Below are 275,090 nucleotides of genomic sequence, written 5' to 3'. Positions count from 1 at the left end.
CATTAGTTAGCGTCCCGGAGCGTAGACTAGGGATGGGCGGTATGGACAAAAAAATGTATCACGATAATTTCTGGCATTTATCCCGAAAACGATAAAAATGACGATAAAAAAAAACCAATTCAACTCCACTTTTGTAACTATAAATCTATCACCACATTCAGTCTTTGGAGCCAAAACACTGCTCTAAAAGAATACTAAATACTACTAAACGTCATCAATGGGAATTTATTTTTCTTTCTTTCTTTCTTTTTTTTTCTTTCTTTCTTTCTCTTTTTTTCTTTCTTTCTTTCAGGGTCATTTCCTTCCTTCCTTACTTCCTTCCTCCTTTCTTCCATCCTTTCTTCCTTCCTTCCATCCTTCCTCCTTCCTTTTTTTCTTTTTTCCTTCTTCCATCCTTCCATCCTTCCTTCCTCCTTTCTTCCTTCCATCCTTCCTTTTTCTTCCTTCCTTCCTTCCTCCCTTCCTTCCATAAATCATCTTTACACAAAAACGTCATCAACAGGAATTTATCATTTTTATCGTGAGATACAAATTCTTACCGTGGGGAATTTTTTAGACGGTTTATCGTGAACGGTAAAATATCACCCGTTCCTAGCGTAGACAGGGTCGTGTTAGTCGCGCGTTGTGTTGTTCTTCAATACAAAATATGACAAAGAAGGAAGATTCTGATTTGTTCACCTTTTTGTTTTCATGTATGACTCAATCCTTAGAAAATGCTCAGTTTTAGTCTTTTATTTCTTCAGTATTTCATTAACTGTATTGTTTGGTTTATGAAAAATTAATATCAGTGTTTTATTTTCATCGTTTTAAATATGTTTTAGAACCTTGTATTTGTAAAAGCAGAAAATCGACCCGTTAACTTTGGCGGCCTCTGCTGCTCAGCGGTGGGAACTGCAGCAACACCTCAACGTGGAAGAGTTGAACCAGTTTCAGATCTCAGATTTCTGTCCATCCATGTTTCAATAACAACAGCTTCTACTCTGACTGCCTGGTGGAAACCTTATAAAATCACAATTTCATCTTTTACCATTTCTAATTTCACTCCCGTCTGGAAAGACTCCAACTTCATAAGAGACAAAAAAAACCATCAACTTTGGCACGTGGGCTGGTACGGGTCACAGTCTGGCCCCGTTTTCCTCTCCGGTCCAGCGGTACGGCGTCAGGAACAGTCAGTTTCTGGAATATCTACCCCTGGAATCATCGATTGAAGCTGAATTCTCCATCAGATCATCAAACCCAACTCTTCCACCTGCAGCAACGGATCTAACAAATGTCTCTAACGCAAAGAAAACCCTCTATAAAATATACTTAATCATAGTTTTTCAGATGAAACCATACTAAACCTGATTTCTGGACTCAAGTCTGTAAGAATATTTATTTATGACTTACAAACCGTCCAGTACACAAGTCTCCACAGACCTCGTTAGACAAGATGAAACATGTTGAAGGAGGGATTCCCCTCAGACAAAAAAACACATATATCCACCTGGAACTGCACACCTAAATACATATTTAGTCAAATATAAGATATTAAACATTTGTGGGAAGAAGTCAGTGAAACTTGAACTGGTTTCTTGGGCTGCTTCGTTATCTCCCTCACGTTGTCTGTTAGGAGGTTGATCAGATTTAAATCTGCACACAACTAAGAATAAGATTCTCATAGCCTGAACTATCGCCAAGGAAACCATCTTCATGAAGGAACACACACACACACACACACACACACACACCTGGGCAGGAAGTGCTCCACCTTGTTTCTCTGTCCTTTTACTGCAACATATTCATTTACATACATGACAGTGACACATAAACACTGCATTGATCACCACACTGCGCACACTGCACACACTGCACCATCACTGTCTCGTCTTTTCTTTTTTTATATCTGTGACTTTAGTCGTCTGACAGAATCAGGAATTCATCTGTTAATAAAATATGTCAAAGTGAAGGACACACACTCTCACACGTCTTAATCTAACATCTGCTGCAAGGTGGAAAGGTGAATAAATCTCACTGTGAAAGTTTTTATCAGGTAACAGTAGTGACAATGAATATATATGAAGACACTTGTTGAAAGAAAACTCTGACATCAACTCCGTTGGGCTGAATCAACCTGTAAGCTACAAACTAAAACACACTTTTATTGGGGACGAATTCTCAGCAAAAATGCACTTTACAAATACCAAACTTCCCCATTAATAATGTTGCTACTTTACTGAGGAATCAACACACATTTGCCGTTGTTTCCTTCATGACGTTGATGCTAATGTGCTGTAATGTGATAATAATCATGACCGGTACGTTGTATTTCCAGACCAGTCGTCTCATCTTGTACATTTAATATCAGTTCTGTGTCTATCTGAACTTATTGATTCATCTATGAACTCTACATTTAATATCAGTTCTGTGTCTATCTGAACTTATTGATTCATCTATGAACTCTACATTTAATATCAGTTCTGTGTCTATCTGAACTTATTGATTAATCTATGAACTCTACATTTAATATCAGTTCTGTGTCTATCTGAACTTATTGATTCATCTATGAACTCTATTCCAGCAGTCCGGGCTCAGAGCTCTTTCCCGCCTTACACGGTTGCTAGGCAACGAGCCCCACCGGCTGATTCCGTTAGGTTTACCTTTATCAACAATAGAAACATAAAATCTAACCATAAACTCACACATTACACATTCACCCATCAAGTACACGATTATAACTCGTCATTTTTACCTGCAAAGAGCAATAAATATGTATTACTTATCCTCGTTACGCCGCACACATCTTGGAGTGAAGGATGCGGTTCTGTACATGCTGCATCGGGTCTACGCCTTGGTGCTAGGGATGGGCGGTATGGACTAAAAAATGTATCACGATCATTTCTGGCATTTATCCAGATAACGATAAAAATGACGATAAAAAAACCTAAACTAACTTCCTTCCTTCCTTCCTTCCTTCCTTCCTTCCTTCCTTCTGTCCGTCCTTCCTTCCTTCCTTCCTTCCTTCCTTCCTTCCTTCCTTCCTTCCTTCCTTCCTTCCTTCCTTCCATAAATCAGCTTTACACAAAAACGTCATCAACGGGAATTTATCGTTTTTACCGTGAGATGACAAATTCTTACCGTGGAGAATTTTTTTGACGGTTTATCGTGAACGGTAAAATATCGCCCATTCCTACTTGGTGCCATTCCTGTTCACACTCTACACAGCAGACTTTCAATACAACACTGAGTCCTGTCACATGCAAAAATATTCTGACGATACAGCCCTTGTGGCTCGTATCAGTGGTCAGGAGCAGCAGTACAGGGATCTGCTGGATTCCTTCAGGGACTGGAGTAATAAGTGCTGTCTCCACCTGAACACGGCCAAAACCAACCCACTCTTTATTAAAACAAACACCCTAACATTGGAGGACCTAGTGGACATTAATACAGCTTTAATCATGTACAAGGCACACAATAATATACTCCCACCCTGCATGCAGAAGCTGTTTGAAGTCAGGGAATCTAAATATCCACTTAGGGGGTCATGCATTTTTAAGAAAATGGGTGTACGGACCAATACGAAGAGCAACTGTGTATCAATAAAGGGGGTCCAGCTATGGAATAATTTAGAAAATGAACTAAAACTATGCACTACTGAAACCAAATTCAAAAATAAGTTTAAAAATAAAATATTAAATAAATATAAAACATTGATATGATAATAATATAATAAATACCATGATAGTAGCAAATTGAAGCAAGTGTTTGCACGGCCGCTCTCTGCGACCGTTTAGCCGAGGAGTTGGTGAAGCAGCAGCACATCATACCAGGTCCCTGTAAGCCACTTGGTATGTTACATTCTTTTACACACCCTACTCTTAACCTCTGCTCTCCGCGCTGTACAGTCTCTTTCCAAGAACCACTTCATTTATCACTCCTTGCAATTTATTGTATGTTTTTTGTTTTGTTTTCATCTTTGTTTTTTTTTGTCTTTGCTTCTTGTCTAAATACCTCTGTTACTTGTCCAATATAGCCATTCTTTTTAAATGTTTGAAGCCAAATTATTTGTTTTGTTTTGTGTAAAACCTCCTGATTTGAGGTTCATAAAAGGGTAGGCATAATAAGCCTCGGCTTCAACCTGTACTTTTTCAGTGCCATTTAATATATTGGACCTTTTTTTTATGTTGTATTATGTTGTATCCAAATGGACCGAAATAAAAAAACAAAACAAAAAAAAAAAAAGTTTCATTTCATGTTTATTATTAATATTACTGTGCTTTTATTGTCTGAGTGGAAGTGTTGTTGTTTGTTAGGTTTTATCTATCTATCTATCTATCTATCTATCTATCTATCTATCTATCTATCTATCTATCTATCTATCTATCTATCTATCTATCTATCTATCTATCTATCTATCTATCTATCTATCTATCTATCTATCTATCTATCTATCTATCTATCTTCACACTCAAGTGTGTATTCTCCTTCTCACAGTGTAATCCCGCGAGACTTCCATTGTCTCCAAACATGGTGTAGCGCCCTCTGCTGGTGAGAGTTGAACACTGCATCACCACGTTTATTATTAATAATATTAATAATAATAATAATAATAATAATAATAATACATTTTATTTATAGAGTGCTTTTAAAAGATCTCAAAGACGCTTAATATTTGTAAAACAATAAACAAACCTTTTCCAATCAGACAACACAGACAATTTTCAACAAACTCATAAGCTATACTTAACACAAGTAATATTAAACTTATAAATAATAATAATGTGGGTTTATTACCGATAGCTCTTTATGCCGCATTTTCACCACGTAACATTTACGCTGTTTTACACATAAAAAGCTAAATAATGAAGAGAGACGAGGTGGAGACGACAGAGCCACAACACAGAAGGACGTAAACCGTTAAAAAAGTCACATTAAAATCGGAATTCTCTGCTTCCATCAGCACACACTTTTTCCCCAAATGTTCTTGTAATGAAACATCCAGGTGGAACAAAAGTCGGCCATTATCACAGCTTTGGAGGTTTGCTACTGTGGACACAAAATCCAAATTGTATTTATATTAAAACATTTAATTCAATCAAATAGCCACGCACAGTGCTTAAACTTTTTCAATCAACTAATTTGCCTAGAAATCAGCTTGAAATTCGACTGATTGTGATTAATTAGTAATTAGGATTCTGAAATACCACTAACCTCCAGCACGTTATAGTATAGTATATTTTTATAGTATATATCATATATTATAGTATAACCAATTGTATTCGATGGTGTTTTTTCAATAAGAGGATTGCAACAGTTCGCCCTCTGGTGGTTGTACAAGGTAACTGCACGAAGTGTAAAGTTAGAAGAAATAAATGACAAAAGTACATCCTGTTATGTCTTTCAAAATAAATCGACAATAAAAAATTAAAAGGGCACGACGACGAATCTGTTTCGAGGACAAATTAGTGCAAAAACAACCTTCATCCGTCTTTTTTAATTAATTAATGTAATTACAGTCGGTAATTTATGAATAGTTCTGTAATTAAAATGAATTACAGACGATAATGTCGTTAAATGGAAGAAAACTGTAGTTTCTAGTGTCACCACCAGAGGGCGTTCTGTTCTCATCATCGCAACAACAGTCATCAAACTTTCTGCAGAAGAATAAAAAAAAGCTACTTTATTTTTAGCACTTTAAACAAAAACAACGGACCAAAGTGCAAAACTGCAATAAAAGACAATATTGACCTGACACAAGACATGAAACATAAAACAGATCATGAAACCTAAAATAGAGAAGAATCGAGGACCGGACATGTTTAACATACCGGCTGTGATTTAAATTAATTTGGATTTTATTTAAAATCTTTAAAACTAATAACTGAAACAAAAGCACAAAAAAATGTATAAAGTGTTAAGACATTTTCCCACTGATTTAGAAGACTGATATCCTTACTTACCCCTTGTATGGTGGACTTTGCTGTATTATTTTACTTAAATGTCATGTATTTAATTTATTTATTATTTGTACCTTATTTTCATATTATATTACTGTATAATTGTCATGGGACATTCAATCTCTACACACTTTATTCTCAGGTTTACATACAGTGTCCCAATCTACTGTTCCCTTTATCAACCTCGTTTCAATTACAAATGTATTTGTATGGAATGTAGATTTACCATGTTTGTTTTAGAATGAACCTTTGACACAAATAAAAGAATTGAGGAAAAAAAAACCATACCTGCTGTGAGAAGCAACACAAAACCACAGTTTCACGGTTAAAGGAGTCAGTTTGGGGGACAAATGCAAGAGGTGTTAAACAAATGTTCATCAATGCATATGTTTAAATAACTGATTAAAACAATGAAATGGTTCTCTCCCAGAACGACGCGGCCTCTGGGGCTTTTCCATTTACTCGGCTCCTCTCCGCTCGTCTCTTCTCTTATTTAAGGGTTTTCCTTAGGGTGACAGTTCCGGTTATAGTATAATAAAGTTATAGTATAATATAGTTTATTTCTACAGTATATATTATGTAATAAACCGTGTTTTATGGTGTTTTTTCAATAAAGGATTGCAACAGTTCGCCCTCTGGTGGTTATATATGGCAACTGCACTCAGTGTTAAGTTAGAAGAATTAAATGATAAAAGTACATCCTGTTTTTCCTTTCAAAATAATACAGTTAAAAGGGCACGGCGACAAAGAGTCTGTTTCGAGGACAAATTAGTGAAAAAATAATCTTCATCTGTCTTCTGTCATTAATTAATGTAATTACAGTCTGTAATCTATCAATAATTCTGTAGTTTGGATTAATTACAGACGATAATGTCGTTAAATAGAACAAAACTGTAGTTTCTAGTGTCACCACCAGAGGGCGGTCGTAACACCGTAACACCGGTCATGAAACTGTAGAAAAATAAACAGAAGCTACAAATTTTGTTTTATTTCATTTTATTTGTGTTGTTATTAATACTGCTGCCTCAGTAAGGTTGCAAATTGTATAACTGTATAAACTTTATACAAAATAGTGTTGAAAAGCTGAACGCAGGTGGCAGAAAACTAAACTACAGGTTCATTCTGACATTTATAAAGAGAGACTGAGCATTTATAATACAGAACCGAGGAATGCAACACAATCCTGTTTTTCTGATATCATTAATAAAAACATCAACAATGTATTCTGTTCACTACTGTTGACAGAATAAGTAGTTCATGTAGTAGTTCATGTAGTATTCATGTAGTATTCATGTAGTATTCATGTAGTATTCATGTAGTATTCATGTAGTAGTTCATGTGGTATTCATGTAGTATTCATGTAGTATTCATGTAGTAGTTCATGTGGTATTCATGTAGTATTCATGTAGTATTCATGTAGTAGTTCATGTAAACTTAAACTTAAACTTTATTTATTTATATAGCACCAACTCATGCAGTGTAAGTGCAACTCATGGTGCTTTACATACAGAGATAAAATAACAATCAAAAGTACAATTTAAAACATCCCATACGACCCCACCCCCCACGCATACACACACCCTCACTCACACTCATACACATGTGCATACACTCACACGCCCACACACACACACACAATAAGTGGACTGGTGACATGGCTTAGCACTAACGATCCAGGTGAGGAAAACACTACCTATGGGTGGCCGTCCACACCGAGAGGCTCCACCGGCCACGACCACAAGGAGCATCGCCACAGAGACCCCCCCAACCTGGACAGACCAGGACAGACCCCACACAGAAGGTGGAGTCCCTCCCCCAGCTACCCAGGCCTGAGGGATCCCCATGACGACACCCCCATGGGCGGAGCAGGCACACCTCCCAGTGTGGACGACCCCCCTGAGGAAACACTGGAGCTAAAAACTAAAAGATTAAAAGAAAGTAAAAAATGCCTAAAAAGTGTAAAATTTTAGAAAAATCTATACAAAACTTAAGATGAATAATAAATAACATAAAATACAAAGTCACTCAAATGGATTAAAGGTGATCAGACAAAAGCCAAGCTAAAAAGGTGTGTCTTGAGCCTCCTTTTAAAAGTATCAACGTTCTCTGCGGTCCTGAGGTTCTCTGGCAGGCTGTTCCATAAATAAGGGCTATAATGGCTGAATGCAGCCTCACCGTGGGTTTTGGTCGCGATTCGGGGAATGGTTAAAAGGCCGGTGCCAGAGGACCTCAGGGTCCGTGAGGGTTGATACGGTAAAAGCAGATCAGATAAATAAGATGGCCCAAGACCGTTAAGACATTTAAAAACCAGTAAAAGAACCTTAAAATCAATCCTGAAGCGGACGGGGAGCCAATGCAGCAATTTTAAAACAGGTGTAATGTGCTCCCGCCCTCTGGTCCTCGTCAGCACGCGAGCGGCTGAATTCTGTAATAGTTGTAGGTTCTTAATACTCTTTTTAGGAAGACCAGAGAGCAGGGCATTACAATAATCTAAACGACATGAGATAAAAGCATGCATCAGCACCTCCGTGCTGGCCTGAGAGAGAAACGGGCGGACTCTGGCTATATTCTTAAGATGGTAAAAACCTATCTTCGTAATATTCTTTATGTGTGGAATGAAAGTGAGCTCAGAGTCAAAAATAACACCCAGGTTCTTTACACATTTCGAAGGTTTAAAATCTTGTAGTTTTGGTAAAAGTTTCTCTCTCTGGCCTTCAGGACCAATAACTAAAACTTCTGTTTTGTCCTGGTTGAGCTGTAGGAAATTATCTGCCATCCATGACTTAATATCTAAAATACAGTTAAAAAGGGCATCAAGTGGCCCTGTGTCATCAGGAGACACAGCGATGTACAGCTGTGTGTCGTCAGCGTAGCTGTGGAAGCTGATGCCGTGTCTCCTGATGACGTCCCCCAAGGGAAGCATGTAAAGGTTAAAAAGAAGCGGACCTAAAATTGACCCTTGGGGGACCCCACACTTAATTTCATGCATTCTGGAGGAACATGTATCCAAACTTACAAAGAAAGATCGATCTGTGAGATAGGAGCGGAACCAGTTAAAAACAGTACCAGAGACGCCCACCAGGTGCTTCAGTCTGTTTAATAAAATGTGATGGTCTACTGTATCGAAGGCGGCACTAAGATCCAGTAGAACCAAGACTGTCAGTTTGCGGTTATCTAAATTGCACCTGATGTCATTTAAAATCTTTAAAAGGGCTGTCTCGGTGCTGTGGTTCATCCTAAAGCCAGACTGAAATTTCTCTGAAATATTGTTTCTTATTAAAAAATAATTTACTTGGTTAAAAACCAGCTTTTCTAAAATCTTACTTAAAAAGGGTAAGTTGGATACAGGTCTGTAGTTATTAAAAATGCTGTGATCTAAATTGCTCTTCTTCAGAAGGGGCTTCACCACCGCCATTTTAAAGGCGGCAGGGAAGACACCTGTCTGAAGAGAGTAATTTACTATATTTAAAATATGTTCCTCAAAGAATTCATAAAATGTCTTAAAAAGTGATGTGGGAATAGGATCTAAAAGGCAGGTTGTTGGGTTTACCTGGGAGAAAACTCGACCAAGGGTCCTCGCATCAACCAGGGCAAAACTCTCCAGTGTTTCCTCGGATAAAAGCAACTGTCCAGATGTGTTAAAAATGACATTTTGATGTGGTAAAAGACTGGACCTAATGTTGTCAATTTTACTTCCAAAGTGGTCTGCAAAATCCTCACAAAGATTGTCTGTTGGTGGTTGTGAGGAATTCTTAAAATGTACATTTGTTAAAAGATCGAAGGTGGAGAAAAGAAATCGAGGATTGTTTTTATTGTCTGTAATGAGTTTTGAGAAATGAGCTATCCTTGCCTGTTTGACGGTTTTATTGTAGGATTTGAGTTGTTCACGAAATATTTGATAATGTATTGTAAGTTTACTTTTTCTCCACCTTCTCTCAGCACTCCTGCATTTTCTTTTTGATTTTTTGACTTCCTCAGTTCTCCATGGGGGTGTAGGCTTAGTTTTTATGGTTTTTGTTAAAAGTGGAGCAACTGAGTTCAGCGTAGATTCCAGTTTCCTGTTAAAATTATCAACAATAAAATCACATGATGCAGGTAAAACATCAGCAGGAGTGCTCTCTAAAATCTCAATAAAATTTGCAGCCACTTCAGAAGTTAGGTAGCGTTTCCTCACCGTTCTCATCGAGGCTTCCTGATGATTAAGACTGGTGATGTTAAAAAACACGCAGTAATGGTCAGACACAGCCAGGTCGACAACAGAGGACACACCGGTGGACAGGCCATAGGTTATGACCAGGTCCAGGGTGTGTCCTCTGTTGTGAGTCGGCTGTGTGACATGTTGGGTAAAATCCATGCAGTTTAAAAGGTTTAAAAATTCTCTCGACAGTGGGTCGGAGGTATTGTCAATGTGTAGATTAAAATCACCAGTTATTAAAATTCTGTTGTAAGTGGTATGTATGACTGATAAAAGCTCTGAAAATTCACTGATAAAAACAGTGGAGTGATGGGGTGGTCTATAAACAGTTAAACAAAGAATAGGAGGACTGCTAAAAACAAAGGCAAGGTGTTCAAATGAGGAGTGGTTGTTAAAAGAGACCTCCTTTGTAGCTAATATGTTTTTAAAAATTGAAGCTGTGCCGCCTCCCTTTCTAACACCCCGTGTAGTAAATAAAAAATTAAAATTTGGTGGAGAAGCCTGGATGAGGGAAAATGCAGCGTCCGTGCCAAGCCATGTCTCTGTTAAAAGAATACCATCAAGTTTATGATGTACAATAAGATCATTTAAAATAAAGGTTTTGTTTAAAAGAGAGCGCACGTTCAACACAGCCAAGTTAATGTCTGTGTTGAACGTGCGCTCACGACCACAACGTACCGGGTTGATAAAAACAAGATTGTCTCTGTTAAAACCAGTGGGTCTGTGGATCTGACGGGGAAAACGGGTGGTGACCAGGGGATGAATTGGTTGAGGATCGGGTGTGTTGGTGGCGCCAGATGTAGCTGGTTTTATGGAGGAATTATCTGGTGGGGGTGGCAGTGGTGACTGTGACCTGTGGGGGAAGCTGGAGAGGGGGGCAGTGCTGTGAGCGGCTGGCTCCACAGGTGGAGAAGAAGACTCCGGGCCCGAGCTGGGAGTGTGGGTGTGGCCAGAAAATAGTCACTCCCGTGGAGCCGACAGAACCGCATGCTGAATGTTTGCAGCCAACACGCGGCCCCCTAGCCTGTTTGGGTGAAGTCCGTCGGGCCTATAAAACGAGGGACGATTCCAGAAAAGATTAAAATTGTCGATAAAACCAATGTTAAGGGCTCTGCAGGTGTTCTGTAGCCAAGAGCTCAGATAGAGCAGCCTGCTGAAGCGCATTGCTCCCCGAGACAGCGTTGGAAGGGGGCCGCTGATAAAAATGGACTTCCCACAGTTTTTAAGGAAGGTGAACAGCTCGTTAAAATCCTTTTTTAAAAGCTCAGAGCGCGGTTTGGAGCAATCATTGGATCCCACGTGGACAATGACGCGAGCAATGGTGGATGGAGCAGACTGTAGTAGAGCGGGGAGTTTCTCCAGAATCACCGGGACTGTGGCTCCAGGGAAGCAATGCGTGGCTGCGTTGAAGAACCTAATGTTCCGGGATATTGAGTCTCCCACGACCAGTGTGGTTGGGGAGAAGAGGGGGCGAGGAGAAGAAGGTTGTGGGGACTCACGGTTGGAGGATGCAGGGTCCCCGCTGGGTGCCCGGGTAGACGGGTGAGGTGGTGAGGCTGTGGCCGCGGCATCAGACGAGGAACGGGGATTTCCTGCCGGCTCCGGACGAGGACGAGGAGGGCCCCCGGAGCGTCGGAGCACGGCCTCCCTAAGGATTTCCCGCCGGGCAGAGGAGGTCGTCGGCCGGGATGAGGTTGAGCGTCGCTGAGGCTCCTGGGTGTCGCCAGCTGACGGTGGAGGGGCTGTGGTGTCGGCCGGCGCTGTTGTCGGGTGCAGAGCTGGAACCGCAGGTGACGGGACATCAGCCGGATGGACCGGATTTTCATCCGGTGACAAAGCCGTGTAGCGGTTGGAGAGGCTCAGCGGCGGAGGAGGAGAGGCGGCCCCGCCTGAGTGCTTCTTGCGGCCGCGAACCACCACTTCAGACCAGGGTGGGTCGCGGTTCGGTGTGGAGCAGGAGGAGGGCCGTGGACAGGTGGAAGGATCCCACACGGCTGTATCCAGGAGAGCCGCGCTCAGTTCTGAGATCTTCCTGGACTGCCCGGCCGCCACCTCCATGACGCTGGAGAGCAGGGAATCCTTCTTCTTCAGATCCTTGTGGAGTCGTCTGACATCATCCTCCAGGTCGGTGATTCTTTTGTTTGCTCGTGTGAGGAGTTTGTTTTCCTCACACGGCAGGGCTGGCATTGTGTAGCTGGGGAGAACAGAAAAAGAGCTCCGGCAGCAAGGTGTGTGGTCCACAGCGGTTGAGATTCAGGAGAGGTAGATTGTATCCTTTAAGGATAGCCTGAGGTACAGGCACTGTAGTATTCATGTAGTATTTGATGAAGCAGCTTGGCCCCCTGCAGGGGCAGGTTGCCCAGTCCTACCTCCTGCAGGGCTTTGAACTAGGACCCAACACCTTTGGGGTTCCTACCCCCCGTGCAGATCCCGACACCTCGGAAGTTGGTTCAAACAGACTTGAATCACGAAAGCACCCTATGGGGTGATTTGGAGGTCTGTGACAGTCATGCCAAATGTCTGATAATGACATTTGGCCCGATTCACATCCGACTGTAAATTACTTTTTGTCTCTCGCCTGATTCGTGTATTCCTGCATCTTGTTGTATAAGAATCTGATTACAACTTCACTCGAGGTCAGCATTTCTACCAGACCTCTGGTCTGTGCAGACGTGCTCACCGCCGGCTCAATAAAACCTCATAAAAACCACAAAGCGGACTTCTGAACTGGTTTGATAAATTCCTCAACAATTTGGTGCCGTTGACCCGGATGACAATAGACCTTCGATGGAAACTCCTGTTCCAGAACAATGGCGCAATCAGCGACTCTATCTAAAATTTTATTGGTAAGGGATCCACTTAAAAATCCCAAATTATTGTTGCTGAGTTGTTGTCGAAAGTCTGTGAATTGGAGTGCCGGAGAATGGTTGACGTCATCCTGAGATTTTAGGTAAGTCCGCTGTGTGGTTGTGAAGGTTATTTTTTATTATTTTGTGTTATTGGGAACGTTATTGTAGAGATGTTTTTAGGAACGCTGGCAATTTCATAACACTTGAATTTGATTGTGTTGTGAGAATGTTCTGCTTCTCCTGCCTTAAGAATCTGACTCGCTCTTCTAAAAAAAGGTTTAATATCTCAGGTAACATTAAAGAGAGAAATGGCCAAGAGCGCCATGGTTGGTCTGGTACCAATAAAAAGATAGTCCAGGGGGACTATTCTTATGCATATGCAGGACGTGGGGTCCGTAAGTGTTGGAACACTGATATATTTGTGAGAAATAGACGTGGGGATGACACGCTCTCCCAAATGGAGTATATTTCATTTCTGCAAGAATCGACTCGCTCTTCTTTGCATCAACAGGAATGATTTATATGCTCAGGTAGACTGATAGTTGGAAAGTTTTTGGGAAGTTTTTCAGTTCTTTAAATACATGTATGGTAATCACGGTACCGATAGTTTTATTTGTTAGTTTTGTTTGTTACTCAGTTAGTATTAAATATTGTTAAAATAACTAAAAAGCACTTCAAACTCCCTCAGATTTTTGGAGGGATGAAGGTAGACGCTGTAATGCAGAATCTCAAATAGCTTCGCTTACTGATCAAAATAAAAAGCTGATGGCTAGAAGGATTTAAAAACACAACGCAGACGAAAAAGAAATTAGAGAACCAGTTAAATGATAAAATCAAAACCTTTATCCAGTGAAACTGATTAAAGAATCAAATGACGATGACACTTCTGATGACGACTGGATTTTACAAAAATCCAAGATCTGTTGCCTACAAAATTTGGAGCCAAATAATAGTAAGAGATTTTAAATTAATAAACAAAATGGCTAGAGGAAACAGCGGTTAAACTAACTTTGCCACATGATTTGAAAAGTAAAGTACTTGATGCGCAAAGTACTTGATGCTTGTAGAATTCCCTTTTAATCCCACAGCTGTTGCCAAAATCACACCAGAGCAAGCTCAGACCTTTTTTTCACAGTATTTATTGCCTTAACAGTTCAAAGGGAAAATTGATAATCCCAGGGAACTTTATGCTAAAACAATTTTGACAGCAAAAGAGAATTGTGGTCTGTCACGAGATCAGATTGATGGATTCCCTCCAGGGTACATGCAAAATATATATTTGCTAATTGCCCTCCACAAAGGGTAGGCCTGGATAACGCAAAAAAAAAGAATCTGAAATGTATGAAAATACTAATGTCTTTTTCAAAAGTGTTTCCTACACAGGTTGAGCGCTGAGAGGAGGCGCAGAGGAAACAGCCAATGATCGGCTCCCATTGGGGAGAACATCCCAATTTACATAATCTTATCCTGCCTATGGTAACTTCATCATGTAAGTGCATGGAAATCTGTCTGTGGCCTACTATAACGTCTCTGAATGCATGTATAACTAATCTCTAACTAGAGGTGTCAAGTAACGAAGTACAAATACCTCATTACCTTACTTAAGTAGAACTTTTGGTTGTGTATGCTTCACTGGAGTAATTATTTTTCAGACGGTTTTTACTTTTACTCCTTACATTTTCACGCAATTATCTTTACTTTTTACTCCTTACGTTTTAAAAACAGCCTTACTCTATTTCATTTCGGCCTTTAAAAAACTATCCAGTTAAATTGTGCCATCCGGATAGAGTGAATTTGGTTGTGGTTGGATGAGAAGTATAAACATATTTGGTTTGTACGTGTCTGGTCTCTGAAACACATGTTAATGCTCAATAATGCAAATATATGGTTCTTTAATATATTTGCATTATACTAAGATGCATTCATTTTCAATAGCTTTTAGCCTTAATGGTTTTTCCCCGCTTATATTACTTTTACTTTATACTTTAAGTACTTTTGAAACCAGTACTTTATACTTTTACTTAAAAAAAAAAATAAAAAAAAAAATAAATAAATTTTGAGTTGATACTTCAACTTCTAAAATACTTCAACTTCTACAGGAGTATTTTTGAACTCTAATATCTATACTTCTACCTGAGTAATGAATGTGAATACTTTTGACACCTCTGTCTTTAACACTCGTCCTGACTTTTCCTGTTTTCCTCACTGACGGCTCTGCTTATAAAAATGGAATACCATACGCAGGTTATACAATTTGTGATAATTCTTAATTGTTGAAAGCGCCCTCCTCCTCCAGCTCCACCCAAGTAGATGAAACTATATACTGATCAAAAGGTAAAACTGTTACAATCTATACAGATTCCAAATATGCTTTTGGTTGTGTATATTGTATTTTATAGATTTTATATATTGTGGGCGAACCAAGGATTTATTTCATCCTCGGAGATAAATGTGGTTAATTGATTGGTGAACTGTTACAAGCCTGTCAACTACCTTCATCTATTGCTTTGTTAAATGTGAAGCCCACACCCAGTCCTGTTTTCACTAGGCAATGCTTCAGCTGACCATGCAGCAAAAGAAACTGCCAAATTTGGCTTACCTGTCTATGTAAAACTTTGCCCTTCTATACCCGCTAACGACCTGGTTTCTCCTAATGATGTAGCTCTCCTACAAGAAGACTACTGAAGTGAAGAAAACACGGATTGTAGCATTCCCATGGTTGTAAAAATGTAAATAATTAGTGGGTCAGCAACGACGGCCGCGTTGTGAAACCCACATCCTTGTACGCGTAAATAGCATGCATGTCGCATAGCTGATCACAGTTAGCAATCACAGATGAGCAAAAGGGGGAATGTGTCAGATAGTGTTGAAAGACTGATAAGCTCCAAGATTTGCATCCTATAAAAATATTGCAAACATTATCAACACTTCCCCCCACCGTGACTTTTTTGAAGCTCTGCAAATAGACATTATGTGAGGGATATGAAATTATTCTTGTATGAAAATGTTCATGTATGAAAATGTTTTTGTATGTGCAGAGAATTTTAAACTGGACTTAAATGGACAATGTTGACACCTGTTAACACCCATTAGGAAGCACAAAACTCACGCCTCATGAAAGGATTATGGGTAGACCTATGACCATACAAAGCAATTCAGTTCTGTATATATGAAGAAGATGGACTTCCATGCCATGGATGAATCCATGGTATCATTCTGTTGTACTCTAAACTTCTGCTGTTCAGTCAATCCACAGAAAAGTAAAAGCTGTCCAGTCCAGTAGTTCATGCAGTAGTTCATGTAGTATTCATGTAGTAGTAAGGTTTTTTTGGGCTCTAGTGGCCCTTTATTGGAGATGCAGACTGGAAAGGGGCAGAGAGAGAGAACGGGGAAGACACGCAGCAAAGGTGCACGGACTGGATTCGAACCCGCGACCGCTGCAGGAGGAGGACTGTAGCCTCAGTATATGAGCCGCTGCTTAACCCACTGCGCCACCGAGCGGCCAGTTTATGTAGTAGTTTATGCAGTAGTTCATGTAGTAGTTCATGCGGTAGTTCATGCAGTATTCATGTAGTAGTAAGGTTTTTTTGGGCTCTGGTGGCCCTTTATTGGAGATGCAGACTGGAAAGGGGCAGAGAGAGAGAACGGGGAAGACACGCAGCAAAGGTGCACGGACTGGATTCGAACCCGCGACCGCTGCAGGAGGAGGACTGTAGCCTCAGTATATGAGCCGCTGCTTAACCCACTGCGCCACCGAGCGGCCAGTTTATGCAGTAGTTTATGTAGTAGTTCATGTAGTAGTTCATGTAGTTCATGTAGGAGTTCATGTAGTAGTTCATGTAGTAGTTCATGCAGTAGTTCATGCAGTAGTTCATGTAGTAGTTCATGTAGTAGTTCATGTAGTAGTTCATGCAGTAGTTCATGTAGTAGTTCATGTAGTAGTTCATGCAGTAGTTCATGTAGTAGTTCATGCAGTAGTTCATGCAGTAGTTCATGTAGTAGTTCATGCAGTAGTTCATGTAGTAGTTCATGTAGTAGTTCATGTAGTAGTTCATGCAGTAGTTCATGTAGTAGTTCATGCAGTAGTTCATGCAGTAGTTCATGTAGTAGTTCATGTAGTAGTTCATGCAGTAGTTCATGTAGTAGTTCATGTAGTAGTTCATACAGTAGTTAATTTAGTAGTTCATGTAGTAGTTCATGTAGTAGTTCATGTAGTAGTTCATGTAGTATTCATGTAGTAGTTCATGTAGTAGTTCATGCAGTAGTTCATGTAGTAGTTCATGCAGTAGTTCATGCAGTAGTTAATGCAGTAGTTCATGTAGTAGTTCATGCAGTAGTTCATGTAGTAGTTCATGTAGTAGTTCATGTAGTAGTTCATGTAGTAGTTCATGTAGTATTAATGTAGTAGTTCATGTAGTAGTTCATGTAATTCATGTAGTAGTTCATGTAGTAGTTCATGTAGTTCATGTAGTAGTTCATGTAGTAGTTCATGTAGTAGTTCATGTAGTAGTTCATGCAGTAGTTCATGTAGTAGTTCATGTAGTAGTTCATGTAGTAGTTCATGTAGTAGTTCATGTAGTAGTTCATGTAGTAGTTCATGTAGTAGTTCATGTAGTAGTTCATGTAGTAGTTCATGTAGTAGTTCATGTAGTTCATGTAGTAGTTCATGTAGTAGTTCATGCAGTAGTTCATGCAGTAGTTCATGCAGTAGTTCATGCAGTAGTTCATGTAGTAGTTCATGCAGTAGTTCATGCAGTAGTTCATGCAGTAGTTCATATAATAGTTCATGCAGTAGTTCATGCAGTAGTTCATGCAGTAGTTCATGCAGTAGTTCATGCAGTAGTTCATATAGTAGTTCATGCAGTAGTTCATGCGGTAGTTCATGCAGTAGTTCATGCAGTAGTTCATGCAGTAGTTCATATAGTAGTTCATGCAGTAGTTCATGCAGTAGCTCATGCAGTAGTTCATGCAGTAGTTCATGTAGTAGTTCATGCAGTAGTTCATGTAGTATTCATGTAGTATTTCATGTAGTAGTTCATGTAGTAGTTCATGTAATAGTTCATGCAGTAGTTCATGTAGTAGTTCATGTAGTAGTTCATATAGTAGTTCATGCAGTAGTTCATGCAGTAGTTCATGTAGTAGTTCATGTAGTAGTTCATGTAGTAGTTCATGTAGTAGTTCATGTAGTAGTTCATGTAATAGTTCATGTAGTAGTTCATGTAGTAGTTCATGCAGTAGTTCATGCAGTAGTTCATGCAGTAGTTCATGTAGTAGTTCATGTAGTAGTTCATGTAGTAGTTCATGTAGTAGTTCATGTAGTAGTTCATGCAGGAGTTCATGTAGTAGTTCGTGTAGTTGTTCATGTAGTAGTTCATGTAGTAGTTCATGTAGTAGTTCATGCAGTAATTCATGCAGTAGTTCATGTAGTATTCATGTAGTATTCATGTAGTTCATGTAGTATTTCGTGTAGTAGTTCATGTAGTTGTTCATGTAGTAGTTCATGTAGTAGTTCATGTAGTAGTTCATGCAGTAGTTCATGCAGTAGTTCATGTAGTAGTTCATGTAGTATTCATGTAGTAGTTCATGCAGTAGTTCATGTAGTAGTTCATGCAGTAGTTCATGTAGTAGTTCATGCAGTATTCATGCAGTAGTTCATGTAGTAGTTCATGCAGTAGTTCATGTAGTAGTTCATGTAGTATTCATGTAGTAGTTCATGTAGTAGTTCATGTAGTAGTTCATGTAGTAGTTCATGCAGTATTCATGCAGTAGTTCATGTAGTAGTTCATGCAGTAGTTCATGTAGTAGTTCCTGTAGTATTCATGTAGTAGTTCATGTAGTAGTTCATGTAGTAGTTCATGTAGTAGTTCATGCAGTATTCATGTAGTATTCATGTAGTAGTTCATGCAGTAGTTCATGTAGTAGTTCATGTAGTAGTTCATGCAGTAGTTCATGCAGTAGTTCATGTAGTAGTTCATGTAGTATTCATGTAGTAGTTCATGCAGTAGTTCATGTAGTAGTTCATGTAGTAGTTCATGCAGTAGTTCATGTAGTAGTTCATGTAGTAGTTCATGCAGTAGTTCATGTAGTAGTTCATGTAGTAGTTCATGTAGTAGTTCATGCAGTAGTTCATGCAGTAGTTCATGTAATAGTTCATGTAGTAGTTGATGTAGTAGTTCATGTAATAGTTCATGTAGTAGTTCATGTAGTAGTTCATGTAATAGTTCATGCAGTAGTTCATGTAGTAGTTCATGTAGTAGTTCATGTAGTAGTTCATGTAGTTCATGTAGGAGTTCATGTAGTAGTTCATGTAGTAGTTCATGCAGTAGTTCATGCAGTAGTTCATGTAGTTGTTCATGTAGTAGTTCATGTAGTAGTTCATGCAGTAGTTCATGTAGTAGTTCATGTAGTAGTTCATGCAGTAGTTCATGCAGTAGTTCATGTAGTAGTTCATGTAGTAGTTCATGTAGTAGTTCATGCAGTAGTTCATGTAGTAGTTCATGTAGTAGTTCATGCAGTAGTTCATGCAGTAGTTCATGCAGTAGTTTATGCAGTAGTTCATGTAGTAGTTCATGCAGTAGTTCATGCAGTAGTTCATGTAGTAGTTCATGTAGTAGTTCATGCAGTAGTTCATGTAGTAGTTCATGCAGTAGTTCATGCAGTAGTTCATGTAGTAGTTCATGTAGTAGTTCATGCAGTAGTTCATGTAGTAGTTCATGTAGTAGTTCATACAGTAGTTAATTTAGTAGTTCATGTAGTAGTTCATGTAGTAGTTCATGTAGTAGTTCATGTAGTATTCATGTAGTAGTTCATGTAGTAGTTCATGCAGTAGTTCATGTAGTAGTTCATGCAGTAGTTCATGCAGTAGTTCATGCAGTAGTTAATGCAGTAGTTCATGCAGTAGTTCATGTAGTAGTTCATGTAGTAGTTCATGTAGTAGTTCATGCAGTAGTTCATGTAGTAGTTCATGTAGTAGTTCATGTAGTAGTTCATGTAGTAGTTCATGTAGTAGTTCATGTAGTAGTTCATGTAGTTCATGTAGTAGTTCATGTAGTAGTTCATGTAGTATTAATGTAGTAGTTCATGTAGTAGTTCATGTAGTTCATGTAGTAGTTCATGTAGTAGTTCATGTAGTAGTTCATGTAGTAGTTCATGCAGTAGTTCATGTAGTAGTTCATGTAGTAGTTCATGTAGTAGTTCATGTAGTAGTTCATGTAGTAGTTCATGCAGTAGTTCATGTAGTAGTTCATGTAGTAGTTCATGTAGTAGTTCATGTAGTAGTTCATGTAGTAGTTCATGTAGTAGTTCATGTAGTAGTTCATGTAGTAGTTCATGTAGTTCATGTAGTAGTTCATGTAGTAGTTCATGTAGTAGTTCATGTAGTAGTTCATGTAGTAGTTCATGTAGTTCATGTAGTAGTTCATGTAGTAGTTCATGCAGTAGTTCATGCAGTAGTTCATGCAGTAGTTCATATAGTAGTTCATGCAGTAGTTCATGCAGTAGTTCATGCAGTAGTTCATGTAGTAGTTCATGCAGTAGTTCATGCAGTAGTTCATGCAGTAGTTCATGCAGTAGTTCATATAGTAGTTCATGCAGTAGTTCATGCAGTAGTTCATGCAGTAGTTCATGCAGTAGTTCATGCAGTAGTTCATATAGTAGTTCATGCAGTAGTTCATGCAGTAGTTCATGCAGTAGTTCATGCAGTAGTTCATGCAGTAGTTCATATAGTAGTTCATGCAGTAGTTCATGCAGTAGTTCATGCAGTAGTTCATGCAGTAGTTCATGTAGTAGTTCATGCAGTAGTTCATGTAGTATTCATGTAGTATTTCATGTAGTAGTTCATGTAGTAGTTCATGTAATAGTTCATGCAGTAGTTCATGTAGTAGTTCATGTAGTAGTTCATATAGTAGTTCATGCAGTAGTTCATGCAGTAGTTCATGTAGTAGTTCATGCAGTAGTTCATGTAGTAGTTCATGTAGTAGTTCATGTAGTAGTTCATGTAGTATTCATGTAGTATTTCATGTAGTAGTTCATGTAGTAGTTCATGTAGTAGTTCATGCAGGAGTTCATGTAGTAGTTCATGTAGTTGTTCATGTAGTAGTTCATGTAGTAGTTCATGTAGTAGTTCATGCAGTAATTCATGCAGTAGTTCATGTAGTATTCATGTAGTATTCATGTAGTTCATGTAGTATTTCGTGTAGTAGTTCATGTAGTTGTTCATGTAGTAGTTCATGTAGTAGTTCATGTAGTAGTTCATGCAGTAGTTCATGCAGTAGTTCATGTAGTAGTTCATGTAGTATTCATGTAGTAGTTCATGCAGTAGTTCATGTAGTAGTTCATGCAGTAGTTCATGTAGTAGTTCATGCAGTATTCATGCAGTAGTTCATGTAGTAGTTCATGCAGTAGTTCATGTAGTAGTTCATGTAGTATTCATGTAGTAGTTCATGTAGTAGTTCATGTAGTAGTTCATGTAGTAGTTCATGCAGTATTCATGCAGTAGTTCATGTAGTAGTTCATGCAGTAGTTCATGTAGTAGTTCCTGTAGTATTCATGTAGTAGTTCATGTAGTAGTTCATGTAGTAGTTCATGTAGTAGTTCATGCAGTATTCATGTAGTATTCATGTAGTAGTTCATGCAGTAGTTCATGTAGTAGTTCATGTAGTAGTTCATGCAGTAGTTCATGCAGTAGTTCATGTAGTAGTTCATGTAGTATTCATGTAGTAGTTCATGCAGTAGTTCATGTAGTAGTTCATGTAGTAGTTCATGCAGTAGTTCATGTAGTAGTTCATGTAGTAGTTCATGCAGTAGTTCATGTAGTAGTTCATGTAGTAGTTCATGTAGTAGTTCATGCAGTAGTTCATGCAGTATTTCATGTAGTAGTTCATGTAGTAGTTCATGTAATAGTTCATGTAGTAGTTCATGTAGTAGTTCATGTAGTAGTTCATGTAGTAGTTCATGTAGTAGTTCATGTAGTAGTTCATGCAGTAGTTCATGCAGTAGTTCATGCAGTAGTTCATGTAGTAGTTCATGTAGTAGTTCATGCAGTAGTTCATGTAGTAGTTCATGCAGTAGTTCATGCAGTAGTTCATGCAGTAGTTCATGTAGTAGTTCATGTAGTAGTTCATGCAGTAGTTCATGTAGTAGTTCATGTAGTAGTTCATGTAGTAGTTCATGTAGTAGTTCATGTAGTAGTTCATGTAGTAGTTCATGTAGTAGTTCATGTAGTTGTTCATGTAGTAGTTCATGTAGTAGTTCATGTAGTAGTTCATGCAGTAATTCATGCAGTAGTTCATGTAGTAGTTCATGTAGTAGTTCATATAGTAGTTAATGTAGTTCATGTAGTAGTTCATGTAGTAGTTAATGTAGTTCATGTAGTAGTTCATGTAGTATTCATGTAGTAGTTCATGTAGTAGTTCATGTAGTAGTTCATGTAGTATTCATGTAGTAGTTCATGCAGTAGTTCATGTAGTAGTTCATGCAGGAGTTCATGTAGTAGTTCATGTAGTAGTTCATGTAATATTCATGTAGTAGTTCATGTAGTAGTTCATGTAGTAGTTCATGTAGTATTCATGTAGTAGTTCATGCAGTAGTTCATGTAGTAGTTCATGCAGGAGTTCATGTAGTAGTTCATGTAGTAGTTAATGTAGTTCATGTAGTAGTTCATGTAGTAGTTAATGTAGTTCATGTAGTAGTTCATGTAGTAGTTCATGCAGGAGTTCATGCAGTAGTTCATGCAGTAGTTCATATAGTAGTTCATGCAGTAGTTCATGCAGTAGTTCATGCAGTAGTTCATGCAGTAGTTCATGCAGTAGTTCATGCAGTAGTTCATGCAGTAGTTCATATAGTAGTTCATGCAGTAGTTCATGCAGTAGTTCATGCAGTAGTTCATGCAGTAGTTCATGCAGTAGTTCATATAGTATTTCATGCAGTAGTTCATGCAGTAGTTCATGCAGTAGTTCATGCAGTAGTTCATGCAGTAGTTCATATAGTAGTTCATGCAGTAGTTCATGCAGTAGTTCATGCAGTAGTTCATGCAGTAGTTCATGTAGTAGTTCATGCAGTAGTTCATGTAGTATTCATGTAGTATTTCATGTAGTAGTTCATGTAGTAGTTCATGTAATAGTTCATGCAGTAGTTCATGTAGTAGTTCATGTAGTAGTTCATGTAGTAGTTCATGTAGTAGTTCATATAGTAGTTCATGCAGTAGTTCATGCAGTAGTTCATGTAGTAGTTCATGTAGTAGTTCATGTAGTAGTTCATGTAGTAGTTCATGTAGTAGTTCATGTAATAGTTCATGTAGTAGTTCATGTAGTAGTTCATGCAGTAGTTCATGCAGTAGTTCATGCAGTAGTTCATGTAGTAGTTCATGTAGTAGTTCATGTAGTAGTTCATGTAGTAGTTCATGCAGGAGTTCATGTAGTAGTTCATGTAGTAGTTCATGTAGTAGTTCATGTAGTAGTTCATGTAGTAGTTCATGCAGGAGTTCATGTAGTAATTCATGTAGTATTCATGTAGTTCATGTAGTATTTCGTGTAGTAGTTCATGTAGTTGTTCATGTAGTAGTTCATGTAGTAGTTCATGTAGTAGTTCATGCAGTAGTTCATGCAGTAGTTCATGTAGTAGTTCATGTAGTATTCATGTAGTAGTTCATGCAGTAGTTCATGTAGTAGTTCATGCAGTAGTTCATGTAGTAGTTCATGCAGTATTCATGCAGTAGTTCATGTAGTAGTTCATGCAGTAGTTCATGTAGTAGTTCATGTAGTATTCATGTAGTAGTTCATGTAGTAGTTCATGTAGTAGTTCATGTAGTAGTTCATGCAGTATTCATGCAGTAGTTCATGTAGTAGTTCATGCAGTAGTTCATGTAGTAGTTCCTGTAGTATTCATGTAGTAGTTCATGTAGTAGTTCATGTAGTAGTTCATGTAGTAGTTCATGCAGTATTCATGTAGTATTCATGTAGTAGTTCATGCAGTAGTTCATGTAGTAGTTCATGTAGTAGTTCATGCAGTAGTTCATGCAGTAGTTCATGTAGTAGTTCATGTAGTATTCATGTAGTAGTTCATGCAGTAGTTCATGTAGTAGTTCATGTAGTAGTTCATGCAGTAGTTCATGTAGTAGTTCATGTAGTAGTTCATGCAGTAGTTCATGTAGTAGTTCATGTAGTAGTTCATGTAGTAGTTCATGCAGTAGTTCATGCAGTATTTCATGTAGTAGTTCATGTAGTAGTTCATGTAATAGTTCATGTAGTAGTTCATGTAGTAGTTCTTGTAGTAGTTCATGTAGTAGTTCATGTAGTAGTTCATGCAGTAGTTCATGCAGTAGTTCATGCAGTAGTTCATGTAGTAGTTCATGTAGTAGTTCATGCAGTAGTTCATGCAGTAGTTCATGTAGTAGTTCATGTAGTAGTTCATGCAGTAGTTCATGTAGTAGTTCATGTAGTAGTTCATGTAGTAGTTCATGTAGTAGTTCATGTAGTAGTTCATGTAGTAGTTCATGTAGTAGTTCATGTAGTTGTTCATGTAGTAGTTCATGTAGTAGTTCATGTAGTAGTTCATGCAGTAATTCATGCAGTAGTTCATGTAGTAGTTCATGTAGTAGTTCATATAGTAGTTAATGTAGTTCATGTAGTAGTTCATGTAGTAGTTAATGTAGTTCATGTAGTAGTTCATGTAGTAGTTCATGTAGTAGTTCATGTAGTATTCATGTAGTAGTTCATGCAGTAGTTCATGTAGTAGTTCATGCAGGAGTTCATGTAGTAGTTCATGTAGTAGTTAATGTAGTTCATGTAGTAGTTCATGTAGTAGTTAATGTAGTTCATGTAGTAGTTCATGTAGTAGTTCATGCAGGAGTTCATGTAGTAGTTCATGTAGTAGTTAATGTAGTTCATGTAGTAGTTCATGTAGTAGTTAATGTAGTTCATGTAGTAGTTCATGTAGTAGTTCATGTAGTAGTTCATGCAGTAGTTCATGTAGTAGTTCATGTAGTAGTTCATGCAGTAGTTCATGTAGTAGTTCATGCAGTAGTTCATGTAGTAGTTCATGCAGTAGTTCATGTAGTAGTTCATGTAGTAGTTCATGTAGTAGTTCATGCAGTAGTTCATGTAGTATTCATGTAGTAGTTCATGTAGTAGTTCATGCAGTAGTTCATGTAGTAGTTCATGTAGTAGTTCATGCAGTAGTTCATGTAGTAGTTCATGTAGTAGTTCATGCAGTATTCATGTAGTATTCATGTAGTAGTTCATGCAGTAGTTCATGTAGTAGTTCATGTAGTAGTTCATGCAGTAGTTCATGCAGTAGTTCATGTAGTAGTTCATGTAGTATTCATGTAGTAGTTCATGCAGTAGTTCATGTAGTAGTTCATGTAGTAGTTCATGCAGTAGTTCATGTAGTAGTTCATGTAGTAGTTCATGCAGTAGTTCATGTAGTAGTTCATGTAGTAGTTCATGTAGTAGTTCATGCAGTAGTTCATGCAGTAGTTCATGTAATAGTTCATGTAGTAGTTGATGTAGTAGTTCATGTAATAGTTCATGTAGTAGTTCATGTAGTAGTTCATGTAATAGTTCATGCAGTAGTTCATGTAGTAGTTCATGTAGTAGTTCATGTAGTAGTTCATGTAGTTCATGTAGGAGTTCATGTAGTAGTTCATGTAGTAGTTCATGCAGTAGTTCATGCAGTAGTTCATGTAGTTGTTCATGTAGTAGTTCATGTAGTAGTTCATGCAGTAGTTCATGTAGTAGTTCATGTAGTAGTTCATGCAGTAGTTCATGCAGTAGTTCATGTAGTAGTTCATGTAGTAGTTCATGTAGTAGTTCATGCAGTAGTTCATGTAGTAGTTCATGTAGTAGTTCATGCAGTAGTTCATGCAGTAGTTCATGCAGTAGTTCATGCAGTAGTTCATGTAGTAGTTCATGCAGTAGTTCATGCAGTAGTTCATGTAGTAGTTCATGTAGTAGTTCATGCAGTAGTTCATGTAGTAGTTCATGCAGTAGTTCATGCAGTAGTTCATGTAGTAGTTCATGTAGTAGTTCATGCAGTAGTTCATGTAGTAGTTCATGTAGTAGTTCATACAGTAGTTAATTTAGTAGTTCATGTAGTAGTTCATGTAGTAGTTCATGTAGTAGTTCATGTAGTATTCATGTAGTAGTTCATGTAGTAGTTCATGCAGTAGTTCATGTAGTAGTTCATGCAGTAGTTCATGCAGTAGTTCATGCAGTAGTTAATGCAGTAGTTCATGCAGTAGTTCATGTAGTAGTTCATGTAGTAGTTCATGTAGTAGTTCATGCAGTAGTTCATGTAGTAGTTCATGTAGTAGTTCATGTAGTAGTTCATGTAGTAGTTCATGTAGTAGTTCATGTAGTAGTTCATGTAGTTCATGTAGTAGTTCATGTAGTAGTTCATGTAGTATTAATGTAGTAGTTCATGTAGTAGTTCATGTAGTTCATGTAGTAGTTCATGTAGTAGTTCATGTAGTAGTTCATGTAGTAGTTCATGCAGTAGTTCATGTAGTAGTTCATGTAGTAGTTCATGTAGTAGTTCATGTAGTAGTTCATGTAGTAGTTCATGCAGTAGTTCATGTAGTAGTTCATGTAGTAGTTCATGTAGTAGTTCATGTAGTAGTTCATGTAGTAGTTCATGTAGTAGTTCATGTAGTAGTTCATGTAGTAGTTCATGTAGTTCATGTAGTAGTTCATGTAGTAGTTCATGTAGTAGTTCATGTAGTAGTTCATGTAGTAGTTCATGTAGTTCATGTAGTAGTTCATGTAGTAGTTCATGCAGTAGTTCATGCAGTAGTTCATGCAGTAGTTCATATAGTAGTTCATGCAGTAGTTCATGCAGTAGTTCATGCAGTAGTTCATGTAGTAGTTCATGCAGTAGTTCATGCAGTAGTTCATGCAGTAGTTCATGCAGTAGTTCATATAGTAGTTCATGCAGTAGTTCATGCAGTAGTTCATGCAGTAGTTCATGCAGTAGTTCATGCAGTAGTTCATATAGTAGTTCATGCAGTAGTTCATGCAGTAGTTCATGCAGTAGTTCATGCAGTAGTTCATGCAGTAGTTCATATAGTAGTTCATGCAGTAGTTCATGCAGTAGTTCATGCAGTAGTTCATGCAGTAGTTCATGTAGTAGTTCATGCAGTAGTTCATGTAGTATTCATGTAGTATTTCATGTAGTAGTTCATGTAGTAGTTCATGTAATAGTTCATGCAGTAGTTCATGTAGTAGTTCATGTAGTAGTTCATATAGTAGTTCATGCAGTAGTTCATGCAGTAGTTCATGTAGTAGTTCATGTAGTAGTTCATGTAGTAGTTCATGTAGTAGTTCATGTAGTAGTTCATGTAATAGTTCATGTAGTAGTTCATGTAGTAGTTCATGCAGTAGTTCATGCAGTAGTTCATGCAGTAGTTCATGTAGTAGTTCATGTAGTAGTTCATGTAGTAGTTCATGTAGTAGTTCATGTAGTAGTTCATGCAGGAGTTCATGTAGTAGTTCATGTAGTTGTTCATGTAGTAGTTCATGTAGTAGTTCATGTAGTAGTTCATGCAGTAATTCATGCAGTAGTTCATGTAGTATTCATGTAGTATTCATGTAGTTCATGTAGTATTTCGTGTAGTAGTTCATGTAGTTGTTCATGTAGTAGTTCATGTAGTAGTTCATGTAGTAGTTCATGCAGTAGTTCATGCAGTAGTTCATGTAGTAGTTCATGTAGTATTCATGTAGTAGTTCATGCAGTAGTTCATGTAGTAGTTCATGCAGTAGTTCATGTAGTAGTTCATGCAGTATTCATGCAGTAGTTCATGTAGTAGTTCATGCAGTAGTTCATGTAGTAGTTCATGTAGTATTCATGTAGTAGTTCATGTAGTAGTTCATGTAGTAGTTCATGTAGTAGTTCATGCAGTATTCATGCAGTAGTTCATGTAGTAGTTCATGCAGTAGTTCATGTAGTAGTTCCTGTAGTATTCATGTAGTAGTTCATGTAGTAGTTCATGTAGTAGTTCATGTAGTAGTTCATGCAGTATTCATGTAGTATTCATGTAGTAGTTCATGCAGTAGTTCATGTAGTAGTTCATGTAGTAGTTCATGCAGTAGTTCATGCAGTAGTTCATGTAGTAGTTCATGTAGTATTCATGTAGTAGTTCATGCAGTAGTTCATGTAGTAGTTCATGTAGTAGTTCATGCAGTAGTTCATGTAGTAGTTCATGTAGTAGTTCATGCAGTAGTTCATGTAGTAGTTCATGTAGTAGTTCATGTAGTAGTTCATGCAGTAGTTCATGCAGTATTTCATGTAGTAGTTCATGTAGTAGTTCATGTAATAGTTCATGTAGTAGTTCATGTAGTAGTTCATGTAGTAGTTCATGTAGTAGTTCATGTAGTAGTTCATGTAGTAGTTCATGCAGTAGTTCATGCAGTAGTTCATGCAGTAGTTCATGTAGTAGTTCATGTAGTAGTTCATGCAGTAGTTCATGTAGTAGTTCATGCAGTAGTTCATGCAGTAGTTCATGCAGTAGTTCATGTAGTAGTTCATGTAGTAGTTCATGCAGTAGTTCATGTAGTAGTTCATGTAGTAGTTCATGTAGTAGTTCATGTAGTAGTTCATGTAGTAGTTCATGTAGTAGTTCATGTAGTAGTTCATGTAGTTGTTCATGTAGTAGTTCATGTAGTAGTTCATGTAGTAGTTCATGCAGTAATTCATGCAGTAGTTCATGTAGTAGTTCATGTAGTAGTTCATATAGTAGTTAATGTAGTTCATGTAGTAGTTCATGTAGTAGTTAATGTAGTTCATGTAGTAGTTCATGTAGTATTCATGTAGTAGTTCATGTAGTAGTTCATGTAGTAGTTCATGTAGTATTCATGTAGTAGTTCATGCAGTAGTTCATGTAGTAGTTCATGCAGGAGTTCATGTAGTAGTTCATGTAGTAGTTCATGTAATATTCATGTAGTAGTTCATGTAGTAGTTCATGTAGTAGTTCATGTAGTATTCATGTAGTAGTTCATGCAGTAGTTCATGTAGTAGTTCATGCAGGAGTTCATGTAGTAGTTCATGTAGTAGTTAATGTAGTTCATGTAGTAGTTCATGTAGTAGTTAATGTAGTTCATGTAGTAGTTCATGTAGTAGTTCATGCAGGAGTTCATGCAGTAGTTCATGCAGTAGTTCATATAGTAGTTCATGCAGTAGTTCATGCAGTAGTTCATGCAGTAGTTCATGCAGTAGTTCATGCAGTAGTTCATGCAGTAGTTCATGCAGTAGTTCATATAGTAGTTCATGCAGTAGTTCATGCAGTAGTTCATGCAGTAGTTCATGCAGTAGTTCATGCAGTAGTTCATATAGTATTTCATGCAGTAGTTCATGCAGTAGTTCATGCAGTAGTTCATGCAGTAGTTCATGCAGTAGTTCATATAGTAGTTCATGCAGTAGTTCATGCAGTAGTTCATGCAGTAGTTCATGCAGTAGTTCATGTAGTAGTTCATGCAGTAGTTCATGTAGTATTCATGTAGTATTTCATGTAGTAGTTCATGTAGTAGTTCATGTAATAGTTCATGCAGTAGTTCATGTAGTAGTTCATGTAGTAGTTCATGTAGTAGTTCATGTAGTAGTTCATATAGTAGTTCATGCAGTAGTTCATGCAGTAGTTCATGTAGTAGTTCATGTAGTAGTTCATGTAGTAGTTCATGTAGTAGTTCATGTAGTAGTTCATGTAATAGTTCATGTAGTAGTTCATGTAGTAGTTCATGCAGTAGTTCATGCAGTAGTTCATGCAGTAGTTCATGTAGTAGTTCATGTAGTAGTTCATGTAGTAGTTCATGTAGTAGTTCATGCAGGAGTTCATGTAGTAGTTCATGTAGTAGTTCATGTAGTAGTTCATGTAGTAGTTCATGTAGTAGTTCATGCAGGAGTTCATGTAGTAATTCATGTAGTATTCATGTAGTTCATGTAGTATTTCGTGTAGTAGTTCATGTAGTTGTTCATGTAGTAGTTCATGTAGTAGTTCATGTAGTAGTTCATGCAGTAGTTCATGCAGTAGTTCATGTAGTAGTTCATGTAGTATTCATGTAGTAGTTCATGCAGTAGTTCATGTAGTAGTTCATGCAGTAGTTCATGTAGTAGTTCATGCAGTATTCATGCAGTAGTTCATGTAGTAGTTCATGCAGTAGTTCATGTAGTAGTTCATGTAGTATTCATGTAGTAGTTCATGTAGTAGTTCATGTAGTAGTTCATGTAGTAGTTCATGCAGTATTCATGCAGTAGTTCATGTAGTAGTTCATGCAGTAGTTCATGTAGTAGTTCCTGTAGTATTCATGTAGTAGTTCATGTAGTAGTTCATGTAGTAGTTCATGTAGTAGTTCATGCAGTATTCATGTAGTATTCATGTAGTAGTTCATGCAGTAGTTCATGTAGTAGTTCATGTAGTAGTTCATGCAGTAGTTCATGCAGTAGTTCATGTAGTAGTTCATGTAGTATTCATGTAGTAGTTCATGCAGTAGTTCATGTAGTAGTTCATGTAGTAGTTCATGCAGTAGTTCATGTAGTAGTTCATGTAGTAGTTCATGCAGTAGTTCATGTAGTAGTTCATGTAGTAGTTCATGTAGTAGTTCATGCAGTAGTTCATGCAGTATTTCATGTAGTAGTTCATGTAGTAGTTCATGTAATAGTTCATGTAGTAGTTCATGTAGTAGTTCTTGTAGTAGTTCATGTAGTAGTTCATGTAGTAGTTCATGCAGTAGTTCATGCAGTAGTTCATGCAGTAGTTCATGTAGTAGTTCATGTAGTAGTTCATGCAGTAGTTCATGCAGTAGTTCATGTAGTAGTTCATGTAGTAGTTCATGTAGTAGTTCATGTAGTAGTTCATGTAGTAGTTCATGTAGTAGTTCATGTAGTAGTTCATGTAGTAGTTCATGTAGTAGTTCATGTAGTTGTTCATGTAGTAGTTCATGTAGTAGTTCATGTAGTAGTTCATGCAGTAATTCATGCAGTAGTTCATGTAGTAGTTCATGTAGTAGTTCATATAGTAGTTAATGTAGTTCATGTAGTAGTTCATGTAGTAGTTAATGTAGTTCATGTAGTAGTTCATGTAGTAGTTCATGTAGTAGTTCATGTAGTAGTTCATGTAGTAGTTCATGTAGTATTCATGTAGTAGTTCATGCAGTAGTTCATGTAGTAGTTCATGCAGGAGTTCATGTAGTAGTTCATGTAGTAGTTAATGTAGTTCATGTAGTAGTTCATGTAGTAGTTAATGTAGTTCATGTAGTAGTTCATGTAGTAGTTCATGCAGGAGTTCATGTAGTAGTTCATGTAGTAGTTAATGTAGTTCATGTAGTAGTTCATGTAGTAGTTAATGTAGTTCATGTAGTAGTTCATGTAGTAGTTCATGTAGTAGTTCATGCAGTAGTTCATGTAGTAGTTCATGTAGTAGTTCATGCAGTAGTTCATGTAGTAGTTCATGCAGTAGTTCATGTAGTAGTTCATGCAGTAGTTCATGTAGTAGTTCATGTAGTAGTTCATGTAGTAGTTCATGCAGTAGTTCATGTAGTATTCATGTAGTAGTTCATGTAGTAGTTCATGCAGTAGTTCATGTAGTAGTTCATGTAGTAGTTCATGCAGTAGTTCATGTAGTAGTTCATGTAGTAGTTCATGTAGTATTCATGTAGTAGTTCATGTAGTAGTTCATGTAGTAGTTCATGTAGTAGTTCATGTAGTATTCATGTAGTAGTTCATGCAGTAGTTCATGCAGTAGTTCATGTAGTATTCATGTAGTAGTTCATGTAGTAGTTCATGTAGTTCATGTAGGAGTTCATGTAGTAGTTCATGTAGTATTCATGTAGTAGTTCATGTAGTAGTTCATGTAGTAGTTCATGCAGTAGTTCATGTAGTAGTTCATGTAGTAGTTTATGCAGTAGTTTATGTAGTAGTTCATGTAGTAGTTCATGCAGTAGTTCATGTAGTAGTTCATGTAGTAGTTCATGTAGTAGTTCATGTAGTAGTTCATGCAGTAGTTCATGCAGTAGTTCATGTAGTAGTTCATGTAGTAGTTCATGTAGTAGTTCATGCAGTAGTTCATGTAGTAGTTCATGTAGTAGTTCATGCAGTAGTTCATGTAGTAGTTCATGCAGTAGTTCATGCAGTAGTTCATGTAGTAGTTCATGCAGTAGTTCATGTAGTAGTTCATGTAGTAGTTCATGTAGTAGTTCATGTAGTAGTTCATGTAGTATTAATGTAGTAGTTCATGTAGTAGTTCATGTAGTTCATGTAGTAGTTCATGTAGTAGTTCATGTAGTTCATGTAGTAGTTCATGTAGTAGTTCATGTAATAGTTCATGCAGTAGTTCATGTAGTAGTTCATGTAGTAGTTCATATAGTAGTTCATGCAGTAGTTCATGCAGTAGTTCATGTAGTAGTTCATGTAGTAGTTCATGTAGTAGTTCATGTAGTAGTTCATGTAGTAGTTCATGTAATAGTTCATGTAGTAGTTCATGTAGTAGTTCATGCAGTAGTTCATGCAGTAGTTCATGCAGTAGTTCATGTAGTAGTTCATGTAGTAGTTCATGTAGTAGTTCATGTAGTAGTTCATGTAGTAGTTCATGCAGGAGTTCATGTAGTAGTTCATGTAGTTGTTCATGTAGTAGTTCATGTAGTAGTTCATGTAGTAGTTCATGCAGTAATTCATGCAGTAGTTCATGTAGTATTCATGTAGTATTCATGTAGTTCATGTAGTATTTCGTGTAGTAGTTCATGTAGTTGTTCATGTAGTAGTTCATGTAGTAGTTCATGTAGTAGTTCATGCAGTAGTTCATGCAGTAGTTCATGTAGTAGTTCATGTAGTATTCATGTAGTAGTTCATGCAGTAGTTCATGTAGTAGTTCATGCAGTAGTTCATGTAGTAGTTCATGCAGTATTCATGCAGTAGTTCATGTAGTAGTTCATGCAGTAGTTCATGTAGTAGTTCATGTAGTATTCATGTAGTAGTTCATGTAGTAGTTCATGTAGTAGTTCATGTAGTAGTTCATGCAGTATTCATGCAGTAGTTCATGTAGTAGTTCATGCAGTAGTTCATGTAGTAGTTCCTGTAGTATTCATGTAGTAGTTCATGTAGTAGTTCATGTAGTAGTTCATGTAGTAGTTCATGCAGTATTCATGTAGTATTCATGTAGTAGTTCATGCAGTAGTTCATGTAGTAGTTCATGTAGTAGTTCATGCAGTAGTTCATGCAGTAGTTCATGTAGTAGTTCATGTAGTATTCATGTAGTAGTTCATGCAGTAGTTCATGTAGTAGTTCATGTAGTAGTTCATGCAGTAGTTCATGTAGTAGTTCATGTAGTAGTTCATGCAGTAGTTCATGTAGTAGTTCATGTAGTAGTTCATGTAGTAGTTCATGCAGTAGTTCATGCAGTATTTCATGTAGTAGTTCATGTAGTAGTTCATGTAATAGTTCATGTAGTAGTTCATGTAGTAGTTCATGTAGTAGTTCATGTAGTAGTTCATGTAGTAGTTCATGTAGTAGTTCATGCAGTAGTTCATGCAGTAGTTCATGCAGTAGTTCATGTAGTAGTTCATGTAGTAGTTCATGCAGTAGTTCATGCAGTAGTTCATGTAGTAGTTCATGTAGTAGTTCATGCAGTAGTTCATGTAGTAGTTCATGTAGTAGTTCATGTAGTAGTTCATGTAGTAGTTCATGTAGTAGTTCATGTAGTAGTTCATGTAGTAGTTCATGTAGTAGTTCATGTAGTAGTTCATGTAGTTGTTCATGTAGTAGTTCATGTAGTAGTTCATGTAGTAGTTCATGCAGTAATTCATGCAGTAGTTCATGTAGTAGTTCATGTAGTAGTTCATATAGTAGTTAATGTAGTTCATGTAGTAGTTCATGTAGTAGTTCATGTAGTTCATGTAGTAGTTCATGTAGTAGTTAATGTAGTTCATGTAGTAGTTCATGTAGTAGTTCATGTAGTAGTTCATGTAGTATTCATGTAGTAGTTCATGCAGTAGTTCATGTAGTAGTTCATGCAGGAGTTCATGTAGTAGTTCATGTAGTAGTTAATGTAGTTCATGTAGTAGTTCATGTAGTAGTTAATGTAGTTCATGTAGTAGTTCATGTAGTAGTTCATGCAGGAGTTCATGTAGTAGTTCATGTAGTAGTTAATGTAGTTCATGTAGTAGTTCATGTAGTAGTTAATGTAGTTCATGTAGTAGTTCATGTAGTATTTCATGTAGTAGTTCATGTAGTAGTTCATGCAGTAGTTCATGTAGTAGTTCATGTAGTAGTTCATGCAGTAGTTCATGTAGTAGTTCATGCAGTAGTTCATGTAGTAGTTCATGCAGTAGTTCATGTAGTAGTTCATGTAGTAGTTCATGTAGTAGTTCATGCAGTAGTTCATGTAGTAGTTCATGCAGTAGTTCATGCAGTAGTTCATGTAGTAGTTCATGCAGTAGTTCATGTAGTAGTTCATGTAGTAGTTCATGTAGTAGTTCATGTAGTAGTTCATGTAGTATTAATGTAGTAGTTCATGTAGTAGTTCATGTAGTTCATGTAGTAGTTCATGTAGTAGTTCATGTAGTTCATGTAGTAGTTCATGTAGTAGTTCATGTAATAGTTCATGCAGTAGTTCATGTAGTAGTTCATGTAGTAGTTCATATAGTAGTTCATGCAGTAGTTCATGCAGTAGTTCATGTAGTAGTTCATGTAGTAGTTCATGTAGTAGTTCATGTAGTAGTTCATGTAGTAGTTCATGTAATAGTTCATGTAGTAGTTCATGTAGTAGTTCATGCAGTAGTTCATGCAGTAGTTCATGTAGTAGTTCATGCAGTAGTTCATATAGTAGTTCATGCAGTAGTTCATGCAGTAGTTCATGCAGTAGTTCATGTAGTAGTTCATGTAGTAGTTCATGTAGTAGTTCATGTAGTAGTTCATGTAATAGTTCATGTAGTAGTTCATGTAGTAGTTCATGCAGTAGTTCATGCAGTAGTTCATGTAGTAGTTCATGCAGTAGTTCATATAGTAGTTCATGCAGTAGTTCATGCAGTAGTTCATGCAGTAGTTCATGCAGTAGTTCATGCAGTAGTTCATGCAGTAGTTCATGCAGTAGTTCATGCAGTAGTTCATATAGTAGTTCATGCAGTAGTTCATGCAGTAGTTCATGCAGTAGTTCATGCAGTAGTTCATGCAGTAGTTCATATAGTAGTTCATGCAGTAGTTCATGCAGTAGTTCATGCAGTAGTTCATGCAGTAGTTCATGCAGTAGTTCATATAGTAGTTCATGCAGTAGTTCATGCAGTAGTTCATGCAGTAGTTCATGCAGTAGTTCATGTAGTAGTTCATGCAGTAGTTCATGTAGTATTCATGTAGTATTTCATGTAGTAGTTCATGTAGTAGTTCATGTAATAGTTCATGCAGTAGTTCATGTAGTAGTTCATGTAGTAGTTCATGTAGTAGTTCATGCAGTAGTTCATGTAGTAGTTCATGTAATAGTTCATGCAGTAGTTCATGTAGTAGTTCATGTAGTAGTTCATGTAGTAGTTCATGTAGTAGTTCATGTAATAGTTCATGTAGTAGTTCATGTAGTAGTTCATGCAGTAGTTCATGCAGTAGTTCATGCAGTAGTTCATGTAGTAGTTCATGTAGTAGTTCATGTAGTAGTTCATGTAGTAGTTCATGCAGGAGTTCATGTAGTAGTTCATGTAGTTGTTCATGTAGTAGTTCATGTAGTAGTTCATGTAGTAGTTCATGCAGTAGTTCATGTAGTATTCATGTAGTATTCATGTAGTTCATGTAGTATTTCGTGTAGTAGTTCATGTAGTTGTTCATGTAGTAGTTCATGTAGTAGTTCATGTAGTAGCTCATGCAGTAGTTCATGCAGGAGTTCATGTAGTAGTTCATGTAGTTGTTCATGTAGTAGTTCATGTAGTAGTTCATGTAGTAGTTCATGCAGTAGTTCATGTAGTATTCATGTAGTATTCATGTAGTTCATGTAGTATTTCGTGTAGTAGTTCATGTAGTTGTTCATGTAGTAGTTCATGTAGTAGTTCATGCAGTAGTTCATGCAGTAGTTCATGTAGTAGTTCATGTAGTAGTTCATTTAGTAGTTCATGTAGTAGTTCATGTAGTAGTTCATGTAATAGTTCATGCAGTAGTTCATGTAGTAGTTCATGTAGTAGTTCATGTAGTAGTTCATGTAGTAGTTCATGTAGTAGTTCATGTAATAGTTCATGTAGTAGTTCATGTAGTAGTTCATGCAGTAGTTCATGCAGTAGTTCATGCAGTAGTTCATGTAGTAGTTCATGTAGTAGTTCATGTAGTAGTTCATGTAGTAGTTCATGTAGTAGTTCATGCAGGAGTTCATGTAGTAGTTCATGTAGTTGTTCATGTAGTAGTTCATGTAGTAGTTCATGTAGTAGTTCATGCAGTAGTTCATGTAGTATTCATGTAGTATTCATGTAGTTCATGTAGTATTTCGTGTAGTAGTTCATGTAGTTGTTCATGTAGTAGTTCATGTAGTAGTTCATTTAGTAGTTCATGCAGTAGTTCATGCAGTAGTTCATGTAGTAGTTCATGTAGTATTCATGTAGTAGTTCATGCAGTAGTTCATGTAGTAGTTCATGTAGTAGTTCATGCAGTAGTTCATGTAGTAGTTCATGCAGTATTCATGCAGTAGTTCATGTAGTAGTTCATGCAGTAGTTCATGTAGTAGTTCATGTAGTATTCATGTAGTAGTTCATGTAGTAGTTCATGTAGTAGTTCATGTAGTAGTTCATGCAGTATTCATGCAGTAGTTCATGTAGTAGTTCATGCAGTAGTTCATGTAGTAGTTCCTTTAGTATTCATGTAGTAGTTCATGTAGTAGTTCATGTAGTAGTTCATGTAGTAGTTCATGCAGTATTCATGTAGTATTCATGTAGTAGTTCATGCAGTAGTTCATGTAGTAGTTCATGTAGTAGTTCATGCAGTAGTTCATGCAGTAGTTCATGTAGTAGTTCGTGTAGTATTCATGTAGTAGTTCATGCAGTAGTTCATGTAGTAGTTCATGTAGTAGTCCATGCAGTAGTTCATGTAGTAGTTCATGTAGTAGTTCATGCAGTAGTTCATGTAGTAGTTCATGTAGTAGTTCATGTAGTAGTTCATGTAGTATTCATGTAATAGTTCATGTAGTAGTTCATGTAGTAGTTCATGTAGTATTCATGTAGTAGTTCATGCAGTAGTTCATGTAGTAGTTCATGCAGGAGTTCATGTAGTAGTTCATGTAGTAGTTAATGTAGTTCATGTAGTAGTTCATGTAGTAGTTAATGTAGTTCATGTAGTAGTTCATGTAGTAGTTCATGCAGGAGTTCATGTAGTAGTTCATGTAGTAGTTAATGTAGTTCATGTAGTAGTTCATGTAGTAGTTAATGTAGTTCATGTAGTAGTTCATGTAGTAGTTCATGTAGTAGTTCATGTAGTAGTTCATGCAGTAGTTCATGTAGTAGTTCATGTAGTAGTTCATGCAGTAGTTCATGTAGTAGTTCATGCAGTAGTTCATGTAGTAGTTCATGCAGTAGTTCATGTAGTAGTTCATGTAGTAGTTCATGTAGTATTCATGTAGTAGTTCATGCAGTAGTTCATGTAGTATTCATGTAGTAGTTCATGTAGTAGTTCATGCAGTAGTTCATGTAGTAGTTCATGTAGTAGTTCATGTAGTATTCATGTAGTAGTTCATGTAGTAGTTCATGTAGTAGTTCATGTAGTAGTTCATGTAGTATTCATGTAGTAGTTCATGCAGTAGTTCATGTAGTATTCATGTAGTAGTTCATGTAGTAGTTCATGCAGTAGTTCATGTAGTATTCATGTAGTAGTTCATGTAGTAGTTCATGTAGTAGTTCATGTAGTATTCATGTAGTAGTTCATGCAGTAGTTCATGTAGTAGTTCATGTAGTAGTTCATGTAGTAGTTCATGCAGGAGTTCATGTAGTAGTTCATGTAGTAGTTCATGTAGTAGTTAATGTAGTTCATGTAGTAGTTCATGCAGTAGTTCATGTAGTAGTTCATGTAGTAGTTCATGTAGTAGTTCATGTAGTAGTTCATGTAGTAGTTCATGTAGTAGTTCATGTAGTAGTTCATGCAGTAGTTCATGTAGTAGTTCATGCAGTAGTTCATGCAGTAGTTCATGCAGTAGTTCATGCAGTAGTTCATGTAGTAGTTCATGTAGTAGTTCGTGTAGTAGTTCATGTAGTAGTTCATGTAGTAGTTCATGTAGTAGTTCATGTAGTAGTTCATGCAGTAGTTCATGCAGGAGTTCATGTAGTAGTTCATGTAGTAGTTCATGTAGTAATTCATGTAGTAGTTCATGCAGTAGTTCATGTAGTAGTTCATGCAGTAGTTCATGCAGGAATTCACACCTTCACACCCATCTGGAGTAGATCAACAATACGCTAGACTTGTTTTTATATTTATATTTAATCTAAATTTTTTTGATTCTTTGCGCTGCACCTTCTAGCTGCTGTCCTTCAGAAACGGTTCAACATCATCATCTGAGTCTCATAAATCAGATGGAACATTTCTACGTCCTCGTTGTACGACTCTTCATCACATCTGGAGGCTGGACTTCAACGGAGTCTCCTCCAGGACGGGTGGTCAGAGAGTAAACCTGTTTGAGTTCAGTTTACAGTGGGGAGGGGTCTCTATGTACGTCTCATCTCCAACTAACTGTTAGAGTTGTTTGGTTTTTAGACCCAAGTTGGAGGGCCTTGTGGGGCCTTTCTGCCTTTCATAGGGGTTAACATTTCAACAAAAGTGCTTAAGCATATTAAAAAAAAAAAACAAAAAAAAAACCCACAAGATTGTAACAAGAGCAAGAGACTTTGACATGGTTTCATATAAATCATTTATACGGTAGACTGATTTTCTTCTGGTTGTACCTTTATGGATGTTATATAATTTTTTATTTCATTTTTAAAACAGACTATGGAGGGTTTGCTGTTTTTCCATTTATTTTATGTATATGATATTTTCCCATAATGAGAATTATGTTCACCATCTTGGAGACCTTCTTTTTTGTATTTGTATTTATTTATTTAGCACAATTTTTAAAAAAAATAGTGCAAGGAGGGAACAAAGCCCAGAGGGCTTGTACAGAGTTCCACTCCCGTCTTTGACAGACCATCCATATAAATCATGACCTGAAACTTGCTAAACAAACAGTTGTTGATCCCAATATTTAACCAGCAATAAAAATCTTGCCAAAAAAGCATTGTGACCGAACAAGAAAAGAATAAGTGTTCAATTGTTTCTGTCATTCAAAATACACAAGGATCTACTTCGAAATTGAACCTTCTCCTTAGGGTTTCAGCAGCAGGATAAATATTGTTTATTATTTTAAACTGAATTTATTTTGCTTTGGGTGAAATTGGCCATTTAAGATAACTGCTGAATGTTTTTGCTACTCATTAGGGTGGAAGTATGGGATTTCGGACGCAGCCTCCGTGTGCGTGTCTGCCTCAGACATGGCAACCATAGACCTTTATCCGTATCCGCCCCATGGAGCTGCTGCGATCGATACGTCAACGTCGCCGCCATATTGGATGTGGCAAGACTGCGCTGTAAACTAATACAAGTAAATGGACTTATTTTCATAAAGCGCCTTTCTATAAAGAAATTTACGTTTTACGTCTCGTTTATTTATTCACAGACGCACTAATATACTTGGGAAACAGTTAAGCACCAAATATAATATATTTAATTTTCTCATATGGCAAAAATAAGAACTTTTTTGATCCCACATAGGAGTAATTCATGTTATATCAGCTATAGAGAACAAGGTAGTGCTGAAAAACAATATATATCCCCCCTCACAAAAATAAGAAAAATAGAGAAACATATTTTCTCATCAACAAAGCATATTTAACATAAACATATTTTAAATTTTTCAAGTAACAAAATAACATATTTGAACCTTTTTAAAGATTTTTTTCAGTTATTTTATTGTCTGAAAAATGGTTCAAATATGTTAAATTAAAATTTGTTTTGTTGATGAGAAAATATGTTTCTCTATTTTTCTTATTTTTGTGAGGGGGGATATAAATTGTTTTTTGGCACTACCCACCTTGTTCTCTATAGCTGATATAACATGAATTACTCCTATGTGGGATCAATAAAATTCTTATTTTTGCAATCTGAAAAAATTAAATATATTATATTTGGTGCCTAACTGTTTCCCAAGTATATTGGTGCGTGTGTGAATGAATAAATGAGACGTAAAACGTACATTTCTTTGTAGAAAGGCACTTTATGAAAATAAGTCAATTTACTTGTATTAGTTTACAGTAGTGGTTCTCAAATGGGGGTACGCGTACCCCTGGGGGTACGTGAAGGCACTCGTGAAGGAACCACTAAAAATAAATATTTCATAAATAATTGAGGAAAATATAAGTCTAAATTCATAAAATGAATTTTATCTTCAGGAGTAGGCAACTTATTATCCTAAAACCCCAGAGTATCCCCCACACCAGGATGGTTCCACCTAACCTGTCAATCACCTGGCTTCACCTGTCAATCACTTGGACCAACGATGGAGTCGTGGTTGAAGCATAGCAGCAATATTTTTATGTTTAATAAATCAGTTACTGATGGCACAGTGCTCTGTTTTAGGTCTTTTTTTTTTACAACCAAAAGTGCTTTGCGCTTGTTAGGGGGTACTTGGCTGAAAAAATATTTCACAGGGGGTACATCACTGAAAAAAGGTTGAGGACCACTGGTTTATATAGAGGATTTTTTGTGCCAAAATTAACTAAATAAATACATCATTAATTAATTAAAATGGGAATGAAATATATCATTAATTAATTAAATGTGTCATGAATTAATTAAAATTAGAATGAAATATGTCATTAATTAATTAAAATACAATTTATTTTAAGTAAAAATATATATTTATTATTTCAGCATTTAATTAATTAATGAATGGCATATTTCATTCTAATTTTAATTAATTAATGACACATTTAATTAATTAATGATATATTTCATTCCCATTTTAATTAATTAATGATGTATTTATTTAGTTAATTTTGGCACAAAAAATTCTCCATAGGTTTACAGCGCAGTCTTGCCACATCCAATATGGCGGCGTCGTTGACGTATAGCAGCAGCTCCATGGGGCGTATTTATGTCCATGATGGCAACCCTGTCTGCCTCTCCCCCACCGGAACACACCCCCCCCCCGCCCCCTCCGCGGATGCTGCAGTAAAGTTGGTCGCGCATGCGCACTCTCGGTCCTCTTTTTCTCGGAAGGTAAGTGTGGCATGGCGCGTGTTTCTGCCTCCGGGGAGCGAGCCGACCGCGGCATCGCTCTCGACCCGGGCCGGCGCAGCTCCGAGGGCCGGCGGGGGGAGCGTGGGTCGGTCGGCGGGGCGGCGGGCCGCCGGGCCGGGCCGCTGCTCCGCCGGGCTCGGGCTCGGGACACGCGGCCTCCGGCTGAATGGGCGACAGCAGCATTAGCCGCGGCTAAGCTAGCAGCACGTTTCCAGCCCGCAGGCCGCGTGGTAGCCGCCCCAAAACCCACCAAAAACACGCTTTTGCTCGTAATGCGCTGTATTTGGCGGCACGGCCGCGGTCAATTAATAGTCTTGGGCTTTTTTTTAGCAGCCGGCCGGTGCTGCTGTGCACTGAAGGCCGGCTAACTGGATCAGCGTTAATATATTTATTTATCTGTGTTAAAGCAGACGTGATGGCTCTAACATGGTCCTTTAGCGCAGCGGTGGGTAACTGCGATGTTGAGGTGGAGCTGCGGCGGAGCCTCGTGGTTCTGGCTCCATTCAGACCCAAACTAATCTCTGGGACAGGACTGAGAACAACTCAGACTTAAACTAATTCAGACCAAACCCAAACTAATCCCTGGGACAGGACTAAGGACTTAAATTCAGACCAAACTCAAATTAATTTCTGGGATTTGGATTGAGGACTTTAATTCAGACCTAAACTAATCTCTGGGACAGGACTAAGGACTTTAATTCAGACCTAAACTAATCTCTGGGACAGGACTGAGGACTTTAATTCAGACCTAAACTAATGTCTGGGACAAGTCTGACTACTTTAATTCAGACCAAACTCAAACTAATTTCCAGGACAGGACTGAGTACAACTCAGACTTAAACTAATTCAGACCAAACCCAAACTAATCTCCATGACAGGACTGACGACTTTAATTCAGACCTAAACTAATCTCCAGGACAGGACTAAGGACTTTAATTCAGACCTAAACTAATCTCCAGGACAGGACTAAGGACTTTAATTCAGACCTAAACTAATCTCCAGGACTAAGGACTTTAATTCAGACCTAAACTAATCTCCAGGACAGGACTTTAATTCAGACCTAAACTAATCTCCAGGACAGGACTTTAATTCAGACCTAAACTAATCTCTATGACAGGACTCAGGACTTTAATTCAGACCAAACTCAAATTAATTTCCAGGACAGGACTGACTACTTTAATTCAGACCAAACCCAAACTAATGTCCGGGACAGGACTCTGGACTTTAATTCAGACCCAAACTAATCTCCAGGACAGGACTCAGGACTTTAATTCAGACCTAAACTAATCTCTGGGACAGGACTAAGGACTTTAATTCAGACCTAAACTAATCTCTGGGACAGGACTGAGGACTTTAATTCAGGCCCCGTTTACACATAGCCGGGTATTTACAAAAACGGATATTTCCCCCTCTACGTTTTGAAAAATTCCATCGTTTACACAAGATCGTTTTCCAAATCTCTTCGTTTACACGGACCCGCATAAATACGCTGTTAACGTCATGCCACCCAATCAGAATCCTGGAAAAAACATCAACAAATGACACGTGTAACTTCCAGTTAAGGCTGATTTATGGTTCCGCGTTACACCAACGCAGAACCTACGGCGTAGGGTACGCGGCGACGCACACCGTACGGCGCGCATCGCCGCGTACCCTACGCCGTAGGCTCTGCGTCGATTTAACGTGGGACCATAATTCAGGCTTTACTTCCAAGACGGAATGAGAGTCTTTCGTTTGGAGTGACTTTAGAATATAAAACAGGTAAAATACAAGAAAATATTGACGGTGGCCAAACTAATTGTAAACACAGGTCACACACATGACGCTAGTGACGTTTCTGTTGCATAACGTGACGTTCTGAAGCCTAAATCTCCGTTTTCCTCTGTTTAGATGCAAACGTGAAAACAGAGTTTTTGAAAATCTCCACTTTGGCCGGAGTTTTCAGAAATTATACTTTTTGGCGACTTTGAGCTTCGTTTTCGTGTAAACGAATGAATTGCTACGTGTAAACGGGGCGTAATTGTTTTAATAAGGAAAGGGGACATTTAGACTTCCCACCCACATTGATTTGGCCCAATGTGGGTGTCATTTCATACTGTACTTGGGTGTTGATCGGTGGGTAAATGGTCTCTGGATGTCTCCGCAGCGCCTCAGACTCATCGCACCATGGCAGATCCCGATCTTGACTTCACGACTGGTGAGTCTGGCGCCTCCGCCACTTACCCGATGCAGTGCTCTGCTCTGCGCAAGAACGGCTATGTGGTGCTGAAGGGACGTCCCTGCAAAATTGTGGAGATGTCTACCTCCAAGACTGGCAAGCACGGACACGCCAAGGTAAATTTAAACTTTTAAACCTTGAAATATTACTTATTTAATTGTCTTACGGTTATGAAGTCTGAAAGTGGTTCTTAGTTCAGGCTAGAAAGATGTTTTATCCAAATAGCAGTCTGATCCTAGAGGTACTACAATCTCAAGTGGGACCTGTCTAAAATGAGTCACAGGGCCAAATTAAAGTGGTTAAAACACTATCCACATTGCTTTTCCCTTTCAGGTATCATAATTGTGAACCACACTGATAAAAGGACGTTCATCTGTTTGTAAGATACTTCACATTACCGTAATAAACGTACCCCCGCCTCCCCCTGCAGGTTAACATGGTTGGTATCGACATCTTCACCAACAAGAAGTATGAAGATATGTGCCCCTCCACCCACAACATGGATGTTCCCTCCATCAAGAGGACAGACTATCAGGTACACGTGTGGTCCGGAGCCACCACTAACCTAAAACTCTGTTAGAGGGGTCATGTGACCGCTGCCACCTGTGCTGGTTACAGCGCTCTGTCCTATTTGTTTTCTTGACCATGCCGTTGAAGTCTGACATGGCTCCGAGAGAGCTGGTGCTCGTGTGGGAGGGGTGTATAACTTATAAACGGTGCTTGGTAACTCCAAATGCCATGCGTACAGTCTAAATGTCAAAAATGTAATTGACCGGTCGGGTGGCGCCTTACTACCCAAGATGCCGTTTTCAGTATGGTTGCAGAGTTTGAATTTATATATATATCTGGATTAGGCCTGTGTTGAAAAGATCGATTCTCCGATTTTAAATCGTTTCTCATATTAATTCCTAAAAATCGATTCATATGTTTAAAGATCGATTTAAAAAAACAAAACAATTTTGTTTATGCCCAAAAAAGGAATATTTTGTTGGACACGAGAATAACTGGTGCCATGTTTTTGCCTTTAAATATGTTTAAAGGTATGAAAACATTAAAGTTTTCAGTTATAATTGCATAAATTGTCTATTTCTTTGCTTTATAAACTGTCTTGGGGTTAAATTTGCATAAATGTTAAAAACCAAATTCTCATAAATGGGGAAAAAATAAAAGCGATTTCTTTCGTCCTCTGTTTCCTCCCTGGATCTGTTTGGTAATTTGACCCACACGATGTTTCTGAAAGCAGTTATATCAGCATTCTGGGAGCTGATTGGTCCTTAGAGCATCATTAGCTGCAATACTTGCTGTTGAATCTCAGTATAATACTAGTATTAGTATGTTGCATAACTACATAGTCATATAATTCATGCAATATCTCAAAAAACAGTTTTATTAACAGTAACCCAAATCAATATCGAATCGTGATAATCGATTCTGAATCTTAAGAATCGGATTCGAACCGATTCTTGATATTTTAATCCATCCTCAGCCCTAATCTGGATGTAACATTTATGTTTGGGCCATTTACAGGCAGGAGCATTTAAAAAAAAACAACGTTTAAGCAGCAGAGCAGACCTCAGCACCATACATTAAAGCATTTGTGTTGTAATATGGTGCAGCCCTGGCGTTGGAGGTGCCTGATCAGCTGTTTCCTTGGCACAAGTACACGAGTCTGTGCATCTCAAAGCGGTGGTTTGCACTCCGACGCCCTTACACAGCCGAGGCGGAGGAGTTGTCAGCAAATACAGGGAGTGTCTCAGTTATGTCCAGCAAAATAACGACACATTCTTTAGTGTGGTGTTAGGACGTGAGCTGCCATGAAAGCATCGCGTTTCCCCTCAGTGGTGCAGTTTACTGCTACCAAGTATTGATTTAACCATTTTAAAACAAGAAAGAAAGAACCAGAAGTTAGTGACGAGGTTGCTTGTGTAATCCTGAGGACGTTTCCCTGTCTGATCTGGTGACTGGAGGACGCCGGCGGTCCTTGGATTTATGGCTCCGCCCGACGTTCCCCATGTCACCTGAGTCGTGCACGTCGCTCGTCATACCTTTCACTGTCCGTCACCGTGAACCTTCAGTCGTAGTGTGAGGGGAAATAATGCAGTGCAATAAAAGTCTAATCCAAACCCCCAAGGAAGACCGAAGCCATGTACGTTTAACTGTTCATCCTGGGCCTGATGGTTCTTTTTAATGAACTAAAACGGGTGAAACTAGTCTCGACCGACTGCCCTGAGCGTAAACGCAGAGAAATGGGTGTGTGACGTATTAATAATCAGATAACCTCACCTGTAACTCTGGACGGCGGGCCACCCAGCTCGGCGTGGTCAGGGTGGGACCCGGGTAGAGCCGCGAGCTACGTCTGACTCCGAGCTATGTCTGCTCTCGTCAGATAACGTTCAACGCCAGAGTTGCTGGGTGCTGCAGAAGTGTCAGCACAGTCGTGTGTGTTTTGAGAACAAAATAAGATTCCTGCTGACGTGTCGCTGAGCCTCCAGATATCTTGGCGTGCCAAGTATCTGGTCAACTCCATCCAGGTTACCGGTGAGATGACCCGACTCAACGACAAGTCAAGGCGTGAAGATCCCGTGCCCCTCGCAGCTTTTGTTTTGACTAAACAGCCGGCGGCTCGTATCGAGTAATCCTCTGTCACCAGTCAGTTGCATAGTGTGAACACCTCAGCATAACCCCAGACTGAGGCAGTAGAGCGGGAAGCCCGACGGCCTCACACATCTAAGGATGCTCCGTAAACGTGCTCCAGCGCAAGAGCGTCAGGATGTAAGATGACAGACGGTTGCTATGGTTGCAGATGTCAGATGCCCTGCTCAGCTTCAGAATACGGGCCCCGCCCCGCTACATGCCCCAACGGCTCAACCTCAGCCGGCGACTCCTGGATCCAGTGGAGGTTTTAGCATCTCAAAGCAGCCAAATCCTCTTCTCTGGGAGAAATGCAGGCGTTTGTCTCAGTTGCTTTTCCATAATCTTGGTCGTACGTTTTAGCTCACCTGAGCTGTGGATGTTGCAGAGTTGAGTAAATGAAGGTGCCTCCGGTCTGAAAGGGGAGTCTCCTTCTCTAAGATTGTGTCTGCAGCGCAGCGACACATTTCTGCACTATTAGGGCGTGGTCTTTTGGTTGGCAGCCCACAAAGGCGTCAAACGGTAACCTGTGATGTCACAGCTCTTCTCTACCATGTGGACCCCATTTTAAAACTGAATCCTGATTTTAACGTTTTCACTTTGCACTCAGGAAGCCAGTTTAAATGCGTTGGGTGTTCTGGGCGGGTGTAAAGGTTTATTAACGTCATCCGGGCTCGTAGCTCTGCAGGTTTGCAGAAAAGATGCTGATTCCTGTGTTTAAACGTGTCTTGTTTGTTTTTACTTCCTCCTCCAGCTGGTTAACATCAATGAAAACTACATGTCCTTGATGAGCGACAACGGCGACATCAGAGAGGACCTGCGTGTCCCCGAAAGCGAAGTCGGCAAGGAAATTGAGGCAAAGTTTGACGGGGGTGAAGAATTCATGGTAAGTTGGTATTTCTGAATGTAGATGGCCGCCCCCCCCCACCAACGCTCCTAATTCCCCCGAGCTCTGTGACGGACCCGGCATCTTGATGTAAATCAGACGCCGAGTTTGAGTCCTGAATTAGAGCAGAAACTTGTCCCGTGGGGGGGGCGTTGGAGCGTGAGCTGCATGTGTAAAGTTTCAGATGATTGACTCGAACACGTTGTGCGCTCTCCGCAGGTCACCGTGATTTCTGCCATGGGGGAGGAATGTGCTGTCGCTACCAAGGTCTTGGCCAGCAAATAGGGAGATGGACTTTGCTGCCCAGGCAACAAGCACCACCCACAACCAGTCTCTTGCATTCTCATTGGTTCTGTCACCAAAGCGTCGGCATTCACAGACAACCTCAATCATTCTGTTGTGATTTCTCATCAATACCCCCCTCCCTCCCCCCCTCCTTCCCACCCCCCTTTTTGTTTTTGTTTCTCTTTTCCATAACTGTTGGGAATGTTCCACTGCAGCTTGCTGCGTGGTCCTCTGCCTGATCACAATCTACTTTATATAAAAACAACTTCAAAAATAATGATCAGTTGCTCATTCCTGCTTATTTTTGCCTTCCGTGTGTTGGGTTTGCCACTCACATTCCTGAATGTTTAAATAACAACGGGATTCAGCTTTTGTATGATTATTTTTTTATATTCTTTAGAATGAATATAGCCTTTTAGAGGGCGGGGTGGGGGCTCAGTTTGAGTTTAAAAGCAGCGGGAGAGGGAGGGTTTCCCCCGGTAGATGCTGAATTCTGGTGTAGGTCGTCCCTCTTGCAGCCAAACCGCTTCCCAGAATGCAGTTGCTCTGGTTCTTCGGTGGATTGGGTGCGACGAGGTCCATTTCCCTCCCGATCGCTTGGATTCGTGGTGGCTAGCACTTGAGGTCCACCCCAGCATGCCAAATTGTGAACCCAAGAAAAGAGAAGCTTTGTTTTGTTTTTTTTTGCCCCTTATTTTATTGTATTTTATTTTTCCCCTCCCCATACGAACAGCAACTTCAGTGATTTGCCCTCGTGATGCCAGTCTCTTGTCTGTGTAGAAGTTTGAGGGCGTGACGGTCCTGTGCGCTCACACCTCTGGTCTGCCGGGCAGTCGCGGGTCGTCCCGCTGCGCCGGCCATCCCCCAAATACTAGAGTGTTCTATTTTGTTTTAAGAGGTGTGTGTGTGTGAGTGAGTGTTTGTGAGGGGGAGAGAGGGGTCCTCTGAGATGTGGGATGCAGTGTGTGTGTGTTTCTTTGAGGGACTCGATCGGGTTGGGGGGGGTGGTTGAGTTGCAACCTTTTTGTTCACTCGAGGCCTTTGTCACATGACTGGAGATGGCAAAATAAAACGATGATACAAATGGACAAAAACTGCAAACTGTCTGGTTTTCTGTCTCTGAAAGGCGTCGGCTTTAAGTCGGCCACGAGACGAGTCGTGGCTGATCGGAGTAAAAACGTTAAAATCATAACGAATCGGTCGTTTACAATGCAGTGGTACACAACGTTCCTGCTCTGTTCCACTCAGGTAGAAATCTGGATTTCTGGAATCCTCAGAACAATTAAGCTTTTATTTTGAAATCTGTTGCTCCATAAATGCTTCCTGCCAACCTCAGTTAATGGTGAATGTTTTGTATGAAGGTGGGGGTTTTTTTTATTTAAGGAAAAGTTTCTGAATTAAAACTATTTTTGTTTACTAATTTTAGAAATTATTTGGTTTCTCTGAATTGGAGGATTTTTTTTTTTGTTTTCTTAGTCTGAATTTTATCTGACTGAAATGAGCAGACTTTATATCAAATGAGTTTCCACATGTTTTTTGTCATTTTGAATACATTGGGTAACTTTAATAATTATTTTAAAGACTTTAAATGACATGTTGGTGCAGAGGTCTTGGCAAATGGGAAGCTTCAGGCATCAATGGGTTGGTTTTGCTATTTGTGAATGTGGAGAGGGTGGACATCCCATCTCCCACCTTTCGTTACCAGTCATGACATATTAGCTTAAATAAAATAAACTTTAAAAACATCTAATGTCTGGACTCCAAAGTAGAAACTAAACGGGTGAGCAGTTTAGTTCAGTGAACGTCGGCAGGAACCAGCGCGTGTTGGAAAGAGTTTCTTCCCCCAGAACTGCTGGGAGTGAAGGAAGCAATTTTGAGTGTGAAGACGGCGATCCAGCGATGCCTGGGCTGCTTTTGAGTGTCGGTGCAGGAAACAAGCTGCAGAAGTTCTGCTGGCTCCTGGTGAACAACGTGCTCCCTTTCTGAGCTGAGGGCACTGCAATCCATGGATGGAGGAGCAGAAACATGGACCGGTGTTGGATGTTTCAAGCCCTGAAGAGTGAGATGAGTGTCATGTTCAAGATTCAAAAGAAACATTAAATAGAGAATTAAACGACTGCAAAAGAGTGAGAATCTAATTAAAAAAAAAAATACAAAAGCACAAAATTAAATTTCTATCTAAAAAGTGGAGTTATCTGGTCCAGTCTTGGTGAGGACTCTGGTCCCTTGGTCAAAAATACATGAAACCGGTAGTTTCCGGCCTCCCGTCACTAAAACCCGAGCTGCTGCACGTCCGTCCTGGAGCATCTCTTCATCTGGGCGCCACACCCGGCCGGAGAACCCCCAACTGCAACGTGAACATGAATCATTCCCTTTCCTGCACGCTGTGGAAAATGGCTGAGTCCCCCCCCCTCCTGTACTCACTCGTAGCACTTGTCATGGTTGCTCTTAGTCATCAGGAGGGTTTTCACTTCCTGTCATGGGTGTTTTCATAGAAACGCAGCTGAATGCGTGCAGAGATGAGGCCCCGGGCTGAGCTCTGCATGTCAATGACTGACCTGGCTCAGCAGGTTTCAGTTGTTTTGTCTTCTTCTTCTCCTGCCAGGGTGTGTTTGGGCTGCTGTTGACCTTTGGACTCTCCTCTTCCTACACAGACACATTCTGCTGTATCAACAGCAGACAAAACCTTTTGTTTTCAGGCTAAACTTGACCCCAGTGTGGGTAAAATAAAGTGCTACTGCTGGTGTTTAAGATTAAATACGTTTAAAATAAATATAATAAAGTCATCTGCCATAACCAGACAAAAATTATTGGATTAAGTCTTATTATTTTACAAGTACAGGACTGTTTCAGCTGATCGAGCGTTAACCATATTTGGTGAGGGCGTAACTGGCAGCACGTTCGACGTCACGGCTACGCGCCTCCTACGTCACCTCCGGTTCGCTCTTTCCTGTCCAAGGTCTCCACATGGCGCCGGTAGGTCCCTTAAGCTCCGCTTAAATCTGCGTTGTTTCACCTAAATGTTCAAATTTTCTTTGTTTATTTGGGCCCTTGAATAAACAAGTGTAACAAGTATTAATAAAGTCCGGAGTAGAGACGCGTTTCACCTTTTAATAGAAGGGGAGAGCCCTAGTTAGTAAGGTTAGCATTAGCCTGTGTGGCATGACGGGATACCAGACTCCGTAAGAAAAAGGGAGGTTTTAGGATATTTCAGGGTTTATGCCGTTCTGGACTAATCTTTTTTTCTGTTTACTGGTATTATAAATGTTAGCATAAGACCCGTTTGTGACTTCGGTTAAACTTATCTCAATTAACTAGTTTGAGTTTAGTCTCACTGCCTTAAAAAAACGGAGCTGCATGTTAGATATAAATAGTGAGGGGTTGAATATGCGATTTAACTTTTAACATTTTTTCTTTTATCGTATCTTATCTGGTCCTTTGCATGGGGACTGAAACCATTCATTTTTTACGTTAAAATAGTCCAGTTTTTGAGTTCTTAAATAAATGTAGTAGTTGGTTACATTAGTGCAAACTGAAATTATATTTAAATAGACTTTTAATTTGAAAATGGCAACATGTCTCCAGCACTGTTGCAACATTTTTCCGCTGTTCTATGATCCATGAATATAGTAAATTTCTTCCAGTTGCCATAATTGTTATCTGACATGTAATAAATTCACATCTTGCATAATCAATGAGTCCTTTTTTTCTTCTAAGATTCTGCGCTCCCCCATTTCATTTAATCTTTCTATGCTTTGTATGTGCAAAATCTTCCTAAGATACACCGTCAATGTCTTAATATACATAATCATACACATTTATATATCATATGTATTTATAAGCATTTTAATTTTAGAGCAGCTGCAGAAAAACACAAATGTGTTCCCTCAGGTTACCACAATGCTCCCATGGCCCAGGTTTGGTTTTTCTTCAAATAGAAATCGGCAATTAACTAAGATTTTCCATAATTATATAGAATAATTATATAAATATGATTTTTTATATATGTATATATATATATGTATGTGTATGTGTGTGTGTGTGTGTGTGTGTGAGTGTGATAAAAATAATTTGTCTTTTTCGACTTCTTAAAGATTAAAAAAAAGTATTCTTTGTAGTCCAGATTTTTATCAAATTCTCACAAATGCCCTGTGAGGTCACAGCGTTTGTCCAGTTCCTCTAAAACGACATGGAGATGCAGAGCTGGTTCTGCTGATCTCTGTTTAAACGTTTACTTAAAAAATCATGAGGAATGGACATCTTAGGGGTGTTGACCTAAAAAAAAAAAGCGTTTGCTTCTGGTCAGCTCCTGTTCTTCTGTCTAGTCGTGAAACTAATCGCCCCCTTGGGGACAAATAAAGTAATTGATTGATTGATAGCCTGCCCCTGGTGGTCATTTCAGGAACTGCACGTCAGAGTGTTTGTGTGTATTTTAAGCTGCTTTGCTTTTTTCTTGAGCAGATCAAACAGAAGAGGTCTTTTGTTGGCAAGAAGTCCAAAAAGGGAGCGTCATGGAAGTTCACCCTGGACCTGACCCACCCTGTGGAGGACGGGATCCTGGACTCGGCCAACTTTGTAAGTCCCTCCGGTGGTTTCAAGTGTTCCAGCTTCGATTGAAGCGGCTGGTGTTGTGGTTGTCTCAACAGGATCTCACCGTGCTTCTGGACTAGGGCGCCCTTCCCTAGCTCCATGTTTACTAGGGTTCTCTTCCCTAGTGCATCACTGTGCTTTATCCAATAGGAAAGCTTCCTGAAAGAGAGGATCAAGGTGAACGGAAAGACCGGGAACCTGGGTAACGTGGTGCAGGTTGGCCGCATGAAGAACAAGATCAACGTCACGTCGGAGAAAACGTTCTCCAAAAGGTGAGAGTAGACGCGGCGCTGTCCTCCGAACCTTTGGAAACAGCCCGCGCCGTAACGTGGATGCTGATGGCCGTCTCCCGTCTCCCTCCTCCCGCCAGGTACCTGAAGTACCTGACGAAGAAGTACCTGAAGAAGAACAACCTCCGCGACTGGTTGAGGGTGGTGGCGTCCGACAAGGAGACGTACGAGCTGCGATACTTCCAGATCAGCCAGGACGAGGAGGAGGAGTCGGACGCGGACGAGTGAAGATCTGCAACGGGGCGCCGCGTCTGTCAATAAATCAGAAAGAAAAAACAATTTGCGTGTCTTGGTTTTTGTTCTCAAATCGTTCGCGTGAAACTGAGCTGAAGTGCAGCGTGGGTCGACAGGTGATCACCAGTTTACAGGTGTCCACGAGGACCAGAACGCCTGTCTACAGGTTAAAACCTGAACCTGTTGCGCTTCACCACACAACCAGCAGGCGGCGCTACAGCTCAGCTGCTCCTGGTGATGCCGCTTGGTGAAAGATGGAAATAATATTCTTACGGCTGCTGAAGAAAAAAAGTGTCTTTCATGCAGAAAAAGAAGAGAAAGATGTGAAAATAAAGAGATACGTGATTGAAACAACAAAGAAAGATGACACTAAATGTAGAAAGGCAAAACATGTCACTTCAATCCTTTTTTTTCTCCAAACTTGAAAAACTGCAGACATTAATTTTGTATGTAAAATAAGATCTTTCTCAGTGTAGATATTTACCATTGGATAATACAAATATAAAAACATAAGAAAACATAAAGTAAGATAAGGCACAAAATATCTCCTTATTCTGGAGTTACTGAAGGTAAGCTATTAAAGTACAGCTGTGTTCGTTCACTTTTCTTATTTGACATTAGCTCTGAAGTGTTTATATAAAAGTTAAATTCCACTGTAAATATATCAAAGTTCGGAAGGGACTTGGAGACCTTCATCTTATGAATATGAAATGTACCCATCAGAAGCATAAAATTTGTTATAAAGCATTTTGGTTTGTCATCACATTCAAATTTCGAGATAATATCTTTGGGTGTGATTGTGATGGTCCAGTTTTATCACTATACATTTTTCCATGTCCCTCCAAAATACACTTGACGATGGGCAAACACAAAACAAATGTAGAATCGTCTCTGGCTCATCTTCACAGATATTAACATACCACTGTTTTTTTTTTTTGTTTTTTTTTTTTTTCACTGAATGTACCACAAACAATCTTATAAATCACTTCTGAGGTAAGCGCCTACAGACAGCGTTGCATCAAGTGACCACTAATGGATTTATGTCTGACTTAAAGGGAATAAAATAAGAGGAAAGGTAAAAACATTCAAATTTAACTGAGCTTTCACGTCAACGACTCCAGGGGGCGTCTTGGAAATCTTCCAAGTAGAGGTGGAATCCAACGAAAGTCCACTGAAGCAAGGCATGCTGGGAAACATAGTTTCCCAGGTTAACTTAGTTTAGTGTCACATCGGATGTTTTATTGTAGAATCCAGGATAAAATCACGCTCATCCAGGCATGTTTCATTGTTAACAGCATAATTTTCTGTTTCACATTCTTTATATTTATGTTCTTTATGTGACGTTTGGTGATGTCCAGCACCTCCACTTCAAGCTGCTGGCTGAGAGAAATCCCATAACCAGGAAAAGATGTTTTGCTTTTGCTGTTTCTGCCGCAGCGTCTGGATTCGCTCACGTCAGATAATCTGTTGCATATCAACCCTCAGGAATGCATCCACCTTCAGCCGCTCTGCTGCAGGCAGCTGCTGGAGGCATCTCAAGTATTTAAACCAGGATTTAACTCAGTTATTAGATTTTGTTGCATTCATATTTTAATGCAGCTTTTCCTCAGAAAACATACCATTCAACATCCACTCACTACATCATATCTATCCAACTGGAGTCGGTAAATTTGATGTGATTGAAGCTTTTTGACTGAAATATTTTTAAAAAGGCTCCATGACAGACCTCACCCGGCAAAACTTTACATTAAACCTGCTTACGACAAGAAGGAATCTATTGTAATATGGAAAACATACCCCAGTGTGGCTGCTGGTTGATCTCTAACATCTTTAATTATTCTGGGAGGATCTTGCCCTGATTTATTTGTTTGTTTATTTTTCCTTTGACTAAAAAGGGGACCAAAGATTTCTCTGTAGTTCTTTCCCAATCAGACCTTTCTCATGGGAAGTCATCCTTCTCCCAGCATCATTGAGTTCAAACAATGCAGACTCCGACTAACCTTAAAGGAGCCGTCTGTAAGAAATGGCCAAAACTGGTACTGCAGTCACTTTCAAAATATTGTTGAGCGGCGTGTACCCTCCCCCTCCTCCCCCCGACCAGAGGTTGCCAGGTAGGCTGCAGAATGCAGCAGGAACGTAGGCTGCCATGGCTGCCATAATTAGAGCCGAGCTGGCAACCCGGATGCAGAAACAATACTGACTTGGTGATTGGGAGATAGGTGGAGGGTGGAGCTTCAGAAACAATACTGACTTGGTGATTGGGAGATAGGTGGAGGGTGGAGCTTCAGAAACAATACTGACTTGGTGATTGGGAGATAGGTGGAGGGTGGAGCTTCAGAAACAATACTGACTTGGTGATTGGGAGATAGGTGGAGGGTGGAGCTTCAGTCCAAAACAAAAAATGACAACATAAACATCAGTTGAGGGCTGCAACTCCTCTTTTTAAACTGGAATATCCTGGCTTGAGTGCTGTTGTCAGTGACATAAGTATTTGAAATGAACATGATTTTTAAATGTCTGTTGACATATCGGGGTCATTTTATAATTCGTTTTATTATTGCTCTTACATACAGCTCCTTTAAGATTCAACGAAGCTTTTAGTTCCCGTTGTGACTCGGTGCATTGAGTGAGTTTACACAAAGGGTTTTGGTCCCAGTACCGACCCCTGGGGGATTCCACAACCAAAATTAAAACATTTTCAATTCTCCTCTTCACAAACACTTCCTGCTGTTTAGGTAACTTCTCCCTCCTCTAATACCACCAAGTTTCAATTTACCCAGTAATATTTGATTATGTGGTATCAAAAGTTTCTTCTTCAGGTCAATAAAAAGTTGAGTGCAACTCCTGATTTCCTCAACTAGCTAAATTGCAGCTGTGTTTTATTTACCTCTATACTTCTACAATTTATACAACCTCTTAACGGGAAGTTTATCCAGAATACGTGTCAAAGGTTTTTAAATGCTGGTGGTCATGAAGTCGGCGCAGACTGGCGAGGAGGGTCCTGTTTCTGTGTTTTACGTGTCCCGTAACTGTGTCTGCACCGCACACTGTAATCAGACTCTGTGGGTCCGATTACTAGCAGGTTACAACAACACACCGCCAGACGTCCACCGGCCCGGGCCGAGTCCGGGTCACGTTTCAGAGAGAAGCTCCGGCTGCTGAAACCTTAGATTTGACATGTTCGGAGCGTGTTTGACTGAACAATAACCCCAAAAGTCAGATTCAGGGTCAAAGGCTGAGACGACAGTCGATGTTTTGCGCTTCTCTGCGGTTATTTTGTGGTCGTCTAAACCTTTTTGAAACTTTGAGCCCCCCAGATCAGAGGTGCCCGAAGTCTGTCCTCGAGGGCCGTAGTCCAGTATGTTTGTTTCAACATAACGTTTTACAAAAGACTGTGTTTACTGACTTGTGCAGAATTATGTGAAGAATGAGCTGATGATGACTTTTCATTAGAATCAGGTGTATTGATGCTGTCTCAAAAAAAAGGAAAAAACACTTGTTATCCAAACATTTTACAGATAAATATGATAAATCAAATGCATCAATATTTCAAATCATGAAACTAAAACAAAGAGTGCATCTCTGAGGAACTGTGACTGGTTTATGTGAAAATAACAAAATTCACATTCCTTTATTTTACAAATAAAGAAATTAATCCATCACACCCTCACACACTAAATGTTTTTCTGAAGTATGATAAATGCATTTACACATAACTAAATATATCATTTAAAAGAAAGGGTGCTATGAATTTAATCACTTTGCTGTTTTTGTTGTTTGTGGCCTCCGCATTTTTATTGCCTTTAGAAAACCTCTCAGTTAGTTCTCAGTAAATAATAGATTATTACTACCTCTGCCACTTTTAAGTTAATAAAAGGTAACAAACAGATTTGTCCGCATGTGAAACTATTCCCAGATTGATGAACAGCAATGATTAGACCACTGCTGAAGTCAGATTTGAGGAACCACACCCGGATGCAACCAGCCCTCGCCTCTCCTGCAGAAGCCTAGAGAGTTTTAAAACTCTGCATTTACGTTTAGTTTCGGTTAATGAGTGACGTTGCCCACAAGCAGCTGGCCGGATCCCAGGCGTGGACGGCAGCAGAAGCAAACATCAGCTCTGCTCCAGCACAACCTCCCGATGAATATTTCATCAGGCCAATCACATGGTACCAGGTCTGAATGATGTAACACGACCGTCTCCCATCGTCACCATTTCCTCCAGCTCAGCGGGAGGACGTGGACTCCACCGCCTGCTTGAGGACGAGAACCCCGGCGAGTGAGTGTAATACCTGCGTTCTCGGGACTGCATGATTGAACTGATGGTTGTGGTGTTTGAGTCGTGTCTGTCTGCCTCCACCTGTCTGCTCTGTCTTTGACGGATGGTTGGTTAGGAGGGGATAAAACTCACCTGTTTGACTGTGAAGCAGCAGATTCACAGGTGCACAGGTAGCGCTGTAGGTTTTTGGTCCCGTCATTGTACTTTTCCACTGTGAAACTGGATCCACGGTCGTCATTAATGTTTCAGAGAGGGAGTTTCGCTCCAGTGAGTACGGAGACCAGCTGATGGCGTCTCGTCTTAGCATCACCTGAAAGGATGGATTACTGAAAAAGGCTTTCTGAGGCCGAGGACCCAACCTGGTGCACCCTTGAACCAGAGGGCTCAGACAGGGCTGCTATAATGACACTGGGCCACAAGTACCAGTCATTCAAACTCTGAGAGGGATTTTTGCAAAGTGGATTGAATTGCCAATCAAATCCTTGATATCCATCCACCACTTATTCCCATCCAGGGTTATGGAGATCTGCCGGAGCATCTCCAACCTCACATTGGGAGAAATTCAGGTGTGCACCTTAGACAGGCATCCCCAAGATCAGCGATACCAAAAGTCAAGAAACCGAAGCCACATATCGATGCTCCTATAGAGACTCACTGGACGCTTCTTCATTCTACCTTCTCTCTTCAGATGTGCATTCACAGAGCCCACAGAAACCTCAGTGTGTGCTTTCACAAAACATTACAGTATCCCATAATCTAAAGAACTTCGACTTTGTGGCCCAGAGATAAGAGCTTTATTTAGTTGGTGAAAAAGTGTTTCTGCCTGGCCTCAGTTTTCCCCTCACTGACGGAGTTTACGACATCAGCACAGTTGGAGATGGAGCTTCAGCAGGAAGGAAGGTATTTAGCTCTGTATTGATGAGCTAACAGAGCATATCATTCATATTTTAGAGAATAAAAGGGACCTTGAGCCAACACTGCTGTAAAGTGGAAATAGGAGGTCCTGTTGTGAATGTTAACTGGCATCTCTGCAGCTCTAGAGACGCAAACTCACCTAGAAGTTGTCAGTAACAACAAATAAACTCAAGCTGGGCACAGGGAGTCACAGAAGACGGACTTCATTACAAAGAGATGTAAATGACTCAATGAGACTCAAAACAACACAAAACAAAACGATTCCCAAATGGGAATGAGAAGGAGAAGGAGCCCCAAAAAGATACTCCTGTTGGCCACAAGGAGACTTCATTTATACTGAAAGACTTTAAATGACTTAAAAAAGACAATACTTAACAAAAAAGTGGTGAAAAAGGGGAAATGTCCTCAAAGGGACATACTGTTGATCACGGTTTACTACTTATTACACGGTATAAAACTGGGTCGGACTGTCTAACTTAAAGTTCAGGGCCTACTTTGTTTCAATAGTCCCCCAAGGCTCCATCCTTGCCCCCCTTCTGTTTGACGTCTAAGGGCCTGATTTACTAAGATCCTAAATAAAGAGTACTAAATTGCGTGTGCACTGAAAAAGTTTGCACGTGCTGTTGTTGTGTGTTTTGCGGGTGATCAACTAAGAATGCTTGCGCAATTGATAACAGGTGCAAACCGCAGTATTTAAATGAGGTGTTGCGCGTCTTACGGTTTGCGCCATGGAGAGTCTGGATGGAAAGCAGGATAGTCGCAAGCGCAAAATGAAATTTGACGAGTTGGAGTTAGAGATATTAGTGGAAGAGGCAAATAAACACATTCATGAACTACAGCAAAGAAATTTAAACATTACCAAAAGAAACGCAATATGGGAAAAATCTGCGATAGAATAAACGGCAGATGAGGTTAAAAGAAGGTGGCAAGATATAAGGCGAAGAACTAAAGAAAAAGTGGCCTTTAATAAAACTTGTGCAACCATTTTTAAAATAGCATGCAGCGGAATAAAGACTCTCTCTCTGCGTATTCTTTGATTTTGGCGATGTCGCCTCCTTGCCACAATAACAGCAGCCATCGGTGCGTAATGCTGGGCAGATTAGCACCTTCCTTTCAAACGTATTAAATACAGACGCAATCACAATCCCCGCAATAACTTTCAGGCTTGGTAAATCTCATTGCGCGTGGTAAATGAAGCTATTTGCATTTTCCCCTCCCAGTATTTAGCGATTTCTGCCGGGTACGCCCCATATTGATTATTCATCAGGGCAAAAGTACTAAATGAACAGCGTGTGGTATTTTGCTCATTTGAGAGGCGCAGTCCTCTTTGCACGCTGCGGGTGATGTCAAGTTTGCACACGTTTTTGCGCATGCAAACCTTTAGTAAATCAGGCCCTAAGTCTTCAATTAGCTCAGATTATAATAAACAACAAGATAAGTTACTATAACTATGATGATGACACACAGCTTTATATTAAAATAACAACAATTGTACTTTCGCCCTGAATTTGTAAGTAAATATTGAAAAGAACATATAACTTAATATTTTAATTTGAAGATGAATTAAGAAGAAATGCTAAATAACATATTTTAACATGTTTTCAAATAATAGTTTGTCCATTAATTGGCTCTTAGACCTTAGCTATTTTAATACAAGGGGAGAAACCCATTTGTTTATAGCTGTCTTTGACAACATTTTCTAAATAATCTATTTTTTTATTTCAAATTATTTTAATCTAAATATTACAATGTTATTCTTACCTACCTTTTGTTGTCTTAATTACTGCATTGTATTGCTTTGTAATTTTATACATTTTTGTATTTTCTTTTTCTGTTATGTAAAGCACTTTGAATTACCTTGTTGCAGAAACCTGCTATACATAAATACATACATTTGCCTTTGTTGCCTTGCCTTGCCTTGCCCTGCCTCTCCTTACCGACAGCCATAAAAGAGAGCAAATCCCTAATCTCCTTCAAGTCTGCCCTAAAAAGCCACCTACAGGAGGCTGCTACTCGTAACTGCGAAGAATCAAAGCCTCTACTGCACATCCCGCTGTTCCTTCTGATTATTGTTTCTGGTTTTTTTGTTTTGTTTTGTATTACCTAGCTTATTCTATTTGTCTCATCACCTTTTTAGTCTCTCTCGGTGCAAAATAACAGTAATTCCCCCCTTTTCTTTTTTTTACAATCTTCCCTACAAAGTACTGCTTCTTACCTGTATGTCATTCAATGTTATATGAATTTAAAAAAAGGTCTCCAATGTAAACAAGTGTAATGCTTTCTTGGAATAATGCCTTTTAGTTGACTTTGTATCAGCGAATCTGTACTGTCATGAAACTGTACCTGATCCTATGCAATTCTTCTAATAAATTCTTCAATCAATCAAAAAAGCCTTGCCTTGCCTTGCCTTGCCTTGCTTTACCTTGCCTTGCCTTGCCTTGCCTTGACTTGACTTGACTTGACTTGATTTGCTTTGCCTTGCCTTGCCTTGCCTTGCCTTGCCTTGACTTGCCTTGCCTTGCCTTGCCTTGCCTTGCCTTGCCTTGCCTTGACTTGCCTTGCCTTGCCTTGCCTTGCCTTGATTTGCCTTGCTTTGCCTTGCCTTGCCTTGCCTTGCCTTGCCTTGCCTTGACTTGACTTGACTTGACTTGACTTGACTTGACTTGACTTGACTTGACTTGACTTGACTTGACTTGACTTGACTTGACTTGACTTGACTTGACTTGCCTTGCCTTGCCTTGCCTTGCCTTGCTGGCCTTGCCTTGCCTTGACTTGCCTTGCCTTGCCTTGCCTTGCTGGCCTTGCCTTGACTTGACTTGACTTGACTTGCCTTGCCTTGACTTGCCTTGCCTTGCCTTGACTTGCCTTGACTTGACTTGACTTGACTTGCCTTGCCTTGCCTTGCCTTGCCTTGCCTACAGGTCATGAATGAGCTCAGTGGGAGTTCCACCATCACTGACCATCAAACCACAACATTGTCGTTCACTTGTGTAAAGATCTGATGAAATGTTCTCCCTGTTTTTACAGTTTCCTCGTCAGGATTTCGGGTTTGCGATGAAGCCTCAACACCGGGTTTTAGGAAGCTCTCCATCAGACGGAAACAATGTGACTGAGGAAACTCTTGGAGGGACTGAGTGACTTCCGTCTCGGCTGCTGGGGAAGGGAGAGGGGAGGCAGAGATGGCGGCGTGGCTGGGCCGCGTGTCGCTGGGCGACGCCTGGTACGCCATGTACTCCCGCCTGCTGCGGACCAAACCTCTGGGCGCCATGGCTCAAGACTCAGACGACCTCACCGAGATGGCCGAGGGGTCAGCTGTCGGACTGGCGAAGGTTCTGACCACGGCGGACCTGGTGTCGCTCGGGGTCGGCAGCTGCGTCGGCACGGGGATGTATGTGGTCGCCGGGCTGGTTGCCAAGGCGATGGCTGGGCCGGGGGTCATCCTGTCCTTCATCATTGCAGCGGTGGCCTCCATCTTGTCAGGTAAAAGTCTCAGAGCTGAGCAGGGAAAGACGTAGAAAACCACAACAGACCTGTCGATTGGTCGGTTTGAAGCTAGTTTTATGACATGGTTGCATGTCGGTAGGAAGTGATGTCATCCAGCCTCGGCTGAAGGTAAGCCGACTGGAACACGCCAACCAGTCACAGGGACATACCTTAGCTAGGCTGGTTTATCTTTTCCAAAGTGATTATGCTATTGCACCAACATTTGTCCTTATTCAAATGTCAACAACTCTACTAGCTCTTATTTCAGCTCAGATCAGTCAGCTGGGTCGGGTCCTGAAATGACCCGAGGTTTAATTCGCTAAACGAGAAGACGCAGCTGTTTCAAAGCTGGAACCAGTCCCCTTTAAAGTTTTGTTGGTGACCTCTGACCCTGATACTTCTTCTGCGTGGCTTAATAGGTGTAATCAACATATGAAATGAAGCACAAACCTGCACCGAACATGCAGTTTTACGCTGGAAAGCTGGTTGGAGGAACCCCGCGACGAATCAGGGTCGAGCTTGAAATAGAGCAAAACTTTATGAACAATAAAATAACATGAAAATGAATACCATGAAAACTACTGTATTTTATATCCGGCTGTTCACAAAGCAGTTTTTAAAAGGTATTTTGATGGAAAATGAGTCAATCATCCTCAACGCAGCCGGACCTGTGAGCAGTAAACGGCACAGCTGCACTTAATGTTGACATCAGTGTTAAAATTATATAAAAAACAAGTTTTACTGGGATTTTTGGATAATTTAATGTGAATATTACTGCACTCCCCTGAGAAACTAACATAAAAGGAGGATTAATAATTTGAATTTGGTTAATTTACCTCCGGGGATTAATGAAGTACAGTTATCCCTCGTTTTTCGCGGGGGTTACGTTCCATAAAGAACCCGTTTTTTTACAATTATACAAGGCTTCAAATTGCAGAGATCAGCACCGCCCCACCGCGACCCGAGTAACTGGATCTGAATGGGAGAATTGGTGCAGCACGTTTTCTCGACATTATGGGTTCTGGAGAAAATGTACAAACTTAAATTTGGCAAGCTGTTTTACGTATATGTACATGTACAGTACATATTAAACCGTAACGTTATTGACACACAGGAAGTGAAGAAGCGGGGAGACTGTTCAGCCAATCAGAATGCAGAACACAATGCACAATGTGTAGTTTTTAGGTGACTTGATTGTCTCATTTAAGTCAAGCCTGAGAAATCTTGATGTTGTCTTTGACAAAGACATGTCATTAGAACAAAACTTCAAGCAGCAGACGAGAAACTGTGTTTACACATCTCCAAACTAAGAACAGTTGTTTCCAAAAATGATCTGGAGGTAATTATTCATGCTTTTGTATGGTCTCGTTTGGACGACTGCAACAGTTTGTTTTCTTGCTTAAACAAGCAGGAACTGTGTCGTCTTCAGCAAGTCCAAAGCTCTGCAGCAAGGCTGCTGACCTGCTCTAATAGAAGGACTCACATCTCCACTGGCTCACCAACCCTTTTCATTTTAACTCTAAAATCCTGGTCCTGACTTTTAGAGCTCTGCATGGTCAGGCCCCCCTCCTACATCCAGGACCTACTACGCCCCCCTCTCCATCTCGGAGGCTGAGGTCATGTGACCAGAGCCTACTCATGGTCCCTCGTACCCGTTTTAAGACGCGAGGAGATGGCTCCTTCCAGGCACAGAGGCTCTGGACCGATCTCCCGCCATCTCCATGTTCGCTGGACTCCATCGATGCTTTTAAGAACAAACTAAAAACCCACCTGTTTCTCCGAGCTTTTGAACATCAGTAGTGAGATGGTTGTTTTATGTACTTTTATTCTAGGAGTTTTTATCGGTATTGTCTTGTTTTTATCGTATTTCTACTTTTATTGTAGTGTTTTATTCATGTTATTATTGATGTTTTATGTTTTTGGTGAAGCACCTTGTGACATTCTGTTGTCTGTGAAAGGTGCTATAGAAATAAACTTACTTACCTACTTACAATGCAAATTTGTAAAGCAGCGAAACCGTGAGAGGTGTTACTGTATGCTACACATGGAAGTAAAGGTAAATATACGTTAAAACAAGTACAGCACATGGAAACCCAACGGTACGATATCGATTCAGTCGTCAAAGAAGCACGCTGAAGGTAGATGGCAGGATGGTGTTTGTAGAGGTCTAGAGGATTATTGGAGGGGTGGAGAAGCTGGAGGTCTTCAGGTCCCAGCACAGACTCATGGAAGTGTCCAATAAAGACACCAGAACCCAGAAAGAAACCCATAAAAGAAACCATAAGTGCTTTACGTGATCAGCTTGAAACCTCCCAACCATCATTCACGTGAATGTGTTTCCTTTGAAGGGGTTTGCTACGCCGAGTTCGGCGTCCGCGTCCCCAAGACCACCGGCTCGGCCTACACCTACAGCTACGTGACGGTGGGGGAGTTCGTGGCGTTCTTCATCGGGTGGAACCTGATCCTGGAGTACCTGATCGGCACGGCCGCGGGGGCGTCGGCCCTCAGCAGCATGTTCGACTCCCTGGCCAATCACACCATCAGCGACTACATGATAACACACCTGGGCAAGCTCCGAGGACTCGGTGAGGGGACGCCTCCGGGTGGGGGGGGGTTGGGTGCTTGTTGTCTCACTGACCCGCCACGTAGGAATGGGCGATATTTCACCGTTCACCATATACCGTCAAAAGAATCATCATCTATCATCTAAATCTCATCATCTAAAAATGATAAATTCCCATTGATGAAGTTTTTGTGTAAAGCTGATTTATGGTTCTGTGTTAAATCCACGCACAACGTACGTGAAGGAAGGAAGGAAGGAAGGAAGGAAGGAAGGAAGGAAGGAAGAAAGAAAGAAAGAAAGAAAGAAAGAAAGAAAGAAAGAAAGAAAGAAAGAAAGAAAGAAAGAAAGAAAGAAAGAAAGAAAGAAAGAAAGAAAGAAAGAAAGAAAGAAAGAAAGAAAGAAAGAAAGAAAGAAATGAGCCAGAAAAAAAGAAAGAAAGAAAGAAAGAAAGAAAGAAAGAAAGAAAGAAAGAAATGAGCCAGAAAAAAAGAAAGAAAGAAAGAAAGAATGAAAGAATGAAAGAATGAAAGAAAGAAAGAAAGAAAGAAAGAAAGAAAGAAATGAGCCAGAAAAAAAGAAAGAAAAAAAGAAAGAAAGAAAGAAAGAAAGAAAGAAAGAAAGAAAGAAAGAAAGAAATGAGCCAGAAAAAAAGAAAGAAAGAAAGAAAGAAAGAAATAGATATTAGAAAGAAAGAAAGAAAGAAAGAACGAAAGAAAGAAAGAAAGAAAGAAAGAAAGAAAGAAAGAAAGAAAGAAATGAGCCAGAAAAAAAGAAAGAAAGAAAGAAAGAAAGAAAGAAAGAAAGAAAGAAAGAAAGAAAGAAAGGAGCCAGAAAAAAAGAAAGAAAGAAAGAAAGAAAGAAAGAAAGAAAGAAAGAAAGAAAGAAAGAAAGAAAGAAAGAAAGAAAGAAAGAAAGAAAGAAAGAAAGATAAATTCCCATTGATGAGGTTTTTGTGTAACGAACATGGCGGATCTGAATCATTCCAGTTTTGCAGTACAGGTGTAACTCATTTAATGGGTTTTTATTAATTCAATTTAATTGGTGTAGTTTAGTAGCATTTAGTATTCTAAACTTTTTACAAAGGTGGAGTGGAATTGGTAATTTTTTTATCCTCATTTTTATTGTTATCGGGATAAATGCCAGAAATGATCGTGATAAATTTTTTTGTCCATACCGCCCATCCCTACCGCCACGTCTGTCTTAGGTAAGGGTGAGGACACGTACCCCGACCTGCTGGCCCTCTGCATCGCTCTGCTGGTCACCGTGATCATCGCGCTCGGCGTGAAGAACACCGTGGGCTTCAACAACGTCCTGAACGTGGTTAACATGGCGGTCTGGGTGTTCATGATCATCGCCGGACTCTTCTTCCTGTCGGCCAGCAACTGGGAGGGCGGGCGCTTCCTGCCGTACGGCTGGTCGGGGGTGAGTGGCCGCGGTTTCAGGTGCTCCGGCCACAAATCCGGCCGGGATCTCCAATCTCACCCAGACGGTGGTGGTTTTCAGGTGATGCAAGGTGCGGCGACTTGCTTCTACGCCTTCATCGGCTTCGACATCATCGCAACGACAGGAGAGGAGGCGAAAAACCCCAACACCTCCATCCCGTACGCCATCACTGCCTCGCTGGTCGCCTGCCTCACGGCCTACGTGTCGGTCAGTACGTCCGTCCTCCACATATTTACACATGTTCTGGTTTTCCTGACGCACAACGGTCTGCAGGGGAAGTTCCTCAAGGCAGGTTTCACTCTACGATACCATGTCTTTTCCTAAGCTGGAACAGATCAGATATTCAGTGAAAGGTAGCTCTAACAAATTTTATAATAAGTGGCTTCCCTTTCTTATCTTCTTCCACTCTCTCCAGTCCCTGCCCTCTGATTGATGGACCCCCTTCCCTCTCTTCTGTCTTTTCACTTTCTTCTTCCTTTTTATTTATTTTTTTACTTTTCTTTGTTTTTTTTCTGTTTTCTTTGTTTTTTGTTTTTTTTATTCATCTATTTTTTAATTTATACTGTGTAGCTTTAATACTTGATTATTACTTTTTGAGTAATAATTTTCAGTTATTTATTCATCATTATTATTATTTTCATTGAAGTGTGTAATGATCTGTTAAATCAAGAAAAAACATCCTAGGAGGTAGACTGTATATCTTTTTCTCATTCCATCGAGATGCACAGTATTTTTATGGTGTCAAATATCCTATATTTTGTAGATTTCCATACAGAAATAATATAATACTCAATGTAAATGTGTAATTGATTCCTGTTCTACTGCGCCTTACTGCCTAATAAAAAAAGGCAGGTTTTCACTCTCAGTTTTGGAGATTTTACTGCTCTTGCAGTAAAATCTTCTCCAATGCATGGTCCGGATCCGCCTATCGGTACCCCGCTCCATTCTGCCCTGACACTGGAACTCCTGGACCCGACCAAAGGGGGGTCCATGGTCCCAGATTTGGGGAAGCCACCAGAACCACGTCATGTGAAATAAAGCACCAAACTGGCCCCTACTCGGGTCCACAAAGGCCCTGAGTAGCACCGGTGACAGGCGGCAGCTTGGGCGGAGTCCAACCATCCAGTAAGTGTTTGTAAAACTGTCCCCGTGTCTGTCCGCGTGCACAGGTGAGCGTGATCCTGACTCTCATGGTCCCCTACGACCTGATCGACGGCTCGGCTCCTCTCATGGAGATGTTTGCCGTGCACGGCTTCGTGTGGGGGAAGTACGCCGTGGCTGTCGGCTCCATAGCCGGTCTCACCGTGTCCCTGCTGGGCTCCTTGTTCCCGATGCCCAGGGTCATCTACGCCATGGCGCGGGACGGCCTGCTGTTCAGGTGAGTGAGCTTGCAGCTCACCGCCGCAGTCGGGATGGGTGGGCTAACCCGTGTCGTCTGCGTCTAAGGTTCCTGGCGCATATATCCGCCCTCACGCACACCCCCGCCTTGGCGTGCGCGGTGTCGGGGAGCCTGGCGGCCGTCCTGGCTCTGCTGGTGAGCCTCCGGGACCTGATCGAGATGATGTCCATCGGTACCCTGCTGGCTTACACTCTGGTCAGCGTGTGCGTGCTGCTGCTGCGCTACCAGCCGGACGACCGGGCCGACGCGCAGCAGAACCACTTGGGGGAAGACGGCCTGGAGCCCCCCGACGCAGGTCCCGCCCCCAACAAAGATGACCACGTCCTGGTCGAAGACTCGTCTTCCTACCACACGGGTGGCACGGAGGGGGCGGGAGAGGACTCAGACTTCCACGCAGGCCAGCCCTCCCCGCTGAAGAGGCTCCTGGGCGGTCATTACCACACCCTGCGGCTCAGGCTGGGAATGCCAGACTCTTCAGCGCGGCCCACCCCAGCCACCGGCCGCACCGTGACCAGGTGCACCCTCCTCCTCTTCATCCTGTCCTTCCTCCTCTGGACCACCATCATATTTGGCATTGAGCGGGGGGGCGGAGCAGGGCTGGTGTTTTCAGGCCTGATGGCCACGCTGATGGTGGGATCTTTGGCCAAGCTTCTGATCCTCATCCTGCAGCAGCCGGAGAGCTCGCGGCGGCTGCCCTACATGGCGCCATGCGTGCCCTTCGTCCCAGTGGCGGCCATCTTGGTCAACACCTACCTCATGCTCAAGCTGTCTGCTCTAACCTGGGCCCGGTTCGCCGTCTGGTGCTTCATAGGTGAGTTGAAACCAAAATATTGATCGGTTCTACATCTGAATAACCTCCTCAGTTCGTGATATTACGTGAGGGCGGTCTGGTGAGGTCGGATCTCCGGAGCTGGCAGTCCTTCAGATGAGCTGTCCGGAAGGATGTTTAAGTTCTTATTTCCAGTTTGTTCGATTATGTCAGTTTAGTATTTATTAGTTTGCATCAGTAGTTTTAGTATTGAAAACTGGTCAGTTTTAGTTTAGATTTAGTCTTAGTTGTTGAGGTATTGACTCACAGATAGAATTAATGTGCCATAGAGTACAAAAATACTTTATATTCTTTATTTTGAGTAATTACAATTAGAAAAAAAAGGATTAAGGCACAAAAGGAAAAATGTTACCGGCGTACTATTTCGTTTTAGTTAGTTTTACATTGTTGATTTTAGTTTTTATTTAGTTTTATTTTCACTGTTAGTTTCAGTTTTAGTCTTAGTTTTCGTCAACTATAATAACTCTGGTCACGACGTGTTTCTGTGAGAAAACCGCAGCTCCTTTTCACAATTTTATTACAATCGTATGATTTATCCTCCAGAACTGAGACATCTACGAGGAAGTTCTGGATACCTGATCCCAGATGCGTGGAGAGCCTGATGAAACCTGTAAAATCTTCTCTGTAAATGAATTTGGTTTGGTTATAATAAATAAGTGAAACTGAAAAAAAAAGATCTGAAACTGAAAAAAAAAAAGTGAATCTGAAAAAAAAAGATGTGAAACTGAAAAAAAGAATTTTCAGGTTCAAATTTTATTTTCAAATTAGCAAAACTTTTGGCCTTGATTTGGCTCCATAGAAAAGGCGTATTAGTTTCATGAGTGATTGGTGATGAACCCCATTGATAGATAAAACAGGTCCTGAAAGCGTAATGTGGCGTGAAACAGTGAAACAGGACACGGTTCTGGACCTTCAGACAAACGTTCAGGGGGCAGCGAGTTCAGCAGAGCAACCGGCTGCACGTCCAGGTTTCCTTAGAACCGGCCGTCGATCGTTTCCATCTGGACCCCACGCTGGCTTCGCTCGGACGTTTCTGCTTTTAACTCCACGTGTTTCCGTCCTCAGGTCTGCTGATCTACGGTTGTTATGGCGTTTGGCACAGCACGCTGGAGCTAAGCGCCCGCGAGCAGCAGGCGCACGCTAGCTCGTACCAGCGCTACGACGAGCCCCTGGACGACAGCCTCTCCCCCGACGACGACCTCCACCCGCAGGAGCGGGATGAGCAGCCCTACCGGGGCTGGTCTGCCCCGGATGAGGGGGGGTACCAGCAGCAGCAGCAACAGCAGCAGAGCCGCCACCAGGATGATGCTGACCAGTACGGGTACCAGTCCGGCGGCGGGGGCCAGAACGCGGGCAGAGACGGCACGTCCAGAGGACGGACCAACTTTGGGTTTGATGAAGAAGATGACTGAGATGAGAGGGTTGTTGTTTTTAAGTTTGGTCTTTTTCTTCTCTCAAGAACTGAAAAAAGTGAAATAAAATCAGGATAACGTACAAAGTAAACGCCACAACGAGCCGCCAGTGACGACACAAACCCTCACAGCGAAGGTAACCTCAGAGGTCAACGGTGACGACCTTGAGGCTCGGACCAGAGGAGAGAGATTCAGAGGAAAGAGCCAACAAGCGGGTTCCTCACATGATCCAGGATTCAAACCTGCAGCCTTCCAGCAGCACGCTGCACGTCACTCATGATAGCATGCTCTAGCGACGACTGGCTTGTTTTGTCGGGTTCAGTGGGTCCGAAATTGTTCTGTTTTTATTTCATGACAAACAGATCTGCAACTAAATTTACTTTACAAAATTCAGAACCGAGAAGCTTTCAGAGCCTGAGGGAGACTAGTTTCAGCTGAGCGCATCACGCAGCAAATGTCCCTGAGAAAGGCCCTGGAAGTGCGTTTCCACCAGCGGGGTTTCTGGGTAGTTGTCCATCTCTCCGTTACCGGGATCGTCCCTCCAAAAGAGGCTTTCAGGAACCTTTGTGGGAAAAACAGGCTACAAGCAGGAAATTCTTGTTGGAGAAACATTTGGCCTAAAATACATTTGATGGAGATGGAGATTACAAGAAAAATGCACCTCAAGCTGTCTCTCAATTCTTTTATGTCTAGTTGCTCTGGGACCTGTAGCGTCCATGTGCAAACTGCAAAAAAAGATGCACTACCGCCATCATGGTTCCTGTGTGGCGCTGCCGTGTAACGGAGACACGGACGACGGGGTCGGCCCTGCTAGAGGGTTCTGTTTACCCGGGAACCCCCGTTCATGGAAACCCACATAAAGGCCAAGGTTCATCGAGTCAGGTGATCTGACATCACACAACCACGGCCGAGCTCCAACTTCTGGGCTGATGACGACCCAAGTGGGAAGAGGTTGTAGTTCCTGCACTGACCACTAGGGGCTGGCTCCAACAGCAACTCAATCTTCTTTGACCTCCATGTTGAAATGTCAATGTTTACCGCAGAAATAAGCATATTTCACACCTGGACGGAGGTGACGTCCTTTACACCAACAGTTAAAAGGGTTAAAAAGGTGGCCATCGTCTGCTGGTTCCATTTTTGCTTCATGTGAAGTCCACTTGGGCCCAACACATAAATGCCGCCAGTTTTCTGAGCTAATTCATCAACCAAGTACCTGAGCAAAACTATCAAAACAATCCACAGGGGCCCAACCCGGTTGAGCCCGTTCATATCTCAGCGGGCCCCCACAGACGGCCGGCGCTGCCTCCTCGCCCCCCCTGAACACGCAGGGCTCTAGAACTTCCTCGTCTTCTGTTGGCACACTTTGTTCTTGACCTTCAATCACCTTTGTGTCTCTTGTTTGGATGTTTTTCAGCGCTGAGCGTGTAAATGAGAATGATTGTGTTGGAATTAAAGTTTCATTTTGTGTGAAAAAAAATATCGAGACTCTTTTTGGGTAAAAATTAAACTTTAATTGTTTGTATCTTCTTTGATAAAAAAAGACAAAGACATAAAAAACAAACATGGCCAGATTAAGCACTGATTATGCTGTAAATATGAAAAAAGTTAAAACATGTAAAAATGACAGTGGAACATAAAACAGCTTGATTGTGCAGGATTATACAGTAGAGGGTCATGTTTTAATGATCTTAAACACATGAATCAGACCAGCCCCGGAAAAGTGGCTCCTGCTCCCGCCGTCGGCCCGACCCGCCCGCGAAGTGGCATCGTGGTTCATACGTGATGAAAAAAGTCCCTGAAACGAATCAGTAACTGAACTGATCTGTTTGCTTCAGACGTTGAGACTGAACCAACGTGACTGCTCCGCTGCAAACAAAAGACGACGGTGAATCAGAGCCACCGTGTCCCGGGAGCTAATGGCTAACGTAGCCAACTCGTAGCCAACTCGTAGCCTTGTAGCGTAACTCAACCATTCCAAGAGTGCTGCCGAACTGTGGAGCAGTTAAAACGACTTGAAAACTATTTCAAACCAGCGTTCATCTCCAATATTTAGCGACCAACGTTTTTTGGTGCGTTTGTAAGTCGGGAAAATCGTAAAATAATTATGTGCTTCTGTGTTTCTGTCCTACGGAAGTTTGTTGCATTCAATTTGGGAAAAAAAGCTTTGTTTTTCAGGATCATTTTTTCTGTTTTTCGTGGTATTTTATTTTTTTTGCCCTGTTCTCGAGGTAATTTTTCCCGCCCATACGCCGCCTGCTACGCTTTCAGCTTCATTGGCCATATTGAAGAAGGATCACACCGTCTTCATCTGCTACGTAGTATTTATTTACTTCTCAAGACACTGGAAACAACATCAGAATTACCGTGGTACATATTTTATAATTGTAAACTTACACAGAGAGCGTTGTAAAAAAACTTAACATAAAATGTCCGCGTGGCAGTCAGACCGGAAGTTATTTCACAATAAAAGCATGGTGTACACAACACTGGGAAAACTTCCATCATGCGTGAATATAACAAACAATAATAAGTTCAACACAACATCCACATACACTGAAAAACAGAGCGGAAAAAACACCACAAGAAACTGAAAAAAAAAATACATGAAAAACCGAGCTTTTTTATTTTTTCCAAGTGAAGGAAACACATTTCCGTACCGTCAAACATAAATGTAGTTAATAAGAAGAGACAGAAAGTAAATAAAATAAAAACCCTCCTCCTACGCTTGGCTCTGAATCGGTAGCAGAAACGTGGTTATGGTGGTTATATACGTGTCCAGATTACTAAAGGTTTAGTTTAAAGGCTAACTACTTTAGAAGTGTCTAAATCAACATTAAATGTGTCACGTGTGAGGAAACAGCTTTCTGTCAGCCATTTCCTGGGAACTTCAAATTAAAGACAACTATTTTATATCAAGTGAAGTTTCCATATTATGTTCATCCTCAACCTGAACGAAGAAACTCGAGCTCAAACCCGTTTTAAGTGGGAGTTGAATCAGCTGAGCGCAGAAGGAAAACTGGGCTCCATCACACCCGCACACTCCGGGCGTGGTTGGCGGGGGGGTCCAGCGGCGTGGCCGTGCCCCCCTGTTTGGAGTAGTAGAAGCTGTTGTCCCTGGACGGGACGCCCATGTCCGCGGGTCGGCAGCACAGGACCACGATGCCGCCCAGGAGGCAGAGCCCAGACCCGACCCAGCCAGTGTACAGGGAGAAGCCGAAGGACATCAGGTGCTCCTGTTTGTTGGAGCCGATGGGGAACCAGACGGTGGCGACGATGCCGCACGCAGCTGGGGAGAGAAACACCGTTAGCATGCTTCTGTGTGGCGGCCTGGGCAGCCGACCTTGACCTCCATCCATACCCTGGTCTCCCACGCGTTCACACCCACGCTTTAGTGCAGGGGTCTTTAACCTTTTTTAGACTAGAGACCCCTTGGATGAGAGAAAAACAGAGACCCCCGCTTGTAATTCTTATTTTTAATGTGTCAAGTTTTAAGTCTGGCTTATAATAACTTTTGAATGTGTTTTATTCTGCTTATATCACCTTATTAACCAATTCCTGACTGGGTTATTAGCTACATGTGTTTACGGTTGATGAAACTTGTGGGACGTGGAAGGAGTAACGTTAGGCCGAGCTGTAACGTTACAATCTCCAGCTTTAAGCTTTGTTATTGTCACAAATGTATCCATCAGGTCTAACTAGCGTTAAATAGGAAATAGCAAAGTCAATTTCGCAACGAAATGTATTTTCTTAAACAGCTAGCTAGCTCGTTTTTCCACTCTAAAGTTGACATTAGTCGCGGAACCCCGGTTGAAGACCCCTGCTTTAGTGTATCAGGAGAGAATTGAGGTGGAAACAGCCTTGGACCAACAGGAAAACCTCTCACTTATCCCAGAAAAGCCTAACGTTACCCACCTGAACAAACTGCGGGTCAGGGGCGTGGTCTAACTAGGGTGTGGTCTAACTAGGGTGTGGTCTAACTAGGGCGGGGTCTAACTAGGGTGTGGTCTAACTAGGGTGTGGTCTAACTAGGGCGTGGTCTAACTAGGGCGGGGTCTAACTAGGGCGGGGTCTAACTAGGGTGTGGTCTAACTAGGGCGTGGTCTAACTAGGGTGGGGTCTAACTAGGGTGTGGTCTAGCTAGGGTGTGGTCTAACTAGGGCGGGGTCTAACTAGGGCGGGGTCTAACTAGGACGGGGTCTAACTAGGGGTGGGGTCTAACTAGGGCGGGGTCTAACTAGGATGTGGTCTAACTAGGATGTGGTCTAACTAGGATGTGGTCTAACTAGGATGTGGTCTAACTAGGGTGTGGTCTAAATAGGGTGTGGTCTAACTAGGGCGTGGTCTAACTAGGGGCGTGGTCTAACTAGGGTGTGGTCTAAATAGGGTGTGGTCTAACTAGTGCGTGGTCTAACTAGGGTGTGGTCTAAATAGGGTGTGGTCTAACTAGGGCGTGGTCTAACTAGGGGCGTGGTCTAACTAGGGTGTGGTCTAAATAGGGTGTGGTCTAACTAGGGTGGGGTCTAACTAGGGTGTGGTCTAACTAGGGCGTGGTCTAACTAGGGTGGGGTCTAACTAGGGTGTGGTCTAGCTAGGGTGTGGTCTAACTAGGGCGGGGTCTAACTAGGACGGGGTCTAACTAGGGGTGGGGTCTAACTAGGGCGGGGTCTAACTAGGATGTGGTCTAACTAGGATGTGGTCTAACTAGGGTGGGGTCTAACTAGGGTGTGGTCTAGCTAGGGTGTGGTCTAGCTAGGGTGTGGTCTAACTAGGGCGTGGTCTAACTAGGGCGGGGTCTAACTAGGGGTGGGGTCTAACTAGGGCGGGGTCTAACTAGGATGTGGTCTAACTAGGATGTGGTCTAACTAGGATGTGGTCTAACTAGGGTGTGGTCTAACTAGGGTGTGGTCTAACTAGGGCGGGGTCTAACTAGGACGGGGTCTAACTAGGGCGTGGTCTAACTAGGGGCGTGGTCTAACTAGGGTGTGGTCTAAATAGGGTGTGGTCTAACTAGGGTGGGGTCTAACTAGGGTGTGGTCTAACTAGGGCGTGGTCTAACTAGGGTGGGGTCTAACTAGGGTGTGGTCTAGCTAGGGTGTGGTCTAACTAGGGCGTGGTCTAACTAGGGGCGTGGTCTAACTAGGGTGTGGTCTAAATAGGGTGTGGTCTAACTAGTGCGTGGTCTAACTAGGGTGTGGTCTAAATAGGGTGTGGTCTAACTAGGGCGTGGTCTAACTAGGGGCGTGGTCTAACTAGGGTGTGGTCTAAATAGGGTGTGGTCTAACTAGGGTGGGGTCTAACTAGGGTGTGGTCTAACTAGGGCGTGGTCTAACTAGGGTGGGGTCTAACTAGGGTGTGGTCTAGCTAGGGTGTGGTCTAACTAGGGCGGGGTCTAACTAGGACGGGGTCTAACTAGGGGTGGGGTCTAACTAGGGCGGGGTCTAACTAGGATGTGGTCTAACTAGGATGTGGTCTAACTAGGGTGGGGTCTAACTAGGGTGTGGTCTAGCTAGGGTGTGGTCTAACTAGGGCGTGGTCTAACTAGGGCGGGGTCTAACTAGGGGTGGGGTCTAACTAGGGCGGGGTCTAACTAGGATGTGGTCTAACTAGGATGTGGTCTAACTAGGATGTGGTCTAACTAGGGTGTGGTCTAACTAGGGTGTGGTCTAACTAGGGCGGGGTCTAACTAGGACGGGGTCTAACTAGGGGTGGGGTCTAACTAGGACGGGGTCTAACTAGGGGTGGGGTCTAACTAGGGTGTGGTCTAACTAGGATGTGGTCTAACTAGGATGTGGTCTAACTAGGATGTGGTCTAACTAGGATGTGGTCTAACTAGGGGCGTGGTCTAACTAGGGTGTGGTCTAACTAGGGTGTGGTCTAACTAGGATGTGGTCTAACTAGGATGTGGTCTAACTAGGATGTGGTCTAACTAGGGTGTGGTCTAACTAGGGGCGTGGTCTAACTAGGGTGTGGTCTAAATAGGGTGTGGTCTAACTAGGGTGTGGTCTAACTAGGGCGTGGTCTAACTAGGGTGTGGTCTAACTAGGGTGTGGCCTAAATAGGGTGTGGTCTAACTAGGGCGTGGTCTAACTAGGGGCGTGGTCTAACTAGGGTGTGGTCTAAATAGGGTGTGGTCTAACTAGGGTGTGGTCTAACTAGGGCGTGGTCTAACTAGGGTGTGGTCTAACTAGGGTGTGGTCTAGCTAGGGTGTGGTCTAACTAGGGCGGGGTCTAACTAGGGCGGGGTCTAACTAGGGTGTGGTCTAAATAGGGTGTGGTCTAACTAGGGTGTGGTCTAACTAGGGCGTGGTCTAACTAGGGTGTGGTCTAACTAGGGCGTGGTCTAACTAGGGTGGGGTCTAACTAGGGTGTGGTCTAACTAGGGCGTGGTCTAACTAGGGTGGGGTCTAACTAGGGTGTGGTCTAGCTAGGGTGTGGTCTAACTAGGGTGTGGTCTAACTAGGACGGGGTCTAACTAGGGGTGGGGTCTAACTAGGGCGGGGTCTAACTAGGATGTGGTCTAACTAGGATGTGGTCTAACTAGGATGTGGTCTAACTAGGGTGTGGTCTAACTAGGGTGTGGTCTAACTAGGGCGTGGTCTAACTAGGGTGGGGTCTAACTAGGGTGTGGTCTAACTAGGGCGTGGTCTAACTAGGGTGGGGTCTAACTAGGGTGTGGTCTAGCTAGGGTGTGGTCTAACTAGGGCGGGGTCTAACTAGGGCGGGGTCTAACTAGGGGTGGGGTCTAACTAGGGCGGGGTCTAACTAGGGTGTGGTCTAGCTAGGGTGGGGTCTAACTAGGGCGGGGTCTAACTAGGGGCGGGGTCTAACTAGGGGTGGGGTTTAACTAGGGCGGGGTCTAACTAGGGTTTGGTCTAACTAGGGGCGGGGTCTAGATAGGGCGTGGTCTAAGTAGGGCATGTCGTAATTGGGGGCGTGGTCTAACTAGGGGCGTGGTCTAACTAGGGCATGTGTAATTGGGGGCGGGGTCTTGGGAAGGCTTGGCTGCCACTGGCTTTTGCTTTGGTTTGGTCTTGAGGTCTCTCCCAGGTCACGGCCACCTCGAAACATCTCATGATTATATTACAAATGAATGAAGGTGAATTAACGTCCCAGCGTTTCAGGGGGGGGGGTGCAGTGAGTCCTGCTGCCGGTCCTCCTCACCCATGAGGAGGTAGAAGACGCCTCCCATGATGGCGCGGCGCTTCTTGGCGACGGCCGTGTCGTTGGGCAGGCGCACGCAGGCCATGGAGGTGACGGCCAGCAGCATCGCCGGCAGACCCAGAAGACATGCGATGATCATCAGAGCCCGGCACGTCTGCAGGAAGGCTGAGAGACGTGAAACATCTGGTGAGAACTATCTCAGGGTGGTACGCTGGCTGTCAGGAATGTGCAAACGTCTGCTTTTATCAAAACAGACCAGAAACATGTGTTTGAAGAGCGTGCTGATATATGTTGGAGATTGGCGCCAGAAAGATTAAAATATCTGAGAAACAGAATCTGTTGTTTTTTGGTACAAAATCAGAAATAATACCCCCATAAGATGGTCCCATATCAAGATTATGGATGCTTTTCTTCTATAAAAAGAAGAAAAGCATCCGTCAAAAGGTGACAGATCCTTTTCTGTCAAATACAAGCATTTGTCAAATAAATACATTTATTTGTCAAATAAATACATTTGTGTTTGGCTGTGACCTCAAATTCTTAAGCTTTTCATTAAATGGCCACTAATTAGTATTTTCATAGCTGCTGTTATTGTCTGGCTTCTTATTCACAGTCTCAAGATACAATTTCACAGTTATTTCATATATAAATTTACCACAAATTATTATTTATATAAGTTTTATGGCCTCAGATTAGTGTTTTGAGTCACAATGCTTCGTCAGCGAAGGTAAACCTCATTGTATTCTCTTAAAATGCAGTTTATTGGTAATAAATCCTTTCAATGCAAAGCTTTGGAGAATGTTTTTAAAACCCATTCCCATCCTGAAGTCAATCTTAATCAAACTATCTGCTGGTCAACCAGGTCAGAACCACAGAGGGCATAAGAAGAACGGGACAACTCCTCTGTGATGTCACACAGAGGTTTCTCAAGACTGAGTTTGTTTTTCACGAGGTCGGATCGACGCGTTATCGTCAGGAACCGACTCCTTACTGTGCTACCTCACACATTTCTGACCAAATCTGCCCCTCCATCCTCATGAAACAACCCTGGTCATCCCTAATTTTGCTTGGATACACATTGAACCATGTATTCATTTATCAGCTCATCTCCTATAATAAATAATAAATAAATAAACATAATTCTTCCAGTTTATCATAAATCTCCTGAGGTTTAAGGGTCGTGGCTGGGTTTCATTGTAGGATTGGTGCGTAATCACGCTCCTCACCTGGCAGAGAGAAGATCTGGTTGAGCGCCACGCAGTGGTAAAGCGACGTGGAGACGACGCACTCGGCCCAGAGGCCCCGCGAGCCCAGCTCATCCATGCGCACGCACGTGTTCACCGAGTAGTCGCAGGTCCGGACCCAGTCGTTGGTTGCCGTGGCGACGATGAGACAGACCCAGCCCGCGCAGCTGGCCGCGCTGCCCGCCAGCAGCCTGCAGATCATGTGCGCCATGGAGCGCTCCGTGCGTTTTTACGCGCTCCAAAAATAAATAAATAAATAAATCAGTTTCTGGGCCTATCCTCTGCTTTTTAAAAAGGTCCTTTCAGATTGTAAAACGTTCAAAAAGAGTATAAAGAGCAGACAAAAGTTTTTAAAACACTCATTTAAAAAAAGAAAGAAAGAAAGAGCCGTGAACGCTGCGCGCGCGGTCCCGCCAGTGCGCTCCGGAGGCTCTCACAGGGAAATACCTAGAACGGGATTTATCACGGGGTGTGGTGAAAACCGCAGTCCTGCACCCCAAGCCAATCGGAGCACGTGTGAGACGCTAACAGGAACCAGATCCAGCAACAGAGACTGAGGGGCTGAGGGGGAGAAACAGACCTGGATGGATCCCGACGCATCCCTCAACGCGCGCCTTCGCATCTCAAACACCAGGAAGGAAATCTCTGACCTGAATTCAAATCAGTTCGGTTGACAAAAGGCAGGTTCGCTCTGTGACCCTCAAACAACAGAATGAAGCAGTTTTGAGTCATTTATTAAATAATTTCAAGCAGGATACCATAAAAATGTGACGATTGAAGACTCCGGTCTCTACCCTGATAGTGATTTTTTTTTTTTTTTTTTTTTTTTTTTTTTTTACTCACAGACATGTTTTTGTCCAGAATATATCGATATAAAACATTAAACTTTCATTTGTCACTTACAAAGTCTATGTATCAGTTGAGTTTTTCTCTTACACACACAGATTATGTTAGCTACGGGATAGATTTGTCATTGACGTCACGTTCTAAAAAAACTAAATAGACAAATTTCATATATTAAATGTTCAAAATCCTTCATGAAATAGCTTGAAATGTACACTCTCCAGTGGCGTGTTTAAAATATACACAAAGTTACAAAAATCCTCCCCTGGAAGTGTCCTGCTACGGTCAAAGGGCCCATCATGCCTCTGCACACCCCCATCCTGTCTGCTAAGGCCACGCCTTCAATTATGATCTCTTTCATTATAAATTACCACTAATTTCCTCTTTTTGTGACTTTGTTCTGTCATCCTCGGTGTCGGATTTCATTGTCCATATCCTCAAGTGCTGAAACGTCTGGATGTTTGGTCCTCCGAGCGCTTCCCTCACTGGTTTTTCAGCGCGTTGATGTGGGCGCAGATCTTCAGGGCCGGTCCCAGTTTGATGTTCATGCTGGACATCAGGTGGTCCTCGGTCAGCAGCAGCAGAGCCTGGCCGTCGATCTCCTGCAGCCGGAAGGCCTCGGCCACGTCGCTGCAGCCTGGAACACAGACCACATGTCTCCAATCTGACCTCAAATGTAGACAAACATTGTCAAACATTGACACAGACAAACGCGGGAACTGGGACGGGTCTAGTTATTTATCTTTAAGGTCCGAGATTAAACCGTGATATTCCTGCAGGGACGTAAAACTTCACTGAGGTATTTTGTTTGAAGAAGAAACACAATCACGCTTGAACGGAGGAGGGAGACTTGCAGAGTGCTAAAAGTGCACTTTCTATTTGGCGTTCCTGGTATCCCTTTTCGAGTAAACCGGTTCCAGAGCTGGTTCTGGGCCAGTGCTGGTTCTTGTTCACAACTAGTTCAACGTGGGAACCAGCTGTGAACTGGTTTGTTTTTCACAGCTCGGGTGCTAAGGGGAGCCACGTCATTACGTCGCTGCAAACGTCAGTTACGTCGCTGCGTTTGCGTGAAAGTTGCAGCAACAACAAGGTATTTGCTCTAACAGGACTTGGTCCACGTAGCTCCTCCGTGGACACATCTCTAAAAGACAGGTTGTCTCCTCCTCCTCCCATGATGCTTTGCTGCACCCAGATTCATTCTTATTTGAAAATGTCTCCATCTCCCAGTCTTGCTGTTGCCGTTGGTCTTAATAACTCCACCCCCTCCGCTTACATAAGCGGTTCTTTCCTCTTAGCCCAGCAAAGAGTTGGTGCTATCTTGGAACCGGAGCCCTTTGTCAGTGGAAACAGAAAGTCCGGTTCCAAACTCAGCACTGTTCCAGAACCAGCCTGGAACAGGTTTGGTGGAAAGGGGGGTATGGGAGGAGGAGCGGTCGGGGGGAGCCGGCCCAGATATCACCACCAGAAGTGACTGAAACTGCTGCGTTCTGAACCATCTGTAAAGTTTGGCGACGGCAGCCAGGAGGGCGTTGCCGTGGTGGAGGTGGGGGAGAATCTCCACCCAGCAGGACGGGGGGGGATAGCTAGTTACACATGGCCTGGTCTTTATGTTGTGCAGTGTGAAGTGGTATGAAGGGATGACGGGGGTAGCCGGGTTAGAGGAGGACAGCTGGTCGTGGGTCAGGACCCTTCACCACTCCGTCCAGGGGTTTCACCACCCAAGACGGAGTGGTGAAGGTGGAGGAGATGTTAGTTTGGAGATCCCGGACCGACTGAAGGGCAGGAATGACCAAGAGAGCGGTCTTGGAGGGGGTTCGTTGAAGGCACCATTCCTTCATTTGAGAGAAGATGGGAAACAGAAGGAACTCCAGCCCTGAGCCTTGGGGAACCCCTGCAGAGAGGCCATGGGGACAACGGGTCGTCTGCCCCCCCGTGACTGCCAACAGGAGCCCGGATATACGATCCAAACCAAGAGAGCCGAGCCCGAGATGCCCGAGGCATCTTCTGATGGAGATAATCGTCGTGACAACGAGTCTACCAACGATGGAAACAGATATGTCTGTGTGTGTGACGGGGAGGGGCTGTTTACACTCCTCCAGATGTTTCATGACCTCACCACGACTGGCGGGTGGTGGTTAGGGGAACGTACGTAACATCAGCGTGCGCAGCTCATTTCTGAGTTTTGCTAAATGTTTAATTGCATAAGAGGAGCCGGAGAGGCGGGGGGTAAAAACATAAACAACCATTCAGTCCATCAAAATTACAGTTACACACACTTCATGAAAAAAATTACAAATTAAAATGCAAAAAGGGAAAAAATAAAGAGATTATTTTTAATAAAAAAATAAAATAAAAATTAATCAATAAATGAAACAAAATGAGATCAAAATTTAATTACTTTTATATATGTAAAAACAAAATAATTACATCATGAAACGGAATAATTTTACCAATTGCCAAATTGGAACACACTCACACTCTCTCTCTCTCTCTCACACACACAGACACACACAGACACAGACACAGACACACACACACACACACACACACACACACACACACACACACACACACACACACACACACACACACACACACACACACACACACACACACACACACACACACACACACACACACACACACCAGATTTTACTCTGTCGTCCAACTTTATATTTCCAAACTTGTTCCAAACTATGTTTTTTCTTTTGTTTTCTCTTTTGTTGCGTCCCGTAAACTCACCGGGTAGCGTGTGGATGAAGGCCGTCACCTCCTCCACGCTCCACTGCGAGGGGGCGGGCCTGAAGGTGGTGGAGGGCGTGGAGGGCGTGGAGGTCGTGACGGCGGGGGCGGACGCCCTCCTTGCTCTCCGCACCGCCCGGTGCTCCATCCTGGCTGCCATGGCAACAGCAGGGTCCTCCCCCCCATCATGGTCTCCCTCCTCCGTGCCTCGGCCCAGGGCGTCGCCCGGGTCGTCCCCCTCCTCCTCTTCCTCCTCCTCTTCCTCCTCCTCCTCCTCCGGCTGCGGGTGCTGCTGCCTCTCCGCCGCCTTCTCCTTCCCTTCCTTCTCGCGGCGGCCGGCGCTCCAGAGGTCACGGGGCTGCAGGGAGTCACGTCACAGGTGAGTTCATCCTATTGTCTTACACGATCCGCCATTAGAGAATCAAAAACTTCACAATCCTAAAGCGGCTCAAACGTAAAAGTACTGACGCAAGCGTTTTCATCCACGTTGAACCCCGACTAGCGACTCCAGCTACAACGTGTCTCAATAACACAGAGATACGGAACCACACCCTGCCCCTTCCCCTTTCCTCCACAGGTGAGGATTTCTTGAGGTGGACCTCAGGTCTGGTAGGAGGCCTGGCCTGGAGTCAGGCTGTTCCCTGTGAGGTGCTGCCCCCGTGTGGTCGCGGGTGGTACTGCTGCACAGACGGGCTATGATGAACCCTCGGACCAGAGGCTTTACTGAACAAAACACCTCTGTCACTCACACTCACACCTGAATTGGCCTCAACTGAGACCCACTAGAATAAATTGTACTTTTAATTGCAATTAATGTACAAAACTCCCACATTCGTTCGTGCGGATTCATTCGAACGTTCGGCCCAAACGTCGTCTGAACGGTTTCCTGTCTGGGTCAGAGAGTGGATCAGGTCCGGCCCGGTCTTCCACCTGGATCCGGTCGATCCGAGCCACGCTGTGCTGAACTAGAGCTTCTACTTCTGAGATCGGTCGTGTATGGAGTGGTGTTACGGTGTTACGGTGTTACGTGTTACGGTGTTACGGTGTCACGGTGTTCTGGTGTTTTTTTATTTATCCAGGAAAGTCCCATTGAGATACAATATCTCTTCTGCCAGGGAGTCCTGGTCAAGATGGCAGCAGAAAAATAAATTCAGGTTCATATAAAAGAAAATACATACAAGGACAAGTAACTTTACCAAAAATAAAAAAATATCAAAACAAGAAACAAACATAAAACATACAAGGATCAGAAAGCTAAAAAGAATTCATGACAAGAATGACACTTGATTAAAAACAATGACATTGTTCTGTGAAAACTGATTTTAACAGATTTTGGTGTTCTGGTGCTGCGTTCAGGTGCATACCAGTCGCAGCAGCAGGGGCTTCCCGGGGACGGACTCGGCCCGGTTGAGCGTTGGACGAGGCCTCTCCGACCGGCTGCCGGCGCTCAGAGCTCGTAGACGCTTCGTCAGGCGGACGTTGAACCTGGCAGAAGCAGACAGACGTGAGAGATGAGCTGGTTCTCCCTGGTTCTGCACCGGTGCACCTGTGCGTGTTCAGCACACACCACATCCTGCCGCCACCGCGCCAGCGCTTCTGTCTGGGGGTCACGTGACGCCTCGACAGCCCCCCTTCCTCTTTTCCCCCTCTTTTCGTATGAAGTCAGGTCTCACCCGCGTGCACAGGAAGTGGAGCAGAAGCGCTTGGACCGCATGAAGTTGTGGGCGTGGCCTCTCTTCCCGCAGAACTGGCAGTGCAGAACCGTCCGGTCCCTGTGGCCCGGCCCTGCAGGTGCACACAGACACGAGCCTGAGAGCAGGTAGAGCTCCATGCACCAAAACACAAACGTCCGAGCGCCCCCCCCCTCAGAAACCATTAACTTGGATTAAAACCCTTCACTGTCATCTGTAAAATACTCATGGGATAAGCTCCTCCCCCTTGTAGCACATCATCACTTTGATGTTGATGTTTTCTCCGGGTAATGTTTTACATTTAATACACGAGTTTCTGAGACCTCTGCACTGCCCTCATAATAATAATAATTATTATTATTATTATTATTATTATTAATAATAATTAATAAGAATATATATATATATATATATATATATATATATATATATATATATATATATATATATATATATATATATATATATATATATATATATTTTTTTTTTTTTTTTTCATTTCACTTTATTTAACCAGATAAAAAAGACCCATTGAGGTCATGACCTCTTTTACAAGGGTGACCTGGCCAAGGAAGAGAATCGTAATAATAAATAAAGGTTTATATATATATATATATATATATATTATTTATATATATAAATAAACTTTAGATATATATGATTTCACACCTCGGATTTCACACCTCTGTATGTGTTTGCAAGCACAGCAGAAAAAAATACACTCATGCAGGAACTAATTTCTAAGAAGAAGAAAAGCTTGTTTAAAAAAAATACGAAGACTATTTCAGACTCTAATCAAGGAGTTATTTTCTTACCAAATGGCCAAGACAGTTTTGCTTAAAACGGGACAGTTTTGCCTAAAATGAGACAGTTTTGCTTGAAACGAGACAGTTTTGACCAGATTCGTGGACTATCAGACGTGCTTCTAGAGGGCTGTTTTTGCAGTGTAACGCCTGCAGCTCTTCATCACAGCTTCATCACCTCCAGGTTGTTTGGAGTGTTTTCCAGGCTAGTTTAAATGATCCATCGTCACTAACTTGGTTTTATTCGTACTTATGTTTCAAATGAGAGCTTTGAAAAGTAAACACCACACCACTGTCTTGTAACATTTCAGTGCTGCTGAAGTCTTACTGGTCCCGGGGTCGTCGGTGTCTCCTCCCTCGTCCTCGTCCGAGTCCGTCGAGTGCTCGGGTGGTTTGGTCGTGTCCGGCGCAGGCAACGGCGCCGTCCCATTGGTCCCGTTCACTTCCTGCGGTTTGGTCACCTGATCTGGAACCAGCAGGGACGAGCGGTTCACCTGCAGGAGCAAACGGGAGGCTCGGTAAAGTCTGCAGGCGTGGCCTTTTTTTAGTTCATTATTAACATTAACATTCTGAAAGAAACAGAAAAAAAGATCACAATAAAATTGGTTGGTTGATTTGAATAATAATAATAATAATAATAATAATAATAATAATAATAATACACAACAACAACCATGACAAAGCGCCTCTAGTGGGACAAAGTGGTACTGCAACATGTGCCAGACCGTCCCCACTCACTAGCACACTTCTGTCAGTGTTTGTTTTTAGTGATGCACCGAAATGAAAATTTGTGGCCGAAACCGAAACCGAAAATAATAATAAACACTTGGCCGAATACCGAACAATACCGAACATGGTTCTTCGCAGTTTTTCATTTATTTTGCCAATTTTTGCACCATTGCATAAATCAAATAAATTTGATTTAGGCATGCTTTTAAAAGAAAAAAATCTTTTACAAAATTACAAGGTAGAAAACATTTGTTGAACATAAAAAACTGAACATTTTTTAATTTCCCAGCATTTCTTAAATATTCCAGCAGACATTATACCAGCAAAGAACAATAACTTAAAATAAATAAATTAGCAAAATAAATTTTGTGGCCATCTTTGAGCTTACGTTAGGCTTAACTGACTGAACATTGTAACATAGGCCTTAAAACAATAAAAATGCATTAAAGCGCTCAGGGTTTTTTATCATTTCAAATGATAAATCAAACTTGTAGTGCTGAAAGACTTTGCAGATGTGCCCCCTCTAGATATTTGAGCAGAACATTCATTGCAAACAGCCATTCTTGTATTATTCTGTGCCACTCTAAAATACTTCCACACTGCTGACATGCGTTTGCACCGCACCACTTCACTCCACGCTCTTCGCTGTTTGATTTCGTCATCTAAACGCACCTGTAATAGATTGATTTATGTTGTTTTGGTTCCACCTGCTGGTGAATGTTAGTTAAATTCTTATGTGGTTAGTTTTTGGTTGGCCAACTATTTATGTGGTGCGCAACCATTACGGGAGCGTTATGTGGTTAGTTTTTGGTTGGCCAACGATTTATGTGGTGCGCAACAGTTACGGAGCGGCCAGTCTATTTATATTACAACGCCGTTATTAATTGTTCGTTTTTTTTCCCACTTATTCCACCGAACACCGAAAGTGTTTTTTTGCCATTTTCGGCCGAACAATTTCGGTTACCGAACAATCGGTGCATCACTATTTGTTTTGTCAGCACAACTGATCTTTATGCCCCATGTGGTCAGAAATTACTACATGAGGTGCCTTTAAAGGCATGATTGTGAATCCGCGGTGCGTCTGTCCTTACAGGAAACGGTTGGAGCCCCTCCTGGATGACGAATCCCTCCACCAGATGAGTCAGAACCTGTCGTCCTTCAGGCCACGCCTTGGGCTCCCACAGGTTGCTCAGCGATTGGCTGAAGCTATCGGACTCTTCTTGCGATTGGTCGAGAGGCTCCGCCTCCGTTTCAGCCGTATCCTGAATATCGGACACCGTTTTCTCGACTTTGTCGGCCTCTCGATGCGGCACGCTGAGGTCGGTCGCGTGGACGGGCTGAGCCGGGAGCAGCGGGGGAGGGTTTTCTGAGGCGGGGGTGATGAAGGGCGAGGACGGGGGGGACTGGGAGGAGAGGCTGGACAATGCTGGGAGGAGAAGAGAAGAAGAAGAAGAGTGATCAATCTGGTAGATACCTGGGGCCGGATTCACAAAACATTCTTAAGAAAAAAAATCTTCTTAAGTGTCATTTTTTTCTTAAGTTCAGTCTTAAGAAGAAAAAAGAGAAGAAGTCAATAAAGTTCTTAAGTTTTTTCTCAACTTTCTTCTTAAGTTTTTTCTTAAGAAAAAACTGAAGAATAAATGGTATTCTTGAAATAAAAGTTCTCAAATTTGTTCTTGACTTTTTTCTCAACTTTAAGACAACCTTGACCTGTCTTAAAATTTCTTCTGTGAAAAGGTAATAATAATAATAATAATAATAATAATAATAATAATAATAATAATAATAATAATAATAATAATAATAATTAAAGCTGCAAGCAGCGATGAACGGGCCCTCGCACTCACGGCCACCGCCCCCCATAAGCATATCAGAAATGACACCACCCACAACTTCCTATGTCAAACCATTCAAAAGTTATAGCAGAAAAAAGGGACAACCAATCAGAAGAAGGGGCGGGGCTAATTCAGGCCAATGAAGGTCAAGGACTCAATACAGAGTCTGATGACACCACCCACTACTCTCTATGTCAAAACATTCAAAAGTTATAGCAGGAAATAGGGACAACCAATCAGAAGAAGGGGCGGGGCTAATTTTCACCAATTATGGTAAAGGACTCAATACCGAGTCCCATGACACCACCCACGACTCTTTATGTCAAACCATTCAAAAGTTATGGCAGAGAATAGTATTTTAGTGGGCGCTGTTGATCCGTTAGGCCACGCCCATTAATGCAAACCATGAAATATCAAATTTATCGCCAGGCCTGGCTTGCATGCAAAATTTGGTGACTATCAAATATGGACCAATCAATTCCTCACCTGGATCGTTAGTGCTAAGCCATGTCACCAGTCCACTTACTGTGTGTGTGTGTGTGTGTGTGTGGGCGTGTGAGTGTGTGCACATGTATATGAGTGTGAGTGAGGGTGTGTGTACGCGTGGGGGGTGGGGGGCACTGCAAGTGCTCGGGCCCTAATAATAATAATAATAATAATAATAATAATAAGACTCTAATATCACCTTTTTCAACACATTTTAGACAAGTTTAGACTAGTAGCTCATAGTTTGAGGATATACTTTGTAATTAATTACACAAAGAGCCTGTTAACTGTTTGTTAGCATGTTAGTTAGCGTGGTAGTTAATTATTATTAATTTTCCCCAATAGTATTTTTTTTTCGCACATTAATCTCATCCACCAGAACCTTGAAAAGTTCCTGCATCTCTTTTTCTCCTTCTCCATGTTTAGTGAGTGACTGACGGTTAAGACCAAACTACCTATAAATGTTGTTTTTGTTGCGTGCAATGACATATTTTAAGAAGTTCTTAAGTAGGAAAAATAAGAAATTCATAAGAAATGACAGTTCTTAAGACGGTTCTTAAGAAAATATTGAGGAATTGCACTTAAGAACTTTCTTATGAACTTCTTAATTTTAGATCTTAAGACATTTTTTAAGATCGTTCTTAAGAACATATTGGTGAATCGGGCCCCTGATCAATAATAGAGATCTCAAACTGCGCGTGTTGTAAAGTTGCAGTTAAAATTGATCAATGATGAATAATCAATCAGCTACTCCCAGCTGCTACCAGCGGGACCCACTGGGGGCGCACTAGGGCTTTCAAGGGTTGGGGGTTAAAAGGTCAAACTGGGGGCGAGCGCTGCCCTTCGCTCTTGTCTGCAGGCGTGTGTCGCAGGTACCTGACTGGTTGTCGGACTGGGTGTCGGACTGGGTCGACAAATCCTCGCAGAAGTCGTCCTGTCTGACGGGCGGCACGTCCTGGTGAAGCTCTGGCAGCCGCTGAGTCTGGACGGAGACCTGCGGAGCCGGAACCGGAGCTGGAACCGGAGCCGGAGCTGGAACCGAAACTGGAACCGGAATCGGAGGCCGAACTGGAACCGGAACTGGAATCTGAGCTGGAGCTGGAACTGGGACCGAAGTTGCAACTGGAACTGGAGCCCGAACTGGAGCCGGAGCTAAAACCGGAGCCGGAGCTGGAACCAAAGCTGGAGCTAGAGCTGGAACTGGAGCTGGAACCGGAACCAGAACCGGAGCTGGAGCTGAAATGAGACCTGGGTGGGCGGAGTCTTTGACAGGATCAGGTCCCGGGTTTGGATCTGTGGTCTGGTGGTGATGGAGAACCAGGCTTGTTGGACTCCCGGACTGATCCATGGGGACCTCTCCATCCTCCTCCATCCTCCTCTCCATCTTCCTCTCCCTGTAACGGTCCCCTTCCTCCGTCACCTCCATGGGCTTCTCCTCAGAGCCGGCCTCCGCTTCCTGACCGGTTCTGCTCGCCACCGGCTTCTCGTCCTTTCCTCTTTGGTCGTCTCTGTCCACCTGCAGGTCTTTCCTGCCGCCGTCCTCGTCGCTGGTCCCGGGCGGCGCCGCCTTGCCCTTCTCCCGCTGCTCCTCGCCGCCCTCGGCTCTCCGGGTCAGAGTCTGGGTTTGAGTACCGGTTGGACTCCGGAGGGGAGGAGGCGAGAGCAGAGCGGCGGAGGAGTCGGGGGACTCCACGGCCGCGGCGTGGACGAAGCCGCCGGGGGGCGGCTGCCGCCCCGAGGACAGGGCGATGATCTGGAGCTGGCGGGCTGCAGACGGGGAGCGCTCGAAGCGCGGCGGCCGGGCCGGACCCAGCATGGTCTGGGCCAGCGCACAGCTCTTCAGGCCCGCCAGCGCCCGGCCGGCAGAGGGCGCGGGGCCGGAGGGCGCGGCGGCGATGGGGTGGAGGGAGGAGGGCTGGCGAGGCGGCGCCGCCTTGTGGCTGCTCGGAGAATGGAGCCTGGGTTTGAGAGGGACGGCCCGGACCGGAGCGTAGAGCGCTGCGGGAGGAGAGGACAAGGAGTTATGACGTTACAACCGACGTAACACAGACCTCATCTGAGACCCGTCAGAACCATCACACTATGATGCACTGTGGAATACTAATAATAATTAATAATAATAATTATTATAATAACAATATTAATATTAATATCAATAATAATAATTAATAATAATAATAATAATATATTATATTATAATAATAATAACAATAATAATGATAATAATTATAATAATGATAACAATAATAATAATAATAATAATAATAACAATAATAATGATAACAATTATGATAATTATTATAATAATAATAATAATATTGATAATAATAATAATAACAATAATAATAATAATAATGATAATCATGATAATAATTGTGTTCATAATTATATTTATATAAAATTATATATTATTAATATATATTATTATAACACTAATAATAATGATAATAAAACAATATTAATAACAATAATGATGATGATAATAATAATAATGATGATAATAATTATAATAATGATTATGATAAAAATAATAATAACAATAATAATTATAATCATGGTCATGATAATAATAATTATGATCATAATTATAATAATAATAATAATAATTAATAATAATAATAATAATAATAACAATAATAATAATAATGATAATAATTATTATTATTATAACAATAATAAGAATAATAATGATAATAATTATAATAATAATAACAATAATATTGATGATAATAATAATAATGATAATAAAAATAATAATGATAATCATGATAATGATAATTGTGTTCATAATTATATTTATATAAAATTATATATTATTAATATATATTATTATAACACTAATAATAATGATAATAAAACAATAATAATAACAATAATAATGATGATAATAATAATAATAATAATTATAATAATAATAATGATGATAAAAATAATAATAACAATAATAATGATAATCATGATAATGATAATAATAATTATGATCATAATTATTATAATAATGACAATAATAATGACAATAATAATAATAATAATAATAATGATAATAATAATAATAATAATAATAATAATAATAATAATAATAATAATAATAATAATAATAATAATAATAATAATAATAATAATAATCTTTATTTGTCCGTTTATTTCTAACCAACAGCAGTTCACCTCAGTTGCCAAGGCAGGGACTTCAACCTGGGTCCTCCAGGACCAAGTCCACCTCCAGAACCACCAGGCTGCCACTCCCCCCCCCCGTGCATTGTGCACATCAAAGACCACAAACCCCCCCACCTGTGAGAACCCTCTGGGACCTACTTGGAGGAGGGACGGAGAGGTGGCGGCTGGGCGTGGCCGGGGTCTCCGTTGCCGTGGTGCTGGGCTGCGGTCGCGGCCTGAGTGGCGGGAAGAGGGGGCCCTGAGGGCGAGAAGAGAGGGGCGGCGGGACAGAGGAGGGAGGCTTCAGCCGCAGGGACGGGGGGATGGTGAGGGCTCCTGGGGGAGGAGGCCTCAAGGTGAGACTCTGGCGCTGGAGAAGAGAGGGGGGCAGACAGAAAAAAGTTAAAGTAGAGGTCATGTTCGGTTAAACTCCTCCCACAATCAGTAACCATCCAATCACAGCGCAGCCGCTGCAGGCGCCGGGTCTGAACCCATCCTCGAGTTTGGCAAGCAGTAAAATAAGAAGAAAAGGGGACACACATGAAAAGCTGCTCACCTGAGTGCAGGCGGGGATAGAGGAAGAGGAGGAGGAAGAGGAGGAGGAGGAGGAGGACTGTGGAGGTCGCATAGCAGACGTGAGAATCAGCTGTGTGGAGATCAGGAAAAAAACGGGACAGAAGAAGAGGAGGAAATAAGTGAAGGACAGAAACAGCCAGTCAGACGTCCTCCCGCGTGTCTCTAGAGGATTCTGGTCTGCAGAGGTCAGGGTCCACTCAGGTGTCCGGGTCCAGACCGGCATCCCCACAAACATGGGCCGGAGAGATTTCCCCCGTTTCCAGACTGATGTGCAGCAACAATTACTTCTCTAAGACCGTTGCTGATTTCTTTCCCTCTTGGCATTGTGCTACCACACACCTGACCGCTCCAGACCAGAAAAACATCTGCTTTTACACGCATCTGCTGATGGTAGGAAGCAGCTGGCTGCTGCCGACCCTCTAACACCCTGTCGCCCTTTTTCCTGTTAATTTTTGTAGCATAAACAACAGTGAAAAGCGATGTGTTGTTTGTCAGACACCACTGCAGACGGATGCTTTTCACTATGCCTTTAACAGAGAAGTGAAGATAGAAATCTGGCTGGGCTGAAACACAACATCTGCAGAGCAGTCCACTCTGGGGACACTTTGCATAAAAGGGTTAGATGCCAATTTTTCAGGTTCAACTCCTTTAACAGTCAGTCAGTTTCAGGTTCGTTCAGTTACCACCGAGGGTTTTTACTTTCCCTAAGAGAAGGATTCATCCGTGTCTGAATACGTCCTTATCGGTGTGTTCAGTAATCAGAGCTGTTTTTTCTGGACTTTTGGTTAACTTCTTAAAAGACCCTTAAAAGTTGATTGCAAACATATTTACCAGCAGTTGCAGTAATTCCTGACTGACTGTGAACGCAGCACGAGAATCCAGCCTTCCTACCAGTAACGGGCTCATTTACATACTGGTCATCAGATTAGACCAGGAAATCTATGTAAATACGTGTGTGTGTGTGTGTGTGTGTGTGTGTGTGTGTGTGTGTGTGTGTGTGTGTGTGTGTGTGTGTGTGTGTGTGTTTACCATCTGAGCTCTAAGAAGCACCTGGTCTTGGCCAGACCCCTTGAGACCTTTCCCCAGGAGCAGTGCCTGCTGGGATACCCTCTGCCTGACAGGTGGGCTCTGATTGGCTCGTGCAAGGCCAGGTGTGCCCGCGGGATGAACCTGTGACACCTGGAACAAACGGAGGAGAGGAGGCTGATAATGAGGGGAAGGGTTTTTGTTTTTCCTTTCCTCGTACCGCAAGACCTTTACAAAAACATAGCGCTGAAGGCGTCACATGACTCCTCGCTGTCCGTTTGTCTGGTTTTATACGTGAATGTCACCGTTTCCTTTTTCTCTGAAGATGTGCAAAACAGGAAGAGCCAGCGTTTGAAACTGCGACCGTATTCGTCCATCAGACATCAGAAAGCCCTCAGAAATGACCACAATCAACTTTTTCTTTGTTTTGTTGCACAACGTTGTTTGTGACGTACAAAACCGGAAGTATCATGTCAGTGAGACGACAAATGAGAAGCTAGACAAACGCTCCGGGAGTCTGAAGCCGAAGGTCGTAGCTGTCGATCCGGGAACGGTCCCAGCTCAGCGATCCTCTTCCTCTTGAGGACCCCTTGGTACCCCAAGGCTCTGTATTGGGCCCACTGTTCTTTCCTTTGTAAAGGGTCTTTTGGGGTCACTTTTTAGAAAACAGGACAATATCAAAATATATTTGTCCATAAAACGGAAAATTCTGACTCACTTTGGCCCATAATGACCCCCCGCCCACAATACCAAAGTGCAGTGAAAACGCTTTGAGCAGATAGCCTGTACATACATGTACATGTACGTAATGCCGTCTAACTGCATGTTGACTCGCAGCAAACAGAGCAGCGCGACGTTGAGGATGTGAAACAATCTCAGATGAAAGCAAATGGGGAGGAAGCTGAAACCCCAAAGAACCACACTGGCGCTGACCCAGAGAGCAGGAACCTTTTTACACCAACTGCTGCGCTCTTTGTCTGCTAACGCCAACTTTCATGATGGCTTGAGCACGAGCTTTTCACAAAACTCACAGGTCAAGTTATTGAAACTCAAAGGAATAGACGAGATCTCCCAGTCTGAGGCGATGCTACCGTGGAGCCGTTGATGGTTTTTAATGATCTTGAAAGATCCACTTTTAGCTTTATTGGGTTTTTTTATTTTAAAACAACCACTTTTAATCTGATAAAACGTTTTGTATGCTGTTATAAGGGTAAATAAATATGAAAAAAAATGTAAATAAGAAAGTAAAATTAAAAATATATATAATAAATACATGTAAATAATTTATTTATTATCATAATTCATGTTATTTATAAATGAATGAATAAATAATATTTTTATTACATTCAAATTTATTTAAAAAATAAATAAACCATTGAATTATGTATTTTTATTTACATTATATTATTTACATATAAATATAAACAATTAGTTCATTTAAATAAAAATGTTTGTTTGTTAGATAAAAGTAAAATCAAATATAATTTCAATCAATTATAATTCGTGTTAATTATAGTATATAAGTTATAAATTAATATGAATAACTTTCTAATTTATTTAAAAAAAGAAAAGAAACAATTTAAATAGTAAATAATTATTCATTTTTTTAAATTTACATTACATTAAAATAAATAATAATATAAACATAAACAATTATTTCATTTAATTATATGTTTTATTTGTAAGATAAAAGTTAAATTAAATTAAATTTTTGATGATTTGCATAATTATTATTTTTGTTTTATCTTTATTGTTTCTAAGTAATAAATTGACCCCCAGCTGACCCCAGGAATCAGCCCACAAAACAAACATTTCCTTCTTTCCCATCAGAAACCGCCCCCCCCGACGGCCATCAAGCGTTCACCGCCTGAAAGGTGAAACCCAGGTGAACCCGCTTCACGTCGTACCTGTCTGCCCGGTGGACTGGCTGGCGTGTGGAAGGGCGTGATGGGAGTGGGGGTGGAGCCGGGCCTGCTGTTCCCATTGGTCAGGCTGGTGGAGGTCTTGGTTGGCGTGGCGCTGCTGGTCGCCGTGGACGAGGACGGAGGAGCGGACAGGGGCGTGGGCGCAACGGCGGCCGTCGTGACGGGACAGGAGGAGGTCTGAGTGGTGGGAGGAGCTTTGGAGGCGCCCGGCATGGACGGTAGGATCGGCCGGGAGTACGTCCGCAAGCCAGGGGCCGGCGTGGAGGTTAGCTTCGGGGGGGCCGGGACCAGGATGTGGGGGGACAGAGTACCGGCCGCCGCCGCCGCCGCCGCCTTCGGCCTGTGGGTGGCAGAGACGGAGGGGGCAGGGGTGAGGGGGGGAGGAGGGGAGGAGGTGCTGGGCGTCAGCGTGGGCGCAGGTGAGTCCAGGAGCATGGGGTTGGGGGTGAGTCGGGGAGGGGTGGGCGTCGGCGTGGAGGGGTCGAGTGTGGAAGTCGCGGTCGGAGGACTGGTTCCATTGGTGGCCCGTTCTGATTGGCTCTGCTGGACCAGCTCCTTGTCCATCATTCAACCCTGGAGGCTGAGGGAGACACACACACACACACACACACACGTGTCACAACACAATCATGGATCTTAACACTAGGAATGGGCGGTATGGACTAAAAAGTGTATCACGATAATTTCTGGCATTTGTCCCGATAACGATAAAAATGACGATAAAAAAAATACCAATTCAAATCCACCTTTGTAACTATAAATCTATCACCACATTCAGTCTTTGGAGCCCCCAAATCACTGCTCTAAAAGAATACTAAATGCTACTAAACTACAGCAATTAAATTGAATTAATAAAAACCAATTAAATGAGTTACACCTGTACTGTAAAACTGGAATGACTCAGATCCTCCATGTTTGTTACACAAAAACCTCATCAACGGGAATTTATCCTTCTTTCTCTCTTTATGGCTCATTTCCTTCCTTCCTTCCTTCCTTCCTTCCTTCCTTCCTTCCTTCCTTCCTTCCTTCCTTCCTTCCTTCCTTCCTTCCTTCCTTCCTTCCTTCCTTCCTTCCTTCCTTCCTTCCTTTACGTACGTTGTGCGTGGATTTAACACAGAACCATAAATCAGCTTTACACAAAAACGTCATCAACGGGAATTTATCGTTTTTACCCCAAAATGACAAATTCTTACCGTGGGGAATTTTTTTGACGGTTTATCGGGAACGGTAAAATATCGCCCATTCCTACTTAACACACAGCTTCAGCTGGTCCGGGTCTTAAGCGATCCATCACTGGTTTGGCCGCCAGCCGGCGGTGTTCTGGACCGGTGCCAGAGGGAGTGGTTCATACCACGCATACTCAACGCTGAAGGCTGAGTCATCACCTAATCACGTAAACACAGTCCTCTCCACATTTAAATCAAGATCTAATGTGACAGAACCCGGCACCGTGTTCAGGCCCGGAGTCCACTCAACCTGTTTATTCACAGTAGAAGTGGAAGGTTCAGCAGAACCAGAGGTCCGGTTTGAAGCTCCAGGTGTTCAGAGGTAGATTTGCGTGATATAACCGGCGTGTCAGCTGAAGCTCGGTTCAGAAACTCAGAGCGCTTCCACATCCGGGGATGCAGACGCTCCTCCACAGTGTTCCTGTAACCGTCTCTGACTGGAGTCGGGCAAGCCCAGCAGCACCCGGGCCCACGAGTGTCGGGGTGGTCCACAGCTATTTTTACAGTTATAAATAATTATGGTAAAACCTGCCACTGTTTATCCACCAGAGAGGGTTGTGAGTTCATGCGGAGGAAGGGGTCTGGATGGGACGTGAAGTCATGATTCAAGCCTCCGATACCCCTTTTCCACCAAACCGGTTCCAGGGCTGGCTCTGGACTAGGCCTGGGCGATATGGACCAAAAGTCAAATCTCGATATTTTCTAGTTATATGGCGATACTCGATATATATCGATATTTTTTCTGTGCCATAATTGGGGTTTCCCCCAAAGCATTATAGCATAGCATCTCTGTTAGCTTCATTTTTTTCAGAGCCAAACCCTTAAAAAAACAGTCAATTTTAATACAAAACCTCGTGCCAAATGTCACACAGGTACCTTTATTAACAGAGGTCTGCACAATATCAAAATGTATAAAACAAATGAAATAAAATAAACTGCCTGCATATATAGAATAAAAATGATTCTCGAATAAAATAAAACAAATATCCCTTTCCTGCATAACAATTAAATTAAAATACACTGTGTAATTAATACAATGTAGACAGTAACAGGCAGACTTTTCCACTGAGGTTGACAGTTGTGCAAATAACAAAACATTTGTGCAAATCTCAAATAAAACATTCAAGACAATTTGTCACAAAATAAGCTATATCAAAATCATAAAAAAAAAACTTTTTTTTTTTTTTTTTTAAATCGATATAAACGATATTGTCTCGTACCATATCGGGTTTGAAAATATATCGATATATATTAAAATCTCGATATATCGCCCAGCCCTACTCTGGACCACTGCTGGTGCTGGTTCACAACTCGTTCAAACCAGCTGAGAACCGGTTTGTTTTTCCACAGCTCGGGTGTTAAGGGGAGCCACGTCATTACGTCGTCATCACTGCAAACGTCAGTTACGTCGCTGCGTTTGCGTGAAAGTTGAAGCAACAACAGCATATTTGCTCTAATAGGACTTGTTCCACGTAGCTCCTCCTGGACACATCTCTAAAAGACAGGTTGTCTCCTCCTCCTCCCATGATGCTTTGCTGCATCCAGATTCATTCTTATTTGAAAATGTCTCCGTCTCCCAGTCTTGCTGTTGCCGTTGGTCTTAATAACTCCACCCCCTCCGCTTACGTAAGCGGTTCTTTCCTCTTAGCCCAGTCTTAGTGCTACCTTGGAACTGGAGCCAGTTCTTTGTCAGTGGAAACAGAAAGCCCAGTTCCAAACTCAGCACTGGCCCAGAACCAGAACCAACCTGGAACCGGTTTGGTGGAAAAGGGGTATTGGCTGCAGCGGGAGGAGGAGAAGCAGCCGCTCTTTAAGTTGGACAGTTGATGTAAATCTAATTTAACTGATCACTCGCAGACTTCCACCTTCTCCTGATACTTGTCCAACTCCCTGCTCCGGGCCAGAAAGGCTTTTTACCAATTTAAGAACCTCTTAGAAGATGAAAGCACCCTTTTTCCTGAGGTGTACTGTCAGTTTCTGTTTAGTCACAGTAGTTGTGTTTTAATTTATGTGCTAATCTCACGTGTGAAAGAGTCCAGTCCACGTTACTTTCTTTTAAAGCAGCCTCAAGTAATGACATCTGCTGTTATAGGTGAGGATCCCCGCTATAGGTGAGGATTCCCCGTTACAGGTGAGGATCCCCCGTTATTATAACTGAGGATCCCCGTTATAAGTGAGGATCCCCTTTATAGGTGAGGATCCCCCGTTATAAGTGAGGATCCCCTTTATAGGTGAGGATCCCCGTTATAGGTGAGGATCCCCTTTATAGGTGAGGATCCCCGTTATAGGTGAGGATCCCCTTTATAGGTGAGGATCCCCCGTTATAAGTGAGGATCCCCTTTATAGGTGAGGATCCCCGTTATAAGTGAGGATCCCCGTTATAGGTGAGGATCCCCGTTATAGGTGAGGATCCCCCCGTTATAAGTGAGGATCCCCCCGTTATAGGTGAAGATCCCCCGTTATAGGTGAGGATCCCCGTTATAGGTGAGGATCCCCGTTACAGGTGAGGATCCCCGTTATAGGTGAGGATCCCCCCGTTATAAGTTGAGGATCCCCCCGTTATAAGTGAGGATCCCCCCGTTATAGGTGAGGATCCCCCGTTATAGGTGAGGATCCCCGTTATAGGTGAGGATCCCCGTTACAGGTGAGGATCCCCGTTATAGGTGAGGATCCCCCCGTTATAAGTTGAGGATCCCCCCGTTATAAGTGAGGATCCCCCGTTAGGTGAAGATCCCCCGTTATAGGTGAGGATCCCCGTTATAGGTGAGGATCCCCCGTTATAGGTGAGGATCCCCCCGTTATAGGTGAGGATCCCCCGTTATAGGTGAGGATCCCCCGTTATAGGTGAGGATCCCCCCGTTATAGGTGAGGATCCCCCGTTACAGGTGAGGATCCCCCGTTATAGGTGAGGATCCCCCGTTATAGGTGAGGATCCCCCGTTATAGGTGAGGATCCCCCCGTTATAGGTGAGGATCCCCCGTTATAGGTGAGGATCCCCCCGTTACAGGTGAGGATCCCCCCGTTATAGGTGAGGATCCCCCCGTTATAGGTGAGAATCCCCGTTATAGGTGAGGATCCCCCAGTTATAGGTGAGGATCCCCGTTATAGGTGAGGATCCCCGTTATAGGTGAGGATCCCCGTTACAGGTGAGGATCCCCGTTATAAGTGAGGATCCCCCGTTATAGGTGAGGATCCCCGTTATAGGTAAGGATCCCCATTATAGGTGAGGATCCCCGTTACAGGTGAGGATCCCCGTTATAAGTGAGGATCTCCCGTTATAGGTGAGGATCCCCTGTTATAAGTGAGGATCCCCATTATAGGTGAGGATCCCCGTTATAGGTGAGGATCCCCGTTATAGGTGAGGATCCCCGTTACAGGTGAGGATCCCCGTTATAAGTGAGGATCCCCCGTTATAGGTGAGGATTCCCCATTATGGATCCCCCGTTATAAGTGAGGATCCCCGTTAGAGGTGAGGATCCCCCCGTTATAGGTGAGGATCCCCCGTTATAAGTGAGGATCCCCCCGTTATAGGTGAGGATCCCCGTTATAGGTGAGGATCCCCGTTATAGGTGAGGATCCCCGTTATAAGTGAGGATCCCCCCGTTATAGGTGAGGATCCCCCGTTATAGGTGAGGATCCTCCTCGTTATAGGTGAGGATCCCCCGTTATAGGTGAGGATCCCCGTTATAGGTGAGGATCCCCGTTATAGGTGAGGATCCCCCGTTACAAGTGAGGATCCCCGTTACAGGTGAGGATCCTCCTCGTTATAGGTGAGGATCCCCGTTATAAGTGAGGATCCTCGTTATAGGTGAGGATCCCCGTTACAGGTGAGGATCCCCCGTTATAAGTGTGCGATTAATCGATTTTAAATCTAAATCGGATTTATTAATCACAATCGATGTTAAAAAAAGGAAAAAAGGAAAATCGGAAAATCGATTTTCCTTTTTTGCAGCTGGCTGCATTACAGACAGAGCTCGTCATCTTTGTTTGGTCAAGAAAATTGTAAATGTTGTCACTTTACTAAACTCAAGGAGGATTTACAGTATCTTTCAATTGCACTTAATTCCCAATAGGGAAATTTGTTTGCTATTTTTCATTAAAAATAAAGATAAAATATTTGAAACAATGTATTCCATTGTCTTTTGTAGTTTTACCCAAAAAATCGTAATCGAAATCGAAAATCGGGTTTTCAGTGAAAAAAATCTGGATTTTATTTTTGTCCAAAATCGCCCAGCCCTAGTGAAGATCCTCTGTTAGAGGTGAGGATCCCCCATTATGGATCCCCCGTTATAGGTGAGGATTAGGATCCCCCCATTAAAAGCGAGGATCCCCCGTTATAGGTGAAGATCCCCGTTATTATAACTGAGGATCCCTGTTACAGGTGAGGATCCCCCATTATGGATCCCCCCATTACAGGTCAGGATCCGCCGTTACAGGTGAAGATCCCCCCATTATTGAGAATCCCCCCATTAAAACCGAGGATCCCCCGTTATAGGTGAGGATCCCCCGTTATAGGTGAGGATCCCCCGTTATAGGTGAGGATCCCCCGTTATAGGTGAGGATCCCCCGTTATAGGTGAGGATCCCCCGTTACAGGTGAGGATCCCCGTTCCGGGTCGACCCCCCCTCCCCCGTTGCGGGTCCCCCGCACAGATGCGGAGGGTCCCGGGGCCTCCGGCTCTTCCCGGCCGGGGTCCCTGCGACGTGCGCGGGCAGGTGCTTGGCCAGATGCAGAACATCTGGAGCGGCGGCGCCTGACGTGTCCGACGCACGGAGATCTGCGCGCAGTGACAGTAGGTTAGTAGTTAGGCCAGAGATCATGCATGTGAGCACGGCGAGGAGAGCAGGATGGATCCCCCCCCCCACCACCACCACCGGGACCGCGGACACCTACCTGCCGAGGTCGTCGTCCTGCGGCTCAGACCCGCCGCGGCTCCTCGCAGGACGAGCGCATGTTGAAGGTTTACGGCTGCTCAGCAGGCAGGAATGGGCGTGTGGAGCCGCACTTCCTCGTGTGACAGCGCAGAGCCTGAGAAGAGCGCGTCACCCTCCCTCAGACAATAATAACCCCCCCGGCCTCCCTCCGACCCGCCGCGGAGCGGGGAGCTGCAGACGGGCCCGCCTGCGACCTGCGCGGGGTTGCGTGTGTGTCGCACTTTGTTCGGCGGCTCATCGCAGCGCGGCCGCCCCCCCTCCCCTCCCGCGGAGCGGGGCTCAGATCCGGCGGCCCTGGTGGGGGTGGAGGCGGTGGTGGGGGGGTGCCGGGTCGGAGGCGCGGGTCTTGCCGGCTCGGGGCCACCGTGTCGCGGCTGCGAGGCCCTGCTCAGTCCGCCGCCGGAGCGCAGCGATGGAGGGCAGCTCGGAGCGCAGGAACAGGAGCGAGACAGCTCCACTCACCGCCCGGGAGGACTGCGCCACGACACGCACACTGGGCCGGGCTGGGCCGGGCTGGGCCGGGCCTGCTGTCACAGCAGAGATGTGACCGAATCAAGGTCTCAGTCAAATAAAACTGTTCAAAAACCACCGGAATCATTATACAAATGTGCCCTAAAAATCCATGATAAAAAACCACGTCGCTACCATCACTGTCATATACTCAATAAATATGACATTTTAAACTTTGAAAATCTGATAAAGCACTCATGAGTGCTTTATCAGATGTATCAAATGTCTGCTTACTTTTTAAAATTATCCATAGTGTAGTGGACCCCAACGCAGAACTGCATTTGGGAAGTCATCATTCTCGTATTGACTCAATGGAATACTCTACCAACCGACATTTCATTTTCATGTAGAAGTCACCACACTTTCTCACATCTTGCTAAGCGTTGGTTACTGTCGAGACAACTGTGTGTACATTTATGAAGTGCGTGTGTGTGTGTTGGGGGGGGGGCAGCCTAGCTTTAAATCTAGGTACCATCTGACAGATCCCATGCTCTGTTGAATCTGCTTCCATGTTTTATTTATCTATTTTATCTATGGTCTTTTTGCTTTGTTCTGCTCTTTTACTTATTTTTTCTTTTTCTATAGGCTACTAATTTTTATGTAGTATATCAACCTGCATGGACTACAGGTGTAAAATAGCAAGTTGCTACAACGTGGCACAATGCATATTCTCTTGCAAAAGATTAATGTCTTATTGTGCACTGTCCCTGTTTTGAAATAAAAAAATAAATTACAAGAGTAAAACAACCGCAGGAAGCGGCACCTGTATGCAGCTGCGGCTGTCACAAAAATATGTTCCCAATATTTGCAAAGTTCATGTCTGCTGGAACATATAAAAGTTGCTGTAAAAAAACCTGGTTCAACCTGCGGACTTGTAATATTTATGTTTATGTTTATGTTCCCTGACTGGGGAGACAGCTGATGAATGGTGACGTCAGCAATCAGCAGCAACTCCCTTCTCTAGAGAGAAGGTGAGTTCAGATCCGTGAGTTCTTACTACTTGCTCAAAGGGTTCCAGATGAAACTTCCGACATCCGATTAAAACGAAACCACGATTACAGCAGGGACCACGTGATGAGCTGCGTTCAACACCCGAGAGCGCGGTAGGGGGCGCCGTTGCCATGGGAACGGACGGTGGTGCTAAAGAGTGGGACCATACAGGGCCGGTTCTAGAAAATGATGACTAGGGGTGCATTTCAGATCAGAGGGGGTGCACATGCCTGGCACGTTCTTCAACACTAAATTATACATTTTCCCATAATTTCAAGCGGAATAATAATAGCAAAACAAGAATATTTGAAGTGTATTTCTGCATTTTTGCAGCAATATCACTGCAGAACAAAGAAAATGCTACATTTAGTCTGGACTACCTCACCCATCAGACAGTCTAGCAACAGAAAATAAAACATAGCAACAAAAATAAATGTAACCATAAATATACAAGACTGTCTCAGAAAATTTGAATATTGTGATAAAGTCCTTTATTTTCTGTAATGCAAAAATGTCCTACATTCTGGATTCATTACAAATCAACTGAAAAATTGCAAGCCTTTTATTATTTTAATATTGCTGATCATGGCTTACAGCTTAAGAAAACTCAAATATCCTATCTAAAAAAAATTGAATATTCTGGGAATCTTAATCTTAAACTGTAAACCATAATCAGCAATATTAAAATAATAAAAGGCTTGCAATATTTCAGTTGATTTGTAATGAATCCAGAATGTATGACTTTTTTTTAAAATTGCATTACAGAAAATAAAGAACTTTATCACAATATTCTAATTTTCTGAGACAGTCCTGTAAACTTGCTTGCGTCGTTCTGCTTGAACCACTTCCGAATATCCATCGTTACTTTGTGTTAACGGAGCAGCAGAGAGCAGGGTCTTGCTGGTGCAGGAAACTGCTGGACGCAGATCAGTGACGGACACTGGCTGATTTATGGTGCACCAACGCAGAGCTTACGGCGTAGGATACGCGGTGACGCGAACGTATGGTGCGCATCGCCGCGTATCCTACGCCGTAGGCTACGCCGTCGATTTAACGTGGAACCATAAATCAGGCTGACGCGCGCGCATTTGTCAGTTTTCTTTTCGTCTTTTCAACTGAGCATGCAAACACATAAACTGAGGGTGCAATGCATGCTTTTGCACCCTCGTAGACCCGGGCCTGGGACCATAGCAGGAAGCAGTCGGTCATGTGACCCATTGGTTGTCTGAAGACTGGTTTTGAAGCGCCCATGTAACTCAGCACGTCGATGGGACACGCCCACTGCCTGTCAATCAAGGTTAGCTGTGCTCCGAGATCCCTCAGCAGCAAATTGAACAATGTGGCGGGGTTCGTACCGCTGATAACGGCTCGCCATAGGCTGAGCCAACTGCCAATCAATCATACTCAAAATAAATTAAATGCTTGATATAAACTCCTGGTGTCGTACACCCCCCCCCCCCAAAAGTTGACATGGATGTGAAATCAAGCGTCAGTTGCTGCATCGGCAGGACTTAAACCTCTCCAGTCTCCCAACGTCTCTGTTTGAACGGCCTGACAAACCATTGCTGTTTTCTTTACCGAGATCACAAGAAAAGCAGAACAGTGATCTCCTCTCCATCCTGTGTTGCTGTCTTGTTTATTTATCTTTATTCCACCAACTCGAAAATATTAATCACTTTTCTAAGCGAACGGCGCTAACGCAGTTCAAACAGCAGGTGTATCCACCCCTTTAATCTGATTGGTTTACGAGTAAGTCGTGTTTTATCCACTGCTCTGCGTTCCCCACGTGGGGTGCGCTCTTATGATTGGCTGAAACAAAGGAAGATATCTGATTGGTTGTGAAAATACGTGTTAAAAAAAAACATATTTGTGGATCGAGTCACGTCAGGGGAGTCTCAATAGTCACACGCAAATCCAGCGCAGCTCACAGACAAAAAAACGTTTGTAAATCAGGTTATATTTGTGTGTGCATCAAAAATACATTTGTATATCTTGTCCTACGCACGTGTGAATTGTCCTGTTCATTTCTGAAACGGTGTGTGCATTTGCGGATCGGTGTGTGCATTTGTAAATTTTGTCCTGTGTATTTGTGAAACGGTGTGTGCATTTGCGAATTATGAAACTGTTCTAGCTCCATATATTTACTACAAGTCTGATGTAGAATCAGATTCGGCAGATTCAGATTCAGATTCAGAAAAACTGTATTTATCCCCGAGGGGCAATTGCAAAAACAAATAAGCAGCATGACGTTGAAAGATTCATTTGTTCGTAATCAATCCGATGTTTTCTCACATTTTATCTTCCCTTTTCTCTCTCGAAGACAGACTTCCTAAAATGTACGCCATCAGCTAACTTATTCCTCAGTCACCCTGACCCTTGACATTTGACCCCTCAAATCAAAATGAAACATTTTCCAGACAATTTGCAGTTTTGTGAATGTTGATTCTTTGTACTTTCCTTCATATTTTATTTCTAAATATGATCATGTTTCACTTATTCTACTTTCCCTTGGTTTTGCTTCACACCTTCTCCCTCAAATCCTGCGTTTTTGTGCACTGATGACCAAAACAAAGAGGGCTCTCCCGTCCTGCTGCGCGGTCACGTGACTGTTGCAGAGTCGGTGCTGGTAATCGGATGAGCGTCGTCATTGGACAGACAGCTGCACGGACACCCACTCACAAATACTCTGCTGCGTCACTTTAATCCTCAGGTGCGCCGGCGGACAGCGCCACACCGGAAACAGGGCGGCCCTGCCTTCAAAATAAGATGCATGAACGTTTAGGGAATCGGTACATGAGACTTTTGTGATCCCACCATTGTTGTGCAAGTTCATACTTCTCATGAACTAGTTCAAAGTTCAGTTCACATAGTTTAAAAATGAACAGTTCACGTTCATAGTTCACCATTTTCATTTCGAACTAGTTCAAATTCAGTTAATTTCAATATTTTTAGGTGAGAAGTACGAATGAAACGCCACCCTATCCTAAAACTGTTCACCGTATACCAGTGGTCTTCAACCCTGGTCCTCAGCGTGACTGGGGGGGTTTGGGGCTGTTGAGGGTCTTCTTGATCTTTCCTGATGACTTTTTCTGATTGTCAAGCACTCAGATATTTTCTCACACTGGACGGATGCTTTAACTCCACATGACGTTTCAAATTTGACGAGGCGGATGCTCTGACTTGTTTTCTCAGCGCAGGTGGACATAATTTCACAGAAAGGTTAGATTTTTACCGTCAGACTCTTCGGGAGACAATGTGTAAAATTCCCTGCAAATAATGATAAGCGGATCATCATCTGACGGCTCGCTGACCCCGCTTCTGCACCGTCTCTCTCTTCACTGGTCATGTAAAGATGCACCGGGCAGTCGTCGTCTCGTAGAGTATTTTAAATGTGCGCCCCACCCACTGGTGAAATGAGAAGGATTATTCCGTAATAATTGGACCTAAACAGTGAAGCTGAAACTCACATAATCTGAACAGTTCAAATTCCAGTTCGTGACCTGCATAATGAACAAGTTCACGTTCAAGTTCTTTATTTGCAAATATGTTGCGTTCGGTTCAACGTTTTCACAGAAATGAACGCGTTCATGCACAACATTGGATCCCAAAAGGGTACGTTTGTGCACGTTGGGTTTGTAGGGGTCCAACTTGTAGGTTGAATCCAACCTGGTACGTGTAATCACAGTTCCTCCACTGACCACTAGGGGCTGGATCCTAAAGTAAGTACGTCTCCATCGACCTCCATAATAAAATCATAGGAGGTTTGTCCAGTTCTTCTTCTGCAGTCTTCAGGTACGAGGGGAATGAGCCATGAGGCCGCGGAGACCATGGGATGTTTCCAAGTGGGCCTGTTCCATGTCTCCATAATACAGTCAAGGAAACGTGGAGAAACCCCCTGGCGGTCATTTGAGGAATTTCATATTTGTTGCACTTTACTTATTTTTTAAACGTATGTTTTTCGTATAAAACTGCTTCTTATTTTCTTACTCAAACCACAGTTTTATTAACTAGACTTTTAGACTTTTACTTTGAAAATCTGAACCAGAAGTTCTCCTCTCTACTCAGTCAAACTTGACTCCACAGTTGCTATGGTACAAACTCCATAGCAACCGGATCTCGGGAGGGAAAAGTTAGATTTTTTTTTTTAGGTTTTTGTACTTATTATTATTTTGAAACGAGGATGAGATAAGTAGGAGAAGATGGCGCGTGTATTTAGTCAATTAAGGCCGGACGCAGGGGCTTTGTCTTAGAATAAAAAATGCCATCAACAAGGGTTATTAAGCCCAGACCAGTGGAAACAGCGACCAAGAAAACGCTTGAAAAGAGCAAAGAGGTGAAGGTGAAAGCAACCGACGGGGCGCGTCAGAGCCGCGCGTCGAGCTGTTTGCGCAACGCGCCGCCGCGGGGCGCGTGTGACGGGGCCCCCAGGGGCCCCAGGAGCTCCAGCAGGGCCCCCAGGAGCCCAAGCAGGGCCCCCAGGGGCCCCGGGCCGGCCTGCGGGCGGAGGGCCCGCTCCACGGCTCCCACACCCACGGAGACCAGAACCAACCCCCCCCGCCGGAGGGCGGCCAGCTCCGTCAGACCCGCCGACGGGAGGTGCGTGGACGCGGGGCCGAGGGCGCCGCGGGGCGGCGGCGCTGAAGTCAAGTATATGATCCAGAGGTGAGAATAGACCTGTAGTCAAGACCGAGACCAAAACAAACCTAGTAATGTCCTGATCCTGCGTGATTGTAGAACATCATCCTGGTTCAGTTTCCATATGAGCTTGTTTTCAACTGCAGTTCAATAACACAGAGAAGTGGATGATGATGTTGAACTCACTATAAATGTTTCCATCCATCAGCTGAGATCAGATATGTGTGGCGACTGCACTACCGCTATTTCTACACTATTGGAGGATTGACTCCAGTGCTTTTAAGGATTGATACGACTACTAACTAGTCCCAAAGTCCTCTAGCAGAATAACCAGCTCCAACACCCCCCTCCACCTCAGAAAAGGAATGAATAGTAAATGTTATTGATTTAAATTTGACTTTATTTGGAGATGAAACTTGAATTTGAAATATTAAAGATTGAAATTACATTATTTACCATTAAAGTAATCAGATTACACCGTATATCAGCATCACTGAAATGATGTTTAATCAATCACAACAATATCAAATATTAGTAATATATTTATTCAAACAAGGCTGTTATAAACACAAAACTGTAATTAAATACAGACACATGCAGATGCACCAAAACATTAAAGGTATTCTCCCTGATCTGGAAGAGCTAGCAAGAATTTTGAAAGAGGCACCTCTAAGCCCCGCCCATTCGGTCCGAATGATACGGATTGGTCCAGGAAGGGAAAGAACCAATCAGATGCCTTCATTTTAAACCACGCCCCCCCGCCCTGTCCCATGCGTGCACTCGCTTCCAGCCCCCCGTGTCCACTTCCCACGGGTCCTCCTGGGCTCACAGTGTCCCAGTGTAACCCCCCTCCCTCCCCTCTGCCACGGAGCCCAGTAGTTATTTCCAGAGCGGGTCGGTCCCGCTGTGTGAGAGCGGGGAGCAGAGCCGTTAGCCGTCCGGGCTGCTGCTGCAGGACTCTCTGCCCAGCAGCAGCTCCTGCAGCAGCAGCCCGCGGGGACACGAAGAGCCGCCGCAGTGCCGGCTCGGAAGCTGTATGGGGTCCGTGGGGATGTAGGCGTCTCCATCACGGCAAGAGCGGAGAGCGCCGGTGCACGGCACGGCAGCGCTCCGCCAGCCGCGCGGCTGGGATGCTCTCCGGGATGGAGATGCCGGTGGGCAGGATGCACGTTTGGGTGGGCACAGCCACCCCCTGCCCTCCCTAAAACCGGCCTCGCTTACAGGTGAATGAGACATGGGGTAGTTTTGCTGTAAATGTGCTGTCCAAAATGTTTAATAATCGTATGCGCGTTCGTGTTTGTGGGGGCGAGGCTTTGGACGGAGCGCTCGTGGGTGTGGGCGGGGGGGGCGGGGCTTAGAGGAAGCGCCACTTTCAAATCTTGCTAGCTCTAGGAAGTTGCATAGAATAACTTTAAATAAGATGCAAAATACAAATAATTTACAAAACTGTACATTAACAAGAGGAAGAACTGCTGGTCAGTACTGGTCAGGACTGGTCAGGACTCCACTGGAAATGTCCTCACCTCGGTTGCAACCTCGGAGTACAAGTGTTGGTGCTTGATGACAACAAGGATTTTTTAAATGATGGACTCGCTGAGACTCCCTGAGACGGGCTTGAATCGTTTAGAATCTCCCACCCTGCAGAAGCAGTAGAGAGCATCCTCCTAAGGGTCAGAGTAATGACATGTTCTCAGCTGAGAGGGAAAGTTGCCCACCGACAGTGTTTGGAGTCCCGCGGCTGTAAACAGCAGAAACTCTCCTGCTGCCGTCTCCGACCATCTGCTGCAGCCTCTTAATCCCCTCAAGTTTAACCTCCCGCTGGCACAACCGAGCTGCAGGTGACCCGCCGGGGCCTGCTCCTCTAGACCTGCTCCCCAGGACCTGCTCCTCTAGACCTGCTCCTCTAGACCTGCTCCCCGGGACCTGCTCCTCTAGACCTGCTCCCCAGGACCTGCTCCTCTAGACCTGCTCCCCAGGACCTGCTCCTCTAGACCTGCTCCTCTAGACCTGCTCCTCTAGACCTGCTCCTCTAGACCTGCTCCTCTAGACCTGCTCCTAGACCTGCTCCCCTAGACCTGCTCCTCTAGACCTGCTCCTCTAGACCTGCTCCTCTAGACCTGCTCCCCAGGACCTGCTCCTCTAGACCTGCTCCCCTAGACCTGCTCCCCTAGACCTGCTCCTCTAGACCTGCTCCTCTAAACCTGCTCCCCAGGACCTGCTCCTCTAGACCTGCTCCCCAGGACCTGCTCCTCTAGACCTGCTCCCCAGGACCTGCTCCCCAGGACCTGCTCCTCTAGACCTGCTCCCATGGCCCTACTCGCCACATGACGCCCCCGTGTGGTCAGACGCTGTACTGCTACATGTGGAGACTTCAATACAGCACAAGACTATAAGGGCCTGATTTACTAAAGGTTTGCGTGCGTAAAAACGTGTGCAAACTTGACATCACGCGCAAACCAGTGTGCCAGCTGATCTACTAACAGCGTGCAAAGAGGACTGCGCCTCTCAAATGAGCAAAATAGCACACGCTATTCATTTAGTACTTTTGCCCTGATGAATAATCAATATGGGGCGTACCCGCCAGAAATCGCTAAATACTGGGAGGGGAAAATGCAAATATGTTAATTTACCACACGCAATGAGATTTACCAAGCCTGAAAGTTTTTGCGGGGATTGTGATTGCGTCTGATTTTAATACGTTCGAAAGGAAGGTGCTAATCTGCCCAGCATTACGCAGGGATGCTTGTTGGTGCCTGATTTGAGGACTGGGGTGGGGATGGATGATCAACTTGTGGTGAGGATTCTCCACATGCAAAAGGAGAAATATTTTATTTGAATGTTAAATCGAGTATTATTCAGCAAAAGGTTGCCACAGGAGGCACATTCATTTTTTTATTTGTGATAATAAATAAGTCACGTGTTTTCATGGAGAAAAAAGTGTTTCTTATTGTGCGCCTATACTTGTTCTGCAGTTGTCATACCCCGGTGTTGTGCCGTATTCAGCACCCCTGCCGTGAAAAGCACCCCCTCGTCTGACAAAAATGATATTCTCATTCTGTGTCACGTTCTGTTTAGCGTCCAGTTTTGTGTTAATGATTCATGTTTAAATGCGCTCATGGATTCCACAATAGTCATACTTTCCCACAATCACAGTCACAGATAACAAAAATCGGGTAAATGGTTATTGATGTCATTAATTAATAGCCTGCTTACTGTGTTGTCTTCCATAATATATATATCTATCCATATATATATAATATAAACTCCTAAGTATGTGTTTGTGTTAATGTGTATATATAAATATATTGACGTGTCAGTGTGTTGTTTTTTTTCTTGGTCTACTTATCATTGAATATACGAGCGGGTGCTTTTCACGGCAGGGGTGCTGAATACGGCACAACAATTTGCCTCTTCCACTAATATCTCTAACTCCAACTCGTCAAATTTCATTTTGCGCTCGCAAACCGTAAGACGCGCAACACCTCATTTAAATACTGCGGTTTGCACCTGTTATCAATTGCGCACGCAATCTTAGTTGATCACCCGCAAAACAAACAACAACAGCACGTGCAAACTTTTTCAGTGCACACGCAATTTAGTACTCTTTATTTAGGATCTTAGTAAATCGGGCCCTAAAAGTACAAAAATAGTACAAATTTGGATTTCAGTTTGGTCTTTTTTTTAACATTTGTGTTTATTTTTATTTCAAACAGAAGTGTGTTTGAAAAAGGGATATTAATAAATGAGTTCAAAAGGAGTTTTGTGTTTTTCTGTTTCAGTAACAAAGCCTTCACCGTCATCCCCCCGAATCCAAAGAAGAGGAGAGAGATCCAGAGAAGTGAGTCGGCATCTTTGTTGTGTTAAATCACCTTTTTCCTGTAAGCAGTCGTCTGTAAATCGTAGTTTCCACTAACTAACTAGTGTGTGACCTCTGATTGGCCGAGCAGAGGCGGAGGCGGAGCTTGCAGCGCTGGAGGAGCTGCGGCTGAGCAGAGCCATGGCCTACGTGTCCATCCACCCCAGCAGCGTCGGTGAGGCGGAGCGTTTCAGCAGCGTTTCAGCAGCGTTTCAGCAGCGTTTCAGCAGCGTTTCAGCCGCGTTTCAGCAGCGTTTCAGCTCCTCTCTGATGCTTTGTGTCTCTGTTGCGTCGCCAGGCGGCTGCATGAGTCTGGAGGAGGTGCGGCTGAAGCAGCAGCAGGACATGATGCAGGCCAGGAGGAAACACAAGCAGGTCTGACAGCTCACACCTCGTCAGGCCTGAGGCGGCTGGAAACAGGAAACACGTGGCAGGGGAATTGTCACAAAATGAGCATATAACACACCATTTAACTTCACAACCTTTATCAATAGTAACAAATGTACGGTATGTATAGATAAAGTAGTTTGACTGTATGAGTCAAAAAAACTATTTAAAAATCAGCCTGAAATAAATAAATATTAAATATAAAACTTAAAACTGAAATAAACAAATCCGAGTCACAAATAGCGATCAATTACTCATGAAAAGAAAGTTACTTCCACCACCTTAAAACCACCACAAAGAGCCTCAGTGCAGGTTTAGCAGGTCTGAAACCAGAACTAAACACGCACGTGTGCCTCTTACAGACATCTCCTTAAAAATAGTCAAACTTTCTTAACAACATAAATTGATATAAAACTGTAGCCAATATGTTATATATTGACTGAAAATTATAGCTTATATACGACCAACTGGTCATTTTACTACTCTTTTTCAACAGAGATGAATGCAGAGGGCGTTAACAAGGTGTTCAATAAATGTTCAAAACACAATTCTCCAGTCTAGACAGAGATTTCTATCTAATGAGGGGCAGCTCTGGTCTTTGTGCTAAAACGTTTTATTTCAATAACATCCCCACCTTCAAATGAAGCGCGAGGTTCCTCGTGTTTTGCCTTTTTTCTCTTCTCTTGCTCCTGATTGGTGAGGTCTTTTGAACGACATGTTGAAATCTCCCCTTCTGCAGCTCTGCAAGAGCCTGCCTGCAGACGCAGCCCTCTGATTGGTCAGATGTCAAGTGCTGCCAGTCATTGCGTGGTCAGATTAGAGGTCTCTTTTCCCTCCTCCTCCTCACAGTAGCGGACATGCATTACCGTGCAAATGCGTCCCCTCGCGCAAAATGTGGCCCCCGTTGGAAGATGAGGCCCTACGCACAGCGAGTGTTCTGCGTTTAGGGAGGGGCGGCCCTGACACGTGGAATACATCGAGTTACTTTAACTCAAGTTCAGCTCCGACCGCCGTTCTCAGTTCCTTACCTTGGTGTTTGTCCTCAAATAGATAAAGTAAGGGATGTTTAATCCAGACGCTTGTTTGGTCCCGGTGGAACTGATACTGATACTCAACAGCCATTGCATCGTGTGTGTTCAGGGGGCGGGGCTTACTGATAGATCACATCTGCTGCTACAGGCTACACACACCAGGATGGGAGCTGAGACTTAAAGATGTAAAGTTTGGTGTCCGTCCGTCATGAACCGTGTTCCCCTGAAGAAGTGTTGCTCTGCTGTGTTGATGCAGGTGAAGAAGGTGATGGAGGAGACGCCGGTCCTGAGCAGCTGACCTCCGACCTGCCGGTCAAACCCCTGAGTGCAGCTGCGACCACGAGGAGCGTTAACCCAGCGTGCAGCTACACGTCATGATTTCTTTGTGTGAGGTCCCAATAAAAGTCCCCCAATCATGGTGGGCCTTCGTGTTCAGCAAACACCCCCTCCGAGTGTTTTCAGTGTCACGTTATTTATTTAATAAATAGATAACAATAAAAATCATGTGGGCAATACCAAGTACCCCCGGGATTCAGTAGCCTTATAGTAGTAATGTGGTATCCCTCCACCACCGTGCTGCAGGGGAGTTCCTGCTGCGTTCGGGTTCCTGCTGGACATGAAGACGTGTCCACGGTGGGGCAGAAGTCTGCAGGTTTGTGGACCTCAGTCCTGCTAAGGTGAGGTCCACCTACCTGCAGCCGGTGGCAGATCTGTGTGTCCCCCTGTGGTCAGTCGCGGTATTACTACGCAGCCTACTGGAGCAGTGGGGGCTACCCACATCATCATTATTATTATTATTATTATTTATTTATTTATTTTTTTTTTTTAATTATTATTTTTACTATTATTATTATGATGATTATTATTATTATTGTTATTATTACTACTATTATTGTTATTATTTTTACTATTATTATTATTATTATTGGGTTTTCTCTGCTTCATATTTGAGGCGGTGTTTGCTGATTACTAAGACCCACAATGATCAGAGGATTTCCGTTAGCGTTTTAGACAAAAAGAAAGGATCAAAAGAAGGAGTGCTATTTACATCCATGACTGTGAAATCATCCTTTTGACTTGCTGAAGATAACATGATGTGTTTTGTATTTGTTGTTTAGATACTCTGAGTATTAAATCTTTTGTATACGACCTCAAGGCTCTTGCGGGCGAACACAGAAACCGTTTTACTGATCGTGACTGCGTCATCGGACCCGTGTCTCCACACATGATCAACAGCTTTGATTATGTGTATGTTTGTATGTTCATGATGACACTGAGAGAGAGAGATGGTTCACAGTCTAATCCTGCTGGAAGTTTGCCTGTTCATGCACGTATTCTGGAAAAAAGTGTTTATATGTCATTTTATTTCTTTCGTTTATTCATTCAGTCACCTGCTCAACAAGTTAAAAGACTCCAAGAACTAAATAGCCTGATTCTGCCAGAAGTTTTCATCAATTAATTATCTTTTTATTGTCTTAAATTGTTTACTTTGAAATATTTACTCAATATTTTATAAATAAATAGTTTATAATATTAAAAAACTTGCAATTGCAACTATGTAGCAATACCACTTCTGACCAGGTGGGGGCGGTATTTCACAAAACAGTGTATGTGCCGCTATGAAGCACGTGTGGCTTTTGTTTCTAGTTTAGCCTGAAATTTGCAGCATCTCATCAACACAACAAGCAATGTTTTTTTAAGATTGGAAATTTGAGAAATGACAAAGAAATAAAGACTGTGGGTTCAGCTGGTGTTCAACAATTGTTAAACCATAGATCTTTCAGTGAGAAAAAATTAAAATAAGTCCTCTTAATCCACTCGAGTGCTGTTGTAACACAATGTTTTTGCTTCACACTGACACGGTGAGCTAATCCTAAAGGAGAGTTTGTCCAGTTTTATTTATGCAGTCTGACTTTACTTTAGAACTCAGTTTTTTAAATGTTGACTACTTCGTGCTACTAAAAGTATAAAACCTCGTGGTGGAAGTGGAGTGAACTCTGTTACGAGGCAGGAACACATTCTCATCATGCCGCTCTATTGATCGGCCAGTTCTCTGATCAGCTGTTTGATCTGGATTTCACCCTGAGGTGTGGCAGCTGAACACTTTTCCTCTCGGTTGGACGGCGGGAATGTCACGGAGGTGACGGAGGTCACTGGGAGATCAAAAAGCTTTGATGTACTAACGGCACACAAGTGGGCGGTTTCTGCTGCAGACTCTGAAACCGGCCCCAAACTGACAGAAACACAAGTCAGCAGATGTGAAGCATGTCAGACTGGATCTTCTCCGTCTCTTCCTCTAAAACTCTGCAGGGCCAGAAAGGGCTTAATGACGCCCTTCTGATTATGTTTCACACTTTGACATCCGGTGGGTCACTTGGATTTTATATTTTGTCCTTCTGAGTAAACCTGTATGAGTCGCTGGTGGATCTTCCCTGAGTCAAAATTAACGATGTGTTCAATCAAGGTTTTGGTGCTTTTAGGAGATTAATTGACAAGAAAAAACTCTGAAATACCAAAAGTTTCCTTCCACGGTTTGTTGGCGCATACATTAAGTATAAGTAGTATATAAGTATTAAATTATATCTATTTCAGAAAGATATTTAACTCACACAATTGGTTGGAAATTAGGCTGAGACTAAAACTTTATCATTAAAAGATTTGATATATTTGACGTCCATTATAAACGAGCAGGGATATTAAAACTAAGACTGAATCCAAATGATAATTATTTCATTAGAGTTAATATATGTTCCATCTCATATAACTTACATTAAAAAAAAAAAAAGTAAAGATAGTTAAATATCAGTCTGCTTCTGTTTCCGGACGTCACGTCGGGACCATGGATCTATTATAAAACAGGTCGGGACAGGAGCAGTCAGCCACGCATGCGCCAGAAACTCTAGTGTAGTTTCGTAGCCATGATTGTAGTTCTGCACGAAACGCAAACGTGACGCAAACGATGCATTCAAGCGAAGCTCCGAGTTTTCACCACCAATCATATTGCGGGCTTGAGGTTTGTGAGTCTTCGTGTGTTGTTGAAGTTTGCAAAATTAACTAGAGTTTGATTTTAAAATGAAAAAATTAATTATTTAATAAAACTTAATCAACGCTCTCCTGTTAATTATCATTTAATGAAATTATATTCAGGGATTAATAAAGCATTTTTGAATTTAACTGAATTACAAAAGATAATCTAATTTCTATGTTTTTGTTGAGCATTAATCCATTTTTTTTTTAAATAAAAAAGTATATATACATTTAATGCATATATTCAAGATAGCCCACGTCTGTAAAAATTGCTTTTGTCTTGTGTATTGGCTTGTGTTACAGCTGTCACCGATATGAAATCTAGCTATGGATACCAAAACTGTTTTTTGTACCAGTTTATTTGTGTTTTCTTAAGTTGAACATTTAAACTATAGGTCAATGGAGAACCCTGTACAGGATTAAACAGGTATAGCAAACGGATGGAGGGATGTTGAATGGAGATTCATCCGCATCTTCATCAGTACAGACGTGAAGTTGTTGGTGCTTGATTGTAACCTTTAGCCCTGGTTGCTTTTGATTACAAAAAAGGAAAAAAGAAACAGAAGCATGAAAGTGTATTCAAGCATTTCTATTTAATACAATAACATTTTGGCCTAGTGAGAGGAAGACCAAAAATAGATTCATGATTGTAGTGAAAGAGGACATGAAGTTAGTTAGTTTGTTGTGAGAAAAGAGGAAGTATAGGATTAGATGGAGACGATGATTCGCTTTGGCAAAGATAAGATAGGTGCGTTTCGTTTTTGAGGAGCTTTATTTAGCTGCGTATGTGTAAGTATTTAATTTAAGAGTATGCTTGAGTAAACAGTAATGTTTTTAGCCCTGATTTAAAGAAGCTGACAGTTGGAGCAGACCTCAGGTCTACAGGAAGTTTGTTCCACCGGTGAGGAGCAGAATAACTGAACGCTGCCTCACCTTGCTTGGTTCTGGTTCTGGAACCACAACAAACCAGATCCAGATGAACCTCAGGGGTCTGGGAGCTTCATAGGAACTAACAGATCAACCATGTATTTTACATATACATTGATTGATTGATTGAATTGTTTATTTCGAACACATAAGGGAAAAATATAAAATTTTAAAACAAATTCAAAACATACAGAAAAAACAAAACGTAATACAAACAGGGAAGAAAAAAAAACAGTGTCCGAAAAGGAGCAGGTAGAAGTAAAACTTATTTAACCCTGCCCCTTTGTTACCTCTATTATAAATTAAACATAAATATTAATAATAAATAGCTGCTAGTTTACACTATGAGGCTACATATTTTCCCATTGGTTGTAGCTTTACACCTAACCAGCTAACAAACACAATCTTTCCTTAACATAACTCCTCAATCAAATAACTTAATATTCACTGTATACAATGTAAAAGTGAAAGGTGCAGCAGTTTGAGGTGCATTGTTACAGCATATGATTTTGGTTATTAATAATAATAATACATTTTATTTATACAGGACTGTCTCAGAAAATTAGAATACTGTGATTAATTTCTTTATTTTCTGTAATGCAATTAAAAAAAACTAAAATGTCATACATTTTGGATTCATTACAAATCAACTGAAATATTGCAAGCCCTTTATTATTTTAATATTGCTGATTATGGTTTACAGTTTAAGATTAAGATTCCCAGAATATTCCATTTTTTTGAGATAGGATATTTGAGTTTTCTTAAGCTGTAAGCCATGATCAGCAATATTAAAATAATAAAAGGCTTGCAATATGTCAGTTGATTTGTAATGAATCCAAAATGTATGACATTTTTTTTTTGTAATTGCATTACAGAAAATCACAATATTCTAATTTTCTGAGACAGTCCTGTATAGCGCTTTTAAAAGATCTCAAAGACGCTTGAAGTTGTTGGTGTTTCTCAGCCCCATCATAAGTTGGCCACCAATCTGCTTATCTTTTAGCAAAGATATTATTGTTGCACAGTGGTTGATTAATATGCAATAAATAATGATAATAATAATAATAATAATAATAATAATAATAATAATAATAATAATAATAATAATAACAAGATAGATAGATAGATAGATAGATAGATAGATAGATAGATAGATAGATAGATAGATAGATAGATAGATTTATTATAGTACCCTTGGGTAAATTTGGTTCACAGTGAGTGCCTCCTCATACAATCTAAAACCATACACTCAACATCACAGGATAAGATAAAGTGGCTAAAAGAACAAAGAACAAGAAGGACGGCCCCAAGATAAGGATCAAGATAAGTTAAAACATCAGTAGATAAAAACACTAAAATATTAAAACCAAGCAAAAGGATAAAAAATGTGCCTTTTCATAAAAACAAGATAAAGGAAACAATACAAAACATAAATACAAAGTTATGTTGCGGTTCCCTCACTTATTAATGGCACTGATGGCTGCTGGTACAAAGCTGTTTTTGTAATGATTAGTTTTACAAGCAGGTACCCTGAACCTCCAACAATAATAACCAATCAATAATAATAATAATAATAATAATAATAATAATAATAATAATAATACTACAATACAATACAATACAATACAATACAATACAATACAATACAATACAACTTTATTTATAAAGCACTTTAAAAACACCAACATGGTCCAAAGTGCTGGACAGGCAAATGAAAGACAACACCCCATAAGGCACAGGGCACATAAATAAAACAATCATGATAAGTTAAGTGAATAAAAAGGATAAAATAGAAGATAAAAGAATAAAATACTAATAAAAGGATAAAATAAGCACAACAACTGAATCCAGAATGTATGACATTTTTGTTTTTTTAATTGCATTACAGAAAATAAAGAAATTTTAACACAGTATTCTAATTTTCTGAGACAGTCCTGTACGTGTATATTTCATGTGGGTAATAAAATTAACCCCGCGAGACTCGCGTGTCCGACGGTCCCTGAACGCAGCGCGCCTCTGCTCATCTTTGTGCGAGAGAAGCGGCGCAGCGGTTAGCAGCAGCAGCGCTCACAGACTCCCGCTTCTACCCCAAAATACACCCTTTACGACGCCCGAGCAGCCCACAAGACGGCCTTAAGATGGTAAGGAGACGTTTGAGATTCCGGATGGGGTGCTGTTACCCGTGTACCGCCCGTGCTGGGTGTGTGAGGGGGGGGCAGAGCAGAGCTAGCAGGCTACACTGTTTTCCTGACTCATTATTGAGGAGAAGCCATTTTAGCCAGGACCGACGGACGGCGCGGGGCTCCCCGAACACGACGCTCGTCCCCACACAACACCCCCCGCCAGGTACTCGTACACGTTAGCGCTGCCGAGCACCGGGCCCGGGCGGGGATCGGGGCCGGTGCTCGGCTCGGGGCTGCCAGGCAGAGAGCGGCGGTGTTGCGTAGCAGCGGAGCTGCGTGCTTCCCGGTTAGGGCTGATTTATGGTCCCGCGTCACACCGACGCAGAGCCTACGGCGTAGGGTACGCGGCGACGCGCACGTACGGTGCGCGTCGCCGCGTACCCTACGCCGTAGGCTCTGCGTCGATACCATAATTCAGGCTTTAAACATTGGAACCCACGCAACTCAAATCTTTACACGTTATATCTTAACATCCTATGTAGTTTAGGCACCCATTTGAATTAAAAACAACATGTCAAGTTTTTTCCCCCCTCATATGTTTGTCAGGTGGTTTGATTCTGTAAACACGCTCATTTTGTCCCAAACCTGCACCACGTGACTAGGGCCGCTGTTGTGATTGGCCAGCAGCATCAGCAGCGTACCTGGGAAGGATTTAAAAATAAGGGACATTTGCTGTCCCACCATTTTTTTGATTGAAGAATTTATTAGAAGAATTGCATAGGATCAGGTACAGTTTCATGACAGTACAGATTCGCTGATACAAAGTCAACTAAAAGGCATTATTCCAAGAAAGCATTACACTTGTTTACATTGGAGACCTTTTTTAACTCATATAACATTGAATGGCATACAGGTAAGAAGCAGTACTTTGTAGGGAAGATTGTAAAAAAAAAAAAAAAGAAAAGGGGGGAATTACTGTTATTTTGCACCGAGAGAGACTAAAAAGGTGATGAGACAAATAGAATAAGCTAGGTAATACAAAACAAAACAAAAAAAACAGAAACAATAATCAGAAGGAACAGCGGGATGTGCAGTAGAGGCTTTGATTATTCCCAGTTACGAGTAGCAGCCTCCTGTAGGTGGCTTTTTAGGGCAGACTTGAAGGAGATTAGGGATTTGCTCTCTTTTATGGCTGTCGGTAAGGAATTCCACATGTTGGTAGAATAGGATGCAAACGAATTTGAACCTTTCTTGGAGTTTACCCTGGGCTGAAAGTGATTTGTGGAGCTGCCTCTAGTGTTATAGTGGTGAACATCTTTTACATTTTGAAAGTATTTAGACAAGTACAAGGGTATTTTGGAGGTGTAATGTATCTTGTACACCAAAATCAATGCAAGAAACTGTACTCTGTCGGCTACCAGGAGCCATCCCACGCTGAGCATATGGTTTGCTGTTAGGTGAGCCCGAGATGGAAGATTGAGCAGAAGCCTTACCAGCCCAACCGACCTCCAGTATCCCTTTTTAACACAGGTTTACTACAAATCTAGAATATCTACCTGACAACCACTTACAAACTACATTTGTGTGCTCGTAGCCTGATAAGCCGGCCTTTGTTGATATTGCAATGCTGTGGACATTCCTATGTATGTAACTCCTTTAATTGAGCCTAAAGAAAACACAAAAGTGAATTAAAGTACATCTATTTATTTAATACTTTCAGTTTATATACACATTTGGCACTTTTCCATTAGCACCTACTCGGCTCGACTCAACTCGGCCTGGTTTCTTTTCCATAACAATTCAACACCTGGAGCAGAAGTAGGCGGGTTGGAGCGAAGCTGCTGTGATGTATTTGATTGTGTGATCTAAACGAAGAAGACAACAACACTAAATATGTAGAACCTGGAGGAGATGATATACGTGCGGCTGGGTCTGTGGCTTGTGTTCGATATCAAGTTAAAAAATGAGAGTGAAAGAAGTTCACGAAGTTTGTCTCGGCGCTGCTGAAATGTCCGTTGGTAGCCGTGAGCAGCTGACGGACATCGTTCCTTCCCCCGTGAGACACACTAAAATCCCAGTCTTTCAGAAAGCGTAACTTTTCCCCATCCTGCTCCTCTTCAGGAAAGTAAATACGTTTTCCCATTTTTAGAGATATTTACACTAAGTCTTCGCTTTTTTGGCAGAAATGCCTTCTCTCTCGTTTCATCCATCCATCTCTGATTTGTTGTTCTGAGTTTGTTCCCGTTTTTTAACCTCGCAATAACTGGTACCCGGGCTACAGCAGGTAGCAGTTCTCGCAAGGCCAGTGACAATTCAGTTTGGAGAGGCACAGGAATGCTTTTTAAATCTTCTTATATTATAAACCAGGAAACGTACGGGAAAAAACTAATACGGGAGGAGGGCGGGGAAGAGAGGTAAAATTCGGTAGTTTGACGGGTATGATCAGGAGCCCCTTTTACATCATGTTTAACACACACATCTAGCGTGTCCTCTGTCATTTTTACATTGACTGAGTGGTGGCCGATAACTGGCCTCTGAGGGTACGCTTAATCAGGACTAATGTAAACAAACCTGACACTGGGTGGGGGGATTTGTTGATGACAAGATGATCATCATCATAAATCAGCTTTTTACAGAACTGTAATCCAAAACTGGCTACTAAATGAATGACCGCAAAGTTACCTGCAGTCAGCGAACAGCAGTCGGAGACCGCTGGTCATATTTGTGCAGCACGATTTGGGGGAACACAAATTATTCAGCATGGATCCTCCACCCGCTGCGTCTCCTGCATCATCCAGCTCTTCTGGTGTTGGTGAAGCCCGCGAGGCCGACCGGACAGACAGCGGGCGCCATGTTGCGTGGTACCACTTGAGAATACCTCCCGTCTCATCTTCCCTCTCCTCAACTGGGCTTCAGGCAACAACACGCCTTTATTTACATGCCCCATGCACGTTAAACATGCGTTCATCATCCAGGTGATGATAGCGGGCTCTGATCTCAAAACAGCTAGTGTTGGCAAAAAGTCATGTCTCTGTGACAAACAAACTTTAAGACATATTGGCACAATGTTTTGACTCAGAGTTGGCTATTTTTTTTCTGTAGTTAGCTGGTAACACTGTGTGGAAACACTACTCAGAAGTCGTGCTGCATTTGCAACTGACTGCTGCCAACTTGCGAGTGAGGCTGGATGTGGTTTGGACTGCCGGCGTTACTTCCTTCGGCCAAATTTGTCTACGTGCTCCATCATAACCTGCAAGGTGCTTCCCAGCTGTCTCTGGAAGCCCGTTTAGCTTCGGTCTGTGACGTCTGCAAACTAAAACAGCCACTTTGAGGCCGTCTGGTCCAAGTGGTCTCAGTTCGATTGCGTTGACACTGACCCAACTGAACTGTACTCAGGCCCAGGATTCGTTTGGGCTGATCCACATGGCACTGGTGTGAAAACGGCTTCAGGTACAGTGATGGAAAAACTAGCACTTCAGCAGCTCTGACCATACTTGAAAACCGACAGTCCTGGTTCTTGAAAGCAAGGCTCCTTCTATGACTCTGTGCATGAATGAGCCAATTAAAATACATGTTGAAAGGTTGGACTTTGCCAGATTCCCGAAAAATAATAAAACAATGGATACAAAGCTGTATGGAAGTTTGAGAGAATCATATTTGGTGTAGTTGTGGTCACAGAGGTTAGCACTTTGAAGGCATTGCATGTTGTTGTTGTTGATGGATGACGTTATTGCAGCTCATTACCTCACGCTGTCTTTGCAAAACTGGCATCCCAAGTTGGCCTCTTCTCTCTAATCATGACCTGGACCCCATTTTCCATTGCTGCTCATTTTTGAAGCATTTTCAGCAAATACAAAAGCTTCTCCAGAGCGAGCAATTCTCTTTTATCGGCAGCGCATGCTGATGACGCTGTCCTACATCCGTCCTCGTCAGGTCAAAGCCCATGTCTGAAATACAGTGAGTGTACAGACGTCTTACCTACGATTGGACCAATCCAAGTTGAAGAGATCAGATAACATGATGCTACACGGCTGCAGAGTTCCTGCAGTGTGGAGGAGCCATCGTAGACGCCAGTCGAGCTGCAAACAGATACAATAACCAACTGCTTCTGCAAGCCATATTTCTTTTTCTAAAATGTAAGATTTTAGGAAAACTTCAGGAATGCTGAAACCCTCAGTTCCTTTAGATCCAAGTTAAAACTCATTTGTTTACAGCAGCATTACAGCTGAATCTAGATTTAAACTGTTAATTTCAGTACTCAAGTGTCAATATAGCTTAAGTCTAACTTTTTATTCTGCCACTGAACTGTAACTCATAATATTTTTTCTCCTCTTCACTTCTGATATTTTTATTATGTAAAGCACCTTGAATTGAAATGGGCAATACAAATAAATTTGCCTTACTCAAGATGCAGTGATGAAAAAGTCATATTTTATATGATATTTATAGACCAAACTGTCCTGAATCTGATATATTTATAAGGTTTCATTTATTTGTCAGAACTATTAAAAAAGGGGTTTTGGTACATATTGACTGATTTATCAGTCTGATAGACATTTTTCTCTCCTAAACATAGTTTTTGGTTGTAAGTTTTGTGTTAAATACAGTGCTTCGTGTTGGTAACGGCTGGTTTTAACTCGCTGTTTCTTGGCTTTAAGGTGTAAAAGTCCTGCCCCCGCATCACACAAATGTTTTATGCTCTCGTGGGTTACAGCCCCAGTGGGTTTTTGCAAGTATATGCTAATTTTCTCATACCCATGTGCAGCTCTGTGTCCATAGTGCAAAAAGTGTTTTTCTTTCATTAATAAGTTGCAACAATATCAAGTTTAAATATATTTGCACCAATATTATTGATTAGGATTATGGCTTTGATGAAACCTATTTCATCTGATCAGTTTTACTCTTATTGACACTCAGCCTCAGATTAGGACCTTTTTATTTTTCGTTGGCTGAATATTGACATCTTGTTTTTTAAGATTGACAGTACACGTTCCCTGTCGGCAGGGTTCTGAGAAGTTTGGCATATTAAATGTTAAGTAATGGCAAACAAGGCGTTGATATAAAAACCCCTCATGTATATAGTATTACAAGGTGCTGTAACTGCCTTGAACTCTGATATTAAAGGGGACATATTATGAAAAACAGGTTTTTTTCTTGCTTTAACATATATAAAGTGGTCTCCCCTCGGCCTGCCAACTCAGAGAAAGAGGAAAGCAACCAAATTCTGCAGTGTCTGTACAGCCGCCCGGATGAGCCGTCCAGTGTGATGTGGATCTACGAGCCGTTTCGATTCTGCTCCCTTTCGTTACGAAAAGAAAAATGAGGAGAAGAAGCTAATATCAGCTAGTAGGGGTGCAACGATTATTCGACATTGTTGACAAAAATCGATAATTAAAATAGTCACCCACTAATTTGTGGATTGTCAGCCAAAAATAAATAAGAGTGAGGCATCTTCTTCCATCCTTTCTCTGCTGAGAATTGTATGTACAATCAGCCTAGTTGTCACCACGTGTTTTTCAACAGAGTGAGGCATCTAACTTCCTGCTTCCTATCTCTGGTATGCGCAACAGAGTCGGCAGGTAAACAATATGGCAGCAGTCAATGCAACACCAGGCGACTGGCAGTAAAGTTCGTTAAAAGCTGTATTTTTTTGAATGAAGTATCCATTTTTCATGTCTTTTAATTTATTATTGGCACATCCAGAGAAATGTAGGGTCAGAAAACGACTCATAGGGCCTCCCAGGAAAACTCTGACGTCAGAGGGTTGTTCTGGCGGACGCCCAGTGCCCGTTCACTCACGATAAAGGAGTCTGAAAGACAAGCCAGCGGTTCGTGGACTTGGTTGGGGTCATGCTTCATGACTGGATGGTGTTTTTAGAGCTGACACCGACCTGATGGAAAACTAATTTCTTCCTGATTATTTCATTTCTGTTAGAAATTCAAGCTTACAGATCGGCTTGAGGAAGTGAAATTTAGCTCTGGAGCGGTTATTGTCGAAGGTGAGTTCATCTCTGATGTTACAGGATGATACTTTCAGCTTTTAGTCTCCAGTTTCAGAACGGGCCCAGGAAGCTGGAGCTCCTTCTGGGAGATTATTTCCCAGAATAAACAGCTTTTATTGCACAGGTATTTACAGGTTTTATTTGCTCATAATCCAACATTTGGAGGATTTGTGTGCGACTGTAGCCAGATTAGTTGAGATTTTGAGTTTTTGTGTGTCAGAGGAACTGTAGAGGCGTCTTTCACCATTTTCAGAAGCAGTTTGCAGTAAAGAAACACTGTAGAGATCCTCTTCTAAATTTATCATTTTAGAAGACAGCGGTTCGCTGTTTGAAAAAGCTCAAAAACACGACCCGTTGTGCCATCTGCCTCGTCCTGATGTCTTCATGTCACGGAGTAATTCATCTTTTCTGTGACTATGTGGGAGCTTTTGCATTTCATGTGCGACCTAAACATGCAAACACCCAGTGAAGGGGATTCTTCAGCATGCAGCAATGTGCTCCAGCACACTCACGCTGGGTGTAGTAGACTAGTCCTTCTGCTGCTCGGCACCATGCAGGCGTGCACGGCTGAGGTTGCTTTACGTTTGTTAAAAACAAGCAGCCACTAATGCACCATTAGCAGACCAGTTTGCTTCTTGATGACTGGTTGAAAACATGCGGTGAAATCCTTTGGTCTTCAGGAACAGACATGCCATTGGAATGGTCTCCTACTTCCTTTAAGCGGTAAATGCTCTGCACTTAACCGATCCCCGTTGACATGCTCTGACATACGGTTGTCTTCGCTGATATGCAGCACTTTATACGTCGGTCCAACGGGGCTCTGAGTCTCGGCTTGTTTTCTAAATGCTGAGCAGCATGGTAGAAACCAAAACCTGTAAAATGTCTGTCTTTGCAGCTCAACCAGGTGTTTTTATTTTTTAAATGTATTTATTTTACTTGTTTGTTTTGCACTACATCTAAGTGTTGAACAAGTGGATGTTTGTGATTCCTTGTGTTTAACTGAAGCTTTATATTTGAGTCCCCTCCAGAGAACTGGTGAGTCAAAGGTATGTGGAAATAGGAAAAGTTGCAATTCCCTCACTGCCCACTAGGGGCTGGCTTAAAAGAAATCAGTCTCCGTTGATTTTTATGTTAAAATGAGATCTAAAGTTTACAGCAGAAATAAACAAAACCTGGTTTGAAAAGCAGTTGGTTTCCAGGGTGCGATTTCATGGAGGAATGTTTTGGTACCTCATCTGGTAGGAGTGTATAAGAGAAACTAGGGCTGGGCGATATGGACCAAAAGTCATATCTCGATATTTTCTAGCTAAATGGCGATACTCGATATATATCTCTATTTTTTCTGTGCCTTAATTGGGGTTTCCCCCAAAGCATTATAGCATAGCATCTCTGTTAGCTTCATTTTTTTCTGAGGCAAACCCTAAAAAAACAGTCAGTTTTAATACAAAGCCTCGTGCCAAATGTCACACAGGTTCCTTTATTAACAGAGGTCTGCACAATATCAAAATGTATAAAACAAATGAAATAAAAATAAACTGCCTGCATATATAGAATAAAAATGCTTCTTGAATAAAATAAAACAAATATCCCTTTCCTGCATAACAATTAAATTAAAATACACTGTGCAATTAATACAATGTAGACAGTAACAGGCAGACCTTTCCACTGAGGTTGACAGTTGTGCAAATAACAAAACATTTGTGCAAATCTCAAATAAAACATTCAAGTCAATTTGTCACAAAATAAGCTATATCAAAATCATTAAAAAAAAAAATGTAAAAAAAAAAAATTGTATTTTTTTTAAAAAATCGATATAAACGATATTGTCTCGTACCATATCGTGTTTGAAAATATATTGATATATATTAAAATCTCGATATATCGCCCAGCCCTAAGAGAAACAAATGTGTGTACGATTAGGGGCGTGGTCTTTTGATTGGCAGTCATCATAGAGCTGTGAGTAAAGACTTAACAGAAGTTGGTCATTAATATTTTAAATAGGATTTGTCTTGTTGTGTGCTGCTCTAGAAGGACCCTGGGATGAATTTTAGCTCGGAGCACGCAGCTTGCACCACCGAGCAGCAACTAAATGCAGCTCTGATCTCATAACCAAAACAACTATAGTGGCAGCTCAACGCTCCTCCAGCGTGGGCCGACTGGACTCGGCAGCCACTGCGGGTCATTTCAGGACCCTTCCTCCAGAAACATAGCTTTGATATTGAACCTTTTACCTCCTAGATCTTTGTTTCTGCAGTCCACTTGCAGTGTGATGGCGGGTGTTTTTACTCTATGACTGGCGTGCACGCCTGCATGCGTTAAATGTAGGGAATTAGGCTGCTGAGTCTGGCGGGACACACGGTGACCAGGGTAATCTGATTTATGGAGCTGAGCTCTCCCACCAGCAGCGCTCTACCTCTCTTTACCTTCTGGGTTCTCTCTCTCCAACACTCCCTGCATCTGTCACGTTCAGTAAATGTCTCCGCTCAGGTGCAGGAGTCAAGAGTGGAGATGGCTGCTGCGTTATGGGCTGGGGAGACTGTCAGCGTTGAGGTTTGGTTGCCGTCACCTAAGTTTTGGAGTGTTCTTGCTGCTGCTGACAGCCGGTAAGAGCTTGTTTTTGTTGTATTTGAATGAAAATATGTTGATTTTCATTGGTGGGGAAGTGAAACTCGTGAGCTTGTCCAAACAGGCGTCTGAAACCTGATGTGATATCTATCGTTGGTCAACATTGACAGCTTTGCTGCTGTTCACTGGTCCGGTTGGAGGTTCACCAGTCAGAGTTTCGGACAAATCGCTCCATGCTGCGGTAACCGACCTGTCCTTGGTTACTGTTGTGCCTTGGACAAGCTACGGTAGCGACGGCCTGCCTGATCATTTAGCTCCAAGACAAATCTTTGCACATAAAAGGTACCACATAGATATTGTTAGTAAAACAGTAAGCGTAGCTAGATTCCCACGTTTAAAAAAAAATAAATAAATAAAGAAACTATTTAGTGCAAGGATAAACTCCTTTCTATTTTCTACCCTTACGTCTTCTCTAAATATGTTGTGGGGATTTTGTTTAAGGATATTTCGTCCATGTTCTCCATCTGCACGTCTTCAGGGGCAGCCGTTACCTTCCCCGTCCAGATTTCTCAGCATGGATGTGATACTTCGGTGACTCCGTCTCTCTTTAATTGCCTCCAGTTTCAGTTTTTATTCCCAGCGGTGAAACTGTTTGTTTACTCTGAGGTTGGTGGTATATCAAAGGCAAAACAGGTTTTTCTTGTCATACATATAACTAGTCGTGGGATTGAACAATTGTCGGATGTAGCGTAGACGCAGCACCGACTGTAGCAGGCGACGAGCTGTGTTGTCCGCATCTCGGACCGCTCAAAATGACCAGAACTCACCGGATTTTAAGCCGATTTTTCACCGGCTCAACTTTGTTGCAAAAGTCAGACATGTTATGATACCGGATGCTCAGCTACAACGAAACGCATGTTTTCATAGTTTCTGCACAGATAATAGGCTTTTGTTTCTGTGTCCAGGTACATGTCGTAGGCAGTGTATCACAAACCACACACAAACAGGCCCAGAGAGAAGGTACTGGTCAGTTTTACTTCATCTCTGATTCTATAAACAAAATCACTACAACAATACATTAATATATATACCCACGTATGGGTGTCCTGTCCAGATCCTCTGTGCTGCGTATCAGCGGAGTTGCTGCTGGTAAATCTGCCTCTTCTCACAAAAACGTCCCGTAACGCTTCATTTTTGAGAAACCTTCACAATGAAAAGACACTAGCAGGCCGGCCGCAGGTCCTTAAAAAGTCTTAAAGTCCATTTTCCTAAAATAAGGCCTTTTAAGTGTCTTAATTTGTCTTAAATCTCAATCCAAGGGTCTTAATTGTAGAGGGAATTTATCCGGTCATTATTAAAAAAGGTTATTTCATCGTTTTGAGGAGAATCTCCTGCGTAGGTTCTAAATCTGTGTTGCCAGGTTTAGCAGGTTTCACCACAATTGGGCTGAAAAATATAGGACTGGGCGGGTTGATAAAATTTGGGCTGCTTTTCGTGGTTTTGACTAAATACTTATGAGAAATCATTACCTAAAATGTTTCAATTATGGCAGAGAAAAATAGAAACTTACACAATAAACTCACTGATAGTTTATTCGCTTTCATCAACTCAATTTAATTGTAGTCTTTGTTTTGAGCCTGAATTTTTTTTGGCTATTGTGTTTTGAAGCTTGAAATCTACTACGCATTTAATGATTTACGGTTTTTAACATAGAGAATGCTTAATTTTGGGCTGGTTTTTCATTTTTTTAGTGGGTTTTATGTCATGTCTGGGCTGGAACCTGTCAGCCAGATCTGGCAACCTCGACCTCAGCGCTGGATTTCTTAGTGACTGTCTTTTTGGTCTTAAATTTTGTTTGAAAATGATATTAAAAAGTCTTAAATTTACCTCGGTCAAACCTCCAGACACCCTGACTGAGACGTCCAGGGAGACTTTTCAAAGGTGGTCAAGTTTGTTTTCTTTCTTAAAATTTCTTAACTCTCCTTTAATCTAAGGTTCATCAGGACTTTATTCTAATAGAAGCATGTTTACTCTGGGCTGACAAAAGCATGTTATTGTGTGTAAAATACTCGGGTCAAATGGTGTCGTACCGTCACCCTGGGAGTATTTTCACAACAGCGTTCACGATTATTACAGGGCAGTTACTATGGTAACTAATAAACACAACTAATATTGATATTCAAATCTTGTGAAAAGTAATTCCAGTTTCCTGCTTTGATGGTCCAAAGATTGGAGGAAGACGGCGCTGGACAAGCCTCTGGCATCAGTGCTCGGGCATCTTTCCTCCGTCGTAGCTGCTGCGGAGGTCGGTTGAGTCGTGACCGCTCCAAGAAGGCGCCGGCATTTCTCATGCTCGGGTAGTCGATGTTTACGCTTTATCTCTGAAATATTCTGTCCTTTTCATTGAAAACAAAGCTTTTGAGTTTTTGTTTCCCTGCCTTGTCTCCTGGTTTTCATCAGTTCTGCCCGTCTCCTGATTCCTGCTGTTTTATATGAAGTGATAAAACGTTTCAGTCTCAAACTTTTTCGTCTCTCTCGCTCGCTATAATTTACCCAAATACGTTTTTTTTTTTTAAATTTATTTATTATCTATTTCTTCAATACACCCCTGAAGCAGGAATGCACCGACGCGCCGCCTTGGCTGACTTCTGGCGTGAGATCCCTGTCTGACAGCACGGTTTCTAGAAAGCGCTGAGCAGTCCTCGCACCGGTACTCCGGCTCACATAGCCATGGGCGTGATGAAGCGGTCCGGTACCGGACTGGCTGGAGTATCCTGATGCCTTCTAGTGTGGGAATCTGAAATCTGATCCCATCGCTGCGCTGAAGGGCACCTTGGGGAGACCCAACGCTCCCGACCCGTCGTCTGCAGTCCAGTGGCTACTGGCAGCCATTATCTGCCCCAGTTGCCATGGCAACCACCGGAGTGCATCTGGTGAATAGAGCAGGTCCGAGCCGCTACGCCCTCTGTGGGTCACGTGGTGTGAAGAGGCTCAGGTCCTCGTCCATCTGAGGAGTAGAAAATGTTTATTTCCAAACCCCGATTTACCCAACCCTCTGATTTAAAACTTTTCAAGCCAAAGTCGCGGATGGAAAATATGCGCGTAAGCTGTGAAAGATAAGAGCATGCAGGGTTTATCATGAGGGTGACAAGCAAAATCCAGGGTTCAAAACTGACCCCGAGCTGCCAGCAGCAGTATTTACTAATATTTTATATTTTATCTGACAGTTTCATCAGACTTGGATCACACCCCTCACCTGCTGCGGTTGACGGACTGATCTACCTTACCGGGCCGTTTCTCGCGCCGTTGCTGCCTCTGTTTGCTGGTTTAAGGCGGCTGTTCATGTATTTTAACACATTATTCCCACCTTAAAACACGGGCGGACATCAGTTCAGAAGAATAGGTCAAATAGTGCTAAACTGACACTTGAATTCAGGAGATTAACTACGGTGGACAGCGAGGGTCACACTTGGTCAGCTGGCGTAGATATAAAGGAGAACTGGGTGTTTGGTTTCTCATGTACTGTATTTATTATGATAATGATTTATTCTTAGCTCTGAAATGCGTGAATGTGTACGATCTGGGCTTGGAAAAGACGGATTTGCTCAAACTCACAGCTTTTTTTTAGGTGTATACAGCTTGTAGACTCGTTTACGGACACTCGTCTCTGCTTGTTGTTGACCTCCCACCGGCTGGCGGCGAGCTGCAGTAGCATCCTGCACGGGTCCTGCGGTTTGGGCTACTCGGAAGTGTCCTGCTGAGCTGAAAGGTCTCCATCCGGTTAAAAAACCGCCCGGGGACCCGCCCGGGGACCTCCGCACCTCTCGCAGAAACCGCCACCCCCCAAACAGCAGCTCTCACCCGCGGGGGTGAGAGGAAAAAGAGAGTGCCGCTTGCGCGGGGGGCGCGGCTGCCGGTGGACTCTGGATCCGCGCTGACCGCGCACCACTGCGCCTGCAGAGGCGGACGCATCCGCCGGCCAAGCTCCCATCCACTTGGGGGATCTTGGCGGCGGACGCATGGGGTGACGAAGCTCTGGCTCGTCCCCTCGCCGCGCCGGCGCGCCCGGCAATCACCCGAGCACTGAGCCGCAGGCTGGAGGGAGAGAGGCGGCCGGCCCCCGGGCTGCCTCCGCCCCTCTCCTCTCCTCTCCACCTGGCTGCGCTCTCCTTTTTTTTCGCCTCAGATCAGACGAGACAACCCGCTGAATTTAAGAGGGAAGAGCTCAGCGCCGAATCCGCAACTTCCTGCATATTTTGCAATTTTCCGCATATTCCGCAACTTCCAGCATATTCCGCAATTTCACCGCATAAAAGCACATAAAAACCCCGCACATTTAAGCGCATAATCAATGATTTTAGCCCGCAGAATCAAGGATTTTTGCCCGCGTTTTTCTGGAGGGTCTACGTTATACTGATCTATCAGTAAGCCCCGTCCGCTGAGCTCACATGAGCCAATGGCAGCAGCGTATCAGTTCCACAGGGACCAGAACTTGTGTTCAGGATCTTCCAGTGTTTTTCTGTGAAGCAGATTTTTCTTCAGATAACGGGGCTACGAGTGCGGAGAGAAAGTTATGATTTAAAGGGGACCTATTATGGCATCTAATACCTATTGTGATTGAAATTCTTTATTCAGTCACATCACACTACAAGCATTAAACACAAACATTATCGAAAAAATAGTGACTGAAAAGGCACAGGCAGAAGCATAGTGCTTATATTAATGTATGTCCTACAAACGAAACCAGAAAAGGAGGACCAATATGGTTTACATATATAGTAGTAAAGACATTTTTTTAAAATATAAATATCAGAGAACAGCAACAAACAAAAACAAATAAACTAACATTTGTAGCTTTCAAGGATTGCTCTATAAATCTTTTTTTTGTAAACTGAACAGTCCTTGAATGTCTTAAAAACAAGCTTTTGATTATTTATTTTTTGCTAAATAAATTAGAAATTCAGCCTCTAGGCCATGTCTTTATCTTCCCATTCTCTAACCTCATTATCTATGAGGGATTCTGAGTGGGCGGGGCTATGATAATGAGGCTCTGTGCTGATTGCCTGCCCGAATGATGCGTAGCAGGGGAGGGCACAAAGCATCGCTTGTATTGGTTTTTACAACCAACAACAGAGCAATTCACATGTCTAGCTCGAACAAACGCCATCACGATACACCGCTACGGAAAAATGGCAGAAGCTCCGGCCGGCGGAGTTAGTTGTGGGCGCATTTTCGTTACGTAACGACAGGAGCAGAATCTTATTGGCTCGTAGATCCACATCACACTGGACGGCTCATCCGGGCGGCTGTACAGACACTGCAGAATCTGGTTGCTTTCCTCCTTCTCTGAGTTGGCAGGCTGAGGGGAGACCACTTTATATATGTTAAAGCAAGAGAAAAACACTTTATATATGTTAAAGCAAGAGAAAAACACTTTATATATGTTAAAGCAAGAGAAAAACACTTTATATATGTTAAAGCAAGAGAAAACCTGTTTTTCATAATAGGTCCCCTTTAAATCTAGAGTTGTGTAGATGTAGAGTTCATATGTTCAGATCGTCTGAGATTGTCCTCGTGAGCAACAGTAAGGAGGCAGGAACTCAACTGATTTGACTGTCAGCGTGCTTTGTGTACAGTTGTTCTGTTAACATGATAAATGAATGTATCACGTAAACAGATTTGTAATGTCGTTTACAAACCCACACAGCGGCCATGTCACTGCGCTGTCTGAGACATCCCGTCTTCGCTGTCGGAGGCCCGACAGGAAGTAAACGGCAGGTTCCTCAGCTTCCTCCCCTCTCGCTCTAACGTCTGCAGCGTCACGTCCTGAGTCTGTGGCCCGAACGGCTGGGACCGGCCGGAGACGGCACCGGCGCCTGACGCTTCCAAATATAGCAGCGCTGCCTACAAGCTCGCAGCCGTCCCCAGACTCTCCGGCTGCCTGTCAGCCGCGACGCGCTTAGACTTTCTGACAGGTTTCTATAAATATGTCCTCCATTCAATACTTTAACATTACAAAAAACGATTTCACTTCAACTCTTCAAGGTTTTAAATCTAATAAGAGCAACTAAATATTTATTTTTTATCTCATTAGGTTAATGAACCACATATGGAGCTGCACATGAAGAGCAGTCATCACGTGACTGGAACTAATGATTCTTTAGTTTAAACTTAATGTTATATTTGACAGCCTGACTACTGAACTGGTTCATAAAATATACATCAAACGCCGAAGGCAACAATTTCATACTGAGTCTTATCTGACCAGCAGTCCAGTTGTAAATGTTATCAAAGAAAAACACAAAAAGGAAATTAATGTCATAACGTTTGAGGAGGAAATATTTGTTATTTTGTAGCCAGTTTATTTATAGAACTGGAAGGTGCAGTTTTATATAAAACGTATTTAATATTTTGCCTCAAAAGTCTTTGAACATTATTTTGTTCAGAAAAAGTTTTGTGCTTGTTACATTGATGTTGTATAAAAAATGATTTTTGAGGGCAGGATGAGGAGTTTTTTTTGTTTCAAATCCTATCCTGATGCATAAACCAGAATGAAAAGTTGTATTTTCTGGTTGCCGTGACTACATCTCACCGTTTTGTCCAAATATTTACTGGTATGTAACACCTGCAGTTCCTCCACCGACCACCAGGGTCTGGATCCAACGGTGAGTTCATCTCCAAGAGTCCAGTTACTTTTGCTCATTTTTGAGTATAGAGGTGGAGAAAACTAAACACTTCTGAAAGTAATAAAAATCTTTCCATATTAAACTGAGACTAATTTTTTAACAAGGAAAAAAAAGTTAACATGACTCTAAACAAGAAGAGAAGTCTTATTTGCCCCCACCCTTGTGAATATAGAAGTGTTGTGGGCTGTCGTTCTCTCACATTGGGATTTGTTTATGCTGCATTTATAGTTTTTGGTGGGAACGATCTCCAACACCTACTCCACCTGCCTGTGCAGCTCTGCACGAGTACATGCAGTGAAAACCTGTCGTTTCCTCCCCGTATCTGTGTAGCCGGAAGATGGTGATGCTGTAGATGCTGGTGTTGATTTATTGTCTCCTTGTGTGCGGTCAGCATGGGTGAAATTACAGCTTGAGGTCTGTCTGTAATCCGTAATGATCTGGCCTCCTCAAGCTGTCGCCAGAGCTACTGCAGCCTCTGCTGTTGCGCTTGTGACCGCGACGGCCTGATCACACATCACTCTGGGATATCTGTGACGTGTTATCTGCAATGTGAAGTGGGTAAAAGTGCCATTTTGACTTTTATTACCGTCACGCCGTATATTTCCTGCCTGGCTGTAAAAACAGTCTTGTTTTGGTTGCAAGTGTTGTAGACCGGAGAGGCCTGCTTCATTGAAACTGTGTTGACGGGAAACGAGGGAGGTGCAGAAGTGGACTAATCCATCTTTATCCGAGTGACGTCAGGGTCGGCGTTGGGGCTGCAGGGCTCAAGCCAAGTGTCAACAGATAAATCCACGTAACCTACCTGGTTCATGACCTGAACATTTCCCTCCCGGTTGGTGATGCTCAACTATGAAAACCCCCGTTTTTAGTCCAGTTGTCATGTTTCTATTTTATTTTTGTCTCTTTAGGTCATCTGGTGAAGCGCGTGATTAGACCGGGAGGGGCAGACAGCGCCATCCAGGCGTGCAGAGTGGGACGGCATCCCATCCCACAACCGGCCACCGGCTTCCCGAAGCTCTACCGCCGCAGCCAGATGGACTGCGAACTGTGAGAGAGCAGCAAGTCGGGACTGAAATCATCTGAGGAGAGGAGCCGGGGGGAAGCACGCTCGCCGGCGCAGGAAAGGGAGGGAACTGGTCGGGAGAGGAAAGTACACGGGGCTCCACCATGTCGTCAAACAGGACCCAGAACCCCCACGGACTGAAACAGATAGGCCTGGACCAGATATGGGACGACCTGCGGGCTGGAATCCAGCAGGTCTACACGCGGCAAAGCATGGCCAAGTCGCGCTACATGGAACTCTACACGTATCCTGATGTGGCAACGCTGAGGCTGCATGTGGCTTTGGTTTGAATGGATTTAGTTTTACAAACATGCACACGGCCTCTAGAGCTGAAACCATAACTAGACTATAGATTAATAAACAACTGATAGGGAATGTAAGTATCTGTCGAGCGGGATTAGATGGTTTGAACTTGTCTGATAATTGTGAAGTTTTGAGATCTGACAAGTGCCATGAAGACGACTCGCATTCCACTTCCTGTCCTCTCTGACGTACACGTGACGGGCTGTGAGGAAATGGTTTAACCTGCAGCACGGCGCCTGCAGTGGCAGGTTTTGGTGGAAGGCATCACGTACGTCACCAGCCTCCACCTTCTTCTTATTCTAGTACAGGGGTCGGCAACACAAAATGTTGAAAGAGCCGTATGGACCAAAAACACAAAAAACAAATATGTCTGGACCCGCAAAAAATTAGAATGAAGGCAACACATGCTGCATGTATCTATACAGTTATAACTAGGGGAATTCATATGCACTTTAAGAAAAAAGTGGAAATGTCGAGAAAAAAGTGGAAATGTCGAGAAAAAAGTCGAAATGTCAAGATTAATGTTGAAGTACAATCTTGAGAAAAAAGTGGAAATGTCGAGAAAAAAGTGGAAATGTCGAGAAAAAAGTCAAAATTCAGAGAAAATATTCGAAATTCAGAGAAAAAAGTCGAAATGTTGAGAAAAAAGTCGAAATGTCGAGAAAAAAAGTCAAAATTCAGAGAAAATAGTCGAAATTCAGAGAAAAAAGTCGAAATGTCGAGATTAATGTTGAAGTACAATCTTGAGAAAAAAGTCGAAATGTTGAGAAAAAAGTCGAAATGTCGAGAAAAAAAGTCAAAATTTCATGAAAAAGTCGAAATGTTGAGATTAAAAAAGAGAAAAAAAGGGGAAAAAAGAAGAGAATAAAAGGGAAAAAAAAGGTCAACATTTTTGAAAAAGCTCCAGGGATCCACTAGGGTGGCGCTAAAGAGCCGCATGCGGCTCTAGAGCTGCGGGTTGCCGTCCCCTGTTCTAGTACATCTCTACAAGTGCTGCTTTTCCATCCCCAACTACGGTCATAATAGTTTGACTGAATGTTTGGTTCATGGCATGTAGAGTCTAATCACGGTAAACCTTTTATTCCTTCTTTATACTTCTACTCAAACACGGTTTTGGTCCTTTTACAACATTGTCACATGAAAAGGTCGGCATTGAAGGGGAAATCCCGAATGGCTCTAGCAGGTCTACAAACATTTCGAAGTGGACCTGGAAAGTGCTTGAAGTTTTTTTTAAGTATACCAGCCCTGATGTAACGATGGCCAAACTTTGGTCGGGTAAAAGGCGTCCTGCCCCGCTCAGATCCAGAATATAAGTTTATATATATATATATGTTTTCTTCATAGAATTTAACATCAACAACTCTGCTGTGATCTGTTTTCATCGGAGAAAACAACCTCTGAATTTAAAAATGGAGGAGTTTGCAGGACTCCAAACAGTTTAAGGTCCGAGCTAGGGCTGGGCAATATGACCTCAAATCATTATCACGATAAATTGGGCAGTTTTACCCCTCTAACGATGAATGTATGATAACTCAGTGCACAGTAGCGAGCCGTGACTCGTTTGTAAGATGGGCCGTCGGAGTTGCTGTGCGCTGAAGTAAATTTCTCAGCGTCAGAAATGCCACGTGTGGCGTGAGAGTGTGTGAACTTGTTGAAATGTGCGAGTCTCACACCAGACAGCCCTGTTATGTCAGCTGCTTCTTCGTTTGAACCATCAGCCGTTTTCTTTGGTTTCCCTTCTCGTTCAGACTGGATGGGTGGAGTCACGTGATTAACACACGGTCTTAAAGGGGGATGAAACTAGCCTATCAGCACACACTCAAAACAGACAAAAAGATGTTTATTTTCTCCTTTTAAAAAAAAAATAAAAACACTGAATTTACCGACATGGGAAAACTGACGTTGGTCATCGCAGTGAAGGTCGGCAACGGTAAAGTTTTGGTCTCTGCACCGGTGTAGTCTGAGCTCTATACTGGACTTGTACTCCGTCTCCTTATCAGATGATTTTCAGTAAAATTATTTTTATTATCTATTAAGGGTTATAACTTGCAGTGATGGTTACCCGGCAGCAGTGCTGAGCTAATGTTTACCACAAGCCGTCATGTGCACATGGTGTATTTAACATCATTGGCTTGTTAGTTTCTTCAGTTTAAAACCTAATCCTGCTTCATATTTGGACCAGGTTTCCTAAACGTTTCTCTAAACGGAGAACTGTACCTGGGAAAGATGTTTTATTGAGATGTAAAACGTGTCATGAGCTGACCTTCTTCTGTGATGTCAAGTGTTGATTCCTTAACCATTTTCCCCCAGACATGTATATAACTATTGTACCAGTGTCCACCAGTCCAGCCAGGGCCGGGGCAACGTCCCCCCAGCAAAGCCCTCCAAAAAGTCCACTACTCCGGGGGGGGCTCAGTTTGTGGGCCTGGAGCTCTACAAGCGACTCAAAGAGTTCCTGAAGAACTACTTGACGAGCCTGCTCAAGGTCAGTCCCCGCAAACACGTTCAGGTCCGAGCTGCTGAAGTGTTTACCTGCCACACAGACGGGCGTGTGGCAGCCATGACGACGTTGGCATCACAAACGTTGATGCCAGGTCTCGGCCTCACGTGTCCGGTACGTGCGCTGCCGTTGAGAGTTTGTCCTCCTGACCTCTTCCCCGTCTCCTCCTGCAGGACGGCGAGGATCTAATGGACGAGTGTGTGTTGAAGTTTTACACCCAGCAGTGGGAGGACTATCGTTTCTCTAGTAAGGTCCTCAACGGGATCTGCGCCTACCTCAACCGCCACTGGGTCCGACGGGAGTGTGACGAGGGACGCAAGGGCATCTACGAGATCTATTCAGTATGTAAACGCTGTTAAAGACCTTTTAAATCGGTAGTAGGGCTGGGCGATATGGACCAAAAGTCATATCTCGATATTTTCTAGCTGAATGGCGATACTCGATATATATCGATATTTTTTCTGTGACATAATTGGGGTTTCCCCCAAAGCATTATAGCATAGCATCTCTGTTAGCATCTCTCTTAGCATCTCTCTTAGCTTCATTTTTTTCTGAGGCAAACCCTTAAAAAAACAGTCAGTTTTAATACAAAGCCTCGTGTCAAATGTCACACAGGTTCCTTTATTAACAGAGGTCTGCACAATATCAAAATGTATAAAACAAATTAAATAAAAATAAACTGCCTGCATATATAGAATAAAAATGCTTCTTGAAATTAATTTCATTTTTCATTTAATTATTTATTCAAACAGGTTAAAACAAAATAATCAGAATACATAAAATGTATATACCAAAGAAAAAAGAAAAAAAAAAACCATAAGCAAAACAAAGCAAATTAAAAAGACAAATCTATATGTAAATAAATATTTCCTGTTTGAAAGGGTGTAGGATGAAGTTTCAAAAAACTTTTCTAGTCCTACCCCTTCTAATGTTCTGTTTTTACAATGTAGCAATGAATAAAATAAAACAAATATCCCTTTCCTGCATAACAATTCAATTAAAATACACTGCAATTAATACAATGTAGACAGTAACAGGCAGACTTTTCCACTGAGGTTGACAGTTGTGCAAATAACAAAACATTTGTGCAAATCTCAAATAAAACATTCAAGTCAATTTGTCACAAAATAAGCTATATCAAAATCATATATATATTTTTTTTAAATCGATATAAACGATATTGTCTCGTACCATATCACGTTTGAAAATATATCTATATATTAAAATCTCGATATATCGCCCAGCCCTAATCGGTAGATATCTGTAGAAGTCTGTAGATATCTTCAAAAGACAACTTAAAGCATTTAAGCATGAGATATCCGGGTGACAAACCCGGGCCTTATTTGCCACTTTCCTTTTATCTATATATCATTGATTTTTACTGTCTACATTACTTTATACTTTTAAATGTTTTTATATGATCATTTTTATCTTGTACTCTTATTTGTTAATATTTTTATCTTTTTATTTTTCATTGGCCTACGACTCAGTGCAGTATTTTTACCTTTTTTATATTCAACATTGTTTTTATCCAATCTTAGTAGTAGTTCTGTGGAGGAATGTGGAACTGAATTTATTGTCAGGGTTATGCATTATATCACTGCACTTAAATATGTGTTTTTGTTTTATTTGCTGCCGTTTCTCTATTTCTCATTGTTCTTGACATGTTTGTACTGTTACTGTGAAGCACTTTGAGCTGCGATTTATAGAAATAAAGTTTATTATTATTATTATTATTATTAAATGTTCCAGTTAAGACATGCCGGTCCACTTCAGAACCCACCGGGTCAGAGGAATCCCATCATTCCCGTTCCTGTCAGACGGAGTTTGGCCACTTTCTTTACAGCGTAGTGTCCAGTCCTGGCCCGGACCACTGCAACACCTTCATCCCTTTGTTTTCCACGCTGTGACGTAGATGCCTGACCCGGTTCCAGCCGGGCTCAGCGAGCCTCTTTCATGAAACCTGAACAGAACCAATGTTTCCCATGCACTGGTTGTGGCCGAGTTCTAGCACCGCGCTTGTAGAGAGGAGGGAACATTATTTCCACAGATGACCCGCCGGGTGTTTCTCATGTTGGAGTGAACCGTTTCCGTGTCTGTGGTTGAGCTCATGTTTCAATCTCCTGAATGTTGGTTCTGATCTCCTGCTCTGCTGCCTCTGATCTCCAGCTGGCCCTCGTGACCTGGAGGGAGTGTTTGTTCCGACCCCTCAACAAACAGGTGTGTTGAGTTCCCAGCATGAAACTCCTCCTCATTACCGTCGGGGTCGTATTCGTGCGTTCACCAAGAGGAACCTCTGTCTCCCGCAGGTAACAAACGCCGTTCTGAAGCTGATAGAGAGGGAGAGGAACGGAGAGACCATCAACACCAGACTGATCAGCGGGGTCGTCCAGTCTTACGGTGGGTCCGCACACTGGAGAGCCGGAGAATTCAGGGGTTTCAGGGAAGGTGTGAAGGAATAGGAAACAGTGTAGAGCTCCAGGTCAATCCAGGGTCACTGTTGTCTTGTACGGCGGCGGTCGACGCGCAGCTCGGTAGTTTAGTAATTTAAGCCCTTAGATCAGTGGTTCCCAACCTTTTTTCCCTGTTTCCCCCCCTACTTGTGTCTAAGACAGGGGTCGGCAACCCGCGGCTCTAGAGCCGCATGCAGCTCTTTAGCGCCGCCCTAGTGGCTTCTGGAGCTTTTTCAAAAATGTTTGACCTTTCTTTTCCTTTTTTTCCTCTTTTTTTTCTCATTTTCTCTTTTTTTCTTTTTTTCCTTTTTTTCTCTTTTATACTTTTTTTTTTTTAATCTCGACATTTCGACTTTTTTCTCGAAATTTTGACTTTTTTTCTCGACATTTCGACTTTTCTCAACATTTCCACTTTTTTCTCAACATTTCCACTTTTTTCTTGAGATTGTACTTCAACATTAATTTCGATATTTCAACTTTTTTCTCAACATTTCCACTTTTTTCTCGACATTTCGCCATTTGCCTTCATTCTAAGGCTGATACAAGACTTTTCATTTTTTGCGGCTCCACACATATTTGTTTTTTGTGTTTTTGGTCCAATATGGCTCTTTCAACATTTTGGGTTGCCGACCCCTGGTCTAAGACCAGCCGGCCCCCCGACCCGTACTTACTAGCACCAAAAGTGCAAAAAATGTTTTTGTGATACATTTCTCTTTGGTTTACCCTGTATACATATGACTTTGTCTTTCTCACCTTCATTTTGTGTCACCAATGTATAAAATACGTACAGAAAATAATTGCAAGGACATAAAATAATTTCTGAAAAATGTCTCTCTTAATATGAGCGCAAACATTTTTAACATTTTTCCTTTAACAACCTGTCGGAGTAGTAGTATGATTTAAATGTTGAATAATGATATAATAAGTTATTATCCTGCTAAATAACCTTAATATATTTTGGTCATTTTAAAATACTACGTGGGTTTATACAGACTTGGATTATAGTATTCCATTAGGTGTGTTGTTTTTTATTTATTTAACATGCGCAAATATAATTTTTACAACTGCATATCCTCAAAGCAAAGTTTCGCGCCCCCCGAGAGATCTCAGGCGCCCCCCCCAGGGGGGGCCCGGACCCCAGGGGGGGAGACTGCCTTAGATGAAGGTTTCATCTCCACCAACGTCCCGGCAGCAGCATGTGGCTCGTCTCACTAACGCTCTGGTGTCCTGCAGTGGAGCTGGGCCTGAACGAGGAGGACGCCTTCGCCAAAGGCCCCACGCTGTCCGTGTACAAGGAGTACTTCGAGTGCCAGTTCCTGACGGACACGGAGCGCTTCTACACGCGCGAGAGCACCGAGTTCCTGCAGCAGAACCCCGTCACAGAGTACATGAAGAAGGTGAGGCGCCGTCTCTGCGGCGACGCCGGCCGACCGGAGCAGGCGGCTCGAGCTCACGCCACCTCTGTGTTGTGCTCAGGCGGAGGCCCGGCTGCTGGAGGAGCAGCGGCGCGTGCAGGTTTACCTCCACGAGTCCACCCAGGACGAGCTGGCCAGGAAGTGTGAGCAGGTTCTCATCGAGAAGCACCTGGAGATCTTCCACACGGAGTTCCAGAACCTGCTGGACGCCGACAAGAACGAGGGTGAGCCCCGTCGTTAACACACACACACACACACACACACACACACACACACACACACACACACACACACACACACACACACACACACACACACACACACACACACACACACACACACACACACACACACACACACACACACACACACACACACACACACACACACACACACACACACACACACACACACACACACGCACGCGCGCGCTGAAGCTCTGATGTCTGAGGTACAGTGAAAGCAGCGCGGTGTCACAAGGCTCCCCGTGAGTGCAGTCTAGTGTTGTTGTTGTCGGCCTGTTTTAGTCTTTGGGTCCAGCTATCATTTTAGTTTTTATTAGTTTTAGTCAAATTCATTCTCCTTTTAGTCGTGTCAAGTTTCAATTCAATTTTATTTGTATAGGGTCTTATACAACAAAAGTTGTCTCTAGGCGGCGCTTTCCAGAGACCCAGAACATGAACATAAACCCCCGAGCAGTTATTACATAAACAATAGCAGGTAAAAACTCCCCTAGTGGGAGAAAAACCTTAAGCCAAACAGTGGCAAGAAAAACTCCCCTTTAGGAGGAAGAAACCTGGACCAGGACCAGGATCATAAGGGGGGACCCTCCTGCCAAAGGCCAGTTGACTAAAAGTCTGAGTATTTTAGTCCTTTTTTAGTCAGAATTGTCCAGAACCATATTAGTCTGGTTTTAGTCAAAGATTGTTTTTAGCCAAACCAATTTTACAATTAAAACAAGGTTATCTTATTATTATTATTATTATTATTATTATTATTATTAAGGATGAGTTTTGATTGACTTTATCTGCCGAGTCCCGATCCGATACTTTCATAACACATTTAAAATAATTAAGAAATGCAAATAAAACAGTTGTCCCCCATATTTATTTTATTCAACTTATTTGATCATTTAGATCATTGGTCGCAGGTTCAAATCCCGGCCTGCGCACCTTTGCTGCATGTCATCCCCATTCTCTCTCTCTACCCCCTTCCTGTCTGCAATTTGAATAAAGGGCCACTAGAGCCACAAGAAATCACAAAAAAAAGAAATAGTGCAAATTTAAACATGAATTTGAATTAAATTTTAAAAAAGCAGCTCAACTTAAAATACCCAGCAGATGAGCAAAATATAAAATAAAATATATATCTGATCCCTGATCAGGATGCAACGTCCGATTCCGATCAAATCTGAAACAACGTGATCGGATCGGGACATCCCTAATTATTATATTATTGTTACCTTTTAGATTCAAGAACACATTCATTCCAGATACAGAAGACTGTAATTTTAGTTTACAACACATTTATTTTTCCGCATTTCTCCCCATCTTTTTTTTGTCCGACAACGCATTGGGTTTTCTTTCCACGTCTATGTAGGAAAGTGTATCCAAAGATGGTTCTTCTTCTTCTCCAGCTCCAGAACAGATCCCTGCGTTTCTCTATGTAACTTAGTTTTTAATAACGTGAACCTAGATCTCTGCGTTAACGGCATCAGCCTCTAACTCTGCAGCTGCATCTTCTGGATCTGATTCCCCGCTGCAGCGACTGGGATTGAGGACTAACGTCACCCAGAACTAAACCAGAGGATCTTTGTTAGAACATTTCGTCTCGTTTTGGTCAATGTAGACTCATTTTAGCAGAGTTTTTATTTTGTAATTTACATTTTAGTCTCGTTTTTATTCCTCTACGATATTGAATATTATATTTAATTATCGTTATCGTCACATGACCAGCATTTTCGTCTCACCTCGTTTTCCTCGGGTGATAAAGGTTCGTTGACGACGATATTTAGACATAATTTCGTAGATTTTTCGTGCAGTCTGAGCCCGTGTTACCTTTGTCTCCTGGTTTCTTCTCAAAAACTCGGCCGCTGTGTTTGCTTCCAGACCTGGGCCGGATGTACAACCTGGTGTCTCGGATCACGGACGGCTTGGGCGAGCTGAAGAAACTTCTGGAGACGCACATCCACAACCAGGGCCTGGCCGCCATCGAGAAGTGTGGAGAGGCGGCGCTGAATGTACTGCTCCGAATCGCCCCCTACACCTGTCTGGATATTCTCCCATCCATATTATTATTATATTCTAACTTGTGCCTCTCTCCCTCGCAGGACCCCAAAGTTTACGTGCAGACCACCCTGGACGTCCACAAGAAGTACAACGCCCTGGTCATGTCTGCCTTCAACAACGACGCCGGCTTCGTGGCGGCTCTCGACAAGGTCAGACCTCCTCTTAGCAGAAGTCCTAATGTCCGTCTGTCCGTTGAAAAGTCACGAACGCACGTCTGCGTCTCCACAGGCGTGCGGCCGCTTCATCAACAACAACGCCGTCACCAGGATGGCTCAGTCCTCCAGCAAGTCCCCCGAGCTGCTGGCCCGGTACTGCGACTCCCTGCTGAAGAAGAGGTGGGTGGTGAGGCCCGGCGAGCGTTCAGGCTGCACCGGAGGACCAGGACCAGCGCGTCCTCCGCAGCTCCGTCCAGCTGCCGTCCCTCAGAGCCAATCAGATCAGCCTGTCCTCGTAGGGAGGGGGCGGGGCTAGCACAGCGGAGGATGAGCGGCTCTCGTGGTGCCGTTGGGCCGTGTAGTTCCAGTTCTGCCGAGTGAGACCTAGAGAAGTTGAATTCTTCTACGCGACCTGTTTCCGGTGCTCTGAGGACCTCGCTCTGATTGGTCGTAGCGCTAAGGTTAAATACCGTTGGCTCCGCCCCTTTGATGCAGCTCTCGGAATGTGGTTCTGATCCATCCGCCTCGGAGGATCTCAGGAGGAGCTCTGACGTCGGCCACTGCAGAGATCTCGTCATGAACCGCATCCTCTGGTCCCCCATCAAACCAGAACGGTCCGATCTAGTCTAGGGAGGAATGTCGAGCCGCCGTCGTGTCAAACGCAGTCTCGTGTGCGTGGATCCGGGTTCTAGCGACACTGGGCTCCGTCGGCTGTGGAGGGGTCGATCATCTTTGCTGGTTCCTCGTCCCGGTACTTGTATTTTTAGAGAGAGAATCTCCCGGCGTATAAACGGTTGCTCTGGGTTGGAAGGACACAGGTCATCAACTAAGTGTAAGCGTGGTGCCCCGTGTGGTCAGAGGGGGGCGCTACACCCGCTGGCTTTAGGCACTCGCACCAGGAACTTGGACTTTTGTGTTTTTCTTGTTGAAATGAGGCGTAAATCTTCTGATGTTTGTTTAACTTTCAGCTCTAAAAACCCCGAGGAGGCGGAGCTGGAGGACACGCTCAACCAAGTGGTACGGCGCCTTTATCTGCTCTCTTACCCCCAGCACGTCAGGCCCCCGCGAGGCCTCGTTGAGGTCCCGGCGAGGCCTCGTTGAGGTCCCGGCGAGGCCTCGTTGAGGTCCCGGCGAGGCCTCGTTGAGGTCCCGGCGAGGTCTCGTTGAGGTCCCGGCGAGGTCTCGTTGAGGTCCCGGCGAGGCCTCGTTGAGGTCCCGGCGAGGTCTCGTTGAGGTCCCGGCGAAGCCTCGTTGAGGCCTCGTTGAGGCCTCGTTGAGGTCCCGGCGAGGCCTCGTTGAGGTCCCGGCGAGGTCTCGTTGAGGTCCCGGCGAGGTCTCGTTGAGGTCTCGGCGAGGTCTCGGCGAGGTCTCGGCGAGGTCTCGGCGAGGTCTCGGCGAGGTCCCGGCGAGGTCTCGTTGAGGTCTCGGCGAGGTCTCGGCGAGGTCTCGGCGAGGTCTCGGCGAGGTCTCGGCGAGGTCTCGGCGAGGTCCCGGCGAGGTCTCGGCGAGGCCCCGGCGAGGTCTCGTTGAGGTCTCGGCGAGGTCTCGTCGAGGCCCCGGCGAGGTCTCGTCGAGGCCCCGGCGAGGTCTCGTTGAGGTCCCGGCGAGGTCTCTGAGTCCGGACACTGAGCCAGCTTTTCTTCCAGATGGTTGTGTTCAAGTACATTGAGGACAAAGACGTGTTCCAGAAGTTTTATGCTAAGATGTTAGCCAAGCGGCTGGTCCACCAGAACAGCGCCAGCGACGACGCCGAGGCCAGCATGATCTCCAAACTCAAGGTGAGGTGGCAGCAGGTGGTGCCCCCCGCCCCCCCGCTGAACATCTGTCCTGCCCCCCCCCTGCTGAACATCTGCCCCCCCCCTGCTGAACATCTGCCCCCCCCCCCCGAACATCTGTCCTCTGTCTCCCCCCTGAACATCTGTTCTTCTCCCCTGAACATCTGTCCCTTGTCCCCCCCCTTGCAGCAAGCGTGTGGGTTCGAGTACACGTCCAAACTACAGCGGATGTTCCAGGACATCGGCGTCAGCAAAGACCTGAACGAGCAGTTCAAGAAACACCTGACCAACTCAGAACCTCTGGACCGTAAGAGGAGACACACACACACACACACACACACACACACACACACACACACACACACACACACACACACACACACACACACACACACACACACACACACACACACACACACACACACACACACACACACACACACACACACACACAGGTTCTCAAATCTGGGGCCGGATTCACCAATATGTTCTTAAGAACGATCTTAAGAACCGTCTTAAGAACTGTCATTTCTTACGAATTTCTTATTTTTCCTACTTAAGAACTTCTTAAAATATGTCATTGCACGCGCCAACAAACAACATTTATAGGTAGTTTGGGTCTTAACCGTCAGTCACTCACTAAACATGGAGAAGGAGAAAAAGAGATGCAGGAACTTTTCAAGGTTATGGTGGATGAGATTAATGTGCGAAAAAAAATACTATTGGGGGAAATTAAATAATAATTAACTACCACGCTAACTAACATGCTAACAAACAGTTAACAGGCTCTTTGTGTAATTAATTACAAAGTATATCCTCAAATTATGACCTACTAGTCTAAACTTGTCTAAAATGTGTTGAAAAAGGTGATATTAGAGTCTTATTATTATTATTATTACCTTTACAGAAGAAAGTTTAAGACAGGTCAATGTTGTCTTAAAGTTAAGAAAAAAGTCAAAAACAAATTTGAGAACTTTTATTTCAAAAATACCATTTATTATTAAGTTTTTACTTAAGAAGAAAGTTGAGAAAATACATAGAACTTTTTTGGAGAATATCACTTCTTCTCTTTTTTCTTTTTAAGACTGAACTTAAGAAAAAAATGACACTTAAGAAGATTTTTTTTCTTAAGAATGTTTTGTGAATCCGGCCCCTGAACTGAACCGGGTTTTCTGCTCCTGTCTTCTTTCAGTGGACTTCAGCATCCAAGTCCTGAGCTCCGGGTCCTGGCCTTTCCAGCAGTCCTGCACCTTCGCCCTGCCGTCAGAGGTAACTGCCCCCCTCCACCTCCACCCCACACCCCCCGTCCCCCCCACCGCCGCCACTCACCCGTCCCTGTGTGTCCCGTGTGTCCCCAGCTGGAGCGCAGCTACCAGCGCTTCACAGCGTTCTACGCCAGCAGGCACAGCGGCAGGAAGCTGACGTGGCTGTACCACCTGTCCAAGGGCGAGCTGGTCACCAACTGCTTCAAGAACCGCTACACGCTGCAGGCCTCCACCTTCCAGATGGCCATCCTGCTGCAGTACAACGCCGAGGACAGTTACACGGTGCAGCAGCTCACCGACAGCACGCAGATCAAAACCGTAAGCCCTCCGCCCCCCCGGCACCGCCGCCCCACCCCATTTGACTGCTGTCATAGCGTTGAATGAAGGACAAAACGATAACAATCTTCCCATAGATATGGGCCAGTCGGGTCCTACTCTACCTACTAGTAGGCGCAGTTATCGCCCCTTTCTATGGCTAACCCCATGTTATCAATGCTTGCTATGGAGCTCACACCTCATTGCCCAGCAACAAAAATGTTGCAATTTCACATTATTCTGGCGAGATCTGAAACAGCTTCCCAACAACGAGGAAGCGTGTGATTATGTACATTGAAGTGAATATTATGAAAGTAAAATATATATTTCTCGCTAGAAATGTAATCAAAACGCAGTTTTATGCAGAAACTAGCTCAAAATATTGATTTGTTTCACTAAAAAATGAGAAATGTCTGCCATGTTTTTTGGTGTGACGGCCAGAATCTTGAAAGTCACGTGACTTGGACGCAAAATGAATAGTCAGAAAAATGTAACAGTTATACAATTCAAGGGCTATTATTGTAACCCCTCCATGTTTTTGCACTTTGGGCCAACGTAGGCAGGGTACGTTTTTATGTGAGACTGGGTTGCAATGAGGTGTGAGCTCCATAGCAAGCATTGATAACATGGGGTTAGCCATAGCAAGGGGCGATAACCTACTAGTAGGTAGAGTAGGGCCCTACTGGCCCATATCTATGAGAGGATTGTTATCGTTTTGTCCTTCATTCAATGGTATGACAGCAGTCAACCCGGGTCGGCCTCCTCTCACCTCTGCTTTCTCCTCAGGACATCCTGGTGCAAGTTCTGCAGATCCTGTTGAAGTCCAAGCTGCTGGTGAGTGAAGAAGGGGATTCTGGGGGTTTTTCAGTGGTGTTGGAACGTTCAGCTGCTCAAGTTTAACACGTTAACAAGGAGTCGGTTCTGGTCGGCACCAGAGGGCTCCAGTAGAACCCTCCAGCAGCGGCAGGATCGGTTCTGGAGGATCTGCTGCAGATTAAATAACAACCTCATAATTCTTCAGGGCTGCAGGTCCTGGAAAAAGTCTTAAATTCAATTTTTCCTAAAATAAGGCCTTTTAAATGTCTTATTTTGTTTAATCTCAATTCAAGGGCCTTTATTTTAGAGGGAATGTTAATGTTTCCAGTCATTCTTAAAACGTTTTGAGGAGAATCTCCTGCAGAGGTTCTAAATATGTGTTGCCAGGTTGGGCAGGTTTCAGCCCAATTGAGCTGAAAAATATATATTTGGGCTGCTTTTCCTGGTTTTTACTAAATATTTAGGATAAATTTAGGGCTGCAGCTATCGAATATTTTAGTAATCGAGTATTCTACAGAAAATTCCATCGAGTAATCGGATAAAACATATTTTTGTTTAGTTAAAGAGCAATTATAAATATACATAAGATGTTAGATGTTAATTGACATTACTAAGACTAAATTATATAATACAGTAGGTTCATGGCTGTGCATTTAAAAACCCTGAACTTACACCAGTCGACCAAATTCACTGCCTTCACTCAAAAAACTAAGGATCTTACCAAGAAATGTTCTTATTTCTAACCTAAAAATGCCATTACACCTGATAACACACATAACTTAAAGGTTAGGTGTTTTTCCCACGTGTTTCAATTGAACTTTCATTTGTGTCAAGCAAATTTTAAGTTATAGTGAAGTTTTAAGTTAAAGTCTTGATGAGATTTTGAGTTTTGGCAGTGTTCACCTCGATGCCCATCACTAAAGGAGTGATATCTAACCTCCGGTGATGCGGTGACAGGAAGTGACGTCTGCATCATGTCTCACCTGAACTTCTGCTCCCCAGGTTCTGGAGGACGAGAACGCCAACGTGGACGAGGTGGACTTCAAGCCCGACACCGTCATCAAACTCTTCCTCGGATACAAGAAGTAAGCAGTAAGCAGCCGCGCGGCTGACTGCGCCGTGACCTCTGACCTCTGACCTCTGGGAGCTCAGCTGTTGTGTGTTTGTCCTGCAGTAAGAAGCTGCGGGTGAACATCAACGTGCCGATGAAGACGGAGCAGAAACAGGAGCAGGAGACGACTCACAAGAACATCGAGGAGGACAGGAAGCTCCTCATCCAGGTGAGGAGTCGTCTCACTCGCTCCGGTGGGTTCAGTGAGGCCGGCGGTTTAACGGCGCCCCCGTGTGGTTGCAGGCCGCCATCGTCAGGATCATGAAGATGAGGAAGGTTCTGAAGCACCAGCAGCTCCTGGCCGAAGTCCTGAACCAGCTGTCGTCCCGGTTCAAGCCCAGAGTCCCCGTCATCAAGGTGACGGAATCCAGCACTTTCACGTTATTAAGGCTGAGTTATGGTTCTGCGTCAAAACCACGCCGTGCCTACGCGTACGTCACTGACGCCGTCACTGACGTACCTCCCCGGAAAAATGTAACTGGGCGTCGAGGCGACGCAGACGGAGAGGGCTGTGATTGGTTCTCTGGGTAGCAACTAGGGATGGGCGGTATGGACTAAAAAATGTATCACGATAATTGCTGGCATTTATCCCGATAAAGATAAAAAAAATACCAATATAAAAACTTCATCGACGGGAATTTATCTTTCTTTCAGGCTCATATCTTCTTTCTTTTTCTTTTTTTCAGGCTCATATATTCTTTCTTTCTTTTTTCAGGCTCATTTATTTATTTTCTTTTTTCAGGCTCATATCTTCTTTCTTTCTTCAGGCTCATATCTTCTTTCTTTCTTTTTTTAGGCTCATATCTTCTTTCTTTTTTCATGCTCATCTTTCTTTTTTCAGGCTCATTTATTTTTTATTTCTTCTTTCCTTCCTTCTTTTTTTCAGGCTCATCTTCTTTCTTTCTTTTTTCAGGCTCATTTCTTTTTCCAGGCTCATTTCTTTCTTTCTCCTTTTTCAGGCTCATATTCTCTCTTTTTTGAGGCTCACATCTTCGTTCTTTCCTTTTTCTTTTTTCAGGCTCATATCTTCTTTCTTTCTTTCCTTTTGTCAGGCTCATCTTTCTTTTCTTTTCTTTTTTCCTTCCTTTACACAAAAACGTCATCAACAGGAATTTATCGTTTTTACCGCGAGATGACAAACCGTGGGGAATTTTTTTGACGGTATATCGTGAACGGTAAAATATCGCCCATTCCTAGTAGCAACGCGTTTCCAGTTTAAGCAGCCGTGAACTTTCAGCGCTCTTTTCTTCGTGTATGCGAGTTTTTTTTTTTTTCGCACAATAGTTGTCCTTATCTCTTTGATTCACTGTGACCGGAAAAAGTCCGATAAACCATTCAGGAAAAGATTGTGAATTAGCGGTCACGGAGGGAACTGCACCGCGGAGAAATGGAGTGACGGAGAAGTCCGAAGGTTCACGACGGCGTCACGGCGACACAGAACCATAATTCAGGCTTTAGTCCGAGCCGAGGGTTTGGTCTAACACCAGAACCGCCGCGGTCACTTCAACGTTTGACTTTGTCTCCCTCTTGTGGACAGAAATGCATCGACATCCTGATCGAGAAGGAGTACCTGGAGCGCGTGGACGGGGAGAAGGACACCTACAGCTACCTGGCCTGAGCCGCGCCGCCGCCCCTCCGGCTCTCCTCACTTCAACTTTTATTTGTAATCTTTTTTTTTTTTTTAATTTTATGTCTGAGTAATAAAGTGTGGATCCCTCTGAGCGGCGGACGTGTGTGTGGTTCAGCTTCGCGACCACACCGATGAACCCGAGGAGGGAGCGAGCCCCTCCCGTTCAGGCTGGGAAACCCCGTCTACTCACTCGCCCGTCCCAGAACAACTTCGCCGCTTCCTTGTGATATTGTACATACCAGCAGAGACTGGAGGAGGAAGCAAACAAGCCCTTCTGCATAGTTCAAACGTTAAGAGTTTAGTCTCCAGCCGCATCCGAAGGTTTCTGCATGCTACTGCCCAACCTGCACCACCAAAACACGAGGACCGGAGGAGGCAGCGCGTCCCGAGCCGCCGGAGCCGTCTGGTTTGAGGTCGGGGGGGGTCACGGTGGAGGCCGGGTTCATTTCTGAACGGTGGACATTTGTATAGTGTGGTTCATTTTCTAAATGTGTGATAAATAAAAACCAGGAAAGATTTCTCTAACAGTCGCCTGGCCGAGCCTCTGTTCACGCCGGGGCGTCACGGTAACGCCGACCTTGCAGGGGCTTCAAGGTCACGGGGATCATCGGGTCTGCTGCCCCCGGTTGGACCCGGAGGCTACGATGCCCCACCAGGGGGCAGTAACGAGCCAAACCAACTCATTTACCTTATTGGCCCAAATATAAGACGGTGTTTTTTGCATTGAAATGAGACTGAAAAAGTGGGGGTTCGTCTTACATCCGGGGTCTAGACATTATACCCATTCACAACGCTAGATATCTTTAAAGCGAATGCTGAACTTAACTCCCCAGGCCAACGTGAACCCCTGTCATGAAGAAAAAAATAAATAGCGGTAAGAAAGAAAAAAGATTGGAAGATCGGCAGGTTAACCGGCAGCTGAGGAGAAGTTATGATGCAAACTTCAAGATAATGATTTCAATAAGGGAAAATAACAAGCTTTTTCTCTCGAATATATTGTTATAATCATTTGTTTCAGATTTACTGTAATTTTCTGGATAAAAATTTAATTTGGTGTTCAAAAAGTCTTTTTTCAAACTTGAGTCTTATAATCAGGGTCGTCTTATATTCGGGCCAATACGGTAGTTGAATGTTTGACTCGATTCTGCCTGTGAAAGGAACTCCGGAGCAGCACAAATAAACCAGAACAGAGTTTTCAAACATTTTAATCTGCATCACTTTGAACAACAAAAATCCCTGTAAACATTATAAAATCAGCACCTGTGTCATCAGAGGGGGGTGGGGGTCCAGGCCCGGCTCGGCTCAGTTAACTTATTTTTTCCTAACATGATGTTCAGCCGCCGGCCCGGGGAGGGTGGGGGGTCTCCGCCCCCCAGGTGTAATAAGTTACAGGTGTCGGGGGGAGCACGGTCCATTGTAGAGTCTCGGCGAGCACCAGAAGTTGATTGTTGGTTCTGAGGAGTGGAGCGGCGCCGGGTCGAGGCCCAGCAGACCCGCGCCAGTAAATCCAGTAATCAGCTGCAGATCGATCCCAACGTCGGGACAACCAGTCTGTCATTGATCGGTGCTCGTTTACTGACGTTGCTTTAAACTTGATCACGACAAAACCGTTTTTTAAAAAAAAAGGTGATTGATCCGTCAGCCGCCAGGTAAACGGATCAATAAGCTTCTTATTCAGGTTCATTATTAGAATCTCAGAGGCGCGGTCCTCCGGACAAATCCATCATTAATCAATAACATTAAACGGACAGTACTGTGGTGGAGCTGGTGGAGGTTCTGTCACCTCAAACTGGACCCATGAGCTTGATCTGGTCCCAGGAATCGTCATGGAAACCTGGTTGGGAAGTCAGTGGTACAAACCGGGTCCAGGAAGAAGAACCGACGAGGCCGGCTGTTTACGAACATCTGGAGCGATTAACGGAGGGGAGGGAAGACGGGTTCTCCCCGTGTTCCCTGGGTAGTTAATGTGAGCTTCCCTCACAAAAACATGCAGCAGTCCTGGCTCTACTGCCCCCTCTGGTTCTACTGCCCCCTCTGGCCAGCCGGGGAAACACATGGGGGGATCTGGCCGGAATAACGTGATCCTTCCGTCGCTACGTCCGACCGGAGAAACCCCACCCTGTTCGGTGGAAAGAAGCTGCTCATCCTCAAGTAAGGAGGAGACCTGAGCTCAGTGTAGGGTTGGTAGAGGGAGCAACGCCCAGGACTGTCACTTAGGTAGGAGCACTGGGTGATTAAAAAAAGAAAGAATCGGGATAAAAATATCTTTAAAAAAAAAAGTGTGAGCAGAGCAGGTGCATGCTGGGAAGTCTGCCACCGAGCTGGCGTGGAGCTGCTCGGCGGCTCGTCCTCGTGGAGGTCTGAAGCAAACATGATTGTTTGAGGCGCTGCTGGTTCACAGCGGAGTCCGGCGCCGGCGGTTTCCAGCGGCTGGTGGAGGATTTTGGTCCCTGAAGCTTCGAGCTGGAAACCAGTCGGTCGCTGGTTCGACTCCTCAGATTTATGAATTTGTTGACAAAAAGAAGATGTGAAAAGTTTTTTTTTTTTTTTTATTCCCCAAAGAGCATCGTGGTAAAAATTCCTCTCTAAATAGTCCCGGTTTTCCTGAAGTTTGTGGGATTTCCTGAAATGAGCGTGCGTGTGTTCACGTGTAAGGCCTTGGTGGTGGATCCGGAGGAGGTAGAAGTCGGGATCAGGCGATCTCCAACTCGCGCTCGATCCCCACGTACTTCAGCGCGTCGGCCTGGCTGTACCTGCAACACGGAGAAGCAGCCGTTCAGACATCCTGCTGTGGATTAAAGCCACGCTACGATTCACACATTAATGTTCAGTAGCGTTCAGAACCGGACAAGTTTGTTCCATGATATTTATGTTAAGACCAGTACTCGAGTTGTTTAAAAAAAAAAAAAAAGGAATTAGGGGGTGGTGGATTTGATCATATGGGGACAGATAATTTGTGCTGATTACAAATAATATAATATATTACAAATAATAGCACTGACCGAAACACCTGCAGAAATACTGCAGGAATGACATAGCAGCAGTTAAATGCAGCCTTCTGTAAGCTTTAAATATCCACTGGGCTTACATCAAATACATCAAAACACAACAATAAAAAACACTTTTCTGAACTTATCAATATGACTCTGTCCTTCACAGGATAAGTAACATGGATCACTGCAAAAACTCACAATCTTAACAAGATTTGTCTTATTTCTAGTTAAAATGTCTCATTTTAGAAAAAAAAAAAAAAAAAAAAAAAAAAATCTCACTACACTTAAAACAAGACTCATTACTGGAAAAAAAAAAAACAATTTTCACTTGTTTCAAGGAGATTTTCACTTAAAATAAGTAGAAAAATCTGCCAGTGGAACAAGATTTTTTTGCTTGTAATAAGCCCACTGGCAGATTTTCCTATTTATTTCAAGTGAAAATGGACTTGAAACAGGTGAAAATTGTCAAATAAGTTATTTTTCTGGTGATGACTAAATGCTTAAATAGCAGTAATACCACATTCATTTGTTGAGTCATTCGTTTTACAGGGGGGATGATTTTGACCGATTTTATTTCAGGGAGGGGATTCCATCCCCTCTCATTACTGGTTAAGACTGATTTATTTTAGCAGACAAAGTGAAAATCAGTTGAAGACGCAACAGTTCCCCACCTGTAGTCGAAGAACAGCTCCTCCCCGGTCTGGATGGCTCTCTTGGCGAAGATGCCGATCCTGTGGTCGCCGTTCACCATCATCACTGCAGAGAACAGACGTGCGGTTCAGCGCGGATCTGAAACCCCCACAAAGCCTCCGCTGGCGCCGCGCTTACCTTTTGCATAGCAGTTCGGGTTAACCGAGTGGTTGGCGAAGCGGATCTTGTTGCCTTTCCTCGTGGCGTCAACGACGAAGTCTGCGGAGAGAAAGGAGAGCGTCAACTCTAGCGGCGTCTCCCAGCGGAGCGACCGTGGAGCGCTGCGGCGTGGGGCCGGGCGTACCGTTGTTGAGATTGAAGAGGAAGCTGCACATGTATTTGTCGTAGACCTTCCCCCTGCGGTCGGCCTCGTCCTGGGAGATGATCTGGGGGGAGATGGCAAACACCAACTTTTAAATCATTTATGAGATCGTAGAGAAGCTGGACTAACATCTGGAAATTAAGCTGAAATTACCCTCCTTAAATAATGAAAACATCTTTCTACACAACTTTTAAGTCTAAATATCAGCCTTTTCTTTTTCCATCGCAGCAGCTCAAACAATAAATCCAGTGTTGCATCAGTCGCTGCCCCCTAGTGGGTGTGTTGCTCAACTACACAAATTCAATGAAGTACAATGTACTATAATGTTGTAGATGTACATTATTTGAGATGTGTGAATAAATGTAAGTTATTTTCAGTCTCAGACCTGATAATTAAACCTCAGCTCGACTTCACTGACTGCTGCACAAAGATTCTACGGAGTGATGCATCACTTCGCTCATAAACAATCTCTGCACATCACTCATTAGCGTCTGCAACTGCAGCTCCCTTTGGCCTTTAACACCCAAACATAAATAAATTATATTTCTGAATTCATTTTTATTGATTTATCAGTTTATTTTGTTGGGCAGTTATCTTGAGTTTGAGTTGATGCCATTTATTTTAAAATAACTTTCTAATTTGTCAACAAAACATACGTCAGTCACATAACGTCATCAGCGTATTCATTTGGCTTCATCACCAGTGACGCTGGCTTACCTTCGTGCTGGATATGTGCTGAAGATATCGAACTACAAAAACCGTAACGTTGAAAGACATTTCCAAAACAAGCACTCTGCATTTGCCGAAAAAAAGAGAAATTTGGAAACTGCTAGGAAAAGCTGAAGAGAGCAAACTATCTTCCAAGAAGTGGATTAGCTCCCCGCAGTCAACACAGCTGGGGTTGTGGACGTCGTAAAGAGCATCCATTCTTTTAATCATCTATTATTTTATATTTATTTTTAAAACTGCAGCAAAATGCTTTATTTACATTAAAGTGGGGTCGTTTTTATTTTACACAAATATAGTCTTAAATAGATCTACAGTTCTTACAGTTATTTCAAGTACGCCTACAAATGCACTTCTGTTATATTTAGTGGTTGTAACAGCCAGTGTTGTGCGAGTTCATGAACTACTTCAAAGTTTACAGTTTAAAAATGAATAGTTCACGTTCATAGTTCTCCATTTTCAGTTCATTTCAATATTTTTAGGTAAGTACGAGTGAAAAGCTGGTGTCCGTTGTTATGCTGGTGTGCATTGCATTGTGGGTAATGTAATGTGAAGTCGTCGTGTCGTGGAGTATTTTAAATGTACCGCCCGCTGGTGAAATGTATTCCGTAATAATTGGATAAATTGGAGAATAATTGGACCTGAAGCTGAAACTCACATAATCTGAACAGTTCAAGTTCCAGTTCGTGATCTGCAGAATTAACAAGTTCACGTTCAAGTTCTTTATTTGCAAATATGTTGCGTTCAGTTCAACGTTCTCACAGAAATGAACGTGTTCAATGACCGCGTTCATGCACAACACTGGTAACAGCTAAAATAAATAAAAGATGGAAACTTTTAAAATCTCTTATTTTTTGCGGCTCCTGACAATTCTTTTGTTGTAGAAGTGGCAACATGACTCTTTTGACAATAAAGGTGCAGACGGGTTAGAGGCTGTTCACAAGAATCTGCAAAGGTTGCTTGCTTTTGTGTCTTTCTATTTCTTATTTAATCAAATGAATCAAAAATGTAAAAACCGCTTCCCCAGGAATGTAATGGGACCTGAGCTGCGCGGAGCCTCCTTACCTCTCCACAGTACTCGGAGATGAACTCGTTCTTCTGGACCGGCTCTTTGATGAAGATTCCCCAACCAGCCACGTCTGACGGCGCGAGCAGCAGGTGCTGAGAGACCAGAAACAGACGGCCGTCAGCACGCACACGTACGGGCCGCTGCCCAGCAGAACCTGGCCCAGCGCGGCGTCTCACCTTCTTGGCTCCTCTCTGGATGGAGCAGTTCTTGCAGGACACGTTCTTGCTGTCCCAGTGGTCGGCGGCGCCGCAGGTCAGGCACAGGTCCGGGTCGCACTCCCGCACCGCCAGGTAGCAGGGGCACTGCTTGGTGTTGCACTGGGCCTTGCACCGGCAGCCCGGGAAGCGGTTCTGACCTGCAGGGGAACGGGAGGCAGGCGGGTCCGTCACAACTCCGGGTCACGACCCAGATGAAGGCTAACGCCGGCGCTAGGACTGAAACCATTCCTCCAATAATTTCAGTAATTCGATTACCGTATTTTCCACACTATAAGGCGCACTAAATATCTGGTAAAATACCGTACTATAGTGGTTGGGGTTGAGTTAGCATCTACCTGATGGAGCTGCGCTACAGGAAATGCTACAAAATCCTACAGCAAATGCAAAAAAAAAAACAAATACTACTGTATGTCACACTTTATTAACAAAATAAAAACCAGATTTGCTCCGTCTCGTCAAAGTCCCCATTATGCGAGTGGGTGTCGCTGCTGTTGTCTTGAACGTCTGTGACAATTCCTGACGTTTTTAGCGCCATTACTTTGGCGACACAAACTACACTACCCACAATCCCCCTGACTACAGTAACAGAAATTACCGTAATGATTATGTATAAGGCGCACTGCCGGTTTTTGAGAAAATAAAAGGCTTTTAGGTTTAGCCTTATAGTGTGGAAAATACGGTACAAAAAATGATCGAGGAATTTTCTCTGCCTCGAGGAATCGTTTAATTTTGCAGCTCAGAGCAGGTATTTTGCCCGGACTAGGTTTAAAGGCTGATTTATGGCTCCGCGTTACACAACGCAGAGCCTATGGTGTAGGGTACGCGGCGACATGCACCCTACACCGTAGGCTCTGCGTTGATTTAACACAGAACCATAATTCAGGCTTAATGCGGCACAGCGCGCTAACACCGCGCACGTAAAAGGTAGAAGAAAGAGGTGGCGGATATGTTTGGTTTTAGTAACATGCCATGCTCAGGCGGGAGACACATGTAGCTCAGTGCTTAACTTTTATTTTTAATCCCCTCTATATTCTTCTGGTCCGTTCTCCTATATGTTCCCCCTCTAACCCGGTACATACATAGGTTCCTCTAAACATCTGTTCCCGCTACAGTTTTAACTAAAAGAAAATGTGCTCCAATACAGCAGGTCTCAATTTTATTTTGAACACTGCCAAAACTCAAAATCTTAGAGAATTTAACTTAAAACTTAACTAGAACTTAAGATTTGTTTGACACAAATGAAAGTTCAATTGAAACACGTGGGAGAAACACCTAACCTTAAGTTATGTGTGTTATCAGGTGTAATGGCATTTTTAGGTTAGAAATAAGAACATTTATTTGTAAGATCCTTAGTTTTTTGAGTGTAGGCAGTGAATTTGGTCAACTGGTGTAAGTTCAGGGTTTTTAAATGCACAGCCATGAACCTACTGGATTATATAATTTAGTCTTAGTGATGTCAATTAACATTTAATGTATGTTTATAATTGCTCTTTAACTAAACAAAAATATGTTTTATTCGATTAATCGATGGAATTTTCAGTAGAATACTCGATTACTAAAATATTCGATAGCTGCAGCCCTAGCCGGCGCGTTCTTACACTCGGAGCTGCACTGGCAGAACTTCTCGCAGAAGTTCTGGGCGGTGACGCAGGGGCAGGACGAGTCGCAGGGCTGTCGCGGGTGGTCACACGGCTGGTAGTTGTACACGTGATTGGAGGATCCATCTGCAGACGGGGAGAGAGAGGGGAGAGAGAGAGAGGATGTGACGGGCGGGTCTCCAGCAGAAGCTCCTGCTGCCGGAGAAGCGGACGCACCTTTCTTCAGCTGGATCTTCCTGCAGTGCGTGGCCCACAGGCGGTGTTTCCTCTTCTTCTTCCTGGGGGGCGTGTCCTCGTCCTCGGCCGGAGCCCGGGCGATGATGGCCGACTCTTTGACCCTGAACTCGTAGACCTGCGGGACACAAGGGGGAGACCGGCCCTGGTCAGGACGCCCCGCGGACCCCGGGAACCGGGCACGGCGCCGCCGACGGCTCACCTGTCGGCAGGTCTTGGTGCCGATGAGCCGGGCGATGGCGCAGTAGTTGTCGTAGTACGTCCCGATGAGAACCCTGAAGAGGGACGCCTCGGCGCCGCTCCAATCCACCGCCTCCGCCTCGCCGGACAGCTTCATCTTCACCGGAGTCTGACAGCGAGAGTTCCCCTCTGCACACACGCTCACCGGTTACTGCTCCACCCACACGTGCACTAATATCTGCTTTAGGGACGAGGATTTAAACCCATCCTAGTCGCTGTGTAATGCATGATTAACGAGACGGATGTTACGGGTTAAAAAGGCAACTAAGTCCCTCACAGGAGAAGATTCTCTAACAAATTTCAGCTTCTTCTCCGAGCCAAACTTGTGGATTTAGCAGCGGCGGGCCGTCAGGGCCAGCGAGACCTTGTCCGCCGGCCTACCGACCCCACCAGTAATCATGATCATAATTATGATAAAAGGTTAATTTATTTTTAATCTACTTTTCCTAAATATCTAAAAGTATTCATATTATCTTATGCTCCATCTGTTGCTGTTAGTTTTAGGTTAGTTTCCTCCAATCAGAATTCAGCTATCTCATGTTGCCAGGCTTCATGAAATCTGCGTTCAGCACGGCCGTTTTGGTGAGTGCAAACGTTTTATTCATATTTTTCACTTTTAATATGTTTTTATAATTGATTTGTTCATATCAAATCCATAATAACTGACAAAAATGACAAATATACTGAAAATAGAACCAAAGAAATCTTGCTCCTCCTTGCCAGTAAATAATCTAAAGCTGTGGTTGTACTCAAAGCACCATTTTGACATGAAAATGTTTATTGTGTCGCTGTCACCAAAGTCTGGCCGTCTTGTTAGTGCCTTTCTGATATTAAACTGCGATTTTGCAATTTATTGTACAATCTTGTTAAAGCCTGCATATTCTTTGTGAACTCACTTAATAAAACTGTTTGGACAGATAATGTTAAAGACCCTTTTATTTTTAGGTTTTGACAGTAGCATACCTGAAATGTTCTGATGCGTGTTTGTTGGTTTTAAAATGCGCTGGATAACAGCCCATTTTGTACACAACTGAGGTGATGCAATGCCTCATAGTGCTTAAGTGTGTTTCTAACTTCTCTCCAGTCCTGGTGTTATAAATGCTGCATGATGAAAGGTTTTTATTGACCAAGTTGCACGTCACTGAAGGCCTAAGTGTGAAATGCACCGCCGCCACTGGGATTTAAAACTCAAGAGTGTGAGACGACATGTTACGGTTCATCATGAACCCAAACACCGTTCGGTTGGGTTTGGAGACCCCGAGATCGTACCTGAGCTGCTGGTGGTCTCATCCTTCTTGTCTTCGTCGTCTTTGTCGTTGTCGTCGTCCTTGCTGCCCTCGCGGTCGCTGTCCGCGTCTTTGGCCTCCGAGGAAACGGTGGGGGTGCTGGGTCGGCTGCTGCTGTTGGGCAGCCGTCCGCGCCGGCGGCCCGCCGTGCGTTTGGAAGGAGTCTTGGGCCGCTCTGCGCCGGCGGGATACTCCCTGATCATCCCGTCCTGAATCAGCGAGCTCAGTTTGGTACGGAAGTGTCGCTGAAAGGTTCTAGGAACTGAATCAGAGAGGACTCACCTGCACCACGCACATGTAACAGTCCAGGCCGCAGGGCTTGCTGTCCACCAGGTTCTCCAGGTTCTTGCGCTTGTAGGTGTTTGGAGTTGCGTGGAAGGCTGCAACAGAGGAACCACACATCAGCGTCGGAGCTTGTAAACGATCCCGGCTCCTCTCTGGCGGGACTCACGGTGGAGGAAGCAGTCGTATTTGAAGCAGCGTCTGCAGAACAGCGTGTGGAACGAGTGCAGGCTCTGCTCGCGCTGCACCGAGCGAGCGTTGGGGCCGTCGATGTTGGGGGTGCACTCGGGCGGCAGCGCACCGGGCAGCTGCTGCTCCGTCAGCTCCTTGTACCTGCAACAGACCAGCGGGTTCATCTGTGAACTGGGTTTCTAGTTGGAAACGAGGTCCGGAGACGCCGCCGATTCTCCTCATGAACATGTTTCATCTTATTCTGTTACTTTTAAACATATCTTAAGTAATTTACACAATGCTGCACAACGAAACCAGTACCACTCATGCATTTGTTATGTTCCCACCTAACTGTCCGAGGTTACCGCGGGAACAATAAATCCACTCACTTCTCCTTGAGCTCCTCGGTGGAGCCCTTGTCCGGGAACATGGAGGAGATGGCTTCAAAGATTTTGTCGGAGGGAAACTTCCTGCTGGTGTCGTTGTTGCTTCGGCCTGAAGGCGACACAAACAACAACAGGGCGTCTACAGGTTTGACCGAGGTAAATTTAAGACTTTTTAAGGCTCGAAGTTGCCACATCTGACAGGTTTCAGCCCAAACGTGATGTAAAACCCACAGAAATAATAAAAAACCAGCCCAAATCAAACATTCTCTATGTTAAAACCATAAATTATTAAATGTGTAATAAATTTCAAGCTTCACAACACCACTAAATAGCCCAAAGAAATTCAGGCTCTAAACAAAAACTACAATTAAATTGAGTAGATTAAAGCAAGTCAAATATCATCAAGTTTATTGTGTAAGTTTCTACTTTCCTCTACCATAATGGAAACTTTTTTGTTAATAATTCCTCCTATATATTTAGTAAAAAACCAGGAAAAGCAGCCCAAATGTATATTTTTCCATCCAATTGGGCTGAAACTTGCCCAACCTGGCAACACAGATTTTAGAACCTCCACAGGAGATTCTCCTCAAAACGATGAAATAAACTTTAATGATGACTGGATACATTCTCTCTAAAATTAACACCCTTGGATTGAAATTTAAGACAAATTAAGACATTTAAAAAAGGCCTTATTTTAGCAAAAATTGAATTTAAGACTTTTTAAGGACCCGCGGCCAATTTAAACAACAACAACGTCTCAGCGGGTACCGGTAACTGCCAGACTACTATGGGTGGTTATTGTTTCCATCATTGGGTCCCAGCAGCACAAGCTGCTTGAAACGTGCTACACAGATAATTTGATTGATGGAGGAATAAGAGGTATAACCGAGTTAGAAACCTCTGCCCAAGTGAAAGACAGATGACTAAACGTGACTGAACACATGATCACAACCGTGCAAACAAACGTGCGAGCTCTGGACCTACTCTCGTTGACGTATCCGTCCTTGCGTGGGTCCTCGGGGTGGTCTTTGCCGTCACACATGTCCATCTTGTCAACCTTGAACTCCTGTTCCTCCTCCTCTTCATCGTCCTCGTTGTCACTGTACTGCACCAGGGCGTTGACCAACTCCACGAAGATCTCGTCGTTGATGAAGCCGCACTCTGAGAAGCACAAAGCACAACACCAGGTGAGGCATCTTTCAGCTACGGTGGATTTGCTCGAGCAGAAGAAGCTGGCTGGAAGCCTGCTGGTTTCTAGATCAACCAGGACCGGGAGGAGCCATCTCCAACCATCATGGCATCAGAGAGCCTTGAGAGTTTAAACGTCTTACTGACTCGCCAGGAAACTGCACTGTGTGTTAATTTCCACTAGTGATGCACCGATTGTTCGGTAACCGAAATTGTTCGGCCGAAAATGGCAAAAAAACACTTTCGGTGGAATAAGTGGGAAAAAAAACGAACAATTAATAACGGCGTTGTAATATAAGGAAATAGACTGGCCGCTCCCGTAACTGTTGCGCACCACAAACATAAATCGTTGGCCAACCAAAAAGTAACCCCATAAGAATTTTACCTAACATTCACAACATTATGCTGGGAAATTAAAAAATGTTCAGTTTTTTATGTTCAATAAATATTTTCTACCTGTTAATTTTGTAAAAGATTTTTTTCTTTGAAAAGCATGCCTAAATCAAATTTATTTGAGTTATGCAATGGTAAAAAAAATTGGCAAAATAAATGAAAAACTACGAAGAACCATGTTCGGTATTCGGCCAAGTATTTATTATTATTTTTGGTTTCGGCCACAAATTTTCATTTCGGTGCATCACTAGTTTCCACGCAGGAAACTGTCCAGTCCAGCAAGCCTCACCTCTGTCCCCGTGGACTTTCCCATCGTAGTTCTTGATGAGTTCTTCGATGAAAGTACCGTCCTGGTCCAGGATCTCGTCCCCCATGTAGGGAATATTGTGTAGCACCGTCTCGTCCTCAACCTGAACCAAAATAATCACAAACAGACATTACAAGCTTAGCAAGTTAGCAAGTTACTCTCAGCTGTCAGCTGAGAGTAAACACCCCCCCCCCCCTTCTTTAATCACAGACCATGAAGTTCTGCTGCAGAGGCGACCAGGAGTACATGACGGGGACGGAGGCCACGGCGTTCAGCGTCTTCAGGGGGATGACTTGCCTGGGGAACTCGGAGAAGCCGCTGTCCACCGTGCACTACGTAGACCAGCAGAGGACACGGTCTGACACCCGGGTCGCAAACACACGGACGGGTCAGGATACTCGGAACCGCCGCTCACCTCTCGAGTCCCTCGCAGGGAGCTGACCGACGTCATGATGTGAACCGGCTGGATCCGCCTGGTCTTCCACTCCTGGTTCAGGATATCGGTCCGCTCAAGGATCTTCTGCCGGTTGGAGTTGAACATGCTCTGCAACGGTCGGAGGAAACGCCAGCAGATTAGCCACAACACCAGGGTGCCGGTGCTCTCACGTGCTGGAACTGTGGGGGTTGATGGTCTACTGCACTGGTCCCCACCTTTTCTGTACCGCGGATTTAATGGGTTTAACGGTTTAATGTCTGACAATATTTTCACAGCCCAATCTAAAGGTGTAGCTGATAAAAACTAAATAAAATGACAAGATCGGCATTAAAAACTGTGGTATTTTCTCTATAGTAATAATTAATTAATTATTATTATTATTATTATTATTATTAATAATAATAATATAAATAATAATAATAATAATAATAATAATAATACAACATCATTTACGAAAAAATAAAATAATGGAAATTGTAAATTTCCTTTTAATATGATTTCTATAAATGTGTTTTTATGTTTGTTTTCTCATTAACGTTATTTAAAGCCAGGCTTTTATTTTATTTGTTGGAGACCGATATTTAGCGCTTTCATTTTGAAGGCGTCTCGCTGAGCCCTCGTAAACATCCGGCGCTTTGGACTTTAAGGGTAAAGGTTTAACGGCAGTAGAAAGTGTGTCTGAAAGACTAAACGAGCGTCGGGAATGCTAAAGTGGAGCCTAACTGACACAAAACGCACCTGGCTGATAAAGATTTGTTTTCTTTGCAAATTTTATGCCGTATTTATGTCCAGCCTGAGTTTGGTTGCCATGGTTACTCATGTATTGTGGTTAACGGTAGCTATAATTACCGAGCGAGGGAACAGATGTGTCGGTCTGTATTTGAGTTAAATGAAACTTATATGAATGTAGAAAGACTAACTCTATTTTATTGTATTCCTTTATAGCTCTTATGGTGTGTTTGCAGTGTATTTACATCCAAGAAATAAAAACATTGTGAACCATCAGTTTGAGAGTCATCCATCATCAGTCGGGGATGATACAGAAATTATTTTTTCTTTCTGTGCGGCCATGGTAATGGACCGTGGGTCATTCTAACCCACAACTACTAGCATCAACTGACCTGTTGGTAAGTCCCGCCCCCCCTTAGTTACTGTTGCTAACTCAGACTATCCTTGTTTTACGGCTTTAAAATGCCGACTGTGCATTGATTTTAACGGTAAAGCTCTGAACCTCGTCCCAGCGAGACTCAACAGGCCAATATGGACCCTCCTGTCAGGGCGGCGTAAATGAAAAGGCCTATAGGTGTTCGGAGAAATAAACATGCAGCGCCGTTGGACAGGTGCGCACTAATCTTGTTTGATATGACCCAGATCTCAAGCCGACTTCTGTAAACGTGTGTGCACGTGGAGGGTCTGGGTGGGAACCCACCTTGACCTCGTCGGCCCGTCTGAAGCGCTTCAGCTGCCGTAGCCTCATGTACTCAGACTTCACCCTCCTCTTCCAGCAGGCCGGGCCCTTTTCTGAGCGCTTCCCCGTCATGATCAGCCTGCAGCCAAACAAAAACATACATTACTCCCCCACTCTTTACCAAAACTTTACCTACTCAAATGTCAGGTTTCCCTTCAGGTCGTGGATGACCCAGAACCTCACATGTCCACGTTGAAACCATGAACAACAAAATAAGAAAAAGACAGCAGGAGAATATAAAATACGATCTGTAATTTCTCATATGATGAAAATCGATGCAGTTTTAACCATATATTTTAAAATTTATTGATTTGAGGTTGTTTTTAAGCAGCAGTGATCCACCTGGCACCCCTGCGGTCAGAGCGCAGCGCTGCCTGCCAGCTCGCCAGCTCAAGCGCCTGTTGTGGAGGCGCAGGGACGTGCGATGGCGGGTCACATGTGTCAAGTCCTGAATCTAGAGACACAGCAACGACGCAGCGAGCAGCTCAGTCTGAAGGTAGAAATGTAGTTTCAGAAAAGTGACTTGAGCGGACAAATCTCTCAATGAGACTGAGGATTTTAAGATATTTCCAATAAAGTCTATTGATGACAAAGAAAAAGCAAAAACTGCCAGTAAACTGATATTTATGGCAAGAAACAAGTCCAATTCTGCTGTCAAATCCTCCACACTGAAGGAAATCTTTAGTCAATCGTAAACGTTGACTAGCTTTGTAAAATATTCTGGTGTCTTCAATACAAAGAAAGAGTCAGATTCTTCTGATCTTCACTGTGACTTCCAAGGGTCGGTACTAACGGACCTGGAAGAAACCGCCTCTGGACGCCATTGGATAGATCAGTGTCCCAACCGAGCTCCGGGGCCACCATCCTGCATGTTTTAGATGTTGATTAAACATTAACGGATCACCTCCAGCTCGTCACCAAGGTCTGCAAACTCTCATTTGTATCCGAGTGTGCTGAAGCAAGGAAGCATTTGCAGTATCAGACATCAACTCTACCAAGAAGCTGCAGGTTGTTTCTGCAGCCTGAGACACAACAAGGTGAACTATGAGCCGTCTTTGCTAAACAGACATTCAGAGTTGGTCTCCACTCCTGAATCCCGACCAGGAACACATTCTCCTTCATTTTTACATTTACGGCGCATATAAAAGCAACTACAGTGCAGTTCATTCACAATATTAGGCAGATTCAAGTCATTCCGTCCAGTACGTTTACATGAACTAACAGAAAGTAGAATTGTTGCCTTAATCTGACGGATATCAAAGTTTGAAAAGCCGTGTGTACACCTTAGCCAGGCCGAACTGAATCTCTTACGATGGGGCTGTTAGTGCCAGATAAATAAATCGTCCTAATCCGAGTTATTCTGGCATGTATAGCAACCCACGCTTAGCGAGCTACTGACCGCCCCGGGACTCCCCGCTTCAGGTAGTGACGAGCCGCGGGAGCGGGAATAACAGTCACGGCATCACAACACGGTACCAGAAGAGGGAGACTGCTGCATCTTACCTGCAACATGATCAGGTTAGTATGTACGACATTTACAGAGCTGCTGCATTGTTAGCGTCAATATTTTACCATGTTTTTGTCCTCCTTCGCACTTGTTTACTAATTGTACTGGAAGAACGCCAATGCGAAAGTACGGTGGCGCCATCTAGCGTCACGGGTCGAACGCACCTCACTCAATAATCGACTGTCTTCTTGTGCATGTTTACTTGGATTTCTGGGAAACCCCAGTTTAATCCTTAGATTGATGCCAACAGCTGGATTTAGATGTCCATGGAGTGGGAGGTGTAATTATCTTATAAAACTCAAAAAAAATCATGCAGTCTGCTTTGACACACTGAGCTCAAACTAGACCAGTCAGGCCAGTGGAGACCTTGATGACAAGTTGACGGAGATCCAACCAGGTGTGGTTGACGAGGGAATCAGCAGTGTACCCGGGGAACAGAGCGACAGCTGGACAACCGATCAGAGAAATTAAACTTGTGAAATGTGAAAAGTCACAACCAATCTAATAACAAAAGTCATTACAGGTGTCTGGTGAACTTTTTTCCCCTTCTTTTCATCCAAAGTGGCCCTCATGGCCTCCAAAGCCATATTTCACATGAACTGTAAACCCTCAACAGCACAAAACCTTAAATTAAACTCTGTACAAGGTTCAGTCTACAGCTGCTACAGGCCGGTGCTGCTGTGGTTTAATGAAACGATTTCTCAGTTAGAAAATTCATCTTAGTTAGACAACAGCTCTAGAAAAGACTTGACACACCTAACTCGTACAAACATCCGTAAGTGATCCATGTTTAAAAACAGATCAGACCCTGCTTCTGATACGAGACATAATACTTTGAGAAGTACAGCAAACTGATGATACCTTGACTTGTTTACTTGCACAGCGTTTACTAGCGACCACAGCCAGGAAACGATCTCTGCACCCCTCAGTGAAACGTCTGCATCTGCCAGCAGGAGTTCCTCTTTTCCTGAGCGAGCTGCTCCAGATCTCTCAGATATGTGTTCAAGAAAGGAGTCGTGTTTTTAGCAGGCCATTCTTGATATTGTGGTTCGAAGAGGCTGATCTTATAAAACAGGGCACTATGTTACCCTCCCGGATGCAATGACAGTTTGGAGAGTTCATTGTGATCTGCACAGATTGAAGATCTGTGTGCCGCACACATCAAAGCAGCACCAAATCACAACCAAACCGTGCTTCATGTTTCACTGTAGGTTTGACTTGTTTACTTTGAATGCTTATTTTTTCTCTATGTGAGCAAGGAGTTCATGTGAGCTACTTAAAAAAAAAAGGTTCAGCTTTGACCATAGAGCGTATGGTTCGCGTCGCCGCGTACCTTGCGCCGTAGTCTTCGCCGTCGATTTAACGCGGAACCATAAATCAGCCTTGACGGGTGAAGAGAGACGTTGCAGACGCAGCGTCAGCGAGCCGTCAGATGATGATCCGCTTATCTTTATCTGCGGGAATTTTACACATCGTCTCCCAAAGAGTCTGACGGTAGGAAACTAACCTTTCTGTGCAAATTATGTCCACCTGTGGTGAGAAAACAAGTCTGAACGTCTGCCTCGTCAACTTCACATCTGAAACGTCATGTGGAGTTAAAGCATCAGTCCAGTGTGAGGAAATATCTGCGAGTCCTTAACAATCAAAAAAGTTCCCAGAAAGATCAAAAGGTCTGATTTCCCAGTAACAGGTAAACAAATTGATAATGCACTACAATGTTGGAGATTTACAGCCTCTGAATAAAGTTGAAACGCCACCAGGACAATACTTGATTGTATTCAGCAGGGTCTCCAACCCTGTCCTGCATGTTTTACATGTTTCCTTGCATCATCACACGTGATTCTAATTAATGGCCGTCATCAGCTTGTCATCCAGGTCTGCACAAGTCTGTTAATGACAGTCATTTTTATCAGGGTTCTGAGGGGAAATATCTAAAACATGCAGGACATGGGGGTCCTGAGGACCAGGGTTGAAGACCACTGCTATACGGTGAACAGTTTTAGGATAGGGGGGCTTTTCATTCATACTTCTCACCTAAAAATATTGAAATGAACTGAATTTGAACTAGTTCAAAATGAAAATGGTGAACTATGAACGTGAACAGTTCATTTTTAAACTATGTGAACTGAACTTTGAACTAGTTCATGAGAAGTAGGAACTTTCACAACACTGTCTGATTGGTTCATCGTTGCCATTGATAGCAAACATCTGAAGTTAGTGCGAAGTTGGAACAAAGTTGTATTCCAACATTTGATTATAACTGGATTATGATGTAAATTTGAAAATGGGTTTACTCTAAAAACGTTGCCTTGGCGTCTAATTACAATAAAGTAACTTTGACTAGATGTTGGATCATAGTTGCTTTCCAGTGCTACATAATTAGTTATCTAACGTCTTTGCAACTCGTATCCAACCAAGGACCGACTTTAATGTGTCAGCTGAATGGTCTGACCATCATTCAAGTGGAGCGGCTTTGTGGCTTCCGAAGTCACTAAAACTGCACTATTTCTGAGCGCAGCGAACTTCATAAAACTGGTTTGAGGTCAGTAAGCACAACAAAATTCATATATAAGGAGCCCTGGATTATAGGACGCCAATGGAGATTAACTGGCTGTTGGAGAGCGCCTCTAGTGGTCAGTGGAGGAAGTCCAAGATTTCCTGCTTCCTTGTTGGCTGAGAGTGAGAATATCAGCACTTTGTTCTGGTTATGAAGGACTTTCTTCCAGAAATGTTGTAGAATGTCAACATAAACTTTGAGTCTGGCCCTTTATTGATGATTTCAAGTCTGGCCTTTTATTGATGTTTTCATCATAACAATGGAATCTAGGTCAAGAAACTCCATGTTGTTCTTAACGGGCCTAAAACACCTGTCATGATAAATTGAGCGAAATTATTATTTTGAAACTTAGATAATACAACGATCTATGTCCAGATTAGGGGTATGATAACTTTGTGCAATATTTTCGTAACAGATATTGTGGTGTACAGAATACAGAACAGGTATCATATTATACTACTATTATATAACTATAGAATTCTTTAATTAATAGAATTCTGAGTAAATTATATATTGCAATTATTACTTTTCTATCGTACGATCTGTCCTTTTGACTTTTGTATTACTTATATTTAATTGTAATATATATCATATATACAGGACTGTCTCAGAAAATTTGAATATTGTGATGTCCTTTATTTCTGTAATGCAAAAATGTCATACATTCTGGATTCATTACAAATCAACTGAAATATTGCAAGCCTTTTATTATTTTAATATTGCTGATTAGTATTTACAGTTTAAGATTAAGATTCTCAGAATATTCACATTTTTTGAAGTAGGATATTTGAGTTTTCTTGCTGTATCAGAGTATTCGAGAATAATGTTGAAATACAATGTTGTGAAAAGTCGAAATTTCGCCTTTTTTCTCAACATTTCAACTTTATTCACGAAATTTTGACCTTTCTCGACATTCCGATTTTTTTGTCGAAATTGTATTTCAACATTATTCTCAACATTTTGACTTTTTTCTCGCCTTTTCGACTTTTTTCTCGAAGTGCATAATGAAAAAAAACAATCTTCTTCCTCTAAAATATTATTGTTATTTTTCTCCTGCCTGGCCCTAATACTCTTCTGTAGTTTTCATTTCAATCTTATAAAAAAAAAGTGTAGCTTTTTGTAGTTTCATATGATATCCACTATCCACTACGTATGAAGTTTTGACATATTGGTTTTAGGGCTTCTTGTTTGAGAAACAGTTTGAAAGAAAATCTGAATTAAAAGCTTTTTAAAAACAACTGAATATTTCACTAAAGGTCAAAATTTAAATCTGTTTTTGTACACCACTCTATGGTGTACAAACAGTGTGCACTGTACAAACTCATTTGTGTTGTATGAATTGTAGAATTGAGACGGCCAACACACAGAAGGTGCAGAGCAAATGCCCTCTATCCACTTTCTTTCGGTGCTGTAATTGTAACATTTTTTTTCTCATCTTTACGTATATACGTACCTCGTGTGTGTGTTTGTGTAAAGAATGCTGATGAGACATGAAATAACCAGTGGCCAATTGAATAAGCTACCGTTTTGGGCTTATATAGTTGTAAATCTGACCCTAAAGGAGTCAGTGCCTCACCAACCATTAAACTCACCGCACGTCACTGGATGTTAATAAGATGTTTGTATGGGGGTATTAACACATAAACCTGCTGGTGTCGTGTCAGATTTTACCCCCCCCCCCACCCCCAGCACACATCCTGGGTATCCAAAAAAAACGCCTAAGGTCAACTGTTGCAGAGGTATCCACTCCCCCCACCTGTGATTTCCATCCTTTCAACCTAAAATAAGTGGATATATTTCCGTGGGAACTAGGGCTGGGCGATATATCGAGTATACTCGAGGTATCGCGGCTTCTACTCAGTGCAATGTACAAAATGACTATATATCGTGAATATTCGAGTATACATTGTCACGCATTTGCTTTTAGCCGCGGGCATTAAATTACAGGTTTTCTCACTGTCTCGTCTCTCCTTCTCAGAGAGATAAAACAAGCGCACCTAATTACATACGTCAGTCACGTACTGTCGTGCGTGCATCGTCATACGCCCACGACCAGCTGCTGGTGTCGGCGCTGCTGTCCAGGACCGCCGCTGAGTTCCACCTAACTTTCCCAAACTCGGCCTGTTTGCGCCGTGAGCTAATCCGCTCATAAAGACGGGAGGGGATGTTTTCTGCTCACACAACGCGCACAGCTCTCCGGACAGGTGAATCAGCCGCGTGCTGACGCAGCTCCCACTATGCCGCTCGTGCGACACGCATCCGCGTGCAGTGCGCCGCAGAGCCTTTCTCTTCCAGAGCTGAGAAACGTCACCTAGTGTTGCTTAAGGCCCCGTTTACACGGAGCAAAAACGGAGGCGTTTTCATGCGTTTTGGCCGTTCGTTTACACGAAAACGGAGCTCAAAGTCACCAAAAACGATCATTTCTGAAAACTCCGGCCAAAGTGGAGATTTTCAAAAACTCTGTTTTCACGTTTGCGTCTAAACAGAGGAAAACAGAGATTTAGGCTTCAGAACGTCACATTATGCAACAGAAACGTCACCAGCGTCATGTGTGCGACCTGTGTTTACAATTAGTTTGGCCACCGTCAATATTTTCTTGTATTTTACCCGTTTTATATTCTAAAGTCACACTTAAAAGTAACTCCACTTCTCTGTCACTCTAAACGAAAGACTCTCGTTCCGTCTTGGGAAGTAAAGCCTGAATTATGGTCCTGCGTTAAATCGACGCAGAGCGTACAGCGTAGGGTACGCGGCGATGCGCGCCGTACGGCGTAGGCTCTGCGTTGGTGTAACGTGGAACCATAAATCAGCCTTAACTGGAAGTTACACGTGTCATTTGTTGATGTTTCTTCCAGGATTCTGATTGGCTGGCAGGATGTTAACAGCGTATTTATGCGCATTCGTGTAAACGAAGAGATTTTGAAATCGATGGAATTTTTCAAAACGTAGAGGGGGAAATATCCATTTTTGTAAATACCCGGCTATGTGTAAACGGGGCCTAAATGTGGCCACATAAAATCAATCATTATCATCGAAACAAAGTCAAACAAGACTGACGTCATATTTCTAAAAGTAAGTGATGCAAAGTAAAGGAGGAGAGGATGAAACGTTGCAGTCCCTACACCTACAATTAGTCTGAATATAAAAGGTGCTCTAAAGGCCCTCCTGCTCGAGAGCAGGTCCTCCCAGGTAAAACTGGGACCAGAAGATGTTCTTAAATGACAATTTTTATGTTTGTGCCAGCTTAGTAGCTGTTTAATAAATACAGTTTTCGTAAATTTGACTTAGTTGTGATTTTCCCCTTTTTGCATGAAAGTTTAAAATGAGCATATATTAATGCAGTATGAACAAGAATGTTTTAATGTAGACGTATAGAATCATCATACTGGTGTGATTGTAGGCATCAAAGTGTTAATTTAAGGCTAAGGCAAAATATTTTTCATTTTATTTATTCCATATCATGGAAATAGTTCACATATGTTCCATTCCATGATGGAAATGGGGCAAGAAGAAGAAAGCCTTATATAACAAGCCCCTTTCTCAAAAAAAAAACAAAACAATTCATGTGAAGATGGTCTGTCCGCCTGTTCAACAATCACTACTTATATAATACCAAAAAAAAAGAAATAATGAAAAAACAAAACAAAAAAATAAGTAAAACAAAATAAGTAAAACAAAAGATATTTTACCCGTTAAATTCATATTGTCTGATTGTGTTGTCCTTATACAATTTCTTGAACTGGTGAATATTTCTACAATCCTTTAAATCGGTTGTTAAGGAGTTCCATAATTTTACACCACATACTGAAATACACATTTGTTTTAAAGTAGTTCGTGCAAACGGATGTTTAAAATCAAATTTCCTCCTATGGTCCTTATTTTCTGAACTAAACACAAAAAAACGTATATTTTCAGGCAATATTCTGCTTTTTGCCTTGAACATAACTAATAAAGTCTGTAACTCAACAATATTGTTAAGTTTAATTAATCCTGCTCGTGTTCCTTGCAAAAAACTTGCAAATGTGAATAGCAAATGTAATGACTGACATTACACACCTCTACCTCCTTCATGGGTTGCATAATTATTTAGCATGCAGAGACCCAGTTTAGTTTAATTAGAAAATGTCTTGTTTTATTTAATTGGAAATATAACTTACTGTATGTTTGAAAGTGCTGATTTGCTGATTTTTTTTTTTCCAGAGATAAAACTTTATATTTTATTATATTTTTTTAAAACTTTTTTACAGAGCTTCGCACTTTATTCATTCATTTTTGGTTTAATAAGAGCAAAGTTTGCACTTAAAGCCCAATGGAGCAAATTTTCAATAAAAAAACAGCATATTTGAAATCATTTCTTTGCCTTTTGTCAATTCACAAAATAATCGTAATCGAAAATCGGATTTTGAGAGAAAAAAATCGAGATTTTATTTTTGGGCAAAATCGAACAGCCCTATTCTGGTGTAGCACCAGTTTTGAGAGCCAGGAGCCGGTGCTTAGGCTGTGTAAAACCAAAGAACTGGTGCTAAGTCTGGCTCTAGCCCAGAACCAGCCCTGGAACCAGCTTGGTGTAAAAGGGGTATCTGAAACACTGAATAAAGCCAGGCGGGGGTGTCTCACCTGCCCAGGTGGCCCAGTCCTCCCTCGGCGGCGGAACTGTCCCTTCGGGCCGGGGTTAGCCGGCTCCGGCTAGTTAGCGGTTAGCTCGGGTGGAGGGAGGCAGCGAGTCACCGAACCGGCTTTGGGCGCGCTGGGGACCCGCAACGCTGCAACCTCGCTGTTTCGAGGCGACAAAGTGCTCGGGTTTTGGGTTTGTGCCAGATTAAAAACAGTTTGGTGAATTTCAACGGTTCCGCCTCACGTGGACGCGCCTCCAGCCGCTGCTGCTCGCGCTCGCCGCCCACCACCGCTCCAGAGGCGCCAAAACAAGTGGGCCAATCAGCGACGCCGGTGCTGGCGCTGCCAGGGTCGCGTCCTGTGATTGGCCGGATCCCCCAGCAGTCTCGACCAATGAGGCGTAGAAGTACGCCGGGGGCCATGTGCACAGGTTCCCTTTGTTCTCAGATTTGTCATCGGAATAAAGATAAAAACACAAAGATCATTACGACGGAGTATTAGGGCCAAACTAAGACAAAAAAAGTAAATTACGAGAATAAAGTCATAATAATATGAGAATAAAGTCGTAAAATTACGAGAATAAAGTCATAATATTACGAGAATAAAGTAATATTTTGAGAATAAAGTCGTAATATTTTGAGAATAAATATAACTTCATAAAATGCTCAATATTCCTCATTTTAACACAGGGAGAAGATGCTTTTCCTGTTAGAGTTCTCATAAATTATATTCTCATAATATTACGACTTTATTCTAATAAATTACGACTTTATTCTCGTAATATTACGACTTTATTATCGTAATGTTACGACTTTATTGTAGTAATGTTACGACTTTATTCTATTACGACTTTATTCTCGCAATTATGACTTTATTTTCGTAATTTTACGACTTTATTCTCATAATATTATGACTTTATTCTCGTAATTTCCAATTTTTTTTGTCTTAGTTTGGCCCTAATACTCCGTCGTAGATAATAGATGGTTTATAATAATAATAATAATAATAATAATAATAATAATAATAATAATAATAATAATAATAATAATAATCTTTATTACGGACTCAGAAGGCCCATACATACTTAAAAAAAAAAAAATGTCATCACTGTACAGAAAAAAGGTGCAAGCTATCATGCCAGTCTTTCGAAGCCTGGATGTGAACTGATAGCCCATCATAGGGCTGGTTAAGGCCATAATGATGCTATTTTCTGTCATATCCAGTCAACACATAAAATTAAACATTAGCTTTGGTAACAGTGCCTGACATGTTGGTACATTAGAGGACACAAATAACTGTCTGGCACTGTGCCACCTAGGAACCCGGAGCAGCAACCTCATGGCATCATTATATGCCACTCTAAACTCTGCATACTTTTCACTCTGTAAGAAGACCAGAGATGAGCTGTATATAACAGGGTGATATAAGCCCCAAACAGAGCACATATAACATCTGCAGAACACATAAAATATTTCCTCAACGAAGTATTGGCCTGTGCATATATTCTACAGTATTGACGGCGGATGTCACTGTCATCCATTAGATCATCTGAGAAGACATGTCCAAGATATTTCAATTCCTTAGTCATATCTAAAGAACCATCTGAGAGGTGGAAGGCAGGAAAAAAGGACTTCTTGTCCTCTCTAGATCTCACGACCATGACCTTACTTTTTTTGGTGTTATAGTTAATATCAAATATAGTTTTTACTAATAGATAATAAAGATAAAAACATCTAAGGGGCGGTCTTACTGTCTGACCACCCCTTAGATGTTGTTAATAGAGTATGGTATTTGGGTCACATCATAAATGAGGATCTATCTATGTGATGATGATGACATCCAGGGTCGGTGCTGTAAACTCTATGCTCAGGGCAATATTCTTGCCCGTAGATTCCATATGTGCACAGCTGATGTTAAGGTAAATCTATTCAGAGCCTATTGTACACCTCTTTACACAGCTCACCTTTGGTGTAATTATACCACCAAAGCCAAGCTAAAGAAGTTGCAGGTAGCATATAATGATGCGTTCAGGATCCTCCTTAAGCCTCCAAGATGGACAAGTGCAAGCACTTTATTTGTTAATTGTTGTGTCCCCACCTTCCATGCTCTGCTGAGGTATTTTATATTTAAATTTATGTGTCGACTCCATGAGTCAGAAAAAATTGTCTAATAACTTCACTAACATCAAATGGAGTGATACAAGGTACACATCTGGACTATGGAAACATTTAATGTGTGACCTGTAATTTTTATGTATTTTATATGGAACCTTTTGAGTCTGTAATAAATTATTCATAAACTGAACGGTTTGGCGATTAAATTATTAAAAACGGATCATGGTCTGTATGGATGTGACTTTAATCGACATTGACTGTCATTGAGAGTGTTTTGGTCTTCTGTCCTGCTGACTGACAGCTCAGGTGAGAACGCGAGCCCCCCTTAATTAGTCGGTGAAATAACAACAACAAAACCTCGACGAATCCTGTACGTGATGGGAAGGCTGAAGGACGCTTGTGGATTTTTCTTTTTTTTCCCAGCCCCAGTCAGTTGCGGGTCGTCGGGTTCATTAAACTCCGCCCCTCCACGACAGCCATTGGTTGGAGACTCAATGACATCATCATGTTGCATTCAGGTCGCAAACTTGCTTTATAGATATCTGCAGGTTTGTGTTTAAATCAGAGACTACTCAAGTTTTACCTGCAAAATACCTAATTACTAATAAAATGAAGGACGTATCTTTTAAAATAATTCACAGAGTCTACCCATGTAAAGTTTTCAAAAAAGACATAGACACTGTCTGTTGTTTCTGTGAAGGATCCCCTGAAGATTTTCATTTATTTTGGAGTTGCTCTTTCACTACAAAATTATGGAACAATATCTGTAATTTGATTTGTGTTTGTGTTGAACCACATTTCTCCCTTTGCTTTGAACATGTATTGTTTGGCTTCATTGACTATCCATCTGTTAAAAAAACTAAACAATTTTAAATCATTAATCTTATTATGTTATTGGCAAAATGGTTTATTCACAAATCCCGTTATATTAATCAAAAGACTCTTTTTTGTATTCTTGAAAATGAGGTCAAACAATATATTAAACCATTAGACTCTCCACCAATGCAGAGGCCATCAAGGCTTTAAGTTTGTGGGCTCTTTTTAATGTGTTTCTATAGTTCATTGTGTCCTGATTTTCCGCCGCTGAGTGTGTGTCTCCCACTGGCGGTTGGATTGTGCTGTTTACATTTCGTTTTTCAATAAAAAAAAAAAAAAAACTACTCAAGCTTTATGGTCATATACAGGTAACAATGAACATAATTTCAAGTTATGAAACATTTTGGACTCAGAGCCCCTCAATTACAGCACAAATCAAAACAACAGACTATATTTGTTGAGGAAGCATCAGGCCTATAAATCGATAAAGAACTCTGGCTCTGTTCTGGGGACTGTTCTGGAGCCTTGATATGATTGTACAAAGAAGGATGCTTACATCAATTTTTATGATGATAAAAGTAATTAAAAACGCTGAGCTTCCTCTTCATAACACAGAAATTCAACAACAGCATCTCCAGGGGTTCCTTCAGATCTGGTGCATCACAGACCGCAGTAGGAGAGCCCCTGACCACAGTTATCTTCATCTGTAATGACTGAAGACACTTGGATAATGAAAGTTGCTGCAACATCAGCTGCTGGGTTGAATTGAACTGAATAAAAGTTTGTACATTAAGCCTTTGGTCCGTAGTGTGCTGGGATCGGCTGCAGCAGACTCCCAGTAACCCTGAATTGGATTACGTGGGTATTAAGAACAATAGATGGATTGCACATTGAACATAATTTTTTTTAAAACACATGAACTACAACACTGAGATCAAATATGGAAAGTAGAGGGACACTGTTCAGCTCACGGCGATAAGCAGGAGCCCCATAAACAGAGGCCTCTGCCTCGACAACACAGGCTACAGTCATAAAATCAGCGAGACATCCCCGGACGTGGCATCTACGTGCACGTGTGTGCGGTTCCCAACGTATACGCAAAACAGAACTAAACAGGAAGTGCATGTGCCCCATTCTCAGCTGCACACCAGTTTTCAAGTCTACATCTAAAGGAGTTAAAACTCCTGTCAGTCCATCACTAGCTAGTAAATGTAATGGTTTTCAATAACTCCACACAAGTTGTACGATCCGATAGTTTACTCAGAACTTCGATAGGCAGGTGTAAAAACAACAGGCAGCCGGTAGTAATCCTTTATAACCGTTACGTCACCCGTTGGATCTGTTTACTGCACGGCAGTGACGTAACCCTGGCAACGCAGCTCTGCCCAAAGGTGCAGCAGCATACATATATACTACATATATGACAGTAAAGAGTGTTAACTTTACTGGGGAAACGAAATGACAGGAAAGGAAACGGTCTGGGTGATTCCACGGAGGTGATGGTGTGGGTCGGGTCCCTACAGAAAAACCGTCATTTTAACTTTGTATGTGTACAGAAAGGGTAGAAAATGAGTTGTTAATACAGGAAAGTTTGTACAGTCGTCGTAGTTTGTACATGTCAACCATCGGACGTCACACAAACATCTGTGGATCAGTCTGAAGGGAGGAGAGACGGGGGCCTCGGCCTCTAGAGCAGGATCTGTCCTCAGATACTTGGGGCTCAATAGGAAGCTTTCTGTCGTCAACGTGTCTGGGCTGGACGACAGAAATAAAGAGGAAATAAAAACAACTGAAACATTCAACAGCTGAGGACGGGTCACCTCTTTATAACCATACAACATGTTTTTAATGGATTTCAGGCTTTTGTATGCCAGCCGCGTTATAAGCTGGGCAGAGAGCAGAGAGGAAAAGAAAAAACCTCTAAAACACTTTACCACAAATATGAAGTAATAACTAAATTCTCGCATGAAAACATCTTAAAAAAAAAAGTTATAACTTTATTTTTGCTCCTTTCTCCTCTTCTATTACTTTCCCTTCTTGGCTCGAAATGCATTATGGGATACTCCGGCGTGTCAAATCTACACCAGGCGCCGACCATCTCACTTCTGCTTTGACGCTCATGCTGAACTGAGACTGGCTGCAGTTCCTCGACTGGCCGCTAGAGGCTCTGATCTCCCCGTTGAAAGGTCTGACTTTAGAGCAGAAATAAACATATTTTTTAATCCAGAGGAAGGAAGACAAACTTGTCTTTCCCAGACGCTGTGGGAGGCGGCTTTCTTTAGAAACAGTCTGATATGTTTAAACATTTTTTTGATAAGTCACTTGGAATGCTGGGAAGTAAAAGGGCTTGGTCGCCAAGTTGCATTCTGGGACGGGAGTGTAAACAAATAGCAGTGTAGTAGCACCAAGTGAACAGACGGAGCGCAAAAATAAAAAGTTAAAATGCCGGAAAGCAACTGGAATTTACCGGGATACCTTAAACAAGGAAGCCAGGGACCGGTATATGGAGAAAATTATTAAAGGTTTGGATCCATATGAAATCCCTTCTAAAGAGTGGAGATCCGACGAGAACTTACTGCCGCAGTTCTGCACAACCGACTCGCCATGTGTTTCAATAAATTAGTATAATAGTACAACATACAGTACATGTTTTGTATTACTCTTACTTTTTTATTTATTTTTTTGACGGCTATATTATGCGGAAAAGGCTCTGAGGCGTGAGCAATATTTTTGTTTTCCTCGTGGGATTTTTTTTCTCTGCAGCTACAAATAGAGTTAATATTTTTTCCTCAACAAACTAGTTTTATCTGAAGATTGGGGTTAATCGCACTGCAGAGAACTGGCAAGCAACTGCATTTAGCTGGAGAAGTGGGAATAAAACCCGTGTGAATGATCCGACCCTGGTCTGTGTGAGTGTTTGTTTGGGGTTTATTGTGGAAGGTTATGTTTGGTCGTCTTACAGCCGCGATCCAAGCGAGCCGACGACTCTTTATCTCAGATACTTGGCCTCCGTGATTCTGCCTCCGAGCAAGAAGGCGGTGAAAAGTTAAACCATTAGTGATCTTTTCCCCACGTCTGTTATGTGTGGAGCTGCTGCAGCTACAACACAGCAACGGGTTACCATGGTTACAGAATAACAGAAAGTAACGATTACAAGTAAAACACAACGAAGAGGGAGCACGTCTGTACACAGTGCAGTGGTCCAAAGAGCAGCTAAGGTAGCTTCCAATATGGCGGCTCCGCCAAGTGATGACGTCAAGACGACCAAGCCCTATTGTCATCGTACTCTTCATCAAATTCAGCATCTGGATTCAGCACTCCTGTGTTTCAACAGCAGTGATCTGTAAACGGTGTATAACTGAACACAGCAGTGAGACCTTTAACCAGGTCTTCTCTCTCACACCTGCCCTGTCCGGGGGTTCGGTCAATGAGCTCGTCAGTAGCTTCGATGCTAAAATGTTAAATGTTATTGCTCCCATTGAGGTGAATATTATCTCTGGAAGGAAGAAGTCTCCACTGTGAAACTCCACACACGTAAAAAATGGGAAAAGAGAGTTGGAAAGCTGAGCACAGGTGGAGAAAAACAAACTTCCAGGTTCATTATGACATCTATAAAGACAAACTTCACTCATAGGAAGTTCTACTTCTTTGAAAGCATCACTAAAACAGTCATAATGATAAAACAGTTGACAGGTAACAAATCCTCCTGTGTCAGCGGCAGCTGAACCTCATTCCACTATGACCTGCAATGACTTTTCCAATTTCTTCAGACAAAATCCAAAATATCAGAATCAGAATCAGAATCAGAATCAGAATCATGTTTATTTGGCCAAGTCAGGTCAGACAAGACATGGAATTTGACTTGGTTATTTTCGCTCACTGTACAGTAAATAGGCAATAGACAAATGACAGCTTTTATTAGCATATATACAATTATTATTTTTTTAAGTGAAAGGTGCAGCAGTATGAGGTAGTCATGATTATTGAAAGGTGGATTGTCACAGCTTGTGTTATAATAAAAATAATAATTTTTCATGGTTACCGTGGCCATGATTCACAAAGCCAAACCGCAGGGCTTTTCCATCTGGGAGGACCTTGGGGTAAAGTTCCCTGCGTCAGCAGGCCAAGGTTCCCCTCCGATTAAATCTATCAGACGCGTAATAAGGCCGGGCCACCATCCCATCTTCCCTTCCTCTGAATTAGTGCTGACCCTCTCCCTCTTCATCATCCCGCTCACCGTCTCCAGCAGCTCTTCCACTTGACTTTGGTTTGACCTGCTCTTCTCAAACAGGACACATCTGTTGCCACACTTTTGGACTATTTTCTGCAGACCGGGATGGCTGGAGCGCAGGAAGTCGTCCAAGCTCAAGCCCGCGCGGCGCAGGTCTTCTCCGCGGGTGAACAGGACGACGGTCCGCTCGCTCACGTGGCGGCCAAAAGCCCTCTCCATCTTTGTCAGAATGTCTCTCTCGCCGTCCGTGAATCTGCTGACGTGCATCACGAGCAAGTACACGCACGACCCCGACCCGCAAACCCGTTTGCAGTCCTCCACCAGTTTGGCCCTAAGTGATGGTTGCATGTCCTCGTCGAACATGTCTGGAGTGTCGATGACCTGCATGCAGATGCCCTTCACCTCCGTTTCTGCCCTCTGCACCTCCGTGGTGACCGGCATCGAGCTGGCCCTGGACGGGAACCGGTCCCTTCCCAGAATGGCATTTGCACTGGCGCTCTTTCCGGTGCCGGTCATCCCCAGGAGGACGATGTTGACGCCTGCGGGACGTCAAACAAACTCGTTGGTTAGAGGAACTCTTCTTTTCCTCTGCAGATAAACGCACCCCAGAGTACCAACATGACGCCATTTACATACAGTTCAAACAAAACTGCTTCTGGTCACTTTAAATTAAGAGAAAATCAGAAATGACGAGAGTAAACTTTATTTTATAGCAGTAAAGTCATGATTTAAAAAAAAAAAAAAGTCCCCCCTAATGGTATGAATGAATTCTTACATTCTCATAACATGCAGTGACGTCATTCAGAGCTTAATCTGACAAGATTATTCACAATGTCTGGTTAAAATGGATGTTAATCCCATATTACTTACACTCTTTGCCACTAAATTGTTGCTTCAGCCTCATGTTATTACAACTTTAATCTAGTAAAATTAGGGGATTGATCTTGGAAACTTTTAATTAAAAAAAGTTGTGATTCAATTCTTGACAAATTGTCTTTCATCTCATTATGTCAAATCTTTGTTGCAAAGTCAATTCTTGTGAAATTATGACTTTTGTCTAACAACTTTAGAGCGCTTTTGTAAAGTTATAAAAACTTTTTAAAGCTGCATCTTTTTTATTTTAAATTAATTATTGATTAAATATTGTAAAACCGTAAAAAAACATATATTTAAAAAAAATAAATTTTTCCAAAACTTATACCAGTGTCTAATACATTTATAATTATTTTGGCTTTTAATTCCTATTTTCGGTGCTCAGAATATTGCAACTTTTTCCTTAAAATTTTAGACTTTATTCTTATCATATTAGACTTATTTTAATGACGAAATCCAAAATCTCAGCTTCTTTTATTTAATATTAAAATTTCATTCTCAAATTTCTCACCCCCCCTTGAACAAAAGTGTTGTTGATAATTTATTTACTTTTTCTTTTAACCCACTCTCTCTCTCTCTCACACACACACACACACACACACACACACACACACACACACACACACACACACACACACACACACACACACACACACACACACACACACACACACACACACACACACGGTTATGGTTGTGTGGGTGAGTGTGGACTGACCTGGTACCATTGTAGATCCTTGTAGCCTCGTGAACCTTTTAACGGAGGAGCAGAACCAGATTAACGGTTTTATGCATCAAAACCTCGTTAAAATCAATAAATAATGAAGGGTCCCGGAGTTCTTTTCACCGGCTAAACAGCCACAAATATTACACGTCAACGAGCCTCCTGAGTGACGCGATCTGAACTTCCAGAGAAAGTGACATCATAGCACCACGAATGCTGTTACAGTTTTATATAAAGTTTTATGATTTACCAACGACACCCACCTTGATGTGATGTACGTCCTGACCAGTGTGGAGGTACGTGTGCTCAATCTCCTCAGAGTTGACGGATTAAAAGCCTAATTCTGATCAAATGTGATGGATGAAGAACTGAGCAGGAGTCGTAGACCGAGACAGAAACCTGCAAACACAATTTAACATTAAACGAGTGAACCAGTGTCAATGAAACAAAGTCTAATGTAAATGTTCTTTAGTTCATATTACAGTAATCCATATGGATAAATCAAACTATTTTACTAAACCTATAATTAAAACATACTGTGTAAGGACTATTGATGCGTAGAAGGAATTCAGCTCTAACCAGCTCATCATATTTAACAAATGTTACTTAGCATCAACATTTAGGTTTGAAATATTTTTCCAATTATAGGTGTAAATATCTTATATTGTTCTATTTTCTCCATGATGACAGTTTAAAAGTGTCCTGTTAAATAATTTGTGAAAAAAAAAGAAAAAAAGGAACAGATAAAATAAAGAACACAACAGGGAAATTTAAAAAGCGCAGTTCCTCTTGTGACCACTGGGGGCGGCGTCAGTCTCTGCTGACGTCCGTGACCTCCGTGATCAAACGTTATGGATCCTAATACAGTTCCCCATCCTTTGAGCTATAAACCAGCAGTCTGGTATCGACCCGATGCCAAGTAAATACAGAACCAGTACCACCAATACTACTTGATAATCATCATCATTTGGATTGTTAATCATTTAAAAACAGGGTTCAAATTTTTGAGAAGTTTATGTGCACATAAAAAAAATATGTTGACAACATATCAAGGGACAGTGGAGCACTAACCTCATTTAAGCCACGCCTGTTTTTTTCTTAACTATTCAAAGCCAATAAAATGTTTCCTCAAGAACAAATTAAAACAAATAAAATAAATAATAAAGTAAGAGCTTTTAAAGAGCTGATTCATGAAAAGATAATCTCATTTCATCCGTATGGACACATCAGAGTCCTTGTCTCATTGTTTCCCAGCGTCAGTTGGTGGTTTCGTCTCCTCAACATCTTTCAGACATGTTTAATGCTTATTGTCGGCCTATCCAACATTAGTTTAAAAGCTTTACTTGACCATCAAATGTCACAGAATTTCCATGTGTTTTCAGGTCCAATAATCCCTCAACCGCGTTTTCTGGACAACATCTCATTTATAACATTTCAGCCTCAAAGGTTTGTCTGAAAGCTGGAATCTTAACTTTTGTTCTTGGTGAATAATAAGAAAGCGGACTTACCAAGTCGTGACTCTTACGGGAAAATTTGATCTGTTGTGATCAAGTCTATAAATTAAAAGACAAAAGGGAAGAATATGTGGCAAAAAGGTGAGAATAGCAGACTGACAGGTAATCGATGTCTTTGTCATTTGTCCTTAATAACTCTGTTCCTTTTGTTGGTGTAAGATGATTTTTCTTTTACATAAATAGGAAGCAGGGGTCTCCTCTCAACTGCTCCAGCCTGTTTTCGTCTGAAGCAGCAAGTAAAAGCAAGGAAACGAAACCTAAATCAAAAATAGAGTCAGTGAAAATGCTGAGAGGAAACTTACAGAGGTCCGTCCGTGACGAGAATCTGCGATCTGCTGGGACGTGTCTGCGAGTTTTGATGGTGCAACCGGCCGCCCAGGTTTTTGAAGGAGGGGCCGGAGCTGATTATGAGTAAAAATGGATCACTGGAAACTGCACAGGCATTTTTAACTTGTATAACAACCAAACCTCAACAAACGATGGCTTCATTTAAACCAAGTAAGTTCTTTGTTTCAACTATAATCTATTTGCCACAAAATTCACTAGGGATGTACTATTAATTATCAGTCAATATTGGTCTGCTGATTGAATTAAAGCAGACAAAGCAGACCCAATAAATGAATGAACAAGTGCTTGCCATGAGCGACTGGAGTTAACAGAGCACTTCATGAACTGAATTCAGGGCTCCTACAGTCGAATCAACCAGGTTCACTGTGTGCAATCACTGCAGATGTTTGTTTTAACCATATGTGATGATTGACATGCCCCAGTTTTATACAAAAGCTTCTTATTTTGTATGTTTTATATTGTGGTTTTACTCCCACAAACCATAACTGCTCTTTGAAACTTGCTCTTATAGGTTGATCATCATTAGTTTATCATCTGTGTATCTTAGATCTTCCTTCTCCAGGGTGCACGCACTACTACATGATATAATGCAGATTATATCAAATTTATTGGTTATGGGTTTGGGTTTAAATGTTTAATATTGTGCCTCTCAGTACTGTCACTGGCTTTAACCAGGAGTTGGATCTGTGTTGCAGGTCGCTCGAGAATCGTGATGATTGGGAAAACTGGTGTGGGTAAGAGTGCGGTTGGAAACACCATTCTGGGACGGGAAGGGTTTGACTCTCGTCCCTCCAACCACTCGGTCACCAGCACTTGTCAAAGAGAACAGATAATCCGGGATGGAAGAGTCATCACCGTGGTGGACACACCGGGAATCCTGGACACTGATAGAACTAACGACGACATAAAAACAGAAATCGTGAGATGTGTCAAAGTGTCTTGTCCTGGTCCGCATGTCTTCCTGCTGGTCATTGAGGTGGGTGTATTTAGAAAGGAGGAGAGAAACTCCGTGGAAGCCCTGCAGGAGCTCTTTGGTCCAGAGGCAGACAAGTTCATGATGGTGCTGTTCACCCGCGGCGGTCAGCTCAACTCAACCATCCAAGATTATCTCCGTGAAGGTGATCCAGAGCTGCGACGGCTCATCCAGAAATGTGGGAACAGATTCCACGTCTTTGAAAACAACCAGAAAGATCGGAATGAAGCATTCAACAACCAAGTAGAGGAACTGTTCAAGAAGATCGATGACATGGGGGCCATAAACGGGGGGGAGCACTACACAGACCAGATGTACAGGGAGGTGGAAGAAAGAAGAGCTAAACACCAGGCTGTAAACAATGACAGTTACGGCTTTATCTCTGATCTGTTGAGACGTATCTCCATCTTCAAAAGAATTCTGCTGAGCGATTAGATTAGTATCAAACACACACTAAAATGTTTTGTCACACACAATGTGCTAACGAAGTGTAACAACTAGGGATGGGAATGCAGTTGCGTAGCAACGTGCGAAAACCAGCAGTCAGATTTGCAAAATGCACAGTTTGACTGGTTTTGACTCGATTGTATTTGTGACTGGCGAGTATAGTTTTATTTTTGAGTGCTCAGTTCATATATGTTTTTAAGAAGGAGAATTTTAATTTCTATTATAAAAATGTTGCCACAGAATAATTTATGTTGTATTTTGTTAATTTCTACAGAAGAATATTTATGGTATTATTATTAAAATGTTATATTGGTGATGTTAATCAACCTTTTTGTTGTCCTTTTTTCCAAATGAGAATTGATAAGATAAGATAAGAGATAAGATTGTCTTTTATTTCTCCCTCAATGGGGAAATTCACTTTGTGCAGCAGCAGTACACTCAACACACACATGCAGGGAAAGGGTAAAAACATTAAAAAAATATATAATTACAAAATATAAACAGTATATACATTGGAATGAAAAATAAAAAGTAGTGCAGTACAAGAAAGAACGAAAAACAGTGCAAAAAAAGGAAATCGATAAAGGCAGGGCATCAACATTAAAAGCGGGAAGACACAATTAAACAGTAAATAACAAATAAAATTACAAGAAAAGAGGTAAAATAATAAAAAGCACAAGTTGTTAAAAAGTAAGGGCAGTAAAGTACAGCAGGTAAGTATTTAATTTAAGAGTAGTTTCAGTAAACAGTAATGTTTTTATCCTGATTTAAAGGATCTACAGTTGCAGCAGACCTCAGGTCTACAGGAAGTTTGTTCCACCGGTGAGGAGCAGAATAACTGAACGCTGCCTCACCTTGCTTGGTTCTGGTTCTGGAACCACAACAAACCAGATCCAGATGAACCTCAGGGGTCTGGGAGCTTCATAGGAACTAACAGATCCAGCATGGATTCTGGTCCAAGACCATTCAGGTCTTTGTAGACCAGCAGGAAGATTTTAAACTCCTCTGGAAGCCGGTGTAGTGATTTCATGACCGGTGTAATATGGTCCAGTTTTCTGGTGTAATATGGTCCAGTTTCCTGGTGTAACGTGGTCCAGTTTCCTGGTGTTTGTAAGGACTCCGGTGACAGCGTTCTGGATCAGCTGCAGCTGCCTGATAGATTTCTTGTTAAGGCCTGTAAAGATGCCATTGCAATAATACAACCTACTGAAAATGAATGCATGAATACGTTTTTCCATGTCTTGTTTAGACAGAATCCCCTTAATTCTAGCAATGTTTTTTAGGTGGTAATAGTCAGATTTAGTGATAAACTCCAGATGGCTGTTGAAGTTCAGGTCTGAGTCAATAATTACACCCAGATTTCTGGCTTGATTTGTAGCTGTCGATGACATGGAGCCAAGGTGAGCGCTGATCTTTTCCCTTTCATTTTCAGGGCCAAAAATGATCACCTCTGTCTTTTCTGCACAAAGAACCAAATCGTAAAGGAGAATCAAAAATGGTATTGAAATCTAATAATCAATTTCCATCCCTGGTATCAACTCTGGAGTCCCTTTTTGGTCTTTAAATGTATCTTTCTCACGTGACACACATGCATTAACAAACTGAGAATGAATTTATCGTTTTCATCCCCTTCAAAAACCTTTTATGCACTAATGAATAAAACTACTGAGATGACACATCTTACTTTGATAGAAAACTTCATATCTGTATTATCAAAAGTTAGCAAAATTCATACATTCTTGTATATAATTTCTTAATGAATGAGCACTTAAAGAAAGCATAACTATTAATTCAGTTGGACTAAAATATTTTTTGATGAAGGTATTTCTAGGAAATGAAGTAGTTTGTGGTGTTTATTTTGCATCAACACGCAGGAGGTCCACAACTCTGCAAAACCCCTGAGATCCATGCAGCTGTCCAGTACACAGAAATGAAGGCCGGACCTGTGGAGGGTCAAAAGCATCAATAACAGCAATGAAATGAAATTAATAAAAGAGCACATAGAAATTAGCGCTCAAGCGTACACAAACCTCTCATAGAGGTACCACGTATAAAGATTCTTCTAATATAGCATTTATTAAAAATGTGTTTAGACAGATTTATTGGAGGATTAACATGAAATAAGTAGTAATCTACTTTACTATCTGAAACTTTACTATGTCTCAAACTGCACTATGAAGCAGTTTATGGGCATTTTTACGAGTAACCAGCCAGAAATACAGAGACACCACCAAACTGATTTACTGTGACGTGTGAAACTGGAGGTATTAGTCCTCTTTCCATTGTGAGCATTGTAACTAATGCAAATATAACTTGCACACATGCAAAACTAAAGGAGGAACAAAAAGTAAAAGGTGCAGGCTCATCTTTGAATCAGCCAACTGGTTCAACAGGAACAAGTTACAACATGAGTTAGGTGGAGGAAAACAGATAAAGCAAAGATGACGATGAAGTGGATTCCTGTAAACATGTTCTTTTCAGATGAATCATCTACTGAGGTCTGAAAATCTACAATATCTTTGGAAACATGAACAAAACACTTGACTGTAATGAGGTTGTCCAGTCTCTATCATATAGAAGAAAAAGTGCAAGAGTCGAGGGGAAGAAGGTAGTCAGATATGCAAATTTTAAATATATAAAGAACAGAATTGAAAAGAGATGAATAAGAATTAAAGGTCAATAAAAAATAAATAAAAAAAGTAGGAACTTGTATTTTCATTGGTGTTATAAGAGTATACCTGTTTGAGCTCATGATTGAATCAGCCAACCGGTTCAACGGGAACAAGGTCAAGTTACAACATGAGTTAGGTGGAGGAAAACAAACAAAACCGTAAAGCTGAGCATGATACAAAACAGAATTAAAAAGAGATAAAAAAGATTAATGCAGAGTAGTGAGTGAGAATCAACAACTTCTCAGCAGAATGATTGACGTGCTGAATCTTGGCCTCGTTCCTGGCTGTGGAGGAGAATGTGAGGAGGAATTTGATGATGGCAGTATAACACCGTCTTCACGGGGAGGTGAAATGTCTTTAGCTGCTGTAGCAACTACATTCACCGGCCACTTTATTAGGTACACCTTGCTAGTACCGGGTTGGACCCCCTTTTGCCTTCAGAACTGCCTTAATCCTTTGTGCCATGGATTCAACAAGGTTCTGAAACATTCCTCAGAGAGTTTGGTCCATATTCACATGATTTTGGTGCAGATTTGTCAGCTGTACGTCCATGATGCAAATCTCCCGTTCCACCACCTCCCAAAGGTGCTCTATAGGACTGAGATCTGGTGATTGGAGGACATTTGAGTTCAATGAACTCATCGTCATGTTCAAGAAACCAGTCTGAGATGATTCATACTTTATGACATGTTATCCTGCAGCTTCTTAAGAAAGAACAAATTAGACTATATCAAATACACAAATAATGTTATTTATTCTATAACAAAGGAAACCACTGTAGTGGCCGTTGTTTCTTCACAATATTCATCCTAGAATAATGTAAATAATGTGTGTGTGTGTGTGTGTGTGTGTGTGTGTGTGTGTGTGTGTGTGTGTGTGTGTGTGTGTGTGTGTGTGTGTGTGTGTGTGTGTGTGTTTCTTTCTAGCTGATCTGAGCTGTAGCACCCGGCCCACAGTAGCGTAGTTCATCTGTAGCTCGGTTCATCTGTAAGAAAATGGGAATCTGATGTAACAAAAGCTTTAACACAACTACAGATAAATATATGATAACATACGATACTGATGCAACACTGTCAAGCCATAAAAATGTGGCGACATGTCTGAGCTCATCAAGGAAAATCTCTGAGGTCACGTTGCTTCTTCACAACTCATCTCTGTATCTACGTTCTTGAAAAACATGCAAGTGTGATCTTGTTGGCCAGTTTGTTGTTTCACACTTTACTTATTTTTACTGAAACTAAAACCTGTAAAATAAAGTCTTAATCAATTTCCACTTATCTGCCCACTGAAAGTAATTTCACCAAGTTCCACGATCATATCAGATATGATAGTATACAAGCAGTTTCTGACTTTAGGTTCTGATGATGTTTCACCATGTTAAAATAAAAAATTAAAATACATGAGAGAGGCTCTTTAAACTTCATAGCCTTGAAAGACCCTTCAAATATGTTCGGTTTGTTTATTCGGTTTATTATGCGGTTCTTTTATTCCACAACCAGGCCTGCTCACAGTAGCAACAGACAATAACAACAAGATGTGCAATATCTGTCTACCTCATAAACATCCTACCTGCTTTTTTTGCACTGTTTTTCTTTCTTTCTCGTACTGCACTACTTTTTATTTTTCATTCAAATGTATATACTGTTTATACTTTGTGATTATATATTTTTTACCTTTTTACCCTTTCCCTGCATGTGTGGGTTGAGTGTACTGCTGCTGTACAAAGCGAATTTCCCCATTGAGGGAGAAATAAAGGACAATCTTATCTTATCTTATCTTATTCCCCTTTTACATTGCAAACTTTCCCTTTGCTTTGCATAAGGAAACTTCCCAATGCAAAATATCAAAGAGGCATTTTGCATTTGCAGGCAATTTTAGTGGAACAAATCCACTAGACCAGCAGAAGACTTCACATCACTTCGGCACTTCGGGTCACTTTTAATAAACCTACTTTTTAAAAGAAGCTGCTGTCGCTTTGACAAACACGTTCGTCACGATTTTGCACCGTTGAGAAAACTGGCCTATGGAAACGTGGCCTAAAAACCCACCTTTTTAAAAAAGCCTTTTCCTGTTGATTTTATTCATGGTTGATTTGAACTTGTAGCACTTTGAGATTTGTTTTTAATGAAAAGTGCACTAGAAATAAATGTATTAAACTGTGCTCTCTGAAATACAATCTCAATTCTAGCACTACCACATTTTTATGCTCTGTCTTGGACAAACCTAGTATAGCTAATATATAGTAATATAGCTCCTCCGAGCTCAGGAGAGAGATGGATGTCGACCAGAAAGACACACAGAACAAGTGGGTGAGGTCCCGGTGAGGTGTGACAGAATATTTTACATATAAAAGGTTACAGCCTCGGGCAGAAGTTTGATGGGGATGATACGAATGAAGACTCATTTTCCTTTATAACCATGTGACTTTCGTTTTGATGGCTATTGCTCCAGTCGGCTTCACGCGAACGTGTTGAGCTTGTTGGACTCGTTCTTGTTCAGCTGAAACACAACACTTCATATTATGCCAAAAATAACCCAGACGGTACATCCTTTTGACTTCACCTTTAATCTGCACGGACTTTACCTGGTCCGAACTCATCTAGACGCTTTCTAACCACAATGACTTCTGACATCAGTTTGTACTTCGTCATCACAAATAGAACTCATTTGTTCCTTAAAAAGAGCAGGAACATGGATTCATCTGACCACAGTCCAGGTCTCGGTTGTGTGACGCCCTTCCTGGTTGCCACCATGCCCAGACACATCGATGTCTGACGGTGTGTCATGTAAGGACCGACTCCAGCTCAACATCACAAAACTCTTCGTGACCCTTAGTGTGCTGTGAAGGTTCAAGACTGTACAATCTGAGCTTCAGGTAGGAGTTGAGACTGATGTCCTTGCAGCGTCTATGAACCCAGGTCCTCTGGAAGGACAACAAGGATCCTGCATGACGCCATGAAACAATCCAGGTTGCATGAGAAACACTTCCCCTCCAGCAAAATAACACTTTAAAGACATTTAACATACGACTATGCAGTCATCTAAATGAAGTCGTAATTTGGTTAAATAGTCAAAAGTGAACAGCTTTCATTTTTGATACGTCAGATAGACGAGATGCAGACTTTTGTCTGGCTAAATCTGGAAGACGTCAAGAGGGCTAAAGACAAAAGAAAGACAGATTTTGCATTTCTTTGGGGGGGGCTGACTCTTGATGGTCAAACTCAGACCTACGTGGAGCTGATAGGTGTGTTGGTGCTGGAGATTTAATTACAGAGGCCAGACGTCTGAGGACTGAGATCACAGGAGACTAAAGCAACAGTCTTCATAACCGTCTTCCAGCAGTGGAAATGTGTCCACCACTTTGATTCACTTGTAAAATAAAGTCTAAGGTTTGGATTCGACTTGCCCCCCTGTTGTTGAGTAGTTTTTTGATCGTATACGCTATAGCAGAGATATGCAGATACATTCCAATATTTCTTTGAAGAATATTGTCTTTAAACATTTAACTGCTCTCTGATTGTACAACTTTCTCTTTCTACGAGAACAGCCTCTTCTCCCACTCAACACAAGTCTCCCTCAAACAGAGGTGACAAGTAACAAAGTACAAATACTTTGTTACCTTACTTAAGTAGAAATTTTGGTTATCTATACTTCACTGGAGTCATTATTTTTCAGACGACTTTTTACTTTTACTCCTTACATTTTCACACAATTATCTGTACTTTTTACTCCTTACATTTTAAAAACAGCCTTGTTACTCTATTTCATTTCTGCTTTAAAATTAAACTATCCAGTTAAATTGCTCCATCCGGATAGAGTGAATTTGGTTGTGGTTGTTTCAGATGTTCTTGTCCAGTTTTGTTCTTACATCCGTTCCCTCAGATTCCTGCAACTAAACTTGGATGTACATTCCAATAAAGGTTAGGATAAATGATAACATGCCTCTGAAGTTTGACTTTTTGCACCATTACAATACTTATAGGCAACTAGTCATCATATCTCCTGCTCTCTGAAACACATGTTAATGCTCAATAGTACACATATATGCTTCTTTAATATATTTGCAATAAACTAAGATGCATTCATTTTCAATGGCTTTTGTCCTTAATGGTTTTTTTCCCCCTTACATTACTTTTACTTTTATACTTTAAGTAGTTTTTAAACCAGTACTTTTATACTTTTACTTGAGTAAAAATCTTGAGTTGATACTTCAACTTCTACAGGAGTATTTTTAAACTCTAGTATCTATACTTCTACCTGAGTAATGAATGTGAATACTGAAGACACCTCTGCCCTCAAAAAACTGAAACTTCAACTTAAGCAGCAGCAAATTCAGGGATTGTACATTTAAATTCAAAATGACTTCACTAATCCCTGAAGGGAAATTAATTAAAATCAGCCGATGTTGTCTGCTCGTCCTCAGGTGATCAAAGCAGTCACGTGTGTGTCCAGCTGCCTGGGTCAGGTAATGGACTGGTCACACTCTTTCACACAGGAGGCCCAGTCTCTCAACCACGGCCTCCTGCGGCGGAAGAGCTAATCACGAACCCCGTGGTTAACCTGCTCTGTAGATAAAAACAGTTCCTTTCTTCTCACGTACCAAATTAAAGACAGTGATGAAGAAACTACACTTTTCTGAACCTCTGAATCGATAATTGTGCCGATGATTGAGCCTGTCGAAGCTTTTTGATGAGATGAAATGTGGCGCCATCTGCTGGCCAACCTTCAACATGACATCACGGATCAATAAGGACCAAGGCGCCATGAAATGTCTCAGAACAAGAGTTCTATGTTCATCTTTTTTGACTATATTAATAATATGCCAGTGTTGCGACTGTGCCATCACAGAATTTTGAACGTAACAGAGCCCTGGGAGACTGTAAGAAATATAAAAATACACCAACAAGATATGAACGTTTGAAAAACTTTGGAAGTAGGAACTGTTATGAAACGTAGAGGAAGCTGGAGGTCCTCATCTGTTTGCTCTGAGCGCTCTCAGTCCATCGTTCCTTCTGTCACTGGTGTCCCACATCCTGAAACTTTCATTGAGGAATCACAGCAGATTGCAGCATCACGTCACAGGGGCGTCACAGCATCATGAGTGGCCCAGCTGAAAGTGATGCTGTATCTGAAAGTGATGCTGTATCTGAAAGTGATGCTGTACCTGAAAGTGATGCTGTACCTGAAGGTGATGCTGTACCTGAAAGTGATGATGTACCTGAAAGTGATGCTGTACCTGAAAGTGATGCTGTACCTGAAAGTGATGCTGTACCTGAAGGTGATGCTGTACCTGAAAGTGATGCTGTACCTGAAGGTGATGCTGTACCTGAAAGTGATGATGTACCTGAAGGTGATGCTGTATCTGAAAGTGATGCTGTACCTGAAAGTGATGCTGTACCTGAAAGTGATGCTGTACCTGAAAGTGATGCTGTACCTGAAAGTGATGCTGTACCTGCCCTGCAGGACTGTTTCCAGCCCACACACTGGCAGATGTTCAGGGAGACGGCTGCCTGTGAGGGAGACGTAGACCTGCAGGATTATACATCAGCTGTCCTCGGAAATTTAAAAAGGGACACATGGAACACGACTTTAACACTTTCCGACAATAACTTTGTTACATTTGTTACGTTGTTACATTACAATAACACTGTTGTGTTTTGTATTGTAATACCTGCTCTGAACTTCTTCAACCTTACCTACGACAAATATCCCGTATTATAATAACAAACTAAAACTAATACTAAAACTAGAAAAATACTTCGATACTTGATTTCTTTATTGTGTGAATTGTATATTTGAGCTTATATTTCTGAATTAAGCACAATGGTGAAATACTTTGGGCTAACCTTCCAAAAACAGAGAAACCTTTGTTGTTTTGATTTTTGTTACTTTTTTGTTTTGTTTGGGGTTTTATTTATTTTTTCTTTTTCTCTTTCCTTTTCTCATTTAAACCTAAATTGAGTGTTGCTTTATGTTATCTTATAAATGTCTGAGTTGTAAGAAACATGATTCGATTGCTGGGCAATAATTCAGCGGCCCTTGATGTTTCCTTTTATGTAAGAGCAGAGCCCTCTTACTTTTGTGTTATTGGAAAGATTTTGAAAAACAAATAAAGATATTGTTGGAAAAAAACAACTAGAAAAATACAAAACTATAATAATAACTGTGGATACCCACTAATCCAAACTAAAGTAATGACAGAAAAACATTACAGATCTGAATCAACATAAATACCTGGTACATGTTCCTGCTGCCTTTAGCACCTCACTCCTCTTCCCTCTTTCTCCACCTCCTCTCCTTACGAGGACATTCATCAGGACATTAAATACCCTGATAAATAAAATAAAGATTTGATGCACATAAAACATCCACCTGCGCACGTGCGCACGTACGTACGCACACACATACACGCAGCCAAGTGGGGGATTGCAAATTGATTTAAATTACTTTAAATAAAATGACATGATCTCTAAAACGGTGGGCAGAAAGACCTGGAGAGACGAGCAGCTGCATTTCTATCCCTCTCTCTGTCAGCGAGCGACTAATGCCGACTAATTACTAACAGTAATATACAGCACATGTCGCGCAGTTGCAAAGCATTGTTGTTGTTGTTGTTGTAGTAACTTACAACAACAACAATAACACACTAGTAATGTGCACATAATGCTACTGCTGCAAACCATACCGGTAAGTGAAAATATATCTTCAGTTGAAGCGTCAATCTCCTGCAGAGCTGCAAAGTGCAGGGCAGGTCACATGACGAGGGCCTGCCAGGTGTCAGGGAGGGGGATGTTCATCATATCATTTGATTTAGCTGAATTATTATTAATTGTTAGATGATATTGGTGAATGAATGGCACAATAGGTCCACATTTGAAAATGGAAATCTTTTTACCTTGGAAAAAAAAAGGCCTTTGACAGAAAGGCACTTTGGGCATCTGAGCACGGGGTTGGGTGCTTGAGCACCCTCCACACACGCCACCTGAACCAGGAAGGAACCCTGGCTGAACGTGGAGGTTCGGTCTCTGCTGAGTCAGGGATGCTGCGTTCAGGTCGGGTAACACCACACCACTTATGGGAGACTGGACAGAATTGTGTCCTGGTTTCTCTCATTGGACACAGAGGTGTCTCATATCCTGCTCTAGCATCGGAGATCTGACTGACCGTCTGATTTTCTGGATCTTGTCAGTAAAGAAGGAGGTAAACTCATGGCTGACAGGGTTGGATAGAAGTTCAGGATCCACTGACTCCGGGGGTTGTTAACCTGTCAACAGTAGTGAACACAATACATTGTTGATGTTTTTAGCAAAGATATCAGAAAAATAGGATTGTGTTGCATTCCTCGGTTCTGTATTATAAATGCTCAGTCTCTCTTTATAAATGTCATAATGAACCTGTAGTTTAGTTTTCTGCCACCTGAGTTCAGCTTTTCAACACTATTTTGTATAAAGTTTATACAGTTATACAATCTGCAACCTTACTGAGCAAGCAGTATTCATAACAACACAAATAAGAAAATAAAATAAAACTAAATAAAAACAATTTGTAGCTTCTGTTTATTTTTCTACAGTTTCATGACTGGTGTTACGGTGTTATGACCGCCCTCTGGTGGTGACACTAGAAACTACAGTTTTGTTCCATTTAACGACATTATCGTGTGTAATTCATCCAAACTACAGAACTATTGATAGATTACAGACTGTAATTACATTAATTAATGATAGAAGACAGATGAAGATTGTTTTTGCACCAATTTATCCTCGAAACAGACTCGTCGTGCTTTTTACTGTTTATTATTGATTTATTTTGAAAGGAATAACAGGATGTACTTTTGTCATTTAAATCTTCTAACTTTACACTTACTGCAATTACCTTGTATAACCACCAGAGGGCGACTGTTGCAATCCTCATTGAAAAAACACCATAGAACTCGGTTTATTACATAATATATACTATAAAAATAAACTATATTAAACTATAACTTTATTATACTATAACCGGAACTGTCACCTCGAGGAAAACCCTTAAAAAAGAGAAGAGACGAGCGGAGAGGAGCCGAGTAAATGGAAAAGCCCCAGAGGCCGCGTCGTTCTGGGAGAGAACCATTTCATTGTTTTAATCAGTTATTTAAACATATGCATTGATGAACATTTCTTTAACACCTCTTGCATTTGTCCCCCAAACTGACTCTTTTAACCGTGAAACTGTGGTTTTGTGTTGCTTCTCACAGCAGGTATTAGTTGTTTTTTTTTCTCAATTATTTTATTTGTGTCAAAGGTTCATTCTAAAACAAACATGGCAAATCTACATTCCATACAAATACATTTGTAATTGAAACGAGGTTGATAAAGGGAACAGTAGATTGGACACTGTATGTAAACCCGAGAATAAAGTGTGTAGATTGAATGTCCCATGACAATTATACAGTAATATAATATGAAAATAAAGTACAAACAATAATAAATAAATTAAATACATGACATTTAAGTAAAATAATACAACAAAGTCCATCATACAAGGGGTAAGTAAGGATATCAGTCTTCTAAATCAGTGGGAAAATGTCTTAACACTACATACATTTTTTGTGCTTTTGTTTCAGTTATTAGTTTTAAAGATTTTAAATATAATCCAAATTAATTTAAATCACAGCCGGTATGTTAAACATGTCCGGTCCTCGATTCTTCTCTATTTTAGGTTTCATGATCTGTTTTATGTTTCATATCTTGTGACATGTCAATATTGTCTTTTATTGCAGTTTTGTATTTTGGTCCGCTGTTTTTGTTTAAAGTGCTAAAAATAAAATACGTAGCTTTGTTTTTATTCTTCTGCAGAAAGTTTGATGACTGTTGTTACGATGATGAGAACAGACCGCCCTCTGGTGGTGACACTAGAAACTACCGTTTTCTTCCATTCAACATTATCGTCTGTAATTCATTTTAATAACAGAACTTCCTAAATTACCGACTGTAATTACATTAATTAATGACAGAAGACGGATGAAGATTGTTTTTGCACTAATTTCTCCTCGAAACAGACTCGTTGTCGTCGTGCCATTTTAACCGTTTATTTTTTTATTTATTTTGAAAGGAATAACCGGATGTACTTTTCTCATTTAATTCTTCTAACTTTACACTGAGTGCAATTACCTTGTATAACCACCAGAGGGCGAACTGTTGCAATCCTCATTGAAAAAACACAATTGAATACAATTTGTTATACTATAATATGATATATACTATAAAAAATATATTATACTATAACGTTCTGGGAGAGACGTGCTGACAGAGTACTATAATATATGATATATACTATAAAAATATACTATACTATAACGTGCTGACAGAGTACTATAATATATGATATATACTATAAAAAATATACTATACTATAACGTGCTGACAGAGTATTATAATATATGATATATACTATAAAAATATACATATAATATACATATAATATATATAAGTGGTATTTCAGAATCCTAATTACTAATTAATCCCAATCAGTCGAATTTCAAGCTGATTTATAGACAAATAATTTGAAAACTTCACATTTTTAGGCCCTCTTAGGTGCGTGATTATTTTATGTTTTACTATGAATACAAATTGGATTTTGTGTCCACAGTAGCAAACCTCCAAAGCTGTGATAATGCCCGACTTTTTATTCCACCTGGATGTTCAATTTACAAGAACATTTGGAAAAAAAGTGTCTGCTGATGGAAGCAGAGAAGTCAGATTTTAATTTGACCTTTTTTTTTATACAATATTTTTATTCATTTTTCACTTTTACAAGCAAAGAATGGATACATAATATGATCCACAGAAATAACAAGCAGCAAATAAACAAATCCGTAAAAAAAACACTGATTATGATAATAATAATAATAATAATAATAATAATAATAATAATCATAATAATAATAATAATAATAATAATAATAATAATAATAATAATAATCCTTATAATAATAATAATAATTATTATTATTATTATTGTTGTTATTATTATTATTATTATTATTATTATTATTATTATTATTATTATTATTATTATTATTATTGTATAATACCCTGGGTTACCCAGTGTACAGTTAAAAATGTACAGTATGACCAGTCAAGACATCAGGCTCTACATAGTTCAAGTAACGCTCCCAGACTTTATAGAATTGGTCTATTTTTGAATGTAATATACATGTCAGGTATTCTAATGGCACCAGATTAAACACCACTCTTTGCCAGCCTTTAACAGTTGGTACTTTGTAATACAATACAGCCTCCGATTATGTTTTGATATTAAGTGTTGTCTTAGGACGCCCAATACAAGAGATACAGGGTCCATATCCAGTTTTAAGTCCAATATCTTTTCTATTTCAGATAACACATTAGACCAACACACCTGGAGTTTACAACATGATCAAAAACAATGAGTTAGGGTACACATTTCTATCTTGCATTTAAGGCACATGGGTGAGAGATTGAAGTCTACGGTTGGGGGATATGTGCATTCTGTGTATAATTTTGAACTGTATTGCTTGGGCGCGATTGCAAACTGAAATTATTGAATACATCCTTCCATTCTTCATCATCAATTATGATGTTTAGCTCCTTCTCCCATGTGCCTTTAAGCTTGTCCAGCCCAACCGGTGGTGTGAAACACCGTGCTTTATAAAATAGGCTTACAGATATCTCTCTTCCTGTTAAAAATAATAATTTATCAATAGGAGAGCTGTCATGGTTCTCAACCAAGGTAGTACTGTACAAGATTAAATGCATTATCTGTAAATAACGAAGGAAGTCATTTCTGGAGATAGAATATCTCTCTATCATTTGTTCAAATGTCATAACCATATTATCAGAGAGTAAATCCCTCAGTCTATGAACACCATTATCACCCCACTGTTTAAAACCAACATCCACCATCCCAGGCTGGAAATCAGGATTATTCACAATAGAGGTGAAAACAGATTACTTTGACTTTGACTTTCCTTCGAGTCTTCACACTACTTGCCATGCCTTTAATTTGACCTTTTTAACGGTTTATGTCCTTCTGTGTTGTGGCTCTGTTGTCGCCACCTCATCTCTCATTAATTATTGAGAGTTTTTTTTTTTTTTTCAACTTTTTTTATTGGGTTTTGCAGATGTATACAATTATATCAAAACATTTTGCAAATTAAGCACACATTTTTCTTTTAGGAAAAAACAACAGAAAAATACAGTGGTCACTTACGTATTGCAGCATACCCGAACAACCTACATAAAACTAGAACCACAATAAAAGAAAACAAATAAATAAAATAAATAAAACTAAGACAGAAATGGACAATTGCAAAAAAAAACAAAAAAAACAAAAAAAAAACAAAATATATATATATAAAAAATTGTAATGAGAATTATTAATTAAATAATAATAATAATAATAAATAAAAAAAAAAGGCACAGGCACATCAGTCAGGGAATAGTGAATTGCAATAGATAATTATTGAGAGTTTTATGAAGTGTAAAACAGCGTAAATGTTATGTGGTGAAAATGTGGCATACAGAGCCATCAGTGATATACCCACATTATTATTATTTATATGTTTAATATTACTTGAATTAAGTATAAAACTTATGAGTGTGTTGAAGATTGTCTGTGTTTGATAGGAAAAGGTTCGTTTATTGACAAATGTGGTGATGCAGTGTCCAACTCTCACCAGCAGAGGGCGCTGCACTGAGGTTCGGGGATAAATGAAGTCTCGCGAGATTGCACGAGAACGAGAACACACTTGACTGTGAGGATGTGTGCGGCGTAACGAGGATAAGTAATACTTATTTCTTGCTGTTTGCAGGGAAGAATGGAGAGTTATAATCGTGTACTTGATGGGTGAATGTGTAATGTGTGAGTTTATGCTTAGATTTTATGTTTGTATTGTTGATAAACGTAAACCTAACGGAATCAGCCGGTGGGGCTCGTTGCCTAGCAACCGCGTAAGGCGGGAAAGAGCTCTGAGCCCGGACTGCTGGAATAGAGTTCATAGATGAATCAATAAGTTCAGATAGACACAGAACTGATATTAAATGTAGAGTTCATAGATGAATCAATAAGTTCAGATAGACACAGAACTGATATTAAATGTAGAGTTCATAGATGAATCAATAAGTTCAGATAGATACAGAACTGATATTAAATGTACAAGATGAGACGACTGGTCTGGAAATACAACTTACCGGTCATGATTATTATCACATTACAGCACATTAGCATCAACGTCATGAAGGAAATAACGGCGTGTGTGTTGATTCCTCAGTAAAGTAGCAACATTATTAGTGCAGTTATGGAGGGTTTTTAGTAGCAATACTTGACTAAAGTGACAGCACTCTTGCAGGGTTCTGGGCTCGTCAGCATCTTCAGCGGGATGTCAGAAACAGAAACATGGACTGTTGCTGTCGAGGACCTAAAGGCCAGTGGGAGTTTCTACGACGGCTCATTCACCACTTTACCACCATGGAAGACGGGAGGATGCTCTTCCTCTTCAAACGGTGAGCAAAACGCTTTTCTTCCTGTGTGCAGTCACTGAACTGCCCATTTAGCAACATGTTATTGTTGATGTGATTATTGTCCTTTGTTGCTTTGATTAAGCAGCACGTGAGTCCACTGAAGTTGTTGTTTACTGTTGTTTATGTGGAAAAATGAGCCCCACGGGTTGTTGTGAGGCTGAATAATGATCATTTACATTATTATTATTATTATTATTATTATTATTATTATTATTATTATTAATATTATTATTACTACTAATACTATTATTACAGTTATTTAAGCTATTATTATTATTATTATTATTATTATTATTATTATCATTATTATTATTATTATTATTACAGTTATTTAAGCTATTATTATTATTATTATTATTATTGTTGTTGTTGTTGTTGTTGTTGTTGTTGTTGTTATTATTATTATTAGTATTATTAGTATTATTATTATCATATATATACAGGATGAGGAAAAGGTAAAAGCATTTGTGTTTCCCAGACTGATATATCAAAGGTGGTTGCATACATTAATGAGATGTTTAAGGTGTGTGTGTGTGTGTGTGTGTGTGTGTGTGTGTGTGCGCTACGTCTCACCCAGCAACCACTGCATCTATAAATATCTAAACATCCGTCTCTAAACTGAGACCCTTTCGGTTCCAAATTAACACCAAACATTTATGGAAAGCTACTAACTTTGTTTTTCTTGGCCACGCTGGTGCGTCTAACAGGACTTCTCATGCCCTGACCAGAGTTCAGAGAACGACACCATGATAAGAAGCCAGTTAAGGCGGTTAAAGTGAGCACTGATAAGTTAAAGTGGTTCTGATCCACACACCTGTTCTGTATTTGAAATAGTTACCGGTGCGCTTTAGGCGTCCAGTAGAAGGATGACAGAGAGAATTACAGAAGTGGACGATGAAACTGCAACCAGTTGTAAAACATAGAATATTGTGGAATTTGCTCATATCTGGGCCGCTCGGTGGCGCAATGGGTTAAGCGGCGGCTCATATACTGAGGCTACAGTCCTCCTGCAGCGGTCGCGGGTTCGAATCCAGCCCGCGCACCTTTGCTGCGTGTCTTCCCCGTTCTCTCTCTCTACCCCTTTCCAGTCTGCATCTCAATAAAGGGCCACTAGAGCCCAAAAAAATCTTAAAAAAAAAAAAAAAAAAAAAGAATTTGCTCATATCTGAGTCGGGGTGCCATCAATGTTACGGTCTGATAAAAGTGGAGGTAATGCAGATGGAGCGGCACTCCTGACCCTCAGCAGAGACGCTGACAGCAACTGTCAGTGTGGAGAGACGTCCATGAGTTTGTTCACTGGAAGATCAGGGAACGTTTATTAGTCGGTGAAGTCCATCTTCAAGTCCTGCAGCAGATCTCCTTTCCACAAATACAGAGAAACCTCAACTCTGTCAGAGATGCAGGAAACTTTCACGTCTCAGAACTGAAAGGAATCAATGGAAAAAATTAGCCTCACGGGTTGTTGTGAGGCTGAATAATGATCATTTACATGTAGTATTATTATTATTATTATTATTATTATTATTATAAAGGATGTGGAAAAGGTAAAAGCATTTGTAGAGAAAACCTCAACTCTGTCAGAGATGCAGGAAACTTTCACGTCTCAGAACTGAAAGGAATCAATCGCCATGACGACTCTGGACTATTGAGGATCCTACAGAGGATAAAGAAACATTTAACGTTAGTGTTGAAGCTTTGTCAGCCTAGGAAGTTCCTTTACTACAGGTGTTTCAGTCATATGGGCGTGGTTTGACTGTACGCAGCAGTGCACGCTTCAGCAGAACACTATTTGGATCCATATAGAGGAGTAGAAAAAGAACAAATGCCTCAAATGTAAAAGTAAATGACAATCTTAATGTGTTTCAAATAAACTGTTGATATTGCATATCATGCCGTAATGTTAATTCTTTATGCATTAGTTCTATGTTGCTTTTCATATATGCCTATATAAATATACACAAAAGGATTTGAAACTGTCTTTCCTCTGCTAACTTAAGGTGAATTATTAATATATCCTGATGGGACTCATTTGTATAATTATTGCACAAACTTCTTTCTATTAAAATGCATACAATATGATAGGTGGAGGGGACACATTTGAGAAAGAGAACACAGCTGATCATCATAGTCTAATTTTAGTCTGCATGTACTATTATTATTATGCATCCGTTTGCCCAATTAATACATGCAGTAACCTACAGTTGTCATTGCTGTACATTATTATTATTATTAAGTTTTACTCTAATACATTTTACACTGTGACATTTTATAATATTGGGCAAAATATATACTATAATGTAACCAGACTACAATTATAGTACATGCATTGATGCATTTAATGAGTTGTTTTTTCTTATTGTTTGTTACACCAATATGCCCATTTAAAGTTTAAATATCAGCTGTAGAGATTAAATTAACGTAAATTATGAATTACAATGACTATCAAACAATTAGTTTGGGTGACACTACAACGTAGTATGGTGTCTACCGCAGGTTTAACTTTTGTGTTAAGAAAACCTTTTATAAATAAAACAACTTTTCATGTTAGGGACTCGCTAGCATGTTGCTGACGCTCCACGGCTAAAACTGTAGCCCACAACGAGAACGCGCATCAGACAGTGTGTGACGTAGGACGTAACTCCGCCCTGTGACTGAAACACCTGCAGTAAAGGGTAGTAAAGGGTAGTAAAGCCTATTTCAAACGTTTTATTCCTAAAATCCTGACCTTTGAAAGCTCAGGAGATGTTGGCTAATGTTCAAGCATCCCATTTGACACATTCATTCCTCTGAGGTCCCTGAGGATAAACACCTAAAGATGACTAGATCATCACCTGATAACAGAAGGACCTTTATCTCACCGTTTTAATGGACATCAAAACTCTGTCTTCTCATCTTTGTCTTAAATGTTTGGTGTCCAAGAAATCGGAGGAAAACCGAAGCTTTGAAAGTTATGGTTAGAAACATGGATGAGAAGCTCTTCCCCGCCTCCTCAGCCAGCGTTGATCTGTGTTGCAGCAGAAAAGAGTCCTTGAGATGTTTAGTACATCAATGTTTGGACGACACGTACAAGTGTTTTCTCTTTCAGTCCTGACTGAGCAACAGGCCTTCAGGAACTTTTTCATCATTGTTGGGACAATCAACCCTAAATATCTTAAGTGTTGTGTCAACAAATGTTGACCTCAAGACCAAGAGAGATGGTGCAGGTTTGGTGAAGAATCAGACGACTGTTTTTAAACTTTCGGCAGACGTGTATTTGAAATCCTCCGTCACGACCATGTCAACTTCTATTGTTGATGAAAACCTTTCTGAATCCAAACTTCTGAACCTAAACATCAAAACTTTACAGTTTCTGTAAATGAAAGTGATGTTTGGGAATAAAACAAGTGACAGATTCTACACAACGTTGTACGACTGAAGCCCCTAAAACAGGTCCAACGACGTCCCGACCTGGACTGAGAGTCGTTTCTCATCGTTCTGCCTGCAGTTCCACGTTGTGGTCACATGACTTTAACTGATTTTGAAAAGATTGGTTTGAAATGAGTTTCTTTAAAAAACAAATACATTTACACAAACAAATGTGTTTTTGGAAAAATCTCTGAACACTGACGACCACCAGGGGGCGACCACGCTCTCTCTCTTAACAGCAGTCACGTGGTTTCTTGTAACTGCAGGGAGGAGCAGCTCTGGGAGCAACTGATGAAAGTATTTAGAGTTCAGATTCCATGTTGATGTGGACGGAGCAGCAGAGGAGACCAGGTTAGTGTTTATTCAGTCTTCTTCTGCTGTTTAAATATCATTTCTGTGGTTCTGCTTGGAGTCCAGCTGAGGGGTGACGTGAGATCTGAGGTTTGGGTTCAGATGGAAACACATAACAGAAGTATAGAAGGTCCTTATAAGGACAGCTGGACAGGCGTGTGTGTGCTGACCTTCCTGTCTCTGAACATTTCCTGTTGTGGTGGTTTCTGTTATATCTACATTTTAAAAGGTCAGTAAACTGTATTTATACGATGATTCAGTCTCATGAAGTTGATTTAATGTACAAAGATCTCAGGGAAGGTGTTACTTTGGGTATGTGTGACTTAAAAAGACTTAAATCTTGTTTTTCTGCTGCGTGACGTCGTCTCCACAGACAGATGTGTCAGGTTCTCAGAGGTTCTCCACGCTGGAAATAACTGATCAGATTTGATTGAATTTTTTCCCAAAACTTTGCTGCATAATTTTGACCATACAGATAAATGTAATGTGAGGATTTCAGGACAGTTTATATTGAAAAGCTGAATATTTTTTCTGTTGAAAGGACCCGTCCTTCACTTTGAAAGTCTGATCCAACATATTTTATTAACAGATGAATTCCTGATTCTGTCAGACGACTAAAGTCACGGATGTAAAAAAAGAAAAGATGAGACAGTGATGGTGCAGTGTGTGTAGTGTGTGTAGTGTGTGTAGTGTGTGTAGTGTGTGTAGTGTGGTGATCAATGCAGTGTTTATGTGTCACTGTCATGTATGAATGAATGTGCTGCAATAAAAGGACAATTGGAAACAAGGTGGAGTACTTCCTGTCCAGTTGTGTGTGTGTGTGTGTGTGTGTGTGTGTGTGTGTGTGTGTGTGTGTGTGTGTGTGTGTTTGTGTGATCCTGATGTTGAGAACAGTTTTACAGATTCTACAAGTTTGATTCATTTCAGTAACTGAGACTTTTGTCTCTAAGTTTCTTCAGAACTTTAGACTCTTCTCTATGAGACTTGGATGAGACTTTAACACAAAGTTTCTTTGTCAGTTTGTTTCTCAGCGAGTCGTTCAGGGGTTTGTTTACCGAACAACGAAGGGAGTTAGTATTGAGCTAACAAAGCAGGATTCATGGTTAAACTAACCAACATCTGAAGTCTGACTGTTTCCTGAAAACTGTTGTTTTATGATCTCAGAGAAATAAAGGGATGTTTTTGTGTAGAAAACTGAACAGGAGCAGGTAACGTTCAGGTTGGGGCTCTTTAGTGAGAATCAGTGAAGAAGTGGTTTCCTGGATGACTTCATCAGTGTTTCTTTGAGTGTTTAATGAAACAGAAAATATCTTCTCCAGGTGAAGACTCGGCTTCACAGATTCCACCTGGACAGAAATGTTGACGTCAGGTTAGAGGAGACTCAGCTTCAGGTCTGTCTCATCGTCAGTATAAACCTCTTTCTTCCTCCTCAGGAGTTTTGACAAAGTCCTTCAGGAAAAGTTGTTGGAACCCTGGCTATTAAGACATGTAGGTCTTAAAAGATAAATGTTGGTATCAATTATAACAATGTGATATAAAAAACCTTTTTGATGTGTTCGTTTTTATAAAATTTGAAAATATAATTAGCCATTGTTGTTTACACCGCAATGCACTCTGGGTAATGACGTCAGTCGGTTGCACCTGCTAGCCCCCGTACACTGTTGTGACTGTTCAAGGAGATAATCCAGAGGATAAACATGTCATCTATTCAGCCATTTCAATTTGAACCCCAGCGCAAGGTCAAGGAGGACAACACTGAAAACATATCTCAAAACAAGCCAAATGAAAACCAAGAAAGACGGGATGAGGCGAGAGTGGGACAAAATCGATGGTGCCTGCAGCAACTGTCTCAATGCCAACAGAGAAGGAGAGCATTTGTTGTCAAGAGCTTATGTTTTTGTCAGCAGCTGTTCACTTTAAGCTATTGTGTGATAAAACGTATTCCAATATCAATAATTTTGGAGATTATTAGCATCCACCGCTGTCCTATGCTTTATAAATCATTAGGACAGTGGCGCCGCCAGGATTCAATTTCGTAATAGGCACAGAAACAGTCCGTCCACTGCTCTACACGGCTAATTTCAGGGTCCCACTCGGCCTGAATATTCCACTATCCATTAGGTAGAGGATAGATTGGTTGGCTATTCAGAGTTAAATAAGTATTTCAAAGATCTTTGTAGTGGCTATTTGTCCTCCGGGTGAATTATAACAAAATAAATAAATAAATCAAAATATTCAACTCGAAGTATCAAACTATAATAAACAAACGGCCACTGAGACACCTAGGGAGTGGATTTACGCAGGATAAACAAAGTCCATTGTCCAGGCAAAAAATAAAGTTTCCAGAGGTTTATTTTCCTGGCAAACAAACGAACAAAGATCTCTGACGCCTCTCTTGCCCTGGTAAAAAACCATCTGCCCTCCCAGGTGCCTGGCTCACCTGTGTCTGCCAACCCATATATATAATCTCACCTGGTGCGCTCCAGCTACCCAGTACCTTCAAAATAAAACATGGTTAAGTAACAAAATAAACTTAATCAATACTAAATATCATAAACAAATTAAAAGTGTATTCCCAAAACTAAACCACAAAAAACTAACTAAATAATAAATGATTAAATGATACAAAAGTGACATATAGCTCCTACAATCTTTTTTCCTCAAACAAAACTTTGCAGTGACAAATTGGATAACGTGCGCACGGCGCACTACAGATATGGTGACATTATTATGCGCACCTCCACACAGATGCAAACATAAACATTATGGTGTCGGCGCAACAGAAACACAGATGAAAACACAGCTAAACATTAAGGTGACAGCGCAACTACAAAAAAGTAAAAAAAAAAAAAAAGTACAGCACCATAAAACATGAACTATAAAAACACCATAAAACTCAGATAGGCTAACCGACCACACGTTTCAACTACTGTAGCAGATAGCCTATGCTAAAATACAAACCCCACCCAGATGTGGCTCCACCAAAATGATCAGAATAGTCATTCAATTAAATAATGATGTTCTTGCCTATTTGAAGCGAAGTCTGCACCTCCCCGTTTCGTCAAACTCCCGGGCAAGTCCACTCAGCCTCTTGTTTGTCATGGTAACATCAAACGGTGGACCCAGCACGTACCAAAAATAAATACATAAATCCTTCAAAAAAAGGGTAAGTACAGTGCGTACAGGATTCCGGCTGGCGCCGCCGCTCCATTAGGATATACAGTTTAATGCACTGATAAGATGCGCACGACTTTGATCATTTTTGCAGATCTCCCGTGCATCACAGCACACGAGAACTTTGAGCCAGTTTGCCTGAACCGAGACGTCTTATGGGCTCCCTCGTCAGCCTCCACGGCCGGGAGAGTGCTGCTCATCTATGTTTTAGATACGTGTCGCAGTTAAACAAACGTGGCTTATCTTCCCAGAGCAACCGAACTACACCATCGCCCCCAGAATGCATTGCGCAGGTAAAACATGGCGCTTCCCGCAGGTCAAAATATCTAATAAACATTGTAGATTTTTAAAGCAATTACATTATTTTATTTGTTTCTAACAACATATTTTAGTATAAGAGAACAATTGTGTCTTATTAGGGCCTACAAGTCTTAATAACCGGGGGTTCCTTTTAAATTGAGTTCATGACTTAGTCGTGTTCTAATAAAGTTTCTGTCTACAGATTCAAAGATGGTCGGTGTTTCTGGTTCATGTCTCTGAATAACTGAATTCCAGAAGATGGATGATTGTGTGGAGGAAGAGGAGGAGAGACCAGAGTCTCCAGGATCCATCTGTCTGTCTATGAAGAGTGACTGGTCCAAAGATAAACCTCCAAACTTCAATAAAGAACCTGGACCCTCAGACACAAAGTAAGACAACTGCTGTTAACTGATTCTATGACTCATCATGACTTTATATTTTTTGTTAATGGTGGTTTATTTGATGATTTAGGTTCTTCAAACATGACTTTTTCCTTCTGGTTCCTGTTTTTCCACCACGGAGTCTTCTGTGTTCCTCAACCATGTGGTCCTGCTGGTTCAGAGAGCAGAGTTTGGTTCAGGATGAAACCAGCTCTCCAGATCGGTCCAGGAGAGTCTGGAGCAGTTTTAGGACTCTAGTACTCCTTCATGACATTAAAAACTAATCAGTGACACGTTTTGTTAGTAATAAATAGATAGATTAAATAAAAATAAAATAAAATAAATATAAAACAACATAACATTAAAAACTACTACTACGACTGCTACTCTTATTGCTACTACTGGCATTCTTATTACAACTGCTGCTACCATTACTACCATTAGTAGTACCATTACGCTCTGCATTATCTTGGTTCCAATCCTACCTCACCAACAGAACTCAGTTTGTCGCCATCCTTGGCTCCTCCTCCCACCCTGCCCCAGTCAACCATGGTGTCCCTCAAGGCTCTGTGCTCGGTCCAACTCTCTTCACCACCTACCTGCTACCCCTGGGCCAGATCATACGCCATCATGGTCTCAGTTTTCACTGCTATGCTGATGATACCCAGCTCTATCTCAGCACCTCACCATCCTCCCAGCTTCCCCCACAGTCTTTGGTTAACTGCCTCTCTGCCATAAAATACTGGTTGACAACCAACTTCCTCAAACTCAACAGCGATAAGACAGAGCTCATGGTTGTGGCCCCCAAGTCACTGCTCCGGAAGGTTGGAGATCTTCTCATCAGGGTGGACGGCTGCACCATCACACCATCCTCCGAGGTCCGTAATCTGGGCGTCATCTTGGACTCCACCCTCTCCTTCCAGTCACACATCAAATCGGTTACCAAATCTGCCTTCTACCACCTCAGAAACATTGCACGTCTCCGTCCCTGACTCTCTGACTCTGTGGCAGAAACACTCATCCACGTTTTCATCACCTCCGGGCTGGACTATTGTAATGGAGTCCTGTCCGGGGTTCCCAGTAAAACCCTGGACAGGCTCCAGTACGTGCAGAACTCAGCTGCCAGGGTTCTCACCCACACCAAGCCCTGGCAGCACATCACCCCCCACCCTCATCACCCCCACCCTCATCCACCTCCACTGGCTACCTGTTAAGTTCCGCATACGGTACAAACTCCTCCTACTCACCTACAAATCCCTTCACATTCTCGCCCCCCAGTACCTGTCTGACCTCCTTCACCCCCCAGTACCTGTCTGACCTCCTTCACCCCCCAGTACCTGTCTGACCTCCTTCATCCCCCAGTACCTGTCTGACCTCCTTCACCCCCCAGTACCTGTCTGACCTCCTTCATCACCACACTCCCTCCCGGAACCTGCGGTCTTTAGACGCTGGTCTGCTCTCCTTCCCCCGGACCAGACTGAAGACGTTTGGGGACAGAGCCTTCAGTGTTGCTGCCCCCACCCTCTGGAACTCTCTCCCTGCCGTAATCCGTGACTCCCCTTCTCTGGACAGTTTCAAGGCACAACTCAAAACCCACCTTTTCACCCTGGCCTTTCCCCATTAGTGCCCCCCCTGTTGTTTTCTCCCGGTTGTGTTTTTGTTTTGTTTGTTTTTTCCTGGTTTTCTTTAAAGCGACCTTGGGTTTCGTGAAAGGCGCTATATAAGTGCAAGTCATTATTATTATTATTATTATTATTATTACTACTACTGCTACTACTGCTACTTCTCCTACTACGACTATTACTACTGCTGCTCTTATTACTACTACTGCCAACATCACTACTACAACTGTTACTACTACTACAACTGCTACCACTGTGAGTTAATAATGTGGGTTATTGCAGGTTTGATTGTAGGTAAAATGCTCAACAAATTGTAATTGTTTTATTTCAACATTTTACAGATTTTGGAGGTAGGACAGTTTGATGTTAAATCGCTGCACAAAAACTATAAATGGATTCATCTTATTTTGTCATCAACAAAGGAATTTCAGTTCCATTAAGGAAGTGTTGAGTATGAATCACTGAGATGTTCAGAGGGTCAGGAAGCAGGAATGTCCTCATCCCTGTGGAAGGTTCCTGCAGAGGAAACATGAGCTCAGGAGGAGAGGAAAGCAGTAATCTGCTCCAGGACTGGATACAGACTAGATCAGGGGTGGACAATCCTGAAGCAGGAAACATCTAACACATGCAGGACTGTTTAGTTTAGTTTAGTTTATTGTTTTGCACAGTTTTTTAAAAATATACAGGAAATATCAATGATAAACACTATAGGTGCAGGAAAAGGCAAAAAACCCAATGGGCTTATTTGAAGCCTCCACCGAAGATATTAAAATTTCATGTCAAGATTAACATACAAAAAACAGAAAGTAAAACTACACAAAAGTGATGGCAAACTAATAATGCAATATATAAATAATAAAGAATAAAGACAAAAAATAAGTGTGTGTGAGTGTGCATGGGATATTGTTTTTACAACTTATATTATATTGACTCCTGAGCAAATAAGATGGTACATGTCACTATGAGTGAAACACAAAAAAAAAAAACAAAAAGAACATGGATACATGAACAACAATACATTAGGAAAACAGTTACAAAACAGCAGTCAAGTGGTCCTTCAAACGTCTTTTGTAATATTTCAGAGAGGACGAGCTCTTTGCCAAGTGGGAAAAATCATTCCACAATTTAGTGCCTCTAAATCTCACCGAAAATTGACCTCTGCAAGTGAGAAATTTAGGAGGATGAAGATCTGAGGATTGTCGAGTTGAATAAGAATGAATCTCTGAATTTAATTTAAAGTAAGTCTTCAACTGTCCAGGAATATTACCTTCACTTGAATTTAGCTTATAAATAAAAACGCATATCTGAAAAATATTGATATCATAAATAGTAAGAATCTGGAGTTTGTGAAATAAAGGAGTAGATGAAGCGAGTGACTCTGATCGAGTTGCAATCCTAACAAAACGTTTCTGTAGGACCAAAATTTTGTGAAGATTTGTAGGAAAAGTATTTGCCCAAACTATATTACAATATGAGAGATAAGGATAAATTAAACTATAATAAAGTGTGAGGAGACAACTCGTCGTGACAAGATTACTAACACGCCTTATAATGCCAATGGATTTATTGATTTTTTTGGTGACCCAATCAATTTGTTCTCTCCAACTCAAACTCTCATCAACAATAATACCCAGGAATCTTGTAGTTGACACCTGAGGCATACTAACAGACTCAATATTAATTTTGCATGAATCCTTAGGGTATGATTTTTTGCCACTAAAAATTATGAAATTTGATTTCTTTATATTCAAGGATAGTTTAAGTAATCTGAACCACATAGCATAGGCAGTTAAACCGGCATTGGCGTCCTTAATCAGTGAGTTGAAGTTTGAATGAGAGAGCACTAGGGTTGTGTCATCTGCGAACATTATTGGACAAAGGAAATTTGAAACATTAGGCAAATCATTAATATAAATAAGAAATAATAATGGTCCAAGAATGGACCCCTGCGGGACTCCACAAAATAATCAGGCCTTATTGGAATAGCAACCATTAACACAAACAAATTGCTTTCTATTTGAGACATAATTTTTTAACCATTTGTATGCAGTATCGTGAAAACCGTACTTATGTAACTTATCCATTAAAATTTGATGGTTAACAGTATCAAACGTCTTTGAAAGGTCGATAAAGATACTACAGGTAAATTCATTATTCTCAAGTGCAGAGGTAACTTTGTCAATAAGGTGAAGCAGAGCCATATAAGTAGAGTGATTTTTCCGAAAACCATACTGATGTTTGTAGAGAACTGAATTAGAATCTAGATGAAAAAGAATCTGTTTATAAATAATTTTTTCTAATATTTTTGAAAAACATGGCAAAATAGAAATGGGTCTATAATTATTGAAACAACATGGGTCATCAGCTTTAAACAGAGGAATAACTTTTGCAATTTTTAAATCTTCTGGCACAATGCCTGTTTTCAAAGACAAGGAAAAGATATAAACAAGTGGCTGCAGTATTGTCTGTTTCACCTGTTTGACAAGGAATGCAGGTATATTGTCATGACCGGCTGAAGATGTTTTCAGTTCATCAATTATGTCACTTATTTCTTGAATATTTGGGAGCTTGAATGACGAAATAATAGGAACATTTTTAGAAATAAAATCCAGTGGATTACCATGAGAAGTAGAAATTTTATTTGACAATTCATAACCAATATTAACAAAAAAAATCATTAAATTTTTGAGCTATATCAAATGGATTGTTGAAAGAATTTTCCCCATCCAAGAAAACTGAAGGGAGCTCTGGGGTAGTCCTTTCTTTTTGCAACAACTGATTTATTACTTTCCACGTGGTTTTAATATCTTTTGAACAACTATTGAATTTTTAACTGAAATATTTCTTTTTTGCAAGCCTAATGGAGTGAGTATATTTATTCCTATAGGATTTATAAACACCATGGGTAAGAGGAGTAGGATTTGAGACATATTTTCTGTACATTTTATTTTTTTTTCTCAACAGCTTCAGTAAATCAACTGAAAACCAAGACTTGTTAAAGGCGTGACTGTATTTCTTAGTAGAACTGCCAATTGGAAAACACTGATTAAAACTAAAGCTAATTATGTTCATAAAACTTTGATATGCAATTTCAACATTATTTTGCTCGTAAAGATCATCCCATGAGATACTAGCAAGCATGTCTTTAAATTTAGAAATATTAGACTTGCTCATAATCCTTTTGTACATTGTTTTCTTGGCATGTTTAACTCTATTAACATTAATTAAAGAGTACTGGAAAATGGGGAAATGATCTGACAAGTCTGAATACAAAACCCCTGATTTCATTCCTCTACTCAAAGAGTTAGTTAAGATGTTATCAATTAAAGTTGCTGAATTTTCTTTAACTCGTGTAGATCTACAGTATGAATAAGAGGGAAAAAGTAATTAGAATAAAGAATATTTAAAAAATCCCCAGTGAGGGTATCTAAATTATTTTTAAAAAGGTTTATATTGAAATCTCATAAAATGAAACGGAGTGTATCCTCTTTGCTTATAAGGTCAAGAGAACTGGACAGACTTTCATTAAAATCTTTGATAACAGAGTCAGGTGGGCGGTAAATAACACCAACAATAACATTTTTTTCACCAGAGAGACAAGAGAGCTCCAAAAAGACCGATTCCACCTCAGCCCTATCTGATTTCAGAGAGAGATCATTCCTAATTTTAAATTCATAGTCACCATGAATAAACAGAGATACTCCACCTCCAGATCTATTCTCTCTTATGTAATGAGCTGAATTGTAATTAGGTAATTTAAAGGTATCTCTAAAGTTCTCTGTAAGCCATGTTTCTGATAAAGCAATAACAGAAAAATCATGTTTGAGTAACGATAAATAATGAATAAATTTGTCATAGTTCCTAGAAAGACTTCTAATATTCAAATGAAAAGTAGAGAATATATTTGGAGGCATAGAAGCACATAAATCATTAAACTGGGTTTCGTTATAAAAACTACAAAAGTTAGAGGTATCATATCCCGAAAATTTTTTTAGATCAGGGTCAAAATCATAACTGTAGGAGTCAAATATTGAAGGATCAAAGGGCTTAAAGATCTGCCCTTCAAAATCATATTTGTTGTGGTCCATAGTGCGTGTAAAGGAATGTGCTGTAGATGTGTGGGAAAGAAAACAAAATACTGTCAAAAATGCTAAATGCCTAATGAGCCAAACTCTGAGAAGTAGCTTTCCTTTGTTGAGTAGGGTTTAGGGAAGGTGGGTGGACAATGAGTTTGTCGTATCTCAAATATGCAATGTCACCTCTCTCTCGCGCTGCCTTCATTGCTGGGAGTAGATCTTTCCTTCTTTGCCGAACAGCTTCAGGGAAGTCCTCATTGATGTAGATGCCTGAGCCTTTTAAGTTTTTAGCTTTCGCCAGAACAGCAAGTTTGTCTTTCAAGCGCAGAAATCTGACCACAATGGGTCGGGGCTTTTCTGATGTTTCTGATGATGATGACGACATCAGCTTCCCGGTCCTATGAACCCAATCCAACTCCACTTTCAAATGATCCATCTGTAGTTTTTCACTGAATAGTTTTCTCACCTTTTCTTCAGTTTCAGACACTTTTTCTTTCCCAGACTCTTTAATGCCATCTATGACAATATTACGGCGTCTTGATTGGCCATCCAGATAATCTGTCTTGTCTGAGATTGAGATCAAACTTTTGCAAATTGTGTCCAAGTCTGTCTTGGTCTCATTACAGGTGTTGGACCCAGTTTTACAAGAGTTCTTGAAATCATCAAATTCATTTTGAGTCATTTCCAGACTCACCTTGAGATCATAGACTTGCTTTGCTAGATCATCAATCCTCCTGTTTGAAGAATCAACTATGATCTGTACACAGGTTTTAAAGCTTTTTTCCTGTTGTTCAAGTAGAGTTTTATAAAAGTCTTTTTACTGGTCCAACAGTTCACGCACTTGAGCCATGTTGACATTATCCTCAGTGGTGTTGTTTTGGGCTTTAGGAGGCATGGTGTTCAACCTTTAAGGCCTGCAATGCCTGAAATTCAGCAGGATAGAGGTGGTGGAGAATGCAGGCCAAGGCTGGAGGCCAGCTCAGTAGGCTGCAGCAGGTGAAGAGTGCAGGCCGAGGCAGCCGCCAGAAGCAGCAGAGGGGGCCACGGCTAGATGGAGTCTATGGAAGATGGAAAACACAGGCCAGGAGGCAACCGGTAGCAGCAGAAGATGCTCAGGCTGGATCGCACAGCAGGCAGAGAACACAGGCTGAAGCAGCAGCCAGCAGCAGTAGAGGAGGCCCAGGGTGCACAGCAAGTGGATAGGCCCGACTGTCAATCCATTAAAAATCTCCTTGTATGTTGACCACCCACTCTTTAAAATATATTAACTAGATACATAATTTAAAAGAGTATTTACGTTATTTAAAGTGCTTCAAAGATCCAAAAAATACAATAAAAAAGAGAAATCACTATTTTCAGTCCCTTGCCAGAGTTTTTGCTTGCAGCAGGAAGCAGGAAGCAGGAAGCAGTGGCTGTTAGGGGGAGGTCCAGGGACCGGAGGTCCGGGGAGGTCCAGGGACCGGAGGTCCGGGGAGGTCCAGGGACCGGAGGTCCGGGGAGGTCAGAGGACCGGAGGTCCGGGGAGGTCCAGGGACCGGAGGTCCGGGGAGGTCCAGGGACCGGAGGTCCGGGGAGGTCAGAGGACCGGAGGTCCGGGGAGGTCCAGGGGCCGGAGGTCCGGGGAGGTCAGAGGACCGGAGGTCCGGGGAGGTCCAGGGACCGGAGGTCCGGGGAGGTCAGAGGACCGGAGGTCCGGGGAGGTCCAGGGACCAGAGGTCCGGGGAGGTCAGAGGACCGGAGGTCCGGGGAGGTCCAGGGACCGGAGGTCCGGGGAGGTCCAGGGACCGGAGGTCCGGGGAGGTCAGAGGACCGGAGGTCCGGGGAGGTCCAGGGACCGGAGGTCCGGGGAGGTCAGAGGACCGGAGGTCCGGGGAGGTCCAGGGACCGGAGGTCCGGGGAGGTCAGAGGACCGGAGGTCCGGGGAGGTCCAGGGACCGGAGGTCCGGGGAGGTCCAGGGACCGGAGGTCCGGGGAGGTCAGAGGACCGGAGGTCCGGGGAGGTCCAGGGACCAGAGGTCCGGGGAGGTCAGAGGACCGGAGGTCCGGGGAGGTCCAGGGACCGGAGGTCCGGGGAGGTCCAGGGACCGGAGGTCCGGGGAGGTCAGAGGACCGGAGGTCCGGGGAGGTCCAGGGACCGGAGGTCCGGGGAGGTCAGAGGACCGGAGGTCCGGGGAGGTCCAGGGACCGGAGGTCCGGGGAGGTCCAGGGACCGGAGGTCCGGGGAGGTCCAGGGACCGGAGGTCCGGGGAGGTCCAGGGACCGGAGGTCAAGTTTATCCCTAAATCTGCCTATTACCACCTGAAAAACATTGCTAGAATTAAGGGGATTCTGTCTAAACAAGACATGGAAAAACGTATTCACGCATTCATTTTCAGTAGGTTGGATTATTGCAATGGCATCTTTACAGGCCTTAACAAGAAACCAATCAGGCAGCTGCAGCTGATCCAGAACGCTGCTGCCAGAGTCCTTACAAACACCACAAAGACTTGCGTGGATTTCCTACTGAAACATGGCGTACGCTTAAATCCAGAAAACGTCCTACGCACAAAAAAATCCAGATGTATGAAACTGTGTGTAGGCATGAATCCAAGCACATTTCAGGAAACTGGACCACATTACACCAGGAAACTGAACCACATTACACCAGGAAACTGGACCACATTACACCAGGAAACTGGACCATATTACACCAGGAAACTGGACCATATTACACCAGGAAACTGGACCATATTACACCAGGAAACTGGACCATATTACACCAGGAAACTGAACCACATTACACCAGGAAACTGGACCACATTACACCAGGAAACTGAACCACATTACACCAGGAAACTGGACCAAATTACACCAGGAAACTGGACCATATTACACCAGGAAACTGGACCATATTACACCAGGAAACTGGACCATATTACACCAGGAAACTGGACCATATTACACCAGGAAACTGGACCACATTACACCAGGAAACTGAACCACATTACACCAGGAAACTGGACCACATTACACCAGGAAACTGGACCACATTACACCAGGAAACTGGACCATATTACACCAGGAAACTGGACCATATTACACCAGGAAACTGGACCATATTACACCAGGAAACTGGACCATATTACACCAGGAAACTGGACCATATTACACCAGGAAACTGGACCATATTACACCAGGAAACTGGACCATATTACACCAGGAAACTGGACCATATTACACCAGGAAACTGGACCATATTACACCAGGAAACTGGACCATATTACACCAGGAAACTGGACCACATTACACCAGGAAACTGGACCATATTACACCAGGAAACTGGACCACATTACACCAGGAAACTGGACCATATTACACCAGGAAACTGGACCATATTACACCGGTCATGAAATCACTACACTGGCTTCCAGTGAGTCAAAGGATAGAGTTTAAAATCTTACTGCTGGTCTACAAAGCACTGAATGGTCTTGGACCAAAATACATGCTGGATCTGTTAGTTCCTATGAAGCTTCCAGACCCCTGAGGTTGCTACTGCAAGTAATGTTGCTGCTACTACTGCTACTACTGCTACTAGTACTACTGCTAGTACTACTACTACTACCACTGCAAGTTAATAATGTGGGTTATTGCAGGTTTGATTGTAGGTAAAATGTTCAACAAATTGTAATCGTTTTATTTCAACATTTTACAGGTTTTGGAGGGAGGACAGTTTGATGTTAAATCGCTGCACAAAAAATGAATGGATTCATCTTATTTTGTCATCAACAAAGGAATTTCAGTTCAATTAAGGAAGTGTTGAGTTTAAATCACTGAGATGTTCAGAGGGTCAGGAAGCAGGAATGTCCTAAGATCCCTCATCCCTGTGGAAGGTTCCTGCAGAGGAAACATGAGCTCTGATGTCAGGAGGAGAGGAAAGCAGTAATCTGCTCCAGGACTGGATACAGACCAGATCAGGGGTGGACAATCCTGAAGCAGGAAACATCTAACACATGCAGGACTGTGGCTGTCAGGACCAGAGTTGGAGACCCTGCTGTAGATCTTCTTCAGTCGTCATCATCAATATTATCAGTGACTGATGTGAATTTGTGTTTGCAGAGGTCGGTACTGCAGTCAGAGACCAGAGTCTCCAGGATCCATCTGTCTGTCTATGAAGAGTGACTGGTCCAAAGATCAACCTCCAAACTGCGAACCTGGACCCCCAGACACAAAGTAAGACAACTGTTGTTAACTGATTCTAGGACTCATCATGACTTTATATTTTCTGTCCATGGTGGTTTATTTGATGATTTAGGTTCTTCAAACACTTTTTCCTTCTGGTTCCTGTTTTTCCACCACGGAGTCTTCTGTTCCTCAACCATGTGGTCCTGCTGGTTCAGAGAGCAGAGTTTGGTTCAGGATGAAACCAGCTCTCCAGATCGGTCCAGGAGAGTCTGCAGCAGTTTTAGTACTCTAGTACTCGTTCTTTAAAAACTAATCAGTGACAGATGTTTTGCTAGTTATATATAGATAGATTCAATAAAAATATAAAACAACATAAACTTCCATATAATTGCATGTGATTTAGTTTTAATACATTTTTCATTTATAATTGGTCAAGTTTGACCATTGCCAACAAGGAACAAGGAATTTGAGTCCGGTTATTTCGCTCACTGTACCCAGATTTAAAAGTAGCAACAGTAAATAACAAATGTACAGTAAATAAACAATGTGGCACTTATTAACATATATACAATTAAAAAAAGTGAAAGGTGCAGCAGTCTTATCACACCTCCTATTGTTCTCTTTCTATATTAATTAACCTTTTATTTCCCGTTACAAATGTAATGCATTAATTAATGTAAAGGTTTGACACAAGTAAAACAGACAGAAGTTGCTGCTTCCTGCTCTCATGTATTAAAAGCAGCCAGCAAGAAACACCCTCCCTCTACTGGACAAACTTGGAATTACATACACCTGCAGACCAAAGTAATCAAATCCCCATTCACCTCCAGTTTAACGGATCACCAGTAAACAATGTTTAAACCTCAAGAAAACGTATCATATAGAAGGGTTTACTACCGTCATACTTTCAGCATGTCACAAACACGTCCTGTTTCATTTTAACACGTACCCGATGCTTGTATTGTAGATAACAGTATCATATCCATGACACTAACAGGAAGTGTAAAACATTATATGCTCTCTGTGTCAAGTCTTAATTAATATCAAGTGGGGGGTAAACAACAACATGGAGACAGACTCAGCGTTCCAGCATCATCCTCTCTTTAGTCTTCCTCTTCACAGTCCCGTCACAGCTAAACTGTAGAACCACGTTGAACTCTCCACCTGTCAGATGTATTACTCCACCTCAAATCACACACAAAATACCACAAAATAGATCCTACAACTGGAACACTTGTATGTAGCTCCCTTTTCTTCTGAAAGCATAAACTATTGGGGCAGTTGTGTTAAATAGTCATACAGTAACAGACATAAATGAATGTGCTCTTCCAGAAGCATCAGTTTTATTCCTGTCTGGAGGCTGAATTCAAAAAAAGAAAAGCAGCCAGACTTTTACTGTTTCTGAAACCATCTGAGCTTCTGGACACTGTTGATTCATCTGGATGTTTTTCTACAACAGTCAGAAATGACTTTAGTGATGAAGACATGTGTTCACAGAGGGAGGAAGAGGAGAGGAGTTGGTGTGGAGGAGCAGCCGTCCTGCTGTCCTTTGTGTCAGGACGTCCTGAAGGATCCAGTCTCTAGCAGCTGTGGACACTGGTTCTGCAGACGCTGCATGAGCTCATACTGGGACCAGTCTGCTCCACCAGGACCGTCCTCCTGTCCTCAGTGTGGAGAAAGATCCAGAGCTGGACTGCAGACAGCCAGTCAGAGCAGAACTGTACCAGGTAAGACTGAACTTCTGTCTGCTGATGGACTCATTTCTGACAACTGGAAAGACTTTTGTTCTGTAGTTTCAGAGTTCTTCTTGTCTTTCAGCAGATGCTGGTCTGCAGGAGGTCCGAGATGAACACAAGACCAGTCTGAGGAGGAGATGTGAACATGTGACTGAAGGAATTGATGAAACAGGAAGTAGAACCTCCCTCAACAGGATCTACACGGAGCTCTTCATCACAGAGGGACTGAGTGAAGAGGTCGATACCCAACATGAGGTGAGGCAGCTGGAGACAGCTTCCAGGATGAAGAGACACCATGATGCTCCAATCAGGTGCCAGGACATCTTTAAAGCCTTACCTGACCAACGTGGAGCCATCAGAGTGGTTCTGACCAACGGCGTCGCTGGCGCTGGGAAAACCTTCTCGGTTCAGAAGTTCTCTCTGGACTGGGCCGAGGGCTCGGAGAACCAAGACGTCACCGTGGTGATTCTGCTCTCGTTCAGGGAGCTGCACCTGATCGGAGATGAGCAGCTCAGTCTTCTCAGGCTGATCCAGGATTTCCATCCATCCTTACAGAAGCTCACAGCAGAGCAGCTGGCTGCCGGGAAACCGTTGTTCATCTTTGACGGCCTGGATGAAAGCAGACGTTCTCTGGACTTCAACAATGGTCCGGTCGTGTCTGACGTCACACAGAGCTCATCGGTCAACGTGCTGCTGACGAACCTCATCCAGGGGAACCTGCTTCCCTCAGCTCTCATCTGGATCACTTCCAGACCTGCAGCAGCCAATCAGATCCCTCACAAACACGTGGACAGGGTGACAGAAGTACGAGGCTTCACCGACGGCCAGAAGGAGGAATACTTCAGGAGGAGGTTCAGGGATGAAGAGCGGTCCAGCAGCATCGTCTCCCACATGAAGACATCCAGAACCCTCCACATCATGTGTCAACTCCCGGTCTTCTGCTGGATCACTGCTACAGTTCTGGACCACATGTTGACCACAGAGCAGAGAGGAGAGCTGCCCAAGACCCTGACTGACATGTTCTCCCACTTCCTGCTGGTCCAGACGAAGAGGAAGAAGAACAAGTACCAGGAGGGACATGAGACGAGTCCACAGGAGCTGACGGAGGCTGACAGGGACCTTCTTCTGAAGCTGGGGAGGCTGGCGTTTGAGCATCTGGAGAAAGGAAACATCATGTTCTACCAAGAAGACCTGGAGCAGTGTGGTCTTGATGTCCCAGAGGCCTCGGTGTACTCAGGAGTTTGTACCCAGATCTTCAGGAGAGAGTGTGAGATCTTCCAGAAACCCGTCTACTGCTTTGTTCATCTGAGCATTCAGGAGTTCCTGGCTGCAGTCTACGTGCTGCACTGTTGGTCCACCAGGAACACAGATGTGCTGGAGAACTTCCTGGGAGAAGACTACAGATACTCATCTCTGGATGAGTTCCTGAAGAGAGTCATGCAGAAATCCCTGAAGAGTAAAAATGGCCACCTGGACCTGTTTGTCCGCTTCCTTCATGGTCTTTCTGTGGAGTCCAACCAGAGACTATTAAGAGGTCTGCTGAACCAGAAAGAGAACCGTCCAGAAACCATCCAGACAGTCATCAACAATCTGAAGGAGATGAACACCAACAGAATCTCTCCTGACAGAAGCATCAACATGTTCCAGTGTCTGGTGGAGATGAACGACCTCTCAGTTCATCAGCAGATCCAAGAGTTCCTGAAGTCAGAGAACAGATCAGAGCAGGAACTCGATGGGATCCAGTGTTCAGCTCTGGCCTACATGCTGCAGATGTCGGAGGAGGTTCTGGATGAGTTGGACCTGGACAAGTACAACACAACACCAAGGGGTCGACGGAGACTGATTCCAGCTGTGAGGAACTGCACAAAGGCTCGGTGAGTCCAGATGGATCAATAACACCATCAGTTAGCAGTTCACTTCTTCAAATCTTGTTTTGATCTTGAAAATGAAAACTTTTGAAGTCAGATATGTTTGTTTTATTCTGGGTCACCTCAAGTCACCTCAACCAGAGGTTCATGTTTCAAACACTTGATCTAGTTGATGTTTTTGCTGCTCAGAGATTAATCTATGTAACGGAGAAAGATGAAACATCAGAACTGAAGAAATACACTCCTCAATGTCAATTATTTTGTTTAATGACAGATATGAAGAAGCCCTGCAGAAATAGTAAACAATAAACATAAGCAGGCTGAATCTCAGATGAAAATATAGGAATTAGCTTAAATAACATTATAATATATCTCAATCTTTGTATTATTTATATAACATATAATTAAGCAAATCCCGAAATAAAATAACAAAATAAAGTAACAGAAACTATACCATATAGTTTCATAAAACCAATGAGCAATATATTGTAAACTTACAACTATAATGTGGAGAGCTCCCAACCAACACCACGTGCATCTCTGAAAGAACGTGAACCCCACACACAACAACGATGCCTGTTACTTCCCTCGACAGGACGGTAAGGCTCATACTGCCCCCTAGTGGACGGCATAAAACCCTTCACCCCCCCCAGTCCGGCAAGCTATAAACCGAAATAGATTAAAGGACTCAATAAAGCGTCCAACGTCCAGTCTCAGGCTCGTAGTGCTTAGGCGGCCTCCTAGCGCGGCACGGCCTCGCAGACAGGGGCAGGGACGGCGGCGACTCCGCCAACCGAAGAGACGTGTCCGGGACGATGGCAGAGGGAACAGGGTCGACCAGGGACCCAAGGCCAGAAGGAACCGGGTCGCCCTGGGATCCGAAGTCAGACGCCACCTCAACAGACGGCGCCGGAAGGGAGGAGCCCAAGACCGCGCCCAGGGTGGTGTCCCAGGGCCACGGGTGGAGGAAACAGCGAGGAAACAGCGCCGTAGGCTGCTGCAGGGCACAAGGGGCTGCCGGGGTGTAGCCCCGGAGGAAGCGCCAGTTGCACAAAGTCAAACGCCCCGACCCATCCACCTTAACTCGATACTGATGCCCAAGCAACTCCACCACCACTCCCGACCTGTCCCACTTGTTAGGGCTCGGGCCCTGCTGACTCTGAAGGAACACCCTCTCACCAAGCACCAGTGGGCGGAGCGGCCTCGAGCGAGTCTTCAGGGACTCTGTGGTACGGGACATACGGGTCCGAAGGGCATCCTCCTTCGCCGCCCACGCCTGGCGCCAGAGCGGTCGGACACGAGGGTCTGAGAACTTCTCAAGCTTGTCGACGAAGGAAAGCGAGCCTCGAAGGGGGCGACCATAAATAATCTGCACCGGCAAGAGGTTGCAGTCGGGGTCAGGTGTATTGCGCAACTGTATCATGGCACTGAGAAAACGGTCATGATCGAGACTCCCAGTTGGGCCAGTATTGGACATCAGGAGGCGCTTAGCAGTCTTCACTGCGACTTCCGCCCTCTCATTCGACTGCGGGAAAGCAACGGAGGACACACGATGCCGGACTTCCCACAAGCGGATAAAGTCCTGTGTCTGGCCAGCCACAAACTCCGGGCCACCATCGCTAGAAAGTTCCACCGGTACACCGAAAGTGCCGAAGAATGCACGGAGGTGGCGAACTAGGCCGGCTGAGCCACCCAAATCAGTGCCTGCTGTAGAGCACAGGACCTCCACCCAGCCTGAAAGTTGATCCCCGACAACCAGATAATGGCGGCCTCCATAGTCAAAAAAGTCAGCAAACACCGCCTCGAATGGGTTGGATGGCGGTGAGGACGGCACAGGGGGCCGCACATCCATACCTAGTAGCACGGATGTCCTCCGACATTCCAGGCCAGTAGACTATGGCACGGGCATACTGCTCCATCGCTGAGACCCCCTGGTGGGCGGCATGAAGTTTCCGGAAGACTCTCCCACGAAGAGATGTGGGGACCACGAAGCAGTCACAGCAGGACGCCATCCTGTGCATAGACAGACTCACAGACTGGTGATAGACCTGCCTACCTCTGTCCTCATGCTCGATCAAGTACAGAAGGCGGCCGAGGCAAGCATCAGCCGCCGTTTCTTGTGCAAGGAGGGACCAAGAGATGGCCCCGAGCTCTTGCGCATCGTTGCGGATGGAAGCCATATGCGCGCACTCCACCTCGTCAAGCATGCCCGGCAACCCCAGGGAGAGGCCATCCGCTGAGTCTGAGGGGGAAAGATGCCTGGAGGTTGCATCAGCAGCATAGTTGCTCCTGCCCGGCAGGTGCACAATGTCGAAGTGCCATGGGAGCGTGCGCTGCTTGAGTCTGAACAGGCGTGAGTTCGATATCTCATCCAGTGTGCGGTCGCCGAAAATCTTCACCAGGGGCTTATGATCAGTAACAACAACGAGGCTGTCGCATCCCTGCGTAAAGTACCGTGTTTGCTCCAGACCCCAGGCCACGGCCAGGGCCTCTCCCTCTCTCATAACGTTGCTCCGCGGATGACAGGAAGCGTGAACCAGCGAGAGTGATCATCCATCCTCCCGTGCAACAGTCCGGTATGCCAGAGGTGCAGCTGCAATGCTGTTGGAGCAGAAAGTAACCGATACCACGCCTGGACCAGTCAGGACGGAGGCAGGTGCGCTTATGCATGTCGTAGATCTCCACGTCCTCACGGATTGCTTCAACAATGCAACGTTTGGACGACTGGAACACCACCTCCAGTTCGGATGACCACGAGAACCTACATCATGGGCTGAGGAACGGCTTGAATGGAGCCATTGTGTCACGCAACTGGGCATAGTTAGCCACCTGGTTGACCAGGCCGAACCAGCTCCTAATATCCGTTGTGGACTCCGGGGCAGGAAAGTCCCGTATGGCATCCAAGTACTTGGGCAGTGGTTCTATGGTAGCGTCCGACACCCTGAAGCCAGCAAAATCAACGTCCCTCTCCGCAAAATGGAACTTGTCTGGGTTGAACACAATGCCTGAGTGGCTGAGTGGTCGCCAGGCAGGAGGCCCAGGTTGAGCAACGAGTCATAGGAGAGGTACATGGCCCGGACGGAGCTGCTCACGTACACCATGGAACAGCAGGACGACGCACCCCCACTGCCGGAGGCCGTCGAGAGCTAGCGAAGAAGGCCCCCTCGACAGCAATTGGGGAGCGGTTGGCGGCCGACATGCTTAGGCGGACAGGGCGCAGGTCATCACGTGAGAATCTGCAGGCAAGGAACTCCTCCAAGGACCAAAGGTCCGACTGCGCCCCAGTGTCCGCAATGGCAGAAACCTTGACCACGCCGGCCGAGTCATGGCGACTAGGGCTGTCACTCAGTGCAACCGGCCTGTCAAGAGAGATGGTGATCAGCACACGAGGATGGTTCCTCATCCTGGCTCGCCTCCATTCGCCCTTCGAGAAAATGTGGTGCTCCAGCCTGACGGGTTCGTTGACATGGCCCCTGCGGCGTCGGCTAGGGCGGGCACCGGACCGAATAGACGAATTTTGGGAGATTGGCTCCAACTCCATGGCGGCCTGCTGACTGCCTGCAGATAGCTGTGGTCGCCTCTTGCGTCGGCGGGCCCTATAACAGTCAATACAAAGCTGGTGAGGCTTGGTGTTCCATCCACAAGGCCCCTCTGTGAAGACATCAAAGGTGCCCCTACACTCCGAGCACGAGGCGAGTCTCGCCTTGTCCGCTGGGCCTGGGGTCGGGCCGGGGCATGCCTGTGGGCTCTTCTTCAAGCGCTGGAATGACGACATGGCCGACGACGGGAGAGCCTTACGAGCCATTTCTTTGTTCTCAACAAGCGCAACCACATCGTTTATCGGCTTATCAAGGATGTCAGGCATCCCCAGCATCTCACGCCGTATGTCTGAGTCATAAATCCCATTGCTGAGAACATCGCGGATAATATGGTTGGTCCACATTGATGCCACACCCACATACTGTAACGTAGGCACATGTCTCTGCTTTGCCCCGCGGAAGGTCTCGTCGTGCTCCTGGCGTAGCTGAAGCAGCTCGGTGCGCAGTACACACGTGGCGACTGGAATGACCGCTAGCGAGCGCATGGCAGCGATGAGATCTGGCAAAGTACCTGAAGCAACGTTGGGATTGGCTTTCAACAGGCTGTCTCCAAGTTCAGGTCCAGCACACTGGAAGAGCTGGAAAGGTGCCTGGGCAGCACCCATGCCTGAGCCGGTGCAGAAGACTTCCCAATGACGGATGAATACGTTCCATTCCTCAATAGACATGCCAACGTCGACCGTAGGCCGATCTAGTCTAGGAGCCTGGTGGGTTGGGGCGTGGGCTGGAGTGGCAGTCGGTGCGTTCTGATGGCCAAGTCCATGATTATTCAACAGAGCGATGGCGAGAGATTCAGAAACGTCATCAGTCGTGAAGGCGCAGCTAGGCACAGAGCATCTAACCACAACCATGGCTTCTTCATGAAGAAATACACTCCTCAATGTCAATTATTTTGTTTAATGACAGAGATGAAGAAGCCCTGCAGAAATAGTAAACAATAAACATAAGCAGGCTGAATCTCACATGAAAATAATATAGGAATTTGCTTAAATAACATTATAATATATCTCAATCATTGTATTGTTTATATAACATATAAGTACCGTATTTTCACGACCATACGGCGCACCGTGTGAAAAGGCGCACCCTCAGTTTTGTGTGTCATTTTTGGTTTTAAAACACACATACGGCGCACCGACCCAAAAGGCGCCGTCTACAGAGACGAAGCTGCACACACGCGCGCTGCAAAACACACACACGCGCTGCAGAACACACACACAAGAGTGCTTATTTAAAAATAAAGCAGGAGCAAAACTTAATTTGATATTTTATTTCACTTTTCACATCAATCAAACCCTTCAAAGGTTCATATTCTCTTTCCGCATTAAAGAATTAAAAAAAAAACACTGGGTCGCCGCACATAAACCTGTCTCAGCCACCAGCCCTTTTTTTTTCACTCTGGCTGGAAAAGTCTCGGCAAGGCTTTTCTTTTAAAAATCACCATAGCCGGCAGTTTCTGTCCATAAGCTGGCAGGCAAGCACAAGAGTAAATAAACTTTTCATACCCCGTTGTGCTGCGGATCCCGACCGCGGCGGTCCCCGCTCCCCGCTCCCGGGTCCCGCTCCCCGCTCCCGGGTCCCGCTCCCCCGCGCTGGTCCCGCGTCCCGGCTCCCGCTCCGCCCCCCCCCGCGCTGGACCGGGTCCGCTCCCGTCCGCTCCCCCGCGCTGGACCGGGTCCGCTCCCCGTCCGCTCCCCCGCGCTGGACCGGGTCCCGGTCCGCCCCCCCGCGCTGGTCCCGCTCACACACACGCGCATGTCGGGGATCCGGTACCGGGGTTTGTATCCGACAGGAGCTCCGCTCCGCTAATTCAGCTGCACCAGTCCGAATTTCCAGACCTGTCTCAGCCACTTGATCATCATCCCTTCATCCAGCCACCCCTTTTCATTCGCTCTTATAATGACTCCGGCTGGAAACGTCTTATGCAAAGTTTTTCTTTTAAAAATCACCATACAGTTTCTGTCCATCAGCGTGGCAGGCAAGCACCACATAAATGAGAATGTGAGAACACACACACGCGCATGTCGGGGATCCGGTACCGGGTTTGTAACCGACAGATTTGGCTGAAAATCTCGGAGGGTGAAGCTGATCAGACCTGGGACGTACCCCAGAAATCCCTGCTCCCCTGATCCCGCTTTGGGAACCAGGAAGTAGGCTGGAGCAGCGCGCATCACCGCGGCTTCAACCGGGGAAAGCGACCGGTTCCGACCGGCCGTGACCGGAGGAACTCACATGGACTGGTAGCAGGGACTCCCGGGGAAAGAGCACCGGCATTTCAGCCGGATCTGCCCCGGGGATGCGGCGATCGGACCCCGCAACCCCACGGCAGGTGCATCCTCGGTTCCCGACATGCAAAACACACACGCGCTGCAGAACACACACACAAGTGTGCTTATTTGAAAATAGAGCGGGAGCAAAACTTAGTTTGATTGTATTTTATTTCACTTTACACATCAAGCAAATCCTTAAAAGTCTTCATCATCTGGTCTCATTCACGTCCGCAACTCAAGGCTTCACCCGCCCCCTTCTCTTTTTACCGTTCTCATGGTGGCCGGCCTTACATTACCGTAATTCAAGGTAATAGACACGGCGCACCGTTTCATAAGGCGCCCGGCACATTAAATGTAAAAATTAAATTAAAAATGTATGTGCGCCTTATGGTCGCGACAATACGGTAAGCAAATCCCGAAATAAAATAACAAAATAAAGTAACAGAAACTATACCATATAGTTTCATAAAACCAATGAGCAATATATTGTAAACTTACAACTATAATGTGGAGAGCTCCAAACCAACACCACATGCATCTCTGAAAGAACGTGAACCCCACACACAACAACGATGCCTCTACATCCCTCTGCCCTCCCTTTACAGCAATGATTCTTAACCATAGGGCCGCGGCCCACACTTGGGCCGCGAGCGCCAACTAGTGGGCCGCAAAAAAAATTCAGTTTTGTACATGTGGGCCGTGGGGGCAGCGGGACTGCATAGCAACTCCCGACCAAATGAGGAGAAGACACTCAGCTAGCTGTACGTGTAATAGTAAGAGAAATGGTGTGTATTTACAGAGTAAATCCTTCATTTTGCACAGAGTAGGTTTAGATCCGCCAGGATCAAGGATCGATTACTTGGGTCTGCGCCCAGAGCAAGCGAGCGCGGCGTGATCATTTATCCCGGTGCGTCCCCGCGGCCGGGGAGGTTGGTGCCGCTCGGGCTTGCGGGCTCCGTCGTTTACTGGTGAAAGATGGTAGATGTAGATGCGTGGGCTGACGTGTCTGCTGGACTGGACTGTTGGTCGGGCTTTCTCAAAAGCATCGGAAAGACTCGGCTGCTCCGCAGCCAGAGAGCTGCGGGCTCCTGCCCGTCTCAGCTGATCAGGCTCGGATGAAACCTGACGCGCTGAGTCCTCTGACAACTGATTAATGTAATATATTAAATAAAGTACAATCAAACTAAGTTTTGTTCCCGCTCTATTTTTAAATATGCACACTTGTATGCTTGTGTGTGTGTTGTTGTAAGGCGGCGCTCCGTGTGTATTGACGGCGCCTTTCCACACGGCGCGCTGTGTGTGTTTTAAATACAGAAATGACACACAAAACTGAGGGTGCGCCTTTTCCAAACGGCGCCTGTATCGTCGTCAAAATACGGTAATTAGCTTGGCTCTATATACAGAGATGAGAAGCGTAACAGGTGGAAAGAGAAGTTCAACCCAGAATGGACAGATTCATCCTTGTTCAGTCTTCCCACTGGGACAAAACCAGTGTGTCTCATACGTTCAGAGACCGTGGCTTCAAAGTGCGAAAGTGAAACGCCACTGAAACAAAACAAAGTTTTTCATCAAACATATTCACTCAAGTCTGAACTGAAGTCACAGAAAATAAACTGACGATCTTAAAACATCCTGCCCATGTTTGGGTCCACAAACAGCTGTGAAGCAGCTTTCTCCACAATTAACATAATTAAAACTAAATATCGTTCCAGGCTCACCAATGTTTATATTCATTTATTATAAAAATGTGTTGAGACACTTAACAAAGAAAAGGGGAAATTCAAACTGCTGGTAGAGAAATAAAATAAGATAGCATTTGAAAAATAAAATAAAATGTAAGTGGCAAATATGCACTTTTTTAATATAACAGTCAGATGCAGATGTTGATACAACTATGAGGCTACTTGAATATATACATATACATATATATATATATATATATATATATATATGTATATATATATATATATATACGTATATATATATATATATATATATATATATATATATATATATATATATATATGTATATGTATATATGTATATGTATATATATATGTATATGTATATATATATATATATATGTATGTATATATATATATATATATATGTATGTATATATATATATGTATGTGTGTATATATATATATATATATATATATATATATATATATATATATATATATATATATATATATATATATATATATATATATATATATGTGTATATATATATATATATATGTATATGTGTATATATGTATATGTGTATATATATATATGTATATGTGTATATATATATATATGTGTATATGTATATGTGTATATATATATATATATATATATATATATACCGTATTTTCTGGACTATAAGCCACACCTGTATATAAGCCGCACCCGCTTTATTTAAAAAAAAAAACAATAAAAAAAAGATATACAAGCCGCACCTGTATATAAGCCGCACCCACTTTTATTTAAAAAAAAAATATGCAAGCCGCAGATATTTATGTTGTTAGATTAGATATTTACTACATGTACAGAAGGATTTTGAAATGTAAATGATGTACCTGTTTGTACCTAAATAGATCTTTCCTAACAGTGTCTTTTAACACGGCAGCAACTTTGCTGATTAAAACGGGACAGAACCAAGAGAAAATAACCAGTATTTATTCATCTATTTATCTGTTTGAAATCTGCTTCTACCTACTTCTATCTGCTAAAGAAGAAGTAGCGTATTCTTCTTTGCATTTATTTTGTCTTAGTTTTTATTCTAATTCCGGTTAGCACTCCCCCTAGCGGTAGAAGAAAAATCCACAGAATAGCCGCACCTTTGTATAAGCCGCATGGTTCAAAACCTATGAAAAAAGTAGCGGCTTATAGTCCAGAAAATACGGTATATATACAGTGTTTATTTAATGGGCCCCGGGCAACTCTGTACTGAAAAAATTGGGCCCCAAGGTCAGAAAGGTTAAGAACCCCTGCTCTACAAGACAGTAAGGCTCATACTGCCCCCTAGTGGACGGCATAAAACCCTTCAAGAACCACCGGGGAGTTTTGTTGATGTGAACTTACAGCCAGTTTTACAGAGAACTCTTCAGATCAAACATTTTCATTGAGATTATTGAAGAAGTTTACAAGTTTAAATGGCCCAGAGCTGTAAACCTACAATAGTTTCATGTGAACACGGTTGTACTTGGTACGTGACTTTCATTCTAGTAACTCTGGTTCTGGGATCTCCTGCACCGTCCTGTAACTCCTGTGGGTCAGTCTGGCTTTAAATCAGACTTTATTACAACTGACATCATGTTTTGTCTCATCACAGATTTGTTGGTTGTGAACTCTCAGAGACTCACTGTGAAGTTGTTGCGTCCGCTCTGAAGTCCAACCCCTCCCATCTGACAGAACTGGACCTGAGTCGGAACAAGAACCTGCAGGATTCAGGAGTGAAGGTTCTGTCTGGTGGACTGGAGAGTCCAAACTGTAGACTGGAGACTCTGAGGTCAGTCCACTGGAGATGTTTCCACATTTATCCACTTATCATCCTCCAAAGATATAACTGTCTGAAAGTTCTGTCTCTAATAGAATAGAAAAGAATAAAATAATGAAAATAGAATATAATAGAATATAGTAAAATAGAATAAAATACTAAAATAATAGAATAGAATAGAACATAATACAATTATAAAAATAGAATAGAAAAGAATAAAATAATAAAAATACCGGTAGAATATAATAGAATATACTCACTCACTCACTCATCTTCTCCCGCTTTATCCGTTACCGGGTCGCGGGGGCAGCAGCCTCAGCAGGGATGCCCAGACTTCCCTCACCCCCGACACTTCCTCCAGCTCTTCCGGGGGGAGTCCGAGGCGTTCCCAGGCCAGCCGAGAGACATAGTCTCTCCAGCGTGTCCTGGGTCTTCCCCGGGGTCTCCTCTCGGTGGGACATGCCTGGAACACCTCCCTAGGGAGGCGTCCAGGAGGCATCCGGTACAGATGCCCAAGCCACCTCAGCTGTGAAGGAGCAGCGGCTCGACTCCGAGCTCCTCCCGGGTGACCGAACTCCTCACCCTATCTCTAAGGGAGCGTCCAGCCGCCCTGCGGAGGAAACTCATCTCGGCCGCTTGTATCCGCGATCTTGTCCTTTCGGTCACTACCCAAAGTTCATGACCATAGGTGAGGGTAGGGGCGTAGATTGACCGGTAAATCGAGAGCTTCGCCTTTCGACTCAGCTCCCTCTTCACCACGACGGTCCAGTACATCGACCGCATTACTGCGGACGCTGCACCGATCCGTCTGTCAATCTCACGCTCCATCGTTCCCTCACTCGTGAACAAGATCCCGAGATACTTGAACTCCTCCACCTGAGGCAGGACTTCTCCACCCACCCGGAGAAGGCATGCCACCCTTTTCCGGTCGAGAACCATGGCCTCGGTCTTGGAGGTGCTGATTCTCATCCCTGCCGCGTCGCACTCGGCCGCAAACCGCCCCAGCACATGCTGGAGGTCCCGGTCTGATGAAGCCAACAGGACAACATCATCTGCAAAAAGCAGAGATGAAATCCTGAGGTTCCCAAACCGGATCCCCTCCGGCCCCTGGCTGCGCCTAGAAATCCTGTCCATAAAAATTATGAACAGGACCGGTGACAAAGGGCAGCCCTGCCGGAGTCCAACATGCACTGGGAACAAGTCTGACTTACTGCCGGCAATGCGAACCAAACTCCTGCTTCGATCATACAGAGACCGGACAGCCCTTAGTAGAGGGCCCCGGACTCCATACTCACTCAGCACCCCCCACAGAATGGCACGAGGGACACGGTCAAATGCCTTCTCCAGATCCACAAAACACATGTAGACTCGTTGGGCAAATTCCCATGAACCCTCGAGCACCCTGCGGAGGGTATAGAGCTGGTCCAGTGTTCCACGACTGGGACGAAAACCGCATTGTTCCTCCTGAATCCGAGGTTCGACTATCGGCCGTAATCTCCTCTCCAGTACCCTGGCGTAGACTTTCCCCGGGAGGCTGAAAAGTGTGATCCCCCTGTAGTTGGAACACACTCTCCGGTCCCCCTTTTTAAACAGAGGGACCACCACCCCGGTTTGCCACCCCAGCGGTACTGTCCCCTTCCTCCATGCAATGTCGCAGAGGCGTGTCAACCAAGACAGCCCTACGACATCCAGAGACTTGAGGTACTCAGGGCGAATCTCATCCACCCCCGGTGCCCTGCCACCGAGGAGCTTACGAACCACCTCGGTGACCTCGGCTTGGGTGATGGATGAGCACGCCTCCGAGCCCCAACCCTCTGCTTCCTCAGTGGAAGGCATGTCAGTCGGGTTAAGGAGATCCTCAAAGTATTCCTTCCACCGTCCGACAATGTCCCCAGTCGAGGTCAACAGCTCCCCACCAGCACCATAAACGGTGCCGGCAGAGTACTGCTTCCCCCTTCTGAGGCGCCGAACGGTCCTCCAGAATTTCTTCGAGGCCGACCGAAAGTCCTCCTCCATGGCCTCCCCGAACTCCTCCCAGACCCGAGTTTTTGCCTCCAAGACTGCCCGAGCCGCGGCCCACTTGGCCTGCCGGTACCTATCTACTGCGTCAGGAGTCCCACCGGCCAACATAGCCCGGTAGGTACTTCCGGTGTCCACCACCGGGTTCTGGATTGCCGCCACGACAGGCACCGGAGACCTTGCGTCCACAACTTCGAGCCGCCGCGTTGACAATGGAGGCAGAGAACATGGTCCACTCGGACTCGATTTCCCCCGCCTCCCCCGGGATCCGAGAGAAGCTCTCCCGGAGGTGGGAGTTGAAGATGTCCCTGACAGAGGGCTCGGCCAGACGTTCCCAACAGACCCTCATAATCCGTTTGGGTCTGCCCGGTCTGTCCAACCTCTCCCTCCGCCAGCGCATCCAACTCACCACCAGGTGGTGATCAGTTGACAGCTCAGCCCCTCTCTTCACCCGAGTGTCCAAGACATGCGGCCGAAGGTCAGATGAAACGACAACAAAGTCGATCATTGACCTCCGGCCTAGGGTGTCCTGGTGCCACGTGCACTGATGGACACCCTTATGCCTGAACATGGTGTTCGTGATGGACAAACTGTGACTCGCACAGAAGTCCAACAACAAAACACCGCTCGGGTTCAGATCGGGGAGGCCGTTCCTCCCAATCACGCCTCTCCAGGTATCACTGTCATTGCCCACGTGAGCGTTGAAGTCCCCCAGTAGAACAATGGAGTCCCCAGTTGGAGCACTATCAAGTACTCCTCCCAGGGACTCCAAGAAGGCCGGGTACTCCCCACTGCTGTTCGGCCCGTAGGCACAAACAACAGTGAGAGACCTTTTCCCGACCCGAAGGCGCAAGGAGGCGACCCTCTCGTTCACCGGGGTGAACTCCAACACATGGCGGCTGAGCTGGGGGGCTATAACCAAGCCCACACCAGCCCGCCGCCTCTCACCCTGGGCAACTCCAGAGTAGTGGAGGGTCCAGCCCCCTTCAAGGAGCTGGGTTCCAGAGCCCAAGCTATGTGTGGAGGTGAGCCCGACTATCTCTAGCCGGTATCTCTCAACCTCACGCACAAGCTCCGGCTCCTTCCCCCCCAGCGAGGTGACATTCCATGTCCCCACTGTGAGGGTTTTGGTCCAGGGATTGGGTCGTCGAGGCACCCCGCCACGACTGCTACCCAGCCCACATTGCACCGGCCTGCCATGGTCCTTCCTGCGGGTGGTGGGCCTACGGGAAGGCGGGCCCATGTCGCCGTTTCGGGCTGAGCCCGGCCGGGTCCCACGGGCAAAGACCCGGCCACCAGGTGCTCGCCTAAGAGCCCCAACCCCAGGCCTGGCTCCAGGGCGGGGCCCCGGTGACGCCGATCCGGGCGACGTAACGGTCCTCACTGTCTTCCTCTTCATAACAAGCTTGTGAATAATAGAATATAGTAAAATAAAATACTAATGGAATAGAATAGAATAGAGGTTTATTACCGTTTGCACCGGATGTTACCGGTACATTGGAATTCTTTTGCGTTCTCCCAAAGTCAGGCAAGTCAGAAATACACATAAATAAAAAAAAGATTAAATATAACGACAGTCAACATATAGTGCAATAACAACAATGTACATATAATACAAAAATATATACACCGGTATACAATATCCTTGTATAGCTGAGGACCCTGAGTTGGATCACCGTTAAATACAGGACATTTACCAGGTAGATGAGAGATTTATTGCACATTTTACTTCTGCTTTTGTAAGTATTGCATTGTACGTTGTGAGGGGGTTGAGCTTTCTCCACCAGAGCTGCAGGGTGTTCTGCTGTTCCAGCTGAGGCTCTCACTGATCTGAAGGCCCAGGAACCTGTAGCTCTCAGTCCGCTCAACCACAGTCCCCTGAGGAGAGGAGGCTGCAGAGGGGGGCTTTTTTCCTGAAGTCCAGGATGAATTCTTTTGTTCTGTCCAGGTTCAGAACCAGATCATTGTCTCCCCCATAGACAGTGATTTTGTGGACCAGGTTCCTGTGCGATGACTCGTCCTTCCCTGTAATCAGGCCAAGGATGGAGGTGTCGTCCCGTCCTTGATGGGGATGTTATTGTCCTGGTTGGAGGTTCAGTCATATATGTAGAGGGAGAAGAGTTGTGGGCTGAGGCAGCAGCCCTGCAGGGTTCCTGTGCTCACTGTGAGCTCAGCAGACCTTCTCTCCCATCCTCACCACGTGTGGCCTGTCTGTGAGAAAGTCCAGGATCCAGTTCCGGGTGGGAGTGGGTACTTCCAGGTCTGCCAGCTTCGTGGTCGCTTCAGCGGCCTGATTGTATTGAAGGCTGAGCTATAATCCAGGAACAGAAGCCGTGCATCGGTGTCATGAGAGTCCAGGTGTTGCAGAATTGAGTGAAGTGTCAATGCCACCGCATCGTCCACTGATCTGTTGGAGCGGTAGGAAAACTGAAGAGGTCAACGGTGTCTTAGCAGCACATAGTTGAGCTGTCAGAGGACCAGCTTCTCCAGACTCTTCATGGCAACTGAAGTGAGTGCCACGGGTCTGTAGTCCCAGTACATCAGGTCAGAATACATGTTTGATAAGTACTTTCTTGTGTTTGTAGTCTGCAGTTTCCTGAGTCTGAACTAGTTTTAAAACAGCTGCAGATTCTGTCATGAGATGAGATTACATAACCCAAAAGCAGGAGACCCAAAGGTGACAGAGGGCAGCAAAGTTCTTTATTTAAACAAAACATAAACACATACAAAAAGGCCTCTGACAGGATACAGAGAGAATCCTGAAGATGACTGGAAGGCGTGCAGACTGACAACCAGCACAGAGCCCCCTCAGGGACAGACACCACCCTCCATGGTCTGTTCCAGTGGGGGGGCTACAACCTGAGCATCAGCACCTACAGAGCTTCTACAACAGCTTCTACCAGCTACTGTAAGGCTGTTGGCTCCGGAACCCCCACTCTCTCACTCAGAACAATGAACCCCCCGGGACTCTGGGACATGCACAATACTTCCTAGGTAGCTGTTTTTAACTTGTACAAATGGCATTAAACTCTATTCTATTCTATTCTATTCTATTGTATTCTATTCTGTTCTGTTCTGTTCTGTTATATCCTAGCAGAAAACACCAGGATGTTACTTGGTGAACATGTCAGAGGAACAACCAGGAAACATCATGGATATAATAGAATTTAAAACCTGTTTTATAAAGTCCAGATACCAGTGATGACCCACATGAACCTGATGTCAAAGTTACTTTTTGTTCAGATTGCAGGACTGCGGTCTGTCAGAGATCAGCTGTTCTTCTCTGGTCTCAGCTCTGAAGTCCAACCCCTCCCATCTGAAACATCTGAAACATCTGGACCTGAGTCTGAACAAGCTGCAGGATTCAGGAGTGAAACATCTGTGTGGTTTCCTGGAGAGTCTAGACTGCAGACTGGAGACTCTGAGGTCAGTTCACAGATTTGAAAAGTCCATCCAAACATATCCTCCACAAACACAGATGAAACTAAGGAGTGTGTTCAGTCAGAGACGTTTTCAGGTTCTCCGTCATACAGACGGCTGCAGGAGATCATTCCTGAACACACCAGCAAACTTCTAGAAAGACTCTTTCTAGTGACTCTGTAACACTGACTTTTCTAGGCCTTCTAAGTTCTAACTAGAGGTCTCCCTGCAGCGTAGATCTATAGCAGGATAGTTCTATAGCAGCGTAGCTCTATAGCAGCGTAGCTCTATAGCAGCGTAGCTCTATAGCAGCGTAGCTCTATAGCAGTGTAGCGTAGCTCTATAGCAGCGTAGCTCTATAGCAGGATAGCTCTATAGCAGCGTAGCTCTATAGCAGCGTAGCTCTATAGCAGCATCTCTAGGATGAAGCTCTGTTTCAGAGCAGCTGCTCTAGTCTGGTCCTGCAGCTGAAGCTATGAGTGCTGGCCCTAACACACTAGTAGACTAACTAGAGGTTCACTAAACACTAATTAGAGGTTTACTAAACACTAACTAGAGGTTCACTAAACACTAACTAGAGGCTTTAATAAACACTATTTAGAGGCTTTACTAAACACTAACTACAGGTTTACTAAACACCAACTAGAGGTTCACTAAACACTAACTAGAGGTTTACTAAACACTAACTAGGGGTTTACTAAACACTAACTAGAGGTTTACTAAACACTAACTAGGGGTTTACTAAACACTAACTAGAGGCTTTACTAAACACTAACTAACTAGAGGTTTACTAAACACTAACTAGGGGTTTACTAAACACTAACTAGAGGTTTACTAAACACTAACTAGAGGTTTACTAAACACTAACTAGAGGCTTTACTAAACACTAACTAACTAACTAACTAACTAACTAACTAACTAACTAACTAACTAACTAACTAACTAGAGGTTTACTAAACACTAACTAGAGGTTTACTAAACACTAACTAGAGACTTTACTAAACACTAACTAGAGGTTCACTAAACACTAACTAGAGGTTTATTAAACACTAACTCTAGGTTTACTAAACACTAACTAGAGGCTTTACTAAACAGTAATTAGAGGTTTACTAAAAACTAACTAGGGGTTTACTAAACACTAACTAGATGTTTACTAAACACTAACTAGAGGTTTACTAAACACTAACTAGGGGTTTACTAAAAACTAACTAGAGGTTCACTAAACACTAACTAGAGGTTTATTAAACACTAACTCTAGGTTTACTAAACACTAACTAGAGGCTTTACTAAACACTAACTAGAGGTTCACTAAACACTTAACTAGAGGCTTTACTAAACACTATTTAGAGGCTTTACTAAACAGTAATTAGAGGTTTACTAAAAACTAACTAGGGGTTTACTAAACACTAACTAGATGTTTACTAAACACTAACTAGAGGTTTACTAAACACTAACTAGAGGCTTTAATAAACACTATTTAGAGGCTTTACTAAACACTAACTACAGGTTTACTAAACACTAACTAGAGGTTTACTAAACACTAACTAGAGGTTCACTAAACAGTAACTACAGGTTTACTAAACACTAACTAGAGGCTTTACTAAACACTAACTAACTAGAGGTTCACTAAACACTAACTACAGGTTTACTAAACACTAACTAGAGGCTTTACTAAACACTAACTAACTAGAGGCTTACTAAACACTAACTACAGGTTTACTAAACACTAACTAGAAGTTTACTAAACACTAACTAGAGATTTACTGAACACTTAACTAGAGGCTTTACTAAACACTATTTAGAGGCTTACTAAACACTAATTAGAGGTTTACTAAACACTAACTAGGGGTTTACTAAACACTAACTAGAGGTTTACTAAACACTAACTAGAGGCTTTATTAAACACTTACTAACTAGAGGTTCACTAAACACTAACTAGAGGTTCACTAAACACTAACTAGAGGTTTACTAAACACTAACTAGAGGTTTACTAAACACTAACTACAGGTTCACTAAACACTAACTAGAGGCTTTAATAAACACTATTTAGAGGCTTTAATAAACACTATTTAGAGGCTTTACTAAACACTAACTACAGGTTTACTAAACAGTAACTAGAGGTTTACTAAACACTAACTAGAGGTTTACTAAACACTAACTAGAGGTTTACTAAACACTAACTACAGGTTCACTAAACACTAACTAGAGGTTTACTAAACACTTAACTAGAGGCTTTACTAAACACTATTTAGAGGCTTTACTAAACACTAATTAGAGGTCTACTAAAAACTAACTAGGGGTTTACTAAACACTAACTAGATGTTTACTAAACACTAACTAGAGGTTTACGAAACACTAACTAGAGGCTTTAATAAACACTATTTAGAGGCTTTACTAAACACTATCTACAGGTTTACTAAACACTAACTAGAGGCTTTACTAAACACTAACTAACTAGAGGCTTACTAAACACTAACTACAGGTTTACTAAACACTAACTAGAAGTTTACTAAACACTAACTAGAGATTTACTGAACACTTAACTAGAGGCTTTACTAAACACTAATTAGAGGTTTACTAAACACTAACTACAGGTTTACTCAGGGCCGCCGCAAGGGGTGTGCGAACCGTGCGACCGCACGGGGCCTCGCGCCCCAAGGGGCCTCGCGCTATGGGCCGTTTTTTTTTTTTTTTTCTCCTTTTTTCCCTTATAATTATCAACAGTCACCTTCCATTACAGACCTAAATGTGTACTACTCTGTGCATATCAATAAATATATGTGCAATGATGCGCGTGTCTGTTGTTCAATACAACTGCGTCTGACCAAGCGCAGACACAAGCTGCTCTGATCCAGACGGGTGGAGTGCGGAACAAACTGTCACACAATGTCGAGAGAACGAGACAGATTCAGGAAATTTCCATCAGGGGATGAAAAAAGAAAAAAAACGAAAGAAAATGGAAGAGTTTAATGCCTCTCTGAAAGGCTCGTTTGATACATTTGTTACAAAAATCACAGATCCGACCGGGTCTCAAACAGCCGCGAGGCCCTGCGTTGAGCCAAGCCAAGATGATGATGAGTCAGGGGAAGGTATGCAGTATTTTGCTAATTGGAGAGTTAAAATTGCGCATATAGACACCCGATCCGACCCGAAAAACCTAAAAAATTCGCGCGCGCTCGCTACGCTCACCCCAGCCATTCCGCACAGGGCCTCGCAAATCTCCCAGACGGCTCTGGGTTCACTAAACACTAACTAGATGTTTACTGAACACTAACTAGAAGTTTACTAAACATTAACTAGAGGCTTTACTAAACACTAACTAGAGGTTTACTAAACACTAACTAGAAGTTTACTAAACACTAACTAACTACTAAAGCTGAAGAAACGCCCACAGCGGCTACCGGGTTGTCCTGGTTGATTTCTACTCTGAACCTGATATTTTACTGCTAAAGAAGCTCATAAAGTTGTCACTACTGAGAGCTGCAGGAAGCTCGGCTCAACAGAGTTGACTCTTTGTCAGCCTGGCTACAGCGCTGAACAGAAAACGTGGGTTATTTTTATTATCCCCTATCCACGATGAGTAATGAACTGTTCTAGCTGTGCGAAGGGCTTTTTTTTATAGACTAGACTTTTTTCATGCACGATAAGAGTCTACAGACTTACAAGAGAACCGCTTCCTTTCCATTTGACACACTTTTTGTTTCAGTATCCACACCGACCATCTTACTGCTCTGGTTTCTTCTTCTCTGCTTTAGTCCTCCAACAGTTTGTTTCTTCTTAAACTTCCTCTTCTGATTTCCAACATAAAAACTAAACATTTGAATGTGTAAGACACAGTGGCGTAGGGATAGTCAGTGCAGCACGTGCAACGCACTGGGGCCCGGGACGCACAGGGGCCCGTGCGACTTGCTGTATAACTCCTATAGATATCGTGAAACCAACCGTTGGTAAAGTCCCAAGTGGTGGTTTTTCACAAACGACGAGCTCTGTCAGGAATGTGCCAAACACTAATTGCCAACACAGCTTATTGAAGCTGCAGCGCCAAAAGCAGAAAGTTCGGAGTAATTTGAGAAATGCATCCTCGTCAAAACGATTTTAAGGCTGATTTATGGTTCCGCGTTACACCAACGCAGAGCCTACGGCGTAGGGTACGCGGCGACACGCAATGTACCGCGCAGCCTACGCCGTACCCTACGGCGTACCCTCTGCGTCGATTTAACGCAGAACCATAATTCAGGCTTTAAAGCCAAACGAGGACGCACAACGTCGTTTCGTCGCTTTAACAAACCCCGACTTCTCCACAACAACAAGCGGGCGCCGCAGTGAACTTGTGCAGCAGCCTGCAGCCTGCAGCAGCACACCGTCTGCTTCAACTGGTGTCTGTTTGGCACTCAAGGACGGGACTGAATGTACTTTTGCATATGGGCGGCAGTCACCACCGTAAATACGCGTTCTGGTTGCGGCATCAAAGGAGGCGCGCAAAAAAAAGCGCCCCGATCTGCACTCCTCTTGTTTTTAACATTGCCGGTGACAGTGGCGTCAGCTGAGAGATCATTCTCAAAGTTAAAAATGATTAAGACATACCTGAGGAGCTCCATGGGGCAGGAGCGGCTGAGTGGCTTAGCTATCCTCTCCATTGAAAATGTAAGAGCCAGGGAGTTGGACATTTGGGGATGTAATCCAGGATTTTGCCCAGTGCAAGGCTCGCAAGATGCCGTTTCACTAAATTTATAAATTAATCTTTTGTTTAGTAGGCTACACCCTGTGTTAAACCTCGGGTTCATATTCTAAGAACATTTTCTTAGATTTTTTTTTCTTTCTGGACACTACTGTATCGGATTACCATTGAAAGACAAAGAAATAAAAATGCCTGACAACAGATCTCTAATCAATCAGCGCCTCATAAGTCTCAAAAGGAAGTTTTACAAGAATGCTGACTTCCACAAGGAGTATGCGAGGTTCATGAGAGAGTTGTTACACAAGGGATACGCCACTAAGGTCCCAGAAGAAGAAATAGACCGTGATGATGGGAGAGTGTGGTTTATTCTTCACCACGGAGTATTCCATCCCAAGAAAAAGAAGCTAAGAGTTGTTCTTGATTGTACTGCATCATATCAGGGAGTATCACTGAACGATCAACTTCTTCAAGGTCCCGACCTTACAAACACTCTCGTTGGAGTTCTGACAAGGTTCAGGAAGGATACAGTGGGCATAATGGCAGACATCGACCTTATGTTTTACCAAGTAAAGGTACCAGAAGAGGATTCAGACTTGCTGCGGTTCTTATGGTGGCTGGACGGCGACCTGAGGTTGGAGCCAGCAGAGTACAGAAAGCGTGTGCATCTGTTCGGAGCTACTTCTTCCCCCAGCTGCGCTTCATACGCCCTAAGGAGGACAGCTGAAGATGGAAAGCAGTGGGCTGCACCTGAAGCGGTTGAGACAATCCTAAATAATTTTTGTGTTGACGACTGTCTGACCTCGGTGTCATCGGATGATGGCGCTGTTGCTCTCGCTAAGGACTTGAGGTCATTGTGCCTCAGTGGAGGATTCCATTTAAGCAAATGGACAAGCAACTCCAGAGCGCTGCTAATGTCGATCCCAGAAGAAAACAGGGCTTCAGGGATTAAAGATCTCAATCTGGACAACGATCAACTACCTATGGAGAGGGCGCTGGGCGTCCAATGGTGCACAAACTCTGACACATTCCAGATCAAGATCGAGGTTTGTATTTAAGCTGTATCCAAGATGGAACTGAGTCAGTCTGTGACTATCTGAGTTTTCAGCGCCATGTGATTGACAGCTGTCAGGCCTCTGTGTGTGTGTGTGTGTGTGTGTGTGTGTGTGTGTGTGTGTGTGTGTGTGTGTGTGTGTGTGTGTGTGTGTGTGTGTGTGTGTGTGTGTGTGTGTGTGTTCTTCTGAACAAGTAGTGCCTTTACTCTGCTTTCTGCAGCATAGGCTTGGCTCAATAAAAGTGAGAATAAATGTTGTTTGATGGGTAGGATGAGGTGTTGTTGAACATTAAAATGACTATCATAAGGGCCCATGGAGAATGCTCCGCCCCCAGACGGCTCTGCCCATATGCAGCAGTAGAGGAGCCCGGGTTCAAGTATTTATTAAAAGTGCTCGAGCCTCGTTACAATGTCCCATCCCGAGCTCACATAAAAAACATAAAAAATTAAAAACACTAATGCACAAGTTAAATGTTTTATTCTATTTATTTTACACTTTAATAAGAGATGCTTTTTAGTTTTGTAGCCAATTGAACAAACTTTAACTTTCAAATGCTATGATCAAAATAAAGGAAGAAAAAACTCGTCTTATACATTTGGGACTTTTTGTATTTTTTTTCCCGTTGTACCGAACCCGTACCGAACCAAACCCCTAAACCGAGATACGTACCCAACCGTGACTTGTGTGTACCGTGACACCCCTAATATATACATAGTCATACATTCATGCATGCACACATACACACACACCTAGTCACACATACATATACACGCTCACACACACACACACACACACACACACACACACACACACACACACACACACACACACACACACACACACACACACACACACACACACACACACACATATGATAACATACATACACGCACACACACACAGACATACACACTGGCTTGTTCACCTGCATGCTTGCTCTGTAGTTCTGTAGCTCTGTAGCGGTAGCTTAGCTCAGACTGTGATCAGACCCCCCCCCCCCCCCCCCCCCCCCCCCAAAAAAAAAAAAGTTGACAGCTCAGCCCCTCTCTTCACCCGAGTATCCAAGACATGCGGCTGAAGGTCAGATGAAATGACAACAAAGTCGATCATTGACCTCCGGCCTAGGGTGCCCTGGTGCCACGTGCACTGATGGACACCCATATGTTTGAACATGGTGTTTGTTATGGACAAACTGTGACTAGCACAGAAGTCCAACAACAAAACGACGCTCGAGTTCAGATCGGGGAGGCCATTCATCCTAATCACGCCTCTCCAGGTATCACTGTCATTTCCCACGTGAGCATTGAAGTCCCCCAGTAAAACAATGGAGTCTCCAGTTGGAGCACTATCCAGTACTCCTCCCAAGGACTCCAAGAAGGCCGGGTACTCTGCACTGCCCGACCCGAAGGCACAGGGAAGCGACCCTCTCGTTCACCGGGGTGAACTCCAACACATGGCGACTGAGCTGATGGGCTATAAACAAGCCCACACCAGCCCGCCACCTCTCACCCTGGGCAACTCCAGGGTGAGGCCCCCCCGCCATGACTGCTACCCAGTCCACAATGCACCAGCCTCTCATGGACCTTCCTGTGGGTGGTGGGCCTACGGGAAGGCGGGCCCACATCACCTTTTCGGGCTGAGCCCGGCCGGCTCCCACGGGCAAAGACCCGGCCATCAGGCTCGCCTTCGAGCCCCAATCCCAGGCCTGGCTCCAGGGAGAGGCCCCGGTGACACCGATCCGGGGGACGTAACGGTCCTTGTTCTCTTCCTCCTCATGAATGGCTTTTGTGAACCGCTCTTAGTCCGGCCAGTCACCCAGGACCTGTTTGCCATGGAGACCCTACCAGGGGCGTAATGCCCCCGACAACATAGCTCCTAGGATCACTCGGGCAACACAAACCCCTCCACCACAGTAAGGTGGTGGTTCAAGGAGGGGTAGGTTTTTAATATCATGTCTTAATAAGTCTGTTAAGATCATTCATGCAGGTGACAGCAAGACATAAGGTGCAACAAATAATGGCCGGGTTTCCCAGTTCCGACCTCTCTTAAGGATTTAAGAAGGTTCCAAAGAAGGTTTCAACTAAGAAGGGGCCCTAAGATACGGGTGTTTCCCAGATGACTTCTTAACACCGTTCTCAGGACCGCTCTTTAGTTTCGTTCTTTTTAGAAGCTCTTTGGAGGAGCTGTCCACCACCGCGGTTCTGAAACCAAATCAATCGATGCCAGGCAAATCGATCACCGATCACTATCAGCGCATTTTCACACGCAGCACTGCTACCTAACGCACTAATTCCCTGCTACCTGTGCGTTATGTTTGTTATAATGAAAAACTAAGATGATAAATATACTTCAATGACCCTTTTTCATGATGAAAACAAGACTGCAACTAAATAAGAAGTAGTCTTGGTAAGAGAATAATGAGGAAATGTATTGTTTTTATTAAATGTGAAAGATGGACAAAAGGACAAATTAACTTAACGATCAGCATATAGGACCACCTTGTATCCTCATGACAGAATCCTGGGCAGAAAACAGAATCCTTCACCTCAAAAAAATATTCTTTATTTAGTTTATTTAGCTGCTTGGCCTTTCTCACTATTAAGCAGAATCTTGCATTCATAAACATTGTATTTGCGGGTGTGTGGAGACACGCAGCGCCGCTCCTCAACACCAATCACCCGGGGGATCCCAGCCATGGCGTGGAATCCTTGGTGGACCTGGCGGATCTCCTCCCTTGTGGGGGCATCTTGATGTGCGCTCGGGCATGGCGCAGGAGGATCGGTGTTACGGCTGCGTGACACCGATGCCTTGCTCAGTCCGGTGCCATCCCCCACCACCTCCAGGAAGCTCCCCACTGCATAAAAACGCAGTGCAGCCAGTAACTGGACCTCCCGGCTCAGGGCCAAATTGCACCGGGTTGCCCTCCGGATATGTGGAGACACCAACGTGATGAGGCGTTGTATCTCAGCCCGTGGAAACCGGTACCTCATCTGGACAGCCCGATCCGACTGCACGTCCTGGGGATTGAAGTGCTGACACACGAATGTGTTCATATAAACCGTTCTACTTCGCGCACGGGCAATGCGGTTGATTTGCGGCGGGAATATGCTGTAAAGCAGCCATGGTATCTCACACGTGGTTTTTGCAACGCCTTTATATGGAGCAGTCGATGAAGTCTCCCTTGATGAGGTTCCAGCTGAACTCAATTACAGCTGTCAGTTGCCTGATGTGTTAGATGTGGCAGGTTCAGAATCAGAATCGGAATCAGAATCAGCTTTATTGGCCAGGTTCGAACGTTGTCCAACAAGGAATTTGACTCCGGTAATTTCGCTCTTTCACAGTAGATAAACAATAAACAAATGTGGTGTTTTAACATATGTACAGATAGACATCTAAGGTGCAGCAGTTTGAGGTAGGGAAAGGAAAGGAAAAAGGACAGCTTTGAGTAAAATAAAATAAAATAGCCTATTTACAGTTTTACAAATTTACAATTTTACAAAACAAAATTATACAATTTTTGGAGGGTGGATGTGTTTTTGATGTGCCCTGAAGCATTTTTGAGTGTGGTACATTATCTCATATGTGCACGCAGATGTGGGATGTGTGCAGACAAATTATGATAAATGATAGTCATGATGATCGTTTTATTTGTGTGTAATGCATAAAGCATATACAGGAACACACTTGTTATTCCTTATTTTTCTTTTTTTTCCCCTTTGCTGTCACCAATGAATGCTAAACAATATAAATCTAAAGTATAAAATAGATCAAAATTTGTGCGATGTGCGTTGTTTTAATACATTTCCTTCTTAATGAAAGAGATTCTTAAGCTAAGATCAACTCTGGGAAATGCGTTTTTCTTTCACAGGCTCCTTAAGAAGGTTTGAAAAAAGCCATTTGCTGTTAAGAGCTTCTTAACTGATCTGGGAAAAAATGTCTTCACCTTTCTAATTCTCATTTGTATGAAACTAGTTTTAATACATGAAATATTAGACATCAGTTCATCATGTTCATCATGTCTTCATACAAATGAATGAGTTGACATTTGTCCCAGAATTCCTCCTGACATGTTTGTTGGTGTGGAAACTTGAATCATTTGGATGCACAACATGTTGTACCAGGCTGATCTTCTGCTGATCCACACTGACCATCTTACTGCTCTGGTTTCTTCTTCTATGGTGTCTTTGTGCAGCTTGCAGTGCTGCGATCTGTCAGAGATCAGCTGTTCTTCTCTGGTCTCAGCTCTGAAGTCCAACCCCTCCCATCTGAAACTTCTGGACCTGAGTAAGAACTACCTGGATGCTGCAGATGTGGAGCAGCTGTCCGATCTGGTGCAGAGTCCAGACAACCAGCTGGAGACTCTCAGGTCAGTGGAGGTTGGAGTCGGTCCTGCTGCTTCCAGCAGTTTTCTACTAAAACCAGTTGCTATCAAAGATCCACTGTTTCCAGTGAAGCTGCAGCTTCTCAGCGGCTGCTTTCCCCAGTAAAGCTGTGAGAGGAGGATGATGACAGGCTGCAGGATCAGATGATCCAGATGTGTGTTGTAGACCAGTGTTATGCTGCTCTTCATGTGTCCAGAAATAAAGGTGTAATCCAGCTGACAGCCTTCCAGGATGTTCAGACACACAGCTGCTCTGAACACTCTGAAGGAACCCAGAATGGAAAATCCACCAATAACCTCGTCCATAAAAACTTCACAAGAATGGAATTAAGTTTTTGAACCAATAATATAATAAGTTAACACATTATTGTTCTAGTAGAAGAAATCAAGTATTTTAAAATCTAATAACTGCAGTGATAATATAATAATATATAAACAGGACTGAATTTTTCATAAAAATAAAATTTTTGTGCAGTTAGTTCATCATAAATAGGTTCAGTTGATGGAATAGTCGTCATATTGGTTCATTGAGGTTACGAACTCTGCAGCACTCTCCTTGTTTATGTGCATAAATATGTAAACTTATAATTTCATGTGAACGTCTCTGAACAAGGGAAGTCAAGACAAAACGAGGACACGCGGTTTCAAAATAAAACAGGAAACTAAACACCAAAACTGGGGCATTAAAGGCACCTATTATGAAAAACAGGGTTTTTTTTTTGCTTTAACATATATAAAGTGGTCTCCCCTCACCCTGCCAACTCAGAGAAGGAGTAAAGCAACCAAATTCTGCAGTGTCTGTACAGCCGCCCGGATGATTCCTTCCAGTGTCATGTGACTTTTACGAGCCGTTCAGATTTCCAGAGGTCGGCCTCGGCTGCGTGAAACCACTCCCACAACTAACTCCGCCGGAACAAGAACTCCGCCATTGTTTCGAAGCGGTGTATCATGTGGCTGTTTGAACAACGAGGGACAGTAAAAATTAGGTTTTGCATCGACACTTACCCTCATAAAAGGATCAGTACCAACAGTACGGACCCGGCAACTGCACACGAGTCAGCAGTAAGTGACGTTAATTTTTTATGTTATTAATATTTGTCTACAGGTTTTTAACCTTTATTTAACCAGGCAAGCAGATTAAGAACAAATTTCTTATTTACAAATGCAGCCTAGGGGGGTAAGGGGAGGGAGCTAAGATGAAAAAACAAGGTTATATAAATACACAAAAATACATTAAAACACAGTACAGAAGATAAAACAAATAATCAAGTAAAACAGTCAGTATGCCTGAAGGAGGACTAAAGACAAGTGCAGGAGTCGGTTGTACTTAATAGAAGATGTAGTTTGAAGGTGGAGATGGAAGTGAGAACAGAAAGTTTAAGGGTTTTTTGTAGTGTGTTCCAGTCATAGGCTGCAGCGAACCGGAAGGCATTGCGCCCAAAGGTGGTGCGGACTTTGGGGATGGAGAGATTGATGAAGGCACTGGACCTTAGAGTGCGGGCAGGTTGTGAGAGGTGCAGAAGAGAGGAGAGGTAGGGAGGAGTAATGCCGAGGATAGATTTAAAGATGAGCAGAAACCAGTGATGGAGCCGTCTGGTGTGAAGGGAGGTCCAGTCTACCAGGTTATAGAGGTTGCAGTGGTGAGTGGGGAAAGGAGCCCCAGTTGCAAAACGGATGCCGGAATGATGGAGTGGGTCCAGTTTACTGAGAGTAGAGTGAGGTGCGATTCTGTAAATGGTGTCACCTTAATCGAAAATGGGCAGAATGGTCATTTTGACGAGTGTGTGTTTGGCTGCACGGGTGAAGGAGGTCTTGTTCCGGTAAAGAAAGCTCAGACGAGCTTTGACTTTGGACTGTAGGTGTTTGATGTGGGTGGAGAAAGAGAGGGACGAGTCCAACCAGAGGCCAAGGTATTTGTAGGTGGATACGAACTCTAGTTCAGAGCCGTCGGCGCAGAACAATTTAGGAACAGTGGTGGGAGTTTGTTTCCGGACAAAGACAATGCATTTTGTTTTTTTGGTGTTGAGGCGGAGCTGGAGACTGTGGAAGTGCTGTTCAACGGAAGTGAGGCTGTGTTGTAGTGTGGCTGCAGCGGACTGGAGGGACGGGCCCTCAGAGTAAAGGATGGTGTCATCGGCATATAGATGGATTCTTGAGTTGCCGGCAAACCTGGTTATGTCATTGATGTAGATGGAGAATAGTGTTGGGCCTAGAATGGAACCCTGAGGAACCCCTTTGGTGATGGTGAGAGGGGCTGATATGAAATTTTCGGATTTGACTTGCTGGACTCTGTGGTGTAGATAGCTGGAGAACCAGTTACAGGAGTGGGGTGAAAGACCAATGTTGGAGAGCCTCTGCAGGAGTATGGGATGGGTGACGGAGTCAAAGGCCTTGGCCAGATCAATGAAGGCAGCGATGCAGGTCTGCTTGGAGTCCAGAGAGGAGACAATGTCATCCAGGACCTTCAGTGTAGCAGTGGTGCATCCATGACCTGGCCTAAATCCAGACTGTGAGGAGGACAAGATGTTGTTGGAGGTTAGGAAGTCGCTGAGTTGTTTATGAACCAGTTTCTCGAAGACCTTGGCCAAGCACGGCAGAATGGAGATAGGCCTATAGCAGTTGGGGTCAGAGCTGGAGCCCCCTTTGAAGAGGGGGAAAACAAGAGCAGATTTCCAATCTATGGGAAAGGTGGACTGATCCAGAGACATGTTGAAGAGCCGTGTGATGGGAACCGTAATGGCAGGAGCAGCTGCTTTTAAGAATCTGGGGTCGAGCCCATCAGAACCAGCTGACTTATTGGAGTCTAGCTTGGAGAGATTCTCTAAGACTTCAGAAGTCAAGATGGGTCTGAAGGAGAAAGTGCCAGAGCTGGTGGTTGTGGGTGAGGGTGGAGGAGGAGGAGAGTGAGCAGCAGTGGAGGGTTTAGTAGATAAAACATGAGCTGAATTAACAAAGTGCTAATTGTAACACCGGGTAACACCGGAGCTCCGGTGGCTCCAGTGTTACCTAACGGAGCCACTCACCAAAGCTCCGGTGTTACCCGTAACTCTCTCGGAGCTCTATTAGTAAATCTTTTTCTGTCGATGGTTTCAGATCTTCCAAGCACCTGAAGCTGTTCAATGACACCTTCAGAAGACATGCACGGTCCTTCCTTGAGCCAGTAATAGTGCATAAATGTTGTTTATATACAACTTGGTGTATATAAACAGTGTATGGTGTATATAAGTGGTGTATATAATGTGTACAAATGTTTTTTTTTTAACAATAAAGTTGCCATTTGTGAACATTCAGTGTTGTGATTTCTTTACAGTTAACATGATTAATTTGTCTTGTAACATAAGAAATGAAATGATGAGGAATCAGAGTAAGTAACTGTGGTGTAACTGTTCAGAATTAAATTAAATCTTCCTGTATGAAGACAAGGTGACTAAAGGCTGATTTATGGTTCCGCGTTACACCAACGCAGAGCCTACGGCGTAGGGTACGCGTCGATTTAACGCAGAACCGTAATTCAGGCTTTAAGATCCATTTCCACCGTGTAACTGAATGCGAGCGTCCGACTATCGCGTCAAGCTGCGTGACATCGGACGCTCTCTGTCCACACTGAAACTGTTAAACTCGCGGCCAGTTAGGACAGTCCAATACAAAAAAAATAAAGCAATGGAATTTATTTTGTCGCCGAAGCTCTGTCGCATGGGACACAACATGCTTTGCTACGCAGCCGGCTGCTCTGGCCGGAGAGGTTTTGTCTCCTCCTCCCCTCCTACACGTCATTCAAGCAGCCAATCAGCGCAAAGCCTCATTATCATAGCCACCCCGCCCCTAAAATGAAGCACAGAACATGGGGTTAGAAGCGGTACAACTAAAGACATGGCCCACAGGCTGAATTTCTGATTTATGTAGAAAAAACAAGCTTTAGATTGTTTTTAAGACATTCAAGGCCTGTTTAAAATATACATTAAATGCCATAATAAGTCCACTTTAACGTCAAACTGTCCAAAAGCTCTGTGACTGAGAAGAATCCAGGCTTTCAACCTTCAGCCGTCCTGGACAAATAAGTGTTTCATGTACCAGCTGAGATCTCTGTGGTCCAGCAGCCTCGTAGAGCTTCAGAAAAGTCAAACAGTCGTCTTCCTGGTCCAGTTCTGGGTTCTCTGCTAGTTCTTCTCTCATCCAGACGTTTGGGGTTGAATGGTGCCCACAGTTCCCAGAATGACAGAGAGACTTGACTGAATGTTCCAAGTATTGACTGATCTTGTTCAGGAGGAGATTCAGTCATTCTTGATCAGATCTCTGGAGGAAGGTGTTGAACTCCAGGCTGGTTTCCAGCATCCTCAACCATGGCAGCTAAAGCGTTGGCTCTGGATTGAACATGAGCTTCAGGAAGAAACCCAGGTTCCTCATCAGGAAGGACGGGTTTGATACCAGACCCAGAAGCAGCTTCAGCATCAGACAGAGCAGCCAGTTCAGTGTGAGCAGAGGTGCATGCTGGGACGCTGCACGCACCTCTGCCTCACTCATCATTATTTACCTGCTCACATTCATTAGAGACACCATGGTTTTACATGTCAGTTTCCATAAACTCTCATATTTTTACAGTCTTGTTGTGATTTCAGGTGTAACTTTAAAATTATTTCCAGATGTCATATGTTTAGTGTCAAATAAAACAACAGTCTCATCTGTTTTTATCTGCAGCATAAATTGGATATAAACAGACAACGGTGGAGCAGGTGGATTCTTCTCAGGGGAGACGTCCTCCTATAATCTCTCAACACCAGCAAAGGTTGGTGAAGCTTGTGGCTCCACCAACCTCCACCTCTCCCCTCATCAAACACCCTGGTCTGCTCCCACCGCACCTTCCTGCTCTCAGACTAACATTCCTTCTGTCCCTGTGTTACGGCCGCTGCTCTTTCCTCCTTTATGTTTTGTTTTAATCTTGTTTTCTCCCCCTGCCTCTGCCAAGCTGCACAGCTCCTCCCTCGTTGGCCTGATTGGTGCGGCCTCCCAGCTCCTGGCAGTCCACCCCTCTGATCACCTGGGTCCCTGATTGGTGTGCCGCATCTGGGGCTGGCCAATCCCAGCCGTCCAATCAGGAGTGAACACCTAATAAACCCCTGCCGGTCTATCAGTCTGGGCGGCTGATTGTGGGACAGCTCGCCTCTGTGTGTTGTGCAGAACTTTGTTTGTTAAAGCTAAAATTAGCTAGCGGCTACCGTGTGTTCCTTTGTGGTTTTTCTTTTGTTTGTTAAACCTGTGGAGTGTGGCCAGGATTTAGTTTTGTGTGTAACCTTGTGACTGATTATGTTAAGTTTCCACACCTAGTTCCTTTTATGTTTAGAGACACTAGGTGCAGGGGTGCTGTTTTGTTGTACTTTGGTTTTTTAGTAAGTGTAGACAGCCTTTGTTTTCCTTTTGTTTTGAGATAGTTTGGTTATCCGTTTTAGCTCTTTGAGAGTCCTCTTTTTTTTGTTATATTTTGGTTTTGATTTAAACAGCACCCACCGGCCCTCTTCCTTGGTTTGTTTTCTTCTTTTTTTTATTTTGTTAACCGGTGTTCCTGGTAATTTTGGGTAACAATAAACTACCTTACCTTTTACCAACTGGGTTTTGTGTTGCTTCCCTTTCCCCTGCGAGCCGGGTTGTAACATAAGTGGGGGCTCGTCCGGGAAAAATATCCGTTAAAGGATTCCCGGTGCTAAAAGTAGTTATTGTTGCTTGAACTCTGGTAATCTCGGTTAATCGGTTGTGCAGCTGTGCACCTTTTGGTAATCACTCATGTCTCAGTTTGACATTGATAGCTTCTTGGCTTCTCCCTCCCTCACCTTGATTGATAGCTATCGTAAGGAGGATTTGGCTCAGATAGCGAATCACTTTTGCCTCACGTACTCCAAACAGATTCTGAAAAAAGAGTTGAAGGCTCTTGTTGTTGGTAAGTTGGTGGAATTGGGGTTCATTAAAATGTCGGCACCGACAGAGTCAGCTGTGCCGGAGGATGGCATCCTGGGTGAAGCGGCTGGTAGCCGACCACTTAAGGTTGATCCTCCAGGTGGCACTGAGGAGGAGAGTGAAACAGAGGAGTGGCCACCAACTCTCTGTACTGCTGCCTCGCTATGACCCTCTCTCTCCCAGTCTTGGCGGCTCTGGGTCCACAAGGGAGGCTCGGTTGAAGGTCCGCCTTGCCCGCCTCCAGATGGAATCCCAGGAGAAAGCCCGAGGCCAGCAGGCTGAAATGCAGTATCAGCTGGAAGTCAAAAAGATGGAGATTGAAGCTGAAGTCAAAAGTCAGCTAGAAGCCAAAAGAATGGAGATTTGATTTAAGTGAATTTGGTTGTTTTGTTTTGTTTGTTTGTTTTGATTTATTTATTTATTTATTTATTTATTATTTTGTTTTGTTTGTAGTGTTTGACATACATTCATTTTTAGAGATCGTTTAGATACCTAGTCCATATTCCAGATCAGTGGGTGGCGGTAATGCACCCGAAAGCTGTTTGCCAACCGCCAATAAAACCAAGAGAAGAAGAAGAAGAAGAAGAATGGAGATTGAAGCTGAAGTCAAAAGAAAAAGAATTGAAGCTGATACAGCTGTTCAGATGCGTAGGTCGGAGCTTGAGTCTCAGAGGTTGACTCATGTGCCGAGTGCTGCTGATGGTCCTGTGACTAAGCCTTCTTCTTCCACCACTTTCCCACCAGGAACCTTTAGTGTTGGTAAGAATATTGTTTTGGTGCCTACGTTCCGTGAGACTGAGGTTGATTCCTATTTTGGCGCATTTGAGCGCATTGCAAAAGCTTTACAGTGGCCACCTGAAGTTTGGGCTATTTTGCTCCAGTGTAAAATTCATGGGAAAGCTCAAGAGGCTGTATCTGCTCTGCCTATTGAAGACAGTCTGAAATTTGACTCTATAAAAGCTGCCATTCTGCGTGCCTATGAACTGGTCCTTGAGGCCTACCGACAAAAATTTAGAAATCATAAAAAAGCCTCAACCCAGACTTATGTTGAGTTCGCTAGGGAAAAGGGAACTCTCTTTGACAAATGGTGTACAGCTTGTAAAGCCAGTGACTTTGACTCCTTAAGGGAATTGGTCTTGATAGAGGATTTTAAGAAGTGCCTCCCAGAACGTATCGTGGTGTACATTAATGAACAGAAAGTGTCACAGCTCTCTTCTGCTGCTGTGTTGGCTGATGAGTTTGCTTTAACCCACAAGACGGTTTTTTCTTCAGGCTCTGATGAAAAACCTCGTCAGCCTCCAGCTCGGCAAAACTCTCCCCCCACAGCTAGTGCTACGAAAGAGGACAGGGAGTGTTTTTATTGTCATAAACCTGGACATCTCATCTCCAACTGTCTGGCCCTGAAACGCAAACAGCAGGTTTCTCCCAGCGTGTCGCAACCGAAAGGCGTCGGTTTGATTAAGGCTGAGCCACGCATCAGCGCTGCTCCTGGCAGTGAAACCCCTGATGCCTGTTTCAAACCATTCATTTTTGATGGGTTAGTTTCACTGACAGGCGAGTCTGATGATCAGCGTCCGGTGCGCATTCTGCGTGACACTGGTGGTTCTCAGTCGGTGATCCTCGCGGACGCCTTGCCTTTTTCGGAGCAGTCTGCCTGTGGTTATGGTACTGTTTTGCGCGGCATTGAGATGGGTTATGTTCCCCGTCCGGTACATCGCATACATGTTCAGTCCAAATTGGTTAATGGTTTCTTCCCTGTTGCTATCTGCCCTGCGTTGCCAATTAGAGGTGTAGTATTTTTAATGGGTAGTTAAGTTACTCCTGCGCTGGAAGTGTTGGACATCCCTCAGTGCCCACAAACAGAAAGAAATCTGCCCCCTACTGATCTGTTTCCGTCTTGTGTGATCACTCGTGCACAAGCTCGCAAATTTAATGATGTTTCACTCTCTGACAGTGTGCTGATGCCCGCTTTTTCAGGAAAGGTTGAGACCGAGAATGAGGTGGAGAGTGCAGCTGACTCTCTTTGTATAAGTGCTGCTGAGCAGGTTCGTCCTGTCAGCCCCGACACAACCTCTCCTGACGGCTTGTCTCTCCCGGTGTCCCGCAATCGCCTATGTGCTGCGCAAAGGGCTGATCCGACACTGCAGAAATGCTTCTCAAGTGTGGTGAGTGCCGACAAAGCAAAGGGTGAGAAGGTGGCTTATTTACTAGACAGTGGCATCTTGATGCGTAAATGGTCCCCACCTCTCTCTGATTCTGATTGGAGCACTGTGTTTCAGGTAATTGTGCCCTCTGTGTACCGATCACATGTGTTGGTTGTAGCACATGAAAGTCAGTGGTCTGGACACTTAGGCGTTACAAAAACCTACCAGGTTATCCTCAAACACTTCTTTTGGCCTGGGTTAAAATCTGATGTAGCCAAACACTGCCGCTCCTGTCATATCTGATAACATAACTGATTTCCATTCTTTGTTCTGGGTAGCGGTCCGACACAGTCTATTATAATGCGCTCAAATGGCTCTCCTATGGCAGGTATGGGATGCAAAGGAGCGGGCGGAATGGTTTGGTTTGGCTTGCCGGCAATTTGGCAGATATGAATAAAAATGACAACAAGAAAACGAACACACTGTTCAAACAAAACATTACAAAAAAGTTTCCAGTATACAAATAAACAAATAACATCTAGACCGGAAAAGGTGTATGCTGAAGCAAAGCTTATTCATTGTGTGTATCTGTGTCTATCTGTGTGTGTGCGGGGAGGGGGAAGGGGGGGGGGGCACTAATACATTTTATGTTTATGTTTTATGAAAAGCACTTTGTGTTACATTTTTTTTGTATGAAAGGTGCTTTAAAAATAAAGTTTGATTTGATTTGATTGCCTACCCTCAAAAAGATTAATTAAATTAATGAAATAAGGGGGGCACGGTGGCGCAGCTGGTAGTGCAGCGGTCTCACAGCAAGAAGGTCCTGGGTTCGATTCCCGCCGGGGGACGCTGTGGGCGCTGAAGTGCGTGTTAGTTCCCCCATGACTTCAGTGCCCACACCATGGGTGGGGTTGGCGAAAGGATCTTTCTGTGTGGAGTTTGTATGTTCTCCCCGTGTTCCCCTGGGTAGCTAGTGTGAGCTACCCTCACAAAAACATGCACACAGTCCTGGGCTATACATGCCCCCTCTGGCCAACCGGGGCGCCAGATGGGGTGGGGAGGATCCGGCCGGAATAACGTGATCCTTCCACGCGCTACGTTCGGCCGGAGAAGCCCCACCCTGTCTGGTGAAAAGATGCGGCCTGCTCACTCCTCAGGTTAAGGAGGAGACCTGAGCTCAGTGCAGGGCCCTCCCGGGGTTGGTAGAGGATGGCAATGCCCAGGACTGTCAGTAGGTAGGAGCACGGGGTGGTAAAAATGGGAAAAAAACCGGGATAAAAATAATTAAAAAAAAAAATTAATGAAATAAAAGCAAGTAGTAAGAGAAAGACTGCCAGTAAAACAAATTGCCTCCATGGGGATAACAAAAATTCCTCAAGAAATAAAAAAGATTTTTAAAATAAAGGTGCAGCCTACATGTTACCTTCATCCTTAAAAAAATAAAGCAAATCACCAATTAAATAAATACCCAAATCAACATAGCAAGCATCACCACTCATTAATTTAATATAAAGAAATCATCCTTCTTTTCAATGTTTTTTTAAATAAGGTTAAGGTTCTACATAATTTCAAATCCCTCTCCAACTTATTCCATACATCCACCGCTGCCACTGTAGCATCTCAGTTTGGAGTTGGTTCTGATTGTTGATTGTTGATTGTTGATTTGCTGTATCTGCTCTCCCCTCTGAGGTTGGAATGGCTTTGTCTTAAATTGAACATATTGAACAAATTGAACATATTTTGAATACAGTCTGGCTGCATGTTCTTGTTGATTTTGTGCAGTTTTGAAGTCCACCAGTTCATTGAATTTAAGCTCATTGTGTCTATAAATAATTGGTTGGTTGAGTGCTTGTATCCAACTTTGTTTATGAGTCGCATTGCTTTTTTTTGGAGTAAAAATATTGGTTTCGTGATTGTCTTAAATGTGTGTCCCCATACTTCTATACAGTACGTTATATATGGTTTTATTAAAGATTGATACAGGAGTTTTAGTGAGTTTAATGTTAGAATATTTTTACATTTATATAGAATTGCAATGGTTTTTGATATTTTGTTTTTTAAGAAGTTGACGTGAGGCTTCCAGCACAGCTTATGGTCAATAACCACTCCAAGAAACGTATTAACAAAAACTCTTCCCACTTCCACATTATCAATAGTATCAATAGTGATTTGTACACTTTGATTAATAGGTCGATTTCCAAAAATAATACATTTAGTTTTACTTATATTTAATGATAACTTACTGTAGAGGCCTAAGAACAGTTCATAGCTTGTAACTGTTAACATGATTAAAACTGTGTTACATAAGTTCATGAGATATAATTTCATATTCATTATGTGTGTTAAAAAGATATATTATTTGATTTAGAATTGCATAGAGTAGTTAAAATGTAAAAGTATATAAGAATCCATGTGTTTATGTATGTGATTTGGAAGCTAAGGATAAAAGGTGTACTTGCTCTTTAAGAGTTACCTTCACAGCTGCCATTGATTACCTGCAGTGGATGAAGGAGAGTCAGAGCTTGAGAGCAGTGGAGGCAAACGGTTTTCTTACTAATTATAGAGGTTTAAATGTGGTGGTCAATGCAGTGTTTATGTGTCACTGTCATGTATGTAAATGAATGTGTTCCAATAAAAGGAAAGAGAAGCAAGGTGGAGCACTATATGTTGTTTTTCGGCACTACCTTGTTCTCTATAGCTGATATAACATGAATTACTCCTATGTGGGATCAATAAAGTTCTTATTTTTGCCATCTGAGAAAATTAAATATATTATATTTGGTGCCTAACTGTTTCCAAAGTATATTAGTGCGTGTGTGAATGAATAAATGAGACGTAAAACGTACATTTCTTTGTAGAAAGGCGCTTTATGAAAATAAGTTTTTTACTTGTATTAGTTTACAGCGCAGTCTTGAACATCCAATATGGCGGCGACGTTGACGTATCGCAGCCAGCCCCCCAGTCTCGCGCTCAGAAGGTGTGCCGATTTCCTCCAGTGTCCAGCCGCGGTACTGCAACAAAAAATCCCATGGGGCCCAGAAAGCTTTTTTCCCATAGACCACAATAGTAAAAGAGAAGCCTCTAAAACTGTTCACAGGAACCTCCAGCTGTAATCACCGGCAATTACTAATCTTTGTATTCTATATTTTTAAGTCATGGACTTTATATCCGTCAAAAATGTTTTATAACGGCCAGAAAAGTCAAAGAAAAGTCTCTTTCTGGGCGTGACGTCACGGCCGTGTCGGTGCCATTGATGTTGCCCCAGAGCATCATGGGAGGTGACTCAACTGCGCATGCTCTATGGGCCCATGTACACGGAAGTAAACCAGGAAGTCCGAGATTTTTTCGGCACATGCGCTGGCTGAGCAGAACATAGACATAAACACTAGACGCCGCATTGGCTGCTGGTGCGCGAGAAATGCGGCCGCCATCTTGGGGCGGTCGTCCTACTCCGTTGCCTAGCAGCAGAACAGTAGCAGCAGAGTGAGTTAACAGCAGAAGTTTGAAGATGCCACAACATTGTGCAGCATATTCCTGTTCCAATCGGCGGACCATCGAGAACAGGGATTGGGGGATTACTTTTCACAAGTAAGATTGAACATTATTATTGATTGTGTTTTGTGAATAGAATATTACTGTACTGTATTTATGTCCACCAGTGAAATCGTAGCCAGCTAGATAGGCTATGTTTAGTGCAGATGTTCACCCGGCTATGAACTAAGACTTATGTCGTACTCCATAACACTGACTTACAAATTGACACAAGAATGCTATTGTAGAAATAAACCAAATATTACTGGTATAACACTGACTAGTGACACAGACTGTAACGTTATTATTCACATGCAGAGGGAGGTTACGAGTTACATTTAATCTTACTCCGTTACTTGACTAACTTTTGGGGAAAAAAAGTACTTCTAGGAGTAGTTTTAAATCACCATACTTTTACTTTCAAGTTACTTGAGTAGATTTCTGAAGAAGAAAGGCGTTGGTGAGTGTAATAAATGCAGTATAATGGTATCACTGGAGGCTCAGTGACTTAGAAACCTGGCTCTGCACTGTTAAAGTCAGTTAGCCAGTCCTTATTAGTTAGCTGGTGCTGTACCTACCTATCAGTCAGACACAAGTGTCATAACAGTATGTATTTTCAGTGTTCAGTTTTGTTCATGTCAGAATTGCCTTGTATTCAGTGTGTTTCAGGTCCTAGATGCTTCTAAATGGTATGTATTACACAACATCAAGTTCATGCAGGTGCCAGAAGGATGGTATGTATATTGATATGATCTCTTGTTTAAATGTTTTTCAATATGCAGTTTTGTTTCTGTTGGAATTATCTTGTATTCAATGTGTTTCAGACCTAGATGTTTCTAAATGGTAAGTATATGGTAATGGTAGGTATTGCATGTGTTCTTGTTCTCAAATTCTCCCAGTTCTGCAATTACATTGTTCCTAGTTAGTTAAGTGTCCTAAAAGGTATAAAAGGAACAGATCACATTCCTAAAAACATGGATGCAAACTAATTATTTATCCACCCTGGTAGCTGTTTACCATTTTCATTCTCTGTGAGTTTGCACCCCTGTAATAGGCACTCAAGAATTGGTGATAAGACACTATAGATGAATGGGATGGAAAATTCACTTTACTGCTTTGAATGAACAAAATTACACAGTGCTTTCTTGGGGTGTCTTTTTTCGCCGTGATCAGAGTAATAAAACTTTTTTCTTTTGCAGGTATTTGTGTGTCATCGGATTTGTCATCAACATTGACACGTTGATGCTGATGATTCCAGAACTGATCCAAGTTCAGCCCTATGTGCTCACCTACAGGTTCAGTCAGGATCACTTGGAGCTCCTGGAACACATTGAGGAGACACAGTTTGGCATCGACAACTATCATTCCAACCTGTTGTCATTGGTTGTGTCGGTGTTTCTTAAAATAAGGCTGCACCACATTGCCAAACTCAACACTCTTAACCTGCAGAAAGGGAGCACGAGAAAGAAGCTCTGCAAAACAGTCCTCTTTCAAGGGTTTTACTTCATAGTTCATGCTATACTTTCATGAGCAACTTTGTACATGTGTAAATATGGTTTGGGGCGGGGATCTGTCACGTTCTTGTGTTTAACTTTAGAATTTACATTTTTATTCTATCACTGCTTTGTTATGCAATTCTGAAAAGCAAGATAAGAGCGTGTAGAGGCATTTCCACTTCCTCCTCTCCCCCATTTGTTATCCAGGCTTTGTTGTAGTCAGTACTCGAGTTGAGGGGGGATGAGGGGGGCTGGCATCCCCCCTGAAATAAAAACGGTCAAAATCATCCCCCCTGTAAAACTGCCATCCCCCCTTTCCATCCCTTATGTCATTTCATCAATGAATGTGGTTTTACTGCTATTTGAACATTTAGAGTCATCACCAGAAAAATAACACCAGAAAAATAACTTATTTGACAATTTTCACCTGTTTCAAGTAAATTTTCACTTGAAATAAGTAGAAAAATCTGCCAGTGGGACAAGATTTATCTTCTTATTACAAGCAAAAAAATCTTGTTCCACTAGCAGATTTTTCTACTTATTTCAAGTGAAATTCTACTTGAAACGGGTAAAAATTGTTGTTTTTTCCAGTGATGAGTCTTGTTTTAAGTGTAATGATATTTTTTTACTAAAATGAGACATTTTAACTAAAAATAAGACAAATATTGTTGTTAAGATTGTGAGTTTTTGCAGTGATCCATGTTACTTATCCTGTGAAGGACAGAGTCATATTGATAAGTTCAGAAAAGTGTTTTTTATTGTTGTGTTTTGATGTATTTGATGTAAGCCCAGTGGATATTTAAAGCTTACAGAAGGCTGCATTTAACTGCTGCTATGTCATTCCTGCAGTATTTCTGCAGGTGTTTTGGTCACTGCTATTATTTGTAATATATTATATTATTTGTAATCAGCACAAATTATCTGTCCCCATATGATAAAATCCACCATCCCCCCTGATTTTCTTTTACAACTCGAGTTCTGGTTCTAGTCACTCATGGTTTTCACTGTTCTTTATTCTGTTGTGTTGGTTTGCTTTGCTATATGTGCTGTTAATGCTGGAATAGGTACATTTCCTGCTGTTTCGACGTGAATATACATCCCTCTCTCTCTATCTGAATATTGTATTACTCTTAAGCCCTTTATGAATAATAAAATACGCCGAACCATGTGTCCTGTATCATAGCTACATGTATAAAGTTTGCAGCAAAAAAAACTGCGTGACAATCAGTTTAGTACTCAGCGAGTTATGATGAATTAAATGCGCTGACAGTTCATTGTGCCTGCCAAACAGATTACACTGAGTGGAGCGAGTGACCGCCCCAAGATGGCGGCCCCACGGCTCGTCGGCGCCAATAGGCAGCAGCGGTCGATGCGGCGTCTACTCTTTATTATGTCTATGGAGCAGAATGCATTGAAATGAATGGGCGGCCATTTTTGGCACAGTATCCAGTTATATAATAGATCCATGATCGCAGCAGCTCCATGGGGCGGATACTTATCATGGATGTGTTATAAAACGGTACGTATATGTGTATATGGGTGTTACAGTGAACAGTGTTACGACCGCCCTCTTGTGATGATACTAGAAACTACAGTTTTGTTCCGTTTAACGACATTATCGTGTGTAATTCATCCAAACTACAGAACTATTGATAGATTACAGACTGTAATTACATTAATTAATGACAGAAGCCAGATAAAGATTGTTTTTGCACTAATTTCTCCTCGAAACAGACTCGTTGTCGCCGTGCCCTTTTAACTGTTTATTGTGGATTTATTTTGAAAGGAATAACAGGATGTACTTTTGTAATTTAAACCTTCTAACTTTACACTGACTGCAGTTACCATGTTTAACCACCAGAGGGCGAACTTTAGCAATCATCTTATTGAAAAAAACACCATAGAACACGGTTTATTAAATAATATATGCTATAAAAATAAACTATATTAAACTATAACTTTATTATACTATAACCGGAACTGTCACCTCGAGGAAAACTCTTAAAAAAGAGAAGAGACGAGCGAAGAGGAGCCGAGTAAATGGAAAAGCCCCAGAGGCGCGTCGTTCTGGGAGAAAACCATTTCATTGTTTTAATCAGTTATTTAAACATATACATTGATGAACATTTGTTTAACAACTCTTGCATTTGTCCCCCAAACTGACTCCTTTAATCGTGAAACTGTGGTTTTGTGTTGCTTCTCACAGTATGTTAAACATGTCTTCTTTTTTTTAAATAAATCCTTATTGACAAAGATCACAATATACAGTATTTGATCACAACGTACATAAAAACTTTGTAAAGGGTGCAAATATTCACAGTCTTAATAGCCTTTTGATTAGAAGAATCAATAAGTGATTTAAAATACATTTCCATTTCCTTCTGAAACACAACAAAAGTTTTTTTGTTAATGAATTTACTTTTATGTATAACATTTTTTGCCAAAATTAAAAATAGATTTATTAAAAAGTAACATTTTTCTTCTTCTCTAGAACATATTAGGAAGCCAAACACAACATTTTCCCCAAACAAAGAAAAATCTTTGGTGAGATGATCAATAATAAATCTACAAAGGTCTGCCCAAAATGTTTTTGTGTAAGAACAAAACCAAAACATGTAAAACATTTTCTGGATAAAGGTCACAAAATGAGCAGTTTGTATTAATGTTTTTTTTTTTATTTCTGCATATAATGACTGGCCGGGTAATACTTATGGATAATTTTGAAGGAAACCTCCTTAACCTTGTTTACGATTAAACATTTATGAGGGAGCATCCACACTTTCTTCCAGTTCATATTTTTAATACATTGATTCCAATAAGCAGTAACATAAGGGATAGAGACAATGTCTCTTTGGTATAGAGCACGTATTTTCCTATTAGTATTTCGGGGGTGAAATGAAAAACAGATTTTGCCTCTGGAGAGTCAATTGAACTGGGGAGAGAAACATGTCCAAGTGAAGGCATGTGTTTACCTCTAAATAACATCAAGATCATCAACATCCTGTTGGAACGGCATTACAGTTTTTTCTGAAAGCTTAGGCGCTAATTATGTTCTTGTAGCACAATTTCTAAAACTATTAACACACAAAGCAAAACCACTCACTGAGTTAGCCAAACTAAAAGCACAAATACTGCTTTGCACTCAGTTTGTAATTTTGTAACACACACTTTTCAAAACTGTAGGCACAATTCGCTGCTTACACTCAATTGCCAAATTTCCAAAACACTCCTAGCAAAATTATACACATGTATGGCTATTATTTACACTATTTTGCCAACTGTCTGGCACACTTTCACATGTGAAAACAATTTTAGAGAATTAGTTCACTTTGCAATCAGCCTAAGCACTATAAATAAGCCACAGGTAAGCTGTCTGTGTGGAGTACAATGGAAGGAGCAAGAAGAGTAAGAATCAGAGGAGGCCGAGGAAGAGGACGTGGAGGTGAAGGAGTTGGGGGAAGAGGACATGGAGGTGAAGAAGCGAGAGGTTTAGAGGAAGTTAGAGGAAGAGGACAAGGAGCAGCAAGAGGAGGACGAGGAGGGGGAAGAAGAAGGGCCAGAGCAGACCTGATATGTCATCATATGGGACAATGTTAGTTTGCATAGGGCTGCTTTGGTCCGCAACTGGTTTACCGATCACCCACTCTTCATGGCACTCAACCTCCCCCCATACTCTCCATTCTTACTGTAAATCCAATTGTTATTTTCTGCCCGGCGCTGGAAAGTCCACGACCGCCTTCCCCATCAACACGCAGCCCTTTTACAAGCAATGGAGGAGGCATGTGGAGATATTGAGCAGGCATCATGTCAGGCCTGGATACGGCATGCAAGGAGGTATTTTCCCCGGTGCCTTGGTCTGGAGAACATTGCATGTGATGTGGATGAGATTTTGTGGCTGGACCCAGAGAGACGGCATGATGTAGGCTGATTGTCTTTTTTTTTGTGAATTTATTATTTTGTGTTCTGTGCTGTGTCTTTGTTTTGACGAGTGTGAATAAACACCAATACTTGAAGTTTGGATCCCTGTGTGTTTACAGAACTATGACAAAAGTATGACCTCAAACTGACCTAGCCACCTTGTGCACAGAAAAAGAAAAAAGCCAGATGTGTTTTGTATTCATACCATCAGTGTGTAGTTGGCACATTATGTGCTTAGTAAATGATGGCGTGTGTTTACTGTCTGATATGAAAACACCATTTTTACTAAGGTGTGTAGAGTTAATCAAACTGTGTTTGCTTTTACAAGAGAACTATAACGTTTTGATAATTTGGTGAAAGGTTTTCTCATTTGTGTGTAGAGTTTAGCAAAAATAGCCAATGTTACAAAAAATGTACTTAAGGATTCAGAAAAAACTGTAATAACAGCAGCATATTCCTTTGGGGTTACTTGGAGGTTGTATCTATAAAATGAATTGTAAAAGAGCAGTGACCCCTCCTCATTAAACAGCTGTCTCAGCAGCCAAATCTGACTCTGAAACCAAGTCTCAAAGAAAAGTGATCTGTTTTTTGAAATGATATCTTTATTATTCCAGATGATGTAAGTGTGTGGTGACAGATTATGCTTCTATATAAGAGCCCAGGCCAGGTGTTGCTGGAATACAGACAGCTTAAGTTTGCCTACATTGTAGTTGCAGCTTAAAATAAAACTTGGACCTCCAAACTGAGAGAAGATGTAATGTGGAATAAAATTCCAAATCGAGGTAGGGTTTTTAAGAACATTTTTTAGCCCAATTAATTTTAAATGTATTGTTTAAGGTGGGAAAATCTAAGAAATGATGCCCTCCATTTTCATAATTGTTCATAATAACACTCTTTCTTATATAATGTGTGCGATTTTTCCAGATAAAATTTAAGAGCATCTGGTCAACAGCTTTACTTATCTTATTATCTAAATGTAAAGAAATAGCAGCATAAGTGAGCCGAGAAATTCCTTCCGCTTTAGTGATCAGGACTTTACCTCTCAAGGATAAATCTCTTTGCAGCCACTGATTTAACTTCTTTTGAGTTTCCTGAATAATCTGAGAAAAATTCAGGGAGGATCTTGATTTTTGATCTTTTGTGATGATGAGCCCCAGGTATTTAACCTCTTCTTTTACTGTGATATTACAAATAGAATGAACATCACAATGTTAAATAGCTAAGAGTTCACACTTGTTAATATCCAAGCTTAAACCAGAAGCCTTAGAGAAATCACTAATAATACTAAGTGCAAAAGGTATTTGACTTGCATCTTTAAAAAAAAAAAAGAGCAGTATCATCAGCAGTACTCGAGTTGTAAAAAAAAAATCAGGGGGGATGGTGGATTTTATCATATGGGGACAGATAATTTGTGCTCATTACAAATAATATAATATATTACAAATAATAGCAGTGACCAAAACACCTGCAGAAATACTGCAGGAATGACATAGCAGCAGTTAAATGCAGCCTTCTGTAAGCTTTAAATATCCACTGGGCTTACATCAAATACATCAAAACACAACAATAAAAAACACTTTTCTGAACTTATCAATATGACTCTGTCCTTCACAGTAAAATGGTTCACTGCAAAAACTCAAAATAAGAATATTTGTCCTATTTCTAGTTAAAATGTCTCATTTTAGTAAAAAATCTTATTACACTTAAAACAAGACTCATCACTGGAAAAAACAACAATTTTCACCTGTTTCAAGTAGATTTTCTCTTGAAATAAGTAGAAAAATCTGCCAGGGGAACAAGATTTTTTTTGCTTGTAATGAGAAGAAAAATCTTGTCCCACTGGCAGATTTTTCTACTTATTTCAAGTGAAAATTTACTTGAAACAGGTGAAAATTGTCAAATAAGTTATTTTTCTGGTGTTATTTTTCTGGTGATGACTCTAAATGTTGAAATAGCAGTAAAACCACATTCATTGATGAAATGATATAAGGGATGGAAAGGGGGGATGTCAGTTTTACAGGGGGGATGATTTTTACTGTTTTTATTTCAGGGGGGGATGCCATCCCCCCTCATCCCCCCTCAACTCCAGTACTGATCATCAGCCAGCTGACTGATGAAAATATCCTTCAGCTATGTTAAACATGTCCGGTCCTCGATTCTTCTCTATTTTAGGTTTCATGATCTGTTTTATGTTTCATGTCTTGTGTCTTGTCAATATTGTCTTTTATTGCAGTTTTGCACTTTGGTCCGCTGTTTCTGTTTAAAGTGCTAAAAATAAAGTAAATACGTAGCTTTTTTTTTTTATTCTTCTGCAGAAAGTTTGATGACTGTTGTTGCGATGATGAGAACAGACCGCCCTCTGGTGGTGACACTAGAAACTACAGTTTTCTTCCATTTAACGACATTATCGTCTGTAATTCATTTTAATTAGAGAACAATTCATAGATTACCGACTGTAATTACATTAATTAATTAAAGAAGACGTATGAAGATTGTATTTGCACTAATTTCTTCTCGAAACACACTCGTTGTGCTCGTGCCCTTTTAACTGTTTATTGTCGATTTATTTTGAAAGGAATAACCGGATGTACTTTTGTCATTTAATTCTTCTAACTTTACCCTGACTGCAGTTACCATGTGTAACCACCAGAGGGCGAACTGTTGCAATCCTTTTATTCAAAAAACACAATCGAATACAATTTGTTATACTATAATATGATATATACTATAAAAAATATATTATACTATAACGTTCTGGGAGAGACGTGCTGAAAGAGTACTATAATATATGATATATACTATAAAAATATACATATAATATACATATAATATATATAAGTGGTATTTCAGAATCCTAATTACTAATTAATCACAATCAGTCGAATTTCAAGCTGATTTATAGACAAATAATTTGAAAACTTCACATTTTTAGGCCCTCTTAGGTGTGTGATTATTTTATGTTTTACTATAAAAACAATTTGGATTTTGTGTCCACAGTAGCAAACCTCCAAAGCTGTGATAATGCACGACTTTTTATTCCACCTGGATGTTCAATTTACAAGAACATTTGGAAAAAAAGTGTCTGCTGATGGAAGCAGAGAAGTCAGATTTTAATTTGACCTTTTTTTTTATACAATATTTTTATTCATTTTTCACTTTTACAAGCAAAGAATGGATACATAATATGATCCACAGAAATAACAAGCAGAAAACAAACAAACGGAAAAAAACAAAACAAAAGCTCCGATCTATATAAATAATACCCTGGGTTACCGTAAAAATATATAGTATGACCAGTCAAGACATCAGGCTTTACATAGTTCAAGTAAGGCTCCCAGACTTTATAGAATTGGTCTATTTTTGAATGTAATATACATGTCAGGTATTCTAATGGCACCAGATCAAACATCACTCTTTGCCAGCCTTTAACAGTTGGTACTTTGTAATACAATACAGCCTCCGATTATGTTTTGATATTAAGTGTTGTCTTAGGGTTTGTATGTAAACACTGGGTTTGTATGTGTATATTTATGTATGTGTACGCATATGTGTGCGTATATATATGTATATATTACATATAGTAATAATGCACATATATACACTTTTGGTTTCTACCGTCATGGTATCAATCAATAATATGTGTGCAGACAAGGTAGAAAAAAAAAAAAAAAAAAAAAAAAAGTGTTGTCTTAGGATGCCCAATACAAGAGATACAGGGTCCATATCCAGTTTTAAGTCCAATATCTTTTCTATTTCAGATAACACATTAGACCAACACACCTGCAGTTTACAACATGACCAAAAACAATGAGTTAGGGTACACATTTCTATCTTGCATTTAAGGCACATGGGTGAGAGATTGAAGTCTACGGTTGGGGGATATGTGCATTCTGTGTAGAATTTTGAACTGTATTGCTTGGGCGCGATTGCAAACTGAAATTATTGAATACATCCTTCCATTCTTCATCATCAGTTATGATGTTTAGCTCCTTCTCCCATGTGCCTTTAAGCTTGTCCAGCCCAACCGGTGGTGTGAAACACAGAGCTTTATAAAATAGGCTTACAGATATCTCTCTTCCTGTTAAAAATAATAATTTCTCAATAGGAGAGCTTTCATGGTTCTCAACCAAGGTAGTACTGTACAAGATTAAATGCATTATCTGTAAATAACGAAGGAAGTCATTTCTGGAGATAGAATATCTGTCTATCAGTTGTTCAAATGTCATAACCATATTATCAGAGAGTAAATCTCTCAGTCTATGAACACCATTATCACCCCACTGTTTAAAACCAACGTCCACCATCCCAGGCTGGAAATCAGGATTATTCACAATAGCGGTGAAAACAGATGTTAACTTTGACTTTCCTTCGAGTCTTCACACTACTTGCCATGCCTTTAATTTGACCTTTTAAACGGTTTATGTCCTTCTGTGTTGTGGCTCTGTTGTCGCCACCTCATCTCTCATTAATTATTGAGAGTTTTTTTTTTTTCAACTTTTTTTATTGGGTTTTGCAGATGTATACAATTATATCAAAACATTTTGCAAATTAAGCACACATTTTTCTTTTAGGAAAAAACAACAGAAAAATACAGTGGTCACTTATGTATTGCAGCATACAACCTACATAAAACTAGAACCACAATAAAAGAAAACAAATAAATAAAATAAATAAAACTAAGACAGAAATGGACAATTGCAAAAAAAAACAAAAAAACAAAAAAAAACCAAAATATATATATATAAAAAATTGTAATGAGAATTATTAATTAAATAATAATAATAAAAAAAAAAAAAAAAAAAAAAAGGCACAGGCACATCAGTCAGGGAATAGTGAATTGCAATAGATAATTATTGAGAGTTTTATGATGTGTAAAACAGCGTAAATGTTATGTGGTGAAAATGTGGCATACAGAGCCATCAGTGATATACCCACATTATTATTATTTATATGTTTAATATTACTTGAATTAAGTATAAAACTTATGAGTGTGTTGAACATTTTCTGTGTTGTCTGATAGGAAAAGGTTCGTTTATTGACCAACGTGGTGATGCAGTGTCCAACTCTCACCAGCAGAGGGCGCTACACCATGTTCGGGGATAAATGAAGTCTCGCGAGATTGCACTGAGAACGAGAAACGCACTTGACTGTGAGGATGTGTGTGGCGTAACGAGGATAAGTAATACTTATTTCTTGCTGTTTGCAGGTAAGAATGGAGAGTTATAATCGCGTACTTGATGGGTGAATGTGTAATGTGTGAGTTTATGGTTAGATTTTATGTTTGTATTGTTGATAAACGTAAACCTAACGGAATCAGCCGGTGGGGCTCGTTGCCTAGCAACCGCGTAAGGCGTGAAAGAGCTCTGAGCGCGGACTGCTGGAATAGAGTTCATAGATGAATCAATAAGTTCAGATAGACACAGAACTGATATTAAATGTAGAGTTCATAGATGAATCAATAAGTTCAGATAGACACAGAACTGATATTAAATGTACAAGATGAGACGACTGGTCTGGAAATACAACTTACCGGTCATGATTATTATCACATTACAGCACATTAGCATCAACGTCATGAAGGAAATAACGGCAGATGTGTGTTGATTCCTCAGTAAAGTAGCAACATTATTAGTGCAGTTATGGAGGGTTTTTAGTAGCAATACTTTACTAAAGTGACAGCACTCTTGCAGGGTTCTGGGCTCGTCAGCATCTTCAGCGGGATGTCAGAAACAGAAACATGGACTGTTGCTGTCGAGGACCTAAAGGCCAGTGGGAGTTTCTACGACGGCTCATTCACCACTTTACCACCATGGAAGACGGGAGGATGCTCTTCCTCTTCAAATGGTGAGCAAAACGCTTTTCTTCCTGTGTGCAGTCACTGAACTGCCCATTTAGCAACATGTTATTGTTGACGTGATTATTGTCCTTTGTTGCTTTGATTACAGTTTTTTCTGAATCCTTAAGCACATTTTTTGCAACATTGGCTATTTTTGCTAAACTCTACACACAAATGAGAAAACCTTTCACCAAATTATCAAAACTTTATAGTTCTCTTGCAAAAGCAAACACAGCTTGATTAACTCTTCACACCTTAGTAAAAGTGGTGTTTCCATATCAGACAGTAAACACATGCCATCATTTACTAAGCACATAATGTGCCAACTACACACTAATGGTATGAATACAAAACACATCTGGCTTTTGCTTTTTCTGTAGGCAAGGTAGGCTAGGTCAGTTTGAGGTCATACTTTTGTCATAGTTCTGTAAACACACAGGGATCCAAACTTCAAGTATTGGTGTTTATTCACACTCGTCAAAACAAAGACACAGCACAGAACACAAAATAATACATTCACAAAAAAAAGACAATCAGCCTACATCATGCCGTCTCTCTGGGTCCGGCTACAAAATCTCATCCACATCGCATGCGATGTCCTCCAGTCCAAGGCACCGGGGAAAATACCTCCTTGCATGCCGTATCCAGGCCTGACATGATGCCTGCTCAATATCTCCACATGCCTCCTCCATTGCTTGTACAGTTTTTCTTGATTGCCTAAGCATGATTTTCAAAACAGGGCCCGTGGTTTCAAAACACTACACACAATTAGCACAACAACACACCAAATTAGCAAAACACTACAGATCCTTTGCAAAATTAAACACGCTTGTAAAAACTATACACTTCTTTTTAAAAACCACACTTTGTTACCATATGAAACAAACACGTTTCACATTACTATACTCTGTTTGCACGAGTTACACTCTGCTGTGATAAACCTAAAACACTTTTAGCACTTCTACGTCCCTATGATTAGAGTAGGCTACTATCAACAAAGTACAAATATACAGTTTTTCTTGATCGTTTTGGCCCATTTTTCCATTCACAGTTTACTTTTTCAAAACAGCTCACACAAAGCCCTTAACAGAAGCTGAAATAACCAAAACACTTTATGATGTTTGCAGAATGACACCACTTTCTCAAAACTTGTCACACATCCATCAAAACCAAACTTTTCCATCAAAACCTAGAATTTTTTCTCAATTGAACATGTGTGTTTTCTCATTTATTTACTGTAACGATGGATAACAAAATTGAAACCACAGCTATCAATATCAACTTTTGTTCAACACCCTCATAGTATTGACTATTTTACAACTGACAACATACTACAATTTGGGTTTTGTATTGAGCACTCTAACTTAGTTATATAACTTAGAAATATACTGTCACAGAGTATTTACAGTAAAATCAGAAAATGTGTATACAGTAAAATATTGTAGATCTGTTTTTGTATTGCTGAAGTTCCTGTCAACACCATTGATTTACATTTGTTCTACTGTGTACAAAATGTCAAGATTCTGACAGAAAAATGTTTATTGCAGTACTTGTCACATGCACATACTGTAAGCAATCAAAATGACAGGGTTCAATATGCAGTACAACAAAGATCAATTCTCAAAGAAAGTACTGTAAATGAAACACAATCAAATGAAACCCTGTAAATATGAAAAAAATAAAAATACAGGAAAATTACGCATTGTCGACACGGGCCTGACGATCAGGCCACATGTTCTCGTCCACGTCCTCCTCGCTCTATGCTTGGTGTCAACTTCAAGCTATTGACCTCTTTGATAGGTTGAGGACTACTTGCTTTGTTTTGCAAAGAGAGTTCACACAGGTGCTGATAATTTTTAGAATTGAGAGAGCAGTTCCAATTGGCTGCTACAAAGTGTCTGCAATGTGTTGCCATGGTAAATCAGTTATGTTTTGTGTCTCTTTGTGAGAAGTGTGTTACTGTAACTGTTTTGAAAAGTGTATTACAGTAAAAGTCAAAGAAAATTGTGTGAAAGCAATGAGAAATAGTTAACCGATTCGCCAGAGAGGACTCTTGCTGTGCAAAGAAGGTGTGAGCATTAGATAAAGTTGACCCATGATGTGCAAAATGTGTCAAAGCAATCGAGAAAAACTGTAGTCTTTCTCTGACTCTTGTGCTTGGAGACCAATGAGCTCACCTGCTGCTTTCTATAGTGTAGATACACCTGATTGGTGTGTCTACATTTAAGCAAACAAGTGTTTGCACACCTGATGACTGTGTTGAACCAACTGGTTGGACGGTGTGCTAATTTGACAGTCAGTGCTTTGGTATTGCAAAGAAGTGACTTTATGATAGATTTTTGTGTCTAATGTACGTTTAGTGTGTTTAGTGTTTTGAAAATCACTGTGTGTAGAGTTTTGCAACAAGTGTGAGGTTGACAATGTGCTTATAGTTGTGCAAATATGGGCTGATGTTTTGCTTCTTGAGTGTAAGGTTTTGCTAATAGTGTACTACTTTTAATTTTAGTGTGTAAGCAATCGAAAAAAACTGTAAAAGGGCTGCGTGTTGATGGGGATGGCGGTCGTGGACTTTCCAGCGCCAGGCAGAAAAGAACTCTTCAATTGGATTTACACTAAGAATGGAGAGTATGGGGGGAGAGTGGGTGATCGGTAAACCAGTTGCGGACCAAAGCAGCCCTATGGAAACTAACATTGTCCCATATGATGACATATCGGGTCTGCTCTGGCCCTTCTTCTTCCCCCTCCTTGTCCTCCTCTTGCTGCCCCCTATTCCTCTAACTTCCTCTAAACCTCCCGCTTCTTCACCTCCACGTCCTCTTCCTCCAACTCCTCTGATTCTTACTCTTCTTGCTCCTTCCATTGTACTCCACACAGACAGCTACCCTGTGGCTTAGTTATAGTGCTTAGGCTGATTGCAAAGTGAACTAATTCTCTAAAATTGTTTTCACATGTGAAAGTGTGCCAGACAGTTGGCAAAATAGTGTAAATAATAGCCATACATGTGTATAATTTTGCTAGGAGTGTTTTGGAAATTTGGCAATTGAGTGTAAGCAGCGAATTGTGCCTACAGTTTTGAAAAGTGTGTGTTACAAAATTACAAACTGAGTGCAAAGCAGTATTTGTGCTTTTAGTTTGGCTAACTCAGTGAGTGGTTTTGCTATATGTATTAATAGTTTTAGAAATTGTGCTACAAGAACATGATTAGCGCCTAAGCATTCAGAAAAAACTGTATTATTAAAATGTTATATTGGTGATGTTAATCAACCTTTTTGTTGTCCTTTTTTCCAAATGAGAATCGATAAGATAAGATAAGAGATAAGATTGTCTTTTATTTCTCCCTCAATGGGGAAATTCACTTTGTGCAGCAGCAGTACACTCAACACACACATGCAGGGAAAGGGTAAAAAAATTTAAAGATATATAATTACAAAATATAAACAGTATATACATTAGAATGAAAAATAAAAAGTAGTGCAGTACGAGAAAGAATGAAAAACAGTGCAAAAAAGGGAAATCAATAAAGGCAGGGCATCAACATTAAAAGCGGGAAGACACAATTAAACAGTAAATAACAAATAAAATGACAAGAAAAGAGATAAAATAATAAAAAGCACAAGTTGTTAAAAAGTTAGGGCAGTAAAGTACAGCAGGTAAATATTTAATTTAAGAGTAGTTTCAGTAAACAGTAATGTTTTTAGGCCTGATTTAAAGGAGCTGACAGTTGGAGCAGACCTCAGGTCTACAGGAAGTTTGTTCCACCGGTGAGGAGCAGAATAACTGAACGCTGCCTCACCTTGCTTGGTTCTGGTTCTGGAACCACAACAAACCAGATCCAGATGAACCTCAGGGGTCTGGGAGCTTCATAGGAACTAACAGATCCAGCATGGATTCTGGTCCAAGACCATTCAGGTCTTTGTAGACCAGCAGTAAGATTTGAAACTCTGGAAGCCAGCGATTTCATGACCGGTGTAATACGGTCCAGTTTCCTGGTGTAATATGGTCCAGTTTCCTGGTGTAATACGGTCCAGTTTCCTGGTGTAATACGGTCCAGTTTCCTGGTGTAATGTGGTCCAGTTTCCTGGTGTAATACGGTCCAGTTTCCTGGTGTAATATTGTCCAGTTTCCTGGTGTTTGTAAGGACTCTGGCTAGGCGTTCTGGATCAGCTGCAGCTGCCTGATAGATTTCTTGTTAAGGCCTGTAAAGATGCCATTGCAATAATCCAACCTACTGAAAATGAATGCATGAATACGTTTTTCCATGTCTTGTTTAGACAGAATCCCCTTAATTCTAGCAATGTTTTTAGGTGGTAATAGGCAGATTTAGTGATAAACTTTAGATGGCTGTTGAAGTTCAGGTCTGAGTCAATAATAACACCCAGATTTCTGGCTTGATTTGTAGCTGTCGATGACATGGAGCCAGGGTGAGCGCTGATCTTTTCCCTTTCATTTTTAGGGCCAAAAATGATCACCTCTGTCTTTTCTGCATAAAGAACCAAATCGTTAAGGAGAATCAAAAATGGTATTGAAATCTAATAATCTTATCAGTTCCCATCCCTGGTATCAACTCTGGAGTCCCTTTTTGATCTTGGAATTTACCTTTCTCACGTGACACACATGCATTACAGTTTTTTCTGAATGCTTAAGCACATTTTTTGCAACATTGGCTATTTTTGCTAAACTCTACACACAAATGAGAAAACCTTTCACCAAATTATCAAAACGTTATAGTTCTCTTGCAAAAGCAAACACAGCTTGATTAACTCTTCACACCTTAGTAAAAATGGTGTTTTCATATCAAACAGTAAACACATGCCATCATTTACTAAGCACATAATGTGCCAACTACACACTGATGGTATGAATACAAAACAAACCTGGCTTTTGCTTTTTCTGTGCACAAGGTAGGCTAGTCAGTTTGAGGTCATACTTTTGTCATAGTTCTGTAAACACACAGGGATCCAAACTTCAAGTATTGGTGTTTATTCACTCGTCAAAACAAAGACACAGCACAGAACACAAAATAATAAATTCACAAAAAAAAGACAATCAGCCTACATCATGCCGTCTCTCTGTGTCCGGCCACAAAATCTCATCCACATCGCATGCGATGTCCTCCAGTCCAAGGCACCGGGGAAAATACCTCCTTGCATGCCGTATCCAGGCCTGACATGATGCCTGCTCAATATCTCCACATGCCTCCTCCATTGCCTGTAAAAGGGCTTCGTGTTGATGGGGATGGCGGTCGTGGACTTTCCAGCGCCAGGCAGAAAATAACTCTTCAATCGGATTTACAGTAAGAATGGAGAGTATGGGGGAGGTTGAGTGCCATGAAGAGTGGGTGATCAGTAAACCAGTTGCCGACCAAAGCAGCCCTATGGAAACTAACATTGTCCCATATGATGACATATCGGGTCTGCTCTGGCTCTTCCTCTTCCCCATCCTCGTCCTACTCTTGCTCCTCCTTGTCCTCTTCCTCTAACTTCCTCTAACCCTCTCGCTTCTTCACCTCCACCTCCTCTTCCTCCAACTCCTTCACCTCCACGTCCTCTCCCTCTTGCTTCTTCACCTCCACGTCCTCTTCCTCCAACTCCTCTGATTCTTACTCTTCTTGCTCCTTCCATTGTACTCCACACAGACAGCTCACCTGTGGCTTATTTATAGTGCTTAGGCTGATTGCAAAGTGAACTAATTCTCTAAAATTGTTTTCACATGTGAAAGTGTGCCGGACAGTTGGCAAAATAGTGTAAATAATAGCCATACATGTGTATAATTTTGCTAGGAGTGTTTTGGAAATTTGGCAATTGAGTGTAAGCAGCGAATTGTGCCTACAGTTTTGCAAAGTGTGTGTTACAAAATTACAAACTGAGTGCAAAGCAGTATTTGTGCTTTTAGTTTGGCTAACTCAGTGAGTGGTTTTGCTATATGTATTAATAGTTTTAGAAATTGTGCTACAAGAACATGATTAGCGCCTAAGCATTCAGAAAAAACTGTAACATACTGAGCATGAATTTATCATTTTCATCCCCTTCAAAAACCTTTTATGCACTAATGAATAAAACTACTGAGACTACACATCTTACTTTGATAGAACACTTATATATATCTGTATTATTAAAAGTTAGCAAAATTCATACATTCTTGTATATAATTTCTTAATGAATGATGAAGGTATTTCTAGGAAATTAAGTAGTTTGTGGTGTTTGTTTTGCATCAACATGCAGGAGGTCCACAACTCTGCAAAACCCCTGAGATTCATGCAGCGACCTGTGGAGGGTCAAAAGCATCAATAACAGCAATGAAATGAAATGAATAAAAGCAGATGACAGAAATTGTAGCTCAAACGTACACAAACCTCTCATAGAGGTACCACGTATATAGATTCTTCTAATATAGCATTTATTTCAAATGTGTTTAAACAGATTTAGTTGGAGGATTAACATGAAATAAGTAGTAATCTACTTTACTATGTCTCAAACTGCACTATGAAGCAGTTTATGGGCACTTTTACGAGTAACCAGCCAGAAATACAGAGACACCAGCAAACTGATTTACTGTGACGTGTGAAACTGGAGGTATTAGTCCTCATTCCATTGTGAGCATTGTAACTAATGCAAATATAATTTGCACACATGCAAAACTAAAGGAGGAACAAAAAGTAGAAGGTGAGTATACCTGTGCAGGCTCATCCTTGAATCAGCCAACCGGTTCAACAGGAACAAGGTCAAGTTACAACATGAGTTAGGTGGAGGAAAACACACAAAGCAAAGATGACGATGAAGTGGATTCCTGTAAACATGTTCTTTTCAGATGAATCATCTACTGAGGTCTGAAAATCTACAATATCTTTGGAAACATGAACAAAACACTTGACTGTAATGAGTTTGTCCAGAAGAAAAAGTGCAAGAGTCGAGGGGAAGAAGGTAGTCATATATGCAAATTTGAAATATATACAGAACATAATTAAAAAGAGATAAATAAGAATTAAAGGTCAATAAAAAAATAAATAAAAAAAGTAAGAACTTGTATTTTCATTGGTGTTATAAGTGTATACCTTTTTGAGCTCATGATTGAATCAGCCAACCGGTTCAACAGGAACAAGGTCAAGTTACAACACGAGTTAGGTGGAGGAAAACAGACGAAACCGCAAAGATGACCATGATACAAAACAGAATTAAAAAGAGATAAATAAGAATAAAGAGTTCAACAAAAAAAATGAGAAGTTATATGCAGAGAGGTGAGTGAGAATCGACTTCTCAGCAGAATGATTGACGTGCTGAAGCTTGGCCTCGTTCCTGGCTGTGGAGGAGAATGTGAGGAGGAATTTGATGATGGCAGTATTACACCGTCTTCACGGGGAGGTGACATGTCTTTAGCTGCTGTAGCAACTACACTCACCGGCCGCTTT

General features: G+C 42.4%; 11 protein-coding genes across 18 annotated transcripts; 7 read left to right on the top strand and 4 right to left on the bottom strand.

The window, feature by feature from the left end:
• Positions 1 to 41,159: 41,159 nt before the first annotated feature.
• eif5a (eukaryotic translation initiation factor 5A) lies at positions 41,160 to 47,540 on the top strand. The gene is made up of 5 exons (XM_061713290.1): positions 41,160 to 41,222; positions 43,390 to 43,577; positions 43,892 to 43,996; positions 46,847 to 46,978; positions 47,198 to 47,540. Exons 2-5 carry the CDS (start codon positions 43,410 to 43,412, stop codon positions 47,261 to 47,263), a joined length of 471 nt encoding a protein of 156 aa, XP_061569274.1. The 5' UTR covers positions 41,160 to 41,222; positions 43,390 to 43,409; the 3' UTR covers positions 47,264 to 47,540.
• A 2,592-nt stretch (positions 47,541 to 50,132) lies between these two features.
• rpl22l1 (ribosomal protein L22-like 1) lies at positions 50,133 to 52,422 on the top strand. The gene is made up of 4 exons (XM_061713295.1): positions 50,133 to 50,239; positions 51,725 to 51,838; positions 52,004 to 52,125; positions 52,224 to 52,422. The coding sequence occupies exons 1-4, from the start codon at positions 50,231 to 50,233 to the stop codon at positions 52,369 to 52,371; spliced, it is 393 nt and encodes a 130-aa protein (XP_061569279.1). The 5' UTR covers positions 50,133 to 50,230; the 3' UTR covers positions 52,372 to 52,422.
• Positions 52,423 to 56,603: 4,181 nt separating this feature from the next.
• On the top strand, positions 56,604 to 70,139 carry LOC133423129 (probable cationic amino acid transporter). Its single transcript, XM_061713272.1, has 8 exons — positions 56,604 to 56,656; positions 60,599 to 61,051; positions 63,403 to 63,639; positions 64,822 to 65,039; positions 65,121 to 65,267; positions 66,230 to 66,438; positions 66,507 to 67,270; positions 68,354 to 70,139. The coding sequence occupies exons 2-8, from the start codon at positions 60,751 to 60,753 to the stop codon at positions 68,698 to 68,700; spliced, it is 2,223 nt and encodes a 740-aa protein (XP_061569256.1). The 5' UTR covers positions 56,604 to 56,656; positions 60,599 to 60,750; the 3' UTR covers positions 68,701 to 70,139.
• Positions 70,140 to 70,269: 130 nt separating this feature from the next.
• On the bottom strand, positions 70,270 to 77,790 carry cldn11b (claudin 11b). Its single transcript, XM_061713289.1, has 3 exons — positions 77,088 to 77,790; positions 75,862 to 76,026; positions 70,270 to 71,986 (listed from the first exon to the last, which is right to left on the bottom strand). The coding sequence occupies exons 1-3, from the start codon at positions 77,314 to 77,316 to the stop codon at positions 71,727 to 71,729; spliced, it is 654 nt and encodes a 217-aa protein (XP_061569273.1). The 5' UTR covers positions 77,317 to 77,790; the 3' UTR covers positions 70,270 to 71,726.
• A 33-nt stretch (positions 77,791 to 77,823) lies between these two features.
• Positions 77,824 to 99,526, bottom strand: si:ch211-230g15.5 (proline-rich protein 36). Of its 3 annotated transcripts, none has more exons than XM_061713253.1 (12): positions 99,034 to 99,526; positions 92,897 to 93,494; positions 90,993 to 91,142; positions 89,944 to 90,033; positions 89,547 to 89,757; positions 87,111 to 88,232; positions 85,005 to 85,339; positions 83,513 to 83,753; positions 82,364 to 82,475; positions 82,055 to 82,175; positions 80,691 to 81,048; positions 77,824 to 78,585 (listed from the first exon to the last, which is right to left on the bottom strand). In XM_061713253.1, exons 2-12 carry the CDS (start codon positions 93,479 to 93,481, stop codon positions 78,431 to 78,433), a joined length of 3,480 nt encoding a protein of 1,159 aa, XP_061569237.1. In that variant the 5' UTR covers positions 93,482 to 93,494; positions 99,034 to 99,526; the 3' UTR covers positions 77,824 to 78,430. The 3 variants fall into 3 exon arrangements, with proteins under 3 accessions (XP_061569237.1, XP_061569238.1, XP_061569239.1); XM_061713254.1 differs by having other exon boundaries at positions 83,513 to 83,678; positions 99,034 to 99,525; XM_061713255.1 differs by lacking the exon at positions 89,944 to 90,033.
• A 5,145-nt stretch (positions 99,527 to 104,671) lies between these two features.
• Positions 104,672 to 112,433, top strand: zgc:194621 (uncharacterized protein LOC795037 homolog). 2 transcript variants are annotated; one of them, XM_061713288.1, is made up of 5 exons: positions 104,672 to 105,236; positions 108,989 to 109,047; positions 109,157 to 109,240; positions 109,364 to 109,440; positions 110,740 to 112,433. In XM_061713288.1, exons 1-5 carry the CDS (start codon positions 104,833 to 104,835, stop codon positions 110,779 to 110,781), a joined length of 666 nt encoding a protein of 221 aa, XP_061569272.1. In that variant the 5' UTR covers positions 104,672 to 104,832; the 3' UTR covers positions 110,782 to 112,433. The 2 variants fall into 2 exon arrangements, with proteins under 2 accessions (XP_061569272.1, XP_061569271.1); XM_061713287.1 differs by lacking the exon at positions 109,364 to 109,440.
• Positions 112,434 to 116,437: 4,004 nt separating this feature from the next.
• Positions 116,438 to 149,429, top strand: LOC133423126 (cullin-1). 2 transcript variants are annotated; one of them, XM_061713269.1, is made up of 21 exons: positions 116,438 to 116,578; positions 132,722 to 133,120; positions 135,490 to 135,664; positions 135,853 to 136,020; positions 137,849 to 137,899; positions 137,989 to 138,079; positions 139,366 to 139,529; positions 139,609 to 139,771; positions 141,656 to 141,786; positions 141,877 to 141,984; positions 142,064 to 142,170; positions 142,959 to 143,007; positions 143,637 to 143,768; positions 143,955 to 144,072; positions 144,958 to 145,034; positions 145,124 to 145,348; positions 146,132 to 146,179; positions 147,164 to 147,246; positions 147,336 to 147,441; positions 147,516 to 147,629; positions 148,810 to 149,429. In XM_061713269.1, the coding sequence occupies exons 2-21, from the start codon at positions 132,981 to 132,983 to the stop codon at positions 148,888 to 148,890; spliced, it is 2,331 nt and encodes a 776-aa protein (XP_061569253.1). In that variant the 5' UTR covers positions 116,438 to 116,578; positions 132,722 to 132,980; the 3' UTR covers positions 148,891 to 149,429. The 2 variants fall into 2 exon arrangements, with proteins under 2 accessions (XP_061569253.1, XP_061569254.1); XM_061713270.1 differs by lacking the exon at positions 116,438 to 116,578 and adding an exon at positions 125,148 to 125,165.
• Positions 149,430 to 150,091: 662 nt separating this feature from the next.
• ezh2 (enhancer of zeste 2 polycomb repressive complex 2 subunit) lies at positions 150,092 to 171,871 on the bottom strand. Its single transcript, XM_061713271.1, has 19 exons — positions 171,591 to 171,871; positions 162,871 to 162,988; positions 161,421 to 161,549; positions 161,218 to 161,337; positions 160,988 to 161,108; positions 160,102 to 160,278; positions 159,121 to 159,226; positions 158,730 to 158,893; positions 158,561 to 158,658; positions 158,262 to 158,487; positions 156,955 to 157,121; positions 156,735 to 156,870; positions 156,519 to 156,644; positions 154,879 to 155,057; positions 154,699 to 154,794; positions 152,890 to 152,971; positions 152,724 to 152,804; positions 152,567 to 152,651; positions 150,092 to 151,655 (listed from the first exon to the last, which is right to left on the bottom strand). The coding sequence occupies exons 2-19, from the start codon at positions 162,979 to 162,981 to the stop codon at positions 151,595 to 151,597; spliced, it is 2,265 nt and encodes a 754-aa protein (XP_061569255.1). The 5' UTR covers positions 162,982 to 162,988; positions 171,591 to 171,871; the 3' UTR covers positions 150,092 to 151,594.
• Positions 171,872 to 178,320: 6,449 nt separating this feature from the next.
• On the bottom strand, positions 178,321 to 182,208 carry LOC133423143 (GTPase IMAP family member 7-like). The gene is made up of 5 exons (XM_061713286.1): positions 182,162 to 182,208; positions 181,854 to 181,898; positions 180,609 to 180,744; positions 180,340 to 180,374; positions 178,321 to 179,287 (listed from the first exon to the last, which is right to left on the bottom strand). Exons 4-5 carry the CDS (start codon positions 180,347 to 180,349, stop codon positions 178,572 to 178,574), a joined length of 726 nt encoding a protein of 241 aa, XP_061569270.1. The 5' UTR covers positions 180,350 to 180,374; positions 180,609 to 180,744; positions 181,854 to 181,898; positions 182,162 to 182,208; the 3' UTR covers positions 178,321 to 178,571.
• Positions 182,209 to 182,251: 43 nt separating this feature from the next.
• Positions 182,252 to 183,908, top strand: LOC133423142 (GTPase IMAP family member 7-like). Its single transcript, XM_061713285.1, has 2 exons — positions 182,252 to 182,357; positions 182,903 to 183,908. The coding sequence occupies exons 1-2, from the start codon at positions 182,267 to 182,269 to the stop codon at positions 183,613 to 183,615; spliced, it is 804 nt and encodes a 267-aa protein (XP_061569269.1). The 5' UTR covers positions 182,252 to 182,266; the 3' UTR covers positions 183,616 to 183,908.
• Positions 183,909 to 202,535: 18,627 nt separating this feature from the next.
• Positions 202,536 to 267,101, top strand: LOC133423125 (protein NLRC3-like). Of its 4 annotated transcripts, none has more exons than XM_061713266.1 (10): positions 202,536 to 202,591; positions 203,911 to 203,982; positions 206,268 to 206,454; positions 216,239 to 216,352; positions 217,802 to 218,031; positions 218,126 to 219,914; positions 229,100 to 229,276; positions 234,527 to 234,709; positions 244,626 to 244,799; positions 266,870 to 267,101. In XM_061713266.1, the coding sequence occupies exons 3-10, from the start codon at positions 206,324 to 206,326 to the stop codon at positions 266,886 to 266,888; spliced, it is 2,817 nt and encodes a 938-aa protein (XP_061569250.1). In that variant the 5' UTR covers positions 202,536 to 202,591; positions 203,911 to 203,982; positions 206,268 to 206,323; the 3' UTR covers positions 266,889 to 267,101. The 4 variants fall into 4 exon arrangements, with proteins under 4 accessions (XP_061569250.1, XP_061569249.1, XP_061569252.1 ...); XM_061713265.1 differs by having other exon boundaries at positions 218,123 to 219,914; XM_061713268.1 differs by lacking the exon at positions 216,239 to 216,352.
• Positions 267,102 to 275,090: the final 7,989 nt, after the last annotated feature.

This window comes from Cololabis saira, chromosome 22 (assembly GCF_033807715.1).
Source record: "Cololabis saira isolate AMF1-May2022 chromosome 22, fColSai1.1, whole genome shotgun sequence".
In the NCBI taxonomy this organism is placed as follows: Eukaryota; Metazoa; Chordata; class Actinopteri; order Beloniformes; family Belonidae; genus Cololabis; species Cololabis saira.
The sequence above is the reverse complement of the archived record's forward strand: the minus strand, read 5'-3'. Positions and strand labels throughout refer to the sequence as shown.

What these genes read in the sequence shown, in the direction of transcription:
- LOC133423142 (XM_061713285.1), top strand. Translation starts at nt 182,267, where the DNA reads ATGAGTAAAAATGGATCACTGGAAACTGCACAGGCATTTTTAACTTGT. An exon ending in GATGGCTTCATTTAAACCAA is followed by an intron (nt 182,358 to 182,902) that starts GTAAGTTCTTTG and finishes TCTGTGTTGCAG; the next exon opens with GTCGCTCGAGAATCGTGATG.
- LOC133423125 (XM_061713265.1), top strand. Translation starts at nt 206,324, where the DNA reads ATGGATGATTGTGTGGAGGAAGAGGAGGAGAGACCAGAGTCTCCAGGA. An exon ending in TCAGAGCAGAACTGTACCAG is followed by an intron (nt 218,032 to 218,122) that starts GTAAGACTGAAC and finishes CTTGTCTTTCAG; the next exon opens with CAGATGCTGGTCTGCAGGAG. An exon ending in TGTAGACTGGAGACTCTGAG is followed by an intron (nt 229,277 to 234,526) that starts GTCAGTCCACTG and finishes CTTTTTGTTCAG; the next exon opens with ATTGCAGGACTGCGGTCTGT.
- ezh2 (XM_061713271.1), bottom strand. Translation starts at nt 162,981, where the DNA reads ATGACGGGGAAGCGCTCAGAAAAGGGCCCGGCCTGCTGGAAGAGGAGG. An exon ending in TGAGACCACCAGCAGCTCAG is followed by an intron (nt 157,122 to 158,261) that starts GTACGATCTCGG and finishes GCGTGTGTGCAG; the next exon opens with AGGGGAACTCTCGCTGTCAG. An exon ending in CTGCCAGTGCAGCTCCGAGT is followed by an intron (nt 155,058 to 156,518) that starts GTAAGAACGCGC and finishes GTTCCCCTGCAG; the next exon opens with GTCAGAACCGCTTCCCGGGC.
- rpl22l1 (XM_061713295.1), top strand. An exon ending in TCCTGGACTCGGCCAACTTT is followed by an intron (nt 51,839 to 52,003) that starts GTAAGTCCCTCC and finishes TTTATCCAATAG; the next exon opens with GAAAGCTTCCTGAAAGAGAG. An exon ending in GAGAAAACGTTCTCCAAAAG is followed by an intron (nt 52,126 to 52,223) that starts GTGAGAGTAGAC and finishes TCCTCCCGCCAG; the next exon opens with GTACCTGAAGTACCTGACGA.
- si:ch211-230g15.5 (XM_061713253.1), bottom strand. Translation starts at nt 93,481, where the DNA reads ATGATGGACAAGGAGCTGGTCCAGCAGAGCCAATCAGAACGGGCCACC. An exon ending in CCAGTCCACCGGGCAGACAG is followed by an intron (nt 91,143 to 92,896) that starts GTACGACGTGAA and finishes CGTTTGTTCCAG; the next exon opens with GTGTCACAGGTTCATCCCGC. An exon ending in TCCACTTCCTGTGCACGCGG is followed by an intron (nt 82,176 to 82,363) that starts GTGAGACCTGAC and finishes TGCTTCTGCCAG; the next exon opens with GTTCAACGTCCGCCTGACGA.
- cldn11b (XM_061713289.1), bottom strand. Translation starts at nt 77,316, where the DNA reads ATGGCGCACATGATCTGCAGGCTGCTGGCGGGCAGCGCGGCCAGCTGC. An exon ending in CCAGATCTTCTCTCTGCCAG is followed by an intron (nt 76,027 to 77,087) that starts GTGAGGAGCGTG and finishes CACGTCTCTCAG; the next exon opens with CCTTCCTGCAGACGTGCCGG. An exon ending in CGTCTTCTACCTCCTCATGG is followed by an intron (nt 71,987 to 75,861) that starts GTGAGGAGGACC and finishes TTCTCTCCCCAG; the next exon opens with CTGCGTGCGGCATCGTCGCC.
- zgc:194621 (XM_061713287.1), top strand. Translation starts at nt 104,833, where the DNA reads ATGCCATCAACAAGGGTTATTAAGCCCAGACCAGTGGAAACAGCGACC. An exon ending in GAGGAGAGAGATCCAGAGAA is followed by an intron (nt 109,048 to 109,156) that starts GTGAGTCGGCAT and finishes TTGGCCGAGCAG; the next exon opens with AGGCGGAGGCGGAGCTTGCA. An exon ending in CATCCACCCCAGCAGCGTCG is followed by an intron (nt 109,241 to 110,739) that starts GTGAGGCGGAGC and finishes GTGTTGATGCAG; the next exon opens with GTGAAGAAGGTGATGGAGGA.
- LOC133423126 (XM_061713269.1), top strand. Translation starts at nt 132,981, where the DNA reads ATGTCGTCAAACAGGACCCAGAACCCCCACGGACTGAAACAGATAGGC. An exon ending in TCCGACCCCTCAACAAACAG is followed by an intron (nt 137,900 to 137,988) that starts GTGTGTTGAGTT and finishes TGTCTCCCGCAG; the next exon opens with GTAACAAACGCCGTTCTGAA. An exon ending in CAACTCAGAACCTCTGGACC is followed by an intron (nt 144,073 to 144,957) that starts GTAAGAGGAGAC and finishes GTCTTCTTTCAG; the next exon opens with TGGACTTCAGCATCCAAGTC.
- eif5a (XM_061713290.1), top strand. Translation starts at nt 43,410, where the DNA reads ATGGCAGATCCCGATCTTGACTTCACGACTGGTGAGTCTGGCGCCTCC. An exon ending in GCAAGCACGGACACGCCAAG is followed by an intron (nt 43,578 to 43,891) that starts GTAAATTTAAAC and finishes CTCCCCCTGCAG; the next exon opens with GTTAACATGGTTGGTATCGA. An exon ending in ACGGGGGTGAAGAATTCATG is followed by an intron (nt 46,979 to 47,197) that starts GTAAGTTGGTAT and finishes CGCTCTCCGCAG; the next exon opens with GTCACCGTGATTTCTGCCAT.
- LOC133423129 (XM_061713272.1), top strand. Translation starts at nt 60,751, where the DNA reads ATGGCGGCGTGGCTGGGCCGCGTGTCGCTGGGCGACGCCTGGTACGCC. An exon ending in GCCTCACGGCCTACGTGTCG is followed by an intron (nt 65,268 to 66,229) that starts GTCAGTACGTCC and finishes CCGCGTGCACAG; the next exon opens with GTGAGCGTGATCCTGACTCT. An exon ending in CGGGACGGCCTGCTGTTCAG is followed by an intron (nt 66,439 to 66,506) that starts GTGAGTGAGCTT and finishes TCTGCGTCTAAG; the next exon opens with GTTCCTGGCGCATATATCCG.